Below are 220,258 nucleotides of genomic sequence, written 5' to 3'. Positions count from 1 at the left end.
ATCTGGGGTGTGATTGGTTGTTGGTGATTTCCTTCCCCATCAAACCACACGGAGGGGGGTATTTTCAACTTTCAACTTTTAACTTTCAACTACTGGGTGGTGAATTGATAAAGGAAAAAAAGGAAACACCAATGCTGTTTGTCACTCATTGTGGGGAGGGGGGAGCAGGAGAGAGGTCTTGATTGTTTGAGTTCTTCCATACATTGCCTGAGACTTTGGGACCGATGTGGAGGACTCGACATCCTACGCCCAAATATCTTCGACACCATGAGCGATGTGACCAGTGGATATGGCATCCTTTCCTCCTAACAACCAATATTCCTCTGATATCTGTTGGAATGGCATTGGCTAGGAAGGTATGAAATCCCATCTCTGACATGATGGCAGTGACCGAGGTGCAATTTGTCTAAAAGATTATTGCAAGTAAAGTGGGGATCATTATTAATATTGCTGATAACGATTGATTCGTTTAGTCATGCATTTGGTGTAACTAAATGCACATGCATGGTTCTACATTAGCGTGACAGCAGGATTATTGCCTTTATTAGTGTTTATTCTTTTAATCATTTAATTTGGTATTACACATGCACTGAGGAGAGAGAGAGCATATCAATTATATATCAAGCTAACTATAGCTGTTGTAAAAGTGGGCTTAGGTTCATGATGTTAATTTAATTACAAAAACAACATATTCTCAAACTTACAACAGCTTGCTTTCCAAAGGAATATGTTTGACAAAAATCAAATGGGTAGCCTCTAATTTTGAATATCTAGGTTGTTTTTTACTTAGACTAGGATTAGGTCTCAAGAATATGCAATCAAAAAGGGTACGTACACGGAGGGAATATATAAATACGCAGTAGCGCTTGCTATCAATAATTAATTAATTCTGGCATGACTGAAAATTGAAAGCAGTTTGGAGTGATGCCAAAATGTTTACATGGACTAGAAAAAGGATTTGAAGATTCAAACATTAATGAATAATTAAAGAAAGAGAGATGTTTGGTTGGGTTACTGCAACATCATTTGCACCATGTGGGGATGGCTGTGGTGTTAGGTAAGGGGAGAACATGAACATCAAATATTTTTAGGCATATTTGAAGCGACTGTCGTGTGTCCATATACATGTAGGGTAATTGTATGTGCAAGCAAAGAATCGACGTTCATGTGCCTTCAGGATGTAGCACTTGAACATATATGGATGTACAACCAGCTTCCATCATCCCATCCATTATGAAACTACCACTAATTCAAGAAACCATGTGCTATCATGCACCCCAACTTGCATTTTGTAATCCAAACATCACAACCAGATGAAATGACCTTCTCATGCTGCACCACTTTAGACCTAAAGCTCTAGCCAAAGGAGCGGGGCACAACAGTTTCCCTATACTTTTTAACTCCACATACATATATATATATATATATACACAAAAATTAACCCAAAATAAATAATAAATAAAAAAGTAAAGGAAGAAAAATAAGGTATGATTTCGAAAGGTGGCTGGATGTATTAACTTTTTTGGACAAGGAGCGTGCTCCTATTGAAAACGTGGGGGAGTGTTTGGTCCTGAGGTTGTGGATCCATGGGAGGAATCTACGAAACACATGTGAGAAAAAGCTTCCTTTGCTTCAAATGCAAACCTAACAAAAATAAAAAATAAAAAAAATCTACTTTGTGTATATGCGATGTGGACGCAGGGGCCATAGCAAACCTCCCTCCTGATCTCCATCTCTTTTGAGGCCCCTGGAAGTTTATCCTAATGGAAAAGGTGATCATGACCTAATGGTAACATTTGAATCGAGATTCTTGGAGGAATATCTCAGAATCCTTTTTAGTACTCTTAATTATTTTCACCAAGTACACAGTTCGTACACAGGCGTTTTGCATTATTTTTATGTCTAATATGAATGAAATTTGAATGAACCAAGGCGCACACAAAAAATAAAAAATAAAAAAACAAAAAACATTATTTTCAAAGTAGATTTTCCCCTTTTCTAATAAAGAATTGAATGCGACCTCTTTTCCTTTTTCTATTTATACATTTGGTCACGCCAAATTTATGGTTCCTAAGCTGTTTTAATAATTAAAGTTAGGTAATGGTCTGTGCAAAATCCCCATCCATTACATCGGGGTCTCTTCACAAAAATTGACATGTATATGAAGAGAATGACATGGTCTATACCCAAGTGTACGCTAATTAAAAGAAAATTTCAAAAAGAAAGAAAAAGAGCCTTTGGGCTAGCTGCGAACTTTGAGATTGAATTGGTGAAAAAAAAAGGGGTTGGGGGGGGGGGGGGGGGGGGGAGGGGGGGAAGGAAGAGGGTCATTGCAGAGAATAATATTATACGTGCAAATGAAGAAATTAATGTCAACATTGCATTCAAATCATGCTGACAACCACACATAGAAGAGGCCAAAAGCAAGCATAAACCTAACCAACCACTAATAATGTATAGTGATCGATCCATACACTTGTAACCATAATGATCCATAGGTACAGCAACACTAATAATAATATCTGTACTTCAAGTAATTAAATGCCATGTGTGTGTGATGTTTTCCCCAATTTTCTCTCTCTTTCTGGTATTTTTGTGCAAAGAAGAAGAGAAAAATAATGACATTAATGCATTGAAAAGTTTGGTGGGGGTATATATGAGGAACAAGGGTTCGATTTGAGAGTGCTAAATCAGGGTTTATATGGCTTTTTCCAGAGCTCGCCTCAACACCACTCGTGGCACGAGTACTGGCTACAAGGTATTATCCAAATGGGGAAAAGAAAAAGGAAAAGAAGAAAGCAACCCTTGCATTTGTTTTGTGAGAACGAAAACTGAATCCCACAACTGAGATGTGGATAAACCCCACCACCACCACCACCACCTCCCAAGTCCCAACCTTATAAAAATCTACTCGATGTTGTTCCCAGGCACACTGTGCACGACTCTCTCTCCCTCTCTCTCTCTCTCTCTCTCTTCTCTTCCTGTGACACAAACACACACATATAGAAAAAGGAGATCCCACCATTAAACCTGCTCCAGGGTGTTTCTCTAACTCACAAAACACAAAGGAAACAGGAAAAAGGGAAAAAAAAAATATAAGCAAAAAGAAAGAAAGATGGTTGCCGCAGAGCAAACCCAAAAGTACCCGACAATGCCAGAGGTACGAATATATTAAGAATTCCCGCATATTCTTCTCCTCAGGTTTCATTTTTTTTTTTTCCTCTTTCTCTTCTTTTGTTTTTGATCCATGGCTTTCATTTTTGTTAGGTGATGGAGGAGTTGAAGAGAACGGCAGACATGGGTTTCCCTATTGTGGCCATGAGCTTGGTGGGCTATCTCAAAAACATGATCTTAGTTGTGTGCATGGGAAGGCTTGGCAGCCTTGAGCTCGCCGGAGGCGCCCTAGCCATTGGCTTCACCAACATCACCGGCTACTCCGTCTTGTCTGGCCTGGCCATGGGGATGGAGCCCCTCTGCAGCCAGGCCTTTGGTTCCAGAAATTTATCAGTAGTGTCTCTCACTTTACAAAGAACGATTCTTATGCTCCTAATCACCTCGGTCCCGATTGGATTGTTGTGGATTAACCTTGAGGCCCTCATGCTTAGGCTCCATCAGAACCCGGACATAACACGGGTTGCTAGTCTCTACTGCCGATTTGCTATTCCTGATCTCTTCGCTAATAGTCTTCTTCATCCTCTACGTATTTACTTACGTAGTAAAGGGACAACATGGCCACTAATGTGGTGCACTTTACTGGCGATTCTTCTCCACCTCCCCATCACCATCTTCCTGGCGTTTTCTCTTTGCCTAGGTGTCCCCGGAATCGCAATCTCAACATTTGTCACCAATTTCAACACTGTCTTCTTTCTTCTAGGTTACATTTTCTACACTCGTGCCCCAGAGGAACCTCTGTGTATCCCATTGTCATCACAACAACATTCTTCAACTGCTTCTTCACTAGGGGAGGAATGGGGAATGCTTCTCCGCCTCGCGATCCCAAGTTGTCTAGCTGTTTGTTTGGAGTGGTGGTGGTACGAGTTCATGACAATTCTTGCGGGTTATCTCTCAAAGCCTCGCATTGCTCTCGCAACATCTGCGATAGTGATACAAACCACGGCTCTCATGTACACATTGCCAACGGCCCTCAGCGCATCGGTGTCGACCCGAGTAGGCAACGAGCTGGGAGCAGGGAGACCGGGAAGAGCCCGCTTGGCAACAGTGGTATCGATAGGGCTGGCTCTAGTGACCTCAATACTTGGGTTGTTATTAACCACCCTGTGGAAAGAAACATGGGGGAGAGTGTTCACACAGGATAGTGATGTTCTACAGTTAACAATGGCAGTATTGCCCATAATAGGAGTATGCGAGCTAGCGAATTGCCCTCAAACCACCAGCTGTGGGGTTCTGAGGGGAAGTGCTAGGCCAGGGGTTGGGGCAGGCATCAACTTCTACTCATTCTACTTGGTGGGCACACCAGTGGCAATAGTTCTAGCCTTCGTTTGGAAACTAGGGTTCGTCGGTTTCTGCTATGGGCTTCTAGCGGCTCAGATTGCATGCCTAGTCTCAATCTTAATAGTGATATACAGGACAGATTGGGAGAGAGAGTCATTAAAGGCCAAAGACCTGGTGGGAAGGAGCACTGTATATGCACATGCAGACAGAGCTGAAGCTCTGAAATTTGACGAAGGAGTAGGGTTTCTCAAAGAAAAAGATATCGAAAAGTAGATGCAGATTTTGTGGAAGGAACTACACATGCAGCATACGGTTCCAAGCGGACAGTGGACACACCAATCTCGGAAAGTAACTCATTATTTTCACTACTTGATCAACATATGTATGTTTGTGTAATTATGTATCCTTTGCATGCTAGCTTTTCTCTCTTTCTACCTTTTTTTTTTTTTTTTCCTTCATCTACATCAACCATTTCCACTGTATAATCATACATATTGCTAGTTAGGAAGGGTTGCTTTTTCATGTTTTTCCTCTTTCTTTCTCTTCAGCTTTTTCAGGGTTGTGGCCCATCGAGAGCCCTGCAGAAAATAAAATAAAAGAAAGAGGTGCATGACCCACTTCACGATTTAAATCTCTGGAAAATATGTGGGCATATGGTTAACATCAATGATATTATATATGTCATACAACATATATATAGAAAAAACACACGCACACACACATACATGTGGTACTTCCTCATCATCATCCAAACTTTTATACATATATGATTGTCCGATATCAAGTATGACATGGAATTAACGTTTGTTGCCTAGGATATATATGTACATGGACACAAGCCTCCAGATTTTAGGTTGTACCGAGTTAGATAAGCTTCCAGCCTCACCAGCCTCACCTGCCTCACCTGCAGGACAATACTTCATCCAAGATCCAGCTACATAATATTCCATGATTTCCTTGAAACTGAGCGGAATCATTCATTTAATAAAAATATGCGTTTCAACCCCCATTTGGATAATCTCTGAATCGGCAGCCCCACTTCTGGGTCTTTTAACATTGAGACGAGTTATCTGCGGTTGTTACATCTTTTTCTTAGTTTGACCCACATTAAAGTATTATTATTATACAACAACATCAAAGGTCGGTCCCGGCCCCCAGGTTCTTTCCACCGGCCCAGGCCCCCAGGGCCCAACAGGAAAATTTAAAACCGGTCAACTTGACCGTTAACTTCATGCTCCTTGTTCCATTCGAATTTCAAATAAATTCACTTATAATAGAGTTTTGGATTATACGAAAAAGATCAACATTCATATCTATAGTATAATATCTCTAAACAACCCCATCAATTCCATAACATAATTGCTTTCGGGTAAGTTAGGATTGAGACCACATGGAGTACTACAGAATTAAAGTCGCAATCGCTAGAGCATCATCACATTGACTTGGTCGGCTAGGATAATATGATGGAGCCTAGCCAAAGATTTAGGAATATAAACACATATCTGATAAGTATACCATCAAACCATAGTGGATAACATGGTGGTGTTTCCCCTCCATTAGAACCAACGGACCACCCATAAAGCTGCTTTGCCCATCAGTTTTACTTTGCATCATCATGCCCTATTTGCGCCACCTGACTTGCACTTAATCCTAATTTATTTTAAGGTTAAATACATGTGAATTCTCTAAATTATGCCCACTGTCCCACTTGGGTCTTTGCACTTATTTTCATGTCACTTACCCATTCACATGCACGCGTGTAGCTTCTATGCCTATCTGCCCTTTATTTGAGTCGTAATTCTCGTCTATTTCGATCATTTCAGTAAATTTGGAATTATATACAGCAAGAATTTCCAAATGGAGCGAACAAATTTGGAAAGCTTTTGAAATTAATTAGAGGATCTTATATATGCATCAACTTAATGAGTTCTTGCTGAAATGCCTTGGTCTTTCATTAGTGAAATAGAGGAGCTATAAGTGAGTGATATAATCAAAGGACAGAAAATCAATTAATGTTTTGTTTCTTTTTGTTTTAAAGAAAAAAAAAAATAAAGTGTGTGTGGGAGAAAGAGAGAGGGCATGGCGTACTTCGAGACATGCACTTTATTTTGATTTGGAAAATGAGACCAATAAAGAAAAAAATATAATGAAAAAATTGTCTATTTTTGCTAATATATATAATATGAGAGACGCAGATGGGAGCAATAATATTTGGGCATGTATACCACCTGGATATTGGAGGTGCAATAATTGGGTTCTTAGGATGAAGTGGACGGACCATCCTTATCAGCCCTCTTTATCCAATGATGTGAAAACAGTTGTGCTAAATTTGGACTGAAACGCTTGATTTTCGGGCCGCAATAATTGGATAGTAAATACTTCTAATTTTTCTAGCTCAACCCTACCCCACTATCCTTATCAATAGATGTTGCTATTTATATCCATGGTGAAATTAAGACATTGGCTCTTATATTGCAAATTCTATTTGATATTATGGCATAATATGGGTTCCATGCACATTGTTTTTTTTTAAAAAAAGTATCCCTTGATTTGTTTATAATTAGAATACAAAAATTCTAATGCTCAATAGTTTGAACTTGTTTTATGCACATGATATAAATGATTTTTTCTTGAAGTTTATCAAGGTTTAATTATAATGATAAAATGAAATGGGAAAGACAGGGATGGGAAGGGGCAAATTCGAGAAGGATCACCCACTCCTATCTCAACTCTATCCCAATTATTTAGAATTATTCCTATTCCCATCCCAAAAACGGAAATTTTTTAATGGTGGGAGTGTTGGGTGTTAAGTTTACAGAAAGAATAGGAAAATAAGAGCCCCTTTATTCCTCTATGATTCGTTATATTATATACAGGTTACAATAGGTATGTGTGAGCTGTAAATTACCACCAAGATTGGTAGTAGAAGATTGATAGAAAATATGGATATTACAACAAGATTGGTAGGAGATTGGTGGAGAATATGGGTAGTGTTTGCTACCAAAAATATATAGGTCAACGGGTTTTCATTTCATGCCCCCGCAAGATTAAGCTTCCATCTTGGATGCCAATCTTGGAACGATGATTTAAAAACTGAAGGCAAGGTAAGGGCTTTGTGAGAGAGTCAGCAAGTTGGTCAGAAGTATGAATACATGTAGCAACTTCTTGGACACCTGATCACGAACAAAGTGGAAATCAATGACAAAGTGTTTCATGCGAGAATGAAAGACAGGATTGGCATACACATATGTAGTGCCCACATTGTCACAGTAAATTGTTGGAGTAGAGGGAGATTGGGCCTGAAGTTCATAAAGTAGGTTCTGCACCCGATTGATTTCAGTTGCGGTGGTAGCAACAACTCGATATTCCGCTTCAGTGGAGGATCGAGCCATTGTTTTTTGTTTCTTAGAGCTCCAACTAATTGGGTTACACCCAAGAAACACAATATAGACTAATGTGAAAGTGCGATCATTAGAGTTTCCCGCCCAATCAGTGTCTGCAAAGGCATGGAGAATGAGTGGCAAGTGCTTTCGAAGAAATAGGCCAAGATGAATAGTGCCTTTGAGATACCGAAGAACCCTATTAAATGTAGACCAATGAGTAGTGGATGGGCAGTGCATGAACTGAGAGAGCTTGTTCACTGCAAAAGAGGTATCAAGTCGAGTGAAAGAGAGATACTGCATAGAACCAATGACTTGACGATATTTAGTGGGATCAACTGGAAGGGCCTCATCATGCAACTTAAGGGAGATAGTGGAGGAGATCGGGGTGGAAATTGCATTAGCACCAAGCATATTATGTTTCTTTAGTAGGTCACTAATGTACTTGTATCGAGAAAAGAAGAGGTCAGAGGAAGTATGTATGGCTTCAACTCCAAGGAAGTATGCTAAAGGATCAAGATCTTTGAGGGAAAAACAATGAGCCGGGGTGATAATAAACCGTTGGACTTGTTGAGAGGAGGTGTTGGTGATGATGATGTCATCCACATAAACAAGAAGGAACACAATGAACTCTTTTTGGTGATGGATGAAGAGTGAATTGTCAGACTTGGAGATGAACAAGATGAAAATGTATGGGTATGTGGAATTGTAAAGTGGGTAAGTTGGTCAAGGAGAGACCAATGGGAGAGGCTTGTGTTTGTGACCCTATCTGCCTTTAATGAGAGTATGAAAAGGGATTCTAATCCCACAAATGCAACATGACGGGAGACAAAGAGTTTATGGGACACAAGATCAAAACAACAATAAGCATTATGTTCTAAGGAGTAACCAATGAACACACAAGGACGAGAACGAGGATCAAGTTTGTGAAACGCATAGGGACGAAGCCAGGGGTAACACAAGTATCCAAATACTTGCAATTTTGTGTAGTTGGGACGTTTCTTGAAAAGTTTTTCAAAAGGAGATTGGTGACCCAAAATTGGAGTTGGCAGCCTATTAATAAGATAGGTTGCTGTTTGGAATGCAAAAGTCCAAAAGTAAAGTGGCATTGACGCATGATGGAGAAGAGCAAGTCCAGTTTCAACCACATGACGATGTTTACGTTCTGCTGTACCAACGACTTGAGGTGTATGAGGTGGTGACTTAAGATGTTGAATACCAAAATGAGAAAGGACAGGACTGAGACTTTGATACTCTCCACCACCATCATAATAAACTGTTTGTATGGTGGTTGCAAAGTAATTTTCTACAATAGTTTTGAAATGTTCAAAGATAGAAGTGACATTAGATTTATGTTTAAGTGGATAGAGCCATGTATATTTTGTAAAATAGTCCACAAAAATCACATAATAACGATAATGAACATATGAAATTATTGGTGCAGGACCCTAAACATCTGTGTAAATAATTTCTAATGGCCTAGTACACGAGATTAATGAGGCACCAAAAGGCAATTTGTGACTTTTATTACTAAGGAAAGAGTCACAATGAGAAGAGAAGGTACGAGGTGTAGACACAGGTAGAGATTGAGTAAATACTAGCTTGGTGAGGACTTGAGATGAAGGGTGACCAAGACGACAATGCCAAGACTTCATGGTGGATTTGTTGGTGAGAAAGGCATGCGGTTTGGTTATGGAGGTTGTGGATGATGTTGGCTACTCGTAAACATTTCCTTTATTCCAGCCTCGCACCAAGGATGCCCCCATGCTCAAATCTTTCACAGTAAAAAAATTAGGAAAAAATTCAATAGATGTGTTATTTTGATGGCAAAATTGAGAAATAGAAAGAAGGTTTTTTTAATCAAGGGTGCACACAAAACATTGTCAAGCGAAAAAGTGGTTGTGGGTGCTTCGATTGTGGTGGAACCGACATGAGTTATAGGAATGCCATTACCATTGCCAATCATAATGTCCTCATTACCACCATAATCAGAGTGTAGTGAAAGATTTTGAAGATCCGAAGTGATGTGATGAGAGGCACCCGAGTCAATTATCCTAGTGTCACTATCGTTGGCTTGATCCCTGGCCATGTAGTTGGCTTGAGGTGAGAAGCGTGGTGGTGGTCGGGAACGAAATACCTTGGCATTGTGGCTAGCTTTGTCACATAGTTGACAAATAATTCGGCGTTGATTGGTACCATTGTTGGGACACCAAAAATACTGTGAAGAATTGAAATGTTGTTGGGGATGGTGATTTCCTTGATTGGAGAATATTTTATTACCTTGAACAATATTTTTTCCCTGACTGTCAAAGATATTTCGATTGCCAAAGTTATTGGTTGATCTTTTATTGTTGAAATTTTGTCATGAAGTTATTCGAATGTCACTGGTGAGTCTTTAGCTCGAATGGCAGCACTAATTTCTTTAAAATCATTGCCCAACCCATTAAGAACATGAAGGATAATTTCATCTTCACTGAGAGGATAGCCCATGAAAGCAAGATCATCGGTAATGATTTTGATGGTCTGCATGTATTCAGCAATGGATTGAGAACCCTTTGTTGTCTTCATCAAAATATTACGTAAACTAAGCATTCTGGTTCGTGATCGGTTTGCAAAGGCGATCTTTAGTTTTTGCCATGCTTCATGAGAAGTTGTTGCAAAGGAAATAAGTGGGGCAACAACCCACGTGACTGGTGCAAGAATGGCATGGAGAATGAGACGATCTTGTCGTTTCCATAACTTGCACTCGGGATTGGAGTTAGGTGTTGTAGAACCAGATTGCAGGATGGTTTTGGGAGGACAAGGAGTTGTGCCATCGAGGAAGCCCAATAGATCATATCCAAATAGAAGATTAGTGAATTGGGCTCTCCAAGAAGATGCATAGTTTATTTTGCTGAGTTTGAATGGCATTTGTGTGGCAGCATTGATAGAGATGAGGGTGTTTGGTTGAGATGAAGATTGTTTCCTATTGTGAGAACTATAGGATTTGTAGAGGATGAAGAAAATTCATCAGCCATGATTCACAATTATGAATAGAGAGAGAAAAAAAATAAATTGGAGTGATGATGAAGGTTGTTGGACGTGTTGTGCAAAGCTTGCTTATAGCAAGTATGGCTCTGATACCATGTTAGGTTTACAGAAAGAATAGGAAAATAAGAGCCCCTTTATTCCTTTGTGATTCATTGTATTATATACAGGTTACAAGAGGTACGTGTGAGTTATAAATTACCACCGAGATTGGTAGTAGAAGATTGATAGAAAATATGGATATTAGAACAAGATCGGTAGGAGATTGGTGGAGAATATGGGTAGTGTTTGCTACAAAAAATACATAGGTGAACGGGTTTTCCTTTCATTGGGGTGGCTTGGTGGATAGGAGAATTTCTGGTATGTTTTGATTTTTTTTCAAATAAAAATATTTTGCAAGTTTTAATTATGTTAAAAATAAATATACTTAGTAAATAATATAAATTTTGTGAAAAATGATTCTTTTATTATTTTATATGCATTGAAAAAGAAAAAATGAAAATTTTAATTATTTTTACTTAAATAGATACATAATGATTAGATAGAAAAAAGGCAATTCCCCAATCCAACTGGGTTTTTAAAACCAATTTGCCATTCTCTAAAACCCGTCGTATTAGGGTGCAAGATGATCGCACCCCATTTGCAATCCCAAGGGGAAGAGACTTTTTGTTAACGTTCTTGGGCCAGGCTTCAAAACATGAGAACGGGCGGGCTGTCGTTAGGCCCATGAGCAGACCCATATGGGAAACCATGATATCTTGAAAGGTATGTAGAGTAGTGAGTCAATTTATAAAGATTAACAAAATCCCTAGCTGCAAGTAATTGGAGGGTTGGGTTAAGGTCCCTTTCCTGAGCTGGGCCGCTGGGGTTTTGGATAGGGGAGAGGGCATTTAGCACCATATAGAAACAAAGGCCCACAGCAATTGTGAGTTGTGAGTGAAGAGTGGCAGCTAGCTGGGGACCATGACCACAACTGTTGAGTAGGCATCAATTCCATAAAGTAGTGTGGAGTGAGGAGATAGATGTTGCATGTGGCTGACTTAATTGTAGCATTTGCACCACGTTTTTTAAATTTTTATTCTTATTTTCCTCGTGCCTCTTTGCATGTTGTTCACGTGAAGGATTGAAGAGGTTAGGTAGGTGTTTCATTAAAGCAGTTTGTCGATGGAAGCCCCAGTAATGATATTGTGGATGGGCTGTGAAGACGAGCAGGCTTGTTTGTCATTTTTCAGATCCTGATATGGAGTATGGAGTGTGTGGACTTCAGAACCAAAGCTATTGGGTTGAAACCAAATCACATGTCCACTCGATAAAATGGTCTCCATATTCCCATAAGCTCCATGGGGGGTATACGGTATGCCACACTCTACTCTACTCCATCTTCATCATCAGGTAAGATTTTGTGTTTTTTTTTTATTTTTTTTATTTGACTCACCATCCATGTAATGTGAATCTGTGATTGTATCAAGAGTCAAGAGTCAAAGACATTGAATCCCAAATCCGGAATCCGGGGGCTTAGTTTTACTGTTAGCCATAGCTTAAGATGATGGAAGAATTATGTTATTTAAAAACTAGTTAATCCCTACCCTGGTTTTGTCCCCTAATGAGTAGGTGAGAAGGGGCAGTGGATTTGAATTAGTTTAATGCAATGCTTTTTGTAAACAAATAAAAAGATGAAGATGAAGATGAGGATCAACCTTTTAGCATAGTTTAACAATAATAATAAAATGCCTTACCTTGAGCTAAGCTATAATTAAAATGAAACTATCATCCTCAGGGGGGGGTGATACCCATTTTCTACCATCCTCATTCCTCTGCTATTCCTCCTAAATTATGGAGATTCCATCTTATCTTATCAATGCCATATTTATATTAATTTCTTTCATTTTAATATAAAACTCTCTGATGTTACTTAAAACTTAAAAGTCAGTCCCCAATCCCCAATCCCCAATCCCCTAGTGGGTCGGGGATGGATTGATGGATTGATGGATTGAATCCCCCATAATTGTGGCATTTATTCTCCCAGTTGCCCAAAATCATTACAAATATAGGAAAAAGAGGAAATAAATATTCCGATTTAGTGGGTTCTTCTCATATTTTTGTACTATAAAATGGTCTTTTGTGCCCACTTCGAAAATAAAACACGCTCAAAATTCTTCAAACATCACCATCATTAGTTTGTTCCCAAATCCCCATCTCCCCATCTCCAACTCCCTTTTTAGTTCCAACGCAAGTATCTTCACAAATTATTCTCCAGCTCTCAACTCACCATCACCACAAGGACTTTCCTCACCCCCTCACTTTAATTCATCCAATCATCCGTGGAGACCCCCAATCTTTTCTTAAACACAAAAGATCTTCCACCAAACAGTGCCTTAGGGTTGTGAAATGTCTTTTCAAACCCCACCCCTTTTCTTTCTCATCCTACACGTGTCCCAACACCCAGCAAACTGTCAATCAATTGTCATAGCCCCCATGATGCAACTTGTTATTCTCTGATTGAATCATACTTTGATCCACACATTGGATTACCTGTGAGTGCGCACACCGTAGCGAGGATAGCCGAGAGTTGTGACGTGGCGGTAGACCAGCCCTTTTTTCCAGACAGTAGAATACTTGAGTTAAAATTTTTCAATTTTACAGTGTCAGATTATTTATCGGAGAAAATTAAAAATTTTTAAAGTCAATTATTTATTTTTCTGACTTATATAGAATTTTAGCATTTTCAAAAACAAATACGGTTGCCTTTAATTTTTATTTCTATTTTTAAGTAAAATTTATTTCTAAAAACAAAAAAATAAAGAAAGAAAAATGTTAAAAAAAAATTAAGATTCAAACTTTTTAATTGTCATCCTATAGTGCATTTTTAAGCAAAGTTATAATTGATTTTTTTGAATAATTAAAGAATGATATTTATATAAAAATTTATTAATTATGAAAAAATATATATATAAGCCAAAATAAAGTTTTCTTTGACTTTCATATTATTATTTTTAAATCATAAATCTTTTTAATAAAATTAGTCAAATGGATATAAAAATTGTTATTAAACTTTAAAAAAAAAAAAAAAAATCTCATAAGATGCCAATAGAGCTTAAATGTTTTTCAATTTTGTTTTAAGATTTGTTTTTATTTTATTTTATGGTAAACTTAAATTTTCAAACAATGGGATAGAATTAGCGTATTTCCAAAATTGATTTTTATTTTCTTTGAAAATTAAGAGAAAAAAAAGAACGAAAACTCTAACATATTTTGAAAAACTGATTATATTGTCGATTTACAGTATTTATAAAATAAATAGTTATATATATATATATATATATATATATATATATATATATATATTAATAAATGATAAATTACTATTATTTATTTAAATTTACTAAGACCTGCCATTTTCAACTTTAGTGGATGAGCAGTGGGCTTACAGGTCATGTGGGAAATATCTTGAGTGGACCTCCACAAATGGGTCTTTCCCGACAATGGTTAATCAATCTTAAGTTTAATAGAAAGAAATATGCTTTTCTTTGAATTGGAGGGAAATTTTTTTATTAAATTGTTGTGGGATTTGTGGATAATAAATGTATTTCATGATTTGCAACTTTTTATAAATGTTTTAAGTAGTAATAATAATAATAATAATTTATCTTTCTATTTCAATGAATTTAGGGTGAGTTGGAATAATAATTTTAACATTTTATTATAATAAAAAGTGTATTCATTTCAACTGAATATTTAAAATGTAAGATAAAAATATCTAAAGTTATAAGTAATAAAATGAAAATTCAAGATCGTACCTTCAGTCATGACAATCAGATTTACACAAAATAAGGATTATTTGACTAGTCTTTACAAGACTTTATGTTCATGCACTAATGGAACATAAGACTTATTCTTGTAGACAAGTGAACTTTTATCCCATTTTTGGAATATTGTATGTCCATATTTTCTTGTCTCTTCTTCCCATAAAAAAAAAAGATTTAGGATAGTTTTCAAACGAGTAATATGTCTCATGTTTGTAGACATGGGTGGTTACCCCACAAGAGATGTGACCCCATGTTTATTTTAAGGAAAATAATATTTAAATAGACCACAAACTTTAAAAGTTTTATTCTATTTTTTTTTATTTTATAAAAAACGGTTTCCAACATTTCTCCCACTTGGCCCATAAAAATTACTTAATATGTATTAATTAAATTAATACATGACATATTTTCCTCTAAATCCTTATACTTAATCAAAAGAGTTTAAAGCATATGAATTATGGTGGTAAGTCCTCTAAGAACAAGTATTATCCTTCATGTATTACGATGTAACTTTATCTTTTGAATAAGAACAATATGTGAGTCATTCCTTTATGAATGAGCTACCAAGATTCTCATTTAGGGTCTACTTAACATTTATAATATGCATATTATCATTCTCTAAACTTTATGTATACAACCAAATAAGAAGACGATTGAAATAATTGGAGTTTTCATATCAACAAAAAATGTGATAAAACACAAAGGGTGTTTCAATTACATGAAATTTACAAAATAGAATTGAGTCTCATATGCTCAACATGCTCCTTATAAGCCTTAGGTGGCAATCATTTCGTCAAAGGATCCGCAATCATGAATCAAATACTAATATGCTCAATAGCCACCTTGTTTGACTTAACATGTTCTCTAATAACTAAGTACTTTATGTCGATGTGTTTACTACGACTTCCACTCTTATTATTCTTGGCCAAAAACACTGCAGCAGAGTTATCGCAATAAATCCTCAATGACTTAGAAATTGAGTCAACAACCTGAAGCCTTGAAATAAAACTCCTCAACCAAACAGCCTATGACGTTGCTTCAAAACATGAAACAAATTATGTTTCTATGGTCAAAGTAGCAGCCACTATTTGCTTTGCATTTCTCCATGAAATGACCCCTCCAATTAATAAGAAGACATATCCAGATGTCGACTTTCTAGAATCAAGGCAGCCAGTAAAGTTAGAATCTGAATATTCAACCGCATCCAAATGATCAGATCGCTTGTATGTAAGTTTGTAGTCTTTAGTCCCTTTAAGGTATCACATGACTTTCTTTGCAACTTTCTAGTGTTCCATACCTGGATTTCTTTGATATCTACCCAACATTCCTATTGCATAATAAATGACAAGTCTTGTACAAACCTAAGCATACATTAAGCTCCTAACTACAAAAGCATAAAGAATGTCTTTCATCTCTTTCTTCTCTAAATCATTACTTAGGCATTGGTACAAACTAAATCTATCACCTTTGACAATTGGTGCAATACTAGATGAACAATCCTTCATGCGAAATCTCTCAAGCACTTTATTGATATAGGTTTCTTGAGACAATCCTAATATTCGTTGAGATCTGTCTCTCTTAATATTTATGCCAATGACATAAAAAACTTCACCCATATTTTTCATGTCAAATTATTGTGAGAGAAATTGTTTCACCCCGTGAAGCAAGACTAAATCATTTGAAGCAAGCAAAATATTATCCATATATAAGACTAAGAAAATTATTTTGCTTTCACTAACCTTATGGTATATACATTGATCCATAATATTCTCCATAAAACTGAATGAAAAAATAACATCATGGAACTTTAAATACCATTGATGGGATGCTTGTTTTAGTCCATATATAGATTTCTTAAGCTTGCAAACAATGTGATAATTTCCATTTGTGATGAACCCTTCTAGTTGTTTCATGTAAACCTCTTCCTCTAAATCTCCATTAAGGAAAATTGTTTTCACATCGATTTGATGTAGATCCATATCAAAATGAGCTACTAATGTTATGATTATCCGAAATGAATCATTCTTTGAAACAAGAGATAAGGTATCATGATAATCAATTCCTTCTTGTTAAGTGAATCCTTTAGCTACAAGTCTTGCCTTGTATATTTCAATATTGCCTGAGGAGTCTCTTTTAGTCTTAAAAACTCATTTACAACCTATGACCTTTGCACCTTTGGGCAACTCAACAAGATCCCAAACTTGATTATTAGCCATTGAATTCATCTCATCTTTCATGGCATTGTACCATAATGTGGATTCACTTCCACCCATGGTTTGTGAAAACGTAATGGGGTCATCTTCAGTACCAATATCAATGTCATATTCTTGTAGGTACACAACATAATCAGAAGAAATTGCAGGTATTTTTTCTCTAGTAGATCTTCTTAATGTTATATCAACATTCTCTTATTGAGGATGTTGAATAACTAGATCTACCAGATTATCTTCATGATGTGGTTCATTAACAACTTGTGTCTCTTGGATTGTCGAATCTTGATGACTATCCGGGAAAATAATCAATCTACTTGAAGATTCAAGAGTAGGTTCAATATTATGGCGTTTCTCAAACATTAAGTGTTGTGCTTCACTACTCCCACTAATCACATCATTCTCTAGAAACCTAGCATTCTAAGATTCTAAGATTTTCATAGTAGGAGAAGGACAAAAAAATCTATATCCCTTAGACTTTTCTGCATAGTCAATCAAATATCCTTTGACTATTTTTTAGTCTAATTTCTTCTCTTGTAGATTATAAACTCTAACCTCAACAGGACAACTCTATACATGTACATGCCTTAGACTGGGTTTCCAACCTTTCCATAACTCAAAAGGCGTTTTAGGAACTACCTTGGTTGGAACTCGGTTTAGTACATATTTCGCGTTGTCTTTTTGGCCTCACTCCACAAGAATAATGAGAGGTTGGAGTTATTAACCATACTCCTAACCATGTCCTTTAGGGTTCGGTTTTATATTTCAGTCACACCATTTTGGGATGGTGAGTCAAGCATTGTGTATTGGGCAACAATGTCATGTTCTTGTAGAAACCTTGTAAATAGACCAGATAATTGTCCTTTTTCAGTATACCTACCATAATATTTATCACTTATATCTGACTTCACAATCTTAATTTGTTTACCCAATTGTTTATTTACCTCAGCTTTATAGATTTTGAAAGTATCCAGTGCTTCATACTTATCATAAAGCAAAAAGAGATACATATATTATGAGTAGTCATCAATAAAGATGATAAAATATCTTTGACCATTTAAGGACATATCATAGGGACCACTAATGTTAGTGTGTATGATTTCTAAATATTAGAAGTCCTCCAGGAACTTTGCTTCTTAGTCATGTTGGTATGTTTTCCCTTAATGCAGTCCACACAAATATCAAAATTAGTAAAATCAAGAGTCTCAAGGACTTCATCATTTTCCAATCTTTTAATTCTTTCAATAGAGATATGACTTAATCTTTTGTGCCACAATATGAAAGATTTCTCATTTATAACACCACATTTAATGCCAACATTTCCATCCATAGTTGTAAGGCTATGATTAAAACTTGGATTTAAATAGAGTTTGAATAAACCATTATCCAAAATTTCATTACCAACAACAATATTGTCTTTTATCAAATGAAATGAAATACCAACAAATTTAAAACCAAAACCAGATGGTAAGAGTCTTGAAACTAAAATAAGATTCTTAGAAAATAATGGAACAAAAAAAGATCTTTCAAGGTCTAAAACAAAGCCAAATCTAAGAACAAGTCTGTAGATCCCAACCGCTTCTACATGTAAACTTATCTGATTCCCTAAATAGATAAAATATTCATTTTTCGTTGGTTTCCTTTAGTTTAAGAAGCCTTGCATGGTATTGGCAACATAGATTGTAGTATCAGAATCAATCCACAAGTGTTGTTAGAAATATGAACCATATTAGATTCGTAACACACTAAAGAGATGAGATTACTTTTCTTTTCAATTTAAGCCTTAAATTTGGGACAACTCTTCTTGATGTGTCTTTTCTTTTTGCAAAATAAGCATTTGATATCTCCTTTATTAACATGATTAAGAGGCGTCTTTTGTTTTCCTTTACCTTTTTTACTTGGTTTCTTTTCTTGAATCGCCAAATGAGCACTTTCAATCCTTTCTTGATTTAGTCTCACTTCCTCTTGCACACACATGGTCAAAAGTTCATTGACAGACCATTTTTCCTTATATGTGTTGTATGAAATCTTAAAAGGTCTATACTCAAATGGAAGAGAATTAAGAATGAAGTGAACTAGAAATGACTTAGACATCTCAATCTCCAATGACTTAAGTTGAGAAGCAATATCCCTCATTTCCATTATGTGCTCACGTACTCCTTTGGTGTCATTGAACTTCATAGAACACATCTTTGTCATTAGGGTGCTAGCCAAAGCCTTGTTAGAAGTCTCAAACTATTGCTCAATAGCTTGGAGATATTTTTTCACCTTAGCACATTCAGAAATTGAATCACATATACTTTTCTCAATACTAGACTCGATAAACATCAAATTTAAGTGATTACATCACTCCCAACGTTCATATGATGCTTTCTCAATTTGGGTACTTGATTCTATAGGAACCAATGGCTCATCCTCATGAAATGCTAAATCAAGGTCCATGCACCCTAATGTAAGGAGAATTTTCTCATTCCAATCAGCATAATTATCACCATTCAAGGAAAGTATACAAGATGAATCAAAATTTGGAATAGATATAGATTGGACTACAAAATAAATGACAAAACTTGCTAATATACAATGAAGAAACAAAAATTAAAATTTACTCATGTAAATTAATTCAATGAACAAAAATCAACACGTGATCATAAATTTTCCTGTGGGAATAGAATACAACATGCAAACAATTATTATTATTATTATTATTATTTTGTAATTACTTTATAATGGGACTGGTAATTTTAGGCCCGTGGGTAACAATTTTTTTTTTTTTTTTTTAACCTTCCCATCCTAAATAAACACAAAACATAATAATTACCCTATGGACTAAAATTATTATTTTTATGATTATTTACAAATATTGATGTCATTAATTTAATGTGACAGAAATTAAACTTTCTTTTGTCACTTAACATTATCATAATCAAGAATGTTGTGACCATTACTTAATTAATCAAATGTTACTTTAGTATGACAAAAAAATTACCAAAATCAATGGTAAACAAATATAAATAGTGTTTCTAAATACTACTTTACAAAAATTAATTTATATAAGTTGTTCATAGTGATGGAGTCAACATTTAAGTTTAGAGGAGCCAACTTCTAATAAGTCATGGGTATTAGTCCAATGGTTCAAGGAATATTCTAGTTCAAGGGGACAATCCATGGTCACGGGTTTATGTCTAGGAATTTTTTTTTTCAACCATGTAATAGATACATCTCTCTAATAGATAAATCTTATAATATCATAATATATAACCAGATAAAGATAATATAACTAGATAATATGAGATAAGCCACTCTGAGATAAATCTAAAATAAATCTCATAACAACTCCAGAAAAACATAACATCCTGTAAATCTCATAACAACTTTAGAAAAACATAACCAGATAATATGAGATAAGCCACTCTCAGATAAATCTCATAACAATTCTAGAAAAACATAACATCTTGTAACCGAATTGTAACACCCCAAAATAAACTTTAGGGGCAAAATAATAATTAATTAAACTCATTAAAGGCAAAAGAGTCCTTTTACAATTAAAAATATTAAGTATAAATTAGATTTTCCTCTTTATCTTCTTATTCAGAAAACTCTATTAACCAAAAATGAGATAATTGGAGAATGTAGGGTTAAAGGATTGGAGGTCTAGAGTTTGAAGTTCAGATCTTTTAAGGTAAGATTCTAACCCTAGTTAGTTAGTTTTGAATACATTAGATATTATTCAGAAAATTTTAACTTAGATTAGGGTTAGTTTAGTTAATTTATTTTAAGATAAAAAAAATTAAAATTATGAATATAGGTTGTTTCATTGATGAAAATAGGGAAATTCGAATTTTTTTTAGATGAATAGATCTAAACAATGAAATTTTAAAAATTAAATGAGTAAATGAATATATGATTATATGTGGCTTAAGGGATTAGAAAATAATAAGAAGAAGAATTGCATGTTCCTAGATTTTGGATTTGAGACACTACGTTGGGGTGACAAAAAAACAAAAAAAAAAATATGTAACCATAAGATGAAAAGGGTGATAGTGAAATAAATTAAATTAATAATAATGAGTAGAGTTGTTGGGGTTGTTGGAGTTGTTAAAAGTTCATGAGGTATTTTGTTAAATAAGAAGGGACATTGGGATTAATAAGAATAATGATAATAATAATAATAATAATAATAATAATAATAATAATAGTAAGAACCGTGTTTTGGAGATACCCAGATAAATTTCTCTCATCATATACGAAAATAGAACTTAATTAATTTAAAACAATAAATATTAAATCTAAAACTTAACTAGAAAACCTTGGCTTATCAAATGTAAGATAAAAATCTCTAAAGTTATAAGTAATGAAATGAAAATCCAAAATCATATCTCCAGTCATAGTAGTTAAATTCATACAAAATAAGGATTAGTTGACTAGTTATTACAAGACCTTATATCCATGTACTGATGAAACTCATAGACTTATTCTTATAGACCAAAACCCTTTATCTTACTTTTAGAATTAATACTATATATATATATATATATATATATATATATATATATATATATATATATATATATTTGCATTTTATTTTTTCTTTTTCTCATCAAAAGAGACTTAGGTTGTAACGCCCAAGTATTTTTTAAGGGTAATTTAGGAAATTACTAATAATAATTAAATTAGTTAATTAATTAATTTAATAAAGTGGAAGAGGGGTAAAAGTGTAATTTTACGAATAAATACCCTAGGTATAAATTAAAAATTCTATTTCTTCCTGTTCTTTTCTGAATAAAGTTCCTATTCGCAGAATTTCAGAGAACGTAGGTTGGAGTCAGATTTCAGGGTTGAAGAACAGATCTCTATAGGTAAGATTCTAACCCCTAGTTTAATATTTTAGATTCATTGATTAATTTCAAACACATTAGATATCTTTTGGAAAACCCAAATCTAGATTAGGGTTTGTCTATTTAGTTTTTAAATCAAAACATTGAAAATTCATGAACATGAATTATTTCATTGGGAAAAAAAAATTAAATTATGAACATGGGGCAGTTTATTGTTGGGAATTGAGAAACTTTGAAATTTAGAAGAATAAATCTGAGTAAAAAAAAAATGAAGGAAATTTCTGGGCGTGTTGTGGTGGCAGGTGATAGCCAGAGAATAAATAAATAAATAAATAAATAAAGACTTGTTGGTTATGCCGTGTGCAGTGGGAATAAGAGAGTGAGAAAATAATATTTTACTAATAAAAAATAAATTCTCGTGTGCTGGAGTGGCAGAGAGTGTAAAAAGAATGTTTTATATATATATATATATATTATATTAAAGAAAAGAAAAAAAAAAAAGTAAGGTACAGGTGTTAGGAATGGGTAGTAATGCTGAGTATGAAGACTAGTATAATATGAAACTAGGTGTTGGAACTTTTGATGAGGTATAGGTTCTTGCTAGTAATTGTTAAGTAATAATAAACCAGATTTTTTTTTTAAGAAATGAGGTAGCAATTCAGAGAATTAGGAAGTGCAATAATAATAATATTTATATATATAGGTTTATGTAAATAAAGTGAAGTACAAGATTAGTTGGTAAAATTAAGCTAATAAATAGAATAAAATTTAATTAGTAAAATAAATAGTAAATAGTTAAGTTATGAGGTGTTCTTTAACTTAAATTAGAAAAAAAAAAATTATAATTAAATAAGGAATAGGGTAATTAAATTATTACTTTGTTAATCTGAAATATTAATCTTAACATTTAGAAATTTTAGGATTATCAGATTTATATTTTGAGGTAAATAGTAATAGTTGTCTTTTTATTGTGTTAGGTGAGGAGTAGACTTTTCAGGGTTATTTTTTCCTTCAAGGTCTTTGCATATTTTGAGGTAAGGGAAGTTAATGCAATATTTATAAAATTAAATTATTTTATATGTTATTTTGAATTGTGGAAAAGAAAATAATATTTTGTTACCATGCATGGATCAAACTGTTTTGCACTAAATATTATGTTGGAATATTTTGTTTTATTTATGACACAAAATATGGAGATATTATGTTGTGTAAATTTGAATACTTGAACAAAAACATCACTCTGGTTTATTTGACCTTTGTCAATGGGATATAATAGTTGACTATTCGGCCCTGTCAACGGGATATAATAGTTGACCTTTACATTTCATGGTGGGAATGTAATTGATTTGGACCCCAGCCTCTAGGGGTTTGGTTAGAGGTTACTAGTACTAGTAATGTTTGGTTCCTTCCACCATGAACAATTTGAGGCTACCCACCCATTTGAAAAGTCCCACCTAACTGGGCATTTGATATTTGATAATCAGAGTAATGAAAAAAAAAATTGAATGGATTTGATTGAATCTTATGTGAAAGTGTTTGAATTTGACATGAAAATGGTTGGTTGAAATTTAAATATATTGGTATTTTTGAAACTCTAATATTTGATGAGAAAAAAAAAAACGATATCTCCTATTTGAAATGGAAATATTTGATCCATGAACTGCATTAATATTCCTTATTGGGCTGTGAGCTCATTCCTAATTGTTGAAAATTTTTCAGGTACTCTTAGTTCGGGCAAGGAGTGATGGCTAGGCTGAGGAATGGTCATTATTAGGATTTGACTTAGGATTTTATGTTGAATTTTGTTTAACTGTTAGTTATGTTCATTTGGATCCTTTAGTATTTGGAAGTTATTTGGATATTGATCCTTCAAATTTTATGTTAGATCAAAGCTGAGTTTTGGAGATTTTGAAATTTGTTCTAGTACTTGAATTGTTTAAGTTTGCAAATATTTGGACAATGGATATTGGATAGTGGATGTTTTAGTTTTGAAATTGAATTTTGAGGATTTTAGATTTTGTTTCGCTACTCTGAACAGGTATTTGGTAATTGGTAACTTCCAATTACAAGATAATTGTTTGGGTCAAGTTACACTATAAGCCTTCGCGTTTAAAGTGTGAATTGACCGTCATGCCCTTGGAGTGGGTCTTGGGGCGTGACAAAGACCCTTAGACCCTTAGACCCTTGACTTAACCATGGAGGAATAGGCCTCATGGGTAGGCCTTGTACCCATGAAAGCCTAGGATGAAAGCAGGGAAATCCTGGAGGTTTAGTGGTTCAAACTCCAGGAGCCATGTGAGGAGGCTGTAGGTGAGCCAGACGCGTACCGCGAGCAGGCCAGACGCGCACCGCGGGCGAGCCAGACATGCACCGCGTGCGCACCAAATGGGCATCGGGCGCGCACCTGGCTTAGGTGGTGCAGATGAAGGTTGACGTGGAATTTTAATTTATAATTAAAATTATATTCCATTATACATCCTCAGACATATTGATGTCTCCTCAAGAAACTATGAAAACGACCCGTATTGCTCTTTAAGAGGGGGGGGGGGGGGGGGGGAGAAGGGGGGGGGGTGACTCAAAGGAGGGAGCCACCAAAAGAAGCCTTGACCGCACCAAGGGGGCACCATGGCACGACCTTGGCATGCCAAAGACACACGACGCGACTCGAGCAAGCACACATGGGCTCCATGACATGTGTATTGTGCACCCCGTGGCCGCACAGGCACGAGGGCGCCTAAGCCTTGTGCGATGAGCCAGTTGATGAAATCATGGGCGCAATGCCATGGTCTGATGGCTCCAGTAGCTGACTCGCACCAAAATGCCTACGCATAGCACAGGGGCGCAATGCCTTGTGCACCAAACCATGGGCGCAATGCCATGGCTCGTTGCTGGGAAGCTAGGAAGTAAGCCCAAGCCATGGGCACCTAGACATGGCATGGGCTCAGACATCAGTGTGAGGAAGGTGCACTGATGCACCAGACGCTTGGTCAAATGGGTGGTGCACGCTGCCTGACTCAGAGGGCTTGATCAAAGACATGCTGATGGGCACCCGGTCACAAGAGGCACCTTGAGGGGGAGGGGTCGGCTTGTTAGGAAGACTCACCAGCAGCTTGGCGAGCAAGACCTGAAGGAGAAGGCAGTGCAGCTAGCAAGTGGCAGCTAGCTCAGACAACCAGTGACCAAGTCAAGCCGTCTTTGACCTGCAGTTGGCTAAAGGAGATGGCTGATGCAAGTGGGTGGCAAGTGCAGCCCACTATCTTGGGGGGTGGGTGGTTATGCAGGGCAGTTGATGGCAGTTTTGACCAGTTGCATGACCACCTAGTTGGCTCCAAGATTTGAATTGAGGGAATTCAAATTTGTAACTGCAGATGAGTCATTTAAATAGGGCTCCTGCAGCCTTGAAACAGGGAGTGAGAGTTGGGGAAAGGGTTCCTTCTCGTATGCCTTGGGTGAGTGCATTGTACTCTGGTTCAAGAAGCAATTTTGTCTTGTAAGAGTGATTAATACAAGTTGGGAAAGGATTTTTCTGTAACCTCGTGTGTCCCTATTGCTTGTTATTTCTGTATTCTACTCTGTTCTTCTAAACGTTGGGAAAGGAAGGTTGGCTAAAGACGGGTCCTTAGCACCGTACACTCGTGAAAAATTAAGTGAGATAATCAGGGGTGTGACACCAATTGTTAGCCCCTTAGACCCACATCGGATAGGGGAGGAAGTTCCTGGCGCTATATATGTAGAGGCTCATCTTAACCAAGTAGACGCGTTTTAAAACCGTGAGGGCCTCCGTGGGCCCAAAGCGGACAATATCTACACGGTTGGGAGCGGGTCGTTACATAGGTGGTTTTCGATTGAGTAATATGTCTCATATAAACATGAATGGTTACTCCATAAAAGATTTAATCTCGTGTTTCATTTATTTTAAGAAAAATAATATTTAAATGGGCCACAAACTTAAAAGCTTTTATTTTTTTTTTTAATTTTATAAAAAACGGTTCCAAACATAAAATCCTTGAAGAAGATATTTTAAAATCGAATGGGAGGGGGATTCCAAGACTGATTGATGATGTGAGAAAAGGAAGTTGGAATCCCACTAACCATTGTTCTTCACGCTTAAGTATGTTAATTCAAAAATATATTTCACTTAATAAAATAAATTGGCTTATTCCTTATTGAAAAGGTTTTATTATAATATATATTATTTTAATAGTTGCTTTGGGAGTGACTTGGAGGATGCCTAATCCTCGTTAATCTTCCTCATGCGTGGATGAACTTTTCAAAATCCTTTTATTTATTTATTTTTTTAAAAAAAAGAGAATCATTTACGCTTCTTCATCGTTAATCAACTTTTAAATTTTAAATGATTAATATGCAATTACTTAATGATTATTTTTAAAAAAATAATTATTTTATTATATGATACATAGTACAAAATACCATAATATATATATGTATATATATATATATATGTTTGTTTATTTTCGAATATTAAATAATTTTCCTTAAAAACATTTCTAATGATTATTAATAAAATCACGTTAAAGGTATTTTAACGAGAATCATTTCAATGGATATATTTTATTTTCTTGTTTAAAATTGTTAAAAGAAAACTTTTCAAATTAAAAAGAAAAAGAAAACTCTGACGGTGAACTGGTACAGCGATAAAAGGCAATTAAAAATAGGAATACGGCGGGGACAGGTGGCGGTGGTGAGTGGACCGATGAAGGCGCCGGCTTTTAGTGTTAGAATCTTTTGTACGGAAACTGTAGAGAGTATGGAGAGTAGTGCCACAAAAGGCACCTGCCCTCCATCTCTCTTCTACCATTTACATTCTTCCTTTTTCTTTGCCCTTTCATCCCTTACTCTCTTGCCTGTGTATACTCTTTCTACTCGCTCTTCTCACTTGACAAATATCCCCTGCTTAGCTGCTCCTCGTCTACAGAAATTAATGCTACTCGCTACATCCACCCAACACCGGTTTTCATTTTTTGTTTTTGGTTTCAGACTTTTATAACACATTAAAAGCAATTTTATTAAAATATTTTTGAAAAGAAAATTGGTGATTGGAGGGCTGGTGGGGCCGGTTATTGATGATCTGGACCGAGAATATAAAAAAGAAGTAATATATATTATTTACCAAAAGGGAAAATTAAGATATTTATAGTATATGATTAAAATTGGACAATTAGAAAAATTATAAGAATATATGAGATTAATGAATAAATAAAAATTAATACTAGATACAAAATAATAAAATAATATAATCAAAATTATATGCATATCGGACTCTAAATTGAGAAAAATAAGAACGCATGTGTTTGGTGGTGAAATAAATAGACATATTATTATTAAACTTTAAACGATAAGGACAAGATGTGGGTTGAGGAAATTCATGATTTTGGAACCCGTGACTAAATTTTAAGTGTTGGTGCGTGTGTGGTCAAAAACCTTGTTCTAAAATTCTAAAATTCAATACCAAACATGCCATTAATCGCACGGTTGAGGCATTAAGGTGGTATTTGTTTTTTTAATTTTTTATTAAAAATAATTTGTTTTCAAAATTTAGATTTTTTTTATTTATGATTCATTATAAATTTTTTATTAAATAAAAAATTAAAATATATCATTTTTTTAAATAAAAAAAACATATTAGATTTTTTTATTTTTTAATACTTAATAAATATAATATACTATAAAAATAAATAATCTAATATTTAACATTATTAAATATTAAAATTCTATAAAAAAAAAAAAAAACAAACACCGCCTCAATCAACCTGCTTTTTGAATTTTGCCATGCAAATTAATTACAGTTACATACAAATATAAGAAAGCTGTTTTATCATCTTAAATAAAGTCAAGCATCATACTAATATTATTATATATAAAACCTATAAAAAAATAAAAATAAAAAGGGTACGTGGCAGCTGAGAAGCACTAGAAGTTAGAAAAGGATGTAACTCCAATCGTCGGTATTACTGCTCTTTTCTCTGCTACATAGGTGTGAAGGACCCACCACCATCCTCCCCATCGTACTGTCTCCACCCTTCTATTTATCTTCCTCGTTTTTCATCAACCAAAACTCGCCGTCGCCACCACCCACCACCCACCACCAGGCCACCACCGCCCTCCGTAGGGACCAAAGAAGGACGATGAGATATGGTGGGACTCAGTATTGTATTGGAAGCCCAGAAGGGTATTAACAAGAAAACCCCACAAGTCATTAACAAAATCACCATGATGACCAAACCCACTCCTTTTCCTTCACCTCCTGCACGTTGGAATTCTCACTCACCTCTCCTCCCGGCGGCCACCACTTTTCTCGACGAGTGCTTTCTCTGCAAGCAAAAACTCTTGCCTGGAAAAGACATCTACATGTACAAGTAAGCATCCATATTTACAATATTTAATACAAATTATCTTCAGTTTCTTTTTCTTGTTATTCTACCAGATCTCTTCTTCCTTGCTTCATATCTACCCAAAACCCAGATTTCTGTCAGCTGAAGCTTTAGCTTGATAGGGGTGCTGATGTTTTGGTTCATTGATTCATGCAGAGGAGACAGAGCTTTTTGTAGCGTGGAGTGCAGGTGCAGGCAGATATTCATGGACGAGGAAGAGACTGTTAGAAGAGACAACTGTTCATTGGCGGCCATGAAACCCACTTCGGCTTCTTCTTCTCCATCTTCTTCTTCTTCTCCGTCTTCCTCTACTTCTTCCCGTCTTCGCAAAGGGACCCGCACCAGAGCGGGCGGGTTTGCCTATTGACCCGGAAACCCGGGAGGTGTGATTCCAGTTTTACCCCGTCTCGTCCATTTTGTAATGGCTGTGATAGCCTCTGTCGTTTTGCTTCCTAGTATGAAGGCAAAGAATGTTTTGACCCTTTTACCCTTTTCTCTCAGCCCACGGTTTCTATCAGGAATCCGCTGTTTTTGCTTCTTGGCGTGTCAGGAGGGTATTTTTGGTGTTTTGTGGTATATTTGAAAATGTGATTAACTAAGAGACTCATTGTGGTCAAAATCTTTAATCAGATAAGATAAAAGAGTTATTGGCTCATCTCATGAGAGTTATCGTTTTATCGGGATAATGGGTTTTTTGTCTGCTTGTGAGGCGACATTGCGTAAATAAATTAAATTTGTATTTTTGATTTTTTCATTTTCTCTGACGCGTATTTTAGTGATCGAAGGTGCAGTGCGCTTAATAAGAGCCTCTGTTTTTTGGGGAGAGTGGAACGAAAGAGGGGCCCAAGAAGAAAGCTTTATCTCGAAGGACTGTGACTTGAGAAAATTTCCCCAAGGTCCACCATTGATGAGAGTTGTTTCAAACAACTCCCGCATCTATTAATCGTGGGAGTTGTTTCAAACGCTCTCAACCGTTCTTTAAAAAAATATTTCTTTGTTGTAATATAACATAAGAGAGTGGAAAAATCTAAAGCGAAGAGGCAATGAAGAAAAGACCAATCATGTAGATATTGTCCACTTTGGGCCCAAGAGGGCCCTCACGGTTTGGTTAAGAGGAGTCAACTTGCTCCCTTATCCGGTGTAGGACATCACAAATACCTCTCATGCAGACACAACGTCCTCGTTGTGTCCTATGGGATTGCGAGGCCAAACAGACAAACACCCCTTACGGAGCCAAACAAACCCTCACACCGGGGTCGGGAATCGGCTCTGATACCATTTGTAATGGTCTGCACCCAACCATGTAGATATTGTCCGCTTTGAGCCCAAGAGGGCCCTCACAGTTTTAAAACGCGTCTACTTGGTTAAGAGGAGTCTCTACATATATAGCGCCAGGAACTTGCTCCCCTATCCGATGTGGGACATCACGTGCACAAAGTGGGAACGGGTAGAAATATCCTAGACAAGAAGCCAATGAAGGTAAGCAAAGTGAAAGAAAAGGGTAGGGTGGGGTGGGGTGGGGGTATAGAACATTGAAATTTAGAAATAGAAAGAATATAATAGGACCATGGGAATGAGGGAATCCATACTTTTCAATTGTGCCCATGCGGAAAGAGCATTATTATTACAAGCGAGGGGGGTTGAGGGTTGGGGGGTGTACTCAATTGGAATAAATGGGATTTCCCACTTTCATGTCTTTATGCAGTGCAAATGTCCACAAGAATCCTCCCATTTGCTACTGTTACATGATTTTGGAATCCAGAATAAATGTCCTATGCAACCTCCCTCCCTCCCTCCCTCCCGAATTCATCATCCACTCCCCACTTCATAGTTTTAAAAGCCACAAGTCAAGTAAGTCTATTAAGGCTTAGGCGCAATACAGGATGCACACCTGGGTGGAGTGGAAGGCAAGCTTAAAGTGCATATCCATTTTATAAAACATGACCTTTTTTAAAAAACATTCAATAAAATTATACAAGTGTCGAAAGAATTAAGAGCTAAAAAAATAAAATAGACAAGAACAAGTTGGCATTATAACTAAGGAAGAATGATTGGGTCTTGGGTTGCTCGCCTAACAACGCTTTTAACAACTACGTTCCAGTGGGCATTTTAACAAACAAGTTGGTATAGCATGGTCTGCATGCCACTGATGATCAAAGAGATGCTAGGAAACAAGATTTAAGACACAAACTTGATATCAATACCATCCAAAACCCTAATTTGTGGATTCAAACTATAGACAAAGTTGTTCAAGTTCCATATCACCTATTGTAAAAGTTCTGTAGTGTCCACTAACAATATCAAGAACTAGTAAAACTAACAAGCAAAGCTCCAAAAGAAACAATCAAGTGAGGCACTGAGAATAAGGTTTAGTTCAAAGTTGAAATCCAATTCAAGTACAAGCAAATATACAAGTTAAGCACATGGATGTCCTGCTAGACATTCTGCTGGCTAGGGTTTTCAACTAGTACATAAATGTGCTACCTATAGCATCATAATCATAAATCCACCAACATCATTGTCATCGTCTTCATCAACAGTATTATCACCAAGGTCAATCAGATTTGAGCAGCAAGCCTGCTTTTTGATCCAAATAGAAGCAAACAAAGTAGTTTATCTGAGTCATGTATGAACCTGTCAATGAAACCAGAAAATGAAGTAGTCAGTGTGTCTTCTCTACAATCAAATAATACTTTCTTCCAGTAACATGAATGCGTAAGAACACACTCTGGTATGATTTTGAATGGACATTCTAAGCTGGATAACATCTATGTTATGGTTCACAAATTACAAAGGTAATTCTGCAATAAAAGTGCCCTTGAACTATGTTTGATACCAGGCCCAAGTCAGCTTATTCAGTCAGATTTTCAGACATAAGAAAACACTTGGGATTTGCTGATCTGTGGACCAGTTGGTACTGGTTATAGATGACTTCTGCATCAATTTGTTATAAGCTACTATTAGCAAAGCATGTTTTGCATTTGTATAAGCAAAATATGTAAGCAAATTTCACAAATTGCTTCTACAAGCTGATGTTCCTTTGCCCTTGATTTTAAAAGGTAAGTCAGCTTCACTGCTTACCTTAATTTTAAGGTATGTCAGAACTTAACCCCCTTGACATCTCGACCAGTAATGCAAGTCTGTAAATCTAGCAGGTTGCAAGAACAATTTCTTCTTGCATATAAGGATGCTTGTCCTCTACTGTTTTGCCACATTCAATGCATGAAATTTTAATAAAAGCATTGACGCTGTGCATAGACCATTGTTGTTTTAGCAGTGAAGATTACATGTCATAAGATGACATAAGAAAAAATGCACTGAAGCAGTGCATTGTAGATTCTGATTGTTAACAGTGAAAGATCACATGTCATAAGATTAACATTTGTTTGTCTTGATCCCTCCAGCTTATAGTTAAGACACTTGAAGAAAAGAGCAACCTCATGGTTGGATCTGACCACTACTATATATTGTGTGAATGCCATGTTTTTGTAAGTGGTATAGCTGAAGAAGTTTCTTGAGTAGAAAACAAGTCGTTGATGAGCCACCAAACTCATTCTCCATAAATTTCGAAAGCAGTAATTTAAACTAAACATATTCAAGAGCCAATACAACCACTCTGCATGATGATCTATATCCCACTTGTGTTTTGACAACAAAAAGGTTGGTATTGTAGTGTGAACATGCATCAGGATCACCAAATAGATATAGAGACAGGGTCATTATTTATTGAAATCTTAATGCATCCTCATTCTGAACGATGCTAGAAAAACACTCTAAACAAAAATACCACTAGAAGACCCCCCACATGCTCATTCCAAATTGTATGCAAAACGTAGATTTTCAAATTTTGCATTTAGGGGCTCTCGATTATGATTTATAACTGATCCATCACCAGATCAAAGCACACCAATTTTGCATTTAGCAGCATTTTCCGTCATATAAGATCTAGCAAAAAACTAGCTGCGACATTGCAACTGGTTTCTTTCAAATCCAGCTGGCAATAACAGGTTTTCCACCAGTTCAAGGCTGCTGGTGCAAAAGGTTTGATTGCACCAGCTATGTATCAAACAACAAACTCTTTCAAGTAATACGCATAGGTGCCACCAATAACATCATAAACATAAACTGGCCATAATCTTAGTTTCTCCCTTTTTTTTCTTTTTCTTTTGTGGATAGGCAAACTCACCATCATCTTTGTTGTCTTAGTCAACATCATCACCACTCTCAACCAGATTTGAACAGCAAGACTGCCTTTTGGTCCAAATAGAAGTAAACAAAATGGTTTGTTTCATGAGTCACATATGAACCTGTAGAAAAAACCAGGAAAATAAAATGGTTAAGGCATCTTTATTTAAAAGTTTTAAAACAATTGCAATCCCATATTTTTCACCAAATGACTAGAAGAATATATCAAGGAAGTGAGAGAAAGTCAAAGAGATTAAAATCAAAAAGGGTTTTTTTATCTCAATTTTCTTTAAGACAAAAAAATTGCCTTTCTTAAACATCAAGAATTAAATGGACACCACAACTTTATAAGTCAGAGCTGGGATGCATCAAATTAAACACTGACAGAGTAAGTTTGCAAGTCCATGAATGGCTAGAGCTGGAGCAATAGTTTAGGATTTGCTGGTGTTATAGGCACTTCATGTTGAAATCCCAACTGAAATATCAAGAATATCATCATCTATATTATCAAATAAGATTTAGATCTATTTTGTATTTATAATTGATTTCATTGTGCATTATTTATGTATATCAGGTAAAAGCCTGGTAAGATGATCCAATTAGGCCTACCCAATACAGACACCAGTTTTGAATTCAAACCATCATACTAGTACAAACATTAATTTCATCAGGACAACAGATCTGCCAGAACTTGGTTTAACTCAGGTCAGGCACGGACAATTGGATGGGTTCACCAAAAAAGGTGTCACCCCTAGTATTTGCCTTTGGTAATGCAACTTTAAAGAACTTTTCATAGGCCAGGAAGCGAGATATTTGGTCTGTAGGTTTCCAGGAAGCCAAATATGTACTTGGGTTGTGCCTCCTCTATGTTGGGTGTCTTTAGGTGCTGGTTACTACATTTTCATTTACCTATCAAAATAAGAAATAAGAAAATTCATGGCACAGGATGTTTTGGAATTGTATAAATAAAGTAATGAAACAATGAACAAATGTACTAATTCAAACCAAAAAATAATACTAGATTCTTTTTTTTAATAGGCAAATAAAATAAATATATTAATAGTCCCTAACAAAAGCGCACCAAAGTATACCTACCTAAAAAAAAAGTGCATCAAAGTACAGAGGTCATATACAAAGGACACCAAAAAGCAAAACAATACAGAAGGATATAATCTATTGACTCTTCATCTTATAGAAAAACCATTGGTTTACTAAAGACCATCATCTTCTTTGCAATCAATCTAGAGTCAAAACCTACTTTAGTTGGAACCATTGAATTCCAAATGGCCATTGTAGGGAACATTTCTGCTCTTTCTTGCCCTAGAAAAGTGTGGAAGGATTGAATTGAAAATTTACTCTTCCTTGCATCCATCCATTCCATTATGTCTTCTTCTTCCCTTCCAAAAGTCTTCCCTTGAAGCCTGGAAAGAAAGTCTCAACCCTTTACATCTCCCAATCATTTAAATACCTTGAAAAGCGAGGGTTCCAATGCCCTGACTCGCCCTATTGATCCCAAACATCTGTCAACCAAGCATCCTTTGTCAAAGGTATAGAATACAAAAACGGGAATGACTCTCTTAGAGTAGAACCACCATACCATTTATCTTTCTAGAACTTCACCCTTTTGCCATTGCCACCTTCAATAAGGTTTTGCTATTTAAATTACCTCAACTACTCCTAATTGCCTTCCACAACCCAACACCAAAACTGCCCATACTATTACGGGAACACCAACCTCCCTCCTCTTCATACTTCTCAGCAACAACCCACTTGCTAAGGGACTCATTCTCTAAGGTGAACCTCCAAATCCACTTGCCTTGTAGCACCTTGTTGAGGGTAGATAGCTTTCTAATACCAAGGCCTCCAATTGCCAAACCTAATACTAGATGCATTAAAACAGGAATTTTTGCATATTGATGGATGTACCAAAGCTTTTTCTTGCCTAATCCTATTCTGATGTGTTCATAAGACATGGTTTTCAACAACTTGGTATGGCAAAACAAAATCCATTTGCTGATGCCAAAGAGTGGGGATACTGTGAATTTTAGATGGTTAAGAAAATATAATCAATTTGAATTCTCAAGTGAGATCATATGCAGCTCTATATACATGGTTGCAGTCACATAAGAGAAAACCCATGTGGAACATAGGTCTGAAAGAAATTGCAATAGAACCATGTTTCCATGCATATCAACCCTGAGATCAATGCAGACATAAGCTTCAGGATATTTAAAGCACTCAAATTCTGAATATCACTCAAAGGCCAATAGTGAGCATGTATTTGCATAACAATGAGATAAAACACTTACTGTAGCAATGTAGATGGATACATAAGAACAATATTTTGAAGGAACATGCAGAGACACATACTAACAGAAAATCAAAGCAACGATGCTTCCCTGTTAAAGTATCATTAAGAATTCACAGGATTTGACCCAACCCAACTAATATGTGGGATCACACTTGAAGTTTTCAGACCACAAGTAGGGTTTGGAGGAGAATTGCAACTGACTTTAGTTACTCCTTCATTGCAGATCATATGCATGTTTTAAGTTTTGTTTTGTTAATGCACATTTAAACATGGAATTAAAATAATAAATGTCCTGTCAAACCCTGGATGGCCTGCAGCCTAATCAAACTTCCAAGGTTTAAGTCCTACTGGTATGTAGTCACCTCAAAGAATATCTTTTCACCAGCTATATACGAACAACAACAAAAAACCAGTCACATAGGCCAGAAAATCTGGTGGTTTATAGAAAATCTTATTAGATTAACTTAGCCATTTGTAAAAGAAGTAGGATCATAATCCACATAAGAAAACTAGTTATCAAGTTTTGGTTATTCTGACAAAGAAAACTGCAGGAGTTTTTGTTAACTAGAAGAAATGAAAACATCCAAGAGTTAGCAATTCCAACTGTCATAGTGTGTAAAGGTAGGAAGATTTTTCCCTGATGTTATTGTCAAAGTCCTGATACTTTGTTTTCTCTACCACTTCATGCCAATATTAAATTGGAACAAGGACACATGAAGTCATCTTCATACAACCTGGATGGCATTTTGATTAATTGGATTTGAGTTATCCTATCTTCTACAAGAACTTTGTTGCAGTGGTAAAAGGGTGGGGAGGTTTTAGGTTCAAATCCCAATTGGGAACAAAATTTACCTATCAAAATAAATAAATAAATAAAACTTTGTTGCAGTAGCAGAAGGGAACAAGCAATACAGTTTTGGAAAATATATAATGGGATTTTTGAGCCATTTAATTTGAAGTACCGATATTCAAAATTTATATTCACAGAGCTCCAGGGGGCACTATTTCATCATATTCCTTTCCCCCTACCTCCACTAGGACCACAAGGTCCAAAATACATGTGGGCTTTGAGGATGGGGTTTAATTACTGAATTGAAATAACCGCATAAAATCATGGTTGAATATTGAAAATTAGGACTTTAGTCATGACTCATGACCGTCTGCATTGTTAATAAAAACAATATCTCTAGCATTCAGTTGATGAGATGAGCAAAAATAGTAATCATATTTCATACCCATTGTTTGCAAACTTGTACCATTTGGGCAATTGGACTGCAATAACTTTGCTTCTTTTAACACATTGGACTGACCTAGACACCAGACACCGCCTCTCCCCCAAATAAAGACCTCCATTAGAAAGAAGACACTGATGCTGATCTGAAGAAGTATACCATTAGGCTACATCAGGACCACAATCTCTTCTCCTCATACTCCTATACACCAAACACTCAAACAATAGGTGCCAAGGTGGCCCATCCCCTTATAATTTTGTCCAACTACCTGAAGCTGAGGAAACCCCATCAAGTTTCTGATGTTTCAACCATACAACCACTCATTTGTTGCTCAAATAATATGCCATTTGCAGAGAGGTGTATTTATTTATTTATTCCTAAAAATGGAAAATAGAGGGAAAAAAACATCACCAGAATCCCACCTTGGCTATACTGAAAATCATGCTACCGGAAAGGGATGTAGATTATAGAAATAATTTCTAGATACAGGAAAGTACTAAACAATAGAAAGGGAACATATGCTTACAAACAATTCAGTATCATCTTAAGCCTAGATCCCCATTCCATATGTAACAACAGAACACCACCGCTGATTCATGAATTAATCTATCCAGTAGAAATTGATATTACATATATTATAAGAAAAATGATTAAACGGGAATTACCGAAATTGCGACCGACAATGCAATGCCAGGTAGGTCCATGCTTCTTATCAAACTCCTTCTTGATATACTCCGCAATGTTTTTCTCCACACTGTGATTCTCCGAAGCCTGATTGAGATCAGACCCAATCCAAAAATCACAGAAATCAAACAGAAAAAAGAAGTAAATTATTTCCATTTTCCAAAAAATAAAAACCTAAGCCAAAGAAATTGAGAGAGAAAGAAAGCCAACGGCGATGGCTATATCGATGGCCTCCTTCTGCATGTCATCCTTCATATCGGCGCTCTTGATGATGACCCTCTTGCTGGCTGATGCCGCCAACGAAATCTTCCGATCATCGGAAGATTGCTTCAAGGACAGAGCTAAAGCGCCGTTTCTCTTCAAGTCTTCAGCCATTTTTTACGTTTCCCTTTCTTTTTGCCGTTGGATAATTTGATGTTTTAGTAGGACTGGAGAGAAAGGGAGAGGGCGTCTTCCCAGAGCTGAAAAGCAAAAGGGAAAAAAGAGAAGGAAGAGGAGCGCTCTCTCTCTCTACCTCTTACACTCTAGTCTACTCGTTTTTCTTGACTAGTGGTCTACGTTTGGTTTTTTTCTACTGCGTACCACCTTTTTACCCAATGGGAAATAATGCTGTCTCACGTAAAAAACACAAACATGCACAAAATGTCATATTTGAAAATTTTCTATTTTAATATTGATGTGAAAGGTGACGAATGGTGGGCTATGTCCATTTTACAAGTTTCATTTTTATGGCTACTAATGAAGTTTTAATTATATATATATAAAAAAATCGGTATCTATCAACCGTTGAATAAAAGCATAATAAACATATAAATAAATGAAATTAATATTTATAAAAGGATAAGAGGTTTAAAGTACCAAATAGAAAATAACAAAATCCTCTTTACCTGTAACACCATTTGATTAATAATGCATTCTTTTATAGGCATAAAAAATATTTTTGGATACGATATTAAACCCTAATGTAAAATCTAAATTATTGAATATAGGTAAGTGGTAACCCATCTTCCATCTTTGATTGATTGTCTTTTAGATTAAATATTTTCTAATATCAGATATTGGTACCCGTGACACATCACATATGGCATACCATTTTCAATTGCCAACCACATCCACAATATTCTCATGCTGATTTTATAATTGGGTGGGTGATTCTCAGGCTGAGCCACTGAGGTTCAATAATTTAATTGTTGATGAGCGCAGCCACTGGGCCAAGGCTAAGATGGCTGGCAGGAAACCTTGAAAGTCAAAAATGGAATCGAGGAGTCCTTTTCCTTCCCACACCTTCCATTTCATTTATGAGACAAAAAAACCTGTTTGGATACTCATTCTCAAAACCTCTATTGTTCTTTTACCAGCTATATACAAGCATCCCGTTGTACTCAGTTGAGGATGCCTAGTGCATGATGAGTGTATAAGCTGGCTATGCTTCATCGTCTGAGTCCTGCACAACCTTACTCATCTTCGATCTCTTGGGGTTGGGAAGAGCATCTCTATCTTCACCATCAGATTCAGAATCCTCAGCAGCCAAGGGACTGTGGGGTTCAGGTGATGGAGCCCTCTCTGATCCATTTCCTTCATTATCTTCACATTCCTGGCCTGTTTCATTCTGAACTGCAGTTGAATGATTGTGGTTTGGAGGCTCTTCTTCCCCGGTGTTGGTTCTGGGGTGGTCTAATATTTTGAAATCTCTGGAAGTGCTACGCTTAGCGTGCCTCAATAGATTGACTTTGGTAGCCTTGCTGAGCTGGATGAGATACTTTTCATAATCTTCTATCTGGAAGATCAGGTCTGGGATGCATCTGTTCTCCCTCTTAATCTTGCTGAGTAGTCCTCTGCTCTTTGCATTCTCTTGTTGATCCTGCACATAAGGAATAACTTTGACAACCAAGAAGAGTGAACACGTATATACAAATAAAAGCAGGAGGGCGCAATGAGAAACTGCTCAAAGATCAATGGTTTGTACCCTTTGCATCAGTGCCACAAAGCTATATAGAGGAACAGTCAGCTGCCTGCATGTTAGTTCCACAAGCTTCTGGAACTTAAGGCCAGGTAAAAGTTGCCTGCAGCCTTTAGGAGCAATCCGAAGCTTCGACATTCGAGCTAAATGCTTGTAAAACCTTGTAATCAATCTAAGCAAATGCTCTGCTTGAGGGTCTGCGAGTTTTTGTTTTGTGAAGTATAAGAAAAAAAATTTGCATGAACACAGACAGATTAATAGAGTTAATTAATTAAATTTGTTAGTTCAACTTACCCTTCATGTTCATTAAAACAAAAGAAGATAAGACTCTAACCAGCGCTTCAGCTCTTGAGTAGAGAGTTTCTTCCAAAGACAATGCCGGAGCATGTCCTCCATTCAAATCAAGGGAAGAAGCAGTTTCTAGAGTAACTGGAGAGAATGTCTTCAACTTTGCTGTAGCCCAATCCATATCAACTATTACTGATTCAATAAACTCCAGTATAGAAGAAGCTACTGCACTGGTTGTTGAATGATTTATGATAGCATATGTTTCAGATGTCTCCATTGGATTGCTACTCTCTGATCCCATAACTTTTAACAGCTCCTTCGCCATTTCTTGACCCACAATTAGATCATCTGGAGGTGAGCTTAAACATATAGCAAGGTCAACCAAATTTTTTGCAACCTTGGAATTTGTAATACCACTGGTGTTGCAAATACGAACAGCCCAGGCTCCATGAAAGTTCCTCCATTTGCAGGGCAGCTTGTTACCAATCATCATTACTATATCACATAGAATCTGAGAAGAAACAAAACGCTTTAGATGACTTTGCTTTAAGAAGTAGATAAATTTTCAGCGAAGACACAAAAGGTTCGTTAAAAAATGTGCATGATTGAAATGAGACAGATAATAATGAATTCACCTCAACCTCACGGAGAAATGAAAGCCCAAGAAGCTCAGAGAACAATGGCCTTACGCATCTTTTTATAAGCAATACTTTGCTTTTTATGTTTTGATCATCAGTCCCAGAGGCTATTTCACATTCATCATCGGACCCAACATCAGCCACATTTCTCAGTGGATACTCAACTGTAGACAAAGACACTAAATCTTCAAGCAAGCTGGTCTGGTGTGGGTTCTGCAAGCAAATTTTTATCAATTCCTTCAAGCAAACTAAGGCCAGATGCAAGTGTTCCTTTCTGTCCTCAACATCTTTCCTCCCCTTACCTTCTTTCTTCTTTTGATCTGCCTCCAACTTAGGCTCTGATTTGAGTAACCAAATCAATTTCAGCAAAGGAGGACCCAGCATCTCGATTTCTCCATAGATCAAAGTCTTTAATGGATCATCTTTTCCCAAAACGGTGAAAGATTTGATTTGATGGAGAGAAACGTTTAAGACAAAGGAAATCATTTTTGAAGTGCAAACTAAAGTTTTGCCTGAGGATGATTGGCTACAGTTCTGAGAAGTTGTAATACCATTTGAGAAATCAATATTATAAAGGTCCAGAAATGTTTGCAGTAGCTGGTAGATACTTGAAGTTGCCAGGAAAGGTATTCGTGCTTGGGACAATGTCATGTGGCCCAAATCAGTGTTATCTGGTATATCATGAACCGCAGTTCTTAGATTCCCTCTTTTGATACCATTCCGCTGCCTTGACGTAGACCTACTTTTTTTCAAAAAATCATAATGATTAACAAAATCAATAAGCTCCTTTAGTAGATCTACCTTTTCTATGTCAGTCGCTTTCTCCATCTCAGTAGCAATAGTATTCAACAAAACCTCAACAATTCCTGACAAAATCAAAGCACAGCATCTGCTCTTCTCGTCTTCAGATGTTCTAGAGACTGTATCCTGGGTCTGACCAAAAATGTCTGATCTGACAAATAAGTAAACAGAATCTGGTAAGAGGCAGGAGCTTGGACGAGCACTCAAGAAATATAATATGATATAGATATGAATTCTGGGAAGTTGGAATATATGCTGTCTTAGCTTATACACCTCCATAATAGCCGAGATAGTTTAAAAATATTGCAAGGGATTTTTGCCTATTAATCATGTGTAGAAAGATGGCTGCTTCAGACAACTCGAAAAACAGAAAAGCCATACCAGTAAGAACTTCACAAACCTTCCATATTTCCTCTTCTCAAACACTGGCGGATCTTCAATAAAGCACTAGTGAATGACTCACTGGACAGAATTTTTCCAGCCTGCATAATTTCACATGAATATTATTAAGCAAAATATCATAAATCGCCGATCTTTACATATATTGCATTTTCTTAAATATAGCAATACCTCATTCTCCTGTGAAAGAGAGAAACCAAAACATGCCCATGATGAATCTGAGGGGCGATCAGTTTTACCAGGTGGCTGAAGGAGGAGAATCCAAGAGATAGAGGATAGGAGACAATCTAAAGGTTCTTCAATACAAACTTTCCCACTTTCTGATTTAACACAACAGCTAATGCCAAGTTGAGCATCTGCATCCTGCTAACATGGTGCTCTAGTGTCAAGAGTGGAATTCAATTGACATATACAAAGGATCAGTTAAATATATGACATGAAACAAAGGCAGCAGCGCATGAACTTCTACAAAGTTGACACGGAAACCTATAATTTTAAGCACAAAAAACTCAAAATATGGATTAATACTTAAGTAGTGAGATCCAGAAAAAGCACAAGTGAGTTTATGAATAACTACCTCCCTGTAAAAATGAAGAAAGTGAGGCAAGAGAAAATCCAAGACAGGCCCAGCAGTTAGTGGATCCACCAAGACAAGCTTTACAAGCCCATGGTACATGATCTCTTTGACTTTTGCCTGCATTCAGTAATCCAACTGTAATAAGATACATGGTTGAAGAAAAAATAAATGTTCTAAACAATAAAAAATAACTTTGGGAGAACATGACACCTGCTGACAAAGACATCTCTGCAGCAAACCACTCAACTCTTGAAATAGACCAGCCCCCAAGCTGCAGGGTATCTCTGCTTGCTGGCTGCTACTGGCTTGGCTTGAAGAGTCCTGGAAAGAATATGGCCCATCTCTTTTGGATTGTTTTTCCGCCAAAACCAGATCAATAATGGCATTTATTGCTGCAATACGAACTGTATCTTCTCGTCTAAACATAGCCTTGCGCACAACCAATATGGTGTAATCCTGCATGATTGAAAAAGCAAGTAAACTTCAATTGGTTTTGTTTTAAGAACTCAAATGTAGATGCCTAATTAATGAAGAAGTTTGTCAAATATAGCCAAAAAAAGAAAGAAAAGAAAACATAGTGATTGCAGTTCCACTATATTTGAGTTACCAATTGTTTGATGAAGGCAAGGACACGCTAATGCTTCTAACAAAATAGCTTCTTGCTTTTTGCAGTTCCACTATATTTGAGTTACCAATTGTTTGATGAAGGCAAGGACACGCTAATGCTTCTAACAAAATAGCTTCTTGCTTTTGTCCATGTTCTAATGATTTCTTTCTTTCCTATTATAGGATAATTAATAAATATAGAGCATAACATGCTCTTGTGTGCTGTTAAGCTCACACTACCACGAGTATAACTGTGTTTGACAAGAGAAAAATAAATACCTGAAGATCTCGACTAAATTTGATGAGAGGCAACAGAGCAGTAACAAAACAGATGGCTATCTTGCCATGCATAAATGTGAAATAATCCAAAAATTCCTTTAGACGTGAAACATGTTCCAGCATTGGGTAGGGTAAACTCTGAATCAGATAACCCAGCAGTCTGCACATAAATATTTAAGTACAACCTCATCAGCCACAATTCTGACAAGAAAGGTCAACACTGGATTCAACTGAAATTACCTTATGATTGGCATGCTCTGTTCAGGCTTCAAAGAGAGGATACGAAATTTGCATTGTTCAATAATCTGCAACACATAGACAAAAATCAATTACATGAATCTATACTAGTATGGTACTTAAACAAAGCTAAAAATGCAAAAAGTAAAAAATAAAAAAAGATGTGAAATTGCTTACAATTGACCAAATAGGAATCCCTTGTAAAGATAAATGAATTTTATACTTTCTGAAATAATAAGGAAAAAAAAAAAATCATTCATGAACTGTAAAGCTGCCAAGACAAACAACTCAGGAAAAATACCAAGCAAGAAGGAATGTGGAAAAGCGTAAGACCCATGTAGAAGGATGAGAGCCTTGAAGGGTCAAACTTTTTTGAAAAAGGCAAAAGAGAATGAAGATGGATCTATTCCTTCACCACAAACTACCATCTCACTGGTCTTTCATTGTCATTAAAGAGGAAGCTCAACTAGGCTCTGGAGTATCTATTAAACTATTAAGTGACTTTAGAGACTAATGACAGCTAGATTTAGACTTCACTGGGGATAACTATTTACGTTTGGCTTTAAGCCTTTAACTAAAAACTAAATTTGGAGTCATGATTTCAAATGGGCAAGCTTGCTATTATGGAAGTTTCAGTAAACATGAAACCACTTCCAACATAAGTTAATAGAGGACTTCCACAAAAAGCAAAATTGCCATTACATTCATTTTAAGGTCTTCTTAAAGCAAAAAGTAATTTGCTAATTGCTGATCTCTCCAAAAGACAATTTCTGCTTTATTTTTATTCTTCCTCCAAACTCCAAATAGGACATGGTCGTATCCATTTGAATCAATCCATCACCACCTGTAGAAATATAACAGGGTGAGAATCTAGGCAAATCCATGTGTATGTATAGCAAGATGCATGATCCAACATGCCCATTTGTCAAGTAGCCAGATCTGGTGTATCACAAGGGATTTGCCTTTTAAATTGATTGCTACAAATTGGATCAAAAACAATTTTTGAATGAGGTACTCAACCCTAGGGATGAATCAAGCAAGAAAGCTTTACTGGTTCCACCTTTGTTTTTTTTATGAAAGAGGATGAATCTTTTTATCAGAAGAGTAGAAAAATATGAATTTAGATCTCTTGCAGAAACCCTTTGGGAGATCCAAAACCAAAAATAGTGGTATTTGCTGACAACAAATAATCAACGCAGTCAATCAATATATATTTGGTCCAAAATTGAATTCAAATCCATATAGCACCTAGAGTATGTAATTTATTGAATCAATTCTTCTTGATGAATAGATCCCACCAAAACTTGAAATATACAACTCAAAGGGATTAAATAGAAAATAATACTCTCAATCATAGAACTACAACAAAATTGACAATCAACCAACATTTATTGAATTTGAAAAACAGTTGGAAGAAATAGTATTTTCTTTCCTTTTTAAAAAAATAAATAAATAAATAAAATTCTGAGAGATCAATGAATCCAGACCATGATGCATATAGATTAAAATGACCCAATAAGAGCAAGAAATTTAAGGAGCATTCGAAACATTTTGTTCCTAAGCAGAAAACCCATTTTAAAGTAGTGTCCAATTGATTACATATTAATCAATTTGTTATTTTGAGATTACCAGCAAAAAAGATTTCTCAAACTCACTCCATTTCTTTTTCTCCAAGTCTCTCTCTGCAAGTTGCTAAACACATCTAGAAGCTCATGTTGGGCATAAAAAAATTGCTTTTCGCTTCCAAATATCCCTTACAAACAAGGCCTTAGACAGAAATAATTTGTAATAATTGATCATTGAATTATTTAAAATACAAGATATCACCATATTCTTTCAACTAAAAGTGAATCAACAAGAAATCAAAGAATGCTGGGTATTTAGATGGTCTGGTTGTGAGCAGAGAAGGCCAACTGCATCAGAAAGGAATAAGAGGTCACATCTTAAGTTGAGTGCTATAATGAATACAAGGACACCAAAATGGACACAGTTGAGGCAATACACACATACATACATATATATATAAATATATAATGAGTTAACAGGACTTATGACCCAGATAGAACAGAATAGCAAAAGCAGATTTGCATAGACAGCCAAATACTTCCAATAGGCCTTTTTCAGTTGGGGTGTCAGGATCATCATCACGTGCATTATAGCCTGATCATGCTGTTACAGATGATTCTTTTCATTCCCCTAAAGATGAGTATCTGGATGAATGAAAATTTTTACGGTTCTAAAAGTTTAGGAAAAAGCTAGTTCCTCCTTGCACAGAGCTACATGTATAGCTACAAGAGGCCCACTTAAAATATATAGCCCCATAAAGGATAACAAGGTTCTGTACACCAAATGGAAGTTTTTGCAGGAAAGATTCTCATGCATGCACTTTTCAACAAGTATTATGCTACTTCTATAGTTAATTTGCACCAACCTCATTTCTTGCCATCTCATGGACATCAAACAAACTTTTCAGCATCTGAATACCAAGTTCTTCTGCACCCATCAGACCATTGGAATTGTAGAATGCTTTTTGGTTTCTATCTTCTGCTGACTCCAGCAATATGAAACCTAACTGTACAATACTGGGCACAATATGCTCCCTTCCATAGTTGCTATCATTAACCTACAGTTCAAGAAATCAATGATGTTAAATCAATGTAAAGAGAATGAATATAAAATTCTTGCCTTTGGGTATGTTTGACACATTTAAAAGCAGGCAATAATGGCCAACTACACCATACTAAATAGACTAATAAGCTCAATGCATATAGACATTTATCTGGTATTGATCAATCAATATCATTCAGGTTATGTCCCTCCTTAATCCAAAGGTCATATCTTTTCCTCACTTCTCAGGTGCTGTATCAACAACACAACTAAACCTTAAGTGTAGATTGTAGCATTATATTATTTATAGTTGATGACTGGAGAGCAACAGGCAGCATCTAATCATGATGCAGTGCAATAAACACCATGTTCTTATTTATATGAAAAATAAAAACTGAGCTTGAATATTCCCAAATGCAAGGAGATACAAGACAAAAGAGCCATTCTTTTCCTCACCTCTCAGGTGCTGTATCAACAATTCAACTAAACCTTAAGCGTAGGTTGTAGCATTATAGTTGATGACTGGAGAGCAACAGGCTGCATCTAATCATGATGCAGTGCAATGAACACCATGTTTCTTATTTATACGAAAAATAAAAACTGAGCTTGAATATTCCCAAATGCAATGAGATAAAAGACAAAAGGAACATTACAGCTCGCAGAACAGCCTTCTCTACGATTTTGATAGTCTGCAGATATCCTTCCTTCAAATCATTTGGTAGCCATTTACAGTCCCTGAAAGGTGCAAATTCAATTACAAACCAATTCTACAGTCAGAAGAATAGAAAACATACAGAGAAAGGAAATTGAAAGCCTTCAGCCCTTACTCTGCAGACTTGAAGTCCCGATATGCCATGATCAGGGCAGCCTTCAAAATCCCCATGGAACTCTCACTAAACCTCCGAACCCTTGCCAGGGAAAACAAAATGGCAACAGTAAAATTATTAAAAACCCTAAGATCTGACCTGACTAGGCCCAGAACCTCTTGCCCCAACGAAGGATCCTGCTTGACAGCAAAATTCACATGAAGCAACACAGTCCCTTCAACCTGCCGAACAATAGAAGTTGCCTTTGACCCCATTTTTGACCCGAAAAACATTACAATCCCTTCAATCACTTCCCTCTTACTAAACCCCTTAGATGCTAAAACGAGTAACTGATAAACTAGCGACGGCAAGTCCTGCAAATCCACTCCCTTCATTCCAACAAATACCTTCTCCAAAAACTCCCTACACCTACCCTTATCCAGATACGAAAATTCCCGAAGAAGTGAAACCACCTTCACAAGCAAAGCCTTGGACCAATCACTCGTAAGAACATGATCAACCACGGAATTCACAAAATCGCCACCTCGTTCGATCTCTTCCGAATTCCGAATCAGGTCGAGACATCGAGGAAGGAGATCGAGGAGTTGAGCATCATCTTGATTGACAATTTGGAGCAAATCGAAGACGATAGCGTCTGCGACAGCTAGAAGATCGTGATTGGGTGCGATTTCGAGGTGGAGATAGAAGATTTGGATGGTTTTCAGAGAATTGCGATCGTGAGGGATTTGGCGGGAATTGAAGAGTTTGATGTAGGCAAGGAGGAGCGATGAGAACAGAGTGGAGAGAGGAGGGGAATGAGGAGAGAGAGAAATGAGGGAGAGAAGTGAGAAAGTGTAGTCAGCGACGGCGAGTGAGGGAGAGGCAGCGGCGGCGCGTGAGTGGAGATAGGAGATGAGGGTAGGGTGGGAGGTCGAAGATAGGAGGTAGGATGGGAGGGACGCGGAGGTTTGAGGGTGTTCGCGTGCCAAGCGCACAATATCGTCGTCGGTGAGCTGCGGAGGTGAAGGCGCCCTCGTTGACGGAGCCTCTTCTTCGGTTGGTATCACCATGGGCGTGGCGGCGGCGATTTTGGGAGGAAGACACAGCTTCTGGGCCTGTGTTGAGGGAATTTTCGTTTTTGATTATTTTTGCGCGGGAGATTTTACGGGTATTTTGGGTAACTGGAATTGTCATGCATCCACTTACATTTAGCCATGTCATCATCGTAGGGGACCGATACCGAACCTTTGATGGACCCTATGATAGTCAATCACACCTCCTTCCCGTCTTAAGAAAATGACTAAGGCCAAGGAAAAAAAAAAGATTAATAATTTGTTTGAAATTAGTTTTCAATTTTAAATAATACATTTTACATATTTTTAATTAAAAACACTTTTTTCAAAATTTATTTTAAAAATAAGTAGATGTTTTTGAATTAATTAAAAATAGGAAGAATAATTTGAGAACTTTTAACTTATTAAAAAGTATAGAGATTAAATTGAGAAATTGTTTTTTATATTATAGTTTTTAACCAATTTTTTTTTAAAGAAAAACAGAAAAGAAAATTGAAATTTTTTATTTTATAAAGAATAAAAAAATTATTCTGAAAAATGTGCTTTTTAATAATATTTTCCACTCCAAATTCCTTTTTATAAAAAGAAATGCTTAACTATTTTTCTTTTATTTTTATTTTAAATTTGAAAACAGTTTATAGATCTGTTTTAACCCTCTACAAAAGAAGACAATTGTTTCTCTACTCTTATTTTCATTATAAGTGTTGTTAAGAATTATAAAGACCATCAATGCACATGATATATGGAATCTCGGTTTTAAATATGATAGTCAACTGATTTTCTTTATTCTCATTGATTTGTTTCTAGGAATGTGTAAGAAATAGTATATTTGTTTTCTATGTGTATAGGAAAGTAAATAGGCAATAGTAGTGTATATATATATATTTTTCTTTTTTCATTGAATAGATACAAGAAAAATATTTTCATGGTATTAGAGCAACCATATCCTAAACCTTTGTTCCTTTCTCAAATACAACAATGATCATTCTTTTTTATAGCCAATACACATGGCAAAAAAAGGAAACCCAAAACTCAACCAAGCCTAAGGTCAACAAATACAAAAATCCAAATGATCCTGTAGACCCCCATTTAGGGCTCTTTCTTTTGCATCTCTACAGGTTACTTTCTTTGACAAGTGTAGGGCTCTTAAGATGATAGGTGGAGGGCTCTCAAGGAGCCATATGTTGTCTCCCGTCTAGCTGGTGAGGAATCAGATGGTGGTTTGCATGCACCAATTAGAGAGCGACACCTAGAGGAATATTTAGAGATGGGTACATTTCTGTTAGAGGGGAAGCGTATGAGAGAGAAAGGATTCGTTGGTAGAGGTGGTGCTTTTTGGGTGCTGGCTGGAGATATTTTGAGGGAGGTGGAGGGTTTGGTTTGAGGGGAGAAAGTTTTGACAGAGGAAAGTGTGGGTATCTTTTCTAAGGAAGAAAAACAGACGAAACACAGAGGAAATGAGGAGAGGTGAGGAGATTCTTTCTGGGAGGGATTCTTTTGCTAGAGCAAGAAAGGACCTAGAGAGTAGGGGAACGTATTCTGTAGAGGGTTACAAAGAGGTTTTGAGAGTGAAGCTTGGAGAAGGAGATAGCAGAGAAAGAGAGTGGTTGCAAATGAACTTGAGGTGAGTTTCTTGCTTACTTTGATACTTATACTTCTCATCTCCTTCCCATTTGTTTGTCGATTTGGGTGTGGATGATAAGGATTACACACTTAACTTCGTTGATTTCTGGATCATGCGCCTACTTTGTTGCTATTGACCTCATTGCCATTCTTGTGGTTTAATCTGGGGCTCGTATGACTCTGCTTTATATACACTGTGCTAACCCAGTTTCAGGAATCCCACCTGTTTTGAGCCTCCTGAAATGAGGCCCTATACATTTGTGTGTTGTATGTTATCCTACTAGTTCTATCCTCATCATTCACTCTAACTTATGTTCTTGCTTTCATCACTATATTCTCACTGTGATGGGTGGATTATTTGATCTGGGGTTTGAATAAAACGAGCCTAGCCGTACCTGTGGTTTTGGTTTTCCTGTTGATAGTTTGTGGCTCAAAAGGAAGAGGAAGAGCAAGATGTAAGCAGATGAGGGTTTTTGGAGCGTTAGTGACATTGCCGTGATTGAAAAAATGGAGAATATTGGCTCATTAAAAAAGTTGAAGGAGATCATGGATTTGTGCCTTGACATGATCAGAAAGCTTGCTGACAATTGTATTGGGGTTCTAAGGGTTCCTTGTCTTTCATGATGTCGATAATAGGACTGACTCAGTTTTTAAACCTTTGCTTTTGGAGTGTCTTCCTGTGGCTTATGGGTAGAATTTGAGACTAGGTTTCACTGTTTTCCCATTCCATCACCTCATCTATTCAAACCCATTTCCTACGCCAGGCAAAAGCCACCATAAGCCCTTCTCAAAACCATATATCACAGTTCCATTTCCATCATATCTCAATCCCAAACCGAGTCATTATACTATCCCTTTCAACCACACGCTGAACATACTCATCATGCGTGCACCTATGGCCATTTTTCAATGGTCATTCAACCTCACGCCACCATGCCCATGACCCAACACATAACCATATCCATTCGTACCCCTTCTCCCTCACTTACCCTACTTCCACTACTTTTCAATCCCTCATGTTTCCCCGACCTCTGTGGCTACGTGAAGTTGAAATGGAGGATCAAGATCTCTGAATAAAAAGGGTAGTTATTGGAATCATTATACTTCCAATGAGCATGTGGTTGAAACACCTTTATCAAAATGACATAACATACCCCTGACAATATCTTTATGAATGGAGTTTGTGTTCTGAATGCAACTGTGGGTCCGGATGAGCCACTGGCAGCTTTGCTTTGCTTTACTTACCTCAAGTCGTGCTTGTTTCGCGGAGAAAGTCTTGAGGAAACAAGAATCCCATGAGACATCAACCTCAGCATCCACTCGACGTGGCCTCAATCCTCATTTTGGGATTAGAGCAGTAAAAGAATAAACGAACCATATTGTTAAGTCTTGATGCTACCTTATAGAAAAATTGCCACGTATTGAGCCTAGAAAGGCTTTGTGTTGTTGACCACGCCACTGTGACTTGGATTGGGTTCAGAGCCTCGAAGACCCAGCGTCCCCTGATGTCGTGGAGTATAGCAAGCCATGTCTATTGGTGGGATTGGAATGGATAGAGAGTTTGATTGCATGCATGGCAAAAATCTTTTACCAAAATCCAATTGCACGGGAATGACTGTGCATAATGTTGAGCCATTGACCAAATGGATTTCAATGGAGGCATGCAATCTCAGAATACAAGAAGTGGTTTTCTACTTTGTGGCTCTTTAAGATATAGTGTACCTAGCATAGGTGGGGGCCACTTGACACATACATGAGTTCAGGGAACTCTCCAACGCTGTCAACCTAGAAAGCGTTACAACCTTTTGATGCTTGCAGTTTTGAGATAGCATTGCTGGAGCTCCTCGTCGGCAAGTTCTCTGTCCACGCTAATGGCGGTGGTGAGGTTACCCATTTGGTTAGGCCATTATGCAGAGTCTATATACTGGCAGCAGTAGTGACGGAACCTTTTATCTGAGCTCTCGACCTTTTTCGGTCATGATGACGTCCATCGGAGCGACGAACGCCGCTGTCTTCAGGGATCCCGGGTTTCAAACTCATATACAAAATTTGATTCATACTTTCGAAGCGTTCTAGCCTTGGACTATTCTTCTTGCAACAGCCTTATGCTCAGTACCCCCTACTTCCGTGGATATGGAAGACGTAATGGAGAAGGAAGGTGGAAGACCGTTCGTGGGTGCATTGTCATGCTAAGACCTCTTTTGTTTTAAACTTGGTTATAGTGAGGAAGAGTGAGAACGATCTTCCTAGGTTGACCGACATAGAGAAACCTAGGGTGAGGGGTAATGATGAGGATGACTTTCATGGCAGAGGTTATGATGTAGCAGCTCTGGCCAATAATCTAAGCCAAGTTTTTAGTTACAAAATGTATGAGAATAAAGATGATGAAGATGATCATGGAACTCTTGATCGAGATGATGAAGATGTTTTGATGAAGAATCTGTTGAAGTAATGATCTTATCCATGAGACTTGGTGATGACCAAGGGAGCTTGTTCACAAATTCCAACTGGTCTGCATTCTAAGATAACGAAATTGATGAAACACCCATAAGCACCTCGCCCGTAGAGATGATGGATGTAGTTAACTTGAATGGGATTACAAATGGTGGTAATGGCAGTAGTGATGATGAGGTATTGGTTGGAAATGATGAGGAGTTGGCTGAAAGCAAAGATTTAATCAATGGCACCACATGTCGCTGCATTACTGCCATGTGCCGCTGTCCTAGGAGAACTGCAGGTGTTCCTTAGACGGTGCTAGGAAGGATTCAAAGCATGTTTCCTTTTGGGGCAACACAGTTGGGTTCTTTTCCTCCTGTTCCTAAAAATAATACAATTGTTGTTCATGCTTAGTGGACGTCTGTTTTTGTGGCTGCTGGAATTCTTGTGCATATTTATGCTACGTAGAGTGGAATAAAATAAAAATGGTCTTTGAGAGACCTTCAGACTGTTTGCCTCGTGTCTTTGCTAGTAACTCCAGTACTCATATCATAACTAGTTCAGATGGAGACCCTTTCACATAGCAGATATTGTAATTGGTTGGGACGGAAAACAAGTTATATTCAAATCATATTCATGCACAACCTATGCATCCGATTCACATCTAAAGAATTGGAACATGGCAGTGGTCTTCCCAACACCCAATACGCCAAAGAAATGAAGAAGGTTTTATTCAATGCAATGCATCATCTCATGCCTAGACGTTGAATATTTTCCATGCATTCTAATTGCAACGCGTACTAAGGATGGAAATGTTGCCACTTTCTTGGAGTTGTCAGGCATTGAAGATGGTAGGGTTTAGTCTCGATCATCTCAGTATTGTATTTGGCGTGTTCATTGGTCCCGCTGTGGTGATGCTTCAGTCTAATTGGTCAGAATACCAATATCGTTGTTGGGGATGCCAATATGTCTCTATGGGCTTGAGGTTCTCTCCGATGAAGATTTGAAGATAGCGAAGAATGTCGGAATTATATTGCTTTAGCGAGTGTATTTTCAAATCCGTTCCTGGACCTATCAGAGGACAACAAAATTGATGTTATCGACGCAGATCTAAGACACAACAATTATAGTGTTGCATCAGACGGTGCTATTGGTAGCGGCTGTATGGGAGGTGTATATTTTAATATCCAAATCATTGGTGATGATCAGCAGCAGTTCGCTAATGGTGGTGAGGCTTTCTAGGATATGGAAGAAGGTGTAGCACAACCATTCCACTGATATCTATGTGAAAGGATATTATAATAAAGAGTTCTGTGAGGCTCCACATTGGAATAATGGGTAACATGAATCATTCTATGTCTCATTCCTTTGCTTGTGAGAGACTTTGGGCTAATGTTCACGAAGGGATGTTTGAAAGGAGTGAGTGACAAAGTGGCTAAGATGTTGTTGCTCAACTTGGAAGCGTAAGGTTGGATCTTGTGCAAGTTGCTTTCATCCAGATGTTTAGTATCCCCATCAAGATCAATAAAGGTGTCGTGGTGGCAATTGTCTCTGTATAGCTTGTTTAGAAGGGTGACAAAGTTGAGATCCAGTTTACAACCTCAAGGTACTTTACCCTGCATGAGAGGATCTCATTGAGAAGTTTGCAGTTGACTTCTCTGTTTACCTCATTTGCACTGATCATCTCATGCCCAACTTCGGTACTCACACCCTGGACCCACTCTGCAAGTTTCTTGTTTACATGGTGTGCCATGCGCTTGGTCACCTTTTGAACCACGTGTCATCTTTTATTTCTTTCCCTGATTTTGAAAATGCTTTTCTCTACCTCCATTTTGTAAATATTTTTCTGATCTTGGTTTTGCAAACAATTCATTTCTTTGTTCTTTTCACTCCTTATAGTTTTAGGTTTCAAAAACCAGTTTTTCAATAAAATTTTGTCTGTCATCTTCCTTTCTGGAGAGCAATTCTCACATCTTCTCCATTTTTAAAATATTTTAAAAATAAGCATGAACTTAATCCCATAATTCCAAATAATAGAGTTACTGGATTGATTCATGCAAAATAAAATGGGCTTTAGTGGGACCCCAATATCAAATGAATTTTCTTTAAAATAAAATTGAAATTGAATGAAACATCATGCATGCTATTGGTACTTCTTTATCTTGTTTAGTGACATGAGTGACATATTTTATGTTCATTACTGTGCTCTAACCTCATTTCTTGATAGCACATTATGGATCGTTGCCCAGGTACATATCTATTCGCATCCCGATCATTCTCTATGCATGTTCTGATTCCCATATGTGCATGATCGATTTGAGTACCCATTAATTTTCTTATTGATTGCCACGTCAGCTTCATCTCATTAGTAGAGACCCGACTTTAGGGACTTAAAGGAGTGCTACAGTTTTTACCGTACCTTCCCGATAAGTAACTTGAACCCTGAACTTGATCCGATTTTTCACAAACCACATTTTCCAAAATAAGGAGTCACACTTAGAGTTTTCTTTCTTATTTTGTTTACCCTTTAAAAATAAAACAAAAATAAGTGGTGACTCCAAGTCATTTTTCAAACAATAAATCATTTTTCAAATAAAAATCGAGCTCGTCATCGAGTGGAAGCGTATGAGCACGAAATGCGGGGTCCATAAAATGGCGACTCCGCTAAGGATCATTTAGAAGGTCAAACTTGAACTTAAGATGAAGCAAACATGACATTTGATTGGTCGATTAATGGATGTCCATCTCTTGATTGCACATTGAGAGTTTTGATGCATGCTTGGATATTGAATTCATTTGGGACATTGATATGTTGATTATCTTGATTGGGGCTTCGAATATTGATTTTTATGTGCTTCATTGTTATAATAGTTTGGTACATTGACATGTCAATTATCATCGATTGCTCATATTATTTTGCTTGGCATAGCGATTCTGATTTTTCCATTATTATTTTGCTTACTTCACATGCATAAACTCACTATTGTACATCGTTTGACTTGTTGTGTTGTTTTCTCTGGCTTGTATATTATCCTGATCACCTTTGAGCATGATGTTTGTATCACTATTCATCCTGATCGTCATAGCTTGTGTGTGTGCATGAGTGATATATTCTGTCCACTGCTTGACCTCATGTCGCATGACTGCCATTTTTCTACTTGATTACATGCCGTTTGTTCGTGTGGATCGCACATCAATCCTCTTACCTCAAACTCTCTTGGTCTCGGTCATTCCATTTATTCTGGTCCTCACTATTGCAAGTGTGAGGCCTTCTATGTGCTTGTTCTCTGACTGAGCCAAAGATTAGGAGTAAGGTCTAGCGACCGCCTATATCGATGTATGGGAGCATTTTGGAGGGAAGCGACACTTTGATGTCATTGGAATCAGATCATTGAAGACCTGTATAGCCTAGAGCTAGGTTTCATGGATATTTGTGTGGCCAGAGTGTTTCCTCTTCTGTTTTAGCTTTCTAGGGTTTTCGGATGCACCCACACCGTTCACTGTGCACTCTAGTCGACCATCGAGCGTTGAGAGTTTTGAGAGGTTTCTCCATAGGAAACCCCCTAGGATGTCGAGGTAGTGCATGTGTGAAGGTGATGACCACCTTGCATGGAAGCGTCTCATCTCTTCGGAGGCGTGTAGAGGGTTGCATACCTTCGGAGGGTATAATCGCTTATGCTAGGGATCTTTTAAAGTCCACCCATATCCATTTAGAGCCACCTTGACCTCGTAGGTTGAGTTGTAGATCCTTCGATTAGGACTCATTCCCTACACGTGGGTGCATCTGAGGGTTTTCAGAGCCTCTATGGTCATAGTTAGGATTCGACATTCCCTCTTTTAGTCTCCAGTTGAGAATGCATAGAGATTAGTGCAAGTTTGAGTATGGTCGGACAATTCGTCTTCGTCTTGGATGCCTTGCTCGTTTCAGTTCAGATTATCATTTCTTCTGTATTTTCCCTGTACCATATCCTCATTCCGTTTTTCATCTTCTTAGGATCGGATCTTCGTTCACAGTCTGGATACGCCTTCTTGGGTCAGAGTAGAGGGGAGATTAGTCCGGTATTCAGAGAGATCGAGTATGGATCAATAGGTTGTTACAGTGGATCAGTTTACGGCCACCATGGCTTCTATCCAGGAGGCTTTGGCTAGTCTTAGACAGGAGATCAGTGGTCAGCAGAGTAGACCACCAACAGTTCAGGATGAGACACCGTATGACTCGCGTCCACCTTCATCACTTGTTCCTTCAGTGCCTCAGGCCTCACCCTATATGTTACATGGACATTCTGAGATTGTTCCACCCATTGTAGTTCTGACCACAGTCATTGATGACGCTCATGCGTGTAGCTTTATTCCCAAATTCCTTTTCACTTAATTATTCTTCGTCCTCTACACTAAACTCTCCAACTTTGTGTCCTATTCCACAAGTTTCTCCTTTACGATTAACACAAACAACAACAATACCTAGTTATCTCCACAAGTATCATGTTGGTATTTTTCTTCCTATAAGGAACATTTCTTCATTTAACTTGGCATTGGTAAAAATAATAGGTATTAGTTATCTTTTATTTGATGTACTTTTATATGATAAATCGTCACCCAAACATCATGCCTTCACCATTTCTCTTTCAATCGAAAGAAAACCAACATCCTTTGCACAAGCAATTTGTGATCCTAAATGGTGTCTTGTTACGCAACAAGAGTTGTTACTTTAAAGGCTAATGGCACCGGTCTTTTCAGGCACTACCTCTAAGAAAGAAATCAACTGGATGCAAATGGATATACAAAATCAAATTCAAACCTAATAGCACCATCAAACGTTATATAAAGTCATATTGATAGCAAAAGGGTACAATCAAGTCAAATGATTATTTCTGCTCTCATTACAAAGCTTGTGATTGTTCACTTCCTTCTTGCTATTGCCTTGATTGTAATATTGACACCTTCATCAACTCAATGTCAATAATGTTTTCTTACATGGTGATCTTAATGAAGATGTCTACGTGTCGTTTCTTCCTAGTTTCAAACGAAAAGGAAAGCATAAGTTTGCAAGTTTCACAAAATCGTTGTATGGTCTCAAACAAGCATTTTATCAATGGTTTATTAAACTTTCCATTGTTCTCAAATGAACCAAATACAAGCAATCAAATGACGACTAATTCTTGTTCATCTAATCCCAAGATGGCAGATTCATTGCTCTTCTCATTTATGTAGATGATGTCATTTTGGTAGAAAACAATCTACAAGACAATGGAGACACCAAGTCATTTCTAAAATATCAATTTAAATTGAAGGACCTTCTAGGTATTGAGACTACTTGATCCAACAAAGACATTACCCTTTCATAAAGAAAATATGCTATTGAAATTCTTAAAGATATTGGATGTCTAAGTGCAAAACCAACCTCATTTCCTATGGAAATGAACTTGTCTCTCAATAAGTTTGATGGTAATCATATTAGTGATCCCTCTTCATATTGAAGACTTGTTGGGAAACTAATTTATTTGACTATCACATGATCCGACTTGGTGTATGTAGTCTATGTTCTTAGCCAATTTATGGGCAAACCATGAGTTCCACATTTAGAAGCAACTGATCATGGGTTAAATCAAAATTTTGATTTAATATTTGAATATCAATAATTACAATAATATATGGGACCCACACATCATAAATGTCTTGATAAATCAAGTGAAATGTTTTAAATGCTTTGAATTTTAAAAGTTTTAGTTGAATAACGATTTTGGTATTTAAGTAGTCCTCTTCAAGAATTATTAGAAGAGATCAGCATTTCCAGTAATTATTCTAGTCTAGCCCATCCTATTAAAAAGTAGCTTTGATTTAAAGTTTTTAGTTCAACAAGGAATATATTTAAAAATTCTCAAATTGAAAGAGGCCTTTATAATTATTAAAAATCAAACCAATTTGATTATTTATTTATTTATTAATTTGAATCGAGTTTAAGGATTTTTTGGTTTTCGCTTGCATAGATAAAACGTTCATGATTTGAGAGGTCAAATTTCAAAATGGGCCAAACTCAACTTCCCTATGTGTTGGACGTAAGCATGACCCAAAAGCAGGCCCACTGAAACGAAATGGACCCAAAAGCAGGACAAACTCGGAGATCACTCTATCCATACGATTCATCGGAATGCGTGAACTTGGGAAGTATCGCCCACCTCACAACCTCATCCACTTCTTCAAAGACAAAATTACTCCACGCTCACCTTCAGCTTCGTGCGATGCTGATGCACTATCAACCTCATCCACTTTTCGACATGCACATTGTATGAAGTCCATGGACAACGTCCGCTCCTCTGATTGGCCCTTGAGTGCAGGGGACACACCAACACCGCGCAGAGCACAGGATTGCTGTGCTTTCCTTCTAGAATGTCATGGAAGGCCCCTAATGTTCCGACGGGTATGCGACTGCTGTGAGATTGAAAATTTCGAAAATAAATATGAACAAATGTGAAAATAATCCGTCACGCTCCGAATTGTGCCGATTTACGGATAAATTATAAACATCACTCTTATATTATAATTTATACTCAACTATCAATGTGTAAAAAAAAATAATGAAAAAACTATAAATATTTTTTTGAAAAAACCTATATATATTTACATGAGTTTTTATATATGATGTGTTTGATTGTATTTATGGATCATAAAAATATAAAAACCTCTCCATAATTTTTTTTAATATTTCATTAACCTATAACTCAGAATTTAAATTGTTTTTAAAAAAATTTAAAGAGTAAATTAAGATATGGATGATATGCGCATTATTATTGTTCAAACTATGAGGAGGTGAAATATCTTGAGTCTTTATTATGGGTTAGCTTCCAAATGTATCCAACGTCACATTGATCAGTCGGACACGACTCCCCATTCCTTCAATTAATAAATATACCCTACAATCCCATCTTCCTATACTCCATTTTCACAAGCTCTTGCAGCAGAAAGAGGCTCAGAGATTTGAGGAATTGAGAAAGAAGAGCAATGGGTAGGACTCCCAAGGGAAGAACAGTGATGGAGGTTGGAGCTGATGGGGTTGCTCTCATCACCCTTATCAACCCTCCTGTCAATTCCCTCTCTTTTGATGGTACTCCTCTTTAATCCCTCGCCCTTATCAGATCTCATTCATCTCTTCAATTTTTCCACCTCCACTTCACATCACACCTCAATTTTATGCTTGCCTGTTCGTCACACAGGCTTTGATTTTGCCCAAATTGTTGCAAGTTTTTGAATTGTAACTGTGGAACGCTAGAATTGTGGGTAATTGTGAACTGGGTTTGGGTGTAATATTAACTTCATCAATTAGCAAAGCAAGTATTAAATGCTAAAAGTGCCTAGAAGCGTTCTATTGGGGGACTCTGATCTGCATACGATTTTGTGTATGGGGATGGGGTTTTTCTTCAAAGTGGGATTTATTCATGGTTTGACTTGTAGTGACTTGAAGATCAATCCATAGTTGGTATTTTCACAGACTTGATCGATGTATTCTTTTCTTCGCGTATCTAAATTTGTTTTTGCACATTCATGCTAAGAAAATAATAGACTGGTTGGTGTTTTCGGTGAATTGGGTTGTTATCCCACCCTGATCAGAAAGGTCAATGCTATTGGATGTTTTGCTTTCGATGGGAAGAGTGTTCCCTAAGGTTAAGATTTGAAGTGCTGCTGTCTTTTAGCAGGAAATGGGAAGAGTTCATATTTTTATTGGATGCTCTAAAGCGGTTCAAATGACATTTGTACAAAGATAACTTTGCTCTTTCTTCCACAAGAAATCTATCACTTTCCCAAATATTTTGGGCAAAACTTGTGGGAAAAAAAAATTTCTGATTAAATTTTTATTACCATTTTGTTTGTTTTGGGAAAAAAAAATTACGGGGCAAAATATTTTGTGGATTCGGTAAAATTCCAAACTAAATAAACTGACTCTTTAGAATTGTCTGTTTAACAAAATTCATCAGAAGAGTTGACTTCTCGAAAAAAAGGACTTCTGGTAAAATTACATCTGCCAGGTAAACTCAAAGGGAAAATTTCAATTTGTGATCATCTTTTGGAGTAAGTTTGCCATCTTATTTACCGGTTCATATTGTCCGGGATGGCATCATCTGTTGAACTCAGGCCACAGGGTTTTCTTTCACTATCTCTAACACATCCCATTTTCATTATCATCATATAGCTTTCAATTTACATCATATAATTTCTTCTCATTGTTCTTTGTTGGACATGATCAATTTGTGTGTTATTTAACCAACTCAGTAGCCAATAGACCTTCTTTTGTCTCGCTATGTATTCGTACAGCCTCCTGTATTCATGGTGGCATCCTTGTGTATCTCTATTTTCCTCTTCTCCACATTCACGTCTAACTGAGAATTGCGATCTATAACCAAATTTTGAGAACTTGCAGAGAGTTCAAATCTGTTTTAATGAATAGAAATGTCATATTATTATGAATAAATAATATAATATATATATATATTTTTCTTTTTTCAGTGCTAAACAGCTTAAAAGAGAGTTATGAGGAAGCCTTACGTAGAGATGATGTTAAGGCAATTGTTATTACAGGTAAATATGAAGAGCTTAGGTCTTATCCATTTTTTCGAGCAGTGGTTACCATTGAGGTATCAAGCTAATATCTGAGTTATTGGAGCAGGTGCAAAAGGAAAGTTTTCTGGTGGTTTTGATATCACAGCTTTTGGTGGAATCCAAGCTGGAGGTATGTGTACTGCTTTATAGGTCTTATATTCTAGTGAAATCACATCAAATCTTCGCTAAGTCAGTTGTATTTTTCACAGGTGAAGCTTCAAAGCCTGGTTATGTATCAGTAGAAATTCTCACTGACACTGTAGAAGGTACATGCTTGAGTTTTATCTTCTTCCTTCACGATTTAAAGCTTCCCACAGAAATGTGTTATTTTACATGATCTAATGATTAGTTTGTTTATTAGCTGCAAGGAAACCTTCAGTTGCTGCTATTGATGGCCTTGCCTTGGGTGGAGGATTAGAGGTTGCAATGGTATGTATTTCTATTTCTTTTCGACAAAAAGATTTCCTATCAAATTTGGTAAAGATGACCATTAAATTGGCTCTGCCAGGGCTGCCATGCACGAATATCTACTCCTAATGCTCAACTAGGCCTTCCTGAACTTCAGCTTGGAATAATTCCAGGATTTGGAGGTACGTATGTATCTTGACATGCACAAATACTATTAGACTACCCATACCTCTGGTAAATTTAGAAATCATGTGCACTAAATTTACCTAGCTTAATTGAGATTTTTGAAATTGATCTCTACCAAGAGACTAAATGAAAGAATTGAAGATGCATGCATTTTGGAGACTGTACTGGCAAAGAGTGATTTGGTTTAGGTGGAAGGCACCATTAGTTATTGATACTTGTAACAGTACAAATTATTCCAGATTGGTTAATTTCTTTGAAGCTTTTACTCACAGTTGGAGAGCGGAGATTTGCTGGAACTAAGGCTTATTGGATGACAGAAAAATAACTGACATAAGATTTGACGAATTATTGCTCTGTAAATGATCTAATTGGATGATCTTGGACTGTGGTTAGAACCCTTGTATGGGCATAATAGTTTGGAGAAATGGAAAATATGAATTTCAAATCCAACTGCTTGTGTTTTGTCAAAAAGTAGAATATGCTCATATTAGATTGGTATTTAGTAATGAACTTATATGCTGTTTTATTATCAAAGATAACTAAGGGTTCTATTTCCTTTACCTTTTGTGAAACTCACACGCAACTTGCTCAGGAACCCAGCGACTTCCACGCCTTGTTGGCCTCTCAAAAGCCCTTGAAATGATGTTGGTATGTAATGGCTTCTTTTTCACATATAGTTTCAACAAGATACTTTAACCTCTCTCTCTCACACACACTCCCTTCGCAAATAGATGTCAAAGCCAGTTAAAGGAGTGGACGCTCATAGTTTGGGCCTTGTGGATGCTGTAGTTGCTCCAGATCAGTTAGTAAAGACTGCTCGCCAATGGGCCCTGGATATTTTAGAGTGTAGAAGACCATGGGTTCATAGTCTTTACAAGACCGACAAGTTGGAGCCCCTAGGGGAAGCAAGGGAGATACTCAAGTTTGCAAGAACTCAGGCACAGAAACAGGCTCCGAATTTGAAGCACCCATTACTTTGCATTGATGTTATTGAAGCGGGTATAGTTTCTGGTCCTGTTGCTGGACTTTGGAAGGTCAGTATCTGCTACTCTCTTTTGCTTTCTTTACAGATTACTGCTAACATGTGACTGGGTAATGGATGTTTGGTATTTGCAGGAGGCTGAGGCTTTTCAAGAACTTCTACACTCTGACATTTGCAAGTCCTTGGTCCACATCTTCTTCGCTCAACGAGGAACCTCAAAGGTTCAGATGAAACTGAAATTGCTACATTTGTTGGTTATTCTTCTCTAGTTTAAGAATAAAATAACCCACTATATTAGCAGGAAAATAAACTTCGTAGTCCTTCCATCAAATTTTTTTTTTCAAGGTTTAATTGTTCAGTTTTTCCCTGAAATTTGGATACACAAATTCATGGACATGTGTTGAATTTAAGGAATCTTGACTCCTAAAAACATATAGTTTTGCTATAGAAGGTTTTCTAAACCCTGGCTCAAGTCAATTTTTGTCACCCTGGAAGTAGAATTGACATTGTAGTTCATGGGAGTTAAAAATATAAAATCATGCATTGGCATTTAAGTAAAATTCCAGCCTTGGTGCTACACTGACCTGCTTATGGTTGATTATCAGTAGTCGAATTTGATTGAAATTGAGAATATGAACTTTTAACTTCAGTTTGCATTCTGTAACATTGCTGACAACTGAATCAAAAGTCCGAGGCTGAATTAGGCTGTCGGAATAAACCTAATCATCTTGGTCAGTCATTATTTTTTTCATGAAACCTTAGTGTAAGATTTGTTCTGATGGAGAAAGTGACAAAAGAGCAGCATTTTTTTTTCTTTGTTTTCACATTTTTTATCAAGTTCAGGCCCATGTCCTAGTAAAAATGAAGTGTCAACTACAATGTTGAAGATGCGAGCTTGATTCAGCCCTACCCGTCTTGACTAGATTATATTTTTTCCATTTAACTCCACTGATGCTTTATACTTTTACAGGTTCCTGGGATCACTGATCTGGGTTTGGTACCAAGACGAATAAACAAAGTTGCTATTCTTGGTGGAGGATTGATGGGATCTGGAATTGCAACAGCATTGATGCTTAGTAATTATCCTGTGATCCTGAAGGAAGTAAATGAAAAGTTCTTACAGGCTGGGATTGGTAGAGTCCGAGGTGAGGCTAAAATCCTATTTTAAGATTAGAGCTTGTATCTTAGTATCTTTTATATTTCATATCTCTTTCTGTTATGAGGTATGGTTGATTATCTGGCATTCCTTTTATTCAGCTAATTTGCAAAGCCGTGTCAAGAAAGGGGCAATGACTCAAGAGAAATTCGAAAAAACCTTCTCTCTTCTCAAGGGTGTCCTTGATTACGAGAGCTTTAAAGATGTAGACATGGTCATAGAGGTAGTTTAAAAACAAGTTAATTCATTTTACTATTATGTTTTGTTTGTTCTAAAATTTTGGAGAAAAGTGAGTTTGATTAGTTTTGGCTTTCTTGCACCAGGCGGTCATTGAGAATGTCTCTCTAAAGCAACAAATTTTTGCGGATCTTGAAAAATTTTGCCCACCACATTGCATTCTTGCAAGTAACACTTCGACAATTGACTTAAACCTGATTGGTGAAAAGACCAGGTCCCATGACCGGATTGTTGGAGCCCATTTCTTTAGGTAATGTCTGGGGTATATATGTCTGTTATTATTATTAGTTTTTTTAATGTGTCATTCAACAGTCGTCCTATGCTTCTGATGCAGTCCCGCTCATGTGATGCCACTGTTGGAAATTGTTCGCACTCAGAGAACATCTCCCCAAGTAATTGTTGATTTACTAGATATCGGAAAGAAGATAAAGAAAACCCCTGTTGTGGTTGGCAATTGCACCGGTTTTGCTGTCAACAGGATGTTTTTTCCTTACACACAGGCTGCTCTTTTGCTCGTTGAACATGGTGCAGATGTCTATCAGATTGATAGGGCAATTACCAAATTTGGAATGCCAATGGGCCCATTCAGGTACTTAAAGGAACTAGAATATTGCTGGTTAGCATCTTGATCTCTCTGTTGCTTCTTAAAAATTAAGATAGTCCAAACTGAACTACTTTCAACATTTTATCCATTCATGCAGATTGGTTGACTTAGTTGGTTTTGGTGTGGCAATTGCAACTGGCGGACAGTTTGTTCAGAATTTTCCTGAGCGAACCTATAAATCAATGTTAATCCCAATCATGCAAGAGGATAAGAGAGCAGGTGGAGTTTGTTGTTCAAAACTTTATTGGGCTATTCACTAACCCTATTACTAACATATATTAAAACTTAGGTGCAGATCTTTATAATTTCTTTAATCCACCGTGGCACTTTTTTCAGGTGAAACTACTCGCAAAGGGTTCTATGTATATGATGATAAACGTAAAGCAAGCCCAGATCCTGAACTGAAGAAGTATGTTGAAAAGGCAAGGGGCATTTCTGGTGTTGCCATTGACCCTAAGGTCTCTCTCTCTATCCGTGTGTGGCTTTAATGCCATCTAATTCTGACCACAGTATATTATAGCGGTGGACAACAAAAATGTGTTTTCGTTCTCAGAGCTCTCTTTAATTCTAGTTGAAACACACACTCACTCTCTCTCTCTCTCTCTCTTTCCTGAATTTTGTGAGATTGAACTTGGTCACAGCTAATGAAATTATCTGATAAAGACATTGTGGAGATGATATTCTTCCCTGTGGTGAATGAGGCATGCCGAGTCTATGCTGAGGGTATTGCAGTCAAAGCAGCAGACCTTGACATTGCTGGTGTTATGGGCATGGGTTTCCCTCCTTACAGGTTCGTAGTTTAATTCATTGAAGAGTACTTCCAAATTAGTACTCACACTAATCTCACACTAATCTTTGGTGCACTTGTTGCTTAGGGGAGGAATCATGTTCTGGGCCGATTCTCTTGGATCCAAGTACATCTATTCAAGGTTGGAGGCATGGTCAAATCTGTATGGTGGCTTCTTCAAGCCTTGTGCATACTTGGCCGAAAGAGCTGCCAAGGGAGCTCCTCTGGTGAGAAATCTGAAACTGGTGTTTGTGCATCATATAAACACGTGATCTATGACAAATAGGTGATACATCATAAGACCTGATGCATCATAAGTCCCAGATTACCAAACGCATCATCATCCCTGTGGCATCATTCATGCCTGTGGAACGTATTTACCAAAACAGTTTTTGAGAATTGTTTTTGAAAATAATTGTTTTTTTGATCTTTTGTAGAATAAAAATCTATTTGAGGACTTGAAATGTTTTTAACACCTTCATTATGTTTTTAAATATGTTTTATTTTTAATCATTTGTGATATTTGTATAATTATTTGTTAAAACAGTAAAAAAAAACAAAGTGAAAAGGACTAAAAGCAAATACCCTTTTTTTTTTAGTTTGATTGTCAAAATATATTTTTCTCTGTTTCTGTTCTGAAAATTAAAAAAACTGTTTTCGATCCGAGCTAGTGTTTGATGTAAATTCATCATGTTTCTGGCACCTTAATTTAAAAGGTTCTGCATGTCACATCCATAAAGGTGACTGTTGAATGCCAATGTATGGATCCTGACCCCAAGGGTAGATCAGTGCATTAGCTGTAGCTTGCTTGACCCCTATGACTGATGCCTTGCTATAATTGCTTCTCTAATAATGTTTTGGCCTGCTCCTTGCAGAGTTCCCCACTGGAGCGAGCAAAACCTCGACTGTAAGATGAATTTGCACCCACTTATTTCTTCTTCCCTGGTGTTAGAAAGAAGCTGGATTTGAGCTAAATAATGTACTTGGATGGAGAGTTGATTAAGGCAGGATGATTATTAACAAGTGAGAACTCAGGAAATAATAATTAATAATATCTTCTTAAACGAAGTTGGTTACGGGTTCTCTCTTTGCAATGCCTATAATTTGTAATTTTTCTAATTTTGGATTGACTGCAATCGAAATTCATGCATCATCGTCCCAAAGCTCCTCAACGGACTTGTAAGGCCCATTAGGATGGACAAACCAATGTCCTGAAAAACCCCTGCGCTGCGGAATCTTCTCAATCTTGGTCAGCTCATCATCATTGAGTTCCCAATCGAAGATTTGAAGATTTTCCTTCATCCTCTCCTTGCTGAAGCTTTTAACTAGAATGCTAACCCTTTGCTGGTGCAACCATCTCAAAGCAACCTGCATATGTCCAAAGGTTGATTTATTGGGCAATCTTCAACTTTTTGGACTAAGAAAATAGCTGATAAGGGCTTAGGTTAGACATCACTTCAAAACTCCTTTTGAGGAGCAATAATTCACTCCCACAATAAGTGGCGTGCCCAATTAGATTTTTTCCTCTTTTTGGATTAGACATTGGGCACATGTTTCACGTCAGGCTACTGAAACAAAACATGTGGACGAGTATTTCTCTTAATTTTTGGTAAGCTTCTTAGGAGAGAGTTAAGAGGTACGAAAACACTCGTCTGAATTTTTAAATTTTTACGAAAATTTCTATGATTTTGCCATCATGATTTTAGAAAGAGATTGTAAGTACCTGCGCCAAGCTTCTCCCTTTTGCAGCAGAGATTTCTTTCAAGATTGGACTCTCCACCACTGCAAGGGAGCCCCAGAAAGCTCCGTTTGCTCCCAGGGGAGACCATGCACTCACATGAATCCCCTTCTCCCTGCAAAACTCTCTCAGTTTCGCCTGTTGCCATGCTGCGTTCATTTCCACCTGAAACACGCGTTCAATTTCATCATCAACTCATGAACTAGCTCTGCCTATTATGCCTCAGCACACCCCCTGTTTTAATACCTGATTAACGGCAGGAGGGATGGCAGCATACTGGAGAAGCTGGGAGAGCTTCTTGCAACTGAAGTTGCTGACTCCAATAGATTTGGCTAAGCCCAATCTGCAGCACTCTTCCATGGCCTCCCATGTCCCTTTCATGTCCCATGGAAGAACTTCCTCCCCCCTGAAATCCTTGTCTGGAGCTTCCTTCTTCAACCTCACCGGCCAATGCACCAGATAAAGATCCACATACTCCATTCCCAGCTTCCTTCATTTATAAATTATATATTCAGAAAACAAAAAGCAATTCATATAAGTGAATAACAAACTCGAATTCAACTACTAATTTCAATAAATTCAGCTGAAATGTTAATAGTGGATTACTGGAGTGTTTTGTTGATGGCTGGAAGAACGAGGTCAGGGTGGTTGTCCTTGCACCATAGCTTTGAAGTGATGAACACTTCACTTCGACCCTTGATGAGACCTCTCGCCACAGCCTCTGCCACAGCTCGGCCTAGAGGCTCTTCGGAAGCATAGTGAGCAGCAGTGTCAAAATGGCGGTAGCCCACCTCAATGGCATCCACAAGGATGGAGGTGAGGTGGTGAGGTTGTGGCCAGGGAGAAGTTGCTGTTCCCATGCCTACCAAAGGCATTTCCTGGCCGGAGCTCAGCAACACTCCTGGGATTTGGTTTCTCGGCTCCATCCTTGTGGGCCAAAGATATAGATAGAAGAAGAGCAGAGGGTGGGTCTTTGACTCTCTGTTACTGATTTTCCTAGTATAAATAACTTACGAGTTACGAGTATGCTTTTTCTGTACGGCACTGAGTGGATAAGCCAATGCTATACTGCCACGTGTATACTAAATCAGAAAGAATCACCCCTGGGGCTTCATGCATGGCCATGGAGGGCCTAAGACCCACAGTTGATCTGGTGTTCCACTGTTGGGCCAATGTACTGGTTAATGAGCTAGGCCATACTTTATGGAGTTAGGAAAGCATGGGGTTGATGTGGGGACATTCAGCATCCGTCTGCCACCTTCATTCAAAGCTTGAGCATGTTAGTTAGCATTATGGCATATGGAAAAAAGTAGCTCTGCTGATGTTATTCATGCATTGACTCTGGCCTATCTGACCCTGTAAGGCTGTAACTGATGCCTTGCTATTATTGCTTCTCTACTCATGTTTCTGACCTCTCCCTTGCAGAGTACTTCTCCAATTCCACCAAAATGATTTGAGGATGGAGAGTTGATGGAGGGAAGGCACAAGTACTGAGAGCTATGAAGACAATACTTGGGTTAATAACATCAATTCAGATGTACTTGATTACGGGTTGTTGTAGGAAGAGTGTAAATAATTTTTATTTTTATTTTATTTTTGGGAAGAATCCTATTGGGAATTATTTTATTTTATTTTATTTTGTTTTATTCTATTAGTCTTATATTTTTTTGGAAGAGTCCTATTAGGATTGTGTCAGTGGAGTCTCATTCCTTTTATAAGTAGAATCTCCTTTTGTTTTGAGTCATATTCTGATTACAAGTATAGTTCCATTTGGACTGTATTAGTGGCCTATAAAATAGGTCACCCCTCATTTTTTAAAGACAAATACCAATTTTTCAGATAATTTTTCAGGGAGTTTTTCAAAGAGTCTTTTCATACATTTATCTGAAGGAATTTTTTTTAAACCCAAGTTGTACACATCTCGCTTATAGAGTGCATCTAATGTGAGATCCAACTGTTGAATCCTGGAGGTAGACCATTGGTATCCTAGTGCACCTAGTTCGTCTTCAAGGAGAATGAATCTATTTCAAGGACAATATTTGTCACATCTTAGTCGATAAGTTTTTCTTTTTATTAATTATGTTCTTTATTTGTCTTTTGGGCTAGTCAATTGTTTCCATACCCTTAAAACCAACAATCTTGAAATATATTCCAATGAAAGCTTCCCTAGTTTACACTCGTCCTGACACCTCTAAATGTGATCCCTTCAATGGGACATTCTTTAAGAGATGATAGGAAAGGGTTTTCTTTGCAATTGATGTAGTGAACTTGGGACACATTTTGACTGACCCAAAACCAAAAAATGGTTCTCATATGTTACCAACCCGGGAAACTAGAAATAAACAAGTTAGGCATGCTATTCTGAGTATCATTTCTAATGAACTTTTTGATATTTATTGTCAATTAAAAGTTGAAAAAGAAATTTGGGATGCAATAAATAAAAAATATATTTTGGAAGATGCAGGAACTCAAAAATATGCCATAGGGAATTTTAGAAATTTCCAAATGACCAAGGATGGAGATGTATCATCTCAAATCCATGATTACCACTTGTTGATTAATGACTTAGCTATTGAAGACATTAAATTACTCGAACCTTTTGTGGCTGGTTATTTAGTAGAGACTCTTCTAGAGTCTTGGAAAAACTACAAAAATAACATGAAATATAAAAGGAAACAAATGTCCCGAGAGGATGTCATAATCCCTATTAGGATTGAAGAACAAAACCGAAATAGGGACAATGTTGAGAAAACTAAGGAATTGTTTTCTAAGGCTAATGTAGTAGAAGAAAAACCTAAACCCAAAAATAATAAGTCTAAGAAACAAAACTCTAGGACCAAGCCCAATACATCAAACAAGGTCCAGAACTCAACTATTAAAAAATAGGATAATTACTTTGTTTGTGGCAAGTCTGGACACCATGCAGCTCAATGTCGCCGCAGGAGGAGAACTAATAAGTCCAATTTAAAGGCAAATATGACAGAGGTAAAGGTAATCATAGTAGTAATCTCCTTTGAGGTGAGCATGGTCACCAATATGAAGGAATGGGTGGTAGACTCTAAGACTACCAGACACATATGTGGGAATAGAAGAGCATTTACTTCCTATACCATTGTAAAGGAAGGAGAGAAACAAGTGTTTATGGGTGATTCTAGATCTACTCTAGTGATTGGCAAATGGAAAGTTCTCTTCAAGCTAACCTCTGAAAAAGTGCTTGCCCTCAGTGATGTTCTTCATGTGCCAGATATCCGCTGGAACTTGGTGTCAGTATCTTTACTTGGAAAAGCAGGAGTGAAGATCTTGTTTGACTCTGATAAAATAGTTTTAACAAAGAATCATGCATTTGTGGGAAAAAGTTATTGTAATCAGGGTTTATTTATGTTGAATGTTTATGATATTATCAATAATAATGCATCTTCTTCTTCTGCTTACATAGTTTATTCTTATGATATTTGACATGGTAGACTAGGACATGCGAACTTTTCATATATGAAGAAAATGGTTGAATTGAGTTTCATCCCTAAACTGTCCTTAGAAAATGTGAATCTTGTGTAGAATCTAAAATTATAAAGAAATCTTGCAAATAAGTTAAAAGAGAATCAAATCTACTAAGTTTAATACACAGTGACTTAGGAGACCTAAAAAATACAATGACTAGAGGTGGTAAACGATTCTACATAACTTTCATAGATGAATACTCAAGGTATAAGGGTATATCTTTTGAGAAACAAAGATGAAGCAAGAGATGCTTTCATCAAGTACAAAAATGAAGTGAAAAATCAACTAAGTAAGAAAATTAAAAGACTTAGAATTGATAAGGGAGGAGAGTATGAGTCCAACCCCTTTAATTCTTTTTGTGAAGATCATGAGATCATTTAGAAAACTACTCCTCCTTATTCCCCTGAGTCTAATGGAGTAGTAGAAAGGAAAAATAGGACCTTAAAAGAAATAATGAATGCAATGTTGGTAAGTTCAGGAACACCCTTGAACTTGTGGGGGAAAACTATTTTATCCGCATGTCATATTCAAAATAGAATACCTTACAAGAAAATTGGTAAAACTCCTTATGAGCTGTGGAAGGGTTATGCACCTAATATAGCATACCTGGAAGTGTGAGGGTATTTAACTAAAGTTCTTCTCCCTGAACCTAAAAAACGAAAACTAGGTCCTAAAACCTTTGATGTAATGTTATGCTGAGAATGGTGCAACATATAGGTTTCTTGTTACTAAGTCATAAAATAGTCCTATAGATGTCAATACTATAATAGAAACAAAGAATGCAGATTTCTTTGAAAACATATTTCCTATGAAACTAAAAAAAACAAGTAAAGACAAGTCTATTGAACCTTCTGAATTTGAACCTAGAAGGAGTAAAAAAGATAGGAAATAAACAAACTTTGGAGATGGTTTCTACACCTTCCTAATAGATGAGGACCCTAGATCCTACAAAGAAGCTATAACTTCTCCTGATGCACCATTATGGACGGAGGCCATTAACAATGAAATCAAATCAATCATGTATAACCATACATGAGAGTTAGTAGATTTACCTCCTGGTGCAAAGACTATTGGTTGTAAGTGGATATTTAAAAGAAAGTTAAAACAAGATGGGTCCATAGAGAAGTATAAAGCTCGCTTAGTTGCCAAATGCTTTAAACAAAGGAATGATGTAGATTACTTTGACATATTTGCCCCTATGACTAGAATAACATCAATTAAAGTATTGATCGCTCTAACTTCCATTCATAATTTGGTGATACACCAAATGGATGTCAAGACTGCATTCTTGAATGGGGATTTGGAAGAAGAAATTTATATGGATCAACCTGAGGGTTGTGTAGCTCCAGATAAGGAGAAAAAAGTGTATAAGTTAGTTAAATCACTATATGGGTTAAAACAAGCTCCCAAGCAATGGCACAACAAGTTTGATCATGTGTTAGTAACTAATGGATATTCCATTAATGATGCCGATAAGTGTAGCTACAACAAGTATGAGGATAACACATGTGTAGTCATCTACCTTTATGTTGATGACATGTTGATCTTTGGAACTAGCCTAGAGGTTGTGTGTGAGACCAAAAGATTCCTAGGTTCTAAGTTTGATATGAAAGACCTAGGAGAGACAAAGGTGATTCTAGGAATTAAAATAATTAGAACACCTAATGGGCTTAAACTCTCTCAAGAGCACTATGTTGAAAAAATCCTAAGGAAGTTTGAACACTTTGATTGTAAACCGGCGTCAACTTCTTATGATCCTAGCTCACAGTTGAAGAAAAAATAGAGAATATAGTGTTGCCCAAATAGAATATGCTTAGATCATAGGAAGCCTAATGTACTTAATGAACCACACCAGACCTGACATTGCTTATGTAGTAAGTAGATTGAGTCGGTACACCCAAAGTCCTAATCAGGACCATTGGACTGTTGTTCGTAAAGTCTTTAAGTATTTGAGAGGCACCATTAACTATGGTTTGTGCTTTAGTGGATTTCCAAATGTCCTTGAAGGATTTAGTGATGCAAATTGGATCTCAGATTCAGATGAGATGGAATCCACTAGTGGATATGTTTTCATCATTTGTGGAAGTGCAGTTTCTTGGAAGTCTGCCAAGCAAACTAGCATTACTTAGTCTATTATGGAGGCTAAGTTTATTGCCTTAGAAAAGACAAGTTCTGAGGCTAAGTAACTTAGAAACCTCTTAACAAGTATCCCTTTATGGATAAGATCAGCCCCATCTATGTCTATGTGTTGTGATAGCCAAACTGCAATTGCTAAGACTAAGAGTAAAATATTTAATGGGAAGAACAAACATATAAGCCTAAGGCAAAATATTACGCGACAGCTTCTTGAATCAGGGGTTATATCCCTATAATTTGTGAGGTTAGAGTTGAATTTGGTCGATCATTTGACCAAACCACTAAATAAGAAACTAGTGGAAGAAACATCAAACGGGATGGGGCTTATGCCTATTACAAAAGTCAAGAGCAATGTTTTCAGAACCGGACCGGTCATTGAACCGGAAAAGTTACCGGTTCACGGTTCACCGGTCGAACCGGTGACGTCATAAATATGTAATTTATATATTATTAAAATAAAAAATAATTATAAAAATTTTAAAATATATATGAATAAATTAAAAATCAATAATATTATTTTATATATTTGATATTATCAAATTAAATGAAATGTATACAATATTTAATGTGAATATATTAAAAATGAAAAATTTAACTAATTTTATAATTTTTAAAAATATTATATTATTTTTATTTAATATTATAAAAAAAATTAAAATCCAATATATATTGTTTTGTTTGGCATATCACATAACAAAACACGGGTAGCCGGGTGGTGTCTTAGCTTACTTACAAAACTTGAGGTCCCAGTTTCAAATCCTCCTCTTGTTGCATTTGTTAAATCTTTTTGGCTTTTTCATTGATATTATCATATGGAATCCCACATCGGTTTGTGAGAGAAATAAGGGTGCAAAGGATGCCTATAAAAGGTATCCTCATTGAAAGCTATAGCACGCCAACCTTGTGGGCTCAAGACTGAGCATACTTAAAGGGTTTGGGTGTGGGCTTTGTCATGCTAAGACATGGCCCAATATGGTTTTTCCTGTAGCTTTTAATTTTTTATACATTGGGCTTGTTAAATGATGGGCCAATGGATTGTTCGGTTCGTTTAGAACCGTCCGGTTCTACCGATTCACCGGTTCGACCGCTGGTTCAGGTGGTTCGTAACCTGTCAAATGGCTAAACGGTTTAATAAGGTGGACAAGACCGGAAATGCGACAGGTCGACAGTTGAACCGGTTGGACCGGCCGATCCGGTCCGGTTTTTAAAACATTGGTCAAGAGTGGTGGTAATCCAACATATTAGAATGGAAATTCCATGAAGTAGGTTGATATGGGTAATAACAAATCACTTCTTGAGTTGAGGTGCTCTATCAACTCTAATTGTATGAGAGTCTATCCTTATGGTGTAGATAGAGCGTATTCTGCATTGACTAAGGTTGAGTGTTTACTCTTAATGAATACCATATTCCTTATGGACGATATGTTTAATGCAAAACATACTTAATGGATTCACCTATATGAGAGTGGAGGTGGGGTTGCTTCCTATGAGAACTTAGGCAGGTTTTCTAGAGCTCTCATGAATATCCAGGCAAAGTGCATGACTTATTTGTGTCAACCCGTTTTGTATAACTCGTAGTGTAGTTGAGAAAACCAATGTGGATAAAAGTCCCTTGAGTTACATCAAGAAAAACTGGTTCATAGAAATTTATTTTCATCGTGTTTTGTGATTCAATACTTATTTGTCTTAAGACTGATTCATAGCCTTTGGGCACCAGTATTGATGCATTGGATTCTTTTTTTCTTCAAAAAAATAATTAAAAAAATCACGTTTACACTATGTGGGGGATTGTAGAAAGAATGTAAATAATTTTTATTTTTATTTTATTTTTTGGAAGAATCCTATTGGGATTATGCTAGTGGAGTCCCATTTTTTTTGTAAGTAGAATCCCTTTCCACTTTGAGTCATATTCTAATTACAAGTAAAGTCTCATTGAGACTACATTAGTGACCTATAAAAACAGGTCACCCCTCACTCTCTAAACGAATACCAATTTTTCAGAGATTTTTTCAGAGAGTTTTTCAGATAGTCTTTTCATACATCTTGTAGGACCTCAGGCGTTACCAACTCTCCTAAAAGCAATTGTTTGTAGGAAAGGCACATACCCTAACCTTATAGTGCATTCACCTAAGCGCCCACGACAAACACAAGGGGAGTTGATGGATGCGACCCCCAGCGATGCCCCTAGGGTTCGAACCCATGACCTCGGCTCTGATACCACTTATAGGACCTCAGACGCTACCAACTCTCCTAAAAGTAATTGCTTGTAGGAAAGACGCATACCCTAGCCTTATAGTGCATTTACCTAAGCGCCCACGGCGAACACAAGGGAAGTTGATGGACGCGGCCAACCCTCCAATCTGTCAACACATCTAACTGGAGGAATTTTTTTTAAACCCGAGTTGTACACATCTCGCTTATAGAGTGCACCCAAGGCGAGATTTGACTGTTGAATCCTGGAGGTAGACCATTGGTACCTAGTGCACCAAGTTCGTCTTTGAGAATGGTGGATCTATTTCAAAAACAGTGTTTGTCATGCCTCAGCCAATAAGTTTTTCTTCTTATTAATTATGTTATTTGTTTGTGTCTTTTAAGCTAGTCAATTGTTTCCATACCCTTAAAACCAACAGTTCTATCAAGGATGCCCAAAAAATCAATTGAATTCCCAATGATCAAATTTTAAAATTTCTTTTCATAATTTCGAATTTTTGAAATACCTAACATAAAACCGAAATAAATGGTTTGATTTTACGATTTCTTATATTATCCATTTAGGAGATATTTTTTTCACAATTGAATACATTTATATGATTGGACCACTTAGAGCCCGTTTGGTAGTGATTCTAAAAAACGTTTTTAATATTTTTAATACTTGAAAAAAATTATTATTCAAGTGTTAGAAATACTAAAACATTTTCTAAAATCACTCTCAAACGCACTCTTAGTATCATTAATAGATACAATAAGAGTCCGTTTGACAGTGATCTTAGGAAACGCTTTTAATATTTCTAATACTTGAAATTTTTTATTATTCAAATATTAGAAATATTAAAAAAATTTTTTATTATCACTCTTAAATGAGCTCTAACAATAACTATTTATTTAATTGGATTATAGTAATATAATTTGAAATGGGGTTTAATATTTAAATTTTTTTAATCTACAATATCCAATTATACTCCTTTTGTTTCGATTTTTGTTAAACTGAATTAAACTAAATCCATCAATTTCTTGTTTAACATCTATTAATTCAATTCTTAATGCATGAAAATTGATTAAATTGGTTCAATTTCATTTTAATATTCAAACCCAAACTGACCCAACCGTCAAACCTGTGGTTTTCGTTGTAACTTGTAAGATGGTGGTAGAAATCACAGGCCGGGTTTCTAGTTTCTATAACTTTCTACAAAAGATCATGATGATCTCCAAATAGACGAACGGATGACGAGAGTGCGTGGATAACCTGTTCTCATTTTCAGCACGCCATGCATCATCATCCCAAAGCTCCTCCAAGGATTTATAAGGGCCATCATGATGAACAAAAGATTGCCCAGAAAAACCCCTGCGCTGTGGGATCTGCCCAATCTTTGCGAGTTCATCATCACCGAGTTCCCAGTCAAAGATTTGAAGATTTTCCTTCATTCTCTCCTTATTGAAGCTCCTAACTACGATACTCACCCCTTGCTGGTGCAACCTTCATTTCTCCAACATTTGTTTGTGTCAACAAATCCGAAAATAGGTTATTTTAAATTAATAATAAATTTAAGGCATCATGGATGATTGCTATGAAAAATAATTAAAAGTTTTAGGTTTTGGAATGTATGTAATTAAATATAGAGTACTTTTTAAAAAACTACTTTTTAACATTTGAATTCACTATCACTTGGGATAAGGAAACTCAAACACAACATGTGGACATCACAAAAGCCATGGAATTCTCTAGTAGCATGTTTTTGCTCCGTGGACGTCATTCGAATCACTTGGGATAAGGAAACAGAATATGTGGATATCACAAAAGGTTCCATTGTTGGATGGAAGTGATACATCTATCTTCAGTCAAGTTTGATATAGACCTTTGGTCCTTTACTAAAAGAAATTGTAGTTATGCTATTTTAAAGGTTGAAAATCATTTTTTAATTTTTAAGATTTTTATTTGTACAAAAAAGGAGATGAAAATTCTTAGGAAATTAATATGTACTTGTATATACTTAAAAAGTTTTTAACGAAGCTACTTCCACAGAAAACGAAAAAGCAATCAAAGTATTGCCTCCAGTACCGGTTCATGGTTTTAGAAAGAGGTGTATGTGTAGATTTGTAAGTACCTGTGCCAAGCTCTTCCCTTTTGCAGCAGAGATTTCTTTGAGAAGTGGATTCTCGACCACTGCAAGTGAGCCCCAGATGGCTCCATTTGCTCCCAATGGAGACCATGCACTCACATGAATCCCCTTCTCTCTGCAAAACTCTCTCAGTTTCACCTGTTGCCATGCTGCGTTCATTTCCACCTGAAACAACATTCAATTTCATCATCATCAAGCCATGGACTACCTCTCCCAATTATGCTACAGAACATGCCTGTTCGTAAACCTGATTAACAGCAGGAGGGATAGTAGCATATTGGAGAGGCTGAGAGAGCTTTTTGCAACTGAAGTTGCTTACGCCAATAGACTTGGCTAGGCCCAATCTGCAGCACTCTTCCATGGCTTCCCATGTCCCTTTCATGTCCCAGCTGGGGAGGATATCCTCCTTTGCAAACTCAAAGCTTGCAGCTTCTTTTTTCAACCTCAACGGCAAATGCACCAGATAAAGATCCACATACTCCATTCCCAGCTTCCTTCATATCCACAAAACAACAACCGATACGTATAACAAACCTCATTTAACACTATCGATTTCAATATAATGCAACTGAAATGTCAGCAGTAATTACTGGAGTGTGTTGTTGAGGGCTGGGAGAACCAGGTCGTGGTGGTTGCAGTTGCACCATAGTTTTGAAGTGATGAACACTTCATCACGGCTCTTGATAAGGCCTCTCTCTGAGCCATAGGCGGCAGCAGTGTCAAAACAACTGTATGTATTTATAGTGCCTATATTAGTTGAGCAATAGGAAAGCCATCAGCGAACCATACCACTTTGATTAAAAACTTTAATTAATTAATCAGTGAATCAGATGATAATGAGAATGAGACTAATAAAATAATTGAATCAAGCGTCATCTATGTAAATTTCACCATGTTTGGAGTTCAAAACTTTTTCAACAGAAGAGAGTTTAATTAAAGAAAAAATATTTATGAGACCTGAAATGAACCATATGTCTAGTTCAGTTTCTGTGGCCAAAGACTTGTTGGGGCCATGGCAATCTCAATTTGCTCCTCTCACTGAAGTAGGTGCATTTCTGGCCTTACAATAGCACCATGTACCTGGGTTTTTGGATAACATGATGATCCACTTGGCTAAATTCAATGTGTTCTATATAGGATAAAAGAGAGTGAACAGAAAAAGTGAATTTTGGGGGGTGATTGGAGAGAGAATTAGTGGAACAGATAGAGAAAAGAATACGAAGAGATAATTTTGAAAAGACAATGATCACCTTCGAAATGGTATTCACAAAAATCATTCAAATCTTTTAAAGCTATAAAGGACAATGATGGCCTCCAAATAGTATATGGCCAATTATGAATTACACAATATAAGAGCGTTCCCTTTGTTTATAGCCAGCACTTGATGAACAAGGTCTATTTATTGTCACCGTGCTATTGACTGCACTTGAAATTTTCAGGCATCATCGTCCCAAAGCTCCTCCAATGACTTATAAGGTCCATCATGATGAACGAAACTCTGTCCTGGGCAACCCCTGTGTTGCAGGATCTGCTTGATCTTGGCTAGTTCATTGTCCGTGAGTTCCCAATCAAAGATTTTAAGATTTTCCTTCATCCTCTCCTTATTGAAGCTCTTAACTACAATGCTAACTCCTTGCTGGTGCAACCATCTCAACGCAACCTGCACACATCCAGCATATATCTTATTCATAATTCCTTTTTAAGTTTTTGATAAGCTTCTTTGGAGGGACTTTTTAGTAACCATGTCTGAATATCTTTCATTTTATAAGAACTTGAACCCTGTTTGATTCATGTAAGAAAGAGAAACTCCTATTAAAAGTTGAAGAAGCATCATGAGTTGGCCGGCCTCCTGGGAGGAATGGACATTGAGAATTGTTTGTCTTTGAGTTTTCTTGTGTTAAAACCAAACAACACTAGGACAAATTTATCTTAAATTAAGACATTCGACAGAAACACATTAATTTTAAAGACTAATCTCCAAGGGAATGAAACATTTGTATGGTAGGGCCTGCCATTTTGAAGTCATTCTTCCATACGTAACCAAAAGCAATCAAAGAATTATGGTTTAACGAAGAGTAACATTCTACCTGTGCCAAGCTCTTCCCTTTTGCAGTAGAGATTTCTTTCAAAATTGGATTATCCACCACAGAAAGGGAACCCCAAAAGGCTCCATTTGCTCCCAGTGGAGACCATGCAGTCACATGAATCCCCTTCTCCTTGCAGAACCCCCTCAATTTCACCTGATGCCATGCTGGGTTCATCTCCACCTGAGACATATATTCAGTTTCATCACCACCTGTAAGTGACCCAACTGTGGCAATGCATATATGCCATAGAACATCCCTGTTTGTGTACCTGATTAACAGCAGGAGGAATGGTAGCATGTTGGAGAAGCTGGGAGAGCTTTTTGGAACTGAAGTTGCTTACACCAATAGATCTGGCTAGGCCCAATCTGCAGCACTCTTCCATGGCTGCCCATGTTCCTTTCATGTCCCAGGGAATAACATCCTCCCCTGAAAACTCAAAGATTGGAACTTCTTTCCTCAACCTCACAGGCCAATGCACCAGATAAAGATCTACATATTCCATTCCCAGCTTCCTTCATATGCAGAAAACAACCAATACAAATAACAAAAACTCAACACTATTAAAATTTCAATGAATTCAGCTGATAAATATGTATATATACACAAACACACAAGTGATGGATATCATAGTTAATTACTGGAGTGTGTTCTTGAGGGCTGGAAGAACGAGGTCAGGGTGGTTGTCAGTGCACCATAGCTTTGAAGTGATGAACAATTCACTTCGGCTCTTGATGAGACCTCGCTCTATAGCCTCAGTCACTGCTCGGCCAAGAGGCTCTTCAGAAGCATAGACAGCAGCACTGTCAAAGTGGCGGTAACCCACCTCGATGGCATCCACAAGGATGGAGGTGACTTGGTGAGGCGGTGGGAGGGGAAAGGTTGCTGTTCCCATGCCTAGCAGTGGCATTTTTTGGCCAGAGCTCAGTAATACTTCTGGGATTTCCATCTTTGTGAGGAGAACTTGGCGCAGAAATGTGAACACTACAAAGGGTCTCTCCATATATACTGCCTGCAGACTTGATTTTTCAATAAAAGAATTTATTGCATCACCAATCTAATATGATGTAAAAATTCCTTTTATAAATTTCCTTAATATACCCTTGGTTAGACCTTTAGTTTTATAACAATATATATACCTGATTAACTAAAGTTTCCTACAGGAATAGACTTGGAATAGACTTACAACATAGGAAACTCCTTCTGTTCCCGTTAGGGTTCGAAGAAGCATCATGAGTTCCTTTTGCCGGCCCAAGTGGGCATGCAGCGAGAAATGGACATGATAATTGTTTTTATCGACGTCACAGGCCAATGCACCAGATAAAGATCCACGTACTCCATTCCCAGCTTCCTTCATATTCAGAAAACAACAAACCATACATATAACAAAAGCTTGGCACTATTAATTTCAGTCAATTCAGATGATAAATATGTACATATACAAGTGAAAGTTTTATAGTTAATTATTGGAGTGTGTTCTTGCGGGCTGAAAGAACGAGGTCAGGCTGGTTGTCTTTCCTCCATTCACATTTCATCGCATGAGGCCTCTCTCTCTGTAGCTTATGCCACAGCTTGGCCAAGGGGCTCTTCCGAACCATCGGGAGAAGCAGTGTCAAAATGGCTAAAAAGATGGAGGTGAGATGGTGAGGTTGTGGGAGTGGTCATGCCTATCAATGGCATCCTTTGGCCAGAACTCAGAGACACTTCTGGGATTTGTTCTCTTCCCACCTTTGTTGAGCTCCAACTTAGGGAAGACATGTGATAATTGAGGATCAACCCCATTATACAGGGCCTACAATCAGAGAATTATTCCACATATATTAAAATTTTCAATTTGGTAACCAGTTTATCAAATCATTTTTCTCTTGCATTTCCATCATCTCATTTTCTAAAACAAGTTTAACATGTATTGGAAATTGAACAGGAAATTAACTTCTGAGTAATCGATCCCCTTGTACTATTTCTTTCAAATCTTAAAGCCAAGAATTGCTAGGTTTGCAACAAAACGATTGCTGAGAAATGATCGGGATGGTAAAAACTAAAATCAATGGAATAGGTGAAATCTCTTTCCATGTCAGGATCAGTAGTTCTGTACAAACATGATCAGAGTTTGGTGATGATTATTTACCTATGAGAGTTTCATTCTTATCGATAGGAAGTTATTTTGCAAGAAGAAAAAACTTGATTCCCAAACACCATGATCTCGTAGATCGCAAGATTTTAGCGAGCCCCGAGAGGCTGACATTAGTGTTTGTAAGGGTCAAAATCAGGAAACAAAAGAAAAAGATAATTGGAGTATTGGCATAAATGAAAATTTGAGCAAAAGCCCCCCACAAATGGGATGGGTGTATGTTCCAGATATAAATCCAGGATAGTAAAACCTCAAAATAGGTGTATGTTCAATGGTTAAAACCTATGGTAAGCCTTAATCAAATGAAACAGCCAAGTGCTAAAAAGATTAATTGAACATTGAAGTCTACTTCAAACTGGAGTTTGTGTGAAATTGTCTTAGAGCAACTTCTAAGAATCGTGCAGCTCTGCAGTGTGGTTCCTGGGCAAAATTCATTAACTCAGTAGATGCAGGAACTGGATTCTCAACTGTGAAAGTTGTGCACCAATAACTCTCTATGACATACATCCTTCAAATTTTTTCCCTAGCAGAAAGCCAAACAGCCAAATCTTAATATGTGACTTTGAAAGCTTTATAAAAATAAAAAATTGACTTTGATCTCATAACCTCTTCGTTGAATAGTAATCAACACAGAATTTAAAGTAATAGCTGTTATATTTTAAAATTTTTAATTCAGAATCTCTGCAAATCCCTCTGATCGCCAGTATAACATAGGCAAATTCTTATTGTTACAAAACAAATTGCATTTGGTAGCCAAAATTTCTTTTCTTCAGGCCTTAAGAGACTGCAGATAAGAAATTCAAGGTCTTTCACTGTTTTCCATCAATAAAGAATATGAAAGTAACCCTTTTAGCTTATTCATTGATGGAGAGGGAAGTCTTCAATCTTGCAACAACATGTGGCAGTGTCTTGATGCTTTCTTGAATTGACTGATCGACACATGACTCCATATCCTTCATGGCATCAGTTCTGATCTGTTGGAGCTTGGCTGACTCAAACTTGTCCTGGCAGACCATCAATGATCTGTTCAACCTTTCCTACATCCATCAAACAAAATGTTTGAACAATCTGTATCTGTACTTGAGATTAATTTGAAATTAACTTGGGATTTGCTCAAGAAAGAATTGGGGGATGACGATGATGTGATTTGGTAAGAATCTAGATGCTTATATACGTTGGTGCATGTGCGTGGGGCAGAGGGAGAGGGGTGTGGATAGAGGGAGGAAATGAATTGTCACGCAAGACCTCAGTATTGTGCCAATACCAATGTTAAAAACTCTGTATGTGTTTACCCTTTTAAGTGTTAGGTGGAGGAAAACAATGCACCAGGAACAATCCCTTGGACTTTGTAAATACCAATGTCAGAACTTTATGGCTACATGAGATTGTCTAGAGGAGTGCCTGGTTTCAATGCTGTTTCTTAAGACTTAGATATGGGTGATTGGTTGTTACTTTTTAATGTTTGTAATAAAATGTTATTATCATTATTATAACAAAAGTTTCCCACTTCATTGGCATGGAAGTCAACCAAGATTGTTTTAAGGGGGAAGACTTGTTCAGTGTGGAATTCTGTTAAGGAGAGGATTCAACAGAGGTCCTCTTCCTTTTTTTTTTTTTTTTTTTTTTTTTTAATGGGTAAAGTAAGAGAATATTATGAAAAGAAATGCCAACAGTGCGCCCCAAAAGTACACAGGAAGTGTACATTGGACACTTAAAAATGCCGCCAAAAGAAAAGAGGGGCAACAAAAAACAACCACCCCCTCAAAAAGAGCCCAACCATTCAACAAAATCTACTACTATAGGAGGACCTAAACTATAAACAACTTAGACCAAGCCCAAATATTACAAAGAAACGAGTGTTTTAGCCCTTGAGAAGAATGCTCCTCATTTTCAACAACCTATTGTTTCTTTCCTTCTAAATTGTCCAAAATAAGCACAAGGGAGCAGCCCACCACGCCTTTTTCTGTTTTTTACCCACGAAAGAGTCATGTCATCCTAATAGCATCTTTCTGACCAAAGAGAGAAGCACCCATGACACACCATATAGGGAAAACGGTAAATGCAATAAAATAGGGAAAACAGAGGTTCCCTTCTTGAAAGAGACAATATCTCCCAAAGGGTGGAAGATTTAATCTTATTAAGAGCACTCTCTCTATTCAGCTTGCCCATCTATTTCATGATTTATTTATTTTTTTTGCTATCCCCACAATGGTGTGCTTAAAGTTGGAAAGAATACAGCATAACTTCTTGAGGGAAGATGGTTCTTTGGAAAGGAAGTACCACTTGGTTAATTAGGATATTATTAGTTTGAGTGAAGAGAATGGAATATTGGGGTTAAGAGAGCTTTCAATTTTGAATCGGCCCTTTTAGGGAAGTGGTTATAAAGATTTACCAAAGAGAGGGCGAGCCTGAAGATGGATTATTGTAGGCAAATTTGGGGAATGAGCAGGGGATTGGTGCTCACAAAAGGATAGGGAAAGCTATGGAGTTGGAGTGGGTCTCTAGAAAGCTATTAGAAGAAAGTAGGAAGACTTATCTTCTAGGATCAAGATTCAAGTGGGGGAAATTTGGGGAGTCAAAGGGGAAGTATTAGGTGAATTCAAGTGGCTATTAATAAGATTTATCAAAGAGAGGGAGTGTCTTTGAAAGTAGATTATTGTAAGGAAATTTGGAGGGTTGGATGGGGTTTGGTGCTTGAGATTTGGAAAGCTATTAGTAAAAGGTGTGAAGGCTTCTCTCCTAGTATCAAATTTCAAGTGGGTATTGATCAAAGAACTAAATTTTGGTTAGATCATTGGTGTGGTTACTCTCCTCTTAAAGACTCTTTCTCTCATGCTCATTTCTCAAAGGGATGCTTTGATAGTAGATGTGTGGGATGACAAAGGTGGTTTTGGTGGGTGGAGTCCTGTTTTTTAGGGAATTTCCATGATTGGGAGTGACAAATGTTGAGGCTTTCATATATATTATGGAATTGGTAAGGCTCAATGGGCAATTCTAAGAATGATGTGATAATGTGTAAATAACAAGCCTTTTTTATTAAGCCCTATTGTAAACTTTCTGCCAAGAGAGGTTCCTTGATGTTTCCCACAGAGAAGGTGTAGGGTTCAAGAGCTTGCTTAAAGGTAGTATTTTTTACTTTATTTGTTCTGGAAGCACTATGAGAGAAAATTCAAACGATGAAGCAGTTGATGAAGAGGGATTGCTCTCTAGTGAATCGGTGTTGTTTGCGTAAAGGCAATAAGGAAACAACAAATGACCTTTTCATCCACTGTCGGAAAACTTAACTTTTATAGATTCTATTGTTTTGCCTTTTGAGGATTGCCTAGGTAATGGCTCAGTCAGTTAAAGAGTTTTCACTGTGTTAGCATGGTAGATTGTGGGACACAAGTGACTAAACTTTGGAGGATGGCGTCACTTTGCTTGTCCTAATGCATTAAGAACCAATGTAATAGAACTTTTGAAAATCTTGAAAGCTCAAATTAGTAATTGAAAAATTTTATCTTCAATTTTTTGTTTGGTTGGTCTAAATGTTATGCGGGTTGCCAGAATATTTACTTGTTAGATTTTGGTGATTATATGGGGAGGGGCTAAGTCAGGTATGGGTATTCATTTGTGTGTTCTTTTTATTTTTTTATTTTTTTGATAAATAAGAGAATGTATTAAAGAGCACAACTAGCACAAGGACACAGGATGTATACAATGAGCACCAAAAGGCAAAACAAAAAATACTCCCTCCCCATCAAGAACCCAATCAATCTATAAAATTGACCAAAGGCATAGCCTCTCCATCTATATACACCTAATCCACAGAGATAGATTGTTAAGGAAATCACTTTTGAGTCTTTGATTTGACATTTCCCTACTTTCAAAATCTCTTTGGTTTCTTTCCTTTCAAATAGTCCAAAAAATACATAAAGAAGTGACTCTTCAAGCCTTCTTTTGCCTTCTACCTACAAAAGAATCGTGCCACCCTAGGAGAGTCTCCCCAATCAATGCAGAGAAAACCCACTAAATACCGAATATAGAAATGTTGTGTGGTATGTGAGAATATTTCCTTATTGGAGACCACCAAAGGAAACTAGATGATCACCTGTAAAAAGAAAACTCTCTCATTTGAGAGCCAAAAAAGTCTCTAGATTATCTCCAGCAAGACATCAATCAAGTAATCATAATTTACTATCAGTACCTGAAGAAAACATTTATTCATCCAAATTTCAGTCTAAAATAGAGGTCATTTTCTAAATTGACACAATTAACAACCAAAACACTCATCAAATGCTAGCTTCTAGAAAGAGTCAACTGAATGTCATGTGGTTGGGCAGTTTTTCTCTAATGGGGAAAGACAGGAAGAGATACATAACGATTATAGTACAAACTGTTGGTGAATAATGATAGGTAGAATCTTCACAACTAAACAATTAAAAATTCCATTGAAAGCTAAACTAAGCTAACATCCTGATCACTGATATCTTGGCACCTCAAAAGTGGATCATCTTTGAGAGGTATATTCAGTGTAATCCAAAGGCTGATTCAATCAACCATCTCTATCTATTGGTCCTCCACTTATTCAATTTAGTCTCAGTTTCTCCATAGATTAGAATATCAAGAGTCATACCAGGAGACATTTGCAAAACAGAGTGTTCCTCACTTTCCAAGGCTAAGATTTGTAAAAAACTCAGGGCACCTTTAAAGATCTGGAGAGGTTATGGCTGGAAGTGAGTTCCCATATTTATTAATCATCAGAAGGCCCGGGTTGAAAGAAGGCTGGGAACACATGCATGGAATGGAGACCAAGTAACTAAAAACTGAAGTCAAAGTGGAATTGAAGGCATTCACTGATCAGTCCATTCTGAAGAATAAAATGTTAAGGCCAAAGAACAGGACAGATTACCACCTTTACTTGTATGAAAAGAAACCGAGTTCTCTAGACATTTTCTTTTTAAACCAAAAGAGAACCAAGCAATTAGAGTTTACTACCATAACTCTAGTAGATTTCACCAATCCCAAGGGGATGGTGTTTGCTTTAAAATCTCACATAGTAGAGAAACCCCAATGATTGGATGATTACCAACCACATATAATCACAGAAAACCTAGCATGCTTTTTTCTTCTAACAGGCACATAGTAGACCTTTACATTACTGGGCAAACACAACAACAATGGGGCTGATAGCAATAATCAGATTTCATTTGACAAATTTTACCTGGGACAACTTTTTTCAGAGGGATAGTTTTAATCAAGATATCTAAAACCGGCTCGTGAGGCAGCCATGCAAACCAAAAATCTTTGTTTGATAGCCTGAGACTAGCACCTTGCTTAACCACGCCAAGGTGAATATTTTATCTAAAACAACGTTAATTATAAGAATTCAAAACTTTATTTCATTTTCCTTGGTTTTCTTTGCACCCAAGCAAAGAGTAAACAGAGAACTTATACAAAAAAACAAAACAAAACAAACAAACAAAAGGCAGCTTACTTGAAATTTAGCCATCTCATTCTCAACCAGAGCTTGAGCATTAACAACTGGAACACTGCAATGTTCAACACAGTTGCTTATTTCTTCTTGCTTTCTTTTCCTATCGAAGCACTCGTATGCGCATTTGAAGTATGCTTGCTGCAAGCAGTCTCATTCAGATTTCAGACAAACTTATACACATGAAGAACAATATGGAATCACAAGAGACAATAACAAGTGGTCAAATATTCAAAAAGTAAAAGGAAGTTAATATTTTGGATATCACATTTTTCATTGTTTAAGACCCGAGAGTCTGAAACAATTATTTAAATTAGTTGAGTTTCAGTTTTTCATTTTTTTGGTAGACCAACAACAGAATTGAAAACCCTCAGTTTGGTTGCCCATAAAACAGAGGAAAAGGAAAAAATTTCTAAAAAACCAAATACCCACCTCAATGAACCCAATGGGGTGGATCAGCAGGTTTCGGTTTACTCAGTTCAATTAAGACTCAAATTCCAATTTTATTTTTTTTTTTTCATTTTTCTAGATCTTCTCGGCAGTCAAACAGAGCCCAAATATCAACAACTTTTACTTTTTTTGCTTGACATTGGATTTCTCAGCAACCAAACAGAGGGGGAAAATGGGAATCAAAGAAACAATATATAAAGATAGAGAGACACCTGTAGAGTGAAATTGACATGATCTTGAACACCAGAGAGTTGGGCTTGAGCGGCTAAGTTAATTTCATTCAATTTTCGCCTCAATCTCTCCGAAACAAGTTGCTCTTCAGCAGCAGCTATGTGATTCATTTCTCTCTTTTCCTGGACTTAGGGTTTTAGGGCTTTCCCGGACTTAGGGTTTAAGGGTTTTCGGTGACCCTTACGATGGAGGTACCATTCATATTTAAACTCAAAACAGAAGGAACGTAAGGTGGTTAAACCCAATCCATTCTGTACCCAACCCAATTTTGAGTGGGTTGGGGTAGCCTCTTTTGTCATTTGGGTTGGGCTTGCCCAGAAAAAGAGCTAAATTGAATTGAATTTGGGTTATATATATATATATATATAAACCGATGAACTAACTTCTTATTTATGAAAATTAACTAATTTATTTTTTATAAATTCTTCTTACATTAGATTGGTGGATCTATGTTGATGAAATTAACGGATATAATTTATTACTCCTAAAATATAATTTTTCCATAGACAAACTTTATTTTGATTTATTAATATGTGATAAACATTTTATTGTTTTTGCCCCCTTAGGGGAACCCTAACGATCCCAAGCAACCTCAGTAGGCTAACTTGATTTTAACTCAAATTGGGGAAAATGTTTGGATTAAGTTTGGACTAAACAACTTGGATTATAAGTCAGGTTATGTTGGGCTTTGAGTAGATGTGAATTATGATTTCTTCTTAGGTTGAACTTGTATTGGATACAAACACAAGAATTTTATGCCAATTTTACGCAAATGAAAAAAAATTAATTGTCTAGTTACACTTTTTTGTCCAATTCAATTCAAATTGGGAACACCAAAATGGACTAATATTTAAATTTCAAAAAATAATTAACAATATAAAAAGTATTTGCAAATTCTTAAAATTTATCTGTATAGATTTTATGGTATTAAGAAAATCTTTCATTCAAAAAAATAACTTTCACTTTAAATTTGAAATATGGCCTTTAAAGAAATCACAAATTAGAATAACTTTCTATTTTTTGCTTTAACTAAAAGTTAAAGTTAAAACCAAAACCATAAATTTTAAAGGGTAATAACAGTATTAAAAAATTTTAAATGAAATTTTTAGAAAAAAAAACAACATTTTCCTAACTTTCATATTAAGTTATCTTTAAAGTCATAAACTCTTTGAACTAAATTTGTCAACTAAATATAAAAGCTCTTATTGAGCTTAAAACTTTTGACTTCTATGAAGTGATTCTAAATGGGCGTGAAAATAATTTTTAAAAAATGAGGTTTCTCTTTCCAAGTGAAAATTATTTTTGTTATAAAAAATTATTTTTGTTACTTTTGAGTCTTGACACAAATATTTCTAGAATTTAATTATGTAAAAAAAAAAATAACAAAATGAGTTATAAAAAATATGAGGTAATGATAAAAGGATAAGACAAGAAATAAAAAAAACACATTATAATTAGTAAAAAAGAAGAAAAAAAGGTAGGTATACATGTGTGTGCGCGCGTATAAATGATGGAAAAATAAATGATTTGAGTTTTTAATCATTTATCTCGGTTTTTGTGGGTGTTTAAGAACAAAATGTAAATTATTAGGGAAAAATAAAAAGCTTGAATGATATTTTAAAGAAATAGTTCATTGTAGCATAAGAATTTGCTTATTATCTAGGTCTAGAGCAAAAGCTTCTTCACATTGTATTTTTCACAACAATAATTATTTTTCATAGTACTAATTCAAGAATTTTGAAAAAAAAAAAGATGTAGACATAAATAAAAAAAATTAGTAGATTAAATTACCACTAATTTGGTCTTCAAAATGAATAAATTTAAATATATATATATATATAAATGGATAAGTTTCCCTAATCTCCAACTATAAAAAGGATAATAATAATAATAATAAGAAAATTTGTTAAAATCAAGGAATTAAATCCCTTGAATTAAGAAACTAAAATTCGGGATTTTGAAATTCAAATTCTCTATCTTCACCTATAAATAAAGGTGTCTTAAGAGGGGAAGAAATTTAGAAATTAAAAAAAAAAATCCAGAAATGAAAATTCTAAGGAGAAAATCCAAAGGTAGTTTCATAAGGGAAAAATGACTTCACGACAAAAAAAAGAACTTCATCAAATCTCCCTACAAGTTCGGTAAACGACAAAAGAACTGTCACGTTCTTCACAATTCAACAAGGTCATTCGGGAATAAGCCACTTGTGGCCCTCGATTGATCTTCGAAATCAAGAAAGCGTCATCGTCGTCTTCCAAAGTGTGATCAAGGCAAAAGAACAAGAGGGAAAATATTCTTTTGAAAAGAATATTATTTTTTTGAGATTGTACCCACAATATATTTTTAATTTCAATAAATATTTTGTTCGTATTATTTTCCTATTTTGTTTTGCTAATTTTTGCAGGACCAAAATTTACGAAATTTGTGCGTACAGATGAATTATTTAAAACAGTTTTAAACTCAAGTAGCTTTCAAAATTAATGGAGAAGTAGAGGTTTATATTTGCGAACTACTTGGGAACCTCAAAATGTTGTTTTTTGAAAAATGATGACTTTAGTAGTTGACTTGTTGCCAACGCTAAAATTCTCTAGAAAAATGATGTTTTAGCAATGGTTACACCATATAAATTGAGAGAAGATCTAGCAATCGATTGAATGACCAACAAATTAGTTTGTTTGTCTTCTAATGGTTATTTGTAGGAACATTTATTACTAACAATTGGTTAAAGATCGATTAGTTCAATTGCAATTTCTATTTGATGATCAATTCATGCCCAATTTTAATATAAAAACCTTTTAATATTCATTTAATGAAAATCAATAGTGATTAGTATTAAATTCAACTTAATGTATTGATTGAAATACTTTTTGCATGTGATATAACAATGTAGATTATTCTAGGGATTGATTTGAAGCTTGAGGTTATGGATTTAGCTCAGACTCTCCCACGTCATGTTACATCATTGTTTGCAATTTTTTTTTCTCTCTTTCTTTTATTTACTTGCTATTTAATTGTGATATTATTTTTATTAAATCTTACAATTGTCACATAATCTAACTTTTGGTGTGTGACCTTCTTGAGATTGGATTTGGTGATCTTAAGATTCCACAATATCGAATGGTGACTACTATGAGCCCTTTTAAGTACCTATAGGTTTGAAGGTGAGGGCTAGGAGGATCAACTAAAACCATGACCATGGTTCCTCTTGCACTTGTTTTCTTAGTTTATAGGATAGAATGTTTTTTTCTTGAATATGAGGCCTACTTTCATAGTTTATTCCTATCAAACTTTGATTGGTGGAGAAATAGGTCAACTTTTTTCTTGGGAAGTGGCAAATCAATAGGAAAAACTAATCAAACTTTCGAAACCTCACTAAGTTTGTCATTGGTTAGTCTTGTTGGATATTTTAGTGATTATGGGCCTACATATTAACACATTGTACATTAAGATATCTTATATTGGGGCCTAATTAAATATGATCAATTAAGTTAATAATGGGCCTTTAAAGCATCTCTCTCTATATATAAACTGTATGAGTTTTGCAATGTGTAGAGGTCAATTTTATTTTATTTATTAATGATGGACCAATAAATAAAATAAAATAATAAGGGGTATGGTCTCCAATCTAAACAAGAGGAGATAAAAAAAAATTGTTAATTATTCACATCCCATCAATGAGTAATTTCAAGGTTGCAATACTCATTTTAGACGTGGAAGACAAAACTCAAGTACATAATTTCAATAAATTCGAGAATGTCTTCCAATATTATTATCCTATGGATTTAATATGAGATTTTGGTGTATGATTTGTAATTTTCTAACAAATGGTATCAGAGCCACTCTTGTTAAATCTATTAGGTTTTAATTAAAGTTGTTTCATGGTGGATGAAGTTTTTTTTAATCTAATTTCATTCATTCATCCACCATTTTTTTTTTTTTTTTTTTTGTGTTTGGTTGTAAGAAAAACTTTCTATAATCTAGATTCCCCAAATTTTTGTTGAAAATAATTTTTATAAATTATTTTTCCAATAAATATCAATATTTTTATCAGAAAATATCTTTTCTCGGATTTTTTTGCATATTTTTTGAGATAAATATAAGTGTTTTTTTTTTTTTTTTTTTTTTTATCATTTTGGGGATAAAAATGAAGTGGTTGGGTGATAATGACATTTTTTTCGTCATTATCTTGTTACTTTTTTTATAAGTCTTTTAATAAGGTCACTTGAACATTGGGCTTAAATATTTTAATTCATAAGGTCATTTGGACATTGGACATAGACATAAGTCTTTTAATAGGGTCATTTGGACATTAGGTCTGAGTCATTATATTGGGTCATTTGGATTGTTGGACTCAAGTCTATTTAAGTTGGGTCAAGTAATGGATAGGGCCAGACCTTTTACTAACCTGTTTGACTGATCTAGTTGGATCTTTGATTGACCCATTTGATCGACCCAATTGGACCTTTGACCAACCTGTTTGACCGATCCAGTGGACCATTGACTTTGATCGTTGACCGAAAAAAAAAATTGCACGTTTAAAATCCAATATTTCAATATAAATTAAATTGAAATTATATGTCACCAAAGTGACCTCTATTATGTAAATTTATTTATCTTGAAGTATGTAGATTTTATTTTGGAATTCTATGTGTAGTATTTAAATCTATGGATAAAATAATTGGCCCAAAGGAAGGTTATTCTTGGCTAGATTTTTGACACTTGTGGTAGTAAATATGTGATATTTTGGTGATGTTCACGCATGCAATAAGTCAATCCAAAGATAGGCATATTATTGGCAAGATTTGTTATTAGTATTTATTAACTACTTTTTATTTTTTTATTTTTATAATAGCACCATTTACAAATTGTTATTTTTGTCCAAAGACTAAATATCAATGTTGTGTTAGGTATATTATAAGAGTCCTTATTGCTTTTATGTCATATGTATACATGTAGTTAATTCTTACATGCTTAAAGCAAATGACATTGTTATTTATTGTGAGCTTATTATTTTATTTTGCATATAGTTAATGTTTCCGTTATATCTGCCAACATAAACAACATTCCAATGCTTAATGGCACTAACTTCGAAAAGTGGAAAGAACATATTACTATTTTACTTAGATGTATAGATTTAGACTATGCGATCCAGACTGAACAACCCCCTTCCTTTACTAATGATAGTACTGTAGAACAAAGGGCTAACTTTGAAAAGTGGGAGCATTTTAACCTCATGAGTCTTATAATCATGAAGCACTCTATTCCAAATACCATCAGGGGTGTAATGCCTGAGGAGGAAAATGCTAAGAGTTTCCTAAGCTAAACAGTAGACTGATTCGTTGGATATGAAAATGTTGAAACAAGCACCATTTTTTCTAAGCTTGTTTCGATGCAGTTCAAAGGCAAAGGGAACATAAGAAAGTACATTATGGAAATGTCTAATCTTGTTACTCGACTAAGAACACTAAAGTTGGAGTTGTCTGATGACATCTTTGTGCACTTAGTCTTGATATTTCTCCCTACACAATTTAGTCCTTTTAAGATAAGTTATAATACTCAAAAGGCAAAATGGTCTCTTAATGAGCTCATTGCTCAATGTGTGCAAAATAAGAGAGATTGAAATAAGAAAAGATAGAAAGTGCTCACTTAACTACTACCTATCATGACAATGCTGCCAACAAGGAAAAAAAAAAAAACAATAACAGTAAAAGAAAAAGAGTCGCAGACAATGAGACCTCACAACCTAAGGTGCAATAGAAATATGATAAAGTCATCACTTATTTCTTTTGCAAGAAAGGTGGACATGTGAAGAATAATTGTCCTAAGTATGTAAAATGACTCGTCAAAAAGAATAAACTTCATAACTTTGTTTGTTCTGAATTTAATTGAGCTTTAATACCAAGTCACACTTGGTGGATAGATACTTGTGCAACTACTCACATAAGTGTGACGATGCAAGGTTGTTTAATGAGTCAACTGTCAATTGATGCTGAAAAATTCATCTATATGGGAAATGAAAACAAAGCTCTTGTTGAGGCAATTGGTTTATTTAGATTGCAATTAGAATCTGGTTGTTATTTGGATTTAGATGAGGTTTTTTATGTACTGTCATTTAGATGGAATTAGGTATTTGTTTCTCGTTTGGACAAATCTAACTACTCTTATTCATTTGGAAATGGAAAAATGAGTCTTTTTCAATATTCAAATATGATTGGTACAGGTTCTTTGGTTAATAATCTATATAAATTGGATATTAATGTCTCACATATTTATAAATCCTTGCATGCAAGTAATTGTGGTTCAAAACGTAAATTAACCGATGAAAATTCTTCCATGTTGTGGCACAAACGTTTAAGAGATATTTCTAAACAAATGATTTAAAGACTTGTGTCAGAAGAAATTATTAATTCCCTTAACTTTTCGGATTTGAAAATATGCATTAAATTCATTAAGGAAACGCAAACAAACGTTAGAAAAATTGGTGCCAACAAGAGTTTAGGTGTTTTGGAATTAGTTCATATTGATATTTATGGTTCATTCTCTATAGCTTATTGGAATGGTCAACAATATTTTATTACTTTCATAGATGATTATTCTCATTATGGGTACTTATACTTGATTCATGAGAAGTCTCAATCATTTGAGGTTTTCAAATCTTATAAAGCTGAAGTTGAAAATCAACTTGGAAAGAAAATTAAAGTAGTTCAATCTATCTGTGGTGGTGTAGATATGATGGATCAAGTGAATAACGTCCAGGCCCTTTTACGAGATACTTATAGGAATGTGACATTGTTCCTCAATATACCATGCCAAGGATTCCAAGTCAAAACGGTGTAACTGAGAGACGAAACTGAACCTTGAAGGATATAGTGAGAAGTATGATAAATCATTCTTCTTTGTCACAATCACTTTGGAGAGAAGCCATAAAAACTGTAGTTTATATCCTTAATCGAGTTCCAAGCAAAGCAGTAACTCAAACCCCATATGAGCTATGGACTGGAAAGAAGCTTAGTATTATGCATCTTCATGTTTGGGGTTATCCAGCTGAAGCAAGGCCATAAAAGCCTAATGAAAGAAAACTGGACCTAAGAACAGTAAGCTACTACTTTGTTAGGTACTCAAAAAGGTCAAAGGGTTTTAAGTTTTATGATCTCTCAGCATGGTTGAAAATGTCGGGTTTTTTCGTTGAAATTTCTGTGAAATTTCGTGTTTCGAGGGTCGACGAAATGAAATAAGGGAGCGAAATGTCGACAGAAGAAATATCCGTAAATTTCGCCAAAAATCAGAGAAATTTCAGTAAAAAAAAAAAAAAAGAAATATCGGCGATTTTTTTGAAAAAATTGCCTCCAATTGGAAAATTTCGAAGAAATTTCCTTTTGTTTCGATTTATTTCGACGATTTTTTACCGATTTTTTAAAAAAATCGACGCCTTGCACCTATTGCTGATCCAACAGTTCCCAACTTCCCCACGTTGATCTGACGGTCCAGATTTGGTCCGAGCTCCAACAGTTAATTTCATGTGCATCTGATGGTCCAAATTGAAACTGGATGTGATCCAACGACCAGAATTGAATCCCAACGGCTATGTGATGATCCAATGGTCAGATTTTGATCAAATGGCCAATTTTGTTTTCCAACGGTAAAATGAGATTCCAACAGCTATTTTGGCCCAATTTTTTTTTCTATAAATAGCTCATTTTCACCAATTTCATCCACATTTCATATTTGATCTCTCATTGCTCCCAAGGTTACTTATTTTGTTTTTAAGGTATTTTTGTTTTAAATTTTTATTATTTTGTATTGAAGTGTAATTAATTAGTATATTATTTAAATCTTCAATTTTATTTATTTTCTTTTCATTTGTCATGAATTAGTACATCAATGTTTTTTCTTTTCATTTGTAATTAATTAGTACATTTTTTTAAATCTTGAATGAATTAGTAGATTTTCATAGAATTAATTTAGTTTAGTTAATTTATTAACTCAATTAACAATATTAGTAACTTCCCATTTTTTTCAATTTTTTTTTTTTATATTTTCAATCGTAATTAATTAATACATTTTTTAAATCTTGAATGGATTAGTAGATTTTCATAGAATTAATTTAGTTTAGTTAATTTATTAACTTAATTAACAATATTAGTAGCTTCCCAATTTTTTCAATTTTTTTATATTTTCAATCGTAATTAATTAGTACATTTGAATTAATTAGTATGTTTTTTAACTCTTGAATGAATTAATAGATTTTCATATAATTAATTTAGCTTAGTTAATTTATTAACTTAATTAACAATATTAGTAGCTTCCCAATTTTTTCAATTTTTTTATATTTTCAATCGTAATTAATTAGTATATTTGAATTAATTAATACATTTTTTAACTCTTGAATGAATTAATAGATTTTCATATAATTAATTTAGTTTAGTTAATTTATTAACTTAATTAACAATATTAGTAGCTTCCCAATTTCTTTATTTTTTTTATTTTCAATTGTAATTAATTAGTATATTTGCAATAAGTTTGATTAACATGATTACTATATTTGCAATAAGTTTATTTTTAATTACTTTTTTAATTTAAATTTTTATTCAATTGTAATGAAATAGTATATGTTCAATAGATTTGCAATGGCTAGTGGAAATGGAAGTGGAAGTGGAGGTAGAGGTAGATGTGGAGATGGAGATGGTGGGAGTGGCACATTCGGCCGGATTTAGATTAGAAGTATTGTTCACCATTAGAGGAAAATCGAAATGGGACAATTTGTAATTTTTGTGGGCTGGTGATGAAGAGTGGAGACATTAGTCGATTCAAGTATCATTTAGCGCATAGAGACCCGAATAACAACACCAAAAAGTGTCTTTCAATGCCACCTGAAGTTAAAGAAGAGATATGAAGGATGTTACATGAAAAAAGTAAAGCAAAAGCAAATAAAACTACAGATATTGAAGAGATCAGAGATCAATTACGTGGCACTATGGGGGCTAGGCATACACATGTCATGGACGAGGATAATGATGATAATGAAGATGAAGAAGTGTACATGTATCCAAAAAATATGGACTTGGATGAGTGGGATGCTTATCGAGAAGCGGTTCGTGCATCAAAGGCAACAGAATGGGAGCGACAACAACATGAAAATCTTGTAGGAAGCAAACTTAAAATAGGGGAGTCATCACGACCTAGTGGTGCATCGATAATGCGGAAATCTCAAAGTATGCGACATTCAGACCCATCACCACCTATTGCACTCTCACTCTACAAGTCTTCTAAAGCAAAACAAAAAAATATTAAAGATAAATTAAAGGGTGGTTCAATTAAAGAAACGATGAGACGCTTAATAAGCAAATTCTTCATTTATGATAGCATCGCGCCCAATAAAGCAAATTCTCACCACTTCAAGAATATGATTATTAGTGCACAACAAGTAGGTAATTTTTAAGTTCTCAAATTTTATATTGTTTCATACCTTCAGTAGGTGTAGTCTTTTGTGTCATGTTTTAAATATTTCTTACATATGATTTGTAGGAATGAGAATCGAACCTCCATCTCCATATGAAATAAAGAATAAGTACTTGGAAATGGTACAAAGATATGGAAGCTTATGTGAACCAGCAAAGAGAAAAATGGAAGACATATGGTTGCACCATAATGTCAGATGGATAGATAGGGCCCACGAGATTAAGCATAATTAATTTCATGACTTATTCAAAAAGGAGTACGGTGTTCCTCGAGTCAGTCGATGCATCCAACAATACCAAATACCACAAATGCATATACAAGCTATTGAAGAATGTTATCAAAGAAGTCGAGGTAGATAATGTGCTCCAAATTGTCACAGATAACAGGTCAACGTTCGTGAAAGTAAGGAAGTTGTTGATGAAAAAGTTTAACTTATATTGGACCCTATGTGCGACACACTGCATCTACTTAATGTTTGAAGACATTGGGAAAAGACCTAGTACTGCAGAGGTAATACGCAATGCCAGCAAAATAACTAACTTCATTTACAATCATTGTTGGTTACTTGCAGAAATGAGAAAGTAATGTGGTGGAGACATTGTTCAACCAGAAACTACAAGGTTTGCTACAAACTATATTGCTCTTGAAAGTCTTCTTAAAAAAAATGGTTGATTTGAAGAAATTGTTTATGAGTGATGAATGGGCACTACACAAGCTTAGTCGAACAAACATTGGATGAGATATAGAGAAACTAATGTTTGATCATCCGTATTAGGATAGAGTGAAACATGTTGTTTCATACTTTGAGCCACTATACGTGGTGCTTCGAATCATGGATTTAGAAGTTGTTCCAACAATGTCGTTTGTGTACGAGCTTATGCAAGTGATGAAAGAAAATCTCAATCGTCAACAAGTTGGCGATTGGATCTTCAAAATACCCAAAGATCGTTGAAAGAAAACACTAAAACATCCACTTCATGCAGCAGGTACTTAATTTTCATCAATTGTTACTTTGATTTTATTTCATTTTCTCTTACACAATACTAAATCTACATAATTTTATTGTAGCATACTTCTTGAATCCAAGGTTTCAATATAGGCATGGAGTTGGTAGTGATCCAAATTTAATTCAAGAAGTCCATGAAGTATTTGCTAAATTAGACCCAAATGCTGAATCGATTGGTCAATTTGGAAATGAGGTAAATAAGAAACTCTTATTTTACTCAAATCTTTTATTTCATTCATCATTTTATTTGAACATTTACTAACAAATATGATATTAACAATTTAAATTATGAATACATAGCTTGTGCTTTTTCGAGATGCAAAGAGAGGATTCAGTGATCGAGCGGCGGTTGCATCAAAGTCAACCATGGTGCTCAATAAGTACTATTTCTTAATAGAAAAAAAAATCGATTATCATTATTGTAAATTCATCACATAAGTATTTATATAATTATGAATTCCTTTGCAGTTGAATGGTGGTTCATGTATGGAAACCAAACACCTACATTGAGAAAATTGGCCATTAAAGTTCTCTCACACACTGTGTCATCTTCTGCTTGTGAGAGAAATTGGAGCACATTTGCTTTAATCCACACAAAGCAACGCAATCGTTTGGCTTCCTCCAGACTACAATAATTAGTTTTTTGTTACTACAATATGAAGCTAAAGTTACGCGATATAGAGGCAGAAAATGATTGAGTTGCTGAGAAATATTACCTTAATCTTCTTGACATTTCAGCCAAGGTGGGTGAAGAAGAAGAGAATCATTTATTCCAATGGGTCAGACCTATACACTTAGATGATGAAATTGGTAATTCTGATCCACGAATTGCTGCTCATGCTCGAGAATTTTGAGTTGATGTTGAACGTGTGTTGTCCGAAGAAGTTCAGAGTGAAAGTTTTAGCAAAGATATTGAGGATTCATTTCAAAGGGCATTGAATTCCCACCAAGAGGTTGACTCCACAAGTATTGGCCAAAGTAGTAGACCTAGTGCTACTGGTATTTCAGCTTCTGGTTACGATAGTTCAAGAGATGGAACTGATGATGGAAGTGATCACATATGAGGAGATATTGGGGAACGCCAACAAAGTCAATATCCAATGAGTCAATTCACCTATGAAAATGATTTCACGCATTGCACACAAGATGAAGACCATAGCTCTAGAAGGGTTGGTCCAGGTATAGGAGCTATTAGGAAGCCATATAGAGGAAGAGAACAGACGATGACTCCATATAACAAGGAGTTACTTTCAGGGAGTTTTGAATCTATGAGTATAGGAACTCAATTTAGTGACTCCTTAAATGAGGCTAACGTTTACCCTCCTTATGTGATGGGTTATGGTCAATCTTCAAGTTCAACTGATGAAGAGTATGGTATGTCAAACTACCCCTCTACTGCATAGATGTCATACCAAGTTCCATATAAAATGCAAGGAGGATTTGACATGAACACATGGGTCAATCTCGAGTATCCTATCCATGTAGAGGCAGTGGGCAGGACTTAAGAGATATATGCATGGCATGTTAGAATTTTTAACCAATATTATCGAGGCTCAATGAGTTGGTACCAATATTGTCTCCAACAGCAAGACAAGATTCCTTCATCTACCAATTTCATTGAACCACATCAATCCTCATTTTGGTACTAAAGGGTCATTGCAATGTAATATGTACAAATTATTGATATTTAATTAAATCAAGTCTTTCATGAAGCTTCATAATGAGTGTACAATTACAAAATTCACATTTCTTATCTACCGACATGATATAATTACATTTAATATTGCAAATTATATCATACATATATCAAATTCTTCAACAAAACAACTTTTAATTGTCTATTATATTTCTAATTACATTACTATGAGAGTTTTCTTACATTTCCATAAGTTTTGATCAAATTTTGGCATACCAAATTTTTTTTCCAAAATATCCGCCAATATTTTTCTGATATATTCGATATATCCGTAAAATCAAGTTACCGATATATCCGTAATTACCGATATTTTCATCATTGCTCTTAAGCAAATCCTTTTTTGAGACAAGCAATGCTAAATTAATTGAAGATGTTGAATATGGTAAGAGTACTAAACCGAGGAGCTTTGTCTTTGAAGATGAATATGTTATTATTCCTACAGTTACAATTGAAATTGATCAAGTAAGTTTGCTTGATTTTATTCAGGATGCAAATTCAGAAAATCTAGACATTCCTGAGTTGCCTCCTACTCATAATGAAGAACCATCTCTTATTCATGAGGAAGAACAATAACAACCTCAATTGGAAGTGTCATTAAGGAAATCCACTAGGGAGAGGAGAACAGTGATTCTAGATGATCATATTATGCATATCCAAGAACATGAGTTTAATATGGGACTAGAAGATGATCTAATATCTTTCAGTCAAGCCAAACAAAGTGTAAACTCCTAGAACTAGATAGAACCATGAAATGTGAGATGAAATCAATGAAAAACAATGATGTTTGGGATCTTGTCGAATTGCCTAAATGAGCAAAACCGATTAGTTGTAAATGGATTTATAAAACCAAGCAGGATTGAAAAGGCAATGTCAAAATATATAAGACACGTCTAATCGCCAAAGATTTCACTCAAAAGGAAGACATTGATTATAGAGAGACTTTCTCTCTAGTTTCAACGAAAAACTTTTTTAGAATCATTATGGCACTTGTTGCTCATTATGATTTGGAGTTACATCATATGGATATGAAGATTGAATTTCTCAATGGTAACATTGAAGAAACCATATACATGGTGCAACTAGAGAATTTTGAATCCAAAGAGTCAAAACATCTAGTATGCAAATTAAAGAAATCCATTTATAATTTAAAGCAAACATCTCGTTAATGGTATCGAAAGTTTGATCAAGTGATTACCTATTTTGGTTTTAAGGAAAACACTAATGATCAATGTATTTATCAAAAGATCAGTGAGAGTAAATTTATTATTTTGGTGTTATATGTCGACGATATTCCGCTAGCAAGCAATGATATAGGCTTGTTGCATGAAACTAAGAGATTTCTTTCAAATGATTTTGAAATGAAAGATCATGGTAAAACATCATTTGTGTTGGGCATGCAGATTTATCAAGATCGCTCTCATGGTATTCTTGGCTTATCACAAAAGGCATATATTGATAAAGTGCTTAGTAGATTTGACATGAAGGATTGTGCACCAGGAGATAACCCCATTGATAAGGGTGATAAATTCAATTTGCTTCAATGCCTAAAGAACAAAATTGAGAAAAAAGATATGGAAAATATATGTTATGCATCAGTAGTAGGGAGTTTCATGTATGTTCAAGTTTGTACGCGTTTGAATATTGCGTACGTAGTTGGTATACTTGGAAGATATTTAAGTAACCTACAAATGATCCATTGGAAGGCAACAACAGGTCATGCAGTATCTATAGAGAACAAAAGATTTCATGCTCACATATCAGAGATCTGATTATTTAGAAATCATAAGGTATTTCGACTTCGACTTTGTTGGCTACATTAATCGCAGAAGATCCACTTCTGACTATGTTTTTATGTTAGTTGAAGGAGTTGTCTCTTGGAAGAGTGTTAAGTAATCACTCATAGCTACTTCCACCATGGAAGTAGAATTTATAGCTTGTTATGAGTCATCGAACCAAGCAATATGGCTACGGAATTTTATCATTGGATTGTGCATTGTTGATGACATTGAGATACCATTAAGGATAAACTATAATAACAATGCTACAAAATTATATTCCAAGAACAATAGAAACTCGTCAAAATCAAAGCATATTGACTTGAAGTTTTTGGTGTTAAGAAGAGAGTTCAGAGTTTTCAGGTGTCTATTGAACAAACTAGTACAAACTTCATGATTGTAGATCCGCTTACCAAAGGTGTACCACCTAAAGTGTTTCATGAGCATGTGGCTCGTATGAGTGTGGTTCATTTTGGTGATGTGCTTGTGTAGTGGGAGTGTGTTGATTGATGTTCATTAATTAATGACATGTTTTTCTAATCAGACTTAAGTCTTATTCCTGTTTTGCTTATTGAAAACTCTGAAATAAAGTTATATTATTTCAATTGTAGTTTTGCATAAAGTTTGAAAATGTGTTGAACTTTTTTGAGTTATAAAGTTGGACCAATTGGAAATAGGCATGATATGAGATCACATTACATGAAATTTTCATGTTACACATCCATACTTGATCTATGTCGTTGTTTGTATTAATGTGGTAGTCATTGATGGGTCTAGGTACGAAACATGTAAAGAAGATTGTTTTGGTTCTATATTGGTATAATTGATGGACCAGATTGTTTTGAGATGCTTATAGTTAAAATAGCAAATATTGAGCTCATTTTTGTAATGTTCAATTATTTAATGACATATGTGGCCCAAGTGAGAGATTGTTGTATATTTTGGTAATTATGGGTCTACATATTAAAACATTGTATATTAAGCTATCTTATAGTTGGGTTTAATTAAATGTGATCAATTAACTTAATGATGAGTCTTTAAAACATCTCTATATATATAGACTATATGGATTTTGCAATGTGTAGAGACCAATTTTATTTTATTTATTAATGATGGACTAATAAATAAAATAAAATAATAAGGGGTATAAATAGGATTATGGTCCCCAATCTAAACGAGAGGAGATAGAAAAATTGTTAATTATTCATATCCCATTAGTGAGTGATTTTAAAGTTGCAATACTCGTTTTAGACATAGAAGACAAAACCTAAGTATATAATTTTAATGGATTCAAGTATGTCTTTCAATATTATTATCCTATAGATTTAACATGAGATTTTGGCGTATGTTTAGATGATAAGATTTTATAATCATTTTGTATGATTTGTGATTTTCCAACAAGTCTAACCAATGTTAGATAACACGTGATAAACTCATAAGGATGTTTTATGCTAATGAAACAATTTTCTATCTTGGGTTCAGTTTCTCATATGTGCTCACGAGCATAATGATATTCGATTTTTATGCCCCATGAGTTTGGTATCTGCTTGAGCGGTCTTGTCAAATGACTCTTGTCAACCTGTCTTGCAGATTGATTAGCTTAGGACTTGTCATTCAAGGCGGTTCGGGACGGGTCGCCCCCATCCCAACCCCGTCCCGTTTAGTTTTTTTCAACATACACCATTGGGAATCATATTGATGGTACAAATCATATTGATGGTACACCACGACGATCTGAGCTGAGATTGCAGTGATGGTGAGCGGCTTTGTTCTGTACCAAAAGAACTGGTTTAGAAACGAGAGGAGCACGCACGAGACCGTCCCGAGAACCTACATTCGGAAGGTGAGCACTGGCACAGAAGGGTCGTCTGTGGTGGGCACGGTCAGAGCCACCTGTTTGATCGATGAGTTCTCTTCGTCTGGATCAGGTTTCAGTGAAGAAGACGATGGCTCCAAGCTCGAATCATCGCCCTTCAATACTGTAGAAAACAGAGAAATAGAGAATGTTAACTATCTTTTGCAAAGATGTGAAGAAGAAGAAGAAGAATAGAGGACTTACTAAGAGGGAAGGTGATTTCGTTTAATATACTTTAATATACCCAAAAGGAAGAAGAAACTAGGATTCGCTTGAGGTGAAGGGTTTGGCAGGTTTGGACCGTTCTCCCTTCCCTTTCTCCAAAAAATACATATGAAAAATGTCATTTTCGTAGTTACATGTGAAAATTGGTGCCAATTATTCCCCCTAACACTTACAATGCAACTTGTCAACTTCTAATCACAACCCACCAAAGACTCCCAAACCCCAACTCACAGTCACCGATCACTCTGAAAACCCTATCACCACAAACCATGCCACACTACCCAGGTCTGGTTCTTCTCTCAATCTTTCTGAGTATCTTTCTCATTTTCATTTTTGGGATTGAATCATGAGCTGAGAATTTGATGGAATTGTTATGGTTATGGGGTGGACTTATGCGTTTTTTATCCTGGATCCTCATGTTCTTGGCTTGAAAAGTAGTTTTGGTTTCTGGGGTTTTGGTTTTCTTTGTTCCTAATCTTGTTTCATTTTTCAATTTGGGTGTTTTTGTTGTTTGGTCTTCACTCCAATCCCTGCTTTTGTCATTTCGATGAAGTTCTGTTTGAGTTCATTGCTCAATCTGTTATCTTTATGTTTATTTTTAATTTTTTTTTTCTATAATTTGATTATGGGTTGCTCTGAAAGCATATCTATAGTTGAAGAATGGTACAAATCATATTGATGGTACACCATTGGGAATTTTATATGTAAACGGGACGGGACGGGGTGGGATGGAGTAATTCCCGAACCCGCCTCGAACCCGCCCCGGGTTTTAAAAAAAAAATCTCATACCTGTCCCAAACCGTTTATTAAATTTAAACCCCGTCCCATTAGGGGCGGGGCGGGTAACCGAAAAAACCAGCCTCGTTGCCATCCCTAATCGACAATACTTGAGTCTTAACCCATCATTATTATTTTGCCATATATAAAAGCATTTGGCTTTGTGGGCGCTATGGAAATGTTTGGATTTGGTTGTCTTCGTAGGCTTAGAAGCACTATTAATCGATAACATATACTTTTTGAGTCTAATTATTCTAATACTTTTGCATCCGAATTAGGTTGCCCGATAAGTCTTGACCCAGTAACCCATACCCTACTATTGTTGGTACCTCCACTAACATTTTGGGAAAATTCACCACAACCCATTTGTCACTCTTTTTAAATGTGTATTGAGATTGGATTAATTTAATTTTGTATTGCATGGTAAAAAAATTAATTTTATTCACCTTCATTACTTATTTGAATTACTAATTAAAAATAAGGATATGAATAAAAAAATTATTTTCATTAAAATCAAAATCCATTCTCATTAATATTTAGATTTCTCATTTCCATGTAGTGTTTGGTTTACTATCATTCTTATTTCTATTTTCATTTTAAATAATAATGATAGGAAAAAGATAGAAAGACATCATTTTTTTTAAGCTTTTATTTTAGAAACCTCTATTATTTTTTAATATATTGATAACTTTGATACATTGTCTTCAAGTTCCTCAAAATTTCTTCACTATAATAATAGTAATAATTTTTTTTTTTTTTTTTTAAAGTTCAAACATTAGAACAAAGCACGTCAATCAAGGGTTTTATGCAAAAGGCCTCCAAGCATCTAACCAAACGCGACCTAGACATTTGCAAATGAGGAATAGGTACCGCGGGCATTCATAAATCATAAGGTGGAATGAAGCATTGAAGACATTTAAGACTCTGTTTGAGGGGGGAGAGAGAGAGCGAGAGAGAGCGAAGATGGAAGAGGAAATATGCCGAGACCTCCCTCTTGTTCTCTCCTCTTTCGTTGACACGTTCGTTGACTTCTCTGTAAGCGGCCTTTTCTTACCCCAATCCTCTAACCCGAACCCTAACCCTAACCCTAATTCTTCTTCTGATACCGATCCTCTGCCCTCATCCCCACAGTTAGCTACCAAGTACCCTGCTCCCGATCGTCTCATCGCGGTGGGCGATCTTCATGGAGATCTTCAGAAGTCGAAGGAAGCCCTAAGGCTTGCTGCCCTTATCGACGCTTCTGATCGATGGACAGGCGGGACCGCCACAGTGGTCCAGATCGGGGACGTGCTCGATCGCGGTGGGGACGAGCTGAAGATTCTGTATTTTCTCGAGAAATTGAAGCGGGAGGCCGAGAAAAGCGGCGGAACTATCATTACTATGAACGGAAATCATGAGATCATGAACGTGGATGGCGATTTTAGGTTTGTTACCCAAGCGGGTCTGGATGAGTTTAGGGTTTGGGCTGATTGGTTTTGTATTGGCAATGCAATGAAGAGTCTCTGTGATGGGTTGGAAAAACCCAAAGACCCATTTTTTGGTATTCCTTTGAAGTTTCTTGGTGTTAAGGAAGAATTATATCATAGCATTCGATGTAGAATTGCCGCATTACGCCCAGAAGGTCCCATTTCGGTTCGGTTTTTATCGCAAAATCAGACAGTTGTGGTTGTGGGTGATTCGGTTTTCGTTCATGGAGGTTTGCTGCCTAAACATGTTTTCTACGGGTTGGAACGAATCAATGAAGAGGTGAGGGATTGGATTAATGGGTTGAAGGGGAGATTTCACCTGGTTATCTCAGAGGCAAGCATTCAATGGTTTGGTTGAGGAAGTTCTCTCATGAATTGGCACAAAATTGTGACTGTTCAACTCTTGAGCATGTTCTTGCTACGATTCCAGGTGCAAAGAGGATGATCATGGGTCATACCATTCAAGAAACTGGAATTAATGGTGCTTGTGGTAACCGAGCCATTCGGATTGATGTGGGTATGTCCAAGGGGTGTATTAACGGACTGCCTGAAGTTTTAGAGATTATTGGGAATTCGGAGTTGCGGGTCCTGACATCGAATCCATCATACAGGGACAGACTAGAAGCTGATAGGAAGGGCGGGCTTGGTCTTCTGCTTCCTGAGCATGGACCGCGACAAGTGGAAGTGAAGGCGTAACATTGAAGAGAATTTGAACTCAAGGGAGTTCCTTTTCAAGGAACCGTTTGAGAATTTTATAGCTTGTTCATAAGAACTGATAATTCAATATCATGGTGGAGTGGGTTCCAGAATTGTAAATCATTGCCAATCAAATATATTTTTTTTATCAGTAAGTAATATGCGTATTGCAAAAGAGGCGCTAAAGAAGCGACTCAAATAGATAGTGTAGAACAACTCACCTCCTTACAAAAGAACCCAAGCCACTAAGAAAGCACAAAAAAACCCTCTTCCTTAACGCATACACACCCATTTAATAAAATCTATTAAGGTCGAAGGACCATCTTTTATCCACAATTTCGTTTCCTACCAAAGTAAATAAACAAAAGAAATTTTCAGCTTTTGGATGGACAACACACCGTCCTCAAAAGCAATTGAATTCCTAGCCTTCCCAATAACCCAAAACAAGCATAACAGCCCCAAAAGTCACGCTACCTTCCTCTTCTTGCCCACAAAGGAGCCTCTCCAACCTATGAGAGTTTCCTTAACCGAATGCGGAAATACCCAAGATACTCCAAAAAAAAAGATGAGCAAAGTTCACATCTCCTTTGTTCTTTCACAATGAAGAAGCAGGTGGTCAATCGACTTCCCACACTTTTGGCAAAGAAAACACCTATTTTCCAAAACCCAACCCTTTTTTTGTAAACGATCCAAAGTCAAAACTCTACCCCACGAAGCCTCCCACGCAAAGAAGCTAATCTTGGGCCGAGCACATGACCTCCAAATAATCTTTGAAGGGAACAAAGAAGAAGATACCGGGCTGCAGTGGCTTATATAAGGACTTTACAGAAAAAACACCATCCTTTGATTTCACCCATCTCACCCTATTCTCCTCATCCACCCTCACCATCTTCTCTTCCAAATAACAAAGTAACCTTCTCACTTCTTCCATCTCCCAATCATTAAATAGCCTATTGAAAGTAGGAGTCCAACTTCCCCTCCTATCCCCCTCGGCTGTCCAAACTTCATTTACCCAAGCCTCTTTTGACGTTGCTAAGGCAAATAGTGAAGGGAAAGGCTCACTTAAAGGGCTGGTACCACACCACTTATCTTTCCAAAACCTCACATTCTTACCATCCCCTACCTCAAAGCCAAAAAAAGGGGTTACAAGTTGTCCCACCTTATTTATAGCTTTCCACAAACCAACTCCATATGCCTCCCTAATCTTGCAAGATCTCCATCCTCCAGTTTCCTCCCCGTACTTCCTTCTGATCACCTGATTCCAAAGGGCCTTTTTTTCGTTTGCAAAACGCCATGCCCATTTGCCCAGGAGAGCCTTATTGAACAAACCAAAGCTCTTAACCCCCAAACCTCCTTTACTTTTGTCTTCACACACAATCGGCCACCTTACTAAGTGAGGTTTTTGCTCAAAAGAGCCACCTCCCCACAGAAAATCCTTTTGTATCTTTTCCAACCTCATCCTAACCGCCTTAGGTAAATGGAAGATGGAGATAAAATAGATCGGTAGGTTAGACATAGTACTCCGAATTAAAGTAATCATTCCTCCTTTTGAGATGTATTATCGTTTCCACATAGCCAATCTCTTTCTGAATCTTTCCTCTATTCCATCCCATACACCAATAGATTTGAAAGGGACACCCAAAGGCAATCCTAGAACCCTGACAAAGCCTCAACCACATTAATAGCTTCACAAGTGTGTCAACTGATCCCTTTAGCTTCACAAAACACCAACGTGTCATCAGCAAACAATAAATGTATAATCTGGACCCCTTTTTCCCCGAACCGCACAAGGCGTCAAAAAACCTCCAACAACTGCTCTTTTCATCAAAACACTAAAAGTCTCCATCACTATTACGAATAAATATGGCGAGAGAGGGTCTCATTGTCTTAAGCCCCTTGAGCCTTGGAAAAAACCCGTTGGACTACCATTCACCAAGACTGAAAAACTAACAGTGGATAAACACCACTTTATCCAACTACACCACCTTCCTCCAAATCCCATTTTCCCCAATACCGCTAACAGAAATGACCAATCCACATGGTCATATGCTTTCTCGATATCTAATGTGCACAAAATTGCCCCTCTATTACTTTTTAGAATGGAATCTATTGCCTCATTTACGATCAAAACTGTGTCCATAATCTGTCGCCCCTCCACAAAAGCATTTTGAGACAAAGATATCACTTTGGCAAACATTCTTTTTAACCTGTTAGCCAACACCTTAGCTAACCATTTGTAAAGCCCTCCCACCAAACTTATTGGCCTAAAGTCCTTCAAGTCCTTAGCCCCCCCTTTCTTAGGAATCAAAACTCAGAAAGTTGCATTCAGACTTTTGACAAATCTCCTCGTCTCATGAAACTGTCTGAACAAATTCATAACTTCCTTCTTCACAAAATCCCACGCAAACTGCCAAAAATCCATTGAGAAGTCATCCGGCCCTAGTGCTTTTTCTCCACAACAATCTGTCAACGCTTCAAAAACAAAGGATTGAAAGTGTTGAGTATAGGAGGATCTCTCATGATGTTGGAGTTCAAAGATGAAGAAGAGGAAGAGAGAACACTAAAGAGGGGGACGCGATGATTTAAAGACAAAGTGTTGCATTTAGAGAGATGGAGCATGGATGTAGGATGCTTAAAGGCAGGAAGCCAAACAAAAGATGTCTGGGTAAGAGTGGTGGGACACCTGCTTCATTGCTAAAGTGAAAAAAAAAATAAGAGAATAAGAGACTATTGTGGAGACTTTGTTGAGGTGGATGGAGAAACAAAGAAATGTTCTTAGCTCCAATGGGCCGGAATTTTGGTGAAGAACAAATGGAATTTATTTCCGAGAACTATGCATTTAGTGGTTAATGATTATTGTTATGCATTACAGCTGTGGTGGAAGAGGTTGCCATGGTTATCTAAGGTGGTGCCGATGGAGAAGAAGAAGGGGAGAGAAAAAAAGAAGACAATGGAAGAAAGGAAAGTGGGCTCATGTGCGGAGAGTAGCAGTAGCAAAGGAAATAAAATATGGCGTGTTGTAAAGGTTGTGAGGGAAGATTCAATCAGAAAAACTGGGGGGGGGGGAAGAAAAGCTTGATGGAGACGGGACATCTGGTACAGATGAAGCTTTTTCAGCTTTGGGGAAGAAAAATGGTGGTAAAGGGAGATGAGAGGTGGGCTTAAGTGAAGAGGTTAATAGGCTTGATCAGTGTAAGCTCACTCTTGAAGTCTCTCAAGTCCATCTGGATTGGGCTTAAAAGAGAGGGAGAAGCTAAGTGGGTCGCAGGACTACTGGGAAAAGAGGCAGTCCAGCAGAGGGTCGGGGCGAGCCTACAGTGATGGTCATTCAAGCTCTCTTTGTTTTGGGTTGGATGGAGTGGAATGCAGGCCCAACTTGGGTTTTTTAGAGGGACAACCCATTGAAGCTTTGTGAGCTTGCCCTTCTTTTAGGCCCACAAAGGAAAGACATTTAAAAGAAGCTAGGGTTTCTTTCGGTCGGTCACCCTCAGTGAACTGGTTCGAAAAACAACTCCTGCCTGGTGAGAGTTTTGTTGCAGCGGAGAGAAGTGAGAATGGAAGGGCTTCCTTTGCAGACGAGTGGCTGATGGAGGAAAATGTCAGGTATTCCACTCTTAAGCCTTCAGCGGTTTGCTTTTGGGGAGGACGGGTCTCTTCTTCATCTATTTTCTTGGGGGGAGGGGGCTGTGAATGCGTTGGAGGAGAAGTGTGGTATTGACGTCGTGGTAAAGGAAAGTGAAGAGAAGTTAAACTTTACTCCATTGAGAGTGTGTCTGGCGGAAGAAATGGACGATCTGATGGGAGCAGGTATTTCTTTTTTGTTAGAAGAGGGGAGAGACGACAAGGCTGAGAAAGATGATGATGATGACGAGTCTTGGAGATATAGTTGTCTAGCAAGATTTTTCCAGTGCTTGGGAATGCCTATAGAGGGCTTTGAAATAGAGATCTTGAAACTCCTCAACAGAATAAAGGAAAAAAATGATTGTTCTGAGATGGTCACCGGTAAAAAGAGGAAAGGTCAGAGACTTTCGAAATTTGATTGGGAGTTAAAGAAACTTGAGTGGTTAGTGAATTATGGTGGAATAGAAGGGGATTAGGACCATCAAGAGGCTGTTAGATGAAGCTAAGAATTCTGTCGTGGAATGTAAGGGGGACAAACGATAGGGAAAAGAGAAAATTAATAAAGGATGTGATTAAATCACAAAAGGTCGACTTAGTGTGTCTCCAGGAAACAAAAATCCAAGAGATGTTGAATGGTTTGGTCAAAAGCCTTAGGGTTGGAAGATACTTGGAATGGGGGGTTTCAAATTCCAGGGAGGCAGGTGGGGGAGTTTTGGTGTTTTGGGATAACAGGCTATTGCAATTAGAGGAGATGGATGTGGGAAAAATTACTATTTCTTACCGATTTAAGAATTGTGAGGATGGTTTTTGTTGGTGTTTCTGAGGAGTTTATGGGCCCACAGTGAAAGTCGAGAGAGAAGAATTTTGGAATGAGCTGGGGGCAATTAGAGGGTTATGGAATGAACCATGGTGCGTAGCAGGAGATTTCAACATGATTAGATTCCCCTCTGAGAGGAGCAAAAGAGGTTAATTGTCCTAGGCAATGAGGAGATTTTTAGAGGTGGTCGAGGAGTTAGATTTAAGGGACTTGCCTCTTCAAGGGGAGAGGGGGAGAGTGTTCATGTGGTATGGAGGTCTCAATAATTGAACAAAGTCAAGAATTGATCGATTCCTTATTTCTGAGGAGTGGGAAGCTCATTTCCAGGGGACAGTCCAAACGGTTTTGGCTAGGCCGGTTTCTGATCATGCCCCGATTCTTCTAGATGGGGGAGGAATGAGGAGAGGACCCACGCCTTTTAGATTTGAGAATATGTGGCTGAAAAGTAAGGGCTTTAAAGATATGCTAAGACAGTGGTGGGAAGGGATTCAAGTGAGCGGATTTGCTAGTTTCATCTTGACTGAAAAATTAAAGGCTTTAAAATCGTTGTTAAGAAGCTGGAATAAAGAGGTTTTTGGTCAGATTGACTGCGAGAAGCAGAAAACGTGGATTTTAATAGATTACTGGGATAAGGAAGAGATGGGTCGTTCTCTGTCAAGGGAAGAAGAAGAGGCTAGGAAGGATGCCTTATTGGAAGAAGTGTCATGGAAACAAAAGTCTAGGGAAATCTGGTTGAAAGAGGGAAACATAAACACCAAGTTTTTTCATAAAATGGCAAATGCTCACATAAAAAGGAATCAACCGAATAGAATAAAGGTAAATGAAAGGTGTTTAACTGAGGAAAGTGAAATCAAAGAAGAGGTTGACAGAAATTTTCAAGAACAGTTGATAGATCCTGGTGACTAGAAGCCTAGTATAAATGGCTTAATTTTTGAAAGGTTGAAAGTGGAGGATGTGGAGAGGTTGGAGAAGCCCTTTTCAAATGAAGAGTCTTATGTTCCAACTGTGTTCCCCCCATTTTCTAACCGACTGCAACTCCAACTCCCTCACTGACCCGATATCCCATCTTCCAACAAGGCACCTGCCCAGTCCCTTCTCCCAATTCCTCAATCATCTCCCTCCAACTTGAAGCCATAAAGCATCTCTTTGCCTTCCAACCGGCTCCTTGGTCACATCCACAAAAGACTTCTTCTCATCCTCCACTTTCTTTCCATGGCAGTTTTTTTTTTTTTTTTTCTATTATCACCATTTCAACTTTGACGCACCTTGTAAAGCTTCTTCCAACTTTACTTTCTATTGCATTACTACCCCTAAATCCCTAAGTTTCTCAGCAAACAAGACCCAACCTCCTAGCAAACCCTTACCTTCAGGGACCACTAAACAAAACCTCTTAGACTCCACATCAATAATAGAACAGAGAATGTATCTCTCCGCCCCATTTTCGCGTATTTCCACTTTAAACTTTCTACCATCTTCCTCCCACACTTTAGCTAAACTTCCTTTCCTTTCCTCCCTACAACATTCTTCAAGACCTTCCAAAAACTTTCTCAAACTTATCACCCCAAATCTGATCCAGGAGGATAAACCTCTACTCCTTTCCACAATGGTACCTCGTATCTTCCCTCTGGCTTCCTCTACTGAAACCTCAAACGTCTTCGACTCAACCGCAAACCACTTCTTTCCCCTTCTCATCTCATCCTCTAGTCCACGAAAATATCTTCCTATCGACCATTGCCAATCAAATATTGATGAAGGAAATTCAAAATCAATACAAGGATTGGTCCTTAAGGCCTGACTCAAGTGGTATAAAGGGATGGGAAGGGTTTGTGGGAGGTTCCAGATTCAAGTCTCAATGGCGACAAAGAATTACCCATCAAAAAGAAAAACAAAAATCAATACAAGGATTTCTCCAACAATGTGAGTATTTATAGTTTCTATGGTTGTTTCTGTTCTTATGCTGTTAAAGTTTATCCACAACAAACACCCGAAAACCTGGGTGCTTCCTCTTTTGCAGTTATGCTTGATCCATTTTGGTATATTCTGCTAAATGATAAAAGTGGACCCTAATCCATGTACCGTTTATGTCTTTTCATTATTGTCTATCTTGGTGCCTTCCTTTTGAACAATGTTTCTCCTTAAAGGAAGAAAATAATGCATGTTGCTGGTATAAACTGCTTCTATGTCAAATCTTATAATTGTCTGATATCTTATTTAATAATTGAGGTTCTAGAACTGCAATATAAACATTTCTTGGTAATGGGGCATAGGCTTTAGTATAGGATGAAGATTCCTTAAAGGTGTTGATCTACTGGTGATGAAGAGATTAATGGGAATTAAGAGTTGCAGTCTTGACCTTTAATCCATCATATAGGAACAAATTTGGAGAAGCCTTGGTTTATCAGTCCTGAACATGGATCAAAACCCGTTGAAATGAAGGTTTAGATTGGACAGAATTTGAAGGAACCCCTCGTGAATGTTGTAGTTTTTTTCTCTAGGAATCCATAATTGGATCATCGTTGTGGAGTGGTTCCATATGGTAATTAAGTCCATATTATTGTTAAATCAATAGTCTTTTATATATATATATAGCTAAGTAAAGATGATATTATAAAGAAAAAACAAGAGAATATTCACGATGTATACAAAACAACAAGAAGACCTAAACAAATGGCACAAAAGCATAAAAACCAACCACCACAACCTACATTGAGCCTAACCAATTCACAAAGTCTATCAAAGATCGGGACAATCCCAATAGGCACTCTAACTTAATCTTAAAAGATTGTTTAAATGTTTGGTCCATGATTTCACAATTAAAAACACTTTCCTATTTCTCTTTCTCCAAATGGTCTAAAACAAACATAGTGGAACAACCTTCCTAGCCTTTTTTTCTCTTCTTTTCTACAAAAAAAAACTCATGCCAACTCAAAAGAACATCCTTAACTGAAGAATGCATCACCCATTGCACACCAAAAAGAGTATAAATCAACTACAACAAAAAAAAAAATATTTTTGAACGATAAGGGAGAATATGGTAAATTATTTCTTCAACTTCTTTGCAAATGTAGTATTTGTGAGGAGTCTTGTAACTCCTCCTTTTTGAGCTGATCTAGAGTTATAATCATGCTCTAAGTTGCTTCCAAAGCAAAGAAGTTAATTCTCGATAACACCCAAGTATTACATGCAATGCCATAAAAAAACAACTATGTCTTTCTATTTGACAAAAAAAAAGAATAGAAATACTTAATTGAGAAGCTACCATTCTTTGTAACCAATAACACCAAATTATCTTTAGTGTTTATACTAATGGAATGCTTATTCAACCTCTCACAAAAGGCTTTTACCTTCTCTAATTCATAGTCATGCAACTGTCTTATAAACCTAAACCTAAGGCTCCAAAGGCTCCAACTATCGTTATCCCATACATCAACCACCCAAGCATTTTTTGAAAAGGCTATAGAATAAAGTTATAGGAAAAACTCCCTCAAAGGCATGTCCCCAAGCCACTTGTCCCACTAAAACTTCATACTGTTTTCGAGAAACCCACCTTAAAACCTGTTCTATCCTTGAAAGCCTACTAACCACCCTTGATTACCTACCACACCCTCATTCCATAACCCTACCTCGCCTCTCTAGTACACCATTCTCCTTGTCGTACTTACCTATAGTTACTCATTTCGAAAGAGGATTCCTTTTAATTACAAATCTCTAACACTATTTTCCCATAAAAGCCTTATTAAGGATGGATAAATTTTTTATGCCTAAGTCCGTTTTTTCCTTTTTCATGCAAACAGTAAACCAATTCACCAAATGTGGCCTATGTTCCTAAGTTCTCCTTTAGAGAAAATCTCTTTGAATATTTTCTAGTCTAATAGTTATCCTCTCTGAGGTGATAAAAAGAGACATGAAATAAACCGACAAGTTGGCAAAGTTTTTTTATCAAAGTTTACGTCCTGTCTCTTCCACAAAGCAAGCTTTTTCTAAAATCTTTCTTTCATCCTATCCTAAACCATAGAGGACCTGAAAAGGGCTCTCAAAGGAAGGCCTAAAGAGGTGGTTGGGAGAAAGCTCACTTTACAACTTAAAATCCCAATAAGATCCTCCATGTTTGGGACCACCCCAATAGGAATCAACTCGTTTTTCTTCAGATTGATCTTAAGCCCTAATATTACCTTAAACCACATAAAAACCCAACTCAAATACTCTAGGTCCTCCTTACTAGTATCGTAAAGAATGAAGGTATCATCCATGAATAACAAATGAAAGACCTCCACCCCCACACCATCTCTTCCCCTAATTGAGAAGCCGTCAATAAACCCCTTCCTCTTTTGCCTTGATGAGAATGTGGAAAAAAACCTTCATTGTCATGATCAACAAATAAGAAGATTGAAGCTGGAGTAGAAGAAAAAATAGAAAGCATTGAAATCTTATTATTTTTTTAATATGAAATACAACTAGATTTATAAATTGACTCTAAGATTCAAGAGTCATTAAAATTGAGGAAACCAAAAATCTTATCCTAAAAACCTGGTGGATATCCAACACCGCTAATTTGATAAGATTTAAAAATAAATAAATTAACATTTAATTTTAACAAACTTAGGTGACTAATTCAAATCAACAAATATTTGAATAATTCAAACTTCAAGCTTTCCAACAAGGACAACGGATCTCCTTGTTGCAAACCTCTAGAGCTTTGAAAGAAACTTGATAGGAACCCATTGACTAAGATAGAGAAACACAATGTAGAGGTGTGTACCATCTAATCCACTTGGAAACAAATCTCATTTTTTCCAATAGTGCAAAAATAAAACTCTAATTTACATGAACATGTGCCTTTTCAATATCAAGCTTTGAATGATCTCTCTTGAATAGTCTTTAATTAAGTCTAGAATTAATGGCCTCATTCAAAATGGCGTCCAAAATTAGTCTCCTTAGCACGAAGGCATGTTGGAAATTTGAGATTATATTACCCACCATTTTTTTAAGTCCATTATTTAGGACGGACCTTTGCTAGAAGTGTGTATAAACCTCTTACTAAGCTAATTAGTCTAAAGTCCTTCAAGGCGTCTACACCCTCTTTCTTTGGAACTAGACTATGAATGTGGTGTTTAACTCTTCTTAAAGTAGATTTATGCAAAAAGCATTTGTCACTCTTTCCTTAATGTCAACTTCCTAGGTTAGTGTTTTGTCATTCATTCATATCTTAGCCAAAAAAATTCCTTCTTTTTTTCGCAATGGTTATTTTGTGAAAGAAAAAAAAATTAATGTTCTTATCTCTCTTTTAGCCAATGTTCTTTCTCCACCATCTAGTAGGATAGGCGCATGGTCTAACACTGGTTTTGGTGAAATGCTTTGGAACAAGTTGCTAAAAGTCTGAAATAAGCTTTCATAATCTTTCGAAACAAGATATTGGTCCAACCTAGAAGTTAGCCTATTATTTACCTCGCTACACTAAGTAAATGAAGCACTAATTAAAGGAAAATCTTTTAGTTCCAGGTCCTCTATAACCTTTGAAATATTCTTTGGCAATTCCTTCTTTCCCCTGAGAATCTCATAATGTTGAAATCTCCTCCCACACACCATGGATCATTCCCAAGACCTCTAATATCACTCAATTTTGCTTATAATTTTTCCCTCTCCTCGTTTAGATTGGACCATAAACCCTCATGAACATCCCAATAAAGTTATCCTCATAGTTTTTGAAATCAATAGGAAACTGAAAGAGTTCCTACTTCCATTTCAATAAGCTATAGCACCTGGTTATCCTAGAAAACAAATATTCCCCCTACTTGACCTCATGCTTTTATTATGGGGATTCCAGGCACCTACCACACCTAAACTCCTCACCAATTGAACTGACATTTGTTGAACTTTTGTTTCTTGAAGACAAACAAGGTTTGTTGAATGCAATTGAATTAGAGCCTTGATAACTTTTACGCTTATTTGCTTCATTAATCTCTCTAACATTCTATGAAAGAATGTGGAGTTTCATTAACACACTAGCTAATTCCTAATTACTTTTTCCTCTCTCCTCTCATTAACTAAGACTTATAATTAACAGAACATTCCAACTTACGAAGTTGTCTCTCGAACTTAGACCCAACAGAAATATTCTTTTGAAACCCCTAGCCCAACAGTCTTTCCATTCTTTCTAAGCTCCAATCTACTCAAAAGCACCAAAATTTCAAACCATCTATTGGTAGCCCCATAAATTTATTGAAAGAGGCCAAATTACTAAAGCAAGCCTTAGACATAGCGGAAACCCCGTAATGGACTCTTTGAAGCACACCCCTTGACCGGATCAAGCTTGCTAAATCATGAGCTTTATGTTTGTTTCTCATGGAATCACTTCAGATGTTCCTTTGGCTTACCCATATATAAGGCCAAACCTTTCATTTGAGCTAAATCGCTCCTTGCATGTGAACTTTCTTCCCCTTCATAAATTATTCGATATCATTTCTAACCATTGATTTATTTGTTTTAATGCAACGGAGAGAGGCATGGTTAATGAAGAATTTGAAGACTAACTATGGAGGAACATAGACTCAATTCATTCTATGATACTCTTATTACAATGAAAGAAAGCATAAATAAATAGCCTACAGATATGAGACAATTCCGGACTGGTATACTATCACCGGACGGAATTTCCCTTACATGGAAAGAGAATAAACTCTTACATGGAAAGTGAATAAACTATTACATGGAAAGAGAATAAACTCTTACATGGAAAGTGAATAAACTACCTTGCTAGAATTACTCCTAAATCAATTATAATAAAGGCAGTATATTTCACTAATTTAGGGAAGTAAACAGAGGATGCTAAATATGGGGAGGAACGCACAGGATGGAAGGCGACGTGGGCTTGATTTCCAACACTCCCCCTCAAGCCGCGTTGTAGATGTTGATCATTCCAAGTTTTCCTGTCAGATCTTCGAAGTTAACTCGAGCAAGAGCTTTTGTGAGAATGTCAGTCGTTTGACAGTTTGTCGGAGTGTAGCTGACTTTGAAAACTCCTTCTTCAATCTTTTCCTTGATAAAGTGTCGATCTATCTCCACGTGTTTAGTTCGATCATGATGAACTGGATTCTTAGCGATACTGATGGCAGCTTGATTGTCGCAGTATAACATCATGGGATGCTTCAATGGAACCCGTAATTCTTCTAACAGCCTGTTCAACCAGATTCCCTCGCAGATACCTTGTGCCATAGCACGAAATTCTGCCTCAGCACTGCTACGAGCTACCACTGACTGTTTCTTGCTTCGCCATGTAACCAAGTTCCCCCAAACAAATGAACAATAGCCTGAAGTTGATCTCCGATCAGTCACTGAACCTGCCCAATCTGCATCTGAAAAAATCTCAATATCTTTCTTTGTTGTTCTTTGAAAGAAGAGACCCTTTCCTGGTGTCATCTTGAGGTACCTCAATATTCTGATCACAACAGTCATGTGTTTTTCGGTTGGATTATTCATGAATTGACTTACCACACTAACGGAGAAGCCGATGTCTGGCCTTGTATGAGAAAGATAGATGAGTTTCCCCACAAGACATTGATATCTTCTTTTATCAACTGGCGTACTTCCATCACTTTCTTCCAGTTTGACAGTTGTATCCATAGGTGTTTCTGCCGGCTTGCATCCTAGCATTCCTGTTTCATTCAATAAGTCCAGAACGTATTTGCGTTGTGAGACTGCTATACCTTTCTTTGACCTAGCAATCTCCATTCCGAGAAAGTACTTGAGGTTTCCAAGATCCTTGATCTCAAATTCCTTTGTCAGTAATTTTTTAAGTAAGTCAATTTTCTCTTCATGATCACCTGTCAAAATTATGTCGTCCACATATACAATGATAATTGCCAGCTTCCCTTCTGGGAAGTGTTTCACAAATAATGTGTGATCAGATTGACATTGAACGAATCCGTACCCTTTCACTACCTTAGTGAACCGTTCAAACCAGGCCCTGAGAGATTGTTTGAGACCATACAAGGATTTTCGGAGTCTGCAAACCTTGTTGAATTTTGATGTCGTCTCAAGTCCAGCAGGAATGTCCATGTAAACTTCTTCCTCTAAGTCACCATTGAGGAAGGCATTCTTCACATCAAGTTGGTGAAGTGACCAATCGAGATTAACTGCCAAGGATAAAAGTACACGAACAGTATTGAGCTTGGCAACTGGAGCAAAAGTTTCTTGATAGTCAATGCCATAGGATTGGGTGAATCCTTTGGCAACCAACCGAGCCTTATACCTGTCCACATTACCATCTGCCTTGTACTTTACTGTGAAAATCCACTTACACCCAACTGGTTTCTTACCTCTTGGGAGGTCAGTAATTTCCCACGTACCATTCTTTTCCAGCGCCCGAACTTCCTCATCGACTGCCGCCTTCCACTTAGGATACTTGAAAGCTTCCTGAATATTCCGAGGAACTTGTATCTCTGTGATGCTAGAAGTGAATGCACGAAACGTAGGTGATAGCTTATCATAAGAAATAAAATTTCCAATGGGATGTTGAGTGCATGATCGAATTCCTTTCCTCCAAGCTATGGGCATATTAAGAATATCATTTTCTAACTCGGAATCAATAGTACCATCAGGAGCATTGTTACCTGGAAGTTTGCTTGGATTAGGACCCGGTTCAGCCTCATGGGTTTGTTGAGAAAGTGCTCCTTCCTCCGTTTCCTCTTGGATGTGCTCCTTATCCCACAAGTCAACAATGGACTCGGGCTGATTAAATGACTCTGGAGGAATGTGATTTTCAGTGATGATGGGTGGCTCACTGAATGACTCAAGATCCCAAAATTGATATTCCTGAGTTGAATTCTCCCCCTGAATATCGTTTTTGGGATAGTAAGGCTGGGTTTCAAAAAATGTGACATCCATTGAATTGTAGAATTTTCTTGTGACCGGAGAGTAACACTTATACCCTTTTTGATTTGAAGAATACCTAAGAAAGATGCACTTGAGTGACCTAGGATCAAGTTTACTTCGATGTTGTTGATTGATATGAACAAAAACAGAGCACCCGAAAATTTTGGGTGGGACGGTGGAGATGAGACGAGTAGTCGGAAAGGATTTTAGGAGTGTTTGACAAGGTGTTTGGAATTTTAGTACCCTAGACGGCATCCTATTGATGAGGTAGGCTGCCGTAAGGACAGCTTGCCCCCAGAATAATTTTGGAACATTCATGGAGAACATTAGTGATCTAGCCACCTCTAACAAATGCCTATTTTTCCTTTCAGCGATTCCGTTTTGTTGTGGGGTATCAACACATGAACTTAAGTGAACTATCCCTTCTTGTGCTAGAAATTCTCCTAGAATGGAGTTGAAATAATCCCTAGCATTATCAGACTTTAGAATTTGTATTTTTGACTGGAATTGGGTCTGAATCATATTTTTAAAATTTTTGAAAATTTGACTCGTTTCAGATTTTTCTTTCATGAGAAATACCCAAGTTAATCTAGTGTGATCATCTATGAATGAGACAAACCACCTAGTACCAGTTACATCTTTTATTCTTGACGGACCCCAGATATCGCTATGAATCATTGAGAATGGACTAGACTCTTTATAGGGTTGAATGGGAAAATGAGACCGGACTTGCTTTGATAATTGACAGATTTCGCACTCAAAGGATTTTGGATTTTTATGAAATAATGAAGGAAATAAATGCTTGAGATACATAACATTTGGATGACCTAAGCGATAGTGCCACAACATAATTGCACTATCGTTATTTTGACATGAAACCGAAAAAGAATTACTACCAACTGCCATTTGAGGTTGTTCTTGTGGATCATGGAGCTCCTTAAGGATGTAGAGTCCAGAGCATTCCTCAGCATTGCCAATCGTCTTCCCCGAATCCAAATCCTGAAATTCATAGTGAGTGGAGGAAAAATTAGTAATACACCTCTTTTCCTTAGTGAGTTTACTAATTGACAATAGATTACAGTCCAAGTTAGGAACAAGGAGAACAGAGTTGAGAGTAAGATCCCTTGATAGCACAACTGAACCTGTTCCGGCAACCTTTGATAGTGAACCATCTGCTATTCGGACTGTTAAATTATTTGGACATGAGCTATATGTATCAAAAATTGTCGCATCTCCCGTCATATGATCAGATGCTCCTGAGTCCACGATCCAAGGTTTTTTACGTTTCTTACCAACAGTAAAGGCACTCAAAAAATTACCTTTGTGAGCCAAGGTTCCGGAACCAATGAGCTGGTTGGAAGATGAGCCAGTTTGTGACTGTACTGACAAAAGAGGAGACAGTAGTTTCTGAAGCATCTCCATTTGCTCCTTATTAAAAGGGCTAGCTTCAGGTTGTGGCGATTGTTCATCGGTAGCCACATGATTGCCTCGTCCTTCTTTCTCAAGTGGTTGACGTGGCTTCCAATCTACTGGCTTTCCATGAATCTTCCAGCAAGTTTCTCTTGAGTGTCCCGGCTTTCTGCAATGATCACACCAAGGTCTACCTCCTTTAATTTTTTGACGGTTGTCAAAAGGAGCGAATTGAGTCTTAAGAGCCGAGCTTTCTGCCATATTCAGTTGTTGATGGGATCCCATCATGAGATTTTTCCGACTTTCTTCACGACGCACTTCAGAGAATGCCTCTCTGAGGCTAGGTAGAGGTTTTACTCCCATGATTCTTCCTCTGATTTCATCAAGATTTTTGTTCAAACCTAACAAAAATTTAAACACACGTTTCCCTTCGACAATCTTTTTATACAACAAACCATCTGTAACATAATTCCAGTTATGAACCTCAAACGTATCAAGTTGACGCCATAGACGAGTAAGAGTATTGAAATATTCAGTTACCGTAAGGTTTCCTTGACGCAAATCGTGGAGGATGCCTTCAATCTGGATGATTTCAGATGTGTTTTCCTTGTCTGAGAAAGTTTCTTTTGCAATGTCCCAGATTTCTTTGGCAGTATCAAATGACAGAAAATTTTCACCAATGTCAGGGGTCATAGAGTTGACTAGCCAGGACATGACCATATTATTTTCTGCTATCCACTTCTTGTAGGTTGATGCTGTGGTTTCTGGTGCCGCCGAAGCTCCGGTGATGTAGTCATCTTTCTCCTTTCCCCGTATAAACATTAATATGGATTGAGACCATTGCAAATAATTTTGCCCATTCAGTTTATGGGCTGTGATTGGCAGATGAGAGGTTTCCATTTGATGAGAGGATGAAGACGATGAGATGATGATATCAGAAGTAGAGGACGATGAGTTGGTAGCCATTCCAAAGGCTGGACCGTATTTAGGCATAACCTAGAAGAATAGAATTGAGTAGAAAAAAAAACTGACTAAAGATGAAGACGATGAGACAGGATTAAACCTGCTCTGATACCATGAAGAATTTGAAGACTAACTATGGAGGAACATAGACTCAATTCATTCTATGATACTCTTATTACAATGAAAGAAAGCATAAATAAATAGCCTACAGATATGAGACAATTCCGGACTGGTATACTATCACCGGACGGAATTTCCCTTACATGGAAAGAGAATAAACTCTTACATGGAAAGTGAATAAACTATTACATGGAAAGAGAATAAACTCTTACATGGAAAGTGAATAAACTACCTTGCTAGAATTACTCCTAAATCAATTATAATAAAGGCAGTATATTTCACTAATTTAGGGAAGTAAACAGAGGATGCTAAATATGGGGAGGAACGCACAGGATGGAAGGCGACGTGGGCTTGATTTCCAACAGTTAAAGTTGATATTTTCTTTTATTTATGTTCAGATTCCGTATGCTGCCTCTGCCAAAACAGCCAAAGTTGGGATAGACTAGGGCGATAGCATCCAATGGTCTAATTGGGCTCCATTATTATTATTATTATTATGATTATAATTATTATTTTCTTTATTTCTGTTGGTTAGAGTGAGTGAACATGTATCAGTAAAAAAATGAGCAATCCCCAAGTTGCTTAGGTGTTGCTGCTTGTATTGGTAAAGAATGTGCCATAGGTTTTAAGAGAGTGGGGTACAGAGCAGACAAGGAGTGTAACATCAACGAGAATGATTTCCCATAGACGTTTGATGGATCTGCTGGTGAGCGGTGACACAGGACAGCGGGAGAGTCCTGCAGAACCATACACCTATCCACCCAAAAGATGAAAATATCTAACAATTTTTTAAAATTTTCATCATAACATTCATAATTTAGGGGTGCCATGACCTTATTTATTTTAGGGAAATGATATTAATATCAATATCAATATCAATGTATATATATATATGTTTTTTTTTTAATAACTACTGTTATTTTATTATTCTATTTATCAAAGTTCATTTATGATTGTGACATGGATAGACTTTTTTTTCCGAGAGTTTCGGCCAGATGTGTCGGCCATTTCTGATTCATACACAAAAGTAGCTACCATTAAGCTAACGAATTTTCACGCTGCCCTTGGACTTATAATTTAATTTTTTCAGAGGTGACATGTTACTTGTGCAGCTGTACTTTACTCTTTTGTTTTTTTATTTTTTATTTTTAAAAAAAAATTGTTGGGAGATGTTCCTCTAATTGAAGGTTCAATTTTTACCTTTTTAGTCTCTCATCCTCAGAGCTTTCACATATGCAATCTCTTTCATCACACGTTCTCGCAGCTCAAGACATTCATGTGTACAAATATGCCTAATTATAGATTTTCGTACATGTACATCAAACCTCAAAGGCTCAAACAAAAATATTGAATTCAAATATTGATATTTGTGGAGAATGGATTCAAGACACCCACGAAAAAAAAAAAAAAAAAAAAGAAGTGTTTTTAGGGTTATTTTAAAAAAATATTTGTATATATATTTTAAAGCTTCATTTTTTAATCTTAGTATATTAGCAGGTCAACACATGCATGTGCACAAATATGTCTAATTATATACTTTGGAGCATGTACCTCAAACCTCTAATTACATATAGTTACGTTTTGATTCAAATATTGATATTTGTGGAGAATGCATCTAACAAGCCCACGCGATGTTGGCTTACCTTACAAGTACAATCTTGGCTTACCTTACAAGTACAATCTAAATAAAATAATGTTTTCAATTGTTTTAAAAAGATAACTATACAAATATGAACAACAAATTAAAAATAAAATATTAAACATAAAAATTATTTTTAAATTATATCTCAAAACATAAAGAATAGATTAACAATATTTTATATTTTTAAATAAATTTTTATTCTACAAAACATTTGAAATAATTTTTAAAAATTGTTTTGGGAACATAAAATCCTATTTGATAATTATTTTTAAAACTAGTTTTTTATTCTTTGCAATAAAAAATATAAAAAAAAAATATGTTTGATAATAAAATAATAATAATAATTTTATATTTTAAACAAAATGTTTTCAAAAAGTACTTTTAAATTATTTTTAATTGTTTTCATGAATCTTTTAAGGGTTAATTTAAAAATAAGTATACAAAATACGATTAAAAGTAAATCATTACATATACAAATTATTTTTAAAATATGTCTAAAAATATTTTTAAACAAAAATAAAAACATTTCATATTTTAGGTTCTTAAAAACTGTTCTTGAAAACATTCTCAAACGGAACTTAAATGCTCCATTTTTCTTTTTTGTTTTTTCAAAAAATATGATTTGAATTTAGAATTAGTAAAAGAAATTAATATGTGAATTATCTTAAATAAATTTTAGAAATCATTATAATAGTTTTTAAATAGCTCTTACAAAAATATATTAGAAACACATCTAAAGTGTTGAAATTTTATTCTGATTTTGATGGAAATTAGAAGGGTTTGGATTTATTGAAATATGAAAGAAAAAATGCATATGAATTTTTTCTAAACATAAAAAGCTGGATTAAAAGAAATAAAAATTTTGGATAAATTTTCTAATTTACATGATGTATAGAACAATATAATAAGGCAAAGCCACACAAAGGGTGAAAAACATGCATTCAAAGTTCTTGTTTTAGCTTCAATTCTACTCTTATATATGGTGTCGATATGTTTTGAACTCCAACCTGACCAAGGAGTTTTTAGAAGAGATTTCTCCAAGCACAGTTTGAGAATCATTTTTGTTTCTCTGGTAAGCATAGTGATGATCTCGCCTGGGCAAGATTAAAATTTGCATGACACTTAATTTGGCTTGGATCTCAAAACATACAAGGTTTTTTTGGTCTGCTTATTATCTTTTGGAAATGAATCAGGTTCCAAACAAGAACCAAACACTAATTCAAATTTACTTTCCTTTTTTTATGGACTCAAAATTCAACTACAAAAATTCTCTAATTTACAAAGAAAGCCACCTTTTGTGACATAACTCCACTAAATTATTTACTTAAAAGATTCTTACAGACTACTACTTCAATCCTAGTTTACATGTATATTATAATTTAAAGAAATCAAGTTTCAAAGAAACCCAATGCTCACTTTCAAAGAAACTTGACTCATTGACCAAATTCAACTGGAAAAGATTTTCTAATAACCGAGAAAGACATACCCTTTTATGATACAAAAATCAAAACCTAAATCCGAGACTAAGAACTTCCAGATTCCTCTTTCCTTTCAAATTCGTCCTAAATCTTCAACAATTTTTATTGTTCTTAGTTTCTTCCCTTTCTCGGCAACCAAAACAAGAGTCAATTCATGAAAAGAAAAGAAAAAAACACAGCAAAGAAAAAAAAAAATAGAAATCGAAACTATAGATTGTCCACATTTCTCTTTCCTTTCAAATTCTTAGTAACTCTAAAACAATCATTTTCTTTCTTGGAAACCAAACAAGACTCAAATTCATCTAAAAAAAGAAAAAAATAAATGAAAAGAAAAAATGAAAGAAGACTTGAATCCAAAATTTAGAGAACTGTAAAGGCGTTAGCGAAACTATACATTGTCCACATTTCTCTTTCCTTTTAAATTCTTAGTAACTCTAAAACAATCATTTTCTTTCTTGGAAACCAAACAAGACTCAAATTCATCTGAAAAAAGAAAATGAAAAGAAATGAAAAGAAAAAAGGGAAAGAAGACCCGAATCCAAAATTTAAAGAACTGTAAAGGCGTTGGCGAAACTGTAGATTGTCCACATTTCTCTTTCCTTTCAAATTCTTAGTAACTCTCGCATCCTTTTCTTAGACATAGATTACTTGAGTTGATCTTAAGATCAAGTGTTGTTTGTGTATACAATTTATTTAAAAGATACAACTCCTTAAGAAATCAATTAAACATGGGTTTTTGTGTTGGTAAAAAAAAATGAAATGTCTTAGGCATTTTTATAGGAATGAAAGTCATGTTTCTTAAAGTAACTCCATCATTAGTGTTGAAGGTGCTTCTTCTACCTTTGCGAAAGGCTCCATTTTGAACTATGAGATATTGATGAGTCCAAGTCTCACACAAAAAAGTAAGAAACTCCATTCAAATCATGAAAAATATTGAGTAAAGCAAAAATATTAGGAAAAATCTCAAATTTTCTTATTTGTATTACAATGAAATTATGACGAAAAATAACTCACAAAAACTCTAATCAACTTTCTTGTGATAGGAAAATAAAATTGCATAAAAAGGCCCCTAAGAAAAAAAATGCAAAACAATTTTATTTTTTTTATTTTTTTAAGTATACATGATGTATAGAACAATATAATAAGGCAAAGCCGCACAAAGGGTGAAAAACATGCATTCAAAGTTCTTGTTTTAGCTTCAATTCTACTCTTATATATGGTGTCGATATGTTTTGAACTCCAACCTGACCAGAGAGTTTTTAGAAAAGATTTCTCCAAGAACAGTTTAAGAATCATTTTTGTTTCTCTAGTAAGCATAGTGATAATCTCGCCTGGGCAAGATTAAAATTTGCATGACACTTAATTTGGCTTGGATCTCAAAACATACAAGGTTTTTTTTTGTCTGCCTATTATCTTTTGGAAATGAATAAGTTTCCAAACAAGAACCAAACACTGATTCAAATTTACTTTCCTTTTTTTTAAAGAAAGTGGACTCAGAATTCAACTACAAAAATTCTCTAATTTACAAAGAAAGCCACCTTTTGTGACATAATTCCACTAAATTATTTACTTAAAAGATTCTTACAGACTACTACTTCAAGCCTAGTTTACAGGTATATTATCTTTTAAAGAAATCAAGTTTCAAAGAAACCTAATGCTCACTTTCAAAGAAACTTGACTCGTTGACCAAATTCAACTAGAAAAGATTTTCTAATAACCGAGAAAGACATACCCTTTTGTGATACAGAAATCAAAACCTGAATCCGAGACTAAGAACTTCCAAATTCCTCTTTCCTTTCAAATTCGTCCTAAATCTTCAACAATTTTTATTGTTCTCAGTTCCTTCCATTTCTCGACAACCAAAACAAGAGTCAATTCATGAAAAGAAAAGAAAAAAACCAAAAACCGAAACTATAGATTGTCCACATTTCTCTTTCCTTTCAAATTCTTAGTAACTCTAAAACAATCATTTTCTTTCTTGGAAACCAAACAAGGCTTAAATTCATCGGAAAAAAAAAAAAAAGAAAGAATACCTGAATCCAAAATTTAGAGAATTGTAAAGGCGTTGGCGAAACTATAGATTGTCCACATTTCTCTTTCCTTTCAAATTCTTAGTAACTCTAAAACAATCATTTTCTTTCTTGGAAACCAAACAATGCTCAAATTCATCGGAAAAAAGAAAAAAAGGAAAGAAAACCTGAATCCAAAATTTAGAGAACTGTAAAGACGTTGACGAAACTATAGATTGTCCACATTTCTCTTTCCTTTCAAATTCTTAGTAACTCTAAAACAATCATTTTCTTTCTTGGAAACCAAACAAGGCTCAAATTCATCTGAAAAAAAAGAAAATGAAAAAAAATGAAAAGAAAAAAAGGAAAGAAGACCTGAATCCAAAATTTAAAGAATTGTAAAGGCGTTGGCAAAACTAGAGATTGTCCACATTTCTCTTTCCTTTCAAATTCTTAGTAACTCTCGCATCCTTTTTCTTAAACATAGATTACTTGAGTTGATCTTAAGATCAAGTGTTGTTTGTGTATAAAATTTATTTAAAAGATACAACTCCTTAAGAAATCAATTAAACATGGGTTTTTGTGTTGGTAAAAAAAATGAAATGTCTTAGGCATTTTTATAGGAATGAAAGTCATGTTTCTTAAAGTAACTCCATCATTAGTGTTGAAGGTGCTTCTTCTACCTTTGCGAAAGGCTCCATTTTGAACTATGAGATATTGATGAGTCCAAGTCTCACACAAAAAAGTAAGAAACTCCATTCAAATCATGAAAAGTATTGAGTAAAGCAAAAATATTAGGAAAAATAACTTACAAAAACTCTAATCAACTTTCTTATGATAGGAAAATAAAATTGCATAAAAAGGCCCCTAAGAAAAAAAATGCAAAACAATTTTTTTTTTTTTAAGTATACATGATGTATAGAACAATATAATAAGGCAAAGCCACACAAAGGGTGCAAAACATGCATTCAAAGTTCTTGTTTTAGCTTCAATTCTACTCTTATATATGATGTCGATATGTTTTGAACTCCAACCTGACCAGAGAGTTTTTAGAAGAGATTTCTCCAAGAATAGTTTGAGAATTATTTTTGTTTCTCTGGTAAGCATAGATAATCTCGCCTAGGCAAGATTAAAATTTGCATGACACTTAATTTGACTTGGATCTCAAAACATACAAGGTTTTTTTTTGTCTGCCTATTATCATTTGGAAATGAATCAGGTTCCAAACAAGAACCAAACACTAATTCAAATTTACATTCCTTTTTTTAAAGAAAGTGGACTCAGAATTCAACTACAAAAATTGTTTAGTTTACAAAGAAAACCACCTTTTGTGACATAACTCCGCTAAATTATTTACTTAAAAGATTCTTATAGACTACTACTTCAAGCCTAGTTTACAGGTATATTATCTTTTAAAAAAATCAAGTTTCAAAGAAACCTAATGCTCACTTTCAAAGAAACTTGACTCGTTGACCAAATTCAACTGGAAAAGATTTTCTAATAACCGAGAAAGACATACCCTTTTGTGATACAAAAATCAAAACCTGAATCCGAGACTAAAAACTTCCAAATTCCTCTTTCCTTTTAAATTCGTCCTAAATCTTCAACAATTTTTACTGTTCTCAGTTCCTTCCCTTTCTCGGCAACCAAAACAAAAGTCAATTCATGAAAAGAAAAGAAAAAACATAGCAAAGAAAAGAAAAAAACCAGAAACCGAAACTATAAATTGTCCATATTTCTCTGTCCTTTCAAATTCTTAGTAACTCTAAAACAATCATTTTCTTTCTTGGAAACCAAACAAGGCTCAAATTCATCTGAAAAAGGAAATGAAAAGAAAAAATGAAAGAAAACTTGAATCCAAAATTTAGAAAATTGTAAAGACATTGGTGAAACTATAGATTGTACACATTTCTCTTTTCTTTCAAATTATTAGTAACTCTAAAACAATCATTTTCTTTCTTGGAAATCAAACGAGGCTCAAATTCTTAGTCTCGCATCCTTAGAGCTTTCACATATGCAATCTCTCTCGTCACACGTTCTCGCGGTTCAACACATCCATGTGTACAAATATGCAAAATTATAGATTTCCGTACATGTACATCAAACCTCAAAGGCTCAAACATAAATATTAAATTCAAATATTGATATTTGTGGAGAATGGATCCAAGACACCCATGTAAAATAAAAATAAAAATAAATAAATAAAATAAAATAAAATAAAAAAGAAAAAAGAAAGAAGTGTTTTTAGGGTTATTTAAAAAAAATATTTGTATATATTTTAAAGCTTCATTTTTTAGTCTTAGTATCTTATAAGGCAACACATGCATGTGCACAAATGTACCTCAAACCTCTAATTATATATAGTTACGTTTTGATTCAAATGTTGATATTTGTGGAGAATGGATCGAACAAGCCCACGCGATGTTGGCTTACCTTACAAGTACAATCTAAATAAAATAAAATAAAATAATGTTTTCAATTATTTTAAAAAAATAATTATACAAATATGAACAACAAATTAAAAATAAAATATTAAACATAAAAGTTATTTTTAAATTATATCTCAAAACATAAAGAATAGATTAACAATATTTTATATTTTTAAATAAATTTTATTCTACAAAACATTTGAAATAATTTTTAAAAATTGTTTTGGGAACTTAAAATCCTATTTGATAATTATTTTTAAAACTAGTTTTTTATTCTTTGCAATAAAAAATATAAAAAAATATGTTTGATGATAAAAATAATAATAATAATTTTATATTTTAAACAAAATGTTTTCAAAAAGTATTTTTAAATTATTTTTAATTGTTTTCATGAATCTTTTAAGGGTTAATTTAAAAATAAGTATACAAAATAGGATTAAAAGTAAATCATTACATATGCAAATTATTTTTAAAATATGTCTAAAAATATTTTTAAACAAAAATAAAAACATTTTATATTTTAGGTTCTTAAAAACTGTTGTTGAAAACATTCTCAAACGGAACTTAAATGCTCCATTTTTCTTTTTTGGTTTTTCAAAAAATATGATTTGAATTTAGAATTAGTAAAAGAAATTAATATGTGAATTATCTTAATTAAATTTTAGAAATCATTATAATAGTTTTAAATAGCTCTTACAAAAATATATTAGAAACACATCTAAAGTGTTGAAATTTTATTCTGATTTTGATGGAAATTAGAAGGGTTTGGATTTATTGAAATATGAAAGAAAAATTGCATATAAATTTTTTGTAAACATAAAAAGTTGGATTAAAAGAAATAAAAATTTTGGATAAATTTTCTATAAATAATAAAATATATTAAATTGAAATATTTAAGAAAATAATGATAATATATTATAATAACATTAAATATATATATATATATATATATATATATATATATATATATATATATATATATATATATATATATCACAAAATGAAGTTTATACGATCATATTCATACCTAAGTATTTAAATTTTTATGTAATATATATAAAGGAGAATATTCAAATATGAGTGGTCCTTCTTGCCATATTATTATTTTAAATTAGAAATATTTTAATAGAATATTAAAAATATCTTACATTTTTTTCTAATAAAAATGTTAAAAATATGTGGAATATTTTGAGACGACCCCATAAGTCACATAACACCGACAGTGAATGTGTCCCTTTGGATGAGTTGAGCCGTTGAGGTAGCCACATGAAGGGCACAAACACTGAATCTGTGCAGGGTCTTTTACATATATATTAAAATTAATTTTATTATAGGTTTATAGATTATATTTATATTAAGGCATAATGTCGAATTTCGAAAAGGATTTTTTTTTTATATAAAAAAAAATAGTTTATTTTTCTTTCAAATATGTTTAGAAATACTATTATTTAAATAAAAAATCCATCTTTCTTGGGGGGTGATGGAAACACGTGGATGGTGGTCATTTCAGACATGACCATTGAACTTCCAATTATATGAAAGAATGAGGGGCCGGGACAGGTAGGCCTTCACTGTCTTTAAGTTTTAACAGCCCACTTGTGGGACCTCCTCACCTCGAAATCGCAAAAAATAAAGTAAAATAAATGGAAAAGGTACCCCACCAGTGGGTGTGGTCAAGGATACAAACATATATAATATATTTGAGGGGATTTTTATTTTTTTGGGCCAGTTCTTGTCGAATCAATAATTAAGCGGAATTTGTCTCTGTCAAAGTCACAGCACTAGTAAAAGCGAAACATAAATGCTATAACTTTTTTTTTTTTTTTTTAAATTCCCCATTAAGATTTAAGTTTTTTATGTTATATACTTTTAAAATTTTGGCATGCCTCCCATTCCCATTCGCTTTCATTTGTTTTTGTCACGTTCCCTCCACTTGATTGGACATTATTGGGGTGGAACCTACATCATTGTTTTTATCAACTTGACAGAAAAATTGATTTTTTTTTTCTTCTTTAAGAAGAGTTCAACTTTAAAAAAGACAGAGGAAAACATGGGATGGCAGCAAGTGGGTCCAAACGTGATTCACACCCCTGTTTATTTTGTTGAGTAGGTGAGAATAGGGCGATCCAGCCCAACTCATCATCATGTCCATTTCGTACCATTGGTTCTCCATTTTTCCAGACCCCAAATTTCCAATTCCTCCACTCTACTCTTTTTTTTTCTTTCTTTCTTTTTCTTTCTTCTTTTTAAAATTAAATTATTTTTCAATCCACTTCTATGACATGCTTGATTGCCTCTGCAACGGATTTATTTTATTTTATTTTGAAACTTAAACTAAGAAAATATAACCCAAATGATTTAGCCATGTCAGTGCAGTCGGAATAATTCAGTCATTAATCTTCGTCATTTATTTGTGGAAAAGAATCAACTATCAAGATATCCAACGCCATAAAGGAGGTCTCATCATAAAAAATCCAACCCATTTGCTGTAGAATAATAAAAAACATAGGGTTATGAGCTACTTCATTAAATTAAAAGGCAACAATACAGGGAAAACTGGCACAAAGAAATAAGAATTCTTCCCACCTTCTCTTTCTTTCCCTCCCTCACAAAGGCACCAAACCACAACTTCCCACTAACTGCATCTTCATTTCGGACATGGAAAGCTTGAGTTTCTTCGTTGGAGTAATAGGTGAGGGACCGTTGTAGATCTGTACACAGCAATGCATTCATGCAAAGAAATGGATAGGGAACTGATCATAGGGTTTTCCTTGTTGCAGGTAACATCATCTCAGTGCTGGTGTTTCTAGCTCCCATGTAAGTTCTTTCATGCTTTGACACAGCTTGATTCTTCTCGTTCTGTACTAAACATTAAACATCAGTTGATGATCAACTCCTATCTTATGATGAAATTGCAGTGGAACGTTTTGGCGAATAGTAAAGCACCGATCGACCCAGGACTTTGAGAGCCTTCCCTACGTTTGCACTTTGTTGAACTCATCCTTGTGGACTTACTATGGAATTATCAAGCCCGGGGAAATACTTGTAGCCACTGTTAATGGTTTTGGTGTGGTTGTTGAAGCTGCCTATGTTACCTTATTCCTCATATACGCACCGGCAAAAATGAGGGTAACTTCATCTGAATTTTCACCATCACACTTTGTGGCTTACCGCCTCCTTCCATGGCTGATTTGTTACGAATTACAGGCCAAAACCGTCGCTCTGGTCAGCCTCTTGGATGTGGGGTTTCTAGCTGCAGCAATTCTAGTGACTCGCTTGGCATTGCAAGGAGATACGCGGATTGATGCACTAGGGTTCATATGTTCCGGCCTCAACATTGTAATGTACGGCTCGCCTCTAGCTGCCATGGTGAGAATTACTGCTTGCTCATCATCTATATTTGCAGTAACTGAGATTTTTCTTTGGTAATTGGGAATTAACGACACAGTGATTTCGATGGGGTGATCCAGTTTTGATTTGGGAGCAATGAACTGGATGATCTTCTGATCCAATTAAAACGAAACCTTGCAAGCATATAGGGTGTAATTTAGTCTTCAACCAAAACTTAACAAATAATTAGCTAACATGAATCATTTCCTCTGAAAAGTAGTCTCAGTTTATCATTATAATTTTTATTTACTCGTAGACTTTCATCCTCCTCTTCATTCCAACAAGGCAGGTTACTGTGCAGTGGGACACTTCAACTTGGTGTAAGGATGGTTGTAGGGATTTGGAAGCGACTCTTGGTATATTCCAGGAGATAACCTATCCAGCTATGTGTGGTCCATGATCCATACTAATAGAATAGGGTTTTCTGATGTGGAGGGAGGGCGGGCACATGCCATTAATGTACTTTAATACAGTAGTTGCATAGGGAAATGAGGGAGAGAGGGGGTTGAAGCCAAAGTTACATCTGCTCACTTGCAATGGATGGCCTTTTGTCAATCCAAAACCCTCAGCATGCATCTTACCTTTGATTCAAAATAAATTTCTTTATTTACTCAGATTTGGACAAAAGATGATGAATAGGATTGTAGCAGATGCAGCTTGTATATGGTGAGGGATTAATGCTAAATATATATGCTTGTCCAAATCATGTTCAGAAAACAGTGGTGACAACCAAGAGCGTGGAGTTCATGCCATTCTTTCTCTCATTTTTCCTTTTCTTGAATGGAGGGATTTGGACCATCTACGCTGTGCTTGTCCGGGATTACTTCCTCGCTGTAAGTTGTTACTTGTTACATTAATTTGATCATGAACACCACCACCACCCACCTCAATAATGATCACTTCATCGTTTAATTTCCTCAAAATTAACATAGCTTTCACCATCATAAACCATGTTAATTTTAGTCGTTCTGATTTGTTTCAATTTAATTTATAGAAAAATAGTGCCCTAGTCATGCCCAGGGCCCAGGGCCCAGGGGTATACCGTGTACGTTATATAAGCCCTATTGATAAGTACGTTCCCTGCCATCATAATGGACATTGACCCGAACGTACACCCACGATGAGCAATACTTAGATATTGCAAATCTTCTATCGAAAATTATGACTTTGAAGAGTAGTACTGCAATACGTATGATTTTCCTAACAACATGTGATCATCTTTCAATTTTTCTAAAAGGACATGGAAAAGTAAATATGTTTCACACTTGTGATATATTACTACTCTGGTTTAATTTAGGTACCGAACGGGACGGGGCTTGTGCTTGGAACTGCCCAGTTAGTGCTGTATGCACTTTACAGAAACTCAAAACCATCCAACAAATTTTCCATAGAAGATGGGTCGCAAGAAGAGCACCTCATCGCATCTTCCAGCTGAGCACTTAGGATAGAGTACTCTCTGATAACATTTTCACAAGTATTAGGAAGAAGAACAAACAAAAGAAAAAAGAAGGGAAAATGATTTCATCACACTTCATACCAGTAAACTGCTACGGAAAAATGAGAGTGAAGAAGATATGTTATATTTTGTTGTGGTAAGGTGTTTGTAGACTTCAATTTTCTGAGTTCTCCGGTTTTGTCATGGATGACATGTATTGTGGATTTTAGATATGAGAAGTGGGTTTTGATTCAGCCCAATGGACTAAATTTCGAAAAGGGTTGGGGGTATCCTAATGGGCCTTTGGGCTTTGTAGGAAAAGCAATAATCAATCATTTTAATATCCCACTTTTATCTATTTTCAGCTCGTAATTTCTTATATATGTTTTTGTAAACATTGAAAAGCATTTGAAATTTGATCCCTGGATTTAGTCCCATTTGCCTTTCATCTCTATTTTCTCATATTTACCTTCTTCAGCTTTAGTTCTTTCTAAGGGGCATCGTCAAAATCAAAGCAACCTTTTAATCATATAAAAATCAAATCAAACCAAAGTTTTACTTTGATTTGATTTTTCCATCATTAGTTGGATATAAGTCAATTCAGGTACGAAATTAATTTTAAAAAATATAAAATTAATTCTATCAAAACCTGTAAAAAAAAATGTATAAATATAAAAATACTCATCCAATATCAAGTTCTTAAAATGTTAGTTTCATTAGATTTTTATTGATTCAAAGACAAAGAAATCACAAGAACTGAACTAACTAAATCAAACCAATTTTCATGATTGTTAAAAATTGAATCAATTCAATTGAATTAAATTGTTTTTTATCAAAATTTCAGTTTTCACTCCCTCATCGTCCCTTCGTAACCAAAACAATGGAGATGGATGGGAATTGATAAAAGAGAGAAAAAAAATGACCTTTATGATATATTTAAAAAAAACAAGTGTCTCATCAAATATAGACATACTTTGAAACTTACTACCAAAATAGTGGGCTAGTCATATATCATGCCATATATAGGTCATATAAGATGTATATATTAAAATCTGGTTTGTGGTTTCATAAAAAGGAAGAATAGACCTTAAGATTAAAAACCACATTTAGAAGATGAGGTTCAATTTAAAATAGAAATGATAGGAGATGAGATTTTGGTTAAAAAATCGCATTCAAAAGAAACTATATTTAGAAGATGAGCTTTAAATTCAAATTTAGAAGATAGGATTTTAATTCAAAATTTAGAGGTTGCGGTTTTAATTCACATTAACAACATTTTATTATTTTGTTTTGTTTTAATTTAAATATTATGAATGATTGTAATATATATATAATCACGGGTCATTTTGTTGACTTGAAATTTTATTAAATACTTCTCTTTTATTTATTTTTATTTGTTAATTTTATTCGTATCATCTCTTACTTAAAATAAGAAAAAAATTTGATAAAATTTCAAATTAATAAAAATAAAAATACATTTAATCAAACATAAAAAAAAAAAAAAAAAGAGAGGAATGAAATCAACTTTTTTTTTAATTTAAAGTATATAACTTTTGTATATTTATTATATAATTTTAAATAAAAATAAGTTAGTGATATAAATAATACGTGTGCCTTGTAATTATATAAATGTAGTTTGTAAATTTGAATTGCAACCACATCTTTAAGACGTGGTTTTGTTTTAAATTAAAAGAAACCTCCATCTTTCAAATATAGGACCTTACCTTTTGAATATGATTTCCTGCCATCAGAAGATTATTTTCATATTTAGTTTGGACTTTCGAGGGGCGTGTAGGGTTGATTGTTATTATTCTTTTTAATCTTAGATTCTGGAATACTAAAGGCTAGGATGGTACGGTCTAGTGGGCTAACTGCTGAGTCGACACGGAGCCGGGATGGGGACACCGCACCAGATTGTACCCCAGGGCCCAAGATCATATGGTTCCAGAACACGAACCCAATCGCACCCAGCGCAAGTTAGATTCAACAAGGAGCAATCCAACTAAAATGTACCAGGCTTACCAGGTGGCAAAATCATTTTAAAAAGAGCACAAACAAGAGTGCGGGTCCCATGATCCAACGGCTGATGTGACAGTACCTCGCTCCAGGGGGCAGGATAAGATCTGAATCTACCCTTTTCTTTCTTAAAAAAAAAAAAAAAGGAAAAGGAAAAGAAAATAGGAACGACCCGATCGAGATCGGACGGCAGGGGAGGAGTTGATGGTGCGTGAACTTTTGTGCTGCAAAATTCAAGGAAAGAAATAATTGGGAGATGGACCAAACTTAAAAGTCCTAACTGGACATGCAGATAGGCTTTATATTAAAGGATTGAATTTGAGGTGCTATCACATGTAGGTTTGAAATTAAAAAAAGCTCCTACCATCATGGGCCCTACTAATTTAATTTCACTACCTAGAGTCACTTCCCCTCAGCCCTCACTTTATATTTCTAAGATTTTGATCAGCTTGGCCCTTGGGTCATCTTATCGATTCGGTACTCGGTAGCATCAATCATGATATGTGTGATTTGTACTCCTTTTATACATTGGTATATTTTGGCCTCATATTTCTTCCCTTCTTCAATGAGAGATCATACATTTTTTTTTATTTTTTTTTATAAACGCCTGTTAGACAGTGTGGGGGGATCAAATCTCATGTTACACTTTTAATGATCTAAATTTAAATTCATATGTTTTTATAACTTAATTTTTAGAAGAGGTTATTTAATCTTTTAACTGCATTTGTTCAAGGACATATGTGTCATGGAAAGACGTATGGTGAATTATATTATTATTTTATTGTGATGGAGTGATTATGAAGTTTTGGTAAAAGAAAAAAAAAAAAAGTTATGGGATGGGGGGCTTCGATCCTGGACATTAAAAACATCAATTCAAATCTCAATCAAGGTCCAAGGAGCACAGTCTTTCACAGAGGGCTTAAAAAAAAACAGAAATAATTATTAAAGTAGCAAGATGGGAAAACCTCACCAAGGAGAGCCACACACACACTCGTTGATACAATAATATAGAAAACAAATAATGATACTTGGTATAATTTTTCTTGATGAAGACAACAAACCCCATCATCAAAACCTAACCGGGTGTAAGGTTGGACACTGAAACATCGTCGGATTTGAGAAGAGTAATGGTGGTCGTAGATATATATATACATATGGGCTATGGAGAGAGAGGTCCATGTGCTTTTATTCAAATCACAGCATCATTACAGTCATAAGGTGGGTGGGTGGGGGCATTTGAGAGTTGAGAGGGAGTTTAGGGGGACTAGTGGGCTATTAGGCAGTAGGGGATTGTCTTATTCTACAATAAAATATATAAGAAAGTCAGGGTTGCACGTGCTCCTGGGGACTCTCCCCCCCAAGACCCCCACCTTGACACTCTTTTACTTGAATGCCACATTTCTCCATTCAATTACTCCCGCTTCGCTCTGACCATCTGCACCAGCGCTCTTTTTTTGAGCTTTTCTTTGTTTGCTTGTGTTCATTTACCTCCTCCTCCTCCTTCTTCTTCCCTTTGTGAATTCTGGGTTTGGATTCGGATTTGGAGTTTTGGGTGTTTGTGGGATGAATGTTGTGTGAGGTTGTGAAGGAGGGGTGAGGCTTGTGAAGTGGGGTGGGTGATGGAGGGTGTGAGGGGAGGGGGGGAGGATGATGTGGGGGAGGGAATGCAGTGCAGTGACCATCCGTACAGGAACAACCCAGGTGGGATCTGTGCTTTTTGCCTGCAGGAGAAGCTAGGGAAGCTGGTTTCTTCCTCTTTTCCTAATGCTATTTTCCCTTCTTCCTCTTCTTCGTCGCCTTCTTTTAGATCTGAGATTGGTGGTGGTGGGGTTGGGGTTGGGGTTGGGGTTGGAGGTGGAGGTGGAGGTGGTGGTGGTGGTGCATCGTCTACTTCACTCTCTGTGCGGCCTACGTCTTCGTCATCATCTTATAGCGCCTCTAAAGATTGTCATTATCATGGAAATTATTCGAGGCGGGCCCGGATCCCTTTTCTGTTAGCTCAAAAGAAGAAGAAAAAGAAGGAGGTGATGGGTTCGGATGCTGTTGGGATCGTTCTCAAGAGGAGCAAGTCCACTACAACTCCTAGGCGTGGCCACTTTTTGGTTGAGTCTGAGGATGCCAACGACTACAGCCCGCAAAAGAGAGGGTTTTGGTCTTTTCTTTACCTCCCCAAATCAACTGCCACTCGGAAAATGGACAAGGCTGTTGGGAGTGCTGTCACTCCAAGGGAGTCCAAGCTCGCAGCGGCAATAACACAAACACAGGCCTCGCTCTCCCACAAACCCAAAGATAAGGGTCTGGGATCATCGTCTTTGGCGAAGAAGGAAGAGTTTGTGGACGAATCTGAGAGTCCCAACAGCCATGCAACCGCGTCATCGTCATCGTTCGGACGCAAGGTCTCGAGATCCAGATCTGTGGGGTGTGGAAGCAGGAGCTTCTCGGGTGACTTCTTTGAGAGAATCTCTACTGGGTTCGGCGACTGCACTCTCAGAAGAGTCGAGTCCCAGAGGGAAGGCAAGCCGAAGTCCTCCGGCGCCCACCGTGGCGGCGCTCCAGGTGGCCCTGACCACCAATGCATCAAGGAGAGGGTAAAATGCGGTGGCATCTTTGGTGGGTTCATCATGACTTCATCCTCCTCTTCCTCATCCTCATCGTCATACTGGATGTCATCCACGGTTGAAGACAACGTGAACGGCAAATCCACCGCAGCGGCGGCGCTGGGACCTCTGTCTCACGGCCGAAGCAAAAGCTGGGGCTGGGCATTCGCCAGTCCCATGAGAGCCCTGAGCAAGCCATCATCGTCCAAAGTTGAATACAAAGATGCAGGGAAGAGAGACATTGCACCCAATAAACCCAACTTGGCTGCTATTCCTTCTTTGCTGGCTGTGAGAGGCTAATACATGTTATTACACTTTTTACTCAATATCACTCTTTTTCCTCCACGTTTCATCAGTGATGGCACACATTTTCTGGTTCCTTTTCCTTCATTTTAGATGTAGAATTCCGTGGTCTGGTCTTCACCTTTAGATGGGGTGTGGACTGCAACCTGCAGGTTAGAGATGAAGAAAATAGAAATAATCTTGACCTATTACTGTTATCATCATCATCTTCTTTGTGAATTTCTGGGTTCTTTTTTCTATTGGATCCACAGTGTGCTAGGCTGCCATCTCTCATTCTGTTTCTCTGTATTCTTTGTAATGTTTATTATTTATTGTAAGTTTGTATGTTGGTGTTTATGACAAATGGTAAAGAGGTGTTTAATTTCAATATGTTTGGAGGAGCTCGGGTCACATGTCTGCACATGTTTGTTAGTACACAACACACTGGATCATCTGAAGCAAGCAGTGTATTGTCCATGTCCAATTCCTTGTGGACAATTTGGTCTTGGACTTATTTGACTAAAAATAATATATTAGTATAATTTAATAATGGAACCTCTATTTTGGTCAATTTGATAACAAATTATATCACAACTAATTTTTCCTATTGATTTTAATTATTTAATAACCTAAAAAAGGTTTCTTGCAATCTAAACTAATTCAAATAACTAAGGTCATTTTTACAAGGGTATCGGAAATAAGTTATAACAAATAATAATTAACATCACCAGGTTCATGTTCATATAGTGGTACTTTTTTGTCCAACTTGAGTTTAAGGGTCGTGGTGCCACTTGCAGTTGCACTGCATCGCTTCTGTGATTATCACATGGAGGCTGGAGCTTTAACAAAAAATTCATTTTAATTGTTAAATAGCTATACGGTAGGCAAAGTGGCATTTAAAGAGGCAGAGAGTTTGAGGCAGGTGGTTGAGACTTGACAGGGGTGAGTCCATTGGGACCAATTCTTACGTGCAAAGGAAGTAGGGTGAAGTCCCTTATGAGTCAAGTCAATTTGGAATCAACAAACGAAATTGTTTGTGGCTCGCCCTCCACACCAAACCCCAATGGGAAGTAGGAAGATGAGGGAATTGGCGTGAGAGACGAACATGCCATTCTTCTATTGGGGATTGGATGTTTTTATGCAGTCTTTATCGTCTTAACCACGGTTGGGCCAACAATTACCTTATTAGCATATATCCGCGTCGAGTTGGGGTGGCACTGGTTACACAATTTCGACTTTTCAAGCGACGTGAGAACTTTTGCGCTAGGACTGCCACTGGGGGTCGTCTCAGGTGTTAGTCAATAGGCCATGGTCGGGGATGTGTCCCACAGCCACAGGTAGGGTTGGCAGTTTTTGGATCATACTTACTTAATTCGACGGATCTAGACAGCCTATTGACATGACCTCCCTTTCTTTCATTTTGTATTTTTTGGGCATAGCACTTCTTTTTATTGGGTTGGATTGAAGACCCTAATCAAACTATCATATCCGATCCGAACACCTGTCATGGAGCTCTTCTCAAGTCGAGCCCGCCTAGCCTTATGCCAAGCTACAGTAGAAAGGCCAACGAACAACCTTAGAATTATCCTTTTGAATTCAAACATGTATTAACTATTAAGAAAAGCTATGGTTTTGTATGAAACATTTATACTTCACTTTTATCATTCTGGTTAAAATGGAAGAAAATCATTTGTGGTATTTTTCATCTAGACAAGGATGAGCTCCCAACGGCTGAAGAAAAGTTTTTAAAAAAGCTTTAAGCTTGTGAATGATGCCATGGGGCCGGAAAAATACGAAAACACGACAAGTGACGATAGAGGCAGAAGGTGACAAAAGCTTGGATGGGATGACCCAAAAACGCAAATAATAGACATGAAAAGGCTGTTTGGGGTGACATGCATTGTTATTGGCCCAATGTCTGTGCACGTATGCCTTTGGACCTACCAGTCATAAATAAGTGTGGACAACCACTTGTTTACATGTGGGTGACACCCTACACTGAGATTCAAACACATCCCCTCTCATCAAATCAGGTTTTTAACCCATAATGTATATCCTCTTATTCAATTAATAATTGAATTTTTTTAATAATAATATATAACATTATCTTTAAATCTTAAAAAAAAAAAAAAAGAATTGAATTTTAATATAAGACATTTTCTAGATTTTATATAATATTTTAATTATACTTTCTCAATTTTAGACATACAAAAATAAAATCAAACGATAAGATTTGATATAATATGAAAAAATGTGAATTAAAATTACAAGTTTTGATTTCCTGGATACTTAGGACTAGAGACTAAACATAACATACCCGGGAAGTGTTGAGGTGTGCAATAATTTTTAGAGATGGGTGACTAAAGAAACTTGTAATTATACAATCTGAACTTTTCACTCCCAAACCATGTTGTATCATGCCACTTGGCTTAAGTACTCCCATCATAGCTGAGCACAGATATTTAAATTTCATAAAATTGTATAACATCTCATTATCCTATATATATTACAAAAGCAATTCAATAAAATATCACACGTCTTTGACTATGTTTGGGGGATGAAAATAGCCTAACCACGTTTGTGAACATAGTCTCATATAAATGTAATACATAAGATAAGGTTGGATGAACATATATATATATGTAAGGTAGAAAAATACGTGTAATTATTTGCTTCTAGAATTATATCCGCTTGTCATCTTTTGGAAATGTTCCAAGATTTGGCTATCCAGTCTGTCACTCTTTTAAGATATTAAGCCAACCATGGGCACAGTGGTCAAACTTCTATTATATTTTTTCTTTTTTGGCGAAGCTCTTCCACTCATGCACATGTGGTGGCAATTGCTTTGACTAGTTCCTAAGCAAAAATACAATTCTGCCAGGAGAACATTAATTAGTGAATCATTTTAATTTTTAGTTTGGTCATGATTTATGGGATTATACAATAGGGGAGACCATACCTTGTATAAATTAATCATTGTAATCTAGTTAATTGATGATGGCTGAAAAGGAAATTTTGTTGATTAATAAGTAGAGTAATTAACTCATTAGTTTGACTGAACATAAAGATATTAAAAGAGACCGCACTGATCGCTTAATAAACATACTATAATTAGTGGAACTTCTGATGGAAGTTAAAATAGAAAATGGTGGTAATGAAAACTTACTTTAATGCCATGTGTTAATATATCTTATCGATTAATTATTTTTATTACCAGAAACATATTCTCTACAGAAGAAATATGTTGTAAATAAGAATTTAAGTATGATTGAGGAAGGTGGTGTCAATGCATCTGATCAGGGCCATGAAGAAGAGCCCCCCTGGACCTTTTTAGCTAACATATTCTTTTCTTCAATTCTTTCATCCATACCATGCTGGTCACTGCCAGGAGCACGAATCTTATATGACTACATTTGTCAAACATCTCTCATATGTTAATTTAAAGCAAAATATTATTGCCTTCTAATTAAGCTTCGACTCTTTTGGTCCTTTGATATAATTAAACCTTCAAATGAGGCAGTTGGTTGCATAGGCTCCTTAAGAAAGAGAGGCAGAGATACTTTGGCCATACAAGTAGCTAGAATTATAGCAAACAGGATTAGATAATTATTTATTACTTGCCAACACTGCTTGAAGAGAGCTTACATAAGAGAAATACTGATCTACACAGATGGAATTTAAAAGATAAACCCCTAGGACTTGGTAGTTCAATTAACCTTATTCATATATAGAGGGTGTATATTGGTAGTAGATCAGTGAGAGTGACCCCTTCAATGCTTTACTTAGAACCTAGAGGTGGGGAAGGAATACAAAGTTAGCAGGGATGATGTTGGTGATATGCAAGGGCCCCTGGAGAGTGTTGCCTATGAGTCGTAAGGGCGATAGCAGAGCCCCAGAGGAAGGCAGCCCGGAATTGCAAGTGGACAGTGGCGTGTTAACCACTAGGTTGCAGTTGGTCAATAGTGAAGAAAGAAGGAACTGTAATGGGTCCAAGAGTATAGAAAATAGTCCGTCCGAGTTGGTTGTTGCACTGGAAATCACATTTCCAGCTCCACATTGCAACTGCACCGGAGCATCTGCAAACAATATATACAGTGAATGTATTATGGGCCATGCCACAATGTGATCAGAAGTGAAAAAAAAATACATGATATGATATTGTAACACATTTTGCAAATACATATATATATATATATCAAAAAACCATGGGTAAATACATGCATTAGAACAATATGTAGCCAGTTCAATGGGCTCATCAAGCAGCTTATTTGGAATGTTGATTATATGATTTTGGATGACTTACTGGGGAAAACTGGGGTTGCGGTGCCATTAACACCCATGTTGCCATTGGCTGTGCAAAACAGATTCCCTTGAATACGGATCAAATTAAAGATGGAGCCGATAATGTTGCCGAGTTGGGCCTCAGCCACTGGGGCTGCAGCCACAGCAACTAAGAGGGAAAAAAAGAGAAGAGATTTTAAGGCCATGGCTAGCTCTTTTGATACGATAAAAGAGATTATTGCAATTGCAGCTATAATTTGGTGATAAGTTGGAAGCCAATTTATAGGGATGCGGAGGCCATGGTGCTGCAGTTATTTTTGACTCTTCGGGATAAAGCCTACTGATCTCCCACTCTCTGGATGCATGGTCTGCATATGAAGTCAAGAAAGAGCACACCTCTCTTTGTCCCATCAAAATCATGAAGCTGGCCATGAATGCACGCCTTATTGGTGGGCTTCACCCTACAAGCTAGCAAACTCCCTGCCTATCCCCCCAACCTTCATAAGCTTCCACTCAGTCCCCTCATTTGAAAGCTTCCACAACCAACGGGAGGGCTCTGCAGTGATGCAAGTTGTTGCAACTAGCTTAAGATTCACCCAGTTCCCAATTTTTTTGTTCACTCCATTTCAAAAGGTTGAGCATTGGTGTGGTCCATAGCTCATCATCAATTGAAGTAGCCTTTTTCATCATTTCAATGATCCCTGCAGCCTCTTCATACTGCAAAGTTTTTGTGGATGGGAGGTTATTCTAGCTTGAATTTGCTTCTTAATGGGGGCATTCTGGGTTGGAATATACCAACAAACAAATGTAATGATTGGCTGTGATATTTCTTGTAACATTTTCCTTTAATTCATATTGATTGGATCAGAGGTGAGTCAACTTAATTAATGATGAAAAGAGTACAAAAGCTTGGTCCTTAAAGCCTGTGTTGTCATATAGAACTCTCCAGCTTGATTGTTAGATGTTGGGCAAGGCCAACTTCAGAGAAAACAAAAATGTTATTCCATTCATGACAGCGATGACGTTGGACAATCAAGGTTCCTTCTGAAAGCAACCCTTTTAAGCTGATTATGATTGGAAAAAGGGCAACTCAAGGTTGGAGGCACTTTTCAGGGGCAAGCAATTTCACTATATATGTAGTACAGTAGTTGTATACAACCCCTAAAGCATGCAGACTCGACGAGTATTAAATAATTAAAGGCGTATATTATTTTTATTTTTGCAACCCCAAATGCCGTGTGCTTGAGTCATATATATGTTGTGTGATCGATGTTGATCCCCTCAAACTGACTCGAACACCAGTCCAGGATGAATGTGAATTGAATAACAAGTTAGCCTACTCAAGCTTCACATGCATTTCATCTCCCCTAAATTCGTCCCATCTAACACAAAAGATGTTAGATTTTGATTTGTTTAAGATTAGGGTTTTATTTGGTACAACTTTTTCTTAAAAAGCTTTAACTTTTTTAATACACTTAATTTTGTCTGGTTTGTTTTTCCCCTTTATTTTAGGCTTTTAGCTAAAGGAAAGCCAAAAAGGTCATTAATTATATTATAAAATTTTCATTAAACATAATTCAAAACAAAGGTTCCATAGAAGAAATAACATGTTCCTAGTTTCTATATTTATTTTTCAAACAAAATTAGTCCAAATAGAATCTTAAAAATTTATTTTGTGTAAATATAACTTTAAAGCAAAATATTTCTTTCAAAAAATCTGAAGTAAAGTCAATAATATTGTCTTTATTTAATATATAAATAATTTTAAATCCTACAACATTTTGAAGAAGCTCCTTTCCACCTTAAATTTCTCTAGGATGAGCTTTAAGAAGCTAATAACTTGTTCAGAAACTATTCTTGAAAACAGATTTGAATTTTTGATGCAAAATTGTAAAAAGTAAGAATTTGCTGCCGGGTAGTGGTATTCTGGAGTGGAGTTAAAGAAAAATTGAGAATGATGGGCTGTGATCCTAGATCATCATTGACCATCCACTGCCAAAATGATAATCCTTGAGAGTGTAAGGCCCAACTAGACCAATGCAAAAGAGAAAACCAAGCGAATGACCACCCAAGCAATCATCAATCATGGTATGCTAGAAGGGAAATACCGGTTTCATGGAGAGCACTCTTTGTAACAAATATAAAGAAATGATTCTCATTCATACACTGGTAAGAGAATTTCTGTTTTTACCTGGGCCAACCAACCACGATTGTAATCACCTCTGACAGCTTGAATCAAGCCCACGAGGACTACATGTTTCGAGTAATTTAAGTAATTTCCACCCTGCTCGGGTTGAATCTTGAATTATTCAGCTCAAATTTAATCTTTATTTTTCTTCTCTTTTTCCTTTTCTTGCTTCTCTAGGAATATAATAAGCTAAAGAAAAACAATTTAATCTTTATTTTTCTTCTCTTTTTCCTTTTCTCGCTTCTCTCGGAATATAATAAACAAAAAAAAAAAATGGGCCCAGTGATCATTTTCTACATCACCATCCCCCGAGGTAACAGTCGCAGCCTTGATCATCTTATAACTTCGTATCACAGGAAAGTCTCCATATGATAAAGAACTCTTAGGGAAACCACCTACATTTCTTGATCTTTCAGTTAACCACCCATAACAAGAACTCTTATTTTCCAAAAATGACAACATAAATTGTTACTTAAACTGTAATTCCAGTCTTACAGATAGGGTATGGCAAAAGAACACCAAATATTCAAAAACTATAGATGTTTTGATATCGAGCGATGATATGTTTATACCATCTTCTCCTAGGCCATCCAGTGTAATGGCAATTGTATCAGTTGGTCTGCCTGGCAAGAGACCTTTTGAGGGTCTACTGCAACTTGAAAGCCAACTTAGAGTGTGCTGTGTGCGCAAGTATGCATGCATGCGGCAAGTCGAGTGCATCATTAAATGAAATCACAACGGGTATTGAAAGTTGTAACAATGTGATTGTGCTTTCAGCTCATCAGATACTTCCATTCGTAAGTATGTTATATAGCTCATGACATTAAAGGGCCTCGGCAGACATTAAAGGGTGTAAGGCAAATATCCTTTCATTCACCAATAGTGAGAAACTAAATCATAAAAAATTAAAATACAAATGTAAGCAATATAACAAACCAAATATAGCAACAAGGGAACATAAATTTATGGTTGAGCATAACCAAAACTTCAAAATCTCAAGTTCCACAAAGTACAAAAGCAACCACGAACAAAGACAATTCACCAAAGAAGATTCCACCATAATGAGAACAAAGAAACCTACAAAGTAAATACAGGTCCATATCTTCAGTCTTCATCCTCACCCTCATTCTCAGCAATGTTGAAGTATCGCAATTCATACACATTGCGATCCTTGTTGGAAGCAATTACCCGAAGCCAATCTCTCACGTTGTGTTTCTTCAAGTATTTCTTTGTCAAATATTTCAGATACCTGTAAAAAATATAATGACAAAACAAAAAACAAAAAGAGCTCAAAATCAAAGTTTTTAAAGGCATTCTTATGTGTCAAGGTGAGCTTCAGTGCAGGGCAGCTCAAAATCATGTTGAGGCAAAAGATAAAAAACATCAACCCCCATAGCCATACGCCTTAGGGATCAAGGTGGAGCAGAGGAGCACCTGAGCTTCTTGCACTTAGGCCTCAATGGTGTTGCTAAAGTACCCAAAAAAAAAATTCAAAACAAATATCAAATAAAAAAAGAATATAAAAAGAAAAAAGAACCCTAATCTTCAATTCTCTCAATGGCACTGTTCCTCTCTCTCCCTCCCCACTCTGTTTTATCCTGAACTCTTTCCCTCTGTTTTCCCTCTGTTTTAGTGTGTGTGGAGCCAAACCCAACACTAGATGCCCTTTTGATGCCATCAAATAATCCACTTGCTCTACCTTCCCATTTCCTATAGTTCAATTTCCCTTCTTTTTTTTTTCTTTTTGTGTAATTAAAAATGTTGGAAGTGGAATTTTTTTCCTTTCTATTTAAATCATTATCAAATTTCAAATGGATATTAGAATGGAAATAGAAACATACATCACTTATTTGTCTACTTATTATTAGTTTTTCTTTTCTCAATCTATAGTATTTTTTTTTCCTTTCTCAAGTAGCAAAATAGAGGTCAATTATATATTTTTATTATTATTATTTTAAACAGTAAAAAATATTATGTAACTAATTTATAATTTTTTTTTTCATGCAACAAAAAAGAACCAATGTAAAATTATTACTTTTTGCAACGGCAAAAAAATTTATGTAGTTCAATTTGTTTTTTCATTTGTTTTGGGAAACTATTAATATGATTTTTATGTGACTTAAATCAACTTATTATGAAGCTTATCACTTATTTTATTTTATTTTTATATATTTTCTCATAAACACTAAAACATAAAATCTAGGAAAAAATTAACAGATTGCAAGGAAGCAAGCTTGCTTGATGGGATATGACTTGAAAGCACCTCAATCAATAAGGTATAGCATAGCAACTTAATATTTAAAGAAAATTCCCAAAACACCTCAAGAAAAAAAAAAAAGGGCAAAAACAAACAACAAATTCTAACTCTCAAAAACTCAAAAAAGGAGTTCGCAACAAAATTGTACTCCAATACAACAAACCCAAATCTGGAATTGATGGCAGCTTTGGAGAAAAACACTTGTGTAGGTCATGATTGCCCTTCAGTAATAGAAAGAGGCATAGTTTAAAAAGGCCCACTTAAAGAGCACTTAGGCCCAAGGCACAACCACTCCCTAGTTGTAGGGGTGCACCTTGTCTACTTTATTTTTTCTTTTCAAATACTTTTATTCTAGATTTTTTTTTTGATAGACGAAGACAACTTGAATTGAAAAGACGCCAAAACAAGGTGCACACCCTACATATACAGGCAATATACAAAGAGAGTCAAAACAAGGTTGCAAAAAGAAAGAAAAAACCTGGAGAGGTAAAAAGCTAATCAACATGCCAATCACCCAAAAAATTCAGAAAAAAAGGGACAGTCTAAATCCAAAAACTGCTGAGACCACTCTAGAAGAGACCGAAAAAAGAGGTTCCTCAAGTAGGGATTTGACATCTCTTCCTCTTGGAACATTCTTTGGTTTTGCTCTCCCCAAATACACCAAAAAAGACAAATAGGCGTCAACCTCCAAACCGCTCTCCTCTTCTTCCCTAGCCTTTAACTTTCCATTCCAAAAGCAGATTTCTCACTAAGGTCGGGAACACCCACACCAAACCAAAATAAGATAGTAGCAAAGTCCATAGCTCCCTTGTCTTACCACAATGAATCAAAATGTGGTCCGCCAATTCCTTATTGTCTTTGCAAAGGCTACACCTGTTGATCATGGACCAACCCCTCTTCATTAACATGTCTATTGTTAAAAAAATTTCCCAAATTGCTTCCCATGCAAAAAAACAAGTTCTAGAGAGGCATACAAACCCCCCAAATCTCTTTGGCTGGAAATAAAAGGCTATTCTCAACCCTTAAAGGCCTATAATACGATTTGACATTAAACTTTCCCCTCCTCTTAATCTTCCAAACTAAGGAATCCTCCCCTTCTTGTACCTTTACTGCAGAAATATGTTCCAAAAAACGAGTCACCTCCTCCAATTTCCAATCTTGGAAAGATCTTCTAAAGTGCACCTCCCAACCCCCGCCTCCACCTCCTTGTCTCCCCCAAAGGTCAGCCACTGCATCAGAATTATGGGTTGCAATTCTGAACAACAAAGGGAAAAGATCCTTTAGCTTAGAATCCCCAACCCAAATGTCCCACCTTGTATATTGAAATTTATAAAATTTCATTACTTTTTTGTTGAATGCTTCTTTTAAATGTTTGAAATCTTAAAGTTTTTATTGATTAGATTAGATTTTGATATTTTACTTCACTAAAGGGTGTGCCTTGAGTTGTGCTTTGCGCCTAAGCCGTGTATGAAACTTTTTGGCCTTAGGTACACCTTGCGCCTTTTTTTATAAGGAAAGACGTCTTTGCATGTGGTTTAACACCAAATCCACAATCACACACACACAACCAATCCCCCCTTGTAGAATTCCTTGACACACCTTGAACATATGATGCTGCTTGCATTCTCTAATACACAAATTTTTATTTTTTTTTGGTACGTAAATATTTAATCCTCATTGAGACTTGAACCTAGAACCTCCCCAACCCTTTAACACTTAAGTCAGGCCTCAAGGGCCGTCTTTTACACGAAATTATGAGCTAGTGATATCTTTTCATATGGTTTAACTACCCTAATTGGAATAGGAGGATCCAGATACCAAAGAATTGGGCAAGAGATTAAGATCACTAAAACTTATTTCAGGACTCTGGATCATTAACCCCATCAGACTACACTAATCTGGCATCTAACATCATTTCAACTGTCAGGATGAGAGCGCAGTGTCTCTGCTTAGATTTCCAACTCCTTCAATCACAAAACAAAAAGTTCCTCCGACAGAAAAGAAAATAAAAGGGGGGGAAAACCATTATAAGTGCTTCATCCGACAATAAACAAAAAACAACTCAGTCTTATAAAACCCATTTCGTTCCAGGCTAGGAGTTGGAAATCCTTTATTTAAATCCAACATAAAAAGAAAGAGAAGCACTTCAACACAACCATAGAAGGCTAAGCTCCTCCACAGTAACCTTCATAGAGTCCCCATTTCACACTTACAACACATTTTAAGTCTGTCTGATAAATGATAATCAAAAGCAAGTGATCGTTCTGGTAGTGGGCCATTCACTAGCATATAGAAACCAAATTTTGCTGAATAAAACCTTAAACTTTCAGTGAACAATTATTAACAACATAAAAAAAAAGATAAAAAAAAACAAAAATTGTTTTGCAATCCTATCTTATGATTCCAACATTTCATTTGCATTCCTATAATTTCTCGGGTACCAAACAAACAAAGGATAGTGAAGAACTCCAGCCAAAAGAGAAGGACAGAAGGCGGTACCGTTTAGAGAAACTGCCTTCGGAGGTGACGGTGATCTTGCTCTTGTCACGTGTAACGGTGACGGAATCTCCCAGAGCACCGGCCTTGCCGCCGACCTTGATGCGCTCCTGAAGGAATTTTTCGAGCGAGGCGATGTCCATGATCTTATCCTCAACCGGCTTGGCACAGTCGATGGTGAAGGTGGCTCCCTTCTTCTTGCCCTTGGGCCCACCCGTTGCGCTGCCTCTACTCATAGCGTCCCCTTGCTCTGCAACTCACAAAATTTTAAGATTGGGGTTGCGCCGCAGAGAAAGGGAGGGTAAGCTAGGGTTAAGATTTATGTACGTCAAATTTGGGCTGCCTCGAAACCTAAGTGTCTGGGTTTTTATGTGTTTTAGGCCCAATACTATTATCTAAGACCAGCCCAGAAGAAATTCCCATTTTCAGTCTGGGACTTTGGGCCAGGCCTAAGGTACATTGGATTGAGATGTGAGTGGCCCTGTTCAACATTCTATTGTGCGGAGGGTGGCCATTTTTGATTAATCTTTTGGAAGCTATCCAATAAGATATATTTTAATATATATTTGGATAATTTTATTTTTAACTTGTGCAGAAGTAAGGGAGCATTGTGATCGTCTTTGAGGAGGAGCTCACGTTCTTAAACAACTGAACTGGTGTTTTGAGACCAACTGAGGGAGAGTTGTGGGGTGGTGATGGATGTGGATCATGTCAGGTGTGCCTAGCTGAACTCCACCTTTAACTGCCAAGGAATCTATCAAGTTAAAAATATGTTTACACATATGAGAATGAGCTAGAAAGTTGAAACAACTCATGTGCTCCATGGCCATGAATGATTATGAATCCTCACTCATCTTGTGTGGAATTCATATATATATATCACACACACACACACACACGTGTATAATATATACACATGAAGTTGTCTGTCAATCATTTTCACTAATCTTTTGAATGTTTGAGATACCTTCAAATACAATAGGTTCAATTGTTCAAATTACAAGGACCAAGTAGTACGAGGCAAATTTTCCTGACTGTTCGACATTGCAAAATGATGTCCTCATCTTTTAGATAAATCAAAAGAGAAGATTACATTATAGGAGGAAGAACAGTGGATTAATTATACACATTCAAGAATGGGTAAGAGTTCTTCAACTATTTAAAGGAGACTTGTGTGAGTGATGCGTGCGGTTCTGTGGTAGGTTCAGGTTGGTTGGAGTTCAGCTGCTACCCTTGTTATTTTTGCTGTAAGCGGAGTGAAGAAAGCTGCTTCCACTAATCTCACTTATTCTTATATTTATTTCTCATTTTCTTTTGTCATGCCCCTTCAATCAACTCTGAATTCAGTTGGACACCACAGAAGCGATTGCACCAACTTCCTTTCGATCCCCAAAAAGGCGCTGCTTGAAATCAGAAACCATGAGAGGAAGTCCATTGCGAAGGGACACAGATGGCTCCCAGCCCAGAAGCTGTTTAGCCTTTGAGATGTCCGGTTTCCTCTTGTGTGGGTCATCTTCTGTGTTGGGTCTGAATTCTATCTTCGCATTTGGATCAATTGTCTCTTGGACCACCTGCACCATATAGGATTTCAAATGTCCATGGCTCAAAATACTAGTGAAATGGATCCCAATTGTCTAAGTAAAAATTGAAACACAAAAATACTATTACATGCACAAATCATTGAATCTACCTGGGCGAGTTCAAGCATGGTGAATTCCCAGGGTTGCCAAGGTTGAAAGGACCAACATGTTCCCCTTCCATCAACCGAATAAGACCCTCCACCTGTTCGTTTACCGACATAAAACACCTCATCTCTTATCAATTATTCTGTTGACATAAATAATATTTGTACTAAGCATATGCGGTGGCCATGACAGCGACAAGCCTACCCCGCAAACAAACCAACAGCCTTCCCCACATCTTACCTCCCAACAAACAATGAGATTTGAGATCATAAAAATGTAAAGCATTTGAAGTAAATGCTAGAACAAACAATATTCACTGGTTGCATTACATCCCTGCAACCCACTTGCCCATTCAATCAAATCGTTAAAACTGAAACATTGAGAGAGAATGAGTTGTGCAAGCACAGATTGTGGTTAAACTCTTATATATTTGTACCACTTTCAAGACAATTTTCTCTAAGTTCAATGAAGACTAGTGGACCACACATATTCAGGATGTATCATGTATCTATGAAAATTTTTTCACCTGCTTTTTCCTCTACTCATTTCCCATTTTTGGTTCCTGGTCCTTGAATGACTCACAAGAATGAAAAGAAAATATAGGATGATCAAGTGATTTCTGGTAAGTTTCAAATGAGGAAATACAAGAATGCCTTGCAATGGTGTGAGACTCAGGACTACTGCAATTGTACCCGCAAAAATTAAGACACATCTAAATTCAGTAGCCGTGATGATATAGAGCTCTCAAAGGAGAAACCTTCTAGGTACCTCTCCATGAAATAATTGCATTAAGTGATAAAAAGATATGGAAAACAGAAAGAGACCAAATTGAAACCTCCTTAAAGTATTATCTCCACGTTTAAACACAAAACTATCATATAGCATATTATAACCGACAATCCAGCATGGCTTTAAACAGGGGATATCTAGACCAGTTCACACTGCTTGCTTACCAGAAGACATTGGAATTTCCACAATACAAACAAAATATTTACTAAAGAGATCATTTTCATGTCATGGGTTCTACTAGACCATAGAAAAAATTACCAAAAATTGTTAGCAGCCTAAGAAGTTTTGAATCAATGGCCTAGGGACCCTTGATTTCAATCAAAATCAGGAGATACAATTGACTACTAAAAAGGGTTGGAAGAGGCCACACATCATTAATTATAATATTAATTCTTAGAAAGTTGCTTAAGAAATTAAACAAAGAAGCCTTTCTTGAAGTAGATTATCAGCTAATTCTCTTTCTTTGAAAATATAGAGGAAAAAAAAAAATCTGCGGATCAATATCCATCACATAAGGGCCAAGCCATAATAAATGAGACACTATGGGCATGTTTCCAACATTTTCAAAAAATAGTTCTCAAAAAACAATTCTTGAGAATAGTTCTTAAAAGAAGTTCTCAATTATTCTCTGAAACAAAATTTTTGAGAATTCAAATAAGGAAAATAGTTTTGTCACCTTATTTTCCATAAAGGTACTATATAAGGGCAGAGTCAATGCATGCCAACGAGGGGCATATACCCCCTGAAATTTGAAAAAATATATATATATCAAAGAATTCCTTTGCTACCAATACACAACAAATACTTTTTGTTCATTTTTTGAACCTGAGATGAATAGCTAGATGCTGCGCCCTCAAACCATTTGCTAGTTCCACCACTTTATACACCCAAAGTATTCTTCTAAAACAAGTGAAAACATCTCAAAATTGTTCTAAAACAACCAATTTTCATAACAAATTCTGGAAAAAAAAAAACAAAACTATTTTATGGGTTTAACTTCTCCCAGACACCGAACAGAAGTCATTTTCTGTCATTTTAATTTCCAGATCAAATTTTCCAAGCCACAAAACAGAACAGTAAAAGTTAAATTATTGATATTTATGTCGAGTACCTCCAACAAAATCAAATAGGATAGGGGCAATATAAAACTATACAAAATGATCACCACCACAGCAAGAGGAACCACAGAGGAGAAAAAAATAATAACATGAACAAGAATTGAAGATAAAGATGATTCAATTTTCACATTGCCAAAAAGCGAAAAAAAGTTTTACCAGGTCAGAAACGTATTGGAAACTCCTGGTTTGCTTCCCATCGCCGTAAACAGTCAATGGCTCCTTTCTCAGTGCCTGAGCAACAAAATTGCTGACAACACGACCATCATCGATACACATGCGCGGCCCATAAGTGTTGAAAATTCGAGCAATTCTCACCTGAAACGCCATTTCAAAGATACATAAAATTGCTTCATTATGACTGTAAGATAGAAAGAAAGAAGGACCTCGATCCCAGCTCCTCTGTGATAATCCATGGTCAATGTCTCCGCTGTGCGCTTCCCCTCATCGTAGCAGCTCCGAACACCAATTGGGTTGACGTTGCCCCAGTAGGTCTCCACCTGGGGGTGTTGCAGAGGATCACCGTACACCTCGCTGGTGCTCGTTAGCAAGAACCGCGCACCCACCCTCTTTGCCAGCCCAAGCATGTTGAGTGTCCCTACCACATTGGTCTTGTTAACCCCAGATTTTAAATCAAGGAACGGCAACAAAATAGCTGCCGAAACCACAATTGGTCTCTCGTGTTTTATAGAAACAAAAACAGAAAAAGTAGAAACGAAATGGTAAAGCGCATTGATCTGTACGGGGCAAAACGATGGGTTTTGAGAAAGGATATGATGGTCTTGACGGGGTTGAACTTGTAATGAACAGGAGATGCGGGCAAGCGAGGTGGTAGATCTGATCGACCTCCAAGAGGATGGGCTCAACGACGTCGTGTCGAATGAGCTCAAACATGGGGTTCCCGAAATGGTGCATGAGGTTCTCTTTCCGACCCGTGAAGAAGTTATCGACGACGATGACGCTGTCGCCGCGGGCGATGAGACGGTCGACGAGGTGGCTTCCGACGAACCCGGCACCGCCGGTGACCACGATTCTCAGGGCCTTCCTTTTGAGGCCTAGAAGCACCTTTCCACCTGCTGCATGGTGATAGTAGGAAACGGGATGAGTGGAATGAGTGGAATCGGACCGGAGAAGTAGGGGAGGGATCTGGTGATGGGAGGGTGGAAAGGAAGGAAAGGAGTTCAAGATGAGGGTAGAGATGGAGATTCCGATGAAGAAGAAGAGGATTCGCTGTTCGCGAAGAACGTAGCGAATGGGGTTTGTTAGCTTGGTCAGATAGAGAGAAAGATACCGAGTGTGTGAGGAGCGGAGGAGAGGGAGAGTCTGGGTTCTATGGCCTCTATGAAACAGCTCACCACCACCCATGTCTTGTTCGATGTTCTGGGTTTGACGGGGAAATAGCGCTGAGGGGATAAAAAAGAATGTTGTCTGAGGCGACGAGCTTTAATTTCTAGGGATTGGAGAGAGAATGACGGACTCACTCAAGCAATTGGTTCGAACTCGGTGAGTACTGATTCAGTGGAGCCATTGCATGAATTTTCGGCACACAAAATCGCTATACAGCGCCCTTCCCATGATTGTTCCGTTCTGAAAAGTTCCTCTTTTCTTTCTATTCTCAAACAACCACTTTGAGTAGTAATTTGGCACAACCAATATACTGGCGCCTGCATGTCCTAACGTCTTACGGACCATCACTAAACTCTGTTTTATTTTTGGGTTATTTGATTATATAGGTCAAAATACTCATTTTTCCTTCTAAGATAACTTCTCCTTCCCTCTATTTTTATAATAGATTAGGTTTTTATTTTTTTATTTGGTTCACTAGTAGTTTGTTTTCCTGCAAAGAACAAACCTAAGTTCTCACCGTTGTTTCATTTATTTTTCATTCTTTGTCACAAAAAAATGAAAAAAAGAAAAATTTAAGCAACCAACAATTTATTTTTTATATTTTCATTTTATTTCTTTTTGTTTCCTAAAAATTCAAAATATCACTTCACCAATATATGTATAAAACAGAGACTCCATTATTAGTTACAAAAAAGTGAAAAGTTCGTTGAAAAGAAGTTGAAAAGATTTATCCATATGGCAAGGGGAAATGATGGTAAGCAATAAATCATATGCATGAAAAATTATTATGGTTTTAGTATTATTCGTATGATTAATACTCATTGTAGTTATATATTGTTCATTTGGATCTTTGATTTATGGGAAGTGTTGCATTGAACAACAAATTTTACTATTTGTTAGGTTTAACTTAACATAAGTTAAGTTTATGTGTTGGTATTCAAAGCAAAAGTCTATTTTTATTTGAGATTGAATTGTTGACATATTATTATGTAGTGAGTTATTTAATAAACTTATAAATATATGTTTTAAGATTTATTACATAGTCTATAATTGAAACCTAATAAAAGTATATCATATGTTATACTATTTCATACTTAACATGATAGTTTGAATTATTTATTTTTGCGGTCATTGATGAAGTAAGAATAATGTTTTTGTATAAAGGGAATTGGGTACAAGATAATAACACATACCATTTAAAGGAAGTGAAGGTAAAGACATTACAGTGAAGAAGAATATATCATATCATGAATTAATGACGATTGTGTATCGCATTCTTCAACTAGATCCAATTGAGTTGTGTATCGCATTCTGAAAGACATCCGTTGTAGAGTTGTGCTACCACCAAAAAGTCGACAACCAATAGGAAGACCAAGAAATGAGAGAATTTGTTCAAGTAGAGAGATTAAGCACGTACGATGTTGTGGTAGATATAATGATTATAAGCATAATTGAAAAACATGTAAACGACCAATCCCATTACATCCTAGAGATGAACATAGTTGTGTCAATATTGTTGAGAGCAATATCAGCATCTAAGAATTCTTTTTAGAACCAGTTCATCAATCACTTTAATAATGTTACCATAGAATTTGTTTTTTTGGATGATTTAACTATGTATTTACATTTTTATTTTTTTTTATTTTTTTTGTATAAGGTCATGAAGGAATTTGTGATGTATATGCTTAAAGCAATTTTTTTGAATGATGGATTGAAATTTTAAGTTATGTTTTAGTTTTATCATACAAATTAATTGGTTAAGTTTAATTATGGTTAAGTTGACAATCATTATATTAACATAAACTTAACTATTGTTGAGTTGCATTAATAAAGAACTTAATCACAATTAAGTTCATAATCAGAATTTTCACCTAAATTTAACAGTGGTTAAGTTGCATTAACAAATAATTTAACCACAGTTAAGTTCACAGTTAGAATTTTTGTTTTTTCTGTTCGCAATTGGGATTTTTGCTTTTTCACCACCATTTTTAACCTTTTTCTCTTATCACTCTTCAATTAACTCATTTTTTTCATCGTGCTTGAAGATACAATATGAGATAACTTGACAAAGAGATGAGGGGATAAGATGATAGACGAGAGGATAAAATGAGATGAGATAATTTTTCTAGGGTTTGGAAATGAAATAGGGGATAAGAGGATGGACAATAAATTTTCTAGGGCTTCTAAAGGAAAAATGAGCTTTTCGTTCTGTGCATTAAAGGAAGAGAATGAAATAAAAGAAGAAAGATGAGGAGTCATTTATAAATGAAGCAGCAGAGAAGATGAGTTTTCCATTCTATGCACCAAAAGAAGAGAATGAAGTAGAAGAAGATGACGAGAATTTTTTTTGCGATTTCTTAAGGAGAAGATGAGGAGCCATTCTATAAAATGTTAAATTAAGCAAAAGATGAGAAATTATAAGTGTTGGAGGGAAATAAAAGGAAGGGCATTTTTGTTTCAATCAACAAATTTTTTTTTTTGTTTTTTAATCGATGGGTTAGATTTGCAAATATTAGGGTTATTTTGACCCATTTAACCAAATAACCCTTTATTTTATTTATTTATTTTTTGTCTTTATAGGCAAATGAGAGTATATATATATATAGACTAATGTCAAAATATACAAGTAAGAAAACCAAAAAAAAAAAACCCAGTTATAGTAACTACAACCCTTCTCCAAAGAACATAGAACCATCTGACTGTCACCAAGAAGAAATCCTCCAGACCATATATGTAGATTAATAATAAGGGATTTCTTAAGAGCTTGGATAATATATTGCTCCCCTTCAAAAAATTTCCAATCTTGTTCCTTTCATATTGTTCATTAAAGGCAAAAAGGAGTTATTTTCCAAACTTTCCTTTCTTTTTTTACCCACAAAACTACCATCCAATCGGTTAACACATCCTTAACAGGAAAAAGGAAAACCCATGAGATGCCAAAAAAAGAGAGAAGAGAAGATGAAGTATCATAACTCTAAGATGGTCTACTAATTCATCTGCATCTCTGCACATACAAAAAAAAACCTATTCCCAGGTGAAAAACTTCACTTTGATAACCGTCCAAGATCCCCAGAGGGGGAAGTCACTTCACCCTGCACTTCCAATGCATTGGGGGAATTTCCTACTCTAATTCTACCAAACTCGTTAAGTTTTAGAATGAAATTCTGTCCAGCACTCCCCATCACAAAACTTGTGATTCTCAAAGTCATCTGGGCCCAAATAATTTGAAGTCAAAATATGAACAGAGCAAGCCCCATTAAAATGGATGACCATGCTTTGATTGAGGTTATAAAGATTACGGACTTGGGATTTACATTAAAAACAATTGAAATTTACAGTGGTGTCCCTACAAATTTCATGGATTGCGTTAATGATGTCTGCCTACCGAAGGGAACGTGCAGGGCAATGACCATGAATTTTAGGGCGATTGTTGGAAGAAGGCTAGCAAATATTACCTTAGAAGCAAAGGTGAGTGTGTTGATCCATGATTTCTCAAGGAAAAAGAAAAGCAAATCCGTTAGTCCTTCATCATCTCCTTTCTTCTCTCTTCTGAGCTAGTGACTACAGCTGGTTTGAAATCAAGTTTCCAAATTACAACAGAACTTTGACAACCCAACTTTAAAACTGGGTAAGACTCTCCTCAGGTACACATAAGCCACCAAATTGCTGGCATATTTGTCAGCCAAGCCAATTAAAGAAAACACTGGAAAGAAATTACTTAGAATTTTCTAAAGACGGCACCAACCAAAAGGACATAAGCATGACCACTAGAACCGCCTAATATCTTTAGGTGGCTTGAAATTTAGAGGATGAGTTTCTGGGGTGGCATTTTCATCTTCTTTCCACATTTTAATAGTCTTGTCTGCTTCACAAGTGACCAACCTCGAACCAGTTAAGTCATAGGATAGAGCATAGATGCCAGCTTCACTATCCAGTGAGCCTGAAACAAAAGTATAGATCAATATTTCATCATTTTCTCCTTTCTACAAACAGCAATAACCAAGAGCATTAGATACATACCAGGCTGTACAATTGTTTGGGCTTGCTGAAAATTGTGACCACTCTTCCAATCCCAGAACCACATACTCCCATTGTCGCCTTTAGTAACCCAAAAACACAGGTTTAGATATTTTTTTAAAGATGCTGTTTCAACTTTGTTTTATATGGAATACTAATTCAAAATGGCTTAATGCCATCAGCTTTCAGTAAATATAGACAAAAACTCCCAGCTAATAATCTCGAACGAAATTTATCAGAAAAAGTTTAATGTGTCACACCTGCTGTAGCCATCACACCTTCTTCATTGACAGCCATAGCATTTATGATGGTTTTCTGCTGGGACCTGCTCAAAAGAATACCAACCCTCTTATAAGATTAATAGCATCAAACTCAAACTCACAATAACAAATGAAGATAATCTATAAAATTGAAATAAAAAATAAAAAATAAAAAATAAAAAATGTCAGGGTCCTTGGACATCCCATGCAAATTGAATATGTTGGTTGTTCAACATAAACATTTGATAATCACAGAAGCATGGAAAAGAGTCGTTACTAAGATAAAAACGAAGTCATCAATTGAAATCCTAAAACACCCTATTTTCAAACTCCATGACTACCACATTTTATAATTTCTTCTATACCAAATATGGACCAGTATGACTAATCTATAACAAACTAAATTGGCTGCAATAAGTATTCCATCTTCCATACATGTACCTCAATTGTTGACAAGAACCCGGCTCTGTATTTATTTAACATCTCTCATTCCTCAGAATTATAAAAAAAAAAAAAAAAGTAATTCCTAAATTCTACTGCAGATTGCAAGAACTCAAACCTAAAACAACATGATAAAAGGAAAAATCAGAGAATAAGGTGATGAATTAATACTTCATTGCTAATAGGTATACTATGCTAACCACTTGATGAGCCATAAATTGCCTCCATATTTTTGTGCATGACTGTAGACTGATAAAAAATTTTAACCACTTATTGATAGCCACGTGTCATAAAAAAAATACACAATACACAAAAAATATACAATAATACATGTAACAAAATAAAATTGTCACTTGGCTATAATTCTATCAAATCAAATTGTGACACTTGTCACATGATCCCACACAAAAGGAAGACAAGTTACCTTCAAATTAAATAAGAAATAAGAATTTCGGTAATTAAAATATAATTATCACAATAAATAAAATAGGGAATTTAATAAGTGAAAAGGTACACATCAATTCTCATTAAAAATAAATTCAAAAGTATCCAAATATGTTTTGCTAGGTTTCCTAAATATTAATTTTTAATTAAAAATAATATTTTAAGAGTTAAAACTATCCAAATATGTTTTAAAATCTACCTAAATATTAACTTTAAAATGAATAAGGTTTTCCAAATACGTATGTCTTTAACCCCTATAAATAGAGGTCCTCCTTATTTTTCAAAATCACAAACACAAAAAGACTTCCGCACTTGAAAAGAGTTAGAGAAAGCTCGCTTTGAAGACTAATAAAGTTCTTAAAAGCCTTTCAAGATTCAAAGGAGTCTTCAATAAGAGATCAAGCATTCATGCCCTCAATGAACATGAGCTATGCCAAGGTCCAAGCCCGGCCCAATAGATGCCAAGGCTCAAACCGAGTCAATGCCCAAGTCTAGTTTCTTAATAGAAGAACTAGAGGACCAACTAAAAATTGTACCATATTCCTGAAATAATTTTTAATTTGGCCACAAGTTTTTTTCATGAAAAAATCGTGCATACAATGACTTTATTATATTCATCATCATCAACCTCTATAGATGCCAAATGGCATTCTTCCCCAAAGTTAAGGGAATCAAAATAAAAAATCCGTTATGTATAATTTTTTTTTTAAGTGGATTAAAGTGTACATAAGAGATTTTTCAATGTCTAAGGTGGACTTCATTAACTAACTGAGCTCTAAATAAGGACTTGCTTTTTGTTTCTCTCCTCTTTGCCAGTCTTTTGAAGCCTTTATATGCACCGTGTATCCTTTTGTGTACCCTCTTGTTAGGCACTGTTAATATAATTGTTGTTTGCCTATCTAAAAATATAAATTAAAATAAAAAATACTGACTTGATTACCCTCTAACATTCAAATGAAAATATTAATATATGATCTTCACAAACAGTGTGATACAGAATGGAGATACTACCATCAGGTAAAAACTGAAAACAATAGGCAAGGATTCAATAAATATATATGCTATAAAATATAGGTTCTTTACTCCTTGGTGAAGTTGTCTGATAGTCAAGAATTCAATATATTGGAAAACTTCTCAATGGAGGAGAACAAATTTGGATACACACATTGCTGTTCAGTCCAGTGAATATTCTAAATCATTATGCATATATTCAAATCACAAAAGAGCAATTGTATATCTAGTTTTGGTAATTGGAAATATACAAACATAGAGTTTGTTGGAAAACTCACAGCATGTTGTGCAAAAATTCTCCTTTCGGAAGATTGAATTTCTTTATGTTGTCAGCTGATGCAGATGCAAAAGTATGCCTGGAAAAAAGAAAAGAACAATGACATTAACTTTCAAGGATGAAAAAGGAAAACAAAACTTGAGATACAATGTCACAATCAACCCTAGCCCCGTTATTTCACACAATGAACAAATGACCATGTACAAGGGCATACTCTTTAGGATGCAGTGCCATTGCCCTCACAGATTTCTTATGGTGTGTGAGAGTTGCCATCGTCTTTCCTGCAAGACAGGAGCAATCATATGCCAAAAATGGAAGGACTGAAAAAAAACAACCTAACATAAACCAAATCAATCCCAAAAATAAAAATTACCATATCTAAGGTCCCAGAACTTAATGGTTGTGTCGTGGGAGCCAGTTACAACTTGTGGATCCTGGAAGCATACAGACCATGGTTAAGTTAAATCATAATAAAAGGGATTCTATGCTTACAATGTATGTTTGTGCATAAGCTACATAAGAGGAATAGAATCCTATAACATCCTACATTTTCCCCATATCATTTTAGAACCTAAGGTCCATGTTGGACATCAGTGCTTGTGGCAGTTTGCATTATTAAATAAATGATGCTCCTTTCTTTTTGATATTTCCATGTCAGACCTTAAGTCTGTATCCTTTTAGTGGGCAAAATTTTTTACTAACACTCAACAAGTTTCATGAATACCAAGGACAGTTTTTGTTTGGTGAGAAGTCGTAAGCCCAGCATACACAAGACCAAATTTTAGCAGAAAATTATAACACCATAAAATTCACAGGTTCCTAACTTATATCAATAAGTGATTACTACTCAAAAAGAACATATTATAAACAACAATTGTCATGTAGTTAACATCTTTAAGTAGTAATTATGTCTAAAATACCCAATTAATATGTTGTTGCCCTTGCAAGAGTTACTAACGATTTTTGTGAGGTTTGGAGTCATTTCAAGGTGTGATTTTGATGCATTGAGTGACAAAAGAGATTAATTGAATTGAAGATGAGCTCAAAAACCATATATTGCAAGTTCACATAATCATGTGAAAATTTCGCATGACTATGCGAATTGGACCAGAGGAGGAAATTTGTGTCGCAGTCCAAGAAGGATGTTTGAAGTGATTTCACATTAACATGCAGAATCATTAACATGCGAAATTCCGCATGTTAATGTGAAATCGTCCAGAAAGCTCCTTGCTGCTGCTGCTACTCAACTGAATTTCACACGACCATGCTAAATGATGATTTTGATGCTAAACTCTAGATTTGTGAATCCGGAAGGGTTCTAAAAGGCCAACAAGAGGTTGCCAAGTCTCCACTTGACCTTGGCCTATACATAGAAACCTAAATCTCTCATGTAAAAACTTTTTGAACACTTTTTATTGTAGAATTTTCTAGAAACTCTCTCAATAGAATTCTCTATTTTCTTTCATTTTCTCACTAGCCAAACATGCCTTGTGAGACCAAATCTCCAAGCATGAGTGGCTAAATCTCATTTTTCTCACAGGAAGGAAGATCTAGAAGCAAGATCTATGGTGAATTAGAGAAATGAGCTTTAATTGCCAAGGTAATTTGATCCAATTGATTGATGACTTGGATTTTGGGGATTTTTCTCTTCAAGTTGTCTTGAATTACTACTATAATGCAAACTAAGTAGATTCATTAAATTCTTAAAGCTAAATTTGATGAGATTGAATAGTCGTATTATATAAATCATTAGAAGATAATTAAAGATGAATTGAATATATGGTTTAAATTGATCTTTTGGATTAAATAACCTAATTTGAAGAGAAATTACATCTAGACTTAAGGCTAAATCGAAAATCGGTTTAGATGAGAATTTAGATTTTCAATCTAACTTAATGAAAAATAAATCTCAACATCTATTCATCATAGAGATTGTTTTCTAGAAAATTGTAACTCCGAGAATTTCTTTTCATTATTAATTTTATCTTGTTTTACATGTTATTGTTCTTCTCAATTTGAAATCATTGTTATTTTGATTGTTCATTATAAATTCTCAATTCAATTTCACTTTATCACAATTATTTTTTTTCCCCCATTCAAGCCTTAATTATCGGAAATAATCCATCCCAGTGGACGACACCTAAAACCGCTATACTATAGTAGTTTTTGCTAAAAACCTTTTTTGATCAGGCAAGAGTTACCTTAGCATAGTTGAATTAGGTTATAAATTTTGTTTTGATGCGATAAACAACGAAAAATCAATCAATCAATAAGGATATCAATAAACACTACAACAAGATAATATGGATTTAGTAGATATACACCACACACAGGATAAATAGGATAATAGAAGGAACAAAACATAAATTTCTGCCCAAGCAGGTTATAACCATCATATCTTCCCACTGCAGAAGGATCCACATACCGTAGGTCGGGTAAAAACTGAGCAAACTGTATTATCATGTCCAGACAGTGCATGAATTTGCATCTTGCTGCGGATATCCCAGACCTGATAAACAATGTTGCATTGACATGTGCATCATCTTTCCATTCCAAATTTCAACTAAATGCACCCTCTAACAAAGAGCTTGAAATACTGCATTAGCAACAATATTGCAAAAAACCATTTATATCCGTACTGATGAACTTCATACCCGGCAGACAGAATCACGTCCCCCAGTAAGCAAAATGTCAATAGTGGGATGAAGTGCCAAACAATAAACCCCACTCAGATGACCATGATAAGACCGAATAACCTGAACAAAGAAAAATATATAGTATATGAATTTAGTCACTTGTAGTATGGGATTCAGCGGTGAGTTTAAAAAAGGTTCTAACCTTATTCTGTTCAAGGTCCCAGCATTTAACTTGTTTGTCATCACCAGCTGAGAACATATATGTATGTTTGTTGCTAACAGCAAGGCCTGCAAAGTAAACACTGTATATGATTAGCCAGCAGAAATAAAGCCAATAGAAATTATGACAATAAACTAACCTCGTATTTGTTCAATGTGTCCTGTTAACGTGAGCTTTAGCCTTCCGCTTCCTACATCCCATATCTTGTCAACCAAAATTTAGGAAAAGAAACCCTCAGAAGCTGTTCCTAGAGAACGCAAAAATCCAAACCTTTTTGAAATATGATAGAACAGAGGAGATCTTATACTCCAATATCATGGTATTTGGTTGATAAAATCTCCCCAAAAAAATAATAACTCGGAATACAATCTGCCCAAATTACTGACGACGGAAAAATTGTGATCAAATTTTACAATGACTTTGATAGGATAGAGCACTTTACAAATTATCAGTCCAAATTTACCTTGCAATATTTTCTGATAAACATAACTACACTTCCCTGCGCATACACTCTCTCTCTCTCTCTCTCTCTCTCTCTCTCTCTCTCAAAGGTCACCTCTGAGAGACCACAATAACACAGAACTTATGTACACTACTAATCTGTGTATCTATTGCAGAACCACATGAGCAAATCACTTACAAGAATTATCTGCAGGGAAATAACATTAGTTTTCATATAGGTAAATAAAGTTTAATTCATTACCTTAATTGTGCGATCTGCAGAGCCAGTACAAAACCATGAATTACTTGGATCGAATGCAATAGATCTCACCCATCCTAAATGGCCACTAATGACCTACAGACAGGTTAAAGAATGTCAAAGAACACTTCATTTTTATTTTTTTTTTATCAGTAAGAAAAAATGTATATTGCAAAAGAGGCGCTAAAGAAGCGACTCAAATAGATACAGAGAAGAACAACTCACCCCCTTACAAAAGAACCCAAACCACTAAGAGAGCACAAAAAAACCCTCTTCCTTAACGCCTACACACCCATTCAATAAAATCTATTAAGGTCGAAGGTCCATCTTTTATCCACAATTTGGTTTCCGACCAAAGTAAATACACAAAAGAAATTTTCAGCTTTTGGATGGACAGCACACCATCCTCAAAAGCAATTGAATTCCTAGTCTTCCATATAACCCAAAACAAGCATAACGGCCCCAAAAGCCATGCCACCTTCCTCTTCTTGCCCACAAAGGAGCTCTCCAACCTATGAGAGTTTCCTTCACTGAACGCGGAAAAACCCAAGAAACTCCAAAGAAAGAAAGGAACAAAGTCCACACCTCCCTTGTTCTTTCGCAATGAAGGAGAAGGTGGTCAATCGACTCCTCACACTTTTGACAAAGAAAACACCTATTTTCCAAAACCCAACCCCTCTTTTGCAACTAATCCAGAGTCAAAACTTTACCCCACGAAGCCTCCCACACAAAGAAGCTAATCTTGGGCTGAGCACATGACCTCCAAATAATCTTTGAAGGGAACAAAGCTGAAGAAGCCAGCTGCATTGCCTTATACAAGGACTTTACCGAAAAAACCCCGTCCTTTGATTTCACCCAACTCACTCTGTCCTCTTCATCCACCCTCACCATCTTCCCTTCCAAATAACAAAGTAACCTTCCCACTTCTTCCACCTCTCAATCATTAAACGGCTTATTGAAAGTAGGAGTCCAACTTCCCCTCCTATCCCCCTCGGCTGTCCAAACTTCATTTACCCAAGCCTCTTTTGACGTTTCTAATGCAAAAAGTGAAGGGAAAGCCTCACTTAAGGGGCTGGTACCACACCACTTATCTTTCCAAAACCTCACATTCTTACCATCCCCTACCTCAAAGCCAAAAAAAGGGGTTACAAGTTGTCCCACCTTATTTATAGCTTTGTACAAACCAACTCCGTAAGCCTCCCTTATCTCACAAGATCTCCATCCTCCAATTTCCTCCCCGTACTTCCTTCTGATCACCTGATTCCAAAGGGCCTTTTTTTCGTTAGCAAAGCGCCAAGACCATTTGCCCAAGAGAGCCTTATTGAACAAACCAAGGCTCTTAACCCCCAAGCCTCCTTTACTTTTGTCTTCACACACAATCGGCCACCTTACTAAGTGAGGTTTTTGCTCAAGAGAGCCACCTCCCCACAGAAAATCCCTTTGTATTTTTTCCAACCTCATCCTAACCACCCTAGGTAAATGGAAGATGGACATAAAATAGATCGGAAGATTGGACAGAGTACTCCGAATTAAAGTAATCCTTCCTCCTTTTGAGATGTATTGACGCTTCCACATAGTCAATCTCTTTCTGAATCTTTCCTCTATTCCATCCCATACACCAATAGATTTGAAAGGGGCACCTAAAGGCATTCCTAAATAGGTGGATGGCAAATTTCCCACTTTATATCCATATTCATCCGCCAACTCTCCCACATTTTCAACTCTACCAACTGGGATCAATTCACTTTTTTCCATATTCACTTTTAACCCCGACAAAGCCTCAAACCACATTAACAACCAGCACAAGTGAGTCAACTGATCCTCTTTAGCTTCACAAAACACCAACGTGTCATCAACAAATAATAAATGTGTAATCTGGACCCCTTCACCCCTTCTTCCCCACACAATACAAGGCGTCGAAAAACCTCCAACAAGTGCTCTTTTCATCAAACAGCTGAAAGCCTCCATCACTATTACGAATAGATAAGGCAAAAGGGGGTCTCCTTGCCTTAAGCCCTTTGAGCCTTGGAAAAAAACCGTTGGACTGCCATTCACCAAGACCGAAAAACTGACAGTGGATAAACACCATTTTATCCAACTACACCACTTTCCTCCAAATCCCACTTTCACCAACACCGCTAAAAGAAATGACCAATCCACATGATCATAGGCTTTCTCGATATCTAATTTGCATAAAATTGCCCCATTATTACTTTTTAGAATTTAATCTATTCCCTCATTTGCGATCAGAACTGTGTCCATAATCTGCCGCCCCTCCACAAAAGCATTTTGAGACAAAGATATCACTTTGGCTAACACTCTTTTTAACCTGTTAGCCAACACCTTAGCCAATCATTTGTAAAGCCCTCCCACCAAATTTATTGGCCTAAAGTCCTTCAAGTCCTCAGCCCCCCCTTTCTTAGGAATCAAAACTAAGAAAGTTGCATTCAAGCTTCTTACAAATCTCCCCGTCTCATGAAACTGTCTAAACAAATTCATAACTTCCTCCTTCACAAAGTCCCACGCAAACTGCCAAAAGGCCATTGAGAAGCCATCCGGCCCTGGTACTTTTTCTCCACAACAGTATTCCAACGCCTCAAAAACCTTCTCCTCTGAAAAGGGCTTCTCCAACCTCTCCACATCCCCCGCTTCCAGCCTTTCAAAAATTAACCCGTCTATACTAGGCTTCCATTCGCCTGGATCTGTCAACAACTCTTGAAAATTTTTGCTAATCTCCTCTTTGATTTCACTTTCCTCAGTTAAATACCTCTCATTCACCTTTATTCTATTCAGCTAATTCCTCCTTCTGTGAGCATTTGCCATTTTATGAAAAAAACTTGGTGTTTCTATCCCCCTCTTTCAGCCAGATTTCCCTAGACTTTTGCCTCCATGAGATTTCTTCCAATAAAACCCACTTCTTATATAACTCCCTTGCCTCCTTCCTAGTCTCTTCTTCTTCCATTAACAGAGATCGACCCCTCTTTTCCTTGTCCCAATAATCTATTAAAATCCACGCTTTCTGCTTCTCGCAGTCAATCTGTCCAAACACCTCTTTATTCCAGCTTCTTAACAAAGGTTTTAAAGCCTTCAATTTCTCAGTCAAGATGAAACTAGCTGATCCGCTCACTTGAATCCCCTCCCACCACTTTTTAGCACCTCTTTAAAGCCCTCACTTTTCAGCCACATATTCTCAAATCTAAAAGGCGTGGGTCCTTTCCTCATTCCTCCCCCATCCAGAAGAACCGGGGTATGATCAGAAACCGGCCTAGCCAAAACAGTTTGGACCACCCCCTGGAAATGAGATTCCCACTCCTCAGAAATAAGGAATCGATCAATTCTTGACTTTGATCGATTATTGAGACCTCCACACCACGTGAAACTCCCTCCTTGAAGAGGCAAGTCCCTTAAATCTAGCTCCTCGACCACCTCTGAAAATATCCTCATCTCGTGGGACAATCGACCCCCTCTGCTCCTCTCAGAGGGGAATCTGATCATGTTGAAATCTCTTGCTACGCACCAAGGTTCATTCCATATCCCTCTAATTGGCCCCAACTCACTACAAAGTTCTTCTCTCTCGACTTTCACTGTGGGCCCATAAACTCCTGAGAAACACCAACAAAAACCATCCTCACAGTTCTTAAAACGGCAAGAAACAGTAAATTTGCCCACCTCCATCTCCTCTAATTGCAGTATCCTATTATCCCAAAACACCAAAACCCCCCCAACCACCCCCCTGGAATTTAAAACCCCCCACTCCAAGCATCTTCCAACCCCGAGGCTTTTGACCAAACCATTCGACATCTCCTGGATTTTTGTTTCCTGGAGACGCACTAAGTCAGCCTTCTGTGATTTAATCACCTCCTTTATTAATTTTCTCTTTTCCCTATCGTTTGCCCCCCTTACATTCCACGACAGGATTCTTAACTTCATCTAACAGCCTCTTGATGGCCCCGATCCCCTTCTATTCCACCATGATTCATTTACCACTCTAGTTTCTTTAACTCCCGGTCAAATTTTGATAGTCTATGGCCTTTCCTCTTTCTTCCGGTGACCCTCTCAGAAACATCCCTTCTTTCCCTTATTCTGTTGAGGAGTTGCAATATTTCTCTTTCAAAGCCCTCCGCATGCATTCCCAAGCACTGACAAAATCTTGCCAGACAACTATACCCCCAAGAATCCTCGTCATCATCTTCTTTCTCAGCCCTGTCGTCCCTCCCCTCTTCCACCAAAAAAGAAATACCCACTCCCATCTGATCGTCCCTTTCTTCCACCGAACACACTCTCAACGGAGTAAAGTTTAACCTCCCTTCACTTTCCTTCACCACAGTGTCGATTTCACACCTTTCTTCCATTGCCATCACAGCCCCCCCCCCCCCCCCCCCGAGAAAATAGATGAAGAAGAGACTCATCCCCCCCACAAGCAAACCGTAGAAGGCTTAAGAGTGGAATACCTGGCATTTTCCTCCATCAACGACTCGTCCGCACAGGAAGCCCTTCCATTCTCACTTCTCTCCACTGCAACAACCATCTCGCCAGGGAGGAGTTGCTCTTCGAACCAGTTTACTAAGAGCGGCCAACCGAAAGAAGCCCTAGCTTCTTTTAAACGACTTTCCTTTGTGGGCCTAAAAGAATGGCAAGCCCACAAAGCTTCACTTGGTTGTTCCTCTGAAAGACCCATACTGGGCCTGCACTCCACCCCATCTGGCCCAAAACGAGGAGGGCTTGAATGGCCTTCACTGTAGGCCCACCCCGACCCTCCGCTGGACTGCCCCTTTTCCCAGCAGTCCCGCGGCCCACTTAGCTTCTTCCTCACTTTTAAAGCCCAATCCAGATGGACTTGAGAGACTTCAACCGTGGACTTACACTGCTCAGGCCTAATAACCCCTTCACTTAAGCCCACCTCTCCTTTCCCTTTACCACCATACTTCTTCCCCAAAGCTGATAAAGTTTCAGCTGTACCAACCGTCTCGTCTCCATCAAGCTTTTCTTCCCCTCCATCTTTTCTGACTGAATCTGCCCCCTCAACCTCTGCGACACGCCACATTTCCTTTCCTTTGCTACTACTACTCTCCCCACATGAGCCCACTTCCCTTTCTTCCGTTGCCTTCTCCTTCTCTCCCCCCTTCATCTTCTTCATCGGCACCACCTTAGATAACCATGGCAGCCTTTCCCACCACAGTTGTAATGCATAACAGTATTCATCAACCACTAAATGCATAGTTCCCGAAAAAAAGTTCCCCCTATTCTTCACCAAAGTTCTGGCCCACTAGAGCTGAGAGCAGTTCTTTGTTTCTCCATCCGTCTCAACAAAGCCTCCACAATAGTCTCCTATTCTCTTAAAAATTTCCTCACTCTAGCAATGAAACAGGAGTCCCACCACTCTTACCCAAACATCCTTTGTTTGGCTTCCTGCCTTTAAGCAGCCTGCCTCCACGCTCCATCTCTCTAAATGCAACACTTTGTCCTTAAATTTACGCGCCCCCTCTTTAGTGTTCTCTCTGTTTCTTTCTCATCTTCGAACTCCAGCATCATGAGAGGTCCTCCCATACTCGGCACTCTCAATCCTTTTCTTAAGTTCCAAACGTGTTCCCCCCATTTTCTAAACGTCTGCAACTCCGGCTCCCCCACTGACCCGGTACCCCAACTACCAACAAGGCACCTGCCCAGTCCCTTCTCCCTATTCCTTAATCCTCTCCCTCCTACTTGAAGCCATAAAGCATCTCCTTGCTTTCCAGCCGGCTCCTTGGTCACATCCACAAAAAGCTTCTTCTCCCCCACCTCCTTCTTTTCATTGCAGCTTTCTACCTTATTTTCAGTTAACACCCCTTTCGATTTTGCCTCACCTCGTAGGGCTTCTTTCACCTTTACTTCCTTTTGCATTACTACCCCTAAATCCCGTAGTTTCTCAGCAAACAAAGCCCACCCTCCTCTAAACAAAACCTCTTAGACTCCACATCAATAACTGAACAGAGAATATATCTCCCTGCCCCATTTTCGCGTCTTTCCACTTTAAACTTTCTACCCTCTTCCTCCCACACTTTTGCTAACCTTCCTTTCCTTTCCTCCCTGCAGCATTCTTCAAGACCTTCTAGAAAATTTCTCAAACTTGTCACCCCAAATCTGATCCAGGAGGATAAACCTCTACTTCTTTCCACAATGGTACCTCGTATCTTCCCTCTGACTTCCTCTACTGAAACCTCAAACGTCTTCGACTCGATCGCAAACCACCTCTTTCCCCCTCTCATCTCATCACTCTATAGGTGGGAGACGGAGAGAGAGGAACGGCAGAGAGCGGAGACGCGAGCTCGTGGTGGCGACTGGGATTTAGAGGAAGGGGAAGAGAAGAGGCTTATGCTACAGCAGGTAGGAGAAGTGAGGTTAATAGCAGTAAGCATGCCTCCATCTGTCAAAGAACAGTTCATGTTGGCAAGAAAGTCAAAAAATGCAGAAACTACAAGGAATGTAGTCCCCAATATAGCCAACAGATGATTTCATCAATGATGAAGGAGGGATTAATATGATGGCTGAGGAAAAGAGATAACTCAACAAGTGGAGGTAGATGAATTGTAAGCATTTCAAGCGAACTGGTAAAAGTTTGCATGTGTACTTTAATTGAAAATCATGACACAAATGACTCGGTTTTAAACAAAGTCAATGACCCAAGGACAGGGCTAGGAAGAGCAAAAGGCTTCAGCACTCACAATCTTGCCACATGGCAACTGATAGAAAATTAAACACCATGAAGGAGCAGAGAATAAAAAATGTTGCAAACAATTACCACATAATGTGATAAAACAAGGAAAACATCTTATTATTGTTATTACAAAAAGGAAAACCAAATTTAACTCAAATGACAAAATAAACAACACAATACTTCCAACCCAGTCACCAATAAAAAACTCTTACCCTGTAATTTCTCCATGGAGGATGCCATACAGGACGTGGCCATTTGCTTGGGATTCTTTCCATGATAGCTGAAGTTGATAGGTTCCTAGAAAACAGAGAGCTTTTAAGCCAAAACCTACAATTTTTTCAAAGATTTCAACTGGAGAATAAATGTAAAATGATGGAAAATATGCAGAATATATATCAGAACCTAAAATGTTCCAGTGAGTGAACACAATTGTCTAATGGGATCTCAAAGAGAACTTTAAGGGCACCTTGAAAGCATAGTTTACAAACTAATAAGTTGAATGTGAATAACCCACATGGGATTATGAATGCATAAAAATGATAAAAATATAGCAAAATTCCATATTATAGTATGCCATCAGTCAGTCCTGTACGTGTCATATGAAATCAAATCAATGTAGGACTGAAAAATATTGAAATATTAGAGCAAGACGTGTTTCTACTTCAAAAACAATTTAATTTTTTAACTGTATCAAACTTCCTTTTTTCTAGCCCTGCATTGATCCAAGCAGCCGTTTAAAAATTCTAAAACAATAACATAAACTTATTGCATGTTTAATCTCAGTCATTACACAAGAAGTAAATTAATAAACATAAGTATTTGCCTGAATAGAAGAAGATAATTGACGTAACTCAAAGGGGCCAAAGGAAATAAGGAAAGAAAACATCAAGAACCTTTCAGATGGCCCAGAAGAGGAAACAACTGCAGTGCTTTTACCCAGATGACCGACATCATTTCTGGAAAAAAAATAATAATAATATCCATGAGCACCAATGCAGTCCAATAGCAAAGGTTTCCCGCATACATGAAATGACACACAAAAAATTAGAAAACAAGTATCCATGAGCTCCAATGCAGTCCAATAGCAAAGGTTCCCCCCATACATGAAATGACACAAAAAATTAGAAAACAATGGTCTTTATGCCTCTGGAATATGAGATTAGTCCTTAATCAATATCAACCTTCCGGCATTCAGATTTTGAGTGCCCCATATACAATTAAGGTAACAATGAATCTCTTCTTGGTCAAAGTTTAGGGGTATTCCAGGAAATCCATCTCTAAACCCACCCCTATGCACTGGCGGAGCCAGCATATTCCCAGCGGAGGCAAGTACTGCCCCCCCACCCCCTTCAAAAACCAAATTCACTTAATAACTAAGCCAAATTTACGTCTTTGTATCATATTGCCCCCCTTGAAACAAAATTTTTCTATTTTGCAAACCTCAACCTTACATTTCTGGCTCCACCAGTGACCCTATGGCAAGTGTAGGGGATTTTAATATCAGTGATAAGAGCAAAATAAGAGATGCCAGGAAGGGAATGTAACAAATAAGAAAGAAGCAGAACTGTGGTTGAAAAACCCCCTAAAACAGCTGCCACGAAAATGAATATACATACAATCCCTTTTGTTGCACTGATGGACCGACAACTAAAGCATTTTGAGTTCCCCCTGTCTGTGGATCCTTAGAATTTTCAGTACCTGCATAACCAAAAAAGGGAATCCCAAGGAAAAAAAATAAGAAACCAGAGAAATATGTTTTTAGGCACACTACAAGGCAAATATATATCAGTCCAAAACCAATTTCATCCCTAAAATAGATGCCTTTTACCCCACTGCGTCGCTAGTTTGGACAATCACTCTTCCATAGCCAATTACAGAGAAAATCCTAAGCCAATAATCAAGATATAACTCAGTTGTATATATAATTGATCCTGTAACCTGTCCAACAGCCTCTATTTCCAAACCCAAAAGCAACAAGATTTTGGCTCCATCAAAAGAAGCAATGCTTCTCCAATGCTAAACTGTCATCAGCCTGCAAGACATTATGGTTCAATTTGCCCAAACTACCACCAAAAGTTTCAACCACCTCAAGTTGAAAGCAATAGAACCTACTTAAGAATCAACATCAGTGTTTTTCACTTGTTAACACTTTAAAATGGAACTAGGGCAAATTTTATGTTTCTGTCTGATACTTAACAAGAATTTCTAGCATTAAATATATTGATAATACAATTGTACATATGAAAGAATTCCTGTATGATTCAAAGCCATTAGTCATAGTATTAGAAGCCTAGAAAGGAAAAAACAAGATACCGGGAAGAGCAAGGGCATTAGAAGGAGCTGAGGCTTGATTATTGCCATCTGGTTGGGTAGAATTGGCTTGATTAGGGTTCGTAGCACTTTTGATGCCTCCATATTCTAGCTGAATCTGTAAATTGAATTGCATTTCCAATCAAAATGATAAAAACACAATTGCTTCATGAATTAGAGCCCTAAACAATAACACTATCAATATTTTGACATAGGCAAATACACATCGAGAGAAACTAAAGGTTCAAATGAACACTGTTTATGCCAGTTTTCATCTTCAACAAAAATTTCAATAATATAAATTTTTATCAAAGAAAACAAAATCACGAGAACCGATCAAATCATCAACCTTAACACTGCTTTAAAAATAAAAATAAATAAATAAATAAAAGAAATATTCACCACCTTATGGCTCAGCCGTATCTTCTTACTGCACCATAAAAAATAAATAAATAAATAAAAAGCTTCAATTACGTCGAAGCATAAGGCACAACACGAAAAGAGATAAATTAGGGTTTTTAAGAGAACAAACGAGAAGAAAAGAAAGAGAGACCTTTCGGGATCGGGAGGAGCAAAGTGACCATGGATTGGAGAGAAAAGATCGAGAGCTCGCTTTAGGGATTTGAAACTGAGCTTCTTCAGAGACTGTGGCTCCACTGGCTCCATCTCTACCGTCGGACCTGGCATCGTCTTCTTTCCACCGCCACCAGAGCAGACTTACACACACGGTGACACACCTACGCGCCCATGTATCGAGTCCGAAGAAGCTACCCTGAATAAATAAAAATTTTATTTTTATGTCAAGAAAAATTATTTTCTCGTCTTCGTTTTTACGATGAAAATATAAAAATAAAAAATAAAATTCTATTAATTAGAAACTTATACATGTATAAATTACTTTATTAATCTTAATTAAAAACTTATATATTAATAAATTATTTAAAAACGTATAAGGTTATTTTGACAATAAAATAAAATAAACTAATTTTTTACATAAATCTCTTTCACTATTTCTATAATTTACATTTAGATTTTTAAAAAAATATATTACATTTATAATAAAAATAATGAGACCCTTTTTATCAAAAAGATTAAATATATATATATATATATATATATATATATATATATAAAAGGTTTGGATTTCTAAATTTAGATTTTTAATTTTTTTTAAATTAAATAATCATTAATTTTATTGGGAAATGACTCATTAGAATACTTTTATCTATATTTATTTTATTTATCTTTATATTATTTGTCTACGTTTTATAACTATTTTATCTCAAACAATTCATTATTTTCATTTGAATTATTTATGTGGATCAAATTTTATTTATTACAAGTTTCACAAAAGTAATTTTTTTATTAAGGATATTCGATTAGTTAATAACTAAGGTGGTGTTTGTTTTTTTACTTAATTCTAAAATAGAACATTAATACTTAATAGTGTTAAATATTAAGTTGTTTATCTTTATAGTATTTTATTTCTATTAAGTATTAAAACAGTAAAGAAAACTAATATGCAATTATATTTAAACTTCAATAATACAATTTTTTTTTTCCTTAAGGGGCCCTTACAATATTTCTAGAGTTTGTTCATAGATGTTTTATGTTGGGAATTTGGTTAAGGTTTTTTGTAGTAAGATTCTATTATAAATTTTTTATTTTTATGGGATATTAGCTAAGGTTTTTAACTTTTTTTTTATCTTGTTTTTAGTTGATGTTGAATTGGGCTTTAATCATCTCACAATGAAAAACCAATTGGTATTTAGTGAGAGTAAATCAAACTTTTTTTTATAAAATTCAACATCATACCTTTTGAGAACCATTATTTTGGTAAATTATTATAGGGCTTAAGAGTGTTATTGTTGCACCCCAACAGTTGAGATATTTTACAATTATTTTTAATTGGGGTTTTTTGATGTTTTCTTTTGGAATTTTAGTTGAAGCTTTTTGTGGTGAGATTTTAGCTTTTTTAAAAAATAAAATAAATTTTGTTTAAACTCCTAAAATGTGAAAATGAGTTTTGCAATCTCACATTTTATTTTAGATAAGATACAATATTTAATTTCAAATGAACATTTTCATTAAAAACTTGATCTTAATTAAGTTTTTTTAGGCAAAATGAAAACTTTAACCCCGATTAAGTTATTTCTAAATAAATTTTAACAATGACATAGTTAAAGTCATTATAATTAAATTCTTTGTAACTCAAATGAGAACTTAATCTTAATTAAATTATTTATAAATAAAACTTATAGTTCAAATATGTCGAAGAACTTAACCTTAATTAAGATTTTTATTAACCAAACTTAATTCAATACCATTCCAATGAACATCCTTAGTGAGAAATTAACATTTGTTAAATTTGTATTAAATAAAGTTGAATCCAAATAAATATATTGAAATGGAAACAAGAATGAGTTGCTTGAGATATAAAAGAGAAGACAAAAAAGTAAAATGGATGCAAAATATTTTAAAAAATAAAAAATTGCAGAGATAAATGTGATATAGGATGGAATCAATAAATTAAATGAGAATATGATAATTTTAAAAACAGACAAAACAAAGAAGGTTAAAATTGTTCAAACTGAGTTATTTCTTAGTAAAATTACCCATATCCAAATAACCTTACATACAAATTATTTACCTTATATTTTAAATCAATAAAATGAGTTTGAAGTAGAATAAAATATTATTTTATTAAATTTAAATCAATATTTTATTTTTTCTCTCTTTTTTCTCCACATTTTCTTTTAAAAAAATTCAAAAACCAAACTTTCAAAAAGTATTAAAAAAAGGGAAAATGGTAATGAAAAATATTTAAAAAAAAGGAGGAATTAACATTAAGCAAAAAAGGGAAAAAAAAAAAACCAAATTACCAATTTAATTAGGAAAAAAACACATTTCTCACCAATTTAATTTTTTTCTTCAAAATTTTCATTAGCAGGCTAATAAAAAAACAGTTTTACTAAGTCCTAAATATAAATTACCATTCTAGATTATTATAAAAAAAAAAATCGAATTTCCGCCAAAATAAACCAAAAAAAGGTTTGTATAATATACCGTTCCCATATAAAATAATTGAAATATATTTTAGGCGAGCTATAAGCCTATAACTACTCAAAACTCTTGAATAAAATAATTAAAATAATAATAATAATATATTTTATGCCACCTAAAATAATTAAAATAACAGGAGTCGTGATAGCGCCAACAACTCAGTATTTAAGTCTAAAACTTTTAACTTTCAATTCCCCTTTTATTTTCATTTAATTATAAAAAAACCAAAAAAATTCTAATTTTATTTTTTCTTATCATTTAGTTATAAAAAAAAAACCAAAAATCCTAATTTAATTACAGGGTGGATAGTAAATTAATAATAGAGTCTGTCCCGAGTTTAAGAGTTCAAGAGTGTCCCTTCTCTCAAAGGTGCACTCTGCATTCCCCATCTCACGCTTTTACGCTTCGCACGAATTTAATAAATTCGATCTTTACACCCCAATTCTATGCTGCAAGCAATTATTATTAAAACCAAAAAGAAAAAACCCTTCATAACTCCAAACCCTGTCATCAGCAGAGAAAAGAGAATATCACAATTCCAGATGATTAACATTTGACTTGCACAACCATCTTTGAGGTGGGAAGATGGGGAATCGCATATATTTCATACCTTTGTAACATTAAACTGTAATGCAATGCTGTGGAAGGCAAACAGATAAAAAGTCCGTAGCAAATAGTTAAATCTCCAAATTGAGTGATCACTGTTAATTGATATGGGTAATAATGAGTATAAGTGTCCAGTAGCTCGTGCCCCATACTACCATCCACATTTTTATTTTCCTACTCTAACTTTCCCCAATTGCTTATGCAATAACATACTGCCAAAACCCTGACATAAAACTCATCATCTTCTCAAAGAATTGAAGCATGCCTACCAACTATAACATACATGAATTCCTTTAAGTGTTGGGGCAACTGCATTAAAAACAAAAAAAAAACATGCGTGTCAACGGCATTTGTGTAAGCTCAATGAGGTCCTTCCTTCAATCTTTGTGTGCAGGGGTGTCCATATCAAGGAACTTTGCATACCGATCAGCCTTTATCCCGCTTTTGTGATCATAGTACTCGACAACTGCAGCCCCAGCCAATGCAGCCAGGGTAAGTGCCTGTGCGTGCAGCCTATAATAAGAGTAAGCTAATAAGTTCATGTATTTTTTTATAAAATTCATTGTTCACTCCATAATCGAGGAGAATAAAAGGGCGGCATTAAACATTGTTATAAAACTCTTAAAAAGATAGGGCTTCATGCATTTTTTTCCCTGACAAAGAAATTCCCAAAACTCAAGCAGATGAAGTGACTACTGAATGTTGCATAGTATGTAAAGAACCAGGAGGGGAATCAATGGCAGTAAGAAGATGAAGTGAGATGGACTCCTGACCGGAAGAAATAAGATCAATCAGAACAACACTGACAATGTAATGATGAGATTGATGGTTTCAGCAAAAGAAAGGGTCACCTGACAATTTATACCCTTTTCCAGTACTTGACCAGAAAAACAAAACCTAGAGTTGAGTGAATCAGCTCAGCACATATTAAAACCAAACACACACGCTCATCAGAAACTTCTTAATGAATATAGTGAATGGAATGTTTATAAGAATTAAATGAATTAGGTCTAACATGAGCATGGAAAACCTGCCACAAGTATCCCCAGCATTTTTTTAATCAAACCTGCCCACTGGAGAACAAAGTTAAAAGGCAAAGCATAAAAATAATGATCTGTCTATGGCTTAAAATTAACAGCTGGTTTGGACAAACTTCCTGCTTTTCTTCTCCATAGGGTTCACTTGCTTGAAAAGCTCTTGCATACAGGATAACTGATCATTAGTTCCCGAAGTCATTTGGAGATTATAAATATCTATTTGGGTTCCCATAGCATATATATCACACAATTACCATCTTTTCTTGATACAATATGACAGCAAGTTAATCCAGGTTACTTGACATTATGCTTCATGCCACATTTTGGTTGTGTGGCATGGAAAAAACCAAAAGTCTCCTTTGCTGCCTTCGCTACTTTAATATTTGAAACTGCAAATCCACTTGATTAGCCACAATCTCTGTCCAAACTTGTTTTTGATTTCCCAATACTAAGTGGGTGTTTGGTTATAAATTGAATGACTTAAGTTATTAAGCATATCAAATATGTTTAGTAAAATAACTTAATCTTTCAACTTAAAAGTTAAAAATGAATTTTAGTAAATTAACTTAATAACTTAATATGACTAAATAACTTAAACATGATTTAACTCAAAGTCATCTTAGGTTATTAAACATCAAGTATTAAGTTTTATCAAATGCCACCTAAGCCTCGATCTAGTTTGTCATTGGAATTGTGCATCTTCAGAATCACAAGGCTTTGAAATATAAACATGAATACTTATTATAGACAGTGTTTCCAGTATATAAGCCCAGGTTTTGGCTCCATTCATGTTGGGTTCTAACTCATTGGTATCTACTAAGTCCTATTGCAGGTGGTAGATTGGTTGTGACGATACCAACTATGTGCCTAGTGGTGACCTTACACAGGCATCTATTTGGAGAAGAAGAGAAGTAAAGGTGCTTTTGTTGTTGGGGAGTGGTATCTCCAGGAAAGAAATAAATATTCATATCTGGATAACACTGCACCCCAAATTTTATCTCTATAAATAATAATAAAGTTTATCACAAAATTCTGGAACCAAATCAGGGAAGAACTCTCTTAACAATCACATCATCGATTCTATTGGCTCTTTTATGGATAAGATCACATCTAATCTCCATTTGGATGTCGAAAGTAGCAGGAAGAGGAAAGAAGAATAGGAAGCAACCTCAAGTTCCCTCTTTCCCTTAATCATGGAAATAAGAAGGAACACAAAACAAAGAGAAATGATTTAAAAACTTATACCATTTTTAAATACAAATTCTTCATTAGGAATACATCGAAGAAGGGCAGGAGAAAAAAAAAAAAATCAAGCCTAAACCTTTATTTTATTTTATTTTACTTTCCTTCCCACCATTTTCCGTCGTTTTCCATGATCCAAAGCGAACCTTAAAACCATCAAGGTAGACATGTTAGCATTGAAGGTTGGCACCATTATAGATACTATTTCCAATCTTATTTATCTTCAAACGATGACAACATGAAAATGTTGGGATTTTATTTCTCCTGCATCTTCGGTAATAAACCGAAGACGTGATTCGGAATGTGGTCCACATCATTCCATCAATTTAGGAACGAGGATTCATGCTCCAAACCACGTTCACATCACTACCCCATGTTCTGTGCACGTTCCAGGTAGACTCAGTGATGGAGAGAGTCTTTTAAAACGAGGCAGAACACTAACGGGAGGGTACCCTAAGCCTGCAATCTCTTTTCAGTTTTCAAAAACACCATCTAAGTGGAGATTGTGAAGGTTTAGAAGCACCTGAAACCCGAAAATAGCAAAACCCATTTTAACATGTAGAATGGCAATGGCGGGAGGTATGTTTTCCAATCAGTTCATAATTCCGTTTATGATCTAATTGCTATTTAATGTTTTTTTTTTATAGCATGTTTAGATATAAAGACTACAGAAAAGCCCTCAACCAATGATTCTGAAAATTAGACAATCTGGCTAATACCAAGCCAAATACATTTATGAATCACAAATCCTCATCTGGGTTCTCATAAATTTTCTTCTTTCCTCAACAGAGCAACCCAAAAAAGCATTACCCATTTTCTTCTCCACAAATCAATTGATAAATTTTTAAATCACATAGAACCTAAACAGCACAGCACGACCATGATTTAAGAATAATAATAATAATAAATTCTGAGTACCTGGCATGAATGATCTTAACGCTGGTTTTCATGTTGGGTTGAGACCAATTGTAGGCGATCGAACCCGCTATGCCGCTCAGCCACAAACACCCTTCAACATTTCAAAATTTAAATAAAAAACATCACAACCAAAACAAAACCCTAAAAAAATAAAATAATAATAACGATGATAATAATAATGAAAATTTTGGAATAAGAAAGTGAGATGAAAAGATGAGATCTGAAACAAGCTTACCAACAGAGCGAAGCTTGTGCTCCACGATCCATTTTCTGGTAGATGCCAGGGTGTTCGTTTCAGCCATTTTTCTCTTCCCTTCCGTTTTTTTCTCCTTCCTTGTATGTGGTTACGAGCCGAGGGTCTTTTAACCTTTTTTGTGACCGGACGCATAAAAATTTGAATTTTACACGCCTTCTGCTTTTGACGCCAGCCGCGTTCCAAACGTGGCACGTGGTTCGCATGAAGACCTAGCGTGCTTGAATTTGATACGGCTGTTTGTCCAAAAGCAAATGAAGCCAGGATTTTTTCTTTTTCTTTTTTTAAAACAATAGTACAGTTCTAAAAAACATTTTTAAATATAATTTTTTAAGAGAAAACTTTAAATTATAGTTTTTAAAAATAATTTCAACATGAGAAGTAACTTCCTAGATTTTGAATTATTTTTTAATATAATTTTTTTAGAGTCTAAATTGCCTAGGATTTTTAATTTTTAATCTTGTTGTGCTTTCTTGATGAAGTGTGGTGACGTATTTATTATATAATAATTCTCTTATATTTAAATTATATATATATATATATATATATATATATATATATATATATATATATATATATATATATATATATATATATATTACGAATATTAAATAAATAAAAAAATAAAAAGATTTTTCTCTTGATAGTAAAAGTTGAATAATTTATTTCTTTTCACAACTTTTTTGTGATAGTCGGGTCACAAGTCTCCATTTGTGATTAATTTAGAGAGGCTTTTATATATTTTTTCAAAGATGTTTGTTGGTGGCGAAATTCCTCCGCTACAGTGATCGTCAACAACAGTGAAATCTCGGTTAACACAGAATAGCAATTCCTCCTTCTCCCTGCAAAAAGGTATCCGAACGGGATGTCCGGATTCACCCTCCAATGATTTTGTCAGCCATGGATCAAGAGATCAAGTTATCAGGTTGTTTCTTGAGAGAGTTAACCTTCTTTTCCTCAGGGATAGCCAACTTACCTCCTCCTTGCATGAAGCTTCTTTTATATAGTGTCAGAAAGTATGACACTGCTTGGCTAGTGGGACCCATTGTCATGATTGTGGCCCATAGGTAAAGCAATCATGACATTTCTGGTGTCAGAAGACGGTTGTCAGGAAGGGATTTAGGCGGTGGACGTCGCCGTATTTTATGACTTCTTGAATATCGGGAGTGTGTCAGGAAACTTTGAGAAGATTTGGGAATGTCTTGTCGAATGTATCTTGCATTGATGATGAGTGACAGTTCAGTGGACTTGGTCGTCAGTGTTGTCAGAGTTATCTTCTTGATATGTGGGCAGAAGTGGATCCGGTGAATATGTGAATATTCAACAAGCTATGCTGTCCGGGTGTGCTGTCACTAAAGTAACCGGACATGTCTATCCGAGGAAGTTGAATCGTCTTCCCTTTCCCATCCGGTGGAAGGTGCCGGATGAGATATATTTGGAGAAGGTGGACCGTTGTCCAGATCCGGATATGAGATATCCGGATAGAGTGGAATGTCACCCGGGTATAATGGCGACTGTGAGACATCCTTGGTGGAATGAACGATGATTCCTCCGTCCGGGTGGAACCAGCAGTGCTACGCGTCGCAGGGGGATCGTCCGCGTGGCCAAAAGGGAGAGAGACGCGTGGCACTTTTTAGTGGGGATCCCACAATGCCCCCTTTTATACCATCTGTCTGGCTTCGTCAGAAAAGGCGGGATAAAAATGTTACCTTTATATCATTTCTCTTTTATTTGGACGATGATGACACGTGGCGCTTTCTCGTTTGTGGAAGCTGATGAGGCGCGCTGACTTTTGAAAATTGTGCCAAACGGTATGTTGCTTCAGAACTTGGTGCCATTATGTTTCCTACCGTTTGGGGGGAGTTTTTCGAGGCGTCGCTTTCATAAATAGGGGCCCAGGACCATCTGTCGATACTTTTCATTCCCTTTCCAGACTCTTGAGTGCTCCCAGAAATCCTTTAGAGCAAGCTCGAAGACGTGATAACTGGTTTTCCAACTTTTCCAGAAATCCTTGCAAGGTTTGTTATTCCACTCTTCTCTTCTCTTTCACTTTGTTGTTTGCGATGTTGCTTGTTTGTCCTTTTGTTGGGATAGATTGGGTTGGTAGAAGCTGTTGGTATATGTTGGTTTTTGTTGGGGTTTGAGGTTTTGAAGAAGTCTGTGTTGCGCTGGAGGTTGACAAAGGGTTTCCAATGTATTTTGAGGGTTATTCGTAGGTTTCTTTGAATGTGATGTTGCTGAGAAAATGGCTTTTCTGGTGGGATTGAGTGGTGTCTTCGAGTTAGGGTCCATGGGTTTAGGGTTTTTGCAACGCGACACGCTTGGAATGCGCTCTGATTGTGGTTTTTCTTGTAATGCAGGTTTCACGTAATCCACGATGTCTTCAAAGAAGGGAAAAGTGGCAACTGGTGCAGCCAAGCAAAGCAGTTCAAGTGGGCGACCTAACCCTACTGACCTTCTAAACGAGAAGGAGTTTCGAGATTGTTTTAGTATTCCAAATGAAGTATCCATCCGTTTGTTAGAGGGCGATGCCGTGTCGACTGTCAAATCGGGGGATAATTCCATTTGCTTCTCTAAGGAGCAGTTTAACGCGGGTCTTCGCTTTCCGCTTCCTTCCCTCTTCAAGCAGTTTCTTCACTATACACAGATTCCACCGGCTAGGATCCATCCCAATATTATCCGGGTGTTGATGGGTTGCAACATCTTGGATATGTTGTTTAACCTGGATTTGTCCTTGTTGGAGGTACTGTTTGTTTACTCCATCAAGAAGGGAAAAAACGACATCTACAGTTTTTTCACCAGTTCTCCATCACTTCAGCTGGTGACTGGCCTTCCTGATTCGACTAAGGGGGGCGCTACAGGACATGTGATTGTTGCGGGTGCATGAACGGGTTCGTCAGTGCATCCGGACAAGCAATTCTCTCCCAATCGATCGTTGAAGCACCCAAGTAAGAATAAGTTGTCTCTTGCTCTTTTGTAATTGCAAGTTAAATTTGCTTCGTAAGATGATTGATTGGTTTTATTTTCTTGGGTGCAGGCAAGGAAAGGAGGGGGAAGCTGGTGGAGTGGGTAGAAAAAGCCTCATTCAGCCGTTTGAACAAAATGTTTGAGATTACGACGAATGAGAGAAATTGGGAAACACTTCTCTCCGCGCAGAATCTGTGTTCAGTTACCCGGGAGCCTCAGCCGTATGTACTCAATATCCTCCCCAGGCGGTTTCCCAAAGAGGTGGTGACTGGAGAACATTTCTTTCTCAAAGATCTTCCTTTCTACGTGGAAGCGCGCGAGGCGGACGCCCAGGCTCGTCAGGCACTTCTTAGCGACCGGGAGGAAAGGAGGCAGGAAGGAACTCTACGAAAGGCTCCCGACAGTAAACGCCCTGCGTCCTCTTCTCCTGCTGGTGCCCCAGTAAAAAAGAAGAAGAAGAAGACGCTGGATAAGGGGAAAGAAATAAAGGTGCCAACTCCTCCGAAGGAGTTTGTACCACCCCCTATAGGTTATGAAAAGGAAGTAGAAATAAGAGAGCCAGAAAATCCCTTCCGGCTTTCCGTTACAAGTGGCCTCGGTCATCTTGCGGGCTTGAACCTTTCGGGGCCTTCAATGGCAGCGGATGTTCGGATTGTGCTTCTGGCTGAGGAAGCGGCCTCCGTGTGTCAGCCTGGTTCTCCTCATCCGGATGAGGATGCAACTGGGGCCTCTTGTGGTGAAACATTGCCTCCTCTGGTGCCTCCAATGGAAGAAACAGTTCCTGAAGACCAAGGTTTGCCCCCTGGTGAACCAAGTGCGCGCGCTCTTGTACCGGTGAAGAGGGCACCAATGAAGAAGGCATCCTCCCTGAAGAGGGCACCAATGAAGAAGGTGTTCGCGGAGATGTTTCAACCGGCTCGCGACCTGACGTCTGGACTCAGCGGAAGGCTTCAGGATCGTTTTGAGGAAACCATTGAGGTCAGTTGCTCATCTGCCCAGGAGGTTCATCCGGCGGAGAGCGAGATAGTGATGGTAGAAAAAAATCCAATCGACCCGGTTCCGGTTATGGAGGAGGGTTCGCCCGAAGAGACCCATCCGGAAATCCAGCCGGCCGCGATCGTTGAAGGTCCGGTTCTGAGGGATGAGCCACATCAAAACATCCCGTCAGAGGGGCATCCGGTTGATGATGCAACTTGCACCTCCCCCAGCTCTTTTAGTAGCTATGCGGAGTTGCAAGAGATGCTGAAACAAATTCCCTCTGGCTCAGAGATTACTTTGCCTTCGATGAAGATGTTCGAAGCGGCGGAAATGGTATAACTCATCTCTCCTAAGTTTTAGTTTCATATTGACGTGTCTTTCCCAGGGCTGGTTTTGAATTGATTTGTTTGTGGGTCTTTTTGCAGCTGGTGAGCGGTATTCGCGGCATGGTTCAACATCGCAACCTTTTTACGGACCTGCTGCGGACTGCTGATCACATGAAAGCCTTTGTCTCTCAGCGCGTGAGCAATGAAGATGAATTGCGCTTGAAATTGGAGCGGGTTGAATCCAGTTTATCCGCCACCCGGAGGGCTTCTGAAGAGAGTGCTGAGGCCTTGAAGAAGTCCCAGGATGATAATGAAGCTCTTCGGTTGGAGCTAGCAGAGGTAAAGAGCCTTGAGGAAGCTACAGATGTCCGCCTGTGCGAGGCGGAGGATGAGTCGGCCCAGCTAAGGAGGGAGGTGAGACAGTTCCGGACGGAAGCAGCAATTGAGAAAAAACAAAGAGAAGACTTGCAGTTGTGTTTATCAACGCAAAAAGAAGAGTTGGAGGCTGAATTTGCTGTGCAAAGGCAGGAACTCGAGGCTGAGTTTGCTGCTCACAAAGAGGAGCTCGAGGCGGATTATCAGAAGCAGGTAGACGAGATGTACTTTTTTGGCTACCGTTGCTGCATGAAGAAACACGGTATCAAGCGAGATGTCCCCTCGATTCCCCTGGGTGAGGAGGAAAAACTGCGCCGCAAGCCTTCCCAGTGAAAACTTTTCTTTTTGTAATTTGTACTGCTACTTCTTTTTGTATCCGTTGTCCGGATTTTTTTTGTATAACATTTCACAATTATTAATGAGATATACTTATTCACATTGTTTGCCCATTTTTCTTTCATTGATAATACTGCTTCAAGTTAGTTGCATTCCAAGGTCAAAGTAGAGGGGCTCCACTTAAAGTTCGCAAATGGTATGATCCATTTTCGTTGGCTTTTGACACCATATAAGGACCTTCCCAATTGGCTTGAAATTTTTCGGCTCCTTTCTCAACTGTATCTTCAAAAACTTTTCTAAGTACTAATGAACCTTCCTTGAAAATTCGAGGTCGCACCTTCCTGTTGTAGTACGCAACCGCCTTTTGTTGATATGCGGCCATTCGGATGGATGCTGCTTCTCTTGCCTCATCCGCCCAATCCAAGTGCCTTGCAAGCTTATTGTCTTCATTTCTTTGGCCTTGGATAGCAGTCCGGACTGTTGGCATAGCCACTTCAGTTGGGATGACAACTTCTGTTCCGTATGCAAGGGCAAACGGGGTATTTCCTGTTGGCCTTCCGGGTGTGGTACAGTAGGCCCATAGGACGCCGGGTAGCTCTTCTACCCACTTTCCTTTGGCTTTTTCCAATCGTTTTTTCAACGCACTTAGTAGGGTTTTATTGGTTGCTTCCGCTTGACTGTTGCTTTGGGGGTATCACGGTGTAGAATATAGATTCTTGATGTGAAGTTCTACGCAAAAACTTTTAAAGGCAGAGTTATCAAATTGAGGGCCGTTGTCGGTGACGATTGCTTGAGGAATTCCAAACCGACACACTATATTCTTCCAGACGAACCTTTTGACATCCTTGTCTTTAATACTTGCATAGGCTTCAGCTTCCACCCATTTGCTGAAATAATCGGTAGCAACAAGCAGAAATTTCTTTTGAGCGGGTGCAGTGGGAAAGGGTCCCATGATATCCATCCCCCATTGTGCGAAAGGCCAGGGGCTTGTTACCGAGTTTAACATCTCAGCGGGCATATGCGGGATTGACGCATGTTTTTGGCATTTGTCGCACTTCTTGACATGGATAACTGCGTCCTGCCTCATTGTAGGCCAATAGTATCCTTGTGAATGCGCCCTGTGCGCTAGGGTTCTGCCCCCTGAGTGGTTCCCGCAAACTCCTTCGTGCAGTTCGGATAGAACATACTGGATTTCCGGCTGGATCAAGCATCTAAGGTACGGACCTCCGAAGGATCGTCTGTAGAGATCATCTCTGATCAGGGTAAAGCGAGATGCTTGTATCCGAACTTTGTGCGCATGCTTAAGATTCTCAGGCACTGTCCCCGTTTGTAGGTAGATTCTAATGTCAACCGCCCAATCATCTTCCTTTGGGTTTATAGTGCAGATGTATGGTTCAGCAATGGTGGGAGTGGTTTGAACGTACACCGGTAGCATTGTTGACTCTTTCACGGGAAATGATGCAGCTATTCCTGCCAAGGCGTCAGCCTGTACATTATCCCCCCTTGGGATTTTCTCAATGATCCATTCTTCTAGCCGGTTGAGTGATTCTTGTACTCTCAATGAATATTTGGCCATGCGCTCATCCTTGGTTTCGTACTCTTTTAGTATTTGGCCCACAACAAGCTGGGAGTCACTATGGATTTTGACTTTCGAGGCGTTCAAGGTGGTTGCAAGGTTTAATCCGGATAGGTTGGCCTCATATTCCGCCTCATTGTTTGAAGCGGGAAAATCCAGACGGATGGATTGCTCCAGTTGCTCCCCGGTTGGTGCTTTGAGGAGGAGTCCCACCCCTGATTCGGATGAGCGGGAAGCACCATCAACGTACAGAGACCACCAATCACCCAGTGTTGATTCTTCATCCGGGGCACGTGCTTCAGGCAATTCTGCTATAAAGTCTGCCATGACTTGTCCCTTCAGGGATAATCTAGGTTGACAACCTATCCTATATTCACTCAACTCTATTGCCCATCGTAGCATTCTGCCTGTTATGTCTGGTTTATGTAGAATATTCCTGAGAGGTTGATTGGTGAGCACGGTTATAGGGTGAGCTTGGAAATAGGGACGCAACTTCTGAGCAGCCATGCGTAACGCCAAGGCAGTTTGTTCCATCCTTGAATATCTTGTTTCTGCATCAGCGAGCGCTTTGCTGATAAAATATACGGGTCTTTGCTCTCGAGGTGACAAAGAGCGGAGTAGGACCGCGCTATCAGCCCAGTCAGTAAGTGCCAAATACAGGTATAGTCTTTCCCCAGGTTGCGGGCTACTTAGGATGGGAGGTTGAGAGAGATACCGCTTGATTTCTTCAAATGCTCTTTGGCAGTTCGAAGTCCATCCGGATTTATTGATATTTCTGAGCGCCAGGAAGAAAGACTTCATCTTGTCTGTGAATCGAGCTATGAATCGTCCGAGGGTGACGAGTTTGCCAGTGAGACATTGCAATTGCTTTTTGTTTGTTGGTGCAGGCATGTTGGCGACTGCTTTCACCTGATCTGGATTGACTTCGATTCCTCTTTGGGTAACCATAAATCCCAGAAACTTTCCTGAACTTATTCCGAATGTGCATTTGGCTGGGTTAAGTTTCATGCCATACTTTCTCAATAGGTGAAAAACTTTTTGCAAATGTTGAGTGTGTTCATTTCGAGTTTTGCTTTTGACTACCACATCATCAATGTACACCTCAACAATGTCACCAATCAACGGCTTAAAAATCTTAGTCATTAGCCTCTGATATGTAGCACCGACGTTCTTGAGTCCGAATGGCATGACTCTATAACAGTAGAGTCCATGAGGAGTTATGAAGGAGGTTTTTTCTTCGTCATCTGGAGCCATGGGAATTTGGTGATATCCGGAGAAAGCATCCAAAAAAGATAGCATTTCATGGCCGGATGTTGCATCTACTATTTGATCTATTCGTGGCAGTGGGAAACTATCTTTGGGGCACGCACGCGTCATTGAGATTGGTGTAATCTACGCATACCCGTCATTTTCCTCCCTTCTTAGGGACCACTACTATGTTCGCCAACCACTTCGGATACTCCACCTCCCTTATAAATCTGGCTTCCAATAATTTTTCCATTTCTTCCTGAATGACTTTCTGCCTATCTGGATGGAATCGTCGGATTTTCTGCCGAACGGGCTTGGAAGTGGCTAATACGTTGAGCCTGTGAGATGCGACGTTTGGAAGTATTCCAGGCATATTTGAGTGGGCCCAAGCAAAGATATCACAATTTTATTGGAGCACCTTTTGAAGTTCGAATCTCTTGGCTGATGGTAGGAGGGTACTGACATACGTAAAGCGCTCACCATCTTTTAATATCCGGACGGCCTCTAGCGGGTCCACTGCCGGGGGATCTTTGTCTCCCGGGTGCTGTAACTGCTATTGATCGGAAGTACCTACTTCTTTGGAAGGATGCTCGCAGTTGGTGCTGGATTCAGCCTTGCGAGCGACCTGATAACATTGTCGGGCAGCAAGCTGGCTTCCGTAGAGATTAATTTGTCCATCTTGGGTGATGAAGCTGACCCTCTGATGATATGTGGATGGAATAGCCTTCATTCCATGTAACCATGTACGTCCCAAGATGGCATTGAAAGAGGATAAATCCTCAACCACAGAAAACAAACTGTTTAGGATAACAGGCCCAGCATAAACCGGCAGTATTATATCCCCAAGTGAGGTTGTAGATGACCCATTGAATCCAGACAGGGTTCTTCCAGGATTTTCTAGGTTTGAGGGCTCAAAACCCATTCGTTTGATGACTGCTACCTGCAATAAGTCTGCGGAGCTGCCTGGGTCGATCAAGATTCTTTTTACATCATAGTTTCCCACCCCTATTGTTAGGATGAGAGCGTCTCGGTGTGGCTGCAACACTCGGGATGGATCTGGAGCGGGGAAGACAATGGTTCCATCTATGGGATGGATGCTCCCATTGACCAATCCCGGCCGGACGGGGCTCACGTGTTCTTGAACTGTAGCTGCTCGCAATAGTCTTTGCTTTTTTCTTTTGGAATTGCATTTGTCATCCAAGGGTCCTCCGTATATGTAGTTGATCATTGCTCTAATAGGAGCTGCTGAGGCACTCGGGCCTCGACTATGGGGTGACTCTCCACCTTTAGGCGCTGCTCGGACATATTGCTTCAAGTGTCCAGCTTTTAGGAGCTCCTCTATCATATAACGGAGGCTTATGCACGTTTCAGTTGTGTGCCCATGATCTTTATGGTAATCACACCTTTTGTTACGATCCCTTTCTGAGGGGTTCGATCTTATCGGTACTGGCCACCTGAATCAAGGTAGATTGCGGATTATAGGAAGCAGTTTTTCGCACGATATAGTGAGTGGTGTTCGAATAGGTGGCGGGCGTCGCTCCTCTTGCCCCCTGTTGGATGACCCCGGATGGTTGGGCGCTTTGTAGCTTTTGGTGGCTTCATTTTTAGTAGTCTGGCCAGTCACCAGGACCTGCTGTGTAGCGGCACGGATGTCATCTTCTAACATGGAATATTTACTTGCACGCTGGAATAATTCGTCCATGGTTGTAGGAGGTTTTTTGGCGAGAGACTCAAAGAAGGTAGTTCCTGAGCTTATGCTCCGCTTAAAAATTTGGAGAATTGCGTCAATGCTGTACAATTCGACTTGAAGGACAGCTTGTCCGAAACGCTTCACGAACTCTCTCAACGTTTCGTTTTCTTGCATTTTGAGATTCTGCAGGGTGCTAATATTCTGCTTATGTCTGGCTGAACATAAGTATTGCCCCACAAAAACCTCGGACAAATCTCGAAAATTGTCAATCGAATTCGCGGGCAGTCGGTGAAACCACGATAGAGCCTGGCCTTGTAGGCTGGTTGGGAAAACCTTGCATAATAGCATATCATTCCCTATGTCAAGGGTCATGAGTTGTCAATAATGCATTATGTGATCAAAGGGATCGTTGAACCCATCATATGTGGAGAATTTCGGGACGATGAACCCTCGAGGGGGCTCATATCTAATAATACGCGAGCTGAAAGGCGTGGAAAGCATGTCATCCAGACGCTTGCTTATAGAGCCTGGAGCGGCTGTGTACAAGGGATTTTTACCACTCTGCGCCACTAGGGGGCGGGCGGTATGTCCCTGTAAAGTAGGCGAGCTCGAGGGCTCAGAGCGTACCTCTGGCAATACGGTGGCGTGAGGCCTGTTTTTGTGAGATGTTTGAGGTCCCAGACGCGCATACATGGCGTCAGATAGTTGAGGCCTTTTCTCATGTCGTAATTTGGATGAAACCCGAGTGGAGCCTGAGCTTTCATCTCGCTGGGCACGGTAGGCATGCACTGGGGTTTCGACAGGCCATACTTGATGCGCCTCGAGGGTTGGGCTTGCCTCCCGGGGGAGTGGAGCTCCCTGACTATAATGGGGACCCTGTCTCCACTGATAGTGCTGAGGTTGAGGTGAACTTCGGTTTCTCAAAACATCATTTTCTTCCCTGAGCTTCCTTGTTTCTTGGAACAGAATTTGCATCTGCCGTTCGTTCTCCCACTGTCGTCTTTCCATGGTATCCCGCCATTCAAAGTGACTTCGGCACCTTTGGCTGAAGCTCGACTCCTTGAGGGTGAAGTCATCTTTACAGTTGGAAGGTTTAAGATTTACTAAGAAGAAAAGACGTTTCCCACAGACGGCGCCAATGTTGGTGGCGAAATTCCTCCGCTACAGTGATCGTCAACAGTAGTGAAATCTCGGTCAACACAGAATAGCAATTCCCCTTTCTCCCTGCAAAAAGGTATCCGGACGGGATGTTCGGATTCACCCTCCGATGATTTTGTCAGCCATGGATTAAGAGATCAAGTTATCAGGTTGTTTCTTGAGAGAGTTAACCTTCTTTTCCTCAGGGATAGCCAACTTACCTCCTCCTTGCATGAAGTTTTTTTTTATATAGTGTCAGAAAGTATGGCACCGCTTGGCTAGTGGGACCCATTGTCATGATTGTGGCCCATAGGTAAAGCAATCATGACATTTCTGGTGTCAGAAGGCGGTTGTCAGGAAGGGATTTAGGCGGTGGACGTCGCCGCATTTTATGACTTCTTGAATATCGGGAGTGTGTCAGGAAACTTTGAGAAGATTTGAGAATGTCTTGTCGAATGTATCTTGCATTGATGATGAGTGACAGTTCAGTGGACTTGGTCGTCAGTGTTGTCAGAGTTATCTTCTTGATATGTGGGCAGAAGTGGATCCGGTGAATATGTGAATATTCAACAAGCTATGCTGTCCGGGTGTGCTGTCACTAAAGTAACCGGACATGTCTATCCGGGGAAGTTGAATCGTCTTCCCTTTCCCATCCGGTGGAAGATGCCGGATGAGATATATTTGGAGAAGGTGGACCGTCGTCCAGATCCGGATATGAGATATTCGGATAGAGTGGAATGTTACCCGGGTATAATGGCGGCTGTGAGACATCCTTGGTGGAATGAACGATGATTCCTTCGTCCGGGTGGAACCAGCAGTGCTACGTGTCGCAGGGGGATCGTCCGCGTGGCCAAAAGGGAGAGAGACGCGTGACACTTTTTGGTGGGGATCCCACAATGTTCATCTTGAAACACCTTATCCCAATTTTCCTTTGGTTTTTTTATGTGGAGTTTGAATAGGTTTCAAATTTAAAAAATAAGGGATGTCAAAGTATTATGCGGGATCTAATTTTTCAATAACAGATAATTTTTTATTGCTAAAATATCGGATGTTTATTAAAGTTGAAAAAGGGGAAGGAAAATGAAACTGCACAATAAGAAAATAGGATGAGCTTTGTTTAAACACCCTATATGTAGTCGTAAATGGGTTCAATAATTTCGGAGGGCTGAGAATAATAATTTATCTTCCGAGAGGTAAAAAATGAGTAAAAATCAGTTGTATAGGTGTGGTAAGCAAGGTTTTCTGTAACCACAAGGACAAAGGTTCAGATCCTCGTAAACAAAGGTTCAAATCTATGGGGGCATTTGCTCCCTCAGCATTAGCCGGCTCCGCCCCCCGCCCCTGCTAACATTCCTTTTTCTTCTCTTTTCTTAAAAATCTTGATTTTGATTGTGAAAAGTTTGAGAAAAAGAACGGAACAAAGAAAATAAGGGGGAAAAAAATGAAGGTCGATAATCTAACGTAAGTGTTTTCTAATCCTGGTAAAATGCAACAACACAAGTGAACCGGGTTATCTCTAACTTATGCTCTGCACATTGGAAATCCAGTAGTAACCAGTAAAGAGACGAAGTTCCCAATTCATAAGAAGTTTTCAGAGTATGCTTTCTCATTATCCTCTTTCTTTCATGTTTCATACTTACCAGATTCCAGCGCTGAAATTTCATGGGTTTTCCTGTTTTTCTGGTTTGCTATTAGTGTCAAAGTTCGAACTTCAATTTGCTTGGAGAGGAATAGCAGATATTTTATTGATATTCAACAAGTGTGGTATGGAAATATTTTTACATAGTGATATTCTTCAACTGGAACATTGTTATTGCCATCAATCATATTATGCTTCACATCCTCTTCCTCCTTTATGTTTGTATACCAGCTTTTTACATGGTGTAGTGACCCAAATCAAGCAAATGCCCCTTTACCAACATTTTCTCTTTCAACTTTGGATGAAGAATGTGAAAGAAATACTGGGTGCTCTGCTAGAGTGGGATCCAGCCCTGTCAATGGTGGGATTGGGGTGAGGATTATCAAAGAATTGAACAAGCTAGAGTGCAGAATGCTAGGGCTAATTGGGTCAAATGCACACACACCTTGATTAGCCCCATTTCGGTGCCACATAGGACAATGTCATTGGCAGTGAGGAGGCTTGTTATTCTGCTGCCTGCTGATAACCTCCCTGCTTTCTGCTGTGTCCCCCTCAACCATATCTGGTTCCTCATTGTATATTAGTAACCGGTAGACAAGGATGTTCAACAACATGGGAGAAATGTAACCTACTGGTTTAGGTACTAGTGATAAAAATCTGTGCATAATTGTAAACATATAATTTTGTTAATGTAACCAGGTCCCTGCCTACCCTGGATCAATATTACCAATTGTAGCCTCTCAATGGATAAATAAATCAATCACCTGAAGGATACTTGTTGATGAGCTGCCGTTTAAGTATATGAAGTCTTCTACAATTCCCATTGCAAGCGCACTTGCTCCTTTATCAGGTACCATGGACATCTGAGGCTTGCTGTGCCTTTTCCATTCCTGCACCATTCCTCCAATTTGAAAAAGTTCTGTCAAAGTCTGTGCATTCATAATTAAGAGTTCTTACCTTGAAATTTGAACCCTCGACAATATCACTTGCACTATAAAGCCAATCTTTGTATACAACAATTGAATTGATGGGCCTGTTTTGCATCCTCCAACTCTTTGCTGGTGCTCTGATCTCTTGCTCACGAGTTCTTGTTATGGCTACCTCCTAGATACAGTGATAAATCAGTTATGGTTTTGATTGGTGTGAGAGTTTTGTGTCAGACAAGACCCTTAAACCAACCTGTATGCTTGAATCCATGCAACCTATATAAAGCCTTCCTTGAACCACCCTTACGCATTTCACATGTTTACTCTTGCAAATGTCTTTGGCTTTTCGTGATGCATCAAACACCTGAAAAACATATCATTTATTAATTTTATGCTGATGATCTGAAAACTGATCTGCTGGTGGGTTAAAGCTTTGATATTTCCATCATAGTGTCATTATTCTTGAATATCTGCATATACATAATTGCACACACACACGTATTGAAAGACAGCATAATATGACCATCTCCTGAATATTTAGTGACAGCTCAAAGAATTTGGCATTATTATTTCTACTACCTTCACTCCATGGCCATGGGTAACTGTAAAAATCAGTTGGCCATGAGTATCTAGATTCTGAACTGGTTCCTTCGTTGATATTACTTCAGTGCATTCCATTTTCCTTTTGACCATTTGCCAGACCTGTAGAAGGAAGAATAGCGCAGTTCGAAAGTTAGTTCGGTTCTTTTTTGTCATTCACCCAATTAGAAAAAAGAAAGAGATCAGTAATGTTAAATGTTTTATGTACTCTGATGGTTTTATCAGCAGATCCACTTAGAAGGCTGTCCCCTGGTTCAAAATGTGAAAAACATGTCACAGCCTTTCTGTGCTCCTTAATATCCAATACTAGAGTGGCTGATTGCCCCTTGATGTCCCACACCTATTCAATTCACAAACACGTTGTAAGTTTTTCACTGTTTTTCTCACAGTTACAGATTTCCCTTTTATTTCAGATGTGGGGCTTCTTGCAGTTAATGCCTCATGTCTATATTACTTATCAAGTAAGCCCAAGCTCTAGAATTAGTTTTCTTACCATTTTCAATGCCAAGAAACATTACGTTTAAGTTATTAGCCTACAATGACCAAAAACAGGATTCTTAAGTATGAAGTGCATGATACTGTCTCATACCTTAATTGAACCATCAGAGTATCCACTGCAAAGTTGTCCCCTGTAGTAGATGAGAGCAGTTACAGCTCCACTGCATTTGCGGCCCATCTCCAGAATTTGTGTGTGAACACAAGATATACGCTGCTCTTAGCGTCACAACAAAATGGGCAAGGCAGTAAATGAATATTTGTCACCGGTGGTTGAAATTGAATGTAATTAACAGATACATTAAGATATTACTGACATGCTATCATATTGGCCATCTCTTATGCCAAAATTACTAGATGTATAACACAAATTGACCTTTACTTTCTGCCACACGTCAATTTGGCTGTCAAGTTATAGCTTTTTCTAGATATACCTGTTTGACTATTTCTCTTTTTTTGTTTTTGTTTTTTTGTTTTTTTGTTTTTTGTTTTTGTTTTTGTTTTTTGTTTTTGTTTGAGCAACTGCATTAGTTTATATTGCTATGTTGGATACCTATTTTCTCTAACTAGTGGCAATTTAGTATCATCACCCATTAAGATGTGTCTGCTCCTTGTTATTGGAGTTGACACATCTGACATCTCTCCTTTTCTCTACTCCTAACATTGGTGGCTTTATTCATTCTTAGTTAAACATGCATATGATGGGAGGATTAATCGTTGTTCTACAGCTCAGTTTCCTCATTTGAACACATGCATCCTTCTGAAAGTGATATTCTTCACCAGTATGGTTGGATATTTGAAAAAAGATTCATGATTGGGAGGCAAGGTACCACATAAAATGAGTGTTACAATTGCATAGATGATACCATTTCTGGGAAAAAGGAGGGTTGGACCTGTTAGTGGCCCTTCTACAACTTGTGAAATCCCTTATGCATAAATTCTTATGCATCATGTTGATTCTAACAGGATTCATGTAGGAGGGCTAAGGCATTTCTGTAGTTATTATAGGAAAAGAAAATGGTGCTTTACATCTGGACAAATTTGACAATGAAATTGAAGGCATAAAGGACTCCTGCTTAAAAAGAAAAAAAATCGTAGCAGATTGAAACTTGAATTGTGCTGGATGACTTACCGATTTACAGGGCAGGAAATAATTAGCTATTTTCAGTAACTCCTCTGCCATCCAGGTTATGTTTGAAAGGCGTCCCAGTGATTCCCGAACTCCTTCTGAGAAATGTATTAGCTTTTGCATTCCTGCACATAGAAAATCCATCTATGGAAACTGCATGGTTCACTACTCTGTTCACTCATGATCCTAAATAGGTGACAAAACAATGATTTAGTCTCACTGCATAAGGGCTTATGATTTAGTCGGTGAGATTAGGTATCTAGCTGTTCAGTCAAGTTTATCATGCACAAGCCTCTTACATCAATTAATGAAGAGCTGGTAGCATTTCCATTTTAGTAATGAATTCTACATTTTCTTCTCTGGCTGTTTTTTTTTTGCATATTTTCTGATATCAGGGATTTTCTCAGGACAATCTATGAAATTTAACCATTCTATTTTGTTTTCCATGGCATTCAAGATGCTGATTAAGGAATCTTACGGAGAAAATCAAAATAACTCATTACAGAAATGTTGGGGTAGTCACCAACATGAATAATCATATTTAAGCGTATATATAATCACTGTTAATATATTCAGTGATTGACGCTAGGCACCCAGGGTCAAGTTCCAACTTGCAACAGATTTATCATTCTTATTTATTTATTCTTTGTTCTTTGTGTTCATGTATCACAGTTTTTACTTGGATAATTTTTAAAGTATGCATTACCTTTACCAGATGCATAGTTATAAATGCATAGACATGCTAGAAGTCTTTCTTCAAGATCCAATCCAGGGTGCAAAAATTGCTCAATTCCACTCAATAAGATCTCACACGCAGAATATCTCAGCTCATTTGGGCTCGTTGCAATTTCATATCCAAGCCATGCAATAGCTGTGAGACAGTCCCGAGAAACCCTCCTTACCTTGCTCTTTAGACCCTTCTCCAAAGCATGGAAAAGAGGAATTCCACCTTTGATGATGCTTCTTCCAATCTTGCTGCACCAAGTGTCAGTGCCAGTATCCTGCAAGTAAATGCCATTTCTTTGTCATCTGTATAATTTTTAATTTGTTACTAAGGCAATGCTATAGATAGTAGTTATGAACTGCACATCTGAAGTTTTCACCCTTTCTCACCTGTAGGCTCTGATCCAACCAGTCAAAGTTTCTTATCATATTCCTGTGGTACAATGAGGTCAGACCTGCTTTCTTTACCAACCATGCTACTGTATATGGTTCTCCTGTCCAAGAATAGGTTCCACCAAGATTTGACAAAATGAATGCAGATAATATCTGTGTAGCAGAGTTCTCTTCACACACCATTGACTCAAGGAGGACCTCCATAGCCTCTTCCCTAAACATGCTTCTGCCAGATGAGTCTTCCTGCCAATATTCATCGTTTGTTACTGTTAATTAAATCTTGTTCTCCTAATATTTATTCTAGAATACTGCATACATGGTGTAATGTAATCTTATTTCCTTATATTGCTATTGACAAAGTATGCCACATTTTTATGTCTTCTTACCCAAAATATGGATCTATTTCTTTTCTTTCAGTTGTTGTATCAAACGCTTCAATACGTAAGTTATAGCTGTAGAAGCCAAACGTAAGTCTGCTTATTTCACTCATCCTGTGGCTGTTTTTAGTATCACTGCACATGAAGTAGATCCTTTGCTGGAAAATATTTTGCTAGGTTGATTATCAACATGATTTTCACTTCAAGGTTATAGTTTCTAATATTAATTGTTATGATCTTAGTAATCTCCAATGCTTTGAGTTTTACAATTTTCTTTCTCTTGTTGAGATAAATGACTATTTAAAGAACCAAAGCTAGTATGCTGAAGTCTACAGATTGAACTTAGATAAATAAAAGGATTTTCCTAAGGATCCCATAATTTGGTAAGGACCATTTCATCATCTGTAACCTATAAAAATACTATGATTTTTAAAATATTAAACATACCAGCTGGTCTAATTGAAGCAACAAATTTGCTGCCAGAAGTTGGTGCTCAGCTTGTGATTGTTGGAGGCAGGGCAGTAATATGTGCATAATATTAATACTTCCTTCTTTTTTCATCTGCTGCAAGACACTGATTGCCGATGACCTGACAGAAATCAGAAATGAATGTCAGAAGACCATCATAAGAATGGGATCTTGTGCTGAGAATTTTTGCAACTTAGGATTCTGAAAAAATTATTAAACAATGTACCATCTAATATTCTCACAAGGAGAAGAGATGCATTAAAATTTGAAGCCTTTTTTATGTATGTGACTAAATTCATTCTAGTTCACTAACAAAGTAATAATCACATCCACTTGAAGAGGTTATTTTAGGTATAACAGTGGCAGTGAAATCTCAGGGACATTGGTTCATATGCTGTAAGGAGGTACACTAAGCTCTTCTTGTCACAGTACAAGTAGGCTTTTGTGTTCTATGATTTGTCTCTGAAAGTATACATTAAATAAATGTGAAGTGATGAGACTAAAGCCATTACTCATACCGCGGCATGCGAAGGATTTCATGAAAGAATTCAAGCGCAATGAGCTTGACACGCCTCTCGTTACTTCTTAGGAGATAGATAAATGGAGCCATAGGAGTAAATTGTGATATATAGTTTCTGCATTGTCCGTCAAACTGCATACATTTTACAAGAATAGTGGCCAACGGGATAAGCTCTTCCAGATTATTATTTCTTGCAACATCCAGGAGTCCTGAAAGAACTTGGGGTGAACTGATTTCAGCCAAATGCATGCTATTTGTAGCATAGTCAAATGCAGTTATTAATGCTTCAATAATCATCAATGATGCTGCAGGAGGTGTCGGAAGTGATGCTGGGCCACCCACATAATTGTTTGAAGTGCACACAACATTCATCAGTGTTGGTAAAAGTTCTAAAGTTTTAATTTCTGTGGGAGAAGGATTTATTAAGTAGATAAGAGTAGCAGCCTCAAACGCATTTCTTTTTAGAGCATTTGCCAAATGGCCCAACTGTAAACCCTTCTTCTTGATGTCATCTATAACTGACTTGTTCCCTGCAATGATAGTCAAGAGAATAGACACTGATGCCCTCACGACTCCCTCTTTTTTGGAAGTTGAAATAGAACTCAGCAGTTGATCCAGTATGGCATCCTTTAAAAGAGTGTATTTTACCCCTGTTTTATTGGTCAGCATTTCATATATGGTTGTAACTTCCACAGTCGAATCTTCATCATATTTTCCTTGTCCTTCTGAAAACCATAATTTTGAAATTGCTTTGTCAAGTGCCCTCAATAGTTCTCCATGGGAATCTTTTTCTGGATGTAAACAAACTTCATGTAAGTTCTGTCGCCTGCTTGAGTTATGTTTTTTTCTTGCATCATTTCCTTGGTTGTGCTCCATCTGTGCGAACATATAATTCTGCAGAGATGTAGCTGCTAGACAATCCAATATCTGTAAGTCATCTGGCTCTAATCTCCTCCAAGTTGTCTCTTCTTGTGCATGGCAAGTCCAGAGGGTATGTGATTTCTCATCTCCAAGTTCCAAAATCGATAGATTTAAATCATTGAAGGACCTGGAAAATCTGCCAGAAAATAACTTCTTGATATTTGCTTCATTGGTTTCTTCATGCAGTGGTGGGAAAGATGTTGATATGCAGCGAGAGTTCTGGAACCTCCTGTATTGAATTTAGAAACATAAGAATAATTCTGTTATAAAGCTCTCTATGCCAGGTTTTTAAATATCAAATAAAGATGATAGTCTATAATGATTATGGACCAAACTGATCAGAAATTTCCATCCATCCTTGATCTGCTTTTATTCTTGCAGCTTCCATTGAGCTTTGAGTCTCATCTGCATATGCCTGATTCAGAAAGAGAAGAATAGGAGTCATGGAATAAATTTTTTGATAAATCGGGCATATGGCAAAATGAGCATTCATGATGCTTGTCTTTGTTACTTTTGTCTCAGTTTCTAACTCCTGGTTTATATGTTGTTTGTGAAGAATTACCTCTGAATCACCATCTGCAGAATCATTGTCATTGAAAGAATCATCAGAAGTTGGTGTATCTGATTGGGATTCCATTAACATATCCTGAAGGCATTTGATATTTGAACTCCTTTTGATATCTTGTCTGCTAACCTGGTCTGAATTGTTAAGAGCTTTCCTATAATCTTGAATCTCTGCATTGTCCCTGGATGCCTTAGCTTTGTCTCCTGTGCTGTCAATTATACTTTCTTGAGGATCAAGTGGATGCACCTTCTGGAACTGCATTGATTTTTATTATGGCTTATACAATGAGAACTTACACCTTCTATTGGTGGATTTGTGGTTAAAAAATAAAATATTGAAATTATGATATAGGACATGGTGTCTGAAATTTTGCTCACTGGTAAAGTAATGAGTGGAACTAGAGGGAAATGAATCTAAGTTATGGCTTACATTACGATAAGTTTGCAAGGAGGTGTTTCCATGTGCAATTGAACTTGAAGATTTAGTGCTGCTAGACTTCCCATACCTGTTCATGAAGAGCGGAAGATATTGAGATATTGCAGGAAAGGTTCCGGTTCTGCTTGAACAAAAATGTATCAGTAGATTTCTGTAATTCAAGTGAATAGTGACGATAAAAGAGGGAAATGACATCTGTGGAAAGTTGTAAGATACTATTCTGTAGTTCCCAGCAAATAAAGATATTTTCTTGGTCATTTGGGTATATAGCTGCAAACGGATGACAGAATGATCTATCCCATTATTTCAAAAGAATGATACTTTAGTTTCTTGTTGCTCTTTGCTAGGTTAGGATTGACGGTATGTTGAAATGGGGACCAACTTAGAATTTCTTTCATTCAGGACAAGAAAATGAAAATTTTGTGTGTAACATACTGGAAAGTTATCTACCCTTAATGCTGTTATTGCATTATATGTATACATGCACCTTTTCATGTTATTTGGGTCTTACATTTAGATCTAAACTTCTAATTAAAGAAACCAGGGGCAAGGGACTGAGTTGCTCAACTGGTTTGTAAGGGCCTCTTTTGTAGTTAATTATAATTTAGAAGTTTAAAAACTGTTCCAATTGTTAAGTTTGATGTGCATTAGAAAATTGTCGATTCTGCTAAATCTTGCATCTTTCCATGCCCTGGTTTTGTATAGATTCCTGAATTTTGAACTCCCAAATCTCATGAATTTTGAACTCCCAAATCTCATGTTGCAGCTATAAGACTGTTTTTTAAGTTGTTTTTCTACATAATTCATGAAGGGAACCAAAGGAAAACTTACATGGAATTATATGGTGATTGATCAACAGGGGAAAGAATATCATTGTATCCGCCAGGTCTTTGAGGGGTCTCGCCATATTGCACGACCTGATAGTACATCAACCAGCTCTTGTATCTCTTTGCTGTCTCTCTTATTGCTTCACCAGGCTTACCCTCATCGGAATTCATGAGAGAGACTGACCTAAAGCTTCTTCCACCCACATTTTGCCTCTCTGAGATAGAGTGTGTAAGAAAGAGATTCTCGCAAAGTCCAGGTGCAAATTCTGTCTGGATTAGCCTTGGAGAAACCATCAAAGCTTGGAGAAAATGCAGTGCCACCTGCCACTCATCTCTTTGGAGTTTTCTAACAATAGAGAGGTAAAAGTAGGAGCAACAAACTATGTATTGGTTTGAGATTCCTCCTGTGGTTCCTTGCTCATCAAGCAATGCTGGGACTTGAAGCATTTGTTCTGAATTCTTTAGCCGGGAGGTTTTCTCCTCAGGCCATTTAGCCCGAATTGCTGCTTCAACACTCTCAATGCCCCAGTAAAGATTTGATATAACCGAGTGCTCTGAGAACTCAAAGAACTCCTGCTTTTGAATCCTGAGCTTTAAGCTGCATCTCAATTTTAAAGACTTCCTGGTCTCATTGTTGGCCAAGAATTCATGTATGTGGTGATTGACTGAAACAACGAGTGCCCTTATGGATTGAAGGTCCAGCCTCTCATGATCATGAGTTGAAGCCAAGGAAGAGAAAGAAGAAGAGATGGAAGCCATGCTAGTTGGAGAACTGTTGGTTTCATGAGAAAGAGAGTACCATTTTGAGGATAAGAGTCATGGGCAAGTGTTGCTGAACATTGGAGGAATGGAACATTTGCTCGTGACTGTTTCAGCCAAATTCCAAACTTCACTGGTCCCTCTCTTCTTCATTTTGCGCCTACAGACAAACTACCAGCCATTGCCTTCATCAATGGAGGGAGAAGATATGAAAGATAACAAACATTCTCGTGCTTTTATCTCAAAAGTTATCAATGTGAGCTACCAAAATGCACTTCCTTTATATTTTTTGCCCCCTGTTTATTATTCTTCTTTTATGTTTATATCCTTTAGAGAACTCTTCATGACAGAGATCAAGATTATGGTAACACAGTTAACAACATCCCCCTATATTGAGTTCTATGATTTGTATATTTGTGCATATAAGTCTTAAGAAGTGTGCATATTGACTTGTCAGAGATGTATGGATTGCCATTTTTTTTTTCATCTTGGTCAGTTCACCATAGCAAAGTCCTTAAAATGTAATCAACGAACTCTACAGGCTCAATTTCCAACCTCAGGTTAAGATTTCTTATGTAGCCTCACAAATCGTGGGTCCCTGCCCCGGTTGAATCAACATGCTGCTGCATTTTGTTTGTTCTGATCAGGGCCAATTATGCTGGCCTTCTTGTGGCTGTCATTAAAGGGACTCGACCCATAGCAGCAGAACCCTATGCTACAGAGTAGTCTCTCTTTTTGTCAATGAAGTCAACCCAAATCATTGTATTGGTTAAACCAGTAGAATCAACCTGGACACTGTAAAAATTCCATTCCACCCTCTAGCCCCCAACACCCCCTTGCCAAACAAAATATATAAATAAATAAATAAATAAAGATACAGCCATTGTTTTTTCCTCAGCATAAATGACTGAATGGTCAAGATTGGCATCTCCAGTAGGTCCTTGGAACAGATGGGGTTGGACCCACTGTCTGTCACGAGCACAAAACTCCACAAACTGTAGGTGTTGTACGCATTAGATCAAAATCACATGTTGCCACACCAGTAGCACCCACTGAAAGAGACACCCATCTTCTCTACAAGCCTAACAAAATGGCCCAAGTCCATCTTTTCTGAAAATCATTCCATTAGGCACACACTAGTACCAAATGGCATTGGGAAAGAGCTGGTGATGGCCCTCCACGAAGCATCCTAGATTTGTAGTTTTGCTTGCATGTGCTTGTAATTAAGCAAGAAGTGAGCACTTTTTAACTGTGTTTTGTTTGAACTTTGCTAGATGAAGCTGACTTTCTTGCCTGCTTGGGTGTTGTATTACATCAAATCACTGAATCAGATTGCCTAGTTTACTGTTTTTGTGAAGCTAGGCCTGCTCTTGAATAGGCATCAGAAGACAAAACAGCGCTATCGATGATGGACAATGATTAATGGAGCTTGAGCTTCACAAAAGTTTGAGATGTCCAAACAGTTGGATTCTCACTTAAGCTTGGCATGTGAGACAATAGAACTTTCGCCAGAAAATGAGGTCCGTGAGAACCAATGGGGGTTGCTCAAGCTTTTCAAAGTACACATCTGCGATGGGTTCATTTCCTTCTTATTCAAGTTCTATATCCCACCAACTATTTGAGCTTTGGTTGTTGGACCCTTCATGATATTGGAAAGAAGCTGTCTTGTAAGAAATTTTTTGTGTTCCGTTTCAAGGATGGTTTCGTTGTTACCATTTTGAAGTTTATAACAAAGGATTTCAAAATTTATTTATTTATGTCCCATTTAAGATGTTTTCTTTAACACCTCATGGGGATGATTGATAGAAAAGAAAAGAACTAATTTGAATAATAATAATAATAATTAATTATTATTATGCACCATTAAACATATTATTTTGGGTTTATTACACTTTACCCTCAATTTATATCGTATTTTGCACATTGTCTTATCGAGTTCAAAGTCGAGCAATGTACCTTTCAAGCTTTGAAATTGCATACAATGTACATTTTTGGAGTTATGACGTTACATTTTTTGACGGAATAACGAGGACAAAATGATCATTTTTTTTAATGAGGGTAAAAGTGACATTTCATGTTAAAACACCAAAACTGTAACCTAACCCTCCTTCATTCCTTCCTTTTCCATAAACCACATTTTCTCAACAACCAAATAAGCTTGATCAAAATACTTTCCCAAAAAACCTTTCACAATCCATAACCTGGCCCTTAACCAAAAAGAAAAAAAAAGAAAAATCATTGGAATGTATGTCCAAAAATTATGTCAAACACAAGCACAAATCCAAATGAAACCGAGAGAAATCAAATTGTAATAGATTGTGGAAGCAATGAATGAAAAATAAGGATGTCCAACAAAAACAAAGGGAAAAAGAAATGCCATAACAAACAAGTTTTCCCAAATTTCCCTCACATTTTCCCTAACTTTTTTGAAACATCAAAATGAAATCTTATTCTAAAACAACAAATTGAAGCATTACATTAAGATTTTCATCTATCTTCTTCGCCGAGTTTTAAAAAAAATTTCCAATTTTTCTTCAAATTTTCTAAAACATCAAAATGAAACTCTAACCCTAACCCTTTTTGTTAAGATTTTTCTAGCCAAGACAAAAAAAATATAGTTGAACTTTGTCTTCTCTTCAATGCTTGCATGAGATTTTAGGGTTTCAATTGTAATTTGAAGATTTAGCAAGAGGAATGACAAGAAGAGGAGAATGAACTACGAGGAAGAGGAGAGGGCAGGAGGGGTTTTGTTTTGGTTTCAAAATTACCCTTTTGCCCTCATTTAAACCGGTCATGTGAGGAGCACATGCGTCTTCTGTAAAAAAATGTAATATCATCACTCCAAAAATTCAAATTGCATGCAATTATAAAGCTTAGAGGGTATATTGTTTGATTTTAAACTTGAGTGGGCAATATGCAAAACACGCTATAGGTTAGGGATAAAGTGTAATAAACCTTATTATTATTATTACAAATATTTTATTAAAATGAGAAAATCTAAACAATTAATATTTTCCGATTTCATGTTAAACACTTTTTCAAGTGAAATACTATTCTAATGAAATAAAGAAAAAACTGGTAAATTTTTAGAAGGAAGTTCAAATAGGACCTTAAAATATCAATATTTTATTTTAGTACAAATTATGTAACTCCCGCTCCTATTATTGATTAAAGTCAAAAAAGAAAACCCCTAAATAACAATGCCAAGGCGGAGTAAGCTGGATTGGGCATACGCTTCACAGTTCTCTGAAGCCCATCTCGGACCCTAAAAAGAGCAAGCCTATACCATCTCATCTTCGTGAGCGGCCCATTTACTAAGCAAGCCCAATATGCTGTCTGGCCGTCAAAACGTTCGTCTTCGATGCGGAGGTGTGAGTGAGCCCTAGAGAGAAGAGAGAAGAGAGGAGAGAGGAGAGAGATGGCATCAGGTTGGGGGATTACAGGGAGCAAAGGGAGGTGCTATGATTTCTGGACTGATTTCAGCGAATGTATGTCTCGTTGCAGAGAGCCCAAGGACTGCTCTCTTCTCCGCGAAGACTATCTCGAGTGCCTTCACCATTCCAAAGAGGTTTCTTTTCTCTATATTTACTTCAATTCTATTCATTTCTATGATAATTGTGACAGTTCTGTTTTATTTCTTCGAAACCCTAAATCAAGGTCCTCCCGATGTTTGTTCGATGAAAGATATAGGTTTAATTGTTTGATTCATGGATAGATTTAAGGAAATTGGGGCATCCCATCCCACTCAATCCTATCCAATTAGAGATTGTAGTAAATTTAAGACTGTTGACGAATTTGAATTTGCACTCTGAGTTCGAGTATCAGTTAATCTAATGAATGTGTTCCCGATCTTGTTGGTTAGCGATCCCTCTTGAGTTTTTCAGTAGCTTTAGAATTTGTCCTTTTTCAGAAAAGGATAATTAAGGTTATTCAGTACCTTAGGCGCTTATTAATACATCAGCTTGTTGTCTATGAAAAAAAAAGTACCTTAGGGTTTAAGAGAACATCACACACACCAGTCGCCTACCTGCAAGCGCAGAGGTAAAAGATAGCAGTTGTAATTATCTCACAATTTTGGAACAGAATGAGTGTTTTTGAAATGGCTTGGTTGAGTACTGATGATTCTTCCAGAAAGGATTTGTAATTGGTTGAGGCTAGTGTATCTGATCCTGCTTTGTACTTTAGCATTTTATTCCTTCTGCATATATGAATGTAGATGGCAGTAAGGTTGCATTGGCTTCCAATGCATGTATCCCGTTGGATTCTATATGTGTAAATGTAGAATTGGATTCTCTTGACTTGTTGTGGTCTTGAATCCTTCCAAGCTCAAAAACCTGCTTGTCTTGATTGCTGATCAAAAAGCAAAAAATATAAAATAATTGTAATGTGTTTCTTCAACCATAAAAACTACGAAATCTGCAAGATATTTATTTGTTTTTAATTTTTTCCCTTCCCATTTAAAGTAGAAATATTCCAGCTTTCACTGTTGCAAACTTTTTCTGAATTATTTCACATTTTGGCACCCTTTGTATATGCCATGTGTACTTTGATGGCCTCCTTTGCTAGGTGTTTTTACTATATGTTATATGTTTGCCTATCAAAACAAAAACATTTTTTTCTGAATTATATGTTGTGCAGATCATTCTTTAAGAATGCCCCATGTTTGTAACACATTTGATATGAATTTGGAATTCTAATGACAGTTCCAACGAAGAAACCGAATATATAAAGAGGAGCAGCGTCAAATAAGAGCAGCTGCACGCAAGGCCAAAGGGGAAGGTGAAGATGGTGTTCAGAACAGTCATCATTAGTGTCCAGACATGAGCATTAGTTTCTGGACTTCTTTTGAATAATGATTTGACTTTCCCAGTTTCATTTTGATGGAAATCTGGTATGGAAGAATTTTAAATTCTGAATCATCATTGTGTTGCTTTTAAAATGAGTGGATATTTGCAGTCTGCACAAATTGGCAGGGAGGGCCAGTGTGTACTCTGTGGAAATCAATGCTCAGCGTGTTAATTAAACCTTTATTTTACTTTCTTCACTGATTCCTGTTACTATTGATTGCCAATGCTGCATTCTTCTAGACAAATTTAGGGAAATAATTGGCAGTTTTGCTTTACATTGTGTCATCCAGGATTGATTACTAATCTCAACCAGAGAGTGATTGCCATGATACTTGAGCTGTGGTCACACTTCATTGAGTTTTAAGAAATGCCATGGTTCCAAACTTTGGGGTGTAACAATGGCTGTGAATTTTTTATATTCAATAGTCTTCTTCCATTTAATCGGGAATCTGGTGCCTTTGTATATTCTGATTCTACTATCCATTTCACTATTTTGCTCAGGAGATAGATTGAGAGTCAAGTACAAATACAGAAAATAGAGAAGAAACAGTGGAGCTTTATCTATGAAGAGGCATTGGTTTAGACTCTCAAAAACTCTTTCCTATACTCTATCTAGCTTTGAGCAAGAAAGTCTTTATATGATTCCTCTGTGTCCATTCTAGATTTTGTTGATTGGTTGGAGTCTTCTTGATAAAGAGAGGTGTTTTTTTGTTAATCTTTCCATCTAATCACATTTTTTCGCACCTTTGTATGCTCTTGTGTACTTTAATGCACCATTTTGGATTAGGTGTCGATAATAATACTTTTTTTTTGCCTACAAAAAAAAAAAAGGAAAAAAGTGGAGCTTTGCCTTCTTTCTTTAGGTTGAAGTCGTTCAGATTGGTTCCCTTATCCTGGTGCTTATTTCTATTATTAATTATCTTATTTGATGATTCTGATAAGAAAATGGCTTAAGAGAGTCTGATATGTAGTGAATTGAAACAAGGGTTCAAATAAAAAGAGAGAAAAAAGAATCAGAATGCTAATACATGCAATGCACTGTAGGGTGCCAGGAGCTTGGTTTGATGATCGAATAAGTAAATAGGTTAGAGAGGCTTATATGTACTAAAGTGAACAAAAGGTTCAATGAGAAAAAAAGGGAAGAGAGATGCGCTGCAGGGTCTAGGAAAATACAATGTGCTACAGTGTCTTCTGTACTTTAAACCATCTGGTTTGAAGAAAAGCTTAATGAAAGAACTTGTTGGTTGGGCATGAGTTTGAACGTTTGAACACTGTCACATCAGATCGCATGTCTACAGCACTCCACATTTAAAAACATTGAGCAAGTTTGCCCTCCCATATCACTAATGTCTATAGTTCCGCAGAGAAAAAGTGGCTCGCACTGTTTGACTACGCTAATCATTCATTATTTCAATCTAGAAGAAATACTCAAACCGAGCAGGTTCTTCCCATGCTTCTTGACATAATATATTTATATTAATGTTGGAATAGAGGATGAGAAATCAGTTCCATTCCCATTTATTAATGTGTTTGGATTGGTTTTTTATAATGACAATGAAAATAAAAATTCATTATTATGGAAACCAAATCTTACTCTAGTTAGGATTTTGATTTTTCTCTTCTATATGGGATTATAATTCACTTTCATTCTCATCTAATATTCGGTCATGTTTGGTTGGTCGGATATGATATGAAATTATATATTTAGTTGGTCGGATACATCATGAGATTATATGTTTAGTTGGTCGGATACATCATGAGATTATATGTTTGATTGGTGATGAGATATGATAAGTTATATAATCACTTATCATATTCTATGTTCAACCAAATATGAGATAGGATAAGTGGTGGGACATATCATCCGACATCTTGTTTTTATTCCTTTTACATGGGATATGTTAATCTCATGTTAAAATATGAGATATGCATATCCCATGTATCATAATTTTATTTTATTTTATTTTATTTATCAATTTTTTTTTTATATATTCATTTTTCAAAATATTTTTTATTATAAATTAAATTTATGATTAATAACGAAAAAAATTATAAACTAATATTAATATATAAATTATTTTTATATATTGAATAATATAATATAAAATTTTTTTATTAATAAAGTTTAAATATTTTAATCATGAATATTGTTAAATATAAGAGAAATTTCAATTTTTTAAATAGAAAACATTGAAATATGATATAATTTTTATTTTAAACATTAAAAATAATATATATTTCATATTATTATTTTTATTTATTTTAAAAATTAAATATAAATATAATATAATATAATAGAACATAATATATTCCATTGGACATGTTATCTTAAAATATCATGTTCATAGGATATATATATCAAATGATATTATATCCCATTAAAAATCATATTATAAGATATGTATTTCTTATTCAATGAAATATGATATCCTATTCCATTCTATCATGCCAATCAAACTTAGAATAAGATAAGATAAGTGGTGAGATATGTAATTTACCATCTTATTTATACCCCTTATATATAGGATATGTTAATCATAAATTAAGACGTAGGATGTACTAAGAAAATAAATGTTAATCTTAAATGAGAAAAACAACCAAGAAGGGGGTGAATTGGGTTATTCAAAAACTTTTTCAACATAACAAATTCAAGCACAATAGAACCAAATATAAAGGAATAGAGTTAGAGAATTCAAACTCAGATTTTATTGTGGTTCGACAGTTCCTTGCCCACGTCCACTCTCCTCAATCTCCTAACTGAGTGAGGGTTCCACTATTTTGAAGCTTCAACCAAGTTTCTGATCTCCTTTACACTTGGATTCCGAATCCTATGGGCTTTTACACAACCTCTTCAAGATTCAACTTACTTGAAGGCTCTAACACTCAATTTGCAAGAATGATTTTCTTTCAACCTAGCTCAATAATGGCTCAAATACAAATCAAAGTTAAGATGACTCATAAGGGTGCACTAAAAGATATGCAAGTGAAGATTTAATGCACCAAGAAAGAAATGAGAACTTTTAAGGCAAGAACAAATGAGTAGACAATTAAATGCAAGTGTTCTCTATATCATAAATGAAGTGGAACTCTCAATTTATAGGTTTCTAACCTCGGGAGCCAAGAAAAACAAAAAACAGCTTCAACCGGTCGAGCTGGGGGTCGACCGGTTCACTAGCCGTTGGAACATTTAATGCTTTAGCAGGTTACCGTTGCTTCAACCGGATCTCGACCAGAGGTCAATCGAGAAGGAGGATACCTTAATTAGGAAGGGAAAACTACTGGATGAGAGAGAGTGTTTTTAGCACTTCTCAATTAGACCTCGATTGAACAAAGGGAACCGGTCAATCGGTACCCTGGCCGGTTGAGCTGGTTGGCTAGTGCCTCGATCGGTTAAGCCTTTTGGCCCCGAAAACCTATATTTTTATGTTCTTTTCTTTTCTAACACTTAGACAAGGTCTTTAGGTAAATAAATATGTCAATTTTGAAACGTTTTGCCTAAGGTACATTTGATAAAACTCGGGTTTTAATGAAATTGTAAATTTAAAGAATAAACCAAGTTTTCAAAGATGCATGAAATGATATGTAAATCCTAAGTGCACCCATGCATTCATCTTACATTTGTTTCCTATGATTAAAGGTTTTCCAAATGTCTTGATCTTGTATCCATTAGGTCATTTGATTAATTTCCAAATTAATATATGAGATTCTTTGTAATTCAAACCAATTAGTAACTTAACCATGGTTTGTTATCATCAAAACCTGATTAGGAGAACCCTTGAGCTAACAATTTTCTTATTTTTTATGATGACAAACCTTGGTTATCTAGGAGAAGAAAAATCTCCCCCTCAAACCAATCATGGATTAATTAAACAAAATTTATGAAGTTAAAACAAAGATAATTAAGACATGCGAATTTTCAATAGGAAACAGTGTAAGTCATGAAACATATAGCATATCATATATAAGTAAAAAATACACGAAAACATATAAGCCTATCATATATATGATCCAAACAAAAGATATGACAATGATATGCATGTAAGTCTCCTAGATCCTAAATATCTCTCCCACTTTTGATAACATAAAAAAGAAACGAAGGGGGTCTCTATGAAATCAAGGCTGAGCAGGTGAAGGTGGAAACACGGAGTATAGGTAAGCCATCATCTCCTCATGCTGACTCTGTTGGCGACTCTCAATGCGCTCAATCCTCTACTGGAGATGCTCAAGCGCAGTCTATTGCTGATCCATGCGATCCTCTGTACACTCAAATCTCTATTATAGATACTCAAACTGAGAGGTGAAGCCAGTCTGATACTGATCCATGCGATCCTCCATGGAGTAGAATCGAGTATCACTGACTACTGCAAGCTCCTCCATGCGAGTGCCGAGAGAGCTAATCTGAGCAGATAGATTCATCCAAGGCGCATGATCAGGAACGTGAGATGCTTGATGAGATGGTATCTTTGTGTGAGGAGGCTTAGTGAATGATGGTTGAGAATATGGTCCCACTGTGTAAGTCGACTCATACATCATCGGCTCAGAAAATGTGGCCTCAAACTGAACATTCTTTGACTGGAGTGGAGAAATGTCAAGCTCGGGCTCTCTCTCTGCTAAAAGCCTCTTTGAGGGTCTTCTTTACCCTCTATCTCTCGTATCTCGGCCTCCTCCTATACTCCGGGATGCACTTGTCTCTATCCTTGGGCCTATGCTGGTGGTCTCTCTGCTATCATAATCCAGGAACCATTAGGGGCCTTCTCAAATTTCATCTGCCCAAAAGACTGCTCATCATATGTATCATATATGCTGGGGGCCTCAAAATCTGTCTCTTTGCTCAAATCGACGTTAACATCCTTGAACACTCTAGTGAGGAAGCGACCATAGGGGAGTACGTGGGTCGTGCTCTTGCAACATGAGATCATGTGCATCGTCATCAAATACCCCAAGTGAATCCGTCTCCCTGTTAGAATAGAGTCCACAAGGAATGCCTTATAATAGGAGACCTCATCTCGGTGTCCTCCTCGTGGTAGTAGGATAGAGCAAGTCATGTGGTGTAGTACTCTACTGATCATGGTCAAGCTGTGGGCCGATGGTTTGCCCATCCCTTGGGCGTCTACAAGTCCGCACATCCTTTGAATAGCCTTTCTAGGCTCGAAACCTGACATAGTGGACCAAATCTTGGACTCATACACCCTGAGTCCAATTGGAGCAATATCGAAAATGCGGAAAATGCTCTTCGAGTCCACCTGAATCTCGATTCCTCTAACGGTGGAAATAATCAGGCCACCAATGCCATAAGTCGCCCTTGAATAGAATGTTCGCACCAATGTTAGAAAAATAGGCTCTGAAATCATCACTACGGGCAACCAACCCATCCGACTGAAAAGACCCTCAAACCCGAAATGATGGAGTTGGGAGAAATTGATACTTCTCCTTGGAACTACTTTCCTTTGAGCAAATTTATGCTTGTATCTCTGATAATCCTCCACGGAACTAAATAGGGCGGTGTCAAACCTCGCATTTTGGTGAGCCTTCGTTGAAGCAGGCTGAGACGACTCAGTTGGGCACTTGCCTTGTGCCCTAGAGACAACCGACTCTCTCCTAGGAGCCATGAGAAAGACAGAGACAAAGGAGACGGAGCTGGTAGAGAGAGAAACACTCACAACCGAAACCCTAGGTGTGTGGGAATGGTGTTGAAACTGACTATAATGAGTGGAAGGAGGAGAAGTTGACCCACATCCAAAACCCTAGCCTCTAAAAATCAATCCAAAGCCCTCAATATGTTGCAATGTCCTAAAAAATCACTCCTTGATAGCTGAATGGGTAGAACTCTTGAAGAACTAGAGGAAACAGGTGAGAAAACGAAGCGCGAGAGTCTCTTTAAATCCCCAGTCTCGACGAATCGGTCGATCGCCTGGTCAACGCGGTCAACGGATTTGAATTTTCACCATTTGTGTATTTTCTCGTTTTCTGATCCTCCCGCTGCCCTTTTCAGTTGAAATCTCTAATTTTTTATGCCCAATGCCAAGGGAATTTTGATTTTTGGTCAATATTTGACCATTTATCTAAGTATATGTCTATATGATGCATATGATATGAAATTCATGCAATCGGAAGGTATATTCATCAAGAATTCATTAAACAATCATTAAACCCCTAGTTGTTTTCTAATATCAACAAACTGTTCTTCACTTAAAGGTTTTGTAAATATATTGACAAGTTGATCTCTTGTGCTTACAAATTCAAGTGTTATGTCACCCTTTTGTGCATGGTCTCTAAGAAAATGATGTCTAATCTCTATATGCTTAATCCTAGAGTGTTGCACATGATTTTTTGATATATTTATGTCACTAGTATTATCACATTTAATAGGAACATGCTCAAAAGATAAATCAAAATCACTAAGTGTTTGTTTCATTCAAAGAATTTGTGCACAACATAAACTGGCTGCTATGTATTCGACTTTCACCATGCCATGAAACAAGTGAGTGTCTTAGGAAATGACAAGTATCACTAGTGCTTTTTCTTTCAACCCTACAACCGGCAAAATCGACATCCGAAAATCTAATTAATTCAAAGTTATCACTCTTAGGATACCATAAGCCTATGTCCATTGTCCCTTTCTAATATCTAAGAATTCGTTTTACGACACTTAAGTAGGATTCTTTAGGACAAGATTGAAATCTAGTACACAAGCATACACTATACATAATGTTGGGTCTACTAGCGGTCAAATATAGCAAAGAACCTATCATGCCTCTATACATAGTTGATTCAATGGATTTACCTTTCTCATCCTTATCAAGCTTGCTGGATGAGCTCATTGGAGTCTTCATTGTTTTGGCTTCTTCTATGTTAAACCTTTTGAGAAGATCTCTTATATACTTTTCTTGATTGATGAAAGTTCATTTCTTTAGTTGCTTGATTTGAAGTCTAAGAAAGAAGTTAAGTTCTCCCATCATACTCATTTCAAACTCACTATGCACGCACTTAGAAAATTCTTCACAAAGAGAGACATTAGTAGCTCCAAAAATAATATCATCAACATATATTTGAACTAAGAACATATCATTTTCTTTGGTCTTTATGAAAAGAGTTGTGTAAATTTTTTCCATTTTAAAACCCTTTTTCAAAAGAAATTTACTCAATCTTTCATATCATGCTCTAGGTGCTTGTTTCAAACCATAAAATACCTTTTTAAGTTTAAAAACATGGTTAGGAAAGTTAAAACTTTGAAAACTGGGTGGTTGTTCAACATATACTTCTTCATTTATAAATCCATTCAAAAAAGAACTTTTCATATCAATTGATATAAAACAAAATCTTTAAAACATACAAAGACAAGTAGCATCCTAATGACTTCCAACCTAGTTACGGGGGCAAAGGTTTCTTTATAATCTATCCATTCTTCTTGATTAAAACCTTGGGCTACCAATCTTATTTTATTTCTAGCAATTATGCCATTTTCATCCATTTTATTTCTAAAGACCCATCTAGTTCCAATAACACTTTGATTTGAAGGTCATGACACTAATTCCCATACTTCACTTTTTTCGAATTGATTTAACTCTTCTTGCATAGCAATCATCCAATTTTCATCAACTAAAGCATCATTTATATTTTTAGGCTCAATTTGAGAGATAAAAGCTAGATTATTACAAATATTTCTAAGAGATGATCTAGTTCTTACCCCACTAGATGGATTACATATAATTTGATCTTATGGGTGGTTGATGACAAACTTTCAATCTTTAGGAAGGTCTTGACTTGATTCACCTTCCACTTGTTGAGGAGGGGGTAGTGTCAATTGTGATTCTTCTTTCTTGAGATCCTCTCCAATTTCTTCTTGTTGCATTCTATCTTCAATTTGCAATTTTCCCATGAAGGTCTCCAAACCTAAATCATCATCAAAACTCTCTATTTTTTTGGAGAGAATTGTTAGATTCATAAAAAATAACATGGATGGACTCCTCTACAATCATGGTTCTTTTGTTAAAAGCTCTAAAAGCTTTACTTGAAGTTGAGTAACCAAGGAAAATTCCAACATTCGATTATGCATCAAATTTTCTAAGATTGTTTTTGGTGTTTAATATAAAACATTTGTACCCAAAGATTTTGAAATAACTAATGTTGGGTTTCTTATTTTTCCAAAGCTTATAGGGAGTTTTCTTAAGAATGTGCCTCAATAATATTCTACTTAAAACATAACAAGAAGTGTTAATTATTTCGGCTAAAAAATATTTTGGTATATTGTTTTCATTTAGCATGATTCTAGCCATTTCTTAAAGAGTTCTATTTTTTCCTTTCAACTACCCCATTTTATTGAGGAGTTCTAAGGGTCGAAAAATTGTGGTTAATTCCATGCTCATTGCAATATTATTTAAAATTAATATTTTCAAATTTTCTCCCATGATCACTTCTTATACAAGTAATTGTAAAACCTTTTTCATTTTGAACCTTATTGCAAAACTTTGAAAACTCATAAAATGCTTCATTCTTTTGACTTAAAAATAAGACTCATGTGTATCTAGAGAAGTCATCCACAATAACATATGCATAAGACTTTCTTCCAAGGCTTGGTGTCCTAGAGGGACCAAATAAATCTATATGCAACAATTCAAGTGGCCTAGATGTGGAAATGAAGTTTTTGTTTTTGAAAGAGTTTTTGATTTGCTTTCCCACTTGACAAACTTGACAAACTTTGTCTTTTTGAAAATTTATTTTGGGAAGACCTCTAACAAGTTCATCTTTGTTGAGTTGGGAAATGAGGTTCATGTTAGTATGTCCCAACCTCCTATGCCACAACTAACTTTGATCATGCATGCTTGAAAAACATCTATTATGGTCATCATATTTTGAAATATTTATAGTGTAAACATTATCACATCTATGACCCATGAAGATGGTTTTATCATTTTGAATATCCTTGATGATACAATGAGATGCTTCAAAAATCACTTTAAAACCTTTGTCACAAAGTTGACTAATGCTTAAAAGGTTATGTTTTAAACCATCTACTAATAAAACACTTTCAATAAGAGAGAATGTGTCATTACCAATGTTGTCTTGACCAATGATTCTTCCTTTTGCATTGTCTCCAAAGGTAACATATCCTCAATTTTTCTTTGTAAGGAAAGCAAACTTGGATTTATCCCCGGTCATGTGTCTTGAGCATCCACTATCCAAGAACCACTTATCCTTCTTTGAACCTTACAAAATAAAGCTCAAGTTGATTTAGGTACCCATATCTTTTTGGGTCCTTAAGGGTTAGTGATCTTGGATTTTTCAATCCAAACATTTTTAGCTTTTGCATTTGAATTCTTTTGAGAACCATTTCTTAAGGGACATGTATTACTAATGTGCTCTCCTGTTTCACAAAAGTTGCAAGTAGTAGAAGGACTTGCACTTGAGGATTCTTTTACAAAATAATTTTTAAAATACTTTTGATTTTTTGAAGATTTGAAACCTAGCATTTGTTTGTCAAAAACACATTTTTGGCTAACTAGAATCATTTCAAAAGATTTTTATCCACAAGAAAATAGTGAAAGAGAGGAGGTCAACCATTCATTTTTCTTTCTCAAAATCTCATTTTCTTTTTCAAGATGAGTTTTAGAAATTTCAACAATTGAAAATTTTTCTTTTACTTCTTCAAGTTGTTGAATTTTCTTTTTAAGATAAATATTTTTTAAATTAAGTTTTTCAAAATCCTCATACAATTCTTCAAAAACATCATGCATATCTTCATCACTAAAGTTAGAGTTTACCTCATCATGTTCATCTATTGCCATGAAGCACATGTTTGCCACTTCTTTCTCATTTTCTTATGTGGAGGATTCTTCACTTTCATTCCAAGTGACCATCATTGCCTTCTTCATTCTTCTCTTGACTTCACTTTTGTAGAGAGGACAATCATATTTAATGTGTCCCAATTTTTTGCATTTGAAACACACCAAATCTCTTTTCTCTTCCCATTTCTCCTTGTCACCATGAGATGAAGATTCCTTTTTAGAAAAGTTTCTTCTAGAGGTGAACCTTCTTCTTCTAAACATTTCACATCTCATGTATTTGTTGAACTTTCTTGTGATGAGGCCTAGATCATCATCCTCTTCACTTTGTTTTTTTTCTTCAACTTCTTCTTCTTCCTTAGTTGTAGCTTTGAGAGCTATGCTCTTCTTTTTCTTTTTCTTCACCTTCTTGTAGCTTCTTTGCCAAATTGATCTCATATGCCATTAATGACCCTATGAGCTCCTCCATAGGTAGCTTAGTCAAGTCTTTTGCTTCTTGAATTGCGGTGACCTTTGTATGCCACTTTGATGGGAGTGACCTCAATATCTTCATCACCTTTTCGGATTCTTTGTAGGTATTTCCCAATACTTCAAGACCATTGACAATGTCGGTGAACCTAGTGATCATCTCAACAATAGTCTCATTTTCTTTCATAAAAAACAATTCATAGCTATGAACAAGTAAATTGATTTTTGACTCTTTCACTTGATTTGTTCTTTCATGAGTTATTTCAAGCAATCTCCAAATTTCTTTAGCTGATTTGCATTGACATATTCTATTATATTCATTTCTATCCATAACACATTGCAAAGTGAAAACAACCTTAGTATTTATTGAAAATTTCTTTTATCAAGCTCATTCCATTTTTGCTTGGGTTTTGGAACCATGACTCCATCAACTAGTTTTGTAGGAAAAGTTGGGCCATCTTCAATGACATCTCATATGTCTAAATCAGTTGATTGTAAATACCAAGTCATTTTAGTTTTCCAATAAGGATAGCCGGTTTCATTAAAAAATGGAGCTCTATTTTTTGCAAAACTTTCAATTTGAGATGAACTTGATGGAATAGTCATTTCCTCTTAGACTATTAAGTCTTAAACAAGAAGTCTAACTCTGATACCAATTGAGAAAATAAAGGCTAATCTTAAATGAGAAAAACACCCAAGAGGGGGGTGAATTAAGTTTTTCAAAAACTTTTTCAGCACAACAAATTCAAGCACAATAGAAGCAAATATAAAGGAATAGAGTTAGAGAATTCAAACTCAGATTTTATAGTGGTTCGACATTTCCTTGCCTACGTCCACTCTCCTCAATCTCTTAACCGAGTGAGAGTTCCATTATCTTGAAGCTTCAACCAAGCTTCTAATCTTCTTTACACTTGGATTTCGGCTCCAATGGACTCTTACACAATCTTTTCAAGATTCAACCCACTTAAAGGCTTTAACACTCAATTTGCAAGAATGATTTTCTCTCAACCTAGCTCAATAATGGCTCAAATACAAATCAAAGCTAGGATGACTCATAAGGGTGCACTAAAAGATATGCAAGTGAAGATTTAATGCACCAAGAAATAAATGAGAGTTTTTAAGGAAAGAACAAGTGGGTAGACAATTAAATGCAAGCGTTCTCTATATCATAAATGAAGTGGAACTCTCAATTTATAGGTTTCTAACCTCGGGAGCCAAGAAAAACAAAAAGTAGCTTCACCCGGTCAAGTTGGGGGTCGACCGAACTGTTGGAGCATTTAATGTTTTAGTAGGTTACCGTTGCTTCAACTGGACCTCTACCGGAGGTCCATCGGGAATGAGGATACCTCAACCAGGAAATGAAGACTATTGGATGAGAGAGAGTGTTTTTAGTACTCCTCAACCGGACCTTGACCGGACAAGGGGAACCGATCGACTGGTACCCTAGCAGGTTGAGCCAATTGGCTAGTGCCTCGATCGGTTAAGCCTTTTGGCCCCGAAAACCTATCTTTTTCCGTTGTTTTCTTTTCTAACACTTAGGCAAGGTCTTTAGGTAAATAAATATGCCAATTTTGAAACATTTTGCCTAAGGTACATTTGATAAAACTCGGGTTTTAATGAAATTGCAATTTTAAAGAATAAACCAAGTTTTCAAAGATGCATGAAATGATATGTAAAACCTAAGTGCACTCATGCATTCATCTTACATTTGTTTCCTATGATTAAAGGTCTTTCAAATGTTTTGATCTTGTATCTATTATGTGATTTGATGAATTTCCAAATTAATACCTGAAGTTCTTTATAATTCAAACTAATTAGTAACTTAACCATGATTTGTTATCATTAAAACCTGATTAGGAGAGCCCTTGGGCTAACATGTACATGTATCACAAGTTCATTTATTTTTATCAAATTTTTATTTTTTCATACTACTTATTTTACAAAATAAAAAATTATAAAATTAAATTTATGATTAAAAAAATAAAAATTAAAAAATATTTATAAAATGTATTATTTTATAATATTAATATATGATATATAAATTATTTTTATATATTGAATAACATAATATAAAAAAATATTTACAAAGTTTAAATATTTTAATTATGAATATTGTTAAACATAAGAAATTTTTCATTTTTAAATATAAAATATTAGAATGTGATATAATTTTTATTTTAAATATTAAAAAATAATTTATATTCCATATTTTTATTATTCATTTCATAAATTAAATATAAATATAATATAACATAACATATTTAATTGGATATGTTACCTTAGGATGCCATGTTCATTTAGAAGATGTATTTTATATTCAATAGGATATGATATCTTAAGATATACATATTCTATCTTATCTTACCCCGTCAACTAAACGTAGTATTAATTATTATTACTGCATTCACGTGAGCAAATTTGGGAAACTGATCCTACTATTTTCTTAAATTCTGACTTCTATGATTGATTATTAATCTCGACTGCACAGCGCATGATGCAAGTTACAACCCTGTAATCAATTTCAGTATTGTGCTTAGGTGATAGCAAGGTTGAAGATAAAGAACAAACACGAATAAGAAAGAAAAAACAGTGAAGTTTTACTTACCATTAGTATTGGAAGACGGAAGAAATTCCTTAGTGCTAACAAACGAGCCTAGTCTCACCCTGTCTTCTTCATTTCTCTAGGTTGATGTCTTTGTGATTGAATACGTGCCTCTTGGTTCTTGCTTGGATTACTAGTCATCTCATTTAACTGCCCTATACCATGATTCAATTGAGAAAACAGGTTGAGGAGCTGATATGTAGTAAACTGAACTGAGGGTTCAAAGAGAGCAGATTAAAGAATCACATTTCTAGTACACATTTAATACAATGTAGGGTCTAGAGTAAATACTGCACTGGAGGATCCTCTCTACACTCAACTGGTCTGGTTTGAGTGAAAACTTGATGAAAATCTTCTTTTGGTGGGAGTGAGTTTGATCATTTGCAGCGTGCCTTCACTTCGTATCACTTGTTTCTACAGCCTTATGTGTTTAACCATTTAGTAACTGTGGTCGCCCTATCACTCATTTTTACAGCCTTCTTACAACAAAAAGTAGTTACCTTCTGTATGAGTCAGTCGCTATATTATGCTTATAATAATCTTAAATTTAAGAGTTCAGTAGCACAAAAAATGATTAGCTAGAAGATTCTCATTGACCAACAGCAAATATTTATTTGATCAGTCATATTCATGGATGCATCATCCATCTACCAAGTTAATAGTTTGATACTTGTTAAGTTGATTCTCCATGTAATGTGGGTGCCTTAATGGTACATGTTTGAATAACCTTACCAGGTGAAATAAATATGGATAAAACATAGGCTGCCTTCTCTGATTGCCCTAATCTAGGAAGGGTCCTCTACATACAATACAACATCACCTATGTCAAGTTTGCTCTGTGAATTTCCATGCATTCTGCATACCTCCATTCTGGAAATGTTTGTAATTTTTCTGTCTAGTGCTACTTTTAATCATTATCGGCTCTTCATCCTCGTTCTCTTGATTGGTACTTC

General features: G+C 36.5%; 20 protein-coding genes, 3 long non-coding RNA genes and 1 pseudogene across 28 annotated transcripts; 10 read left to right on the top strand and 14 right to left on the bottom strand.

The window, feature by feature from the left end:
• Window positions 1–2,719: 2,719 nt before the first annotated feature.
• LOC117914225 (protein DETOXIFICATION 55) lies at window positions 2,720–5,070 on the top strand. Its single transcript, XM_034829462.1, has 2 exons — window positions 2,720–3,160; window positions 3,268–5,070. Exons 1-2 carry the CDS (start codon window positions 3,116–3,118, stop codon window positions 4,723–4,725), a joined length of 1,503 nt encoding a protein of 500 aa, XP_034685353.1. The 5' UTR covers window positions 2,720–3,115; the 3' UTR covers window positions 4,726–5,070.
• Window positions 5,071–27,724: 22,654 nt separating this feature from the next.
• On the top strand, window positions 27,725–28,757 carry LOC117913953 (FCS-Like Zinc finger 15). The gene is made up of 2 exons (XM_034829088.1): window positions 27,725–28,087; window positions 28,259–28,757. The coding sequence occupies exons 1-2, from the start codon at window positions 27,864–27,866 to the stop codon at window positions 28,467–28,469; spliced, it is 435 nt and encodes a 144-aa protein (XP_034684979.1). The 5' UTR covers window positions 27,725–27,863; the 3' UTR covers window positions 28,470–28,757.
• Window positions 28,758–30,340: 1,583 nt separating this feature from the next.
• Window positions 30,341–37,032, bottom strand: LOC117915387 (dynein light chain 1, cytoplasmic). Its single transcript, XM_034830964.1, has 4 exons — window positions 36,725–37,032; window positions 36,496–36,601; window positions 32,289–32,409; window positions 30,341–30,736 (listed from the first exon to the last, which is right to left on the bottom strand). The coding sequence occupies exons 1-3, from the start codon at window positions 36,887–36,889 to the stop codon at window positions 32,327–32,329; spliced, it is 354 nt and encodes a 117-aa protein (XP_034686855.1). The 5' UTR covers window positions 36,890–37,032; the 3' UTR covers window positions 30,341–30,736; window positions 32,289–32,326.
• Window positions 37,033–37,500: 468 nt separating this feature from the next.
• LOC117913927 (Fanconi anemia group I protein) lies at window positions 37,501–46,807 on the bottom strand. 2 transcript variants are annotated; one of them, XM_034829048.1, is made up of 13 exons: window positions 45,734–46,807; window positions 45,560–45,641; window positions 44,731–44,922; window positions 42,303–42,367; window positions 42,063–42,222; window positions 41,388–41,633; window positions 41,178–41,294; window positions 40,772–40,966; window positions 40,602–40,683; window positions 39,398–40,347; window positions 38,769–39,273; window positions 38,481–38,671; window positions 37,501–38,375 (listed from the first exon to the last, which is right to left on the bottom strand). In XM_034829048.1, the coding sequence occupies exons 1-13, from the start codon at window positions 46,780–46,782 to the stop codon at window positions 37,938–37,940; spliced, it is 4,272 nt and encodes a 1,423-aa protein (XP_034684939.1). In that variant the 5' UTR covers window positions 46,783–46,807; the 3' UTR covers window positions 37,501–37,937. The 2 variants fall into 2 exon arrangements, with proteins under 2 accessions (XP_034684939.1, XP_034684941.1); XM_034829050.1 differs by having other exon boundaries at window positions 40,772–40,963.
• A 10,914-nt stretch (window positions 46,808–57,721) lies between these two features.
• Window positions 57,722–64,872, top strand: LOC117914103 (glyoxysomal fatty acid beta-oxidation multifunctional protein MFP-a). Its single transcript, XM_034829289.1, has 18 exons — window positions 57,722–57,946; window positions 59,344–59,415; window positions 59,504–59,566; window positions 59,646–59,702; window positions 59,798–59,865; window positions 59,945–60,026; window positions 60,623–60,678; window positions 60,762–61,064; window positions 61,147–61,233; window positions 61,983–62,157; window positions 62,270–62,391; window positions 62,492–62,655; window positions 62,740–62,994; window positions 63,107–63,228; window positions 63,346–63,467; window positions 63,651–63,799; window positions 63,885–64,023; window positions 64,672–64,872. Exons 1-18 carry the CDS (start codon window positions 57,844–57,846, stop codon window positions 64,705–64,707), a joined length of 2,175 nt encoding a protein of 724 aa, XP_034685180.1. The 5' UTR covers window positions 57,722–57,843; the 3' UTR covers window positions 64,708–64,872.
• LOC117914105 (methylecgonone reductase-like) lies at window positions 64,792–76,524 on the bottom strand. 2 transcript variants are annotated; one of them, XM_034829293.1, is made up of 6 exons: window positions 76,463–76,524; window positions 76,096–76,233; window positions 75,870–75,999; window positions 65,781–65,897; window positions 65,520–65,699; window positions 64,792–65,164 (listed from the first exon to the last, which is right to left on the bottom strand). In XM_034829293.1, the coding sequence occupies exons 1-6, from the start codon at window positions 76,474–76,476 to the stop codon at window positions 64,940–64,942; spliced, it is 804 nt and encodes a 267-aa protein (XP_034685184.1). In that variant the 5' UTR covers window positions 76,477–76,524; the 3' UTR covers window positions 64,792–64,939. The 2 variants fall into 2 exon arrangements, with proteins under 2 accessions (XP_034685184.1, XP_034685183.1); XM_034829292.1 differs by lacking the exons at window positions 75,870–75,999; window positions 76,096–76,233; window positions 76,463–76,524 and adding exons at window positions 66,141–66,792; window positions 68,735–69,037 and having other exon boundaries at window positions 65,781–66,024.
• Window positions 76,525–76,731: 207 nt separating this feature from the next.
• LOC117914104 (methylecgonone reductase-like) lies at window positions 76,732–79,354 on the bottom strand. The gene is made up of 5 exons (XM_034829290.1): window positions 78,776–79,354; window positions 78,231–78,601; window positions 77,861–78,104; window positions 77,593–77,772; window positions 76,732–77,165 (listed from the first exon to the last, which is right to left on the bottom strand). The coding sequence occupies exons 1-5, from the start codon at window positions 78,965–78,967 to the stop codon at window positions 76,941–76,943; spliced, it is 1,212 nt and encodes a 403-aa protein (XP_034685181.1). The 5' UTR covers window positions 78,968–79,354; the 3' UTR covers window positions 76,732–76,940.
• A 525-nt stretch (window positions 79,355–79,879) lies between these two features.
• LOC117913992 (protein FAM136A-like) lies at window positions 79,880–86,058 on the bottom strand. Its single transcript, XM_034829143.1, has 3 exons — window positions 85,856–86,058; window positions 85,197–85,334; window positions 79,880–80,757 (listed from the first exon to the last, which is right to left on the bottom strand). The coding sequence occupies exons 1-3, from the start codon at window positions 85,982–85,984 to the stop codon at window positions 80,575–80,577; spliced, it is 450 nt and encodes a 149-aa protein (XP_034685034.1). The 5' UTR covers window positions 85,985–86,058; the 3' UTR covers window positions 79,880–80,574.
• Window positions 86,059–103,533: 17,475 nt separating this feature from the next.
• On the top strand, window positions 103,534–104,984 carry LOC117913915 (shewanella-like protein phosphatase 2). Its single transcript, XM_034829035.1, is given in 2 exon segments — window positions 103,534–104,441; window positions 104,444–104,984. Coding segments are annotated over 2 exon segments (1,197 nt in total). The 5' UTR covers window positions 103,534–103,630; the 3' UTR covers window positions 104,830–104,984.
• Window positions 104,985–118,702: 13,718 nt separating this feature from the next.
• Window positions 118,703–120,006, bottom strand: LOC117914170. Its single transcript, XM_034829395.1, has 2 exons — window positions 119,458–120,006; window positions 118,703–119,137 (listed from the first exon to the last, which is right to left on the bottom strand). The coding sequence occupies exons 1-2, from the start codon at window positions 119,909–119,911 to the stop codon at window positions 119,103–119,105; spliced, it is 489 nt and encodes a 162-aa protein (XP_034685286.1). The 5' UTR covers window positions 119,912–120,006; the 3' UTR covers window positions 118,703–119,102.
• A 10,633-nt stretch (window positions 120,007–130,639) lies between these two features.
• On the top strand, window positions 130,640–133,451 carry LOC117913848 (bidirectional sugar transporter SWEET17). Its single transcript, XM_034828922.1, has 6 exons — window positions 130,640–130,881; window positions 130,970–131,006; window positions 131,108–131,318; window positions 131,397–131,558; window positions 132,293–132,412; window positions 132,877–133,451. Exons 1-6 carry the CDS (start codon window positions 130,848–130,850, stop codon window positions 133,012–133,014), a joined length of 702 nt encoding a protein of 233 aa, XP_034684813.1. The 5' UTR covers window positions 130,640–130,847; the 3' UTR covers window positions 133,015–133,451.
• A 3,198-nt stretch (window positions 133,452–136,649) lies between these two features.
• On the top strand, window positions 136,650–138,299 carry LOC117914420. Its single transcript, XM_034829768.1, has one exon. The coding sequence runs from the start codon at window positions 136,650–136,652 to the stop codon at window positions 137,925–137,927; it is 1,278 nt and encodes a 425-aa protein (XP_034685659.1). The 3' UTR covers window positions 137,928–138,299.
• Window positions 138,300–141,492: 3,193 nt separating this feature from the next.
• On the bottom strand, window positions 141,493–142,446 carry LOC117914889 (phylloplanin-like). The gene is made up of 2 exons (XM_034830405.1): window positions 142,213–142,446; window positions 141,493–141,985 (listed from the first exon to the last, which is right to left on the bottom strand). Exons 1-2 carry the CDS (start codon window positions 142,394–142,396, stop codon window positions 141,699–141,701), a joined length of 471 nt encoding a protein of 156 aa, XP_034686296.1. The 5' UTR covers window positions 142,397–142,446; the 3' UTR covers window positions 141,493–141,698.
• A 2,783-nt stretch (window positions 142,447–145,229) lies between these two features.
• Window positions 145,230–149,432, bottom strand: LOC117915126 (60S ribosomal protein L22-2-like). The gene is made up of 2 exons (XM_034830705.1): window positions 149,135–149,432; window positions 145,230–145,627 (listed from the first exon to the last, which is right to left on the bottom strand). The coding sequence occupies exons 1-2, from the start codon at window positions 149,365–149,367 to the stop codon at window positions 145,483–145,485; spliced, it is 378 nt and encodes a 125-aa protein (XP_034686596.1). The 5' UTR covers window positions 149,368–149,432; the 3' UTR covers window positions 145,230–145,482.
• A 713-nt stretch (window positions 149,433–150,145) lies between these two features.
• On the bottom strand, window positions 150,146–154,400 carry LOC117913938 (annotated as a pseudogene).
• A 2,947-nt stretch (window positions 154,401–157,347) lies between these two features.
• On the bottom strand, window positions 157,348–173,834 carry LOC117914320 (protein pleiotropic regulatory locus 1-like). The gene is made up of 17 exons (XM_034829605.1): window positions 173,631–173,834; window positions 173,483–173,507; window positions 173,081–173,195; window positions 172,384–172,465; window positions 171,661–171,723; window positions 170,980–171,064; window positions 164,077–164,169; window positions 163,513–163,576; window positions 163,356–163,441; window positions 163,172–163,273; window positions 162,943–163,026; window positions 160,891–160,951; window positions 160,732–160,798; window positions 160,519–160,596; window positions 158,345–158,409; window positions 158,088–158,165; window positions 157,348–158,007 (listed from the first exon to the last, which is right to left on the bottom strand). Exons 1-17 carry the CDS (start codon window positions 173,762–173,764, stop codon window positions 157,835–157,837), a joined length of 1,455 nt encoding a protein of 484 aa, XP_034685496.1. The 5' UTR covers window positions 173,765–173,834; the 3' UTR covers window positions 157,348–157,834.
• A 2,978-nt stretch (window positions 173,835–176,812) lies between these two features.
• Window positions 176,813–180,296, bottom strand: LOC117915441. Its single transcript, XM_034831033.1, has 3 exons — window positions 180,179–180,296; window positions 179,944–180,034; window positions 176,813–177,259 (listed from the first exon to the last, which is right to left on the bottom strand). The coding sequence occupies exons 1-3, from the start codon at window positions 180,243–180,245 to the stop codon at window positions 177,124–177,126; spliced, it is 294 nt and encodes a 97-aa protein (XP_034686924.1). The 5' UTR covers window positions 180,246–180,296; the 3' UTR covers window positions 176,813–177,123.
• A 5,042-nt stretch (window positions 180,297–185,338) lies between these two features.
• Window positions 185,339–188,008, bottom strand: LOC117914419. Its single transcript, XM_034829767.1, has 2 exons — window positions 186,012–188,008; window positions 185,339–185,861 (listed from the first exon to the last, which is right to left on the bottom strand). Exons 1-2 carry the CDS (start codon window positions 188,006–188,008, stop codon window positions 185,339–185,341), a joined length of 2,520 nt encoding a protein of 839 aa, XP_034685658.1.
• Window positions 188,009–188,555: 547 nt separating this feature from the next.
• Window positions 188,556–190,700, bottom strand: LOC117914418. The gene is made up of 3 exons (XM_034829766.1): window positions 190,169–190,700; window positions 189,550–189,907; window positions 188,556–189,456 (listed from the first exon to the last, which is right to left on the bottom strand). Exons 1-3 carry the CDS (start codon window positions 190,698–190,700, stop codon window positions 188,556–188,558), a joined length of 1,791 nt encoding a protein of 596 aa, XP_034685657.1.
• Window positions 190,701–192,016: 1,316 nt separating this feature from the next.
• On the top strand, window positions 192,017–193,198 carry LOC117914493. Its single transcript, XR_004651285.1, has 2 exons — window positions 192,017–192,425; window positions 192,525–193,198. It is a non-coding gene; the product is annotated as an uncharacterized LOC117914493 (long non-coding RNA).
• On the bottom strand, window positions 192,550–201,828 carry LOC117914492 (putative E3 ubiquitin-protein ligase LIN-1). 4 transcript variants are annotated; one of them, XM_034829834.1, is made up of 17 exons: window positions 200,852–201,827; window positions 200,015–200,141; window positions 199,583–199,840; window positions 199,356–199,435; window positions 198,098–199,249; window positions 197,559–197,700; window positions 196,732–196,977; window positions 196,325–196,619; window positions 195,622–195,743; window positions 194,584–194,703; window positions 194,203–194,334; window positions 193,974–194,096; window positions 193,648–193,758; window positions 193,426–193,572; window positions 193,233–193,358; window positions 192,914–193,030; window positions 192,550–192,820 (listed from the first exon to the last, which is right to left on the bottom strand). In XM_034829834.1, exons 1-17 carry the CDS (start codon window positions 201,604–201,606, stop codon window positions 192,803–192,805), a joined length of 4,071 nt encoding a protein of 1,356 aa, XP_034685725.1. In that variant the 5' UTR covers window positions 201,607–201,827; the 3' UTR covers window positions 192,550–192,802. The 4 variants fall into 4 exon arrangements, with proteins under 4 accessions (XP_034685725.1, XP_034685727.1, XP_034685726.1 ...); XM_034829836.1 differs by having other exon boundaries at window positions 192,914–193,039; window positions 193,244–193,358; XM_034829835.1 differs by having other exon boundaries at window positions 200,015–200,090.
• Window positions 196,492–200,958, top strand: LOC117914494. The gene is made up of 3 exons (XR_004651286.1): window positions 196,492–196,625; window positions 196,738–197,201; window positions 200,880–200,958. It is a non-coding gene; the product is annotated as an uncharacterized LOC117914494 (long non-coding RNA).
• LOC117914495 lies at window positions 201,780–203,370 on the top strand. Its single transcript, XR_004651287.1, has 2 exons — window positions 201,780–201,862; window positions 202,881–203,370. It is a non-coding gene; the product is annotated as an uncharacterized LOC117914495 (long non-coding RNA).
• Window positions 203,371–204,961: 1,591 nt separating this feature from the next.
• Window positions 204,962–206,782, top strand: LOC117913951 (NADH dehydrogenase [ubiquinone] iron-sulfur protein 5-B-like). The gene is made up of 2 exons (XM_034829086.1): window positions 204,962–205,174; window positions 206,310–206,782. The coding sequence occupies exons 1-2, from the start codon at window positions 205,025–205,027 to the stop codon at window positions 206,415–206,417; spliced, it is 258 nt and encodes an 85-aa protein (XP_034684977.1). The 5' UTR covers window positions 204,962–205,024; the 3' UTR covers window positions 206,418–206,782.
• Window positions 206,783–220,258: the final 13,476 nt, after the last annotated feature.

Source organism: Vitis riparia, chromosome 5 (genome assembly GCF_004353265.1).
Source record: "Vitis riparia cultivar Riparia Gloire de Montpellier isolate 1030 chromosome 5, EGFV_Vit.rip_1.0, whole genome shotgun sequence".
Classification (NCBI taxonomy): domain Eukaryota; kingdom Viridiplantae; phylum Streptophyta; class Magnoliopsida; order Vitales; family Vitaceae; genus Vitis; species Vitis riparia.
This window is presented reverse-complemented; position numbering and strand designations above follow the sequence as displayed.

What these genes read in the sequence shown, in the direction of transcription:
- LOC117913927 (XM_034829048.1), bottom strand. Translation starts at nt 46,782, where the DNA reads ATGGTGATACCAACCGAAGAAGAGGCTCCGTCAACGAGGGCGCCTTCA. An exon ending in AGAAGGCTGTTCTGCGAGCT is followed by an intron (nt 44,923 to 45,559) that starts GTAATGTTCCTT and finishes CTTGAACTGTAG; the next exon opens with GTTAATGATAGCAACTATGG. An exon ending in GAGAAGAGGAAATATGGAAG is followed by an intron (nt 40,348 to 40,601) that starts GTTTGTGAAGTT and finishes TTGTCAGATCAG; the next exon opens with ACATTTTTGGTCAGACCCAG.
- LOC117913951 (XM_034829086.1), top strand. Translation starts at nt 205,025, where the DNA reads ATGGCATCAGGTTGGGGGATTACAGGGAGCAAAGGGAGGTGCTATGAT. An exon ending in GCCTTCACCATTCCAAAGAG is followed by an intron (nt 205,175 to 206,309) that starts GTTTCTTTTCTC and finishes TTCTAATGACAG; the next exon opens with TTCCAACGAAGAAACCGAAT.
- LOC117914492 (XM_034829834.1), bottom strand. Translation starts at nt 201,606, where the DNA reads ATGGCTTCCATCTCTTCTTCTTTCTCTTCCTTGGCTTCAACTCATGAT. An exon ending in ACTCTGATGGTTCAATTAAG is followed by an intron (nt 194,335 to 194,583) that starts GTATGAGACAGT and finishes TGAATTGAATAG; the next exon opens with GTGTGGGACATCAAGGGGCA. An exon ending in TCGAGGGTTCAAATTTCAAG is followed by an intron (nt 193,359 to 193,425) that starts GTAAGAACTCTT and finishes GGAATGGTGCAG; the next exon opens with GAATGGAAAAGGCACAGCAA.
- LOC117914170 (XM_034829395.1), bottom strand. Translation starts at nt 119,911, where the DNA reads ATGGGAGTAAAACCTCTACCTAGCCTCAGAGAGGCATTCTCTGAAGTG. An exon ending in CGGAACCTTGGCTCACAAAG is followed by an intron (nt 119,138 to 119,457) that starts GTAATTTTTTGA and finishes TATGAATTTCAG; the next exon opens with GATTTGGATTCGGGGAAGAC.
- LOC117915441 (XM_034831033.1), bottom strand. Translation starts at nt 180,245, where the DNA reads ATGGCTGAAACGAACACCCTGGCATCTACCAGAAAATGGATCGTGGAG. An exon ending in GCACAAGCTTCGCTCTGTTG is followed by an intron (nt 180,035 to 180,178) that starts GTAAGCTTGTTT and finishes GAAATGTTGAAG; the next exon opens with GGTGTTTGTGGCTGAGCGGC. An exon ending in GTTAAGATCATTCATGCCAG is followed by an intron (nt 177,260 to 179,943) that starts GTACTCAGAATT and finishes CTCTTATTATAG; the next exon opens with GCTGCACGCACAGGCACTTA.
- LOC117914419 (XM_034829767.1), bottom strand. Translation starts at nt 188,008, where the DNA reads ATGGCTCCAGATGACGAAGAAAAAACCTCCTTCATAACTCCTCATGGA. An exon ending in AAAGACAAGGATGTCAAAAG is followed by an intron (nt 185,862 to 186,011) that starts GTTCGTCTGGAA and finishes ATACCCCCAAAG; the next exon opens with CAACAGTCAAGCGGAAGCAA.
- LOC117914420 (XM_034829768.1), top strand. Translation starts at nt 136,650, where the DNA reads ATGGAGGGTGTGAGGGGAGGGGGGGAGGATGATGTGGGGGAGGGAATG.
- LOC117913992 (XM_034829143.1), bottom strand. Translation starts at nt 85,984, where the DNA reads ATGAATCACATAGCTGCTGCTGAAGAGCAACTTGTTTCGGAGAGATTG. An exon ending in ATGTCAATTTCACTCTACAG is followed by an intron (nt 85,335 to 85,855) that starts GTGTCTCTCTAT and finishes GACTGCTTGCAG; the next exon opens with CAAGCATACTTCAAATGCGC. An exon ending in ATGAGATGGCTAAATTTCAA is followed by an intron (nt 80,758 to 85,196) that starts GTAAGCTGCCTT and finishes TGATGGATGTAG; the next exon opens with GAAAGGTTGAACAGATCATT.
- LOC117913953 (XM_034829088.1), top strand. Translation starts at nt 27,864, where the DNA reads ATGGTGGGACTCAGTATTGTATTGGAAGCCCAGAAGGGTATTAACAAG. An exon ending in AAAGACATCTACATGTACAA is followed by an intron (nt 28,088 to 28,258) that starts GTAAGCATCCAT and finishes TGATTCATGCAG; the next exon opens with AGGAGACAGAGCTTTTTGTA.
- LOC117914105 (XM_034829292.1), bottom strand. Translation starts at nt 66,460, where the DNA reads ATGGAGCCGAGAAACCAAATCCCAGGAGTGTTGCTGAGCTCCGGCCAG. An exon ending in TCCCTCCTGCCGTTAATCAG is followed by an intron (nt 65,700 to 65,780) that starts GTATTAAAACAG and finishes CGCGTGTTTCAG; the next exon opens with GTGGAAATGAACGCAGCATG. An exon ending in AAGGGAGAAGCTTGGCGCAG is followed by an intron (nt 65,165 to 65,519) that starts GTACTTACAATC and finishes GGACATATGCAG; the next exon opens with GTTGCTTTGAGATGGTTGCA.
- LOC117915126 (XM_034830705.1), bottom strand. Translation starts at nt 149,367, where the DNA reads ATGAGTAGAGGCAGCGCAACGGGTGGGCCCAAGGGCAAGAAGAAGGGA. An exon ending in GAAGGCAGTTTCTCTAAACG is followed by an intron (nt 145,628 to 149,134) that starts GTACCGCCTTCT and finishes TATTTTTTACAG; the next exon opens with GTATCTGAAATATTTGACAA.
- LOC117914225 (XM_034829462.1), top strand. Translation starts at nt 3,116, where the DNA reads ATGGTTGCCGCAGAGCAAACCCAAAAGTACCCGACAATGCCAGAG. An exon ending in AGTACCCGACAATGCCAGAG is followed by an intron (nt 3,161 to 3,267) that starts GTACGAATATAT and finishes CATTTTTGTTAG; the next exon opens with GTGATGGAGGAGTTGAAGAG.
- LOC117915387 (XM_034830964.1), bottom strand. Translation starts at nt 36,889, where the DNA reads ATGGCTGAAGACTTGAAGAGAAACGGCGCTTTAGCTCTGTCCTTGAAG. An exon ending in CCATCGATATAGCCATCGCC is followed by an intron (nt 36,602 to 36,724) that starts GTTGGCTTTCTT and finishes GATCTCAATCAG; the next exon opens with GCTTCGGAGAATCACAGTGT. An exon ending in CATTGTCGGTCGCAATTTCG is followed by an intron (nt 32,410 to 36,495) that starts GTAATTCCCGTT and finishes TTTTTTCTACAG; the next exon opens with GTTCATATGTGACTCATGAA.
- LOC117914103 (XM_034829289.1), top strand. Translation starts at nt 57,844, where the DNA reads ATGGGTAGGACTCCCAAGGGAAGAACAGTGATGGAGGTTGGAGCTGAT. An exon ending in AATAATTCCAGGATTTGGAG is followed by an intron (nt 60,027 to 60,622) that starts GTACGTATGTAT and finishes CAACTTGCTCAG; the next exon opens with GAACCCAGCGACTTCCACGC. An exon ending in CTGTTGCTGGACTTTGGAAG is followed by an intron (nt 61,065 to 61,146) that starts GTCAGTATCTGC and finishes TGGTATTTGCAG; the next exon opens with GAGGCTGAGGCTTTTCAAGA.
- LOC117914889 (XM_034830405.1), bottom strand. Translation starts at nt 142,396, where the DNA reads ATGGCCTTAAAATCTCTTCTCTTTTTTTCCCTCTTAGTTGCTGTGGCT. An exon ending in CGCAACCCCAGTTTTCCCCA is followed by an intron (nt 141,986 to 142,212) that starts GTAAGTCATCCA and finishes TATTGTTTGCAG; the next exon opens with ATGCTCCGGTGCAGTTGCAA.
- LOC117913848 (XM_034828922.1), top strand. Translation starts at nt 130,848, where the DNA reads ATGGAAAGCTTGAGTTTCTTCGTTGGAGTAATAG. An exon ending in ACGCACCGGCAAAAATGAGG is followed by an intron (nt 131,319 to 131,396) that starts GTAACTTCATCT and finishes TACGAATTACAG; the next exon opens with GCCAAAACCGTCGCTCTGGT. An exon ending in TCCGGGATTACTTCCTCGCT is followed by an intron (nt 132,413 to 132,876) that starts GTAAGTTGTTAC and finishes GGTTTAATTTAG; the next exon opens with GTACCGAACGGGACGGGGCT.
- LOC117914320 (XM_034829605.1), bottom strand. Translation starts at nt 173,764, where the DNA reads ATGCCAGGTCCGACGGTAGAGATGGAGCCAGTGGAGCCACAGTCTCTG. An exon ending in TAATGCCCTTGCTCTTCCCG is followed by an intron (nt 172,466 to 173,080) that starts GTATCTTGTTTT and finishes TTGGTTATGCAG; the next exon opens with GTACTGAAAATTCTAAGGAT. An exon ending in TCTTCTGGGCCATCTGAAAG is followed by an intron (nt 171,065 to 171,660) that starts GTTCTTGATGTT and finishes TCTGTTTTCTAG; the next exon opens with GAACCTATCAACTTCAGCTA.
- LOC117914104 (XM_034829290.1), bottom strand. Translation starts at nt 78,967, where the DNA reads ATGGTTTGTTGTTTTCTGAATATGAAGGAAGCTGGGAATGGAGTACGT. An exon ending in CAGAAGGAGTTTCCTATGTT is followed by an intron (nt 78,602 to 78,775) that starts GTAAGTCTATTC and finishes TCAAGTCTGCAG; the next exon opens with GCAGTATATATGGAGAGACC. An exon ending in TTCCTCCTGCTGTTAATCAG is followed by an intron (nt 77,773 to 77,860) that starts GTACACAAACAG and finishes TATATGTCTCAG; the next exon opens with GTGGAGATGAACCCAGCATG.
- LOC117914418 (XM_034829766.1), bottom strand. Translation starts at nt 190,700, where the DNA reads ATGGAAAGACGACAGTGGGAGAACGAACGGCAGATGCAAATTCTGTTC. An exon ending in TTCCACGCCTTTCAGCTCGC is followed by an intron (nt 189,908 to 190,168) that starts GTATTATTAGAT and finishes ACTTATGTTCAG; the next exon opens with CCAGACATAAGCAGAATATT. An exon ending in CCGGGGTCATCCAACAGGGG is followed by an intron (nt 189,457 to 189,549) that starts GCAAGAGGAGCG and finishes ACCTTGATTCAG; the next exon opens with GTGGCCAGTACCGATAAGAT.